The sequence below is a fragment of the Choloepus didactylus genome, chromosome 23, assembly GCF_015220235.1.
Source record: "Choloepus didactylus isolate mChoDid1 chromosome 23, mChoDid1.pri, whole genome shotgun sequence".
NCBI classification, from domain to species: domain Eukaryota; kingdom Metazoa; phylum Chordata; class Mammalia; order Pilosa; family Megalonychidae; genus Choloepus; species Choloepus didactylus.
Window position 1 is genome coordinate 28,354,709 of NC_051329.1, and position 243,793 is coordinate 28,598,501.

General features: G+C 46.1%; 3 protein-coding genes across 11 annotated transcripts in view; 2 read left to right on the forward strand and 1 right to left on the reverse strand.

Annotated features, from left to right (window-relative positions):
• Window positions 1-4,219, reverse strand: part of DUSP18 (dual specificity phosphatase 18) — a 4,975-nt gene extending 756 nt beyond the window's left edge. The window contains exons 1-3 of one of the 6 annotated variants that reach the window (XM_037817024.1): window positions 4,114-4,219; window positions 3,241-3,997; window positions 1-403 (exon numbers count right to left, since the gene is read on the reverse strand). The exon at window positions 1-403 is cut by the window's left edge and continues 756 nt beyond it. In XM_037817024.1, the coding sequence (XP_037672952.1) occupies window positions 1-284 (284 nt within the window). In that variant the 5' untranslated portion in view covers window positions 285-403; window positions 3,241-3,997; window positions 4,114-4,219. Of the gene's footprint in view, window positions 619-3,240 lie in introns of those variants that run through there. The other 5 variants (XM_037817023.1, XM_037817021.1, XM_037817020.1 and 2 more) reach the window with 5 other exon arrangements.
• A 175-nt stretch (window positions 4,220-4,394) lies between these two features.
• Window positions 4,395-9,452, forward strand: C23H5orf52 (chromosome 23 C5orf52 homolog). Its single transcript, XM_037817353.1, has 3 exons — window positions 4,395-4,692; window positions 6,707-6,815; window positions 9,142-9,452. The coding sequence occupies exons 1-3, from the start codon at window positions 4,403-4,405 to the stop codon at window positions 9,334-9,336; spliced, it is 594 nt and encodes a 197-aa protein (XP_037673281.1). The 5' UTR covers window positions 4,395-4,402; the 3' UTR covers window positions 9,337-9,452.
• A 15,596-nt stretch (window positions 9,453-25,048) lies between these two features.
• On the forward strand, window positions 25,049-242,968 carry OSBP2 (oxysterol binding protein 2). 4 transcript variants are annotated; one of them, XM_037817126.1, is made up of 14 exons: window positions 25,049-25,707; window positions 94,311-94,519; window positions 208,294-208,550; window positions 221,102-221,297; window positions 222,414-222,531; window positions 228,009-228,066; window positions 228,298-228,438; window positions 228,981-229,226; window positions 231,630-231,750; window positions 232,040-232,143; window positions 232,216-232,311; window positions 232,389-232,573; window positions 241,013-241,245; window positions 241,386-242,968. In XM_037817126.1, exons 1-14 carry the CDS (start codon window positions 25,076-25,078, stop codon window positions 241,529-241,531), a joined length of 2,742 nt encoding a protein of 913 aa, XP_037673054.1. In that variant the 5' UTR covers window positions 25,049-25,075; the 3' UTR covers window positions 241,532-242,968. The 4 variants fall into 4 exon arrangements, with proteins under 4 accessions (XP_037673054.1, XP_037673055.1, XP_037673057.1 ...); XM_037817127.1 differs by having other exon boundaries at window positions 241,389-242,968; XM_037817129.1 differs by lacking the exon at window positions 94,311-94,519 and having other exon boundaries at window positions 25,535-25,707.
• The last annotated feature ends 825 nt before the right edge of the window (window positions 242,969-243,793 follow it).

Consider the following 243,793-nt stretch of genomic DNA (forward strand, 5'->3'; position numbering starts at 1 on the left):
AGGCCCACACCGTGGATGTGGTCGGCGATGGGGTCAAAGAAGTCAGAAAGGCGAGCACTAGGCGCATCGGCCACAGGCACCTGCAAATACTGGATGTCCTCATAGACGGTGTTTACCATCTCCACCGAGACGTTGATGACAGTGGTGATGTGGCTGCTGGACAGCAGGAGCTTGTTGTTGGCAGCCACCCCGCTGCTGATGTACAGGCTGTTGGTGATCTGGGAGAGGCCGTGGACCGAGGGCTGCCGGACCTGAACCGGGAAGGCACACGGGGGTGTTGTCATCAAGGCGGTGGGACAGCGTTCTGCGAGGAGAGAGGGCGGCCACTTTCTGCTCGACTGACTCCATGGAAGATGGCAGAGGAGGAGACGTTTAGAAGGCAGCAGCCAACCCCAGGAGGCTTCTGGGAAATGGACAGGTGGGCCTATAGCCGGATTCCCCAAAGGGTGATCCTCTGACCACTGGCACATTTACCCAGAGAGTTCATTAAAAATGCAGACACTTAAGCCCCTTCCCAGACCACTGAGTCAGACTCTCAGGGTAAAGACCAAGGCTCTGCATTTTCTGTACACTTCTCAGGGGGTCTGATGTGCAGTGCCCGAAAGGACAGGGGGCAAGCCTCCAAGCCTGGCACTCAAGGCATCTCCTGAGCCCCCATATCCCATACTCCCATTTCTAGTTGGGCAGGCCAACTCCCTATCTAGGCTTTACAGCCCCCTCCCACCTCTCCTCAAAATCTTCTCCCCCCTTCAAGCCCCTCTCAGGGGGAACCCCTGTAACGTTTCCCTCCTTAGCCTTCTAACTTAATGCCCAATGTGACTCTGAACCAGTGACATGGAAGCAGAGTCCACTTGGCTGGGAATCATTGCAAGAGGGTAGTAAAAAGAGGGGAGTACACCAGCTTCCCCCCTCCCAAGGACCATCTCTTTGAAGAGAAAGACCATGCCCACGTGAAACTGATGTCAAATTACAAAGCCCTACATTGTCAAACATGCTTTTGCACCTTGCTGCTAAGGAGGGGCTGGGGAAGCAAGTGGGAAGGCTCTCTGGAGGAGGCAACCAGAGCAGTCCCGGGGGGGAGGGGTGTAAGTTCAGAGAGGCAGGTTAGCCACAGCAGCAAGACCACGCTGCCTGCAGCAGGCCTGTGGCATGCATACCAGGGAGAAGCAGACCCCTGGAATCCTAGGCCCTTCACTCTCTGAGATTTGAACAAAGCTGCAAAAATAGCACATCCCATGTTTTACTGAAATGAGGGCTTTCGGATTTCGATCACACCCTTCAAGCCCAAATGGCAAATTCTCACCAGCCACAGACAAACAAAGAGCCAAAGTTTTGTTCCTCTGCTTAAAATACTTCAGTGGCTGTCTGCATCAGGATAAGATGGAGCTCCTCAGTTGGGCTATCAAGGCCATTTGTGGCCTGGCTTCTACCCATCTCTCCACCCTCCTAGAAGCCTGCCCTGAGCCACTTACAGCTCCTTATAGACATCGTATCCTCTCTGGCCCTTTGCCTCTGCTGCTCTTAGTCCAGAACCGCCTTTCCTTACAAGCCTGTCAGATTCTGATCTGTTCCATTCAGCAGAGCACTTGGGAGAGAAGTCTGGGGAGCCTCAGGATCTTAGCCCAAGGGCCACTTCCTTAGAGCCACTATCCTGGACCACACACCTCCCCTCCATGTGATGAGAGTTCCCTGACCCAGGCTTGGTCCTCTGTGCTCTCCTTCCTAATATTTACTGAAGTTGTGTTTTGCCTGGATCTGTCAGATTATTTGATTAATGCCTGTCTCCCCAGAAGTCTGTGAGCTCTATCAGCATATGACTGTCCATCTTCCTCCCTTTGAACTTCCTGCTTACTGGAAGAATTCCTGTAACTGAGAAGTTAGGATTTAAGAGATGATAATTTTCACTGAATCATTCTGGTAAATTAGAGTAAGACAGAGGGAAATATCCAAATCTCTGAACTGTAATCCAGCTGCCTTGATCTTTGATGATGACTGTATAGCTGTCATCTCGTGACCTTATGATTGTAAAAACCTTGTGATTGACCTTCACTTGTACTCATTTTATCTGGTTTTTCAACTTTAGAGTCTTAGGATCTCTAAAAGACAGCCCCTAATGTTTATTAATGAAGGGACTTGGGTCAGCCCAGAACTAACGCACCCCAATTCCAAAGTTATCTTGATAACCAAAATGGGCCCGCTTGACATGTGCAGTAGCTTAGATTTTAACCTACAAGTGATCTATATCTCATTATAATACCAAAAATCATGCCCATCATATTATTAAGGTTGCCACTTTCTCACATACGTTCTATGACTAAGCATGTAATCAGTCTGTGCATGCTCCGTAATTAGATCATCTCTAATTACCTCATCTAGAGCCATTGTGCTCATTATCCTAAAACCTGTCCATCTTTTGATATCATAAAACTATCAGAGTTACTGTAGTTTGGGGAGACAGATATTTAGACTGATAGGCCACCTGATCTTCACACCTAGTAATAAACACTTTTTCTCTTTGAAACCCTGGTGTCTCAGGAATTGGTCATTTGAGTGCATGGGGCAGAGAACTCACAGCTTTTGTCTGGTATCATTCCCACAGGTAGGTGCTTGATAAATATTTGTTGAATGAAGGAATGGCCTCAACAACCATGACTCTGCTTTCCAGTGAGAAGTTTTAAGAAAGGAAGAGTTCTCTGGCCATGTTTCTCTAGAATTCCAGGCAGAGGCCGGGTGGGAGGTGGTTCCTAGGCCGCTGGAGAGGAGGGCTGAGTCTGCATAGGCAGATCCTACCAGCCAGTGCCCAAGGTCAAATGCACAAGGAAAGGCAGGTGGGCCCAGTTTGTCCCAATGGTCATGTGAAAGGCAGAGAAAAAGATCCCCAAACCCAGTTGGTAGCCTAAATGCTAAGGGATGTTCTAGATCCTCATCATCAGAAAACCCAGAGAGAAGTGGACTGCGAGCTCCCAAATCAGTGCCTAGTGGGTGACGGGCACAGATAAAAAGTTTGCAGAGGAGATGCTATGCTTGAGGGTGAGGGTAGCATTGGGAGAAGAGGCGTTTTCAAGCTAGTCAAGAAATATTTATCAGGCACTGTGTTAGGTGTTGGGGATATAGACATGTACAATGCAGGCATAGTCCCTTTTCTCACAGAGCCCAAAGTCTGGTGGGGGAGCCAGACATTAAACAAGTACTTATAGATGCAAAAGAACTGGAAAGTAAGGATAATATTATAGTGCCTACCTTATAAGTCTGTTGTGAGGACTGAATGACAATCCAGATGAAGTGTTTAACACAGAGCCTGGTGCAGAGTGAATCCTTTATAAATGGTAACTACTCTTCTTCCTGTTGTTAGGGAAGTTAAAATGCAGGGCATTGTGGGAGTGGAAGAGGAGGGGGCTTTATTCCAGGCCCCAGGCTAGGGAGTCACAAAGATCGCCTGAAGAAATGACACAGGGATCTGAGCAATGTTTAGCAGCAGGGGGAAGGAGGTGGAGAAATGGCAACTTCACAGCAGCTCAGTTTCACCACTTTACAGCCTTCCTCTGCTTCGATCTTCAGAACAACCTAACCAGGATGGTGGAGAGTTAGCTCCATTTTATACAGAGGGAAGTGACGTAGAGAGGGGAAAAGGACTTTGCCAGGGTCACAAAGCAGGGTCTGAAAACCGGTCTTTCCGATCTTATTATGTGTAGGGAAAGTCGGCAAACACCGCGAGGCATTCGTTAAATATTGGCTTATAAACGTGCCACAGAATTCACGTGTTGAGGAGAGCGAGACGCCACTTCCAGGAGTGGGCTGGGTGGGCTTCCTGGAGGAGGTGGCGTTGGAAGGGACTTCATCGCCAAGTTGTATGATCTCTGCTCAGTGTCAAGCCCCGGCCGCCAGTCCGGGACCCCGACGACCTTACCTCTCTGGGCCAGATCAGGGCACCATTCCCGAGGGCGGGGGGGCAGGTTCGATTAGGAAGCAGCCGCGCCCCCAAGGCTTGGGCGAGGCTCTGGGGGAGAGAACACCAGTCAAGACCTCGGAGCCACCATTTCCGACCGCCCGGCTCTCTTCTTTCCATGGTAATGGCTACTCGCCGCAGTGAGGAATCGGCCACCCCGGGCTCACCGGGTTACAGGTCCAGCGATCACGCCGGAGCCACCGTAGTCCTAACCGAGAAGAGGGCTAGGCACAGGTCTTCCGGCCTTGGCGCTATTCTGCCCTCTCTGTCTCCACGGCAACGCGCCCTTCTGCGCCACGGCGGCCGCGGAGGGACAACCTTACTGCTCGGGCTCAGCGCGCTCACGTCCAGCCCCCTCGGTCCCGCCCCCTTCTCGCGTCTCCCGGGCAACACGCCGTGCTCGGCGTACTGAGTCGGCGCAGTCACTCACTGGGCTTCCGCGCGCGTGCACAGAACATGGCTCCTGCTCCCGGTGCTGCCGCTGAAGACTGGACTTCCATCCCCGCGACGTATGCGAGCGGAGAAGATGCGGCTGCACAGCAGCCCAGAACTTCCGTCACATGGGACCTGAGCTCGCCCATGGCCTTTGAGGCCACTGCCCAGCCGACCACTAGTTCCGTCACCTCCCGGGCCTCGGCGTCCCTCCCACCCGATACGCGCAGGGGCAGCCAAAATATCTGCTTAGGGGTCCAGCCGCAGATCTGCTTCTTGCGGCCGCGGACCTCGCAGCAGCCGGTGCTCTTCAGGTGCGGTCCGGAGGGCCAGGACGTTCGTCAGACCCCGGGGCCCCTGGAAGAGTCCGAACTTCCTGTCAGATCCCTGCACCCGTACCCGGCCCCTCGGACCCCAGCCCAGGCCCTCCGAATCCCTCAGGACTCTTAAGAGCCCGGCCCCTTCTTAGACCCCAAGGGAGTCTCGATTTCTCATGGACCTAGGTCCCAGCTTCTCGGCCCAGCTCTTCGGACCCCCAGGAGCCTAAATATCCTCAGCCTGGATCCCTGGGAGAAGCCGGAATTCCCGCTCCAAACTCACATTTCCTCCAACTCGTCCCCGGCCTTCAGTCTCACAGGCTTGACATCATGTGGCCTGGAGCTCCCCAGCACCTTTTGGGGCGTGTCCGGAACCCCGTTAGAGCACCCAGGCTCCCCGTAGACCCTAGCCCGTCGGACACCCCTCTCCTCAGCCTCCACGTCCTTCGGTGACCTTGGGAAAGCCCCCTGTTCCCTCAGCCAATCCCCAATCCCCACAAACCCCAAATTCCCCCACTCTTTCCATCCCACAACCCCGCCTCCAGACTCCCACAGAGGCCTTGCGGTGAGAAGCAGTTTGATTCGACATGGCCGTTATCTGAAAGGGAGCATTCCCAGTCCTTGCTTTTTATTTCTTCTCGGTATTGGTAAATTTGGTGCATCACTGAGTGGGTGAAGAGTTTTACGTGTCTTTAAACACTTTAGGCCATAAAAACAAAACAAAACAAACAAACAAAAAACAGGATTTGGAGGATTTTGCGTGTGAGCTTCTCGATCTTGAAACTTCACCTTTTTCCATCCCTTCGTGCATAGCTGTGTTGCTGTGCATAGAAATCAGAAAACTGTAAATGGGAGATTGGGGACCTTTTTTTATTTTTATCAGTTTGTAAACCTAAAGACATTCATGGAATATAGGTCCAAATTGGCCGAGAATGAACTAGAAAAAATTTTCTAATCTTTCATGTTTTATCCTTTAAAATTTGTCTTTATTGGTTCTAATTATAAAAGTAGTATACACTCATTATAGAAAAACAGACCATTAAAAGGAAGGTCTTAAGAAACCCCCATAATCCCACATGCTCAGAGACAAGCACTACTAACATTTTGCACCCATATATATGTATTATAACATGCTTACACGTTAAAATTTTTTTTTTACAAAAAAGACTCACTGTTTTTTTTCTCTCACTTAATACACCATGGATATCTTTCTATGTTTTATATATAATAATTTTTAATAGCTGCACTGTATTTTATTGTATGACTTAACCACAGTTTATTCAATTGCTTCCCTGTTGTTGCACATTTACTTTCCAAAATTTAGGAAGAAAATATGAACAATTGTTTTTAAATTGGCAAAAACATTTAAAGGTGTGTATTTGCAAGACCACTCTGTGATGTAACCAAATTATCAAACAGTGAAAATTCAATGCTTGGCAATATCCAATTTTGACCGGTTCTTCGTTTTGACCAAATTATCTCTATTTTCACCCCTCTCCACCTCTCAACCTCTGCTTTTTTCAAACCCTCCTCCACTCCAAACTTCTCTCTTTTCTGAACTTTCTCCAAACCTTAGAGAATTCGTCTATTAACTTTACCCAACTTTTGTCCAAACTTCACCTCAACCCCTCAAATTCATTCCTCTGAACCCTACTCTACAATCTTTGCTCCCCTCCTCTCAACTGTCCCCACCCCCCATCTCATACTGCATTTTCTCCTGAGGGTAGTTCTCAGTCCCTGCTGACCCTTTTCTTGGACTGTTCTGGGTCCTTCTACTTTCTTTTGAGGATGGCTTTTCCTCTTAGCATCCAAAAAGCATCCTCTTAGCCCACCTTTTCCATAAGAAGAAACCTCCACCTACCCCCTTGCTCCTCTGAAAATTATGACAGAGCTGTGCCTACCTCAAGAAACTTGGGGAAGGCTCAGCCATCCTCCCAAAGCCCCATCAAATCAGGTCTTGCCCTGGCCCCAGCCATCTCCAACCTGTACCACCTTCCCCTCCCTCCTCCAGCTTAATGAATTCCAGTGAAGCAGCGGTGAAAAAACTTTTACCCAAGAGTCACTTATCGCGAGTGATTATTCGTGACAACCTCAGTGCACAACGAATCTTTGAGATAGAGGTAAAGTAACCACAAGTTTGGCATTAGATGGTGTTAGTGGCTTGACCTGTTTTCATTTCGCTCCCCCCATTGATCCTGGGGGGCATCAAAGATGTTCGAGGTGATAGGGAACCATCAAGGTGCTTTAGTTTAGGCCCATTTTACAGACTAGGCAATTGAGACCCCTGCCCAAGGTCCCACAGTTGTTCTGGACCAAGGAGAGACCCGGGAGAGAGACTCTGTCTCTTGTGGCATTTTTTTCTCAAAGCACATTAATTTGCTGTTTAATCATAGGGAATCCACGAATAGATTCCTATTACCTTAAGAAGAATTCTTGGGTCTTAGGCCTTGAAGTTGGCATCATCACTTTCTGTTCAGTCTTTTTCCTTTAGGGATTGTCCTTTTCCAGATGAGAACTGAGGCTCTTCTTCCACTTCTTGCTTATGAACAAGAAGGGTTTGACCTGCTTACTGAAAGGAGAAGGGGAAGGGAAACCACAGTGCTGTCATCCCACTGCTCCCCACAGACTCTGATTGTGAATTCATTAAATGAGTCTGTAGGGTTTGCTTGGGACAGACACTGTGTTGGGACCTGGGAAGAGACTAGAATAAGGTGGACTTCAGGCAGATCAGGCAGCCCAGAGTTTGAGCTGCTGCCCCTTTCTTGACTCTTGGGCTTCCCTCCATTGTCCATGATCCAAGTCTGGATGGGCTCATGGGATTCTGACATCAAAAGGGCAAGGGAGGTGGGGGCAGGTAAAGGAAGCTCAAAAGATGGTGCCAGATTCTCTTAATAGCCACAAAGACCAAAAGAAGAGTAGGGGCCTGGTATTTCTCCCTGTGCTAAACTTCCAGTGGCATGATGTAGTGGAGCTAGGGTGGACTTGGAGCTGGGCAGGCCACCTTTGTATGACCTTTGTGTTGCCTTTGGGTGCAGTGTTCTCTGGGATGTGTTAGGATGTGTTAGGACCCTCTCAGTTGCAAGTGACATGAACTGAACTTGAACTAATCCAAGCAAAGTAGAGAATGATGGGTTTACATAATCAAGGGTGGAAAGGGCAGGGTCGCCAGAGTTTGGGATGAGAGACGCCAAGGGCGCCAACACCATTGGGTGTCTCCCACCCTACCTCTTCATCTCTTTTGTCTGTTTCTCTGCATATTGGCATCATCATTGCGTTGGCTATCCCTGGAGAGCGTGGCAGAAACCTTGCCTGTAGACCAGAAAGCAAATGAAATGCTTCCACTATTGTTCCAGTTAGACAAATTCTGGAGATGAAATCCAGTTGGCCCAGGTTGGGTCATCTCAAGTACATGATAAAAATATTGAATCCTGGACCCCACGCAAGCCCCACTGAAGCTAGGATCTCCCTGATACCAGATTTAGAAACCACTGATTTGAAGTAAGGCTTTTAGTGCCCATATTTTCTGTCACTCACCCTCCTGCTCTACTTTTACTCACTATGTCAAATAATCATGTGAACACTGACTGGCCTTCATGGAGAACTCCTTTGCTTAATATGGTGTTAGGTCTGGCGACAAGGCTAGTGCTCATCGGAATCTCCTGGAGAGCTTGTTAAAAATGTAGATTCTCAGACTCAACTCCCACCAGATTCTGTTTCTACAGGCCTAAAGCCTCCCCATCCTTCAAAACCCAACCCCAGCTTTTATACCAGTCCTTCCGTGAGTCTTTCCTTGATGTCTCCCTTCTTTGAACTCTGTGTTTCTTTTAGGGATATAACATTTTCACCCTTGCTTAGAAATATTTGAACATTTGCCTCACCTTCCTGACTCTACTGTAGTCGCCCTGAAGACCTGTGGCTGATTTTTCTTAGGATCCCCTCCTGCAGCTAACTCATTTGAATAAATGAGTGAGTGAGACATAGTCTGTGCCTTCTTAGAGCTTACAATCTTACTTGGGACAAGACAGAAACAGGACAGAAGTTACTTAATAGAAGAAATGTAGAATGCAGGGTGATATAGGGTGTGCCACAGGCAGTATATGGGAAGCACCAAATGAACGATAAGGACAGGGTGATAAGAGATGGAGAATGGAGGAAGGAGATAGATCTGGTGGCCTCCTCCTTCTCTGCCTCTTATTGACCAGTCTTCAAATAGAGCTGTCAAGGTCAAAATCAGGATCCTAGGCTATAGACTGTCTTGTAGGGGTTATCTAACTTAATGCCGACATTTTACAAATAGAGAGGAAACTGAGGGTCCCCATGAGTCAAGTTATTTAGGGAATATTGGATCCAGCTGGCACATGTCCCCCTCCCCCAAATCAGCACAGATGCTTCCCTTGCTGTGAAACGGCTTCTTCATCCTAATCTCCCCTCTGTTTTTTTGGTAAGATAAGAGCTTCAGACAAGACCAAGAAAAAGATGAACCACCTGCACGATCACCTGAAGAAAAAGTTCATGACTGACCAGCTCAGGAAGCTGGGGCGATGGAGACGGGAATCCACGAACATCTGGCAGTACCTGGATAGCATCCGAGCGTACAAGTTTCAGTGCGAACTCCAGCAGGGCAAAAGCGAGGCACCCTAGTCAAGAAATCATTTTGCCCCCGGGGCGGCAGCAACGACAAGTAGGCTGGCGGAAGGTGAAGAACTAGAAGCTGGCCAGCCTCCACCATCATAGCACTCGTAGCAGCAACAATAAACTGAGACCAGAAGACAGCGGAGTCTTCCCCATCCCCACCCCCACCCCCCCAAAAAAGAAAGAAAGAAAGAACTCAGCTATTCTAGTATTCCTTGCCCTATCCCCTCCCTTCTGTTCTGGTGCAGGAAATCCTGATTGTCCTGTAGCTGCTGGAGTGGAAGAGAGTGAATCAGACCAGCTTCTGTGGTTAAGACAGAGATTGCCCTTTGGTGCCCACATGCACAAGGTGAAATGCCCAGCCAGGTGTGCTGGGATAATAGTACCTGAGAGGGGAAAGGTTCAGTAGCACCCTGCCTAGAATCCCAGTGGTAAGGAGGTCAGGGTTGGCCATTAGATAGACCTGAGTTAAGTCCCATTTCTGCCACTCATCAGCCGTGTGACCTTGTAACCTCTCAGACCCTCTGTTTCCTTAACTGAAGGATGGGGACTTACCCCCAAGGGCTGGCGTGAGGGTTAAATGGGCTCATGTGCATCCAGTGCTTGGCCCAGAGCCCTCATTTTTGGTGGCCCTCATCACACTGGCTCCGGTGACTCCCAGCCTTGCTCGTCCCACTCCCTGGCCTGCCTGCTATTGCCAGCTGCACCCCGAAAGTCCCCACTTTGTGCCGTTCCCTGCACGAGCCCCTGATCTAAAATGCCTCTTTGGCCTCCCAGGGGGTCTCATGACCCCCTCTTCATTCTTCAAGTCTCATCTCCATACCAGTTCCCGCCAAGCCTTTCCTGTCCTCCTCCTGCCTCTGTCCACAACCCCAGCCCCACCTGCCCAAGCCACCTGGGTTTCCTCTCCCCACTGAACTTGGATTACCTGTGGTGGCTTCATTTTGCCCAGTGTGAGTATTTATCCTAACCCCTGATTAGATTGTACACCCTTTGAAAGCAGAGACCAAGGCTCTTCCAAGTTTCACTTGGGTCCTTTTCCATGACGCTGCTCCCAGTGGGCCCCAGCACAACAAAAAGGTCACTCTTTCCTTGCATCCCCTGTGTACCAACACCTCTGTTTCTGCATCAAGGCCATTATTTGTTTACACACTGTCTCCAGGCCTAGCCTGTGAATGGCTTGATGGCAGGGAAGCTGACCTGCTTATCTCCGTAACCACACTGCCTAGAAAACAGAGCAGCCACTCAGGGGTTTTTGAATACATGACCATCTTATTCACCTTTATGTTGTAGCATCAGCACAGTTAACTGGGTTAACAGATGAGGAAACTGAGACCCAGAGAGGTGACCTGACTTGTACAAGGTCATGCAGCAAATTAGTGCAGAGAACTAGTACCAGTTTTCCGGACTCCCATGGAGTGGTCCTTCTATGTCCCCATAGCTGCTAGATAAGGACCTTCGGCTGCTTGGTGGCTTTGGGGGGCCTCCTCCCACCCCCATCCTCATCACTCCCTTCCAGCAGGACTGCCTGGAGCTAATTAGCAGGCTTTCCTCTAAGCCAGATCTCAGGGAGCCTGAGCCCTGGAGTGGGCCTGGGAAGGCAGATGTTCATGGAGTGTTGATTTCCCGCCTTTTTAGTCTTGCTTTGAGAACCTGGAGCTTGCTACTGTTCAGTGGGAGCCTCAACAGTCCTTTGCTACATTCTTGTCTGTTTCTCAGCTGAGCACAACTGATGAGAATAATTGATTTTAAATGTATATGCAAATATTTAAATTGTATCATACCAACATGACCACATTTACCAAAAAACTCTTCTTTTAAGATCAACCGCTGCCCAACCACTGCTAGTATCTGATGTATTTGCTTAATTTCTACAACAGTCTTTTCTCCCCACCCCCATCCTTGATACTGCACATAGAAAGGGGAGAGGCTTTGGAGATCCTGGAGACTTCAGGGGGCCTGCAGAGCAGACCCAGCCCTTCTTTTCCCCAAATCATCCCCAGGAACTTCCCACCTTCTACAGCTCACCTACTGCAGCCTCTCTGAGTCTTATCCCAGTTCCAACCTCCAGCCATGACACACCTTTCTCCCCCGGATGGCTGGCCTCGGCTGAGGGTCTCTGCCTCCCCAGGCAGGGGCTCAGTGGACTGGGGGTCATGGGAATGGTTGCTGAGGGAGTTGGTATGTCAACTTGGTGAGTCATTTTACAAGCCATTATTTCCACTCTGATTGTGTGGACTCAGTCTGCTCATGTTTGCATTAAAAACCAGAGAAGATTGCATTTAAGTAAGGAACAAGAAGAAGTGAGATTCAGGAAATGTTGGAAGAAGCAGATGAAAGGGAAGGAAAATCAGTGAGGGAAGAATGGTGGGGTGTGAAATGGGAAGATATTATGAAGAAATAGAATCTTGAAGCTAGGGAGGGGCTTAGAGATTCTTTAGTCCACAGATATGTGTGTGTGTATACACAAATGGAACCGTTCAAATGAAATCTTCCAGTAATTACCATTCAGGGAATCAAAACATTAACATGTTAACGTTTACAGAGTATTCATTATGTACCAGGCACAAGGCTCAGCTTTTATCAAATATGATCTCACTGAATCCTCCCGATGACCAAGTAGGTAATTTTATTAGCCCCATTTTGTAGATGAGAAATTGAGGCTTAGAGAGAGAAAGATCCCTGCTCAATGCTAGGAAGCTAGTAAGTGACAAACCAAGCCTGTCTCACTCCAAAGCCCGTGTCCTAACCTCCAAGTTACAAAGCTCCCTGTTTTCCTCACTCTAGCTGGAAGTGGAGGGCCTATGACCTGGGGCCCTCTGGAGCACGGCTCAAAACCCCCACGTAGTCCCAGCCTCAGGATTTTACAGATGGTGTTGCAGGGGCCTCAGCTGTAACATAAGTTACCTGAAGGTGGCTATTTGACAGCAGAGCTGGACTAAAACCCAGGTCTCCCTCCGACCAGGTGGCTAAGAAGGACTTGACACCCTGTGCTGGTTTGTATATATTATGTCCCCCAGAAAAAGCCATGTTCTTTGATGTAATATGTCTGGGGGCAGACATATTTGTGTTGAGTAGGTTGGAACTTCTGGATTAGGTTGTTTCCATGGAGATGTGACCCCCCCCCCAACTGTAGGTGATAATCTGATTAGATAATTTCCATGGAGGTGTGCCCCCCCCATTCAGCATGGGCCTTGAATAGTTTATTAGAGCCCTATATAAGAGCTCAGACAGAAGGAGACTGCTGCTGCAGCTTACGGAGACATTTTGAAGACGGCTGTTGAAAGCTGACACTTTGGAGAACGCCATTTTGAAATGCAACCTGGGAGCAAGCAGACGCCAGCCACGTGCCTTCCCAGCTAACAGGGGTTTTCCAGATGCCAATGGCCTTTCTCCAGTGAAGGCACCCTATTGTTGATGCCTTATGTTGGACATTTCATGGCCTTAAGACTGTAACTGTGTAACCAAATAAACCCCATTTATAAAAGCCAATCCATTTCTGGTGTTTTGCCAAAAGGCGGCATTAGCAAACCAGAACACATCCATTCTGGGATGGATAAGAAGACAGGGATGAAGCTGCTCCCCCAGAAAATGGAAGGACGGGACACAGGAATGCCCACCACTGCCCATTCACTGTCAAAAGATATTCTCCGCTTTGCCCTTGGGAAATCTTTAGAGGATATGGCTGTGTCTGAAGCCTTGTGCTGCTGTGGGAATAGATGAACGATGCTCTCTCTTTTAGGGGATCAAGTGTGTCTGAGCACACCTTCAACTGCTGTTGAAAATGCACTTCACTCTCTCCTCCCACACCACCAAATGTGCTTTACTACTTTAATGTACTTGAAAAACTCCTCAGTTAAAGAAACTGGCAGGGTGCCTGGCGGACGTCATTCCTTCCCTCTCTAGAATTTCTTCAGGACCTGGAACAAAAGGAAGAACCTCCATTTGTGAAGCACCCATTAGGTGCCAGGCATTTTATCACTTACCTCTTTCAATCCTCACAACCACACTTGTCAGGTATTATGCTCATCTTAAAGGTGAGAAAACCAAGGCACAGGGAGGTTAGGGAACTTGGCCAGAGTCCCTAGATCTGAACCAGGGTGTGAGACTCACAGGGCATGTTCTTTCCATACCTTCAGCTGCCGCAGTGAATCCCAGCTTCCTTGTGAGCTCAGAGCTCAATTTCAGCCATCAGCCTGGAGTGTTGGCTACAGGAACTGCTCTGGGAGGGATGCCTGTGCTTTGACTCTCCCTGCATGGCCCCTGCCTCTCCTATGGCTATGGCCATTGAACACGGTGGTCTAGAACACAGTCTGGAGGAAGCCTTAGAAGAGCACTCAGTCTCCTCATGGCTGGTCCTAGCTCCAGGTTGTCAGGCTGAGCAATGGCTTCAGAACCTCAGCTTGATGGATCCAGAGCAGCCTGCCAAAGGGCTGGGCAGCTGGAATTATAGAGGCAGCTAGTCAGGGAGCAGAGGGAGGTGGATAGCAGTTCCAGTTGTTGCTAAGAGTGATCCCAGGGTTCTTATCTATCTGCCCCATCATGTGTCCATGCATCTGTCCATCCATCCAGCCATCCCACCCATCCACCCACCTTTCCATCTGTCCATGTGGCCCCACAGAACACACACGTGGACTGTAATGACTCTGCTGCACTTGGAGTTGACTCGTTAGCCTCAGGGGCAGCCTGGTGCAGTGGGTTTGCTTGTTTGCTGGGATGCCTCTCTCTTCCCTATTGGTGTTGGGAAATGGGGTGACCTGCAGTTGGGGAGTGTCTGCCTCTTCTTTCCTTGGATCTTGGGTAGTCACCTTCCACTCTGAGAACTTTTGGAGCTGGGTGAGACCTTTGAGCTACCTTGTGCAGGCTGCCTCTCCCATTTTACTGATGGGTAAGTGAGGGTGGGAGTGGTGAACTGACTTGCCAAGGTCAGATAAGGAATTAGTGGTGGATTTGGACCTGGATCCAGGACGCTGCCACTCATTCGTAAAGTGGGGTTGGTTCTCTTCACCTCCTAGGACGGTAGGGGGGACCCTTTGATGTAAGTAGTGGGAGAGTGCTTTGAGAAGTGAGGTTGCCAGGCCAGAAGGTCCCAGAGGTGTGCCCTGGCTGCTAGACCATGACACATCTCACAGTGACCACAAGGGGTCAGCAGGCGCTTGCACTCGGGCACTTGCCTGGCAGATCGCCTGTGTGCTGGGGGCCTGGGAGGGAAGGCAAGTGATTTAATTTCCCGGGAACCCCTAACACAAACCAGAGGCAGTGACACATCCTCACCCAGTCCCTTACTGAGCTGGAAAGTGTAACCCCTGGTGTTACAATTCAGGGCGTGATCCAGCTGCTGACTTCAGAACTCTGCAGGGCTACGAGGACTGGGTGGGGCAGAGCCAGGAGCAAGCCTTGGACTGGGGCCTCTTCCTTCCCCCAGTAACCTCTCTCTGGGCTGCAGCTCTCCCACCTGCAACTGGAGGGGGCTGGTGGGTCACCTCTGCAGTTCTTTCCAGTTGTGAGATCCTGAGATGTGGCACTGAACTTTACAAACATGATGCTCCATTAATATCTGCTGAGAGGGTGGGAACAAGTCCTGCTTTGAGCAAAGCTGGAAAACCCAGGCTTATACAACATAAGGATTTGGGGTGAGTTTGGCTTTACTAATATATCTCTTTATGAAATGATTCCCAGTGGTTCTGTCACCAGTTAACGAGTATTCCCATTAGACCAAGTTGGGTCTCTCAGGTGCTGGAATTAGCCCTACCCAGAATCTTTGTGTGATGCTTTTCTAAGTTCTCCCAGTGGCTCACGGACACTTTCCCCTTCACTCAGCATGTGTTTACCGAGCTCCTCCTATGTGCCAGTCACCCTTCTAGGAGCTGGAAATCGTCAGCGAACAAATCTGACTCAAATTCCCTGCCCTTGTGGTGCTTACATTCTTGTAATCCCTGGGGAAAAAAATGAATGAGCGAAAACCCTGGCTATTGGGTCCTGGTGTCTTCTGGCTGAATCTGCTTTTGTGGCATTTGTCCCATTCAACCGTTTGGCCACTAGAAATGCTGCCCATAAGCCTTGAGGGCTATGTGTGTCCTCATTCCTTGAGGCTGCAGTGAGGTTTCCTTCATCTGCTGTGCGTGGCTCTGCAGTCAGATGGCTGAGTTGGAATCTTGGGACATCATTTAACCCCTCAGAGCTTTAGCTTCCTCACTAGGAAGCCAGGATAATTGCAGAACCTACCTCCTGGGCTTCTTCTGAGAACACTGAGCTGGTGCACACCCAGAGCCTGGCACAGGCCCGGCACCCTGTAAGGGCTACTAAATGTGCAGGAGGCTGTGATGGCAACTGTAATTACTGCAGTTGACATGGAAGGAAGCCTCAGGGGCAGCCTGATGCAGCAGAGTGTGTCCCGGACTGAGAGTCCAGAGAGAGGCAATTCCTTAATTGGCTCTGAGACCCTGGCAACCTATATGCCCTCTCTGGGTCTTGGCCGACTTCGCTCTTTCCTTGCATTGCATCTAATGCCTTGGGAGAAGGCAGCTGGACTGAGATAGATCCATGGCCTATAGGGAGCCTTGTAGCCTCCCTAAGTCAGTGGGCGCCTGCTGGGAACCTGGCTGGGGAGCAGTAGTCCACACTGGGCCCCCAACCAAGCCCCCCTCTGATAGTTCTAGGGGACTGAGTGCACAGGCTCCACAAGAATGAAATGGTTGTGGGGAAGAATTGTTCCTTAGTTTCGTTAAAAGGGCAGATCAGAGGACTGGGAGGGCCTGATCCTGTGGAGGCTGCCTTTTCCTCCTGATTTTCCATTCTCCATCCCATGAGTCAAACTGAATCCTCTGTTTCCTCGCAAGGTGCCCCTTGAGTCTCTGCCTCTGAGTCTTTGATCCTGCTGGGAATCCAGCCCTCCTGTTATCTTCACCCAAGGAAATTCAGCTCACCCTTCGTGGCCTGGCTCCTAGTCCACCTTCTTTATGGAGTGCACCCTGCTCTGAGCCCTTCCTTCTTAGAGTGGACTTCCACTCTGTCTCTTGTGCCATCATCATAACCTGCCTTAACAGGTTAAGGTTCTCCCATCAGACTGTGAGATCCCAACAGGCAGGGGCTGGAAACTCAGTAAAAGGGAGGCTTGGCTACTTGCCCTTTCTTTGTGAAAATTGCATCATGCACCGCCACCCACCGTGTTCTCTGGTGCTCCAGGTCATTTCCAAGATGGTTTTCTCCACCATCCCAACCCCCCTCCCCCATTGTTTCAGTGATTCTGCATATTTCATCACTCGGGAGTCATCAGCTCCCTAAAAAGGTTTTCAAACAAAATCACTCTAAGAAGTCAAAGCAGAGGTTGTGTTAACTAATGGTGCTCCTGGGGAAGATGGTAGATACTTTCCATTTGATCAACACCATGCTTTTTAGAAATTTGAATTTAAGCCCTTTTGGGTGGGGTATGCAAGCCCCAGTCAGCTACAGCTTCCCGCACTGCTTATTGTCTGAAATTGAAGTTCACTTACCAACCTGGCCCATGAAGGCCTATGAATTTGTGATCACTCCAAGGTGTTAGAACATGGGTTCCTTTTAAATATTTAATTAGTTTTTAAAACTTTAAAATTGCCATTCATACACTATATATAAAATTCAAAGTGTAAAGGGTATATAATGAATGGGAAACCCCTCTCCTCCTCTCTGGGTCAACCATATTAACAGCTTCTGTGTATTTATCCAGAAATGTTCTAAGAGCACACACAGGTCCTAAAGACGGTGTTTACTGGCTTCATAAATTGTATGCACAATTTTAGTTATAAGTGCTTATTGGTATGTTGTGTAGGTTTCATCATAATCTGGAAGGGGTCCATGACCCCTACCTTTTCACCCAAATTAAGAACCACTGACATTGAGACATCAGCTCAGGATGTTTGACTAGCAGCTAAGTCTGCCTCCTATCATTCCTGAGACCCCACTGAAATGAAAGTATAGAAACTCAAAAAGTACCAAACAGGACTAGAAAGAAGAAATTATTCGACATATACTCTTCGAGTTCAATCATGTGCCAAGTCTTCTTCCAGGAACCAATGAAAGGTGACAAAAATTCCTGCCATTACTGGGCTTACCTTCTAATCAGGAGAGACAAACTAAATAGCTTGGAAGGTATAAAGTGCTGTGGAGAAAAAACAGCAAAGAGGGTTTGGGAGGGCTATGTTGGGGATGTTTCAGTTATAAAAATAAGGGCAGATCATTGACGAATGAGGGATTTCAACAAGGGCTTGGAACTTGGAAAGAGGATTGGAGCTGATCCAATGAATGAGACAGGTGGAAGCAACAGCCAAGAATACTCACTCAGCATGCTACAGAGTTGTTGGGAGCCAGTCTGCTAGAAGGAACCCAGGGAGGCTTTGGGTCCAAAGTCAACAGTTTATGGTGAAGGGCAGGAAGGAGAAATGGGGGACTGTGATGCTTAGGTTCATGTGTCAACTTGGCCAGGTGATGGTACCCAGGTATCTGGTCAAGCAAGCACTGGCCTATCCATTGCTGCGAGGATGTTTGTGGCTGGTTAATAAACCAGATGGCTGGTTTATTAAATCATCAGTCAACTGGCTGCAGCTGTGACACAACGAAGGGTGTGTCTTCCACAATGAGAGAATGCAATCAACTTGATTTAATCCAATCAGTTGAAGACTTTTAAGTGAGACAGAGCACCTTCACTTCTTCAGCTGACCAGCAAAGCGTTTCCTGAGGAGTTCATCAAAGTTGCCAGTTCGCTGCCTAAGGAGTTCATCAAACATCTTCGTTGGAGTTGCCAGTTTGCTGCCTGCCCTACAGAATTTGGACTCGTGCATCCCCACAGTTGTGTGAGACACTTTTATAAATCTTATATTTATAGATCTCTCCTGTTGATTCTGTTTCCCTAGAGAACCCTAACTAATACAAGGACTAAACTGATTGGTGAGACCATGAGTGTCTTGTATCATTATTTCTCATGCCCTACACATATTTTACAGTGTTCCTTTGTATCTACTCATTATATAATAATCACAGACTCACACACAACCTGGAGTGGGGGGATAGCTGGCCCCAGCCCACTGCCCTACCTCTCTCCACACTCAAGTTGCAAAGTGCAGGTAACATTTTCCTGGGAACACAATATGCCTTTTCTCTAAGGAAATTGCATTAAATTTTTAGGAAAGCTAGAGCTTGCAGTGTAGCTTTTGGCACACTAGAATAAAGCCCTCCTGACTCTGCTATTTGTGAATCTGCCCTCAACAGAGCTTCCAGCAAGATATTGAAAGAACCAGAGGTAAAATGCACCTAATTATGTAGTATCAGAGGAAACCTACATCAACTCAATTGCTAAAGGCCAGATAGCCAGAAAGTGGCAGACCTGGGATTTGAACAAAGACTTACCTTCCAAACTTGGGGTTCTTAGCTATAAGCTGCCTCCTACTTAGCCCCTGCATCTCCCAGCACTGATTCTGAAGGGAGGTGTGCCCCACCTACTCCCAGACTATTCCTGGATAAAATGAGACACAAACCCACATCCACATCTGTATCTGTAGCTACAACTTATCAGAGCCCCCGATTGGGTTATGGAATGAAGACCAGATGGAAGTAGGGAGGCCCTGGGTTCTGGTCCAGGTGGTGGTGTAACCCTGGACTCAGGCACATGGGACAGTGGTCTCTGCCATCTCATAGGCTGTCCTTGGGTAGAGGTGATGGCCGTGGATAGCTCTGCAGAGTGAGGATGGGTCAACCATCCCAGAAGCCTTCCAGCCCAGGGGGATCCTTACTGCTTGTCATCCTTTAGCTTGTCCCACTCCCAAGGCCTCTTGGGTGGCAGCCAGTGCTGGAGGCAAGGGTCTGGCATCTGTATTCTCTTACTGCACAGGTGGAAAGATTTGGGGGCTTAGAGAACCTTCTGTTTGAATCTTGGCTCTCCGTTTGCCTGTGGTGTGACTCCGGAAAGACCTCTTCAGCTCTGTGAACCTCAGCGGGGGCAATGAAACCAACCTTGCAGGCTTGTTGTAAAGGTAGGAGGTGAGGTATATTAAAGGCCCAACACTTGTAAAACAAAAACATTTTATGGAAATTTTCAAGCTTAAACAAAAGCAGAGAAAACTAATGCAATCACATGTACCCACAACCCAGCTTCACCATTGTCAACATGTGGCCATTCTTATTCATCTATTCTCTATTCCACCCCCCCCTTTTTTTAAAAATACATTCTGAATTATTTTAAAGCATATTCCAAATATCATAAAATTTCACCCATAAATGCTTCAGTATGTATCTCTACAGATAAAGCTTTAAAAAACCATAATCACATTACCATTATAGCACATATAATACAACTAACAATCATGTCTTAATATCACCTAAAACTCAATTTAGGTTCAATATTGCTCAATTGTCCCCCAAATGAATTTTTTTTTTTGTAGTTGGTGGGTTGATCAGGATCCAAACAAGGTCCACACGTTCCATGTGGTCAATAAGTCTCTTAAATATTTAAAAAATTGATACCATTTCCCACTTCCCATCTTTCCCCAGGCCATGTATTTGTTGAATAAATCTGGTCATTTGTCCTGTAGATTCTTCTGTTTTGGATTTGGCTCCATGACACCCTGGGTCATTTACATCTTCCTCTGTCCACTGCATTTCTTTCTTTTTTTTTTTTTTTAATTTGCAGATTTTATTGAGATATATTCACATACCATATATTCTATCCAAAGAATACTATCAATGTCTCACGTATCCTCACTTAGTTGTGCAATCATCACCACTCTCAATTTTAGACAATTTTCATTGCTCCAAAGAGAAAAATAACAGATACACACACACACACACACACACAAAAGAAAACCTAAAACACTCCATATCCCTTCTCCACCCCCCCATCCCCAATTATTTATCCCTAGTATTGGTGTGGTACTAGTAAGGTATTCCTGTTAAATATAGTCCACAGTATGCAATAGGTAATTTTTCCCCATATACCACTCTAATATTAACTCTTTGTACAAGTGACATACATTTGTAGTAGTTCATACAAGCACTTATTTATATTTGTAGTGTTAATTGGTGAGATACATGACTTTAAACAACCCCTTTCAATCAAATTCACTTTCAATATGGCACTATTACTCATAAATCCCAATAACAAACTACCATCACTTCTATCCAATTCCCAACTTCAACCTCGTTAACAGTTCAGTACATACTAGGTAACTGCTTCCCCTTCTCTAGCTTCTATCTCTTGATACTCTATATTCTACATTTTAAGATTCTGAGTTTACAATTTCTAAGTGGTTCATATTAGTGAAATCATACAATATCTGTCCTTTTTTGTGTCTGGCTTATTTCATTCAGCATTATGTCCTCAGGGTTCCTCCATGTTGTCACATGCTTCAGGACCTCATTCCTTCTTACTGCTGCATAACATTTCATTGCATGTATAGATCACATTTTGTTGATCCACTCATCTGCTGATGGACACTTGGATTGTTTCCATCTTTTGGCAATTGTGAATAATGCCACTATGAACATGGGTGGGAAAATGTCTGTTTGTGTCACTGCTTTCAGATCTTCTGGGTATATACCAAGTAGTGGAATTGCTGGGTCATAGGGCAACTTGATATTTAGTTTTCTGAGGAACCACCAAACTGTCTTCCCCAGCAGGTGTAACATTTCACAGTCTCACCAGCAGTGAATGAGTGTTCCTATTTCTCCACATCCTTGCCAACATTTGCAGTTTCCTGTTTGTTTAATAGTGGCCATTCTAATAGACATGAGATGATATCTCATTGTGGTTTTGAGTTGCCTCTCTCTAATAGCTAAAGAAGATGAACAATTTTTCTGCATTTCTTTTAAATGAAGAGCTTGAAGCTTGATTAGATTCTGGTTTAATGGGGGTGGGGGTGGGGGAGTGGCAAGAATACTTCATAGATGATGCTATTTTTTCTCCCAGGTCACATCAGAAGACCCATATCCTGTTGCACTTTTGGTGAGGCCAACATTGATCAGTAGATTTAGTTAATGTCAGCCTGATCCTTCACCCAATAGTTTTAGTAGTCACTGATGGTCACTTCCTAGATCCATTATTTCATTAGAGGTTGCCAAAAGATGATTTCCCCCTATTTTATCAGTACTCCTGCATTTATTAACTGGAATTCTTTTCTAAGGAAGCTTTTCCCTCATAAACTCTTTGGTTACTATGAAATACAGTCTGTACAAGAAAGGCAGAATATAGACTTAACTTTTCCCTTTACCAATTTTCAGAATAATAAATTAGCGCTGAAGCCACATCCAATGGTGATCAATGAGTTTTTTTTTTTTTAACTTTATGAACTTGTGGGTTTAACTTATATAGTTGATGTTTCAACCCATTACAATCATTATTCTTTTTGATGTTCAGATTGTCCCATCTTTGGCCAGTGGGAGCCCCTTCAAGTTGACTTCTGAGTCCTTTTGACACAATCCCAATAGTCTTGAATGGCCTTTTTACTTTGTGACATGACAAGATGTCCTCAGCAGGCTGAACTTTCCTGCCCTAGACCTGAAGTCAGCTATTTTTCCAAGGAGAGGGGTCTGGCACTTTAAAACTGAGAAAGTTCTTTTGTCCCAGGATCCCTACTTTCTGTAGGATGAAGGAAGGGTATTTCCTCATAGTGCAATGTCAGCCAGCTCTCTTTCCCTATCTCCTGCCCCACTCTTTTTTTTTTTTTTTTGACCTTTTTAAAATTTATTTTTATTGAAATATATTCATATACCATACAATCATCCAAAGTGTAAGACAGTTGTTCACAGTATCATCATATAGTTGTGCATTCATCATCACAATCAATTTTTGAACATTTTCATTACCTCCCAAAATAAAAATAGAAGTAAAAAGAACAACCCAAACATCCATACCCCTCCTCCCCCATATTATTGATTTACTTTTTTGTCCCCATTTTTTCTACTCATTTGTCCATACACTGGGTAAAGGGAGTGTGAACCATAAGGTTTTTACAATCACAGGGTCAACCATATAAGCTATATAGTTATATGCTCTCTTTCAAGAATCAAGGATACTGGATTGCAGCTCAACAGTTTCAGATATTTCCTTCTAACTATTCTAGTAAACTAAAAACTAAAAAGGGATATCTATATAATGCATAAGAGTTACCTCCAGAATGACTTCTTGACTCCACTTGAAATCTCTCAGCCACTGAAACTATATTTTATTTCATTTCTCTTCCCCCTTTTTGTCTAGAAGGCTTTCTCAATCACATGATGCAGAGTCCAGGCTCATCCCCAGGAGTCATGTCCCATGTTGCCAGGGAGATTTATACCCCTGGGAGTCATGTCCCACATAGGAGAGAGGGCAGTAAGTTTACCTGCTGAGTTGTCTTGCCCCACTCTTCCTTCCCATACTAAGCTTTTATCATTCCCCAGAGAAGGTGTTCTCTCCTGACTTTGGGCTCTGGGCACGCTGATTCTTTTGCTTTGACCACCCTTCCACTCCACATCCTTCTTGGTGCAAACATGGTCCATTCTGTGATGGGCCTCCTTACCCCTTGGCACAACTAATGACTTAGGCAGCACCATCCTTGGGATCTTTGTATATTATTGCAGCAGTCAGAGCATATCCTTAAGTATTTGTTTACTGGGTCTGGTTTCCTCCTTGGGGGTTGCAAAGGCTTCTGACACCTACAAAGCAGGCTGAGATTTTCCCATTGTTGTGGTTGTTTTTCATGCTTGTCAGCCCTGGTCTCCTCTCTTTCTGCCCCTGCCTCTGGTCAATTCATTTCCCGAAACATTGCAGGGAGCATCTCTGGTTAACTCATTAGAGAACATCTACTGAGCACCTACTGTGCTAAATGTGCTTTACACACATGATTTTATTACTCACAACCTGTGCCTTACCGTCTTCACTTTACAAGTGAACAAGCAGAAGTTCAATGGGGTGGTTGAAGGACCCACAGCTAGAAAGTGGCTGAACTGGGATTTCCTCATTGGGTCCGACTCCCACCTCCCAAGATTCTCCCTCTACATCACTGTCCATCAAGTATAGCCTATGGGCCACCCACATCAGAAACCCCTGGGGAGCCTGTTAAAATGCATGCTCCTGGATTCCACTTCCAATGCATTGAACCAGAATCTCTGGGAAATCGGGATGGAACACTAAATTTCTAATTAGCTTCCCTGGGGTGATGTTAAACTATTATTTTTTTTTGAGTGGGTGAAACATGCACAGTAAAAGACTCAAAAGGTTCAAAAGGATGTAACTGAGAAGTAAGCATGTCACTCCACTTCCCAGTTGTCCAATTTTGTTCCTCAGAGGCAATCACCTTTCCTTGGGGTGACTTAGCACACTGAAGTTTGGGGCTCACTGTTGTCCTTAGGGGCTAGACCAAGCTGGGCAGGTCTCTGACTTCCAGAGCTTACACAAAACTGCAGGGGAGACTACCATTCAGGGGCAAGTGCCCCAGGAAAGGTCCCAGAGTAGCAAAAACGGGTAGATTTCTCCCCAGCAGTGTGCCCACCTCCTGTGTCTGCATCTCTTTTCCCCACCATCTCCTCTTGTAGGATACTGGTCCTTGCACAGATCATCCTGTCACAAGCAAAGATCAGGAATGCAGGGTGGGTAAGGGAAGGGTAAGACACGTGACGATGAGGCCAGGGGAGCCTTAACGGAGGTCTAGAGTTGGAAGGGTCTTTGCAGAAATCCAATATCCAACCTTTTCAGTAATTCCAGATATCTAAATTTCCAGTTATTTCTGGTAACCATCAGCTTTCCCCCTTAGGATCCACTCTGTAAAATCAGTGATGTTGAACCTTTCTGGGTTCACAGACTCCTTTGAGATTAACATGAACGTTATGGACCTTCTCCTAAGAAAAATACACAGAAACTGCCAACCAGATTCACCCAGGGCTACCTTGGACATCCAGGTTAAGAACCTGGCTTTCAGGTGCATTCCTTGAAATACTGAAATGCTCGATTTACCAAAGCTCTTCCTCAGAGAAGCTGAACTATGCCGCCGCTTGCAGCGAAGCGCCCTGGCACCAACTAGGATCAGTCGGCCCAGAAGGCAGCGGCGGCTTCGGCCCATCGCGCCTGGGCGCATCGGGATGGACTCACAGGCAGGTTAATGGCTGCCAGAGGGAGGGAGGCGTCCTCCTCAGCTTTCAGCGCCACCTGGCTGGGGTCCTGTGCTTTCGTGGGTCCTGAGCGCCGCTCCTGCCCTCGCGGTGCGGGGAGCCGGCCCACCCGGAGTGGGTGGGTGGGGGTGGGGGCGGCGCAGGGCCCCGCGGGCTGGGAGCCGGCGGCCTCCGCATTCACCATTGTTCCCCCGGCGCCTGGCACGGGTTGGGACGCAGGCAGGGATGGCGGCCTGAAGCGCGCCGTTCCCTCTGCGTCGCCCCCGCCATCCCCGCCACCCCACGACGCTGTCAGCCCACAGGTGTTTCCAGGGCGCCTTTCCAAGGGGCCAGACCCCGAGCCGGGCGCTAGCGACGCCAGGGGAGGGACCGGGGTCCCAGTGGGGCCCGCTGCACGTCAGGCGCCGGCAGTGCTCTCGGAAAGACAACGGCCGAAAGACGCGGGCCACGCGGGGCGCCACGGGATGCAAAGGGGTCCGCGCGCGCTCTCGCGGCGCGGCGCGCGCACGTGACGGCGCCCACGCCCCCGGCCCCGCCCCGCCCGCGCCCCGACCCCGCCTTCCGGCCCCGCCCCCGCGTCCGCCCCCCACCCCCCACCCCCGCGCAGGGCTCGGCCGCGCTCGGGTCGGCGGGCTGTATGGGGAAAGCGGCCGCTTCGTGCCGAGGCGGCGGCTGCGGCGGCCGCTCCCGCGGGCTCTCGTCGCTCTTCACGGTTGTCCCCTGCCTGTCCTGCCACACGGCGGCGCCGGGCATGAACCCGTCTGCGCCCGGCTCCGAGCCGGAGCCAAAGCCTCAGCCCCAGCCAGTGTCGGAGCCCGAGCGGGTGTCTGAACAGGTGTCGGAGCCAGTTTCTGTGCCGCTGCCCAGATCGGAGCCTGCGTCCAAGCCGGTGTCTGGGCCGGGGCCAGGGCCCGGGCCGGACTCAGAAGTGATGCTGGGGCTGGGGGCGGGCCCAGGTGTAGGGGCTGGGCCCTTCACCAAGTCCGCCTCGGAACAGCTGCCGGTCCTGGGGCCGCCAGTGGGGAGCATGCCCTTGACCAAACTCGCGTCAGCGCCCCTGCCGGCGTTAAAGCCCCAGGCTCTCCCGCGACCGGTACAGGCAAGGGGAGCGTCTTTGGGGCAAGCGTCTGCTGGCGCGACCTCCTCCGCCCCCACGGTGTTACTGCCTCTGGACAGCTTCAGGGGCTGGCTCCTCAAGTGGACCAACTACCTGAAGGGCTATCAGCGCCGCTGGTTCGTGCTCAGCAATGGCCTCCTGTCTTACTACAGGTATGGAAGTGCCAGGGTGGGGCCATCTGACTTTGGCCATGCCTCTGGGCGGCCTCCAGGGTTGGGGGTCACTGCCATTAGCTAAGGGATGTTGGGTACAGCAAGAGAAATAACCAACACCCGTGGCCCACCTCCAAGGGCTTGGGGTTCCTGACATCTGGCGGGGGAACCCTCTGGGGCATGACCTCTGATGAGCTTGGGTTGAGGGGACAAGTGTGGCGGTAAAGTGAGGGCGTGATCACGGGGCCTTCAGTCCCCGTCTTGGTAGTTGTGGACCTGGGGAAGCTTCCTGCAGAGATCTGAGATGCCTCATGTCTGAGCTCCATGGCAATTTTCTGGCCAAGTCCATGGTTGCCTATAGACTGTTTCTGATGTCAAGTGGATATTTTCGGGAAGAGGGTGACAGAAGGATGCTTGTCTCACTTTGTTGCTGGCTGGAGTCAGACTCCAAAGTCCTTGCCCTTTCTGGTTCGGGAGCTGAGATCATTGTGTCAAGGATCACAGGGGGGTGGTCACCTTGTCCAGTCCTGGGGACCCATTCATGGGAAGAGCAGATTGCTCTCTCCTCAGTTGGCCACACAATTTGTATCTCACCTTTCCTGAAGCCAGTCCTTGGGCTGGGTACAGCAGACTCACAGATGTATCAGGCACAGCTTCTGCCCTTCAGGAACCCACATTGGCATCTTGGGGAGATGCAAAAGTGTTCTACTGTCTCATTCTCATTCCAGAAGCAGCGTGGGATTCAAAATTGAAGTCCCACAGGGAGATAGCTGACACTGCCTTCCTGTTGAAACTGGTTGAAAGGGGGAAAGAAAGATACTGAAGGTTTCTTGTCTTTTCTTGCTGGGCATGGCCTGGGTATGTTTCCTTGGCATGGATTTACTCTACTTGGCTGGTTGGCTTACTCTTTGAGGCTGCAGATCACACTATACCAGTGGTTCTCAAACTTGAGCATGCATCAGAATCCCTTGGAGGGTTTATTAAAATACAAATTGCTGGATCCAACCCACTGAGTTTATGATTCAGTGGATCTGGGGAAAGGTCTGACATTTGGCCTTTACAGCAAACTCCCATGTAGGGCCTGGGATGCCGGCCCAGGGCCTCATTCTCGCTGTAGTAAGCAGGAGGCCCTGCCTTGCTGTTTGCTCTGACTTGAGTCACCTCTCTTGCTTCACTTCACCAAGTAGTATCCATTCAGGTCGCTTAGCACACAGTTCAAACAGTCCTCCCTAGCCTTTTGGGAACAGAACTTCTGGAGGATGGTTGCGTCTCCAATGCCCCTGAGAATTTGGGACCTTTCCACATCTGGTGGGGGAACCCTCTGGGGCATGACCACTGATGAGCTTGGGTTGAGGGGACAAGTGGGGCAGTAAAGTGAGGGCGTGATCACTGGGCCTTCAGTCCTTGTCTTGGTAGTTGTGGACCTGGGGAAGCTTCCTGCAGAGATCTGAGATGCCTCATGTCTGAGCTCCATGGCAATTTTCTGGCCAAGTCCATGGTTGCCTATAGACTGTTTCTGATGGAGGCTCACTGTCTGCCTTTAATTGCTGGTGAAGCAAAAAGCTGAAATGCATTTCTAATGCACCCTTCTAATGTGGCATCCTGGCTCCCACCTGGCCACTGATCAGGGTTCTTAGAGTTAGGAGACTGAGCCGAAAAAGATCCTTTCCCAGTGGTCTCCTTTTCTCTCTCACCAGTCTTACAGCAGCCCCTCTAGCAGGTATGTAAACATTTCGCCAAGCCATACAGTGAAACGGACCGTCAGGATTTGTTTATAAATAAGCGTCACCCTGTCTTCTTGAAGTCAAAGGCAAGCCAGCCGTGGACCTCTCTCTGTTTTCCGTTTCATTCCCTTGTTTCATCCTCACTACCATGCGTGAACTGGGTCCCAGTATTATCCTGTTGTACAAATGAGGAGTTCTGAGGTTTGAGAGGGGAGGTAGCTGGCCTGAGGTCACCGGCCCAGTGCGGGGTGCAGAGATTTGTACCTGAGCTTCCTGGACTCTATGAGATCTGTGCCTGACCCTGATGTGTCCTGATGTCCACTCCCCCTTGAGCTCAGCATTTCTGAATTACCCCTATTATCCCAGATACTACTGTGGGGGTCAAGGGTAATGTTTCCATGTATAGGATCCTACAGTGGCAGGAAGGCTTTGCTGTCATGGCAGTAGAACTTGGCCTCATGGTTTGTTTGTTGTAGTAGTTGTTGATTTTAATAACAAAGCCATCCCATTTTCTTTCCTTACAAAAATTATGTACAGACCACTGGTATTTTGGGATCATCTCGAATGTGCAGATTCTCTGGGTAACTAGGAAATATTCTCACTGCTTGCAGATAAGGTTGTGTGGACAAATATATGTTTGGGGGAAGGAGGGGGAGTGGAAAGAAGCTTCTAGTGTGTGTGCTTGCACTGTCCATCTCTGCAGTTTAGTTTTGGGATATTTCCAGACTCAGAGGTGGGTAAGATTGTTGCTCAGATCGTTTGGGTGGATTGAATGATTCCTGACGACTGTACAGCACTGTGCTCTTGTTGGTTGGGAAGAAGTCGGGAAACTGAGGCTGAATGAAAGCATGTGAGCAGCTTACCCAGAGGCACCCGGTGGGGTTGGTATCCAGGTCTTCCCCGTTGTCTACACCACGGTTGACGAGTTCTTTCTACCATGGTTGAATGCTTCCACGGTTGGGTGTGTCTGCAGAAAAAACTCGTGTCATCGGTGAGAAAGGCCCTCCTGAGGGCCTTTCGCTGCTTCCTCCATGCGCTTTATTTCTGTCTTCTGGAGAACTCCTGTGACTCTCAGAAGTTGAGCTGTTCGATACCAGCCCCCATCCCATGGTCACTCTGGGTAGTTCTCCAGGTGGCTGGGACAGAGGCAAGATTCAGGGACTTGTGAGCTGAAGAGCGTTCATGTTCCTTTCTCAAATGGAAGGATCTGAAAACAGAGCAAAACAATTTTTTATTCATTACCCCCTTTCCTTAAGGGCCAGGTAGAGTCAGGTTTATTTGCTAGGGTGGTGTGGCTGGCAGAGAAGGAGTCAGAGCCATTTCTCTTGCTAGCGTCCCTTTTGGAAAGACCACTCTGTAAGTTTAACTAAGTGAAGCCCGGTGGCTGGAGAATGTGTGGGCATATTTCTCTCTTGTGCTCCTCATCAAAGCCCCCAGACCCCCCTCCCCAGGTAACCACCCCCCTAAATCCTGCTCACCATCCCCTTTCTTTCCATTGCTTTCAAGTTGTTGTTGTTTTAAAATATTTCTCAGTGTTGTTGTGTTCACAATGTGCTACCATCACCACCATCCATTACCAAAACTTTTCCATCATCCCAGATAGAAACTCTGTACATTTTAAGCCTTAACTCCCTATTTCCTACCCCTACCCCATTCTCTGGTGACCTCTATTCTAGATTCTTACTTTGTAAGTTTGCTTATTCTATGTTGTTTCAAATCAGTAAGATCATACAATATTTGTCTTTTGTGTCTGGCTTATTTCACGCAACAAAATGTATTCAAGATTCAACCATATTGTGCATGTATCAGAACTTCTCCTTTTCATGACTGAATAATATTCCATCGCATGTATATAGTGTATCTTGTTTATCTTTTCATCGGTTGATAGACACTTGGGTTGTTTCCACCTTTTGGCAATCGTGGTTAATGCTACTGTGAACATTGTTGTGCAAATATGTGTTCAAGTCCCTGCTTTCATTTCTTTTGGGCATATAGCTGGAAGTGGGATTGCCAGGTCATATGGTAATCCTGTGCTTAACTTAATTCTGCCAAACTGTCTTCCACAGCTGCTGCACCATTTTACATTGCCACCAGCAATAAATAAGTGTTCCTATTCCTCCACATCCTCTGTAACACTTGTAATTTTCCATTTTTTTAATGGTAGCCATTCTAGTGGGTGTGAAATGGTATCATTGTGGTTTTGATTTGCATTTCCCTAATGACTGATGATGCTGAGCATCTTTTCATGTGCTTTTTGGTCATTCGTATATCTTCTTCGGAAAAATGTCTATTCAGGTCTTTTGTCATTTAAAAATAGGATTGTTTGTCTTTTTGTTGTTGAGTTGAAAGATTTTCTTATATATTCTGGATATTAAGCCCTTATCAGATATGTGGTTTCCAAATATTTTCTCCTGTTGCGTAGGTTGTTGTATTACTTTCACGATAAAGTCCTTTGAGGTCCAAATGTTTCTGTTTTTGGTGAGGTCCCATTTCTTTTGTTGCTTGTGCTTTGGGTGTAGAGTCTAATAAAACATTGCCTACCATGAAGTCCTGAAGATACTTCCCTATGTTTTCTTCTAGGAGTTTTATAGTTCTGGTTCTTATGTTTAGGTCTTTGATCCATTTTGAGTTGATTTTGTAGTTTTAATTTAGTTTTACCTTCAAAAAAGCATATTTTTTATTTCAAGCATTTATAATTTTATAAAAAAGACTATTGTACAGATTTCTTTTTTATGCGTCTAATTTTGGCTGTTGTGTAACAGTCCACTATGTGGATGTACCACTTTTTATTCACCCATTTTCTTGTTGAAGAGTGTTCCGGTTTGCTAATGCTGCTGTTTTGCAAATACCAGAAATGGCTTGGCTTTTATAAAGGGGGTTTATTTGGTTACAAAGTTATAGTCTTAAGGCCATAAAAGTGTCCAAGCTATGGTGTCAACAAGTATACCTTGTTTCCAGTGGCATCAGGAAAACATGTGCTAGCTGGGAAGGCATGTGGCTGGCATCTGCTGATCCCAGGTTGGGTTCCAGCTCCTCTCTCAGCTCCTGTGTGTTCTTCAAAGTGACCTCTTGGCTGTGGCTCCATCTGGGCCTGTGTGGCTCTTTTTAAAGTACTCCAGTGATCCAATAAAGACCCACCCTGAATGGGTGGGGCAACACCTCCATGGAAATAATCCAATGAGAGGTCTCACCCACAGTTGATTGAGTCACATCTCCATGGAAACATCCAATCAAAAATTTCCGACTTAATCAACACTAATACGTTTTCTCCCCACACAAGGTTGCATTACAGAATGTGGCTTTTTCTGGGGGACATAATATATATAGACTGGCAGAAGGGGTCACCATAGAGATTCCTGCACATGTGTAGGAGTTTCTTTTGGGTTGAAAGCACTGGGTTGAAGAGTATGTTTTATGTTTTATGGCATACTATTTTCCAAGGTAGTTGTACCAATTTATACCACCACCAGTGAATAAGAGATACATTTGGTATTGTCAACTTTTTTATTTTTCTCAGTCAAATGGGTATATATGGCATGTAATAGTAGTCTTGACTTACATTTCAATCCCCATGTTTTTTTTTGCTTGGCAATTTATTGAGGTATAATTTACATATAATAAAATGCATCCATTGTATGTAAAGAATTTGAGTTTTGACCAATGTATACAACTGTGTAAGCATCACCACAATTCAGATATAAAACATTTTCCATCACCCAAAAAGCTGCCTTATGTCCCTAGATTATATGCTTTTTTTTTTAACATGTTTTTGAACTTTTAATTTTGAAATAATTTCAAAATTACAGGACAGTTGCAAAAATAACACAAACCCCCCACAGGGAACTCCAACATACCCCCAAATACTCAAAGTCTACCAGTTTTAACATTTTGCCACCTTTGAAGACTTTCTTTCTCGCCCTTCCTTCCTTTCTTTTTTTCTTTCTTTCTCTCTCTTTCTATTTCCTTCCTTCTTTCCTCCCCCCTTCTATGTCTATCTGTTTTCTGAACATCTGAAAATGGGTTGCACGCATCATACTCACTGAACAGATAATACTTCCATGTACACTTCCTGTGAACAGGATATTCACTTATAGTGCAGTTATCAAGTTCCAGAAATTTAACATTGATATAAAGCTTACATTCTATATTCCAATTTTTTCTTATGTCCCAATAATGTCCTTTTGAGCCTTTTTAAAAATATTCTTGAATCCCACCCATATCATGTATTACATTTAATTCTCATTATCACTTTAGTTTCTCTTTCTTTTTAAATTGTGAAAACATATATACAACATAAATCTTCCCATCCCATCCGCTCCCAAGAGTACCTGCCATTCAGTGGAATTAATCACATTCACAAGGTTGCAGTACCCTCACCACCGTTCATTACTAGAACTTTCCCTTCACCCCAAACAGAAACCCTATATTCATTTTGCATTAACTCCCTTTTGCCCCTGTCCCCCACCTCTGTTAACCAATACTCTACGTTCTGTCTCTATGATCTTGCTTATCCTCTTATAGTTTCTTTGTGTTACCATAGGGCTTAAATCTAACATCCTAAATCTATAACAATCTTGTTTGCTTGGATACCAACTTCAATAGCGTATAAAAACTATGTTCCTGTACTCTTCTGACCCCTACCTTTATGTAATTCTTGTCACAAATTACGTATTTATACATTATGAGTCCAAAACCATTGATTTATCATTACATTATATACATTTGTCTTTTAGATTCTGTAGGAAGTAAAATGTGGAGTAACAAATAAAAAATACAATAATATTCACATTTATATTTACCCATGTCATTATCTTTACTGGAGATCTTTATTACGTCAGTGGCTTCAGACAACCGTCTAGTGTCCTTTCCTTTCGACCAGCAGAACTCCCTTTAGCATTTTCTTGTAGGACTAGTCAAGTGGTGATGAAGGCCCTCAGCTTTTATCTGGCAGTGTATTAATTCTTCCCTCGTTTTTTTGAAAGACAGTTTTGCCAGTTACGGAATTCTTGGTTGGCAATATTTTGCTTGCTTTCAGTGCTTCAAATATGTGTACACGCTGCCTTCTTTCCTCTGTGGTTTCCAAAGAGAAATCAGCACTTGACCTTGAAGCTTCCTTGTGACACATTATTTTTCTCTTGGGGCTTTCAGAGTTCTCTCTTCATCTTTGGCATTCAGCAGTTTGATTATAACATGGCACAGTGGGCATCTATTTGGATTTGTCTTGGTTGGAGTTCATGGAGCAGCTTGATATGTATATTCATGTCTTCATGTTGAATAGATGAAGTTTTCAACCATTATTTCTTTGAATATTTTCTCTGCTCCTTTCTCTCTCTTTTCTCTTTCTGGGACTCCCACACCATGTGTAGATTGGAGCACCTGATGGTGTCCCACAGGGTCCTCAGTCTCTGTTCACTTTCCATTCTTTCTTCTTTCTGCTCCTCAGATTGGATGATTTCAATAGTCTTCTCTTCAAGTTCACTGATTCTTCTGCCAGCTCCACTATGCTGTATTGAACTCCTCTAGGGAATTTTTAATTTCTGTTACTGTAATCTTCAGTTCTCTTTGGTTTCTTTTCATAATTTCCATCTCTCTATTGATATTTTCCTTGTGTTCATCTGTTTTCCTGATTTCCTTTAGTTCTTTGTGCATGTTTTCCTTTAGATCTTTGAGGATATGTAAGATCATTTTTTAAAAGTCTTGGTCGGTATGTCCCAGGTCTGAACCTCTTCATTGATGGTTTCTGGTTTCTGATGCTTTAATCTCCTTTGCCTGGATCATCGCTTCTTGTTTCTTTTTATGTGTTATAATCTTTTGTTGAAACCAGGACATTTGATATTTTAATGTGTTCTCACTAGAATTTAGATGCTGAGACATCTGTTCCTTAAGCTTGTATCTAGCTAATGTTATGACAGAGCTTTCCTTGAATGACAGGAGCTAAAAAAGAAAAAAAAAAAGGAAAAAAAAGAAACCGCCTTTCCCAGACTTTGCAGATTGACCTGCGTGAGTGCTCTCCTTCAGAGTTTATCCATATGATGAGTTTAGAGACTAGTTCCAGGCCAGAGCTTAGGGCCTCCCTGATCCTATCTGCACATGCATCTTGTCTTGGGCATGTACGTTTGCCCTAGGAATTCTTCCATTTACCACAGATACAAATGTCCCCTCTTCCCTACGAAACAGTTTCCTCACAGTTCTGGGAACTGCACTGTATGTCCTACAGACAGCAATCCCTTGCCCCTGGCAGGCGTTTGACTGCTCTCCCACAGTGTTCTGTAGGAGAGTTCCATGTACTGCCTTCTACATGCAAGGCAAATTCTGGGACCGCAAATCTCTCAGGCCACTGCCAGACAGGTTGGGCCAGACGTACATGCTCCTAGTGTGTGCACTAGAGTTACTTTGCTCCCTCTGGAACTGGGACCATGGATCCGCACTGGGAGCGTGGGCCAGCTGCGTGCCAAGCCAGTGAGGGGTGGGAGAGGGCCATTCGGAGTGCGGGACATCCTACCACTTTTAAGTAGCCTTTTACTTGATTGGGCACTCGCCCTGTTGCTGCAGTCCTGTAACTGTTTTCTGGAGCTTTGAGAAAATTGTTTCTGTCAGCGCTTGCTGGTTCTTCAAAGCTTCTGTGGGGAGATGGAGCCCACTCTGCCATCTTGATTGGGGCAGGGCCTCTCCATTAATTTTACCTCAACAGAAAAATAGTGGGGATTTGGATTAGAGTTTCTCCATTAAGTGTGACTTCCTCAGGTACTTATGCTCTGGATTTTTCTTTTTTTAAATTTTTTAAATTTTTAATAAATGCAATTTTATTGAGATATATTCACAAACCATATAATCCATCCAAAGTATACAATCAGTGGCCCATAGTATCATCATATAGTTATGCATCCATCACCACAATCCATTTTAGAACATTTTCATTAAGCAAAAAAAAATAAATAAATAAATAATGAAAAAGAAAAAAAGAAAAAAGAAAAAAAAACACCCAAAACAACCCATACCCTTTATCTGCCCCCTATTATTTATATATTTTGTGTGGTTATTTGATTACTCATTATTATTTGATTACCGTATGGTAGATCCAGGGACTGTCAGTCACAGGGTTTTCAGAATCACATGATCACTGTGCTAGAAGCTTTATTTTCTTAGCTCTTACATTTATATCTATGAGCAGATATATATATATATATATGTGTGTGTGTGTGTGTGTGTGTGTGTGTATATACATATACACATATATATATGTAAAACAAAGTATGGCTCTAGGTTGGATTTTTTTGCCTATGCATACATTTGTTCCAGCACCATTTGTTGAAAAGACTATCCTTTCTCCACAGAATTGCCTTCTCACTTTTGTTGAAAATCAGTTGTTGATACAGGTGTGGATCTATTTCTGGACTCTGTTCCATTGAGCTATTTGTGTATCTTTTCACCATGGATTTTTCTTGAGAAGCTCATTTGATTGCTTAAGCTTATTGCAAGGAAAAAGTGCCAACTGTTGGGTTTAGTAACATTCATATTACCAGGAATTTTTAAATATACTTTGTAAATATTGTCACATATAAAAAGTATATATGCATAATTGTTGACAGGCTTTTACTTCTTTCCAACAATGTGCTAAGAATATAAATAAAAGAATACATGAGGTTCTCATTCCATTGCTTGGCACTCTTCATTACATATCTAAACATTTATAGTCTATTGGGATACCAATAAGGATAACATAGTTTTTCATTCAATTTTTTTCCCAGTTTGTTGTTTCCATTAAAAAAATTCAGCACCACCTCTCATCTTGTAGAGAACATGTAATTATATGAAATTACATTGAGAACGTGTAATTACATGAAATTAAGAGAAAATTCATAAATAGTGCAAAATTTTCACAACTAGTGGCCTAGCAAGACCTTAATGGGGAAAGTGTTCCAAAGATAAACTTTATCCACAATGATGACAAAATGATTTGGCTAAGCAAAACTCTGCTTTGTTCTATACCACTTGCTTATTTGATGACATCGTAAATGACATTTATTTCACAGGAAATTATTTCAGGCTGAAGCATTTGTTTTACTTTATTTATTGTTATGACTGATCTATATTAGGAATGGCTGTGCCTCTTAGCAAGGAAGGCCTCAACAAAATTAGAGGGTCTATAAGAAAGGGGGCTATAGTCAAGTGAAAGTAAACTTTCAAAGTCCTCTGGCTGAGGAAGACCCACTGAACATTTGGTTAGCTGAGCCTGTTTTGTGGTGGTGACCAGGTTACAAAAGATTGTGCACCAAGACATCGTTGCCTCTAGGATGGTTTGTGCATTAATTCCTCAAGCAAGTCAAACTCTAAGGCCAACTCTTGTAGTCTGAGCACCAAGAAATAGTAATGTTTTCACTGTCAGTTTAGATGATACTTGAAGGATGGGAATGGAAAAGATCGTCCAGTTGCAAAGTGTCCCTGAAAAAGTGAAGTTGAGGGTGCAAACCTGCAGGTTGAGCCATTTGGGTGACCACATAAGGGTTGGACATCCCAGAAGGTGGCCTTATTATTTGGGGTTCAGCTTTCATTTGAAACATCATTCAGTGTTGCATACCATAAGACCAGTAGGAGGACAAAAAAGGCACACACAGGTTGATAATGTGTAAACATTTGTTTGAAGTATATTTTCTTGACATTTAGCATGTGGGTGTTGCAAAGAGATAATGAGCAGACTAGCAGCGTGTTTTGGAGGCACACAGTGCACGCCGGCATTTTGAGCAGTTCTAGTGACATGAGGCCCGATTTCCCCCAGAAACTTGCTCCTCCTCCTAACTCCCCTCTTTCTATGAATAGTTCCCCACCACCCAAGCTTGGGCTGCAAACCTGAGTCACACTTAATGCCTCCTTTCCTCCTCCCACCCCACATCAGAATGCATTGCCAAGCCCTGTCTTGTCTTCTCTAGCTCTTCCTCTATCCCTCGTGTCTTCAGCTAACATAGAGGACTCTGGCCACTTAACTGATGTCCCAGCTTCTGCCCCTGGATGGTGCAGCCCTGCTCTGATGCTAGCTCCTTATCCCAATGTCCCTGGGGTTGCTTCAGCTTCTTGCTCTTCTCTCTCAGCAGCTTCATCCCCTGAGTAAGCAGTTCCCAATATTGAATTCCTTCTGTTTGAAATCCCTACAGTGGCCCTGACTGACCCAAGGACCCGCTCTTCCTCCCCTAGGAGCTTACAGGGCACATTGATGGCATCTCTACAGACAATTTTGTACCTATGGAACCCCACAGCCAAGTTCATCTTCTTCTTTGTATTCCATCTTGAGCTTGGCATAGCGCTTTGCTGCTGATGTGCTCTCAACAGCTTGGTTATTCTGTGAATGGCTGAGTGAGTAAATGAATGAGAATTGCCTGCAATTTTATGGGATTTTAGAAAGCCAAGTATGTTGGTGCCAAACTTGGATTTTTCTTAATCTGTTTTTTTTTTTTAATTTAAAAAACATGTTTGCTGAAATAAGATTGGGAAGATAAATTGGAGCTTGCAGGGTTAAGCCAAGAGTGCCAGAACTGTGGATTATCTGGAAATGTTATGTTGATGGCTTTGAATGTGTTGAAATAGGCTACTCAGTAAACTGATAATTTATTCCTCTGGTCTTTATTTGTATTTCCACAGGTTGCAAGTGTTTATATACATGTGGTTTATATACTGGGATGATGTATCACATTGTAAAGTGGGGCAAGGGCTGGAGGATAGGGGAGCAAAGAAAATTCTATTAAAAGGGCTTTTCACAGTCTTACAACTCTTTAAGCTAGTTTCCTGCGTGCTTGATGGTTTGCCATACATGTGTTTTATGCACAGCTGATAAAAAGACCTTACATCTGCAGGGTGCTTTGCAGAGGTCAGAGCAATTTCCAGTTCACAGATATTCTGTGCTTGGGTGAAGGCCTTGTCATTCTTGGATGTGGAGGGAGAAGTGGAAGCTCAGCAAGGTTGTGACCTGCTAGAGGTGGAAGCACCAGGACGTAAGCACGGTTCCTGAAAAGGTGTCCACCTCCCTCACATCGGGGAGACTTCTCTTGCTGGGGTCCCCAAGACCACCTCCCCATTCGATGATTCACTAGGAAGACCCACAGGATACAGTATGTGGTTTTATAGCTATGAATTATCACTGCAAAAGGATGCAAAACTCCATCAGCAAAGAGAAAAGGCGCATGGGGCGAATTCCAGTGAAAACCAAGCACAAGCTTCCAAGAACCCTCTCCTAGTGGAGTCACACACGGCATGCTTAATTCCTCCAGAAACGAACTGTGACAACATATGGGAAGTGTTGCTAACCAGGGAAGCTCATTAGCAACTCAGCGCCCAGGATTTTTATTGGAGGCTGATCACGTAGGCACCCTCTGCCACTTTCAAGTACACAATTCACTGGTATTCATGACATTCACAAGTTCTGGGGTCATGCCAGGTGCTGCACACTTTTTTTCTTTTATGTGCGATGCTTTCCAGCGTCTGTTTCCATTTTTAAGCGTTCCCGGAGTTCTGATCACTGAGTAATGCTTCACTTGTTTTGTCACCTCCTCACGTGGTCGGCCAGAGCTCTGTATGCTTAATATCCATTTAACAACCTTGACTCACACCATTTGATCTGCAGTGCTGGGCCATTGCCTGAAACCAAGAGGAGGGCAGGTAGCATTACTGAGCTTGTGCAGCAAACTGCCAGATAGTTTTTCCCTTTGAAGCAGCAGTGGGCATTGTCTTCCTAAAATACAGCATGGCAGCTTCCCTGGGCTCACCAGACAAAGCCCCAACCCCGGTCCCTGGGCTTGACAATCACTGCCCTTCCCAGCAAGGCCCCCACCTCTCTATTCCCCCATCTCTCCCCATTCCCCTGGCCTTAACTTTCCTCCGCCAAATCACCTTACAGTATTCCCCCTCGGAATCACATGCCTTTCATTCTCCCCTCCAGACCTCTGCACCTGCCAGCCCTGCAGCCAGGAGGATCTCCTCTCATTGCTGCTGAAATCCTAGCTGGGTATTCTTTTTTTTTTTTTTTTTTTAATTCAGTTTTATTGAGATATATTCACATACCATACAGTCATCCATGGTGTACAATTAACTGTTCACAGTACCATCATATGTTTGTGCATTCATCACCCCAATCTATTTTTGAACATTTTTCTTACACTAGAAAGAATAAAAATAGGAATAAGAAATAAAAGTTAAAAAGAACACCCAAATCATCCCCCCATCCCACCTTATTTTTCATTTAGTTTTTGTCCCCATTTTTCTACTCATTCATCCATACACAGGATAAAGGGAGTGCAATCCACAAGGCTTTCACAATCACACTGTGGCGCTATACAGTTATACAATCGTCTTCAAGAGTCAAGGCTACTGGGTTGCAGTTTGATAGTTTCAGGTATTTACTTCTAGCTATTCCAATACATTAAAAACCTAAAAAGTGTTATCCATATAGTGTGTAAGAATGTCCACCTGAGTGATCTCTCGACTCCATTTGAAATCTCTCAGCCAGTGAAACTTCATTTTGTTTAATTTTGCATCCCCCTTTTGGTCAAGAAGTTCTCAATCCCATGTTGTTGGGTCCAGATTCATCCCCAGGAGTCATATCCCACTTTTCCAGGGAGATTTACACCCCTGGGAGTCATGTCCCATGTAGGGGGGAGGGCAGTGAGTTCACCTGCCAAGTTGGGTTAGCTAGAGAGAGAGGGTCACATCTGAGCAACAAAGAGGCGGTACTCAGGGGGAGACTCTTAGGCACAATTATAAGCAGGTTTAGCCTCTCCTTTGCTGTAACAAGCTTCATAAGGACAAGCCCCAAGATAGAGTGCTTGGCATATCAAACTGTCAGTCCCCAGTGTTTGTGAGAACATCCCTAGTTGGGTATTCTTAATTCAAGGGTTGGCTCAGCACGGACCTGCCTGGATTGCCTTGCAAAGAGCTGGAGGACATGCCCTTCCTCTGGACTTCCTCTTGGCTGTCATGTCATTGGGTCATGCTCCCCTCTCATGGATGTTGGACCCTCTCCCCCCACCAAGTGAATACCTCTTCCCTCCCCACTGTGCATGTCTTCTCACTGTAGCTTCCCCTGGGGTGCTTAACATAGAGGCTTGTACTTAGTAGATGCTCAATAATTCTCATTAAAGTGTTTTTATAGAAAAGATGCTCTGTAATTTTAATAGTTTTCGTGTGATGAAGACCCAACATGCAGTAACCCCGGGGCAGTCACTTAACTGCCGGGCGAATGGAGTGATTTGGGGCTGCCTGGGTTCAGCTTTCACAGCCCCATTTCTGAGCATTAGCATGAGTCAAGGATGTAGGATGGTATTGAGAACTCGTATTCATGTATTTTTTTTAATTAAATTCAGTTTTATTGAGATATAGTCACATACCATACAGTCATCCATGGTGTACAATCAACTGTTCACAGTACCATCTTATAATTGTGCATTCATCACCCCCATCTATTTTTGAACATTTTCCTTACACCAGAAAGAATAAGAATAAGAATGAAAAATAAAAGTAAAAAAGAACACCCAAATCATTCCCCCAGTCCCACCCTATTTTTCATTCAGTTTTTGTCCCCATTTTTCTACTCATCCATCCATACTCTGGATAAAGGGAGTGTGATCCACAAGGTTTTCACAATCACACTGTCACCCCTTGTAAGCTACATTGTTATACAATCGTCTTCAAGAGTCAAGGGTACTGGATTGCAGTTTGATAGTTCAGGTATTTACTTCTAGCTATTCCAATACATTAAAACATAAAAAGTGTTGTCCATATAGTGCGTAAGAATGTCCACCAGAGTGACCTCTCAACTCCATTTGAAATCTCTCAGCCAGTGAAACTTCATTTCTTTTCATTTCGCATCTCCCTTTTGGTCAAGAAGATGTTCTCAATCCCACGATGCTGGGTCCAGATTCATTCCCGGGAGTCATATCCTGCGTTACCAGGGAGATTTGTATTCATTTATTTTTAGAACTCTGTTATGAAGAATTTTAAATGTACATAAGAGTAGATAGGATAGTATATGAATGCCCGTGCATCCATTACCCAGTTTCAGCAATTATTAACTCCTGGTCAATCTTGTTTCTTCTTTGCCCCCCTCTCATATCATTATTAGAAAATGAATGTTTATTGGATTTAAAGTTTTTTGTGTGTTAACAGATCTGTAACATAAAATTTCCCATTTTGACCCCTTGCAAGTATACAATTCATTGGTTTTAATTACATTCACAATGTTGTGCTACCATCACCACCATTCCTTACCAGATTTTTCCATTACCCCAAACAGAAACTGTACCCATTAAACATTAACTCCCCACACTTCACCCGCACCTCCAAACCCTGGTATCTGTAATCTACTCTCTGTCTCTATGAATTTGTATATTCTAGTTATTTCATGTAAGTGAATTGATACAATGTTTGTTCTTTTGTGTCTGGCTTGTTTCACTCAGCATGATGTCTTCAAGGTCATCCATGTTTTAGCATGTATCAGAACTTTGTTCCGTTTTAGGGCTGAATAATACTCTATCTTGTGGATATACTGTGTTTTGTTTATCCATTCCTCTGTTGATGGACACTTGGGTTGCTTTCACCTTGTGGCAGTGGTAGTTAATGCTACTATGAACATTGGTGGGCAAATATTTGTCTGAGTTCATGCTTTCAGTTCTTTTGGGTATTTAGCTAGAAATGGGATGGCCAGGTCATATGGTAATTCTATATTTAACTTTCTGAGGAACCACCAAAGTTTCCCACAGTAGCTGCCCCATTTTATATTACCACAGCAATGTATGAGGGGTTCATATTTCTCTGCATCCTTGTCAACACTTGTTATTTTCTATTTTAAAAAAATAGCCATCTTAGTGGGTGTGAAGTCATATCTCATTATGGTTTTGATTTGCATTTCCCTAATGGCTAATAATATTGAACAGCTTTTCATGTGTGTATTGGCCATTTGTAGATCTTTGGAGAATTGTCTATTTAAGTCCTTTGTCCATTTTTAAATTGGTTTCTTCTTTTGCTGTTCTCTCATATTATTTTGATGTCAATCTCAAATACTATATTTCATCTGTAAATGTTTTGGTATGTATCTCTAAAGGATAAGGATTTTTTTTAAAAAATGACATATCCACAATACCATCATTACAACTAAAACAAATTACTAACAATTCCCTATTATCATAAAATATCCAGTAGATGTTTATAGTTTCAGTTGTTTCAAATGTCACAATTGTTTTTTTTACCTAAATAAGGTTCACACATTGAGACTAGTGATAGGCCATTTGAATGTCTTTTAAATAGGTTCCCATTCCATCTCTCTCTTTTTTTTAAACTTGCAATTTATTTGTGAAAGAAGCTGGGATTTTGACCTGAAGAGTTTCCCACAGTCTGGATTTGCTGATTGCATTTCTTTGGTGTAGGTTAATATGTTCCTGTGTCTGTCCTTTGTAGTTCATTAATTTGGTAGATGCATTCAGAAACTTGATCAGGTAGTGATGTGTTCTTTCATCAGGAGCTCATGCTGTCTGGTGGCATCGTTAGCAGCTGGTGATGAGTAGCCTGGTGGCCTCATTCATTCCTTAGGGTCTTCAAAATGGTGATATTCTATCATTTCTCCCTCATTTATTAGCAGGGATACTTCTATAAAGAGGAACTTTCCCTCATCTGCTACTCATTGGTTATTCAGTGATACAGTTCATACAGGAAAGGCAGAATAAATCCTTGACTCTCTCCTTTAAGTCACTAGTTTTCAAAATAATGAGTTGGTTCTTACCTTCCAATTGTGACCAATTAGTATTGTTTTCTTAAGTATTATTATAATCTCATGGATATAATATGCTTGATGTGCTTCAACCTGCTGCCATTATTATCTTCAACAGTGCTCAAATGGTCCTGCCTTCTCTTTGGTTAGCACTTTCTGTTGGCTCTGGGGTCCTTCTGATGGGACCGTGATAGTATTGATAGCTTCCTTGCTGTCTGGTTTGGAAAGACGTGCCAGGCTCATCTTGTACATGTCTTGTCCCAGTCCTGGAATCACCCATTTCTCCAGGAGCTCGAGTTCTTCGTGTTGGGAAATGGTGTTTGGAGATCATAATCTCAGTGCCCCGAGTGGTGATTGCTACCAGGTTGGTCATTGTTTCTAGGTGTTTACAGTGTATAGAGCTAGGAAATTGTATTAGTTAGGTTTCTCTAGGGAAACAGAATCAAGAAGAGATATCTGTAAATATATGATTTTATAAAAGTGTCTCACACAACTGTGGGGATGCACAAATCCAAATTCTGTAGGGCAGGCAGCAAACTGGCAACTCCGATAAAGGTGTTCGACGAACTCCTCAGGAAATGCTTTGCTGGCTAGCCGAAGAAGTGAAGGTTCTCTCTCTCTCTCTCCCTTAAAAGTCTTCAACTGATAGGATTAAATCCAGCTGATTGGATTCTCTCATTGCTGAAGGCACACCCTTTGTTGATGTAATCAGTCACAGGTGCAGTCAATTGACTGATGATTTAATAAACCAGCCACAAATATCCTGGCAGTACCAGGCCAGTGCTTGCTTGACCAGAAACCTGGACACCATCACCTGGCCAAGTTGACACATGAGCCTAACTATCACAGAAATATATGTGCTTGTTTTATTTAAAATAAACTATATTACAAATTCATACTGATATTCTCAAAGCACATTTGGATCACAGTGTTTTTCTAACTAGAGCTTAGTTTGTATCCCATCACCTTGCTGTAATATAAGGTGCTGAGTCTGGTGCCCTATAAACAGGGTGAGTTCATAATCATCAAGATCCCAGAGCCACATGATGACATAGGACTTTGGAGGCCTACTTATGTAGGGATCTTTGCCACTTGACAATATGATTCAGCTAGGGCTTGGCCTCCAGGGCTCGTGCGTCTGTCCCAGAGGTGCTCGCATGACTTGAAAGATGTGGGTCAACACTGATGATGTGATTTGCAGGATAACATGTGAACCAAGGGGTATTTTTGGGAGATCAATGGCAAGTAGATCCATGGGAAAAAAAAATTATCTGGGGAAGACAGAGAATTCCAGACTTTTAGTGTTCCACCTTCCTCTAGATCTGCTTTACCATTAATTTTTTCTTTTTAATTTTGTTTGTTTAAAAAAAGTCCTATAAGCAATAGATGATATATTTTTTTCCTCTGGCTTCTTCCTTTTCTTCCTCTTTCTTTTCCAAGCCTTGAGACTTGACTTAATTCTCCTATCTCACCTTCTTTCCCCACCCTGACAGAATGACATGCTTGTTCCTATAAAATATCAGCTGGGAGAGGAGGAGCTGAGGAAATGCTTGTTGAACAGAAATGTGCTGGAGCCTTCCCACTTCCTTCGCTCCCCCTGGAGGGAGAGGGCCAGATGTATATTGGTTGGTTATGGATCGTTTTTATGTATTAAGTGAAACTATGGATGGCCATTTCCGTGAGGTCTGGTTTCCCAACTGCTGGGAACCTCAGCATCTTTCTTGCCCTTCTGCATGGCAAATGAAATGGAAAGAAAACAAGCTGGTCAGGAATAAAGTACTGCAGGTGCTTTGTGGTTTGGGAGGTGCTTTCCCATCCAAGGCCTCACTTTTTATCCTCACGACAGCTCTGTGAAGAATCTGGGGCAGGCACGATTGTCCCCATTTTGCAGAACGGGAAGCCAAGGTCCAGAAAGTTAAATTGCTTTGTCTAAGGCCTAACAACTTAGAGCACTTCCCACTGCCTCCTTCAACATACAGCATGTATTTTGAGTTCATCACTAATGCAATCCCAGCACTCCATTCTTTTATTTATTCACCCAACAACATGCTTACCTAGTGCCTTTCAAGTACCAGGCCCTGAATTGGGGATTGGATTTAGGGCTGTGAGTGAAGAAAGAAGCCCTAGTTTACCCTCAGTCCTGCACCAGCAGGCCCCGAGACCATCCTGCAGGGGCCAGTTACCTGAACTTCGGCAGAAACTCAGATTCACATTTTTTTTTTGTAGGAAGATTTTTCAACAAATGTGGAAAGAAAGTCAATTAAATTAACCAGCACAGATTGTTTCCCAGAACATATGGGTTACTTTAAGAAGCTTGCTGTCAGACTCAGCTTCAGGCTGTCTGGTGGCTGAGTATTGACCAGCTTTTAGCCGTGTATATAAGTATGTAGACAGGTCCTCAACTGCCCGTGTGGGGGCTGCAAGTGTCTCCCCAAAAATGGCCCTGGCAGCTGCCTCCATTCCCAGCTGGCAGAGGGTATGGCACCCATTTTTTGTGATGATCTCTCAGGAATGAAGTTAGGAACAAGACAAGGAGAAATCCAGGGCTCACAAGTCCTTTAAAACTTGTTCTACAGGCTTATTGAATGTTTCCTACATTGTAAGTATTTTATGATCATCATCTCATTTCATCCTCAAAATAAGCCTCTTTGTTTAAAATTCAGTTTTATTGAGATATATTCACACACCATACAATCATCCATGGTGTACAATCAACTGTTCACAGTACTATCACATAGTTGTGCACTTATCACCTCAGTCCATTTTTGAACATTTTCCTTACACCAGAAAGAACCAGAACAAGAATAAAAAATAAAAGTAAAAAAGAACACCCAAGTCACCCCCTCCATCCCACCCTACCTTTCATTTAGTTTCTGTCCCCATTTTTCTACTCATCCATCCATACACTGGATAAAGGGAGTGTGATCCGCAGGGTTTTCACAATCACACTGTCACCCCTTGTAGTCTACATTGTTGTACAATCGTCTTCAAGAGTCAAGGCTACTGGGCTGGAGTTTGGTAGTTTCAGGTATTTACTTCTAGCTATTCCAATACATTAAAACCTAAAAAGTGTTATCCATACAGTGCGTAACAATGTCCACCAGAGTGACCTCTCGACTCCATTTGGAATCTCTCAGCCGCTGAAACTTTATTTCGTTTCATTTTGCCTCCCCCTTTCGGTCAAGAAGATGTTCTCAATTTCACCATGCCGGGTCCAGATTCATCCCTGGGAGTCATATCCTATGTTGCCAGGGAGACCCACACCCCTGGGAGTCAGGTCCCATGCAGGGGGGAGGGCAGCAAGATCACCCGTCAAGGTGAAAATAAGCCTCTTTTTTCCTTTATATTTAGGCTGAGGAAACTGAAGCTTAGCAGGTTAAGTAGCTTGCCTAGTTGACACAGCCAGTACATGGGTGGGGGATAATTGGGGCAGGCTGCCTCTTTTTCTCATGCTGTCACCACTCTGTAGTACTCTTCTGGGACTGGGAGTCCGGCTGTTGCCACCAAGTGTTAATTGTGGTGCTAAAATGAGACATATGGAAACAGGAATTTGTCTTTGATATCAGCCTACTTTCACTTCAAGAATCATTGCAGATAGAGAATATGGGTATATAACCTTAGTTCTGTTTACCCCTGTGTCTTCAGGAGTTGGGCTAAGGCTAGCCTATTTGAATTTAAGGTCTTTGGCTCTCCAAAGAAAAATTCAATGCATGCGATGTACATTTTGACTGAGATTATCTCTTGTTATTTTTATTTTAATAATGACCAACATTCAAACAGTGCTTAATGGTGCATAAGGAGTTTATCCATATGCCATCGCATTTGAAGACATCCTAGGGAGAAAGGTAGTTGTTACCCCTGGTTATAAATGAGGAAACCAAGACTCATCACAGTGCAGTGGCACTGCTACTGTGGTGGCCCAGCTGAGATCTGAACCCAGCACTTTCTGGCTGCAGATTCAGTACCTTTCCATCACACCACTGGAGCCTCCCCTCTTAGTGTCAGAAGCTGTATCTGTCTCCCACAAGCCCTTCTCTCCTAGATCTCCGCTGATTTCGATACTGCCCTGTCCCATGTGGAGATCTGTGAGTGAGCAGCCTCCTGTGTGAAAGTAGATAGGGAGGGTTGGAGGGACGTCCCCCTCTCTTTGTTCCTGACCTCTTACCTAACTTGGGCCCCACCTTTACTCGGGAGAAACCATTCCCTGCCTTGCTAGCTTCTCTTCAGGGTTGGGCACTTTACCTGTGCAGCAGGAATGCTCACTCTGGAGGCCCCACAGGAAGCTAGTCTTGTTTCTTTGTGATCAGATACTTGCTAGACACTAAAGCAATTGGCAAAGTCAGCTGCCCATGCTTACCAGGTGTGTCAGTTATCTACTGCTGTGTAACAAATCATCCCGAGACTTTGTGGCTTAAAACAACAACAATAGTTTTCTTATCTTTCATGGTTTCTATCAGTTGGGGTCTGAAAAGGGTTTGGTTGGAAGGTTCTGTCTTGGGCTTTCTCATGTAGCTGCAGTCAGATGGGGGCTGGGCTGGAATACCAGGGGCTAGAGTATCTGGGGGCTGGCCAGGTACCTTTCTTTCCCCATAGTCTCAGGGCTTCACCAAGTTGTCTCTTCCCATGGGCTAATTTGGGCTTCCTTATAGCATGGTGACCTCATAGTAGCCAGACTGATTATTTGGTGGCTGGCTTCTCTTAGAATGAGTATTCCAAGAGAATAGAGTAAAAGTGTGTGGAATCTTTATGACCTTGCCTCAGAAGCCACCTAGAGTCATTTCACCTTACTCTATTAGTTGAGGCAGTCACAAAGTCCTGTTCAAGTTCAAGGGGAGGAGACACAGATTCCACCTCTCATGAAAAGAATGTCAAAGTCACATTGTAGGAAAAGTATGTGGGACTGGAGATACTGTTGTGCCATTTTTGGAAAATACAATCTGCCACACTACCAGGTGATTTCTTTTTCCCCTCTTGACTTTAGACAGTTCATCCCTGGGTGTCTGGCCTACATAAGTCATTCTTTGAAAAGCAATTCCTTAGGTTTTGCTTACTTCAGACACAGTCTGATCTCCCAAAGGCCTTTCTTCTTTTGTTTTCCACCGGGCCTCCTCTTCATCCTACCCTCCAGATTCTGCAGTTTACCATTCCCTGCTCTGGCCCTGCAGGTCTTTCCAGCTCCAGACCACTGTCCACTCTGCTTCCCTTGCCTGGAAGGCCCCTACCTGTCTTCTCCACCTGTGGATTCCTGCTTCTTCTGTGCTGTAGGCTGGGGCCTTGCGTTCAGCTCTGGGGATGTAGACATGGTCTCTGCCCTCATAGACCTTCAAATATTTATGTCTTGGATAGGACATTTTATAATTTCCTTTTTTTCCCATGGGTAATCTTTTAATTAGGTTTGGTTCTCTGCAAGAATTGCAACTCTGATAATTCCTTGGTTGAAAATATTAAAGGACTAGAATGTGAATTTATCATAGCATTAGCTCAGGTGGGGGTGGGGGTGGGGGGAGGTAATCATGCAGAAAGACATCATAGTGGAGATGCATTTTTAAATCATAATCACTGAGTCCTTTCTTATTGGTTGGCTCCAAAGTATTAAAATATCCGGGCCTCTTGGTGTGACTCATTTTCTGTCGATTTGGCTGTAAAGGTGGCATTTTCCAGTTGGAGGGAAATGTTGACTCCTCAGATTTGCCCTCCAACTGACTCTCAGGTCAGCAACTCATGGTTTAACAGTCATGTGCCAAGGGTGTTTGTTTGGACCTCATAAGTTTGTGTGATTAATCTTTTTTTTTTAACTCTATCAAAATTAAAACTTTATTTATGCTAAGACAGCCATAAACAAATTTTAAAACAAAACAAGAAACAGAGGCAATATATTTGGAATTTAGATAAAAATCAAAAACTTAGTATCCATATACAAATGAACATTTTAAAGGCCCACCAAAAAAAATGGACAAAGAATTAAGCTGGCAATTCCAAATAGCCAATAAACATGAGAAGACACGCAACATCATTGGTCATGAGGGAAGTGGAAATTAACGTGAAACTGGGATACCATTTTTTTTCTGGAACTATCTCCTATTTATTTATTATTTTTAATGCAATTTTATTGCGATATACTCACACTTTATACTCCATCCAAAGTATGCAATCAGTGGCTCACAGTATCATCATATAGTGCATTCATTGCCACAATCAATTTTAGAACCTTTTCATTACTCCAAAATAAAGAAAAAATAAAAATAAAAAAGAACACCCAAATCATCCTATATCCCTTATCACCCCCCCCATTATTTATATATTTTTTCATTATTTTATTACTCATCTGCCCATACATTGGATATAGGGAGTGTCAGTCACTAGGTTTTCACTATCTGTGTGATTTACTGTTGCAGTTAGAAAGAAAATTTATAGCAGACTCCAGATCTGTGTGGATTTGGATGCATGTGGCATGGAACCTATACATTTGTTGTTAGGGGCCAAAAAATCCAGGCTATATTTGAGGTCAGAGTGTCATGACCTTACTCTGCCTGAGTATCTTCCTTTAACATTTCTTGTAGTGCACGTCTGGTGGTAATGAATTCTCTCAACTTTTGTTTGTATGAAAGTGTTCAAAATATAGCCTTCATTTTTGAAAGATATTTTCTCTGTGTATAGAATTCTGGATTGACAGCTTCTCTCTTCCCTTTAAAGATGTCACTCCAATGTCCTCTGGCACTGAGGTGAGTAGTAATTCTTATCTTTGTTCCTGTGTACATGATGGGCCTTTTCCCTCTGCTGTAGCTATTGTCTCTTTATCTTGGCATTTAGCAGTTTGAATATTATGTGTCTAGGAAATGGGATGGATGGTTTTTTGTTTGTTTTGGTATTTATCCTTCATTTTCTCTGAATTTCTCAGATCTGTGTTTTGATGTATTTAACTGTTTTTGGGAAATTCTAGGTTGTTATCTCTTTAAATATTAATTCTGTCTCAATCTCTTGCTTCTCCTTTTGGGATTCATTTACCAAAATTGGGTAATTTCTGTTGCCCTGTCTTCAGCTGTGTCAAGTCTACTGATGATCCCTGGTTGGAAGACTTTCTTCATCTTTGTTACCGTGTTTCTTGTTATTCTTAGCATTTCCATTTGACTTGTTATGATATTGAGATTCCCCATCTGTTCATACATGCCTTCCACCTTTTCCATTAGAGCCTTAAACCTATTACTCTTGGTTATTTTAAATTCTCTCTCTGAAAGTTCTAAAATCTGGTTATCTCTAAGTATAGTCATAATGTTGATTTATTTGTTTCTTTACTGAGGGTTTTTTTAAATTGTTTTTTGCTTTTGCATGTGACCTTAGGAAGGGGGCCTCTCTAAATCAGTGCTACTCAAAGTATGGTCTATGGATAGGTGCAGCTTCATGAACTATCCCAGTTGAGGTAGGGAGTTTGCTCCAGAATGTAAATCAGTGGTGTCACCGAGCACACAATTAGTTCAGCTAACTTTTAATTTTTCTAGCAAGACTTTCCTGATGAAGGAGGCAGGATGTTGATTTCCATTCTGATGCCAGTGCCTTATTTGGTTGTCGACCAGCAATATACAGTTAATGGACTAGCACTAGTCCGGAGACCACATTTTCAGCAGCCCTGCTCTAATCACTGGAGTCAGAATTGAGCTGAAAGTTCTTTGAAATTTTTATTCTCCGAATTGAGTCCTAGCTTCTTTGGTCTAACAGAATGATTCTGATCTCTCATTTATAGAACAACTCTGTTAGGGCCTATTCTCCCATCTCTCTTGGTTGTAAGTGGCTGAAAATAACTCTGATGACTTAAGCAGAAAATGAATTAATCCCGAGGATATAGGATAATTCACAGAATCATTGGGGAGAGTCAAGAACCAGGTTAGGGGAGGCCCTGAGGATAGTGGCCAGAGGTCATGGCCAAGGCCGCGCTCTTGGAAACTTGTAGTAGTACACCACCATTAGCACCACACCCTCAGCATCCACACGGGACCGTGGATGCTGTTTTCTCAGTGTTCCATCACCCCTTTAGGATTTCAGGTTCCAGTCAGGACATCTGTCCAGGGGCCTCCCATTAAGACTCACCTAATGGAGTATTTCCCCAGTAGGAAGGGTGAATTATCCCTTTCCAAGGTCCTCCTTAGAGGCAACACCTGGGACACCTGAGGTGTGGTCTGATGGCCTCAGAAGGAAATGAAACCCAATTCGGTGTGTCTTCCTGTCCTGTATTTGTAGCCGCAGATCACACACAGCATTGAATGATATGAAAATCCGTCTTTTGAAAATTGAATTAGATGGTAAATGCACTATTTCAAGACATTTCCTTTAAAAGAAGAAATCCTCTAGTTTGTTTCATTTGGGGGTGTTTATATAAACATGGGTCTGTCTTCTTCCTATTCTTAATAAACATTTGTTGAATTGATTAATATAAGCAATGATCATCACATGCCAGCCAAGCAAGTTATTGTGGCTCATATTATAAGTTTAAGGTCAATGTTTTGGTGAATTTTCTGTGAAATCTTCCTCCCCTGACTCAAGAGATTTCTAGAATCTAAGACACAACTGTAATTGCCTAAGTTTCTATTGGGTATGGTATGTAAACATTTGAGAAAAGACCTTATTGTACAGGCAACACTAGTATTAAAAATGAAAAAACAAAACAAAACAAAAAAAAACAAACCAACACTAACATACTAACCCTGAATGGGTGGGGCCTCCATGGAAATTATCCAATCAGAGGCCTCACCCACAGTTGATTGAGTCACATCTCCATGGAAACGCTCAATCAAAGGATTCCAACCTAATCAACACTAATACGTCTGCCCCCACAAGATTGCATTAAAGAACATGGTGTTTTGGGAGACATGATACATCCAAATCGGCACAGTTTGCAAGGCTTGCAGAACTGTTTGTTCTCTTTTCCCATTTCTTGTGCCTAACCCTCTTCTCATTTTCCTCTTTCTGGAGTCTGGCTACTTTTGATCCTTGGGCCGTGTGGCAGAAGATGGCTATTGCCTACAGTCCCTAAGCTCATGATACAAGTCTACCCCAATCTCTGTAACAGCATTTGATTGACCTCTGTTTTAGTCACAGGTCAACATCGGGTCCAATCAACTAGGGTCTGAGTCAAAAATGACTGCCCAGGCCACCCCCAAGAGTGGGGGCAGTTCCAAACAGGATTGCCAGATTTAGCAAATAAAAATACAGGATGCCTAGTTAACCATCAAATAGATTTTCAGCCTAAGTATGTCCCATGCAATATTTGGGGCAACCCTAGATCCAAGAGAAGGATGAAGCAAAGTTGACATAGCTGTCTGCTATAATTGATAGCCCCTTCCTTGCCTCTGCAGAAGCTGTCAACAGAATGGTCTTAAATCTGTATCCCAAGAGAACTTTATTAGTCATAATAACATTTTGTATATTTAATGTGTCAGATTTTGTTCTAAGTGCTTAATATGGGATTATTTCATTTTATCTTCCTAACGCACCTAGGAGGTATAGGCTCTCTTGTTATCATCCCTGCTTTACAGATGGAGAAAGAAGTCTGTAGAAGTTAAAAGGTTTATCCAAGATTTTACAACTGGTAAGTTGCATAGCCAGATTCAAACCCAGATCTGGCTAATTCCAGAGTCCTTGCCCTTACTTAGTTACTACACTCCCTTTGTTTCCCCAAAAGCTTTATAAACAAATACATATGAATTAGAGGTCAGTCTAATTTACCCTTTGTCTATTCCTCCAAGGAACCTGTTTGTCTAGCTGATGGATAGAAAATAAGAGAAACACACAAAAGTATTTACTAGAACTCCTCCTGGTTCTCAATATTTCCCTCAGTCCCAATTGCCCAAATTCTTCAGAAAGTATCATATTAAAAGATTACCATCAGATCCTATATAGAACCACCTCCTTCATATTCAGCTGTCTATCCATTGCTCGGCTGCAATATCTTCTAGGCTGAAAAGATAGTGGAAAATAAAGCCCTTTTTGAAAAACACCTGCAGTAATTGGATATGACAACTTACTTTCAAGCACAGCTGCAGCTCTGTCATCTGGGACCACGGGAGGTTAGACTTGAGAAGACAGACCTCAAAAGCCTCTTCCTACAGCCCTAGGCTTCTTTGTAAAGCCCATTACTTGCAAAAAGAATGATGGTGATGGCCCCTGGGAAGGTGGGTGGAGATCAAAGGCAGTCACTTAAGTGACAAAGATCCCTGACAGGGACCAGCACTTTGACACTTAGAATCTCCTTTTTATCTTTTCCATTCATCCCACACATATGCAGCCACTCTTCACCCTCAGGACCTGCCTCATCTCTGCCTCCTCCACTGTCACACTCCAGTGACAGTGAGCTCTATAGAAACATCCAGACAGGAGAGGGTGCAGCCTGGAAGTTAGAACCGGGTCCTCAGCTCGGTTCTGTCCCTGGATCAAACTGCCTTGACTCAGCGGACCAGGCGGGCACGTCTTCTCACTGTGACAGCCGAAGGGCAGAGGGGTGGGCGGGAGCCTGGCTTGTCCCCTTCCCCATGGCTGCACTCTTCATCTCAGTGTCCCTTTGTATTAGTGACCTCTTGCTGCCTAACAAATCACTCAGAACCTAGCACCTTAATGCAACAATAAACGTCATCTCAGGTTGGGAATGCACATCATCTCACAGTTTCTGTGGTTGGGAATTCACGAGCAGGTAGTCAGTTGGGTGGTTCTCGCCTGGGGTCTCTCCTGAGGTTGCAGGCAAGATGTCAGCTAGTGTTAAGGTCATCTGAAGGCGCTTCTTGAGGGGATGGAGACTCTCCTTCCAAGATGACTCACTACTTGCCTGGCAGGTTGATGCTGGCTGTTTCCTTACCATATGGACCTCTCTGTAGAGCTGCGAAAGCGTCCTCACCACGTGACAGCTGACTTTTCCCAGGCAGCATGCTCTAAAAGAGAGCAAGGCAGAAGCCACAGTGTCTTTTTTGACCTACCCTTGAAGTCATGCTCTGACTTCGGGATATTCCACGGTATCCTATTCGTAACACATAGTTCCAGTGTAGGAGGAAGGCTCCAAACCTCTGTGACCCTCCCCTCCCTCCTCCGTGAATAACCCTGCTTGGCTGTTTTGAAACAAATCGTGAAGGAGTATTTGGTAAACTAGTGAAAGGAATGTTTTTGAATGTAACAGATGCTTAACTAGTGTTGGGTTCTGTTGAACCAGCAGCAGGACTCACCCCAGAAGAAGAATTGGGGGAGACCCAGCTGGGACTGTTGCAAACTGCCCCACAATGGAGGGCCTGTTGGGATCCGAAGAAAGAGACGCTAATGTCAGGGTGATTGGTCCATAAGCGTTTATTAGGGGAACTTATGTCTAGAGAGTTGCAGCTGCCGCACATGGAATAGCAAGACAGCCAGAAGTTCACTCGAGTATGTCTGCACCTATGGCAACCGCTCCTTAGATTATACAGGGCTAGGGACAAAGGTGGCTGAATGCCAGATGCTTGTGTGCAAGTTTTTGGGAAACGTCGGGTATGTGCTCTTTTCTCAAAACAAGATGCATTCAGGGTGGGTGGGAGTTCCAGTTTGCTAATGCTGTCAGAATGCAAAACACCAGAAATGAATTGGCTGTTATAAAGGGGGGTTATTTGGTTACACAGTTACAGTCTTAAGGTCATAAAATGTCCAAGGTAAGGCATCTACAACAGGGTGCCTTCACTGGAGAAAGGCCGTTGGCATCCGGAAAACCTCTGTTAGCTGGGAAGGCACGTGGCTGGCGTCTGCTGATCCCAGGTTGCGTTTCAGAATGGCGTTCTCCAAAATATCTCTGTATCAGTCTCTTGGGGCAAACTCTGGGCTAGCACCTCCAAAGCGTCAGCAAAACTCTGCTTTCGACGGCCATCTTCAAAATGTCTCTGTAAGTTGCAGCAGCAGCGAGCTCCTTCTGTCTGAGCTTTTTATATGGCTCCAGTGATTTAATTCAGACCCACCCTGAATGGGTGGGGTAACACCTCCATGGAAATTATCCAATCAGATGTTTCACTCACAGTTGATTGAGTCACATCTCCATGGAAACACTCAATCAAAAGATTCCAGTCTAATCAACACTAACACGTCTGCCTCCACAAGATTGCATCAGAGAACATGGCATTTTGGAGGACATAATATATCCGAACTGGTACAGCGGGGTTCAAGGTTACAGCAGCTAAAACTTGGCATGCTTCCACGGGAGTTACGGGGAGGAGGTCCCAGGAGGAGGACAGGGGTGAGGTCAGTCCATGATCAGGTGCTATATGTATCGTACAAACTAATGAAAACCTCCTGCTTAACTCCTACACTCACCCCCTTTTTTATGCAATTTTATTGAGATATATTCACATAACATACAATCCTTCAAAGTGTATAATCAGTTGTCTACACTCCCTTTTAATGGGTGCTGCCAAGGAAAGCAGGGCTGGATTTGCCAAGAGGATGAGGAAGGTATGTTCTAAAGCCTCCTTTGTGTTAGCCAGGCTATGGGCAATCCTTTTGTGGTTCCAAAACCTTGCCATGGGCCATCCCTCTCTGCTGACAGGCCCCTTCCCTTGTGCATTCTCTGTGGTTGAGAGATGCCTGACACAAGTGAGGTGGAAGGTCCCACTCTGCCGGCGGGGGCTGTCGGAGCCCGAGACAGCGGACTGCCCTCGGTAAGCTCCATGTTGACCGGATAAAGAATGAGCGTGCCTGAGCACCAGGGAGGGTTCTTTCAAACCCAGCCTCCATGCTGGAAGTTCAAGACCACCGTAGTGTGGGACCTTCCACTTTGCAGGCTGCTGTCCTATGAAGGAATTCAGCTTGCTGTGCCTGCTTCAATTGACACTTGGTGGGAGTCACTTTTACATAATAGAATTGCATCAAATATTAACGTCAATGTCTATAATCCTAGAGGCCTGAAGGGAAGAAATAGAGTTCCTGAATAAATTACATGTCTCACCCTCGAATCTTTAAGCTCACATTGTGAACTGTGAATTTAAATTATAATTGGCCTCGTTGCATTCAATTTGAAGTTGTGTTACCTTAATCGACCTCTAATTTGTGGCACTTCAGCCTTTCTCCTGGCTGGGTAACTGATTTTCGGTTTTTGTAACCTCCTTTGCTTTGTGTAGTGTTTAATTTGGTATATTTTATTGCTGCTGGACTTTGAGGCTAATGGGTCACTGGTAAAGGAAGGGTGGAAGTTGCTGGGATGTGTTGCAGCTACAGAGATCATGTGATGTTTTTTAAAAATTGTATTCAAATATCCTGAACCATTCTGGGTAGTAGAATCTGGATTTATAGGCCCATGACTGTGCGTGAAATAGATCCAGCCCAGTACCCCAAGAGACCCCATCATCTCTTCACCTCTCATCACAAGACTCAGTACACGGCTTTGTTCCTATACTCAGCTCACCGGGACTCAAGGGGCCCCTTCGTCCCCAAAGTTAACCAGCAATGCTGTCCGTCCTGGCCACACACGGGGAAGATTTACAATACAACACTTGCGCATTTTTATTTTTTATTCTGGAAAATTTCAAGCATATACAGAAGTAGAGATGTTGCTATAATGAAACCCATACCCCTGACACCCAGTATCAACAAGTCTCAACTTGGGGGCAGTCTATGGCCTCCCACTCCCATTTATTTTAAAGCAAATCTCAGACATCTTTAACTATTTTGGTACGTATCTCTTTAGAGATGAGGATTTTTTAAAAACGTGATCAAAATGGCATTACCGTGTGTTCCGGTTTGCTAATGCTGCCATTACACAAAACACCAGAAATGGATTGGCTTTTATAAAGGGGATTTATTTGGTTACAAAGTTACCATCTTAACGCCATAACAGTGTCCAAACTAAGGCATCAACAATCGGGTAACTTCACTGAAGGATGGCCGATGGTGTCCAGAAAACCTGTTAGCTGGGAAGGCATGGAGCTGGCATCTGCTGATCCTGGGTTGTGTTCCAGCTTCTCCCTCAGCTCCTGTGCATTCTTAGTTTTCTCCCAGGATGTTCCTCTTTAAGCTCCTGAGGGTCCTTTCTTAGCATATCCTGGGGCAAACTCTGGGCTTCATCTCTCTTAGCTTCTTTGGAGCAAACTCTGGGCCAGCAAAAGTCTGCTTTCAATGGCTGTCTCCAAAATGTCTCTCTCAGCTGCTCTCCAAATGTCACTCACAGCTGCTCTGAGCTTCTTCTGTCTGTGAACCCTTTTATAGGACTCCAGTGATTTAATTAAGACCCACCCTAAATGGGTGGGGTAACACCTCCATGGAAATAATCTAATCAAAGTTCTTGCCCACATCTCCATGGAAATACCCAATCAATAGGTTCCAACCCAATTAACACTAACACATCTCTCCCCACAAGACTGCACCAAAGAACGTGGAGTTTTGGGGGACATAATATTCCAAACCAGCACACCATGCCTAAAACTATTTAACAATGATTCCTTAATATTATTAAATATAAAGTCTATATTAAAAGTTTCCCATTGATTTATATAAATAAATGTGTTTATGGTTTTGTAGAAATCAAGATCTAAATAAGGTCCATTAATTGCAATTGGCTGCTATTTCTCCTCAGATTTTTTTAAATAAGCTTTTTATTTTGAAGTAATCCAAAATTACACAAAAGCTACAAGAATAGTACAAAGAACTCCTATATACCCTCAATCAGATGCCCCAATTGTTAATTTACCACAATTGCCTTATTCTCTCTATATGTAAAAAATAGGCATATTATTTTTTAACTGTTTAAGAGTAAGTTTCAGACGATGTTCATTATCGCTTAAGACTTCAATGTTTATTTCTTGAAAACAAGGCCCTTCTCTCCCATAATCACAGTGTAAACACAGATAGAATACTGCCATCTAATCCATAGAGCCAATTAATAATTTACCATTGTCCCAATAATATCCCTTATAGGTAAAAAATCCAATTCAGGATCATACATTGCATTTGGTTGCCATGTCTCTCTCTGTTCAATCTGCAACAGTTGCTCCGTTTTTCCTTGAATTTTATGACTTTGACATTTTTGGATGAATCCAGGCCAGTTGCTTTGTAAATTGTGCCTCAAATTGGCATTGTCTGATGTTTCCTTACATTTATGTTCAGGTGTTGCCGTTTGGGTGGGTTTGCCCTAGAAGTAACGCAGTGTCCTTCTCAGTGCATCACACCAGGAGGCTCACAGTGTTGGTTTGTCCTGTCACTGGTGATGTAACTTCTACCAGTTGGTTAAGACGGTGTTTGCCAAGTTTCTCCAATCTAAAGCAAGTGAATTACGTAATTATTCATTAATAAATAATTAGTAAGTATTTTTATATAGGGAGATACTTTGGGGTTATGTAAAATCCACCCCTCAACAATCCTTCACCCATAAGGTTTAACATCCTTTGATTATTTTTGCCTGAAATCAATTATTTATTTGATGGTTGTCAGTTGTGATTTTCTAATAACATCATCCCACCTACATTTATTATTTGACATTGTACTATAAGAAAGAGCTTTCCTTTCTCCATTTATTTGTTTATCTAGTTATTGATTTATATCAGTATGAACTCATGGATTCCTATTTTACCCAACAGCTTATTATCTGTAACTATCATTTATTTTGATGCGCAAATTATCCAGTGTTTGGCTGGGAGAAATTCTTTTAAGTTGGCTCTTATGTCCTTTTGATGTTCCCCCATGATTCTCTTACTTTTTGGCAGAACTAAAAGTTTCTGGTTCATCTTGTGCTAGAATCCGCTGTTTCTCCAAGGAGCCCTGGTTCCTTTTAGTGGAAAATAGTATTTAGAAGCCAGGATCTGGGTGCAAGGTATTCTCGTTGTCATGGGGGCATCATTGTTCTAGGCTCTCCTGGTGGATAGACGGTTTATTTTAATCTTCCCTTTTCCATGTTTCTAACTTCTGCCTCTCAATGTATTTATGTATTTGCTCAACCACCTGTCCCACAACCATCCTCCTGGCCATGCTGACCAAATCCACTTGGTCCCTGCACAGCCAGTCGTGCCGCCCAAATTTTCTTGACCCTGGTGCTACCAGCCTTGCTGGCCTCCGGTCAAATCCCTCTGTCTCAGTGCTGGCCTGCCGTGTTGCTGCTGACTTCACTGTCTGGTTCCCCACAGCCTTATCGCTACCTGCCTGATTGTAAGCTTTCCCTCCTTTTCCCTCTTTTTCCTCCTTGCAATTTCTTTGTTGAAGAAACTGGGTTATTTGTTCTGCAGAGTTTTCCACAGTCAGGATTTTGCTGATGTTATATCCAAATTATCATTTATCTTCCTTTCCTATCCCATTTATTTCCTATATACTGATGGCAGGCTCGATTATATTGACAAAAATGATTCTTAGATATATTGAAATTTCCATTAAGCTTTCACACATATGGTCTGGTTGCCTTTCTCTCTTTCTCTCATCAGCAGCCGTTAGTGATAATTTCCTAGACCCACTAGTTCATAAGGGGTTGCATAATGGTGAGATTCTAGCATTCCTTTTGCAGTTATTAGTGGGAATAATTCTATAAAGAGAAACTTCTCCTCATGAACCATTTGTTTACCCAATGGCTTAGTTCATACAGGAACAGCAGGAAAAAATGCTCAATGCTTTCCTTTATTCACCATTATATTAAAAAAAGTTGGATCCCTAGCATCCTCCCAAAGTTATTAATGGAATTAAAAAAAAATCAGTATGAACTCCTGGATTTAAACACCCTTGATATCTTTTGATGTATTGCAGTTATTATTCTTGACTCTTCAACTTGACTCTTGAGTCCTTTCGGTATAATCCCAGTGGTCTTTCATAACTTCCTTACTTCCTGGTAAAAATATATATCTCTGACTCATCTTTACATTTTCTACCTCAGAACTGTTAGCATTTTTTTCCCAAGGAGTCCTGATTCCTGCAGTGGAAAAGATATTTGGAAATCACAATCCAGGTGCAGAGGTGCTCACTGCTGCTGCACTGGCCTTTATTTCTAGACTTTTAAGTAGATAAAGCTAGGAAATGGTTCCTATGGATATTTCCAAATCAAATTATGATTATAGGATCTTAACTAAAATTTCATATCTATATCTCTTTTCTCTCATGCTGAAAATGTTGATTCCTAGTTACCTTAATATAATTGTTTGCTTTTTCTTAAATAAAATAGTTTCAGAATAGCAATACCAACAATCCAAATATTTTACTAACTATGATTTCTGAACATAGGTTAAGGTTTTTTTTTTTTTTAGTTCTTTTTGGGCTTAGGTCTAATCCCAGTAGAGCTATAAAGTCAAATTACTGTGTCTTAACTCATTACTCTCTGTGGTATTTTTACCACCTAGATTCACAGCTAGGTTCATTTGTTCATTTTGCTTTCAGATTTTAAGAATTCAATTCTTAAAATTTAATTTTATTCTTGACTGGGACAACTGGATATCCCCATGCAAAGAATGAATTTGAACGCTTTGAACCCCTACCACACACCATATGCAAAAATTAATTCAAAAATAGATCAAAAACTTAAATGTAAGAGCTAAAAGCTATAAAACTCTTAAAAGAAAACATAGGTATAAATCTTCATGACCTTGGATTAGGCAGTGATTCCTTATATGTGACACCAAAAGAACAATCAACAAAAGAAAAGATATGTTGGACTTCATCATAATTTAAAACTTTTGTACATAAAAGGACATTAACAAGAAAGTGAAAAGACAATCCACAGGATGGAGAAAATAGTTGCCAATCATATATCTGGTAAGGGTCTAACATCCAGAATATATAAAGATCTCTTACAACTCAACAATGAAAAGACAAGTAACTCAACTGAAAAATAAGCAAAGGATTTGTATAGACATTTTTCCAAGGAAGATATATGATAGGCCAATAAACACATGAAAAGATACTTAACGTCAATGGCCATCAGGAAAATGCAAATCAAAACCATAATGAGATGCCACACATCCACTGGGATGGCTATAATTAAAAAATAAACAATGGAAAATAACAAGTATTGGTGAGGTTGTAGAGAAATTTGAACCCTTGTACATTGCTGGTGGGAATGTAATGGCGCAATCACAGTGGAAAAGTCTGGAAGTTCCTCAAAAAGTTAACAGAGTTACCTTATCAGCTAACAGTTCCACTCCTAGGTACATACCCAGCAGAAATGAAAACATATGTCCATGCAAAAACTTGTCCACAGATGTTCATAGCAGCATTGTCATAATAGTCAAAAAGTGGAAACAACCCAAATGTCCATCGATGCATGAATGGATAAACAAAATATAATATATTCATACAATGGACTATTATTCAGCCATAAAAAAGCATGAAGTTCTGATGCATGCGACAACACGGATGAACCTTGAAAACATTATAAGTGAAAGAAACCAAACACAAAGGCCGCACATTATATGGTTCCATTTATATGAAATGTATGGAATAAGCAAATAGATGGAGACAGAAAGTAGGTTGGTGGTTGCCGGGGGATGGAAGAAGGGGCAAATTGGGAGGCAGAGAGTTTCATTTTGGGGTGATGGAAATGTTTAGGAATTAGCGGTGTTTGCTACACAACTTTGTGCATATGCTAAAAACCACTGAATAGTATACTTTAAAATGGCTAAAATGGTGAATGCTTTGTTGAGTTTTATCTCAATAAAAAATTAGTTTGTTCTATGATTTTGTAAACCATTTCTGTGGTTCCAAAATCAAATCTACAAAACAAGGTATATTAAAAGAACCCTAGTTTCTAGTTTCTCTCCCTGACCCCTTCTCCCCTGTTCCTGTTTCCTCCCTCTACTTAAAGAGAGCTTTCATTTTTTCAAGTTTTTACTTTTTTGGTTCATTCTCCTTCCATCATTTGACACTTCATTTTAAAGTATAGATTGAGGCATCAGTTCTTCACTGAAACCTAAAACTCGTTTTGGTCCATCGTGGGGGAGAGTGGGAGGAGGGCGCTTCTGGGGCCGACAGCGGCTCTCATCGCGGGTCCCTGTCCTTCCTCGCAGAGTTGAGCTGCGGCTAGTTTTGTCATGGAGTTATTTTCAAAACTGAAGACAGGGCCTTGCCATACTGGGCCCTTTCCTGCCTCCAGGCCTTTGCTTCTCTTACTCCCCGTACCCACCTGCCCATATGACAACCCTCCATCGGCGGAGGATGGAAAGATGCAGGGCACTGTGTCTGCTGTGCACTCTCTACTTGGACTGTGGATTCGGGGGCCCTGGTTCATTCCGTTCCTCCTGCCTCAGACGGAGGAGGTTCACTTGCTTTCTTTTTGCGTATGTATATGCTTAGGCCAGAATTTTGCTTCTACTTGCCCGGTTTTGTAGGTGCCTTCAGGCTCAGGTATGCCTTTTGCTTTAGTTTGCCAAAGCTACCGAAATGCAGCTACCGTAAAATGGGTTGGCTGTTAAAATGGGTGTTTTATTAGTTTACAAGCCTACAGTTCTGAGGCCGTGAAAATGTCCAAATCCAGGCATCATCAAGATGATACCTTCTTCCCGAAGACAGGTTGCTGGCAATCCGGTACTCCACTGTCATGTGGCAAGGCACGCGGTGGCATCTGCTGGTCTCTTCCTTCTCTTCTGGATTTCATTGCTTCCAGTTTCTGGCTTCAGTGGTTCCTCTGTGCTTCTGTGTCTTTCTGTGAATTTCAGCCTCTTATAAAGGACTCCAGTAAGAGGATTAAGACCTGCCTGGGGCATGCCTTAAGTGAAATAACCTAATCAAAAGGTCCCACCCACAATAGGTCTAAACTCACAGGAATGGATTACCTTCAAGAATTTGATCTTTTCAGGGTCCATAAAGCCTCCAAATCATCATACCTTTAAACTAAGGGGAAAAAAAGTAACTATAAATTTCAAAAAGGTCCATTAATATTGGTTATTATTCATGTCACAGAAATACTTTATGCCTCCATCTTCCTCCTCCGCCAAACACCCTTCTGCCTTGTATTGGATTACAGCTTGTCAGGGTTGAAAAAGATTGTCACAATAGAGAAGAGTAGAACTTCCCTGGTTCTAGATTCTGTGCCTCTGTTTATTCAGCTAAGGCCATACTCCTTGGCAGCCACACAGCATCACTGACTCACCAGCTGAAGGTTACCAAAATCCTGTGTGCAGGCAGTTTTTGGGATCCAAGCATATAGCTCTGTTATCGTTTCTTCCTGTTAGATTCAGCCTATGGCTTCCTCCTTGTCTGGATCCTCTCAGATCTTGATTCTGCCCCACTCCACCCCCAAACCCAAGTACCACCCCTTCTCCCAGCTTTCTGCCATCCATAGATTGAGTGCCCTCGGTACAGTGTTCTCCCTGGCTTCATCTAAAGCAAGTCATGGATCGAAGAGGGTTGACAGGACAGGGCTTTGTTTACCCTGCATTTTGATTACCCCTCAGCCACCTGATTACCCTGTATTTTGTCCCTTTCACTGCTTTCCACAGGGCCTCATGGGATACTTTGACCAAAACCTTGCTGAAATTCATAAGCTATATGGCTGTCCTAGGTCCTTCATCTGCCAGAGTTCCAACTCCATCAAATAAAAACTGCGTGCTTTCATGTGCCCTGTGCGTGGGGAGCCCATCCAGGCACTGGGGCTCCCTGCCCTAAGATGCTACCCAAGCACACTCATAATGGGTAATTTCCACATTTGAGCTTGCCTCTTGATTGTTTAATGGAAACTCCTGGGTGGAAGGTGTGGTTGAGCTGTGGTTTGGCAGTTGTTCTGAAATGTCCCAACCAGTTTCATCAACTCAGGCTGAGAATAAGGCTTTGGTGATACATGGGACCTGACTCCCAGGGGTATAAATCTCCCTGGCAATGCAGGATATGACACCCAGGGATGACTCTGGACCCGGCATCGTGAGATTGAGAATATCTTCTTGACCAAAAGGGGGATGCAAAATGAGACAAAATAGTTTCAGTGGCTGAGAGATTTCAAATGGAGTTGAGAGGTCACTTTGGTGGATATTCTTATGCACTATATAGACAACATCTCTTAGGTTTTAATGTTTTGGAATAGCTAGAAGTAAACACCTGAAACTATCAAACTCCAACCCAGTAGTGTGGACTCCTGAAGATGACTGTGTAACAATGTAGATTACAAGGGGTGACAATGTGATTGTGAAAACCTTGTGGATCACACTCCCTTTATCTAGTATATGGATGGATGAGTAGAAAAATGGGGCAAAAACTAAATGAAAAATAGGGTGGGGGGGATTTGGGCATTCTTTTATACTTTTATTTTTTATTCTTCTGATTCTGATGTAAGGAAAATGTTCAGAAATAGATTGTGGTGATGAATGCATAACTATATGATCGTACTATGAACAGTTGATTGTACAACATGGATGACTGTATGGTATGCAAATATATTTCAATAAAACTGAATTTAATTTAAAAAAATAAGGCTTTGGTGATAAATGCTACAGGCCATGCTGAGTCTGCCCCATGGGCTGTTGAGCCCTCTGTCCTGTCCGAGCGAGGCCCTGGTACTTCTGCCTGGCCTTTCATTAGGCAGAGATGTAATGAGAGTGTGCTCTGTGCCTGGTGTGACAGGGAACACTGGGTGTCCTTTCATATGTGAACTATGGACCTCTGTTCCTGAGTGAGAAAAACTAAAACTATACATTTTCCAAAAAAAGAAATCTCAGCCAGAGATTTTCCACGTTCTGCTTCCTAGTCGGGGAGAGATTTGGTAGGTGATGGGCTTTATGCCCTTCACTCCTAAATGCCTGCCTCATCCTTGAATTAGTATGTTACCCATGGGACACTTGTTATTGTTTTGTTTTTTAATTAAACTTTTTAATTTTAAGATAATTGTAGATTCACACACAGTTATAAGAAATAATAGATTCCGTGGACTTTTAGCCAGTTTCCCCCAATGGTAGCAGCTTGAAAAACTGTGGTATAATGTCAAACAAGGATATCAACATTGATATCATCATGCAACAGAGCATTTCAATCACCAACAAAGATCCTCGTGTTATCCTTCTATAGTCACACCCACTTCCCCCATGCCCCACACCCTCCTTATCTCTTGGAAACCACTAGTCTATTCTCCAGCTCTGTAATTTTGTCATTTCAAGAATGTTACATAAATGGAATCACATAGTGTGTAATCTCTGGGGATTGGCTTTTTTCACTCAGCATAAAGCTCTGGAGGTTCTCCCAGGTTGTGGCATGTATTAACAGTTTGCTCCTTTTCTATTGCGAGTAGTATTCCATGAGTGGATGTACTGCAGTGAATGTTTACCAATTCACTAGGTGAAGGACATCTGGGTTGTTTCTGGTTTTTTGAATGTTAAGAAGAGAGCTGCTACAAGCATTTGTGTATAGGCTTTTGTGTGGACATAGTTGTCATTTCTGTGGATAAATGCCTAGGAGTGTAATTGCTGGGCTGTATGGCACTTGCATGTTTAGATTTTTTAAGAAACTGACAACCTGTTTTTGACAGTGGCTGTACCATTTTACATTCCCACAACAATGTATGTGTGATTCAGTTTATCTGCATCCTCACCAGCATCTGGTGTTGCCACTATCTTATATTTTAGCCATTCTGTTAGGTCTGTAGTGATACCTCATTGTAATTTTAATTTGTATTTCCTTAATGGCTACTGATGTTGATCATCTTGTCATGTGCTTATATGCCATCTGTATATTCTGTTTGGTGAAATGTCTTTTCATGGCTTTTGCCCATTTTCTAACTGGATTGTTTGTTTTGTTAATTGAGTTTTGAGAGTTCTTTATATAGTATAAATACTAGTCCTTTGCTGGATATATGATTTAATAAACATTTTCTCCCAGTCTATAGCTTGTCTTTTTATGCTCTTAACAGGTTCTTTCATTAGTTTTTGATTTTGATGAAGTTTGATTTATCACTTTTTTCTTTTATGGATTGTTTTTGGTGTCAAGTTTAAGAATTCTTTGCCTAGCTCTAAATATCAAAGATGTTTTTCTACATCTTTTATGTTTTACATGTAAGTTCGTGATGCATTTTGAGTTAATTTTTGTACAAGGTATGAGACGTACGTCAGGGTTCATATTTTTTTTTTGCCTATAGATGTCCAGTTACTCCAGTACCATTTGTGAAAAAGCCCTTCTTTCCTCCATTGAATTGCTCTTGCATCTTTGTCAAAAATCATCAGGTATATTTGTAGGTGTCTCTTTCCGGGTTCTCTATTCTATTCCATTGATCTCTGTGTCTCTCCTCTACCAGTTCCACCCAATCTTGATTACTGTGGCTATACAAGTCTTGAAATTGGATAGAGTAATTCTTCCCACTTTGTTGTTCTTTTTCAAAATTATTTTAGCTATTCTTGTTCCTTTGCCTTTCCATATAAATTTTATAATAATCTTGTCTATATCTATAACATCTTTGCTGGGATTCTGAGAGGAATTATGGTCAACCTGAATATGCATTTGGAAATAATTGACATCTTCACTATTTTGAATCTTCCAGTCTATGAACATGGTATGTCTCCCCATTTATTTAGATCTTCTTTGATTTCTTTCATCAGTGTTTTATAGTTTTCAGTGTAGAAGTCCTGTATATGTTTTGTTAGATTTGCAACTAAGTATTTCCTTTTCATGAGTGATGGCAAATGAACTGAATTTTTAAGTTTTGGTGTCTACATATTCATTACTAGTAATAGAAATACACTTGATTTTTGTATGTTTATCTTGTATCCTGTAACCTTGCTGAATTCACTTATTAGTTCTAGAGTGTTTTTTGTAGATCTCTTGGGATTTTATATGTAGACAATTGTGCTATCTTCAAATAGGTATGGTTTTATTTCTTCCCTTCTGGTCTGTATGCCTTTTATTTCCTTTTCTTGCCTCATTGCACTGAACTTCCAGCACTATGTGAATAAGACTAGTTGGAGTGAACATCCTTGCCTTGCTCCAGAACTTAGTGGGAGGCATTTGGTTTTTCACAATTAACTATAGTGTTATCCATAGATATTTTTAGATTTTAGTGGATGTTCTTTATCAAGTTGAGGAAGTTCCCCTCAATTCCTGTTGCTGAGTTGTATATTTTTTTAATATCATGAATGGGTGTTGAATTTTATCAAATGCTTGTTTTGCATCAGTATGTTCATGTGGCTTTTCTTCTTTCATCTGTTAATATGATGAATTATATTGATTGAAATTTGAATTCTGAACCAGCCTTGCATCCCTGGAATAAACCCCACTTTGTCATGGTGTATATTTCTTTGTATATATTGCTGAATTTAATTTGCTATTATATTGATAAGGATGCTGTGTCGATATTCATGAGGAATCTTGGTCTGTAGTTTTCTTTCCTTGTACTATCTTTGTGTGGTTTAGGTATCAGGGTAATAGTAGCCTCATAAAATGAATTGAGGATTGTTCCCTCCTCTTCCATTTTCTGGAAGAGAGTGTGTAGAATTGATGTTATTTCTTATTTAAATATTTGGTAGAATTCTACAGTGAAACCATCTGGGCTTGGATATTTCTTTTTTGGAAGTTTTAAAATTACAAATTCAATTTCGTTAAAAGTTGTAGGGCTATTCAAGTTATCTGTTTTATACCAGGTGAGTTTGGTAGTTTGTGTTTTCCAAGTAATTGGTCCATTTAATCCATGTTGTCAAATCTATGTGTGTATAGTTGTTCACATTATTTCCTTATTAACCTTTTGATATCTGCAAGCTCTGTAGATTTGATGCAGTTCTGTTTATCAATTATCACTCCTTATATTGGTAATTTATATCTGCTTTATTTGCCAATTTTATTCATCTTTTCAAACAGCCAGTTCTTTGTTTCATCAATTTTCTCTATTTTTTTCAATTTCATTAAGTTCTCCTCTTGTCTTTATTATTTCCTTTCTTCTGCTTGCTCTGGATTTATTTTGCTCTTCTTTTTCTAGGTTCTTGAGATGGGAGCCTAGATAGGTTTGAGAATTTTCCTCTTCTCTAATCAATATATTTAGTGCTATAAATTCCCTCTCAGTGCTGCTTTAGTTGTATCCCACACATTTTGATACATTGTATTTTCATTTTCATGTTTATTCATTTCAATGTATGTTTAAAAATTTCCTTTGAGACTGCTTCTTTGACCTATGGATTATTTAGAAGTGTGTTATTTAGTTTCTAAATATTTGGAGACTTTCCTGTTATCTTTCTGTTATTGATTTATAGTTTGATCCCACTGTGCTAGAGAACATATTCTGTATGATTTCAATTTGTTTGAATTTATTGAGGCTTGTTTTATGGCCAAGGACATGATTTATTTTGGTATATGTTCTGTGGGCACTTTAAAGGTATGTGTATTTTTTTGTAGTTGAATGGAATGTTCTCCAAATGTCAATTAGATACTGTTGATTGATGGTGTTATGTTGTATTGTTGCTGGTTTTCTCTCTAGTTGTTCTATCTTGTTGAGAGAGGAATGTCAAAGTCTGCTATAATTGTGGAATTTTTAATGTCCACTTGCAGTTCTATAAGTTTTTGCTTCACAAAATTGCTGTTTGGTGCACACACATTTAAGACTGCAATGTCTTCTTATTGGATTGATCCTTCTGTCATTACATAATACCCCTCTCTGTTTCTGGTAATCTTCTTTGGTCTGATGTCTACTTGATCTTATATTAATATAGCCACTCCTGCTTTTTTTTTGGCTAATGTTTGCATGATGTAATTTTTTTTCTTCCTTTTTTTTTTTTTTTTGACCTGCCTATGTCATTATATTTGAAGTGAATTTCTTATAGACAGCATATAATTGGGGCATGTTTTTTAATCCACTCTGCCAATCTCTGTCTTTTAACTGCTGTAGTTAGACCATTTACATTTATTGTAATTATAAATATGTTAGGGCTTAAGTCTGCCATTTTATTTTACTTTTCTGTTTTTTCTTTCTGCGTGTGTGTGTGTGTGTTTCCCTATTTTCTTATTCCTGCCTTCCTGTGGGATTCTTGAAAATTTTTGGAATTCTATTTTGATTTTTCTGTAGTGTTTTTTTCGAGGAGATATAAATCACATATTTATATCTTTATCAAGATCCAACCCACATACCATAAAATTCACCCATTTAAAATGCACAGTTCAATGGTTTTTAGTATATTCGCAGTTGTGTGCACCGTCACCACAGTCAATTTAAGAATATTTTTATTACCTCAAAAGTATTAATGATCATTCCCTTATTCCCCCTGTTCTAGTTTGCTAATGCTGCCAGGATGCAAAACACCAGAAATGGATCGGCTTTTATGAAGGGGGTTTATGTGGTTATACAGTTAACAGTCTTAAGGCCATAAAGTGTCCAAGGGTTACCATCAGCCATCAGGTACCTTGCTGGTTTGAATGTATGATGTCCCCCCAAATGCCATTATCTATGATGTAATCTTGTGTGGGCAGACATATCAGTATTGATTAGATTGTAATTCTTTGATTTGGTGGAAATGCGCCCCACCCAACTGTGGATGATGACTCTGATTGGATAATTTCCATGGAGGTGTTACCTCACCCATTCAGGGTGGGTGTAAATTAAATCACTGGAGCCATATAAATGAGCTGACAAACAGAAGGAACTCAGTGCAGCTTTCAGTGACATTTTGAAGCAGAGCTACAGCCAAGAGGGACACTTTGAAGAATGCATAGAAGCTGAGAGAGTAGCTGCAGATGAGAGACAGTTTGAAGACAGCCATTGAAAGCAGACTCTTGCTCTGGAGAAGCTAAGAGAGGACAAATACCCCAGGTGCAACTGAGAGTGACATTTTTGAGGAACTGCAGCCTGGAGAGGAGCGTCCTGGGAGAAAGCCATTTTGAAACCAGAACTTTGGAGCAGTCACCAGCCATGTGCCTTCCCAGCTAATGGAGGTTTTCCGGACACCATTGGCCATCCTCCAGTGAAGGTATCCAGTTGCTGATGTGTTACCTTGGACACTTTATGGCCTTAAGACTGTAACTTTGTAACCAAATAAACCCCCTTTTATAAAAGCCAATCCATCTCAGGTGTTTTGCATTCTGGCAGCATTAGCAAACTAGAATGTTCCTATGAATGGAATCATATAATATGTGGACATTTGTTACTGACCTCTTTTACTTAGCATAGTGTTTTCAAGTTTCATCCAAATTGTAGCATGTGTCAGTACTTCATTCCTTTATGAATATTATGACTGAATAATATTCCATTGTGTTGAAATACCACATTTTTTTATCCATTCATCCATTAATGAACATTTTGGTTGCTTCCACCTTTTTGGCTGTTAAGAATAATGCTGCTATAAACATTCATGTATAAGGTTTTTATTTCTCTTGAACATATACCTATGAGTGGAATTTCTGGGTCATATGGTAATTCTATGTTTAATTTTTCAACAGAGTTTTTGAGTATATCATTTGTATGACTTTTTAGTGGTTGCCCTAGGGTATTACATAATATATCCATAGTTATCTCAATCTCCTGATGTCATTTTACCAGTTTAAGTGGAGTGTAGAAACATTACCTACTTTAAGTCCTCTTTCCCTGCCCCATTTATAATATAATTGTCTTAAATATTCCCTCTACATACATGTAGAACTCTTTAGACAATGTTTTAATTTTTGCTTTCACTATCAAACATAGTCTAGAAAACTTGAGAGAAGGAAAATCTATTGTTTTAACCCATGTTTTTGTTTACCATGTTCTTCCTTCCTTCCTAATGTTTCAAGATTCCTTCTTTTATCATTTCCTTTCTTTTTAGATAACTTCCTTTAGCCATTTTTTAAGGGTAGATCTGCTGGTGAAAAATCTCTTAGTTTTCCTTAATCTGATAATATTTTGAGTGTCCCTTCAATCCTGAAGGATATTTTCATTGGATTACGATTTTGGATTGATAATTCTTTTCTGTTGATACCTGAAAAATGTTGTGCCATTTCCTTCTGGCCCCCATGTTTTTGATGAAACCCACTATCATTCAGATTGTTTTTTTCCTTTATAGACAGCAGTGTTGTCTCCGTCTTGTTTTTAAGATTTTTTTTCTTTGTCTTTTGCTTTAGGAAATTTGATTAAGATGTGTCTCAGTGTGGATTTATTTGAATTTATCCTGTTTGGGGTTTGCTCAGCTTCTTGAATCTGTAGGTGTATATCTTTTGCCAAATTCAGGAAATTTTCAGCCATTATTTCTTCAAGAACTATTTCAGCCCTACCTTCTGTCTCCTTCTAGGATACCAATGACATGAATGTTAATTTTTTTTTTTTCATAGTTCCACAGATCCCTGAAGCTCTCAGTTCATTTTTTTTTTTTTTGTCTGTTTTCTTTCTGTTTTTCGAATTAGGGAATTTCTGTTGTTCTGTCTTCAAGTTAATTAATTTTTCCTCTGTCCATTCCTTCTACTATTGAGCCAGTCCATTGAGTTTTTTAAATTTTATTTTGGTTAATGTATATTCCAGTTTTAAATCTTCAAATTTAAATTTTTTGACAGATAATTCTTTTTCTGTTTTTCAAAATGCAATTTTATTGAGATATATTCACATAACATTCAGTCCTTCAAAGTGTACAATCAGTTGTTCATAGTATCATCATATAGTTGTGCATTGATCACCACAATCAATATTTGAACATTTTCATTACTCCAAAAAATAAAATAAAAATTAGAATTAAAAAGAACATCCAAAACATTCCATTTCCCTCCTCCCCCATTGTTCATTTGCTATTTTTTTCACACTCATTCATTGTTTTTTTTTTAAACTTTATCAAAAAATTAAAAAACAAACATTAAAAAAACATTTCCAACAAAACCAAAACTTATTTCTTTGAATAAGAAAAAACAAATAACCTAAAATAACTACATTGCTTCCAACATGTTTCTACCCTACCTCAAGAAAACAGTCTATAACCCAACAAAGGAATAACAAAAACAACCTAAAATAACTGCATTTCTGCAAACTCTTTCCTACCTTACCCCCCAGAAATTAACAAACCGTAGTCATTCCTGAGTATTCCCATAACATTAAGTTTACCCTCCATAACTTATCTGTTATTAGATTATCATTCCCCCTTCACTATTTGCTGTCTATTGCTAGGCCCCTACATTCTACAATATAAACCATTTATTTTACATTTTTCACAGTGTTCACATTAGTGGTTACATACAATATTTCTCTTTTTTTGCCTGGCTTATTTCGCTCAGCATCTTGTCTTCACGGTTCATCCATGTTATCATATGTTTCATGACATTGTTCCTTCTTAATGTCACATAGTATTCCATCATGAGTATATATCACATTTTGTTTATCCATTCATCTGTTGAAGGACATCTGGGTTGTTTCCATCTCTTGGCAATTGTGAATATTGCTGCTATGAACATTGGCATGCAGACATCTGTTTGTGTCACTGCTTTCAGATCTTCCAGGTATATACCAAGAAGTGAAATTGCTGGATCAAAGGGTAACTCTATATCTAGTTTTCTAAGGAACTGCCAGACTGTCTTCCAGAGTGGCTGAACCATTATACAGACCCACCAACAATGAATAAGAGTTCCAAGTTCTCCGCCTCCTCTCTGGCATTTGTAGTTTCCTGTTTGTTTAATGGCAGCCAATCTAATTGGTGTGAGATGATATCTCATTGTGGTCTTAATTTGTATCTCTGTAATAGCTAGTGAAGATGAACATTTTTTTCATGTGTTTTTTGGGCATTTGTATTTCTTCTTCAGAGAACTGTCTTTTCATATATTTTGCCCATTTTATAATTGGGCTGTCTGTACTGTTGTCATTGAGTTGTAGGATTTCTTTATATATACAAGCTATCAGTCTTTTGTCAGATACATGGTGTTCTAGTTTGCTGATGCTGCCAGGATGTAAAACACCAGATATGGATCAGCTTTTATAAAAGGGGTTTATTAGGTTACACAGTTACAGTCTTAAGGCCAAGATAAGTCATCAGCAATCAGGTACCTTCACCAGAGGATGGCCAATGGTGTCTGGAAAACCTCTGTTAGCTGGGAAGGTATGTGGCTGGCGTCTGCTCCAAAGTTCTGGTTTCCCAGGTTGTTCCTCTCTAGGCTGCAGTTCCTCAAAAATGTCACTCTCAGTTGCTCTTGGGGTGTTTGTCCTCTCTTAGCTTCTCCAGAGCAAGAGTCTGCTTTCACTGGCTGTTTTCAAACTGTCTCTCATCTGCAGCTACTCTCTCAGCTTCTATACACTCTTCAAAGTGTCCCTCTTGGCTGTAGCAAGCTCACTACTTCTGTCTGAGCTTATATAGTGCTCTACTAAACTCATCAAGGCCCATGCTGAATGGGCAGGGCCATACCTCCACAGAAACTGTCCAATCAGGGTCATCACTCACAGTTTGGTGGGGCACATCTCCATGGAAACACTCAAAGAATTACAATCTAATCAACACTGATACATCTACCCACACAAGATTACATCAAAGATAATGGTGTTTTGGGGGACACAATACATTCAAACCGGCACAGATGGCTTCCAAATATTTTTTCCCATTGAGTTGACTGTCTCTTCACCTTTTTGACAAATTCTTTTGAGGTATGAAGCTTTTAAGTTTGGGGATTTCCCATTTATCTATTTTTTCTTTTGTTGCTTGTGCTTTGGATATAAGGTCTAAGAAGTGACCTCCTAATACAAGGGCTTGAAGATGTTTCCCTACATTGTCTTCTAGGAGTTTTATAGTACTGTCTCTTATATTGAAGTCTTTAATCTGTTTTGAGTTAACTTTTGTGTAGAGTGTGAGGTAGGGGCCCTCTTTCATTCTTTTGGATATGGATATCCAGCTCTTGCAGCCCCATTTGTTGAATAGAATGTTATGTTCCAGTTCACTGGTTTGGGGGGCCTTATCAAAGATCAGTCAGCTGTAGATCTGTGGGTCTATCTCTGAATTCTCAATTCTATTCCATTGATCAACATGTCTATCTTTGTGCCAGTACCATGCTGTTTTGACTACTGTGGCTTTATAATAAGCTTCAAAGTCAGGGAGTGTAAGTCCTCCTACTTCATTTTTTCTTTTTTAGAATGTTTTTAGCAATTTGAGGCATCTTCCCCTTCCATATAAATTTGATAACCAGCTTTTCCAAGTCTGCAAAGTAGGTTGTTAGAATTTTGATAGGAATTTCATTGAATCTGTAGGTGAGTTTGGGAAGAATTGACATCTTAATGACATTTAGCCTTCCTATCTATGAACATGGAATATTCTTCCATCTTTTTAGATCCCCTTCTATTTCTTTTAGTAAAGTTATGGTATTTGATTTTTTTAGTTGCTATTGAGAATGGGATCTTTTTCTTGAGCGTCTCTTCAGTTAGGTCATTTCTAGTGTACAGGAATGTTCCTGACTTAAGTGCATTAATCTTGTATCCCACAACTTTGCTTAATTTGTTTATTAGCTCAAGTAGCTGTATTGTCGATTTCTCAGGGTTTTCCAGATGTAAGATCATATCATCTGCAAAATTGACAGTTTTTCTTCTTCCTTTCCAATTTGGATGCCTTTTATTTCTTTCTCTTGCCGGATTGCTCTGGGTAACATTTCTAGCACAATGTTGAATAACAGTGGTAACAGCAGCCTGATCTTAAAGGGAAGGCTTTCAGTCTCTCCCCATTGAGTACTATGCTGGCTGTGGGCTTTTCATATATGCCCTTTATCATTTTGAAGAAGTTTCCCTCAATTCCTACCTTTTGAAGTGTTTTTATCAAAAAAAGGATGCTGAATTTTGTCAAATGCTTTTTCAGCATCTATTGAGATGATCATTTGATTTTTCTCTTTTGATTTGTTAATGTTCTGTAATACATTGATTGTAATACATTGATTTTCTTATGTTGAACCATCCTTGCATGCCTGGAATGACCCCCACTTGGTCATGGTGTATGATATTTTTAATGTGTTTTTGGATTCAATTTGCAAGTATTTTGTGGAGAATTTTTACATCTGTATTCATTAGGGAGATTGGCCTGTAGTTTTCCTTTCTTGTAGCAGCTTTACCTGGTTTTGGTATTAGAGTGATGTTAGTTTCATAAAATGAGTTAAGTAGTGTTCCATTTTCTTCAATGTTTTGAAAGAGTTTAAGTAAGGTTGGTGTCAGTTCTTTTTGGAAAGTTTGTTAGAATTCCCCTGTGAAGCCATCTGGCCCTGGGCATTTATTTGTGGGAAGCTTTTTGATGACTGATTGGATCTCTGTGCTTGTGATTGGTTTGTTGAAGTCTTCTGTTTCTTCTCTGGTCAGTCTAGGTTGTTCATGTGTTTCCAAGAAATTGTCCATTTCCTCTCCATTATTGTTTGTTGGCATACAGTTGTTCATAGTATCCTCTTATAATTTTTTTAATTTCTTCAGGATCTGCTGTAATGTCAGCTTTCTCATTTATTATTTTGTTTATTTGGGTCTTCTCTTTTTTTTTTAATTTTGTCAGTCTAGCTAGGGGCTTGTCAATCTTGCTGATCTTCTCAAAGAATCAACTTTTGGTTTTATTTATTCTCTCTATTGTTTTTTTGTTCTCTATGTCATTTATTTCTGCTTTAATCCTTGTTATTTCTTTTCTTCTACTTCATTTAGGATTAGTTTGCTGTTCACTTTCTAGCTTCTTCAGTTTTTCCATTAGTTCTTTGACTTTAGCTTTTTCTTCCTTTTTAATGTATGCATTTAGAGCTATAATTTTCCCCCTCATTATTGCCTTTGCTGCATCATGTAAGTTTAGATATGTTGTATTCTCATTTTCATTTGTCTCTATATGTTTAGAAATTTCTCCTTTAACCCACTGATTGTTTAGGAGTGTGTTGTGTAACCTCCAGATATTTGTGAATTTTCTAAGTCTCTGATGGTTATTGACTTCAAATTGTATTCCATTGTGGTCAGAGAATGTGCTTTGAGTAATTTCAATCTTTTTAAATTTATTGAGGCTTGTTTTAGGGCCCAGCTTATGATCTATTCTGCAGAAAGTTTCTTGAGCACTAGAGAAGTATGTATATCCTGGTGATCTGGGATGTAATGTTCTATATATGTCTGTTAATTCCAATTCATTTATCAGATTGTTTAGGTTTTCAATTTCCTTATTATTCCTCTGTCTGGTTGATCTATCTATAGGAGAGAGTGATGTATTGAAGTCTCCCACAATTACAGTGGAAACATCTATTGCTTCCTTCAGTTTTGTCTGTTTCTCTCATGTATTTTGGGGCACCTTGATTGGGTTCATAGACATTTATGATTGTTATTTCTTCCTGTTGAATTGTCCCTTTTTTAGTATATAGTGACCTTCTTTGTCTCTTATTACATCCTTGCATTTATAGTCTATTTTATCTGAGATTAATATTGCTACTCCTACTTTCTTTTGGCAGTAGCTTTCATGGAATATTTTTTTTCCATTCTTTCACTTTCAATTTCTTTGTGTCCCTGTGTCTAAGATGAGTCCCTTGTAAGCAATATATTGATGGTTCATATTTTTTAATCTATTCTGCCTATCTATATCTTTTAATTGGGAGTTCAATCCATTCCCCATTCAATGTTATTACTGTGAAGGCATTTCTTGAATCAGCCATCATATCCTTTGGTTTTTGTCTGTCAGATATATTTTTCTGTCTCTCTATTTCCTTTAACATACCCTTACTAAATCTCTTTAGTTCTGAACCCTTCTCCATACCTCTCTCTCTTTTCTGTTTTTCTCTGCCAGTAGGGCTCCATTTAGTATCTCATGTAGGGCACATCTTGTTAGCAAATTCTTTCAGCATTTGTTTGTCTGTGAAGATTTTAAGCTCTCCCTCAAATCTGAAGGAGAGCTTTTCTGGATAAAGAATTCTTGGTTAGCAGTTTTTCTCTTTCAGAATTTTAAGTATGTCATACCATTGCCTTCTCGCCTCAGTGGTGTCCGCTGAATAGTCACTACTTAGTCTTATGTTGTTTCCCTTATATGTGGTGAATTGCTTCTCTCTTGCTGCTGTTAGAACTTGCTCCTTCTCTTCAGCATTTGACAATCTGATCAGAATATGTCTCAGAATGAGTTTATTTGGATTTATTCTGTTTGGAGTTCATTGGGCATCTATGATTTGCATATTCATGTTGTCCAGAAGGGCTGGGAAGTTCTCCCCAACAATTTCTTGGATACTCCTCCTAGACCTTTACCCTTCTCTTCCCCTTCTGGAACACCCATGATTCTTATACTTGTGTGCTTTATGTTGTCCATCATATCCCTGAGATCCATTTCGAATTTTTCAATGTTTTTCTCCATTATTTACTTTTTACTTTCACTTTGAAGACTGCACTCTTCCAGTTCACTTATTCTTTCCTCAGCTTCCTCTAATTTAGTACTGTGTGTATCCAGAATCTTTTTAATTTGATCAACAGTTTATTTTATTTCTGTAAGATCGTCTATATTTTTATTTACTCTTGCAGATTCTTCTTTATACTCTTCTAGGGTCTTCTTCATGTCCTTTGTATCCTGTGCTATGATCTTGTTGTTTGTGATTACTTCTTTGATTAATTGATCCAAGTACTATGTCTCCTCTGAATTTTTGATTTGGGTTTCTGGGTTGGGGTTATCTATATCTTCTGGTTTCTTCATATGCTTTAAAATTTTCTGTTGTTTTTGGCCTCTTGGCATTTGCTCATCTTGATAGGGTTCTTTTGCTATATGTAGGCTAATTTTTCAGAGCTATGGCTTGGCAGGCTATATCCCTGACTTACCAGCAGATGGCACCCCTGAGCCACCTATTACCCTCAAGCCAGTTCTCCCCAGCTTTGTCTATGTGATGAGTGGGGAATCAGAACCTTGTGGGGGTCCAATCAGTGCAGCAAATTTTTGGGTGCAGTTGGTGCTGCCAGCCCTGAAGGTGGGGTGTGTGCCCTGAGCAGTTAGGTGGGAAAGACAGCTTTAAGACTCAGATCTCTCAGCTGTTTCTGGAGTCTTAAAGCTGTTGCATGAGTCCAGCCCTTCAGCTCAGACTCCCCACAGTCCCTCCCTGACATGGGCCCACAATTTCCTGGGACTGGTGTAGGGCTCTTCTTACTTGCATGCGGGACCCCACCTCTCAACTGTGCACTCAGCAGGCCTCCGTGGAGGAAGACTGTGCAACATCACAGGTGAATGGAATCCCTAAGGGAAGCTCTTGGCCATGGCACTGCACAGGGGCATTCCCGGCCTGCTGAGAAGATGGCTGTATGGGGCAATCTTTCCCACTTCCATGGATCTCCACCTTCCTAGCTTCGAGACAATTAGCTGCAGGTGTGCGAAAGGCTATCTTCCACGCCAGATACTAAGGCGGGTGCCTGGGGCGTGGAAGGCACTCCCGACCGCTCTCGACGGTGCAGCTCTCACCACCAGATCTGCAGTTGCTTTTGGCGTTTTTAAACTAACCCATCTCCAAATGCCGACCCCAGTTTTCTCCCCACCGTGGTGCGGATTCCGTGTCCCCAGCACCTCACTCACTCGATTCTGAATGCAGACTCTTGGTTTCACCAAGTGCACAGTCACTGTGGATGTAGCAGACCTTGTCCAGCCAGCACAACTCTGGAACTGGTATTCTGGAGCATTTTCTGTCTTTTATCTAGTGTTTTTCATGGACTAATCCGCCATCTTGGATCCTCTCTCATGTCTGTTCTTGGCAGATAATTCTTACATCTCTGGCATCTCATTGTTGGTATCAATTGATGGATATCTATTGTCTTTCGTCATTCTGTTTGAGATCTTCCTCATTCTTGGTACTATGAGTGTTTTTGGTTGAAACCTGGGCATTTTGGGTATTACATTATGAGACTCTATATATTATTTAATTCTTTTTAATGTATTTTTTAAAAAGCTGGCTCTCTCTGATACTACTTCAGAATGGGGAGGGGACAGCACTGCCCCATTGCTGCCAGGTGACGATAGAAGGTCCAGGTTTCCCACTCAGCCTCCGTTGACGTACATGGGGTTTCCTCATTACTGCTGGGCAGAGCTGGAGATCTGGCTCCCCACAAGGCCTCCTCTGATGCATCTTTGGCTGGTAGGGGTAGAAGCATTCATCACTGCTCCCCTTGTGACTTCCACTGATAATGGGCTGTGGTGGAAGTCCTGACTCTCCAGTAGGCTTCCTCTGATACCATCTGTGCTGGTTTGGATATATTATGTCCCCCAAAATGCCATGTTCTTTAATGCAATTTTGTGGGGGCAGATTGATTAATCTTTTTGATTAGGGTGTGACCTCTTGATTGGATATTTCCATGAAGATGTGACCCACCCAACTGTGGGTAATACTTTTGATTAGATTATTTCCTTGGGGGTATTACCCCACCCATTCAGCATGGGTCTTGATTAGTTTACTGGAGTCCTATAAGAGCTCGGACAGAAGGAGCTTGGTGCTACAGCTTAGAGAGACATTTTGGAGATGGACTTTGAAAGCAGACTTTTGCTGACACTTTGGAGATACTACCCCAGAGTTTGCCCCAAGAAGCTAAACCTAGATACATTTTGGAGAACACCATTTTGAAATGCAACCTGAGAGCAAGCAGACACCAGCCACATGCCTTCTGAACTAACAGAGGTTTTCTGGACACCAATGGCCTTTTTCCAGTGAAGGTGTACTCATGTTTATGCCTTGGTTTGGACACTTTTATGGCTGTACAACTGTAAATTTGTAACCAAATAAAACCCTTTTATAAAAGCCAATGCATTTCTGGTATTTTGCATAATGGCAACATTAGCAAACCAGAACGCCACCTAACAGGGGAGAGGTTCCTGCTACAGCCTCATGGGGTAGAAGCCCGGGTTCCCCACATGGTTTCCACTGACCCTGTGGAGTGGGGTGGCCTTGCTGCTGCCTGGTGGGGATGAAAGTCTCAGCTCCATACTTGGCCTTCTTGATACCACCCTGGCAGGGCTGTGAGGCCACCTCATCACAGCCTTCCAAGGGTGGGAGTGTAGGCTCCCCACTCAGCCTTCTTGCTTGTGCAGTTGTGTTAGGGCTACAGTTTTTTCTGTGGTATTTAGCTGGAGTAGAGTGTTTACTGTTTAGAAGTTTTCTGTCTGGCCAGGCTGCCCATTTTCTGGTTCTTTGGCTGTAGAGAACAGGCTTTTGTTGCGACTTCTTTTTTTGTCCATGTTCATTGGTGTTTACAGGTTGTCACCTTTTTTAGCTCCAAGTCTGCGATACATGAGGAAAAAAGAAAACCCAAGGAACTCACTAATTGTGTCCTGGCATCCCTAGCCAGTCTGCCTTTTCTCCATCTTTGAGAATCTTATTTTTTTTTAAACATCATGTTTAGGGTTTTTACTAGTACTTAGTGAGAAGAGTAGAGAAAGTCTAGATTTCTCCATCTTCCCAGAAAGGGGAAGCCAAGGGATACTTCTGACACTAAAACTATATAGAAATAGCCAGAGCATTTAGGATGAGCATTTTTTTAAAAAATTCTGCAACCTGTTAAGGACAGGAGAACCTAATTGTGCTCATTGCTTAGCTAGTTTGTCGAGTTTAGTGCTAACACTCACTTTCTTGGTATTTTAAACTTGGTCTGCCTAAGGGGATTGTTCTAGATTGCTAATGCTGCCAGAATGCAAAACACACAGAAATGGATTGGCTTTTAAAAAGGGGGGGTTATTTGGTTACACAGTTACAGTCTTAAGGCTATAAAGTGTCCATCAACAAAGGATGCCTTCACTGGAGAAAGGCCTTTGGCATCCAGAAAACCTCTGTTAGCTGGGAGGGCACATGGCTGGTGTCTGCTTGCTTCCAGGTTGCCTCTCAAAATGGCATTCTCCAAAATGTTTGCATCAGTTCTCAACAGACGTCTTCAAAAATGTCTCTCAGCTCCAGCTCACTTGAGCTCCTTCTGTCTGAGCTTACATAGTGCTCCAGTAAACTAAACAAGGCCCATGCTGAATGGGTGTGGCCACACCTCCATGGAAATTATCCACTCAGAGTCATCACCTACAGTTGGGTGGGTCGCATCTCCATGGACACTGAACCAATAGGTTCCAACCCAATCCACACTAATACATCTGCCCCCACAAGAATGCATTAAAGAATATGGCTTTTTCTGGGGGACATAAATATACAAACCGGCACCAGGATTTTTAAAGTCATCTTGATTATCAAGAAAGTCTTGCAGTGAAACAGTTTTCTTTGGAGAGCCATGGGCTTTGTGATCAAATGTAAAGTATTTAAAATTGAATTGGTCCATTTAAGAATTATTTATTGAGCACACCCAGTGACATACACAGTGCTAGAGCCTGGGGATACAGTGGCCAATGGGACAGCCATGGACCCTCGTTCCAGGAAGGAGAGAGAGATAAAGAGGCAATCAGAATACAACCTGGTACGAGCAGTGAGGAAGGAAGCCTGAGGGGCTGTGGGAGCATAGCCAGGCACTTAAGAAAAATTTCTTCGAAGAAGTGCCATTTAAATGGATGAAGGGAGGAGGCAGTTAAATGGACAGTGGGGTGGTGGAGGGAACCGCACGTACACAGAGAGAGTGCATGGCGGGCTGGGAGCCAGGAAACAGTGGGCAGGGAAGAACTGGTGCAGGAACGTTGTCCCAAAGAAACAGAGGGGAGTAATTGAAGGGTTTTAAGCAGAATGTAGCAGGGGGATGGATTGGCAGGGGCAGGGCAGGATGAGAGACTGATGAAGACCCAGCTGATGTTGTCCAAGCGGGAGATGATGCCCAGTGCAGGGCGGGGCAGAGCAGCTGGAGGGAAGGGATGCATTTGTGAGAGACTGAAGAGGCGGGATTGAGAGGACTTGGAATTCTGCTCTGGCAAGTGAGACTTCAGCCCGACTAACCTTACAACTCAAAAATGTTGTAACATGGAAAGATTTTGCAGATTGTTGTTATTGTTGCATTGGCATAAAAAGTGGCATGTTCCTCCATTTTCTACTTGCCAAGACCTTTTAGTCTAAATCCAAGATCTAAAGCATTTGCCTGATATTCTTTGACAGGCTTTCTACCCAATAACCTTGGGAACCAACTTAGATGTCACTTGGTTTTGCAAGGTTTCTGACATTTTGGTGGATCCATGAAGAGGGTCTGATGGATTTTCAGTGAGTGATGCTTATGACAACCTCGAGTACGTGAGGTTTGACAGGTCCTTGGGTGGGACGTCAGGCTGAAGTTGCTGTGCTGTGGTGGTGGGCGGCATCATCCTGGGTTTGTTCTGCTGCTTGTGTAACACATATGCATTAATTCACTCAGTGCACGACTTGCTTATGCATTAATTCACTTGGTCAGCTCATCATCTTTGAGCTCTCGCCATGTATTTGCACATGGAAAAGACAGACAATGACCAACTAAACCAAAACACTATTTCTGGACAGAGAGCACAGTGTTCTTCTCCGTTCCGCTTCTGTCTTTATTGTTTACCAGTTCGGTGTACTTAGCCATGTGATTTACCTTTTCCTGGCCTCCTCCCTTTTCCAGGCTGTAAAATGGGGCTAATTCCCTCCATAGGTGCCTGCCATATATAAAATGCTTAGTATTTGCTACATGGATCTTTGTCTGCTTTGCCCATTTTATGGGCCCCCCATGAGGACCCAAAATGTCATTTTTGTGACATTGCCCCATAGAAAGTGAAGTACCACCTAAATGTAGGTTGTATTGATAAGAAAGATGTGCTTTATAAATTATTATCAGACATCCTCCCTTTGTGTAAAAATGAAATGTAGTGAAGTGAATTTCAGTAATGAGAATATGGCTTCTGAGTCGCTTTTTTCCTTCCTTTTTTTTTTTTGTAAGTTACATTGGAAATGTCCTTCCTATAGAATTGTAGCAGCTTTTATTTAGCATTTCTCATGGGAAACTTCAAATCACAAAGAACGAGGCCAGAGGCAAAATGAAACAGTGTCAGGTCTCAAAGTGACGACTTGTCTCTGAAAACGAACACTGCACAGGGATGCCTCTGTTTGACGGGCAGCAGTCTGACATTTGCAATGTTGAGTGTTTTCTAATTGGCGCCCTGTGACCAGCTTTGATGACTTTAGGGAGCATAAATAAAACATGGAAGGCAGGTCCATATGGCCTGGTGGGTAAGAGGCAGGGGCTGTGGGGTGGGCACCCCCCTGGGGACCTCCAGCAAGTTACCCCCATCTCCGAGCCTCAGCCTCTTGCATCAGGAATGTGGAGGTAAAATCTGTACCTCTCACTCACATCCTAAATGGCATCCATCAAGATTTTTTTTAAAAATTCAGTTTTATTGAGATATATTCACATATCATACAATCATCTGTGGTGTACAATGAACTGTTCACAGTACAATCATATAGTTGGCATTCATCACCCCAATCTATTTTTGGAACATTTTCCTTGTACCAGAAAATATAAAAATAAGAATGAAAAATAAAAGTAAAAAAGAACACCCAAATCATCCCCACCCTCCCTACCTTCCATTTAGTTTTTTTCCCCATTTTTCTACTCATCCATCCAGACACTGCATAAAAGGGAGTGCGATCCACAAGGCTTTCACAATCACACTGTCACCCCCTTGTAAGCTACATTGTTATACAATCGTCTTCAAGAGTCAAGGGTACTGGATTGCAGTTTGATAGTTCAGGTATTTACTTCTAGCTATTCCAATACATTAAAACCTAAAAAGGGATATCTATATAGTACGTAAGAGTGCCCACCAGAGTGACCTCTCAACTCCATTTGGAATCTCTCAGCCACTGAAACTTTATTTTGTTTCATTTTGCTTTCCCCTTTTGGTCAAGAAGATATTCTCAATCCCACAATGCCGGGTCCAGACTCACCACCAGGAGTCATATCCTGCATTGCCAGGGAGATTTACACCCCTGGGAGTCATGTCCCACGTAGTGGGGGGAGGGCAGTGAGTTCACCTGCAGAGTTGGCTTAGCTAGAGAAAGAGAGAGAGGGCCACATCTGAGCAACACAGAGGCACTCAGGGGGAGACTCTTAGGCACAATTATAAGCAGGTTTAGCCTCTCCTACATGCAAGATGCTTTTAAGGATCAGCTCGAAGGATGTGGCAGTTAGAACGAATAAGCTGAGCTTCGTTCCTTAGAGCTAGAAGGGCCCTAATGGAGTCCTCTTGGCCTAAGAGCTAGAAGAACGGAGACCTGTTCTTCCCCTGCCTCTCCCCTGTACAGCCTTCTTCACTGCCCTCCCACCTCTGGCATCTGGTCTGTGACCGATGCCCCAGTGAACAGCAGGTTCTTGGTTTGGAACAACAAAAAACCAGCCCTAAATATTTTAAGCAAAAATAAAAAAAAATAATAATATCTACTGGAAGGTTCTTGAGTCATTCACAGAAATCCCTGGGAAGGCAGGAGAACAGAGCTGCCAGCAAAGAGGGGTAGGGGGATCCAGGGAGGCTGGGCAGCCAGGATCATGGCCAGAGTCATGCCACAGAGTGCCCCCCCCCGAGGACACTGCCACCTGGGCACCACCACCTCTGCTGCCCCTGAGAACTGGCTGGTGCTGCTGCCACCTCTGCCCAGAAAGAATTCTCCCTGTCACTGCTTTTTTTTTTTTTTTAAATTCAGTTTTATTGAAATATATTCACATACTATGCAGTCATCCATGGTATACAATCAACTGTTCACAGTATGATCATATAGTTATGTGTTCATCACCACAATCTATTTCTGAACATTTTCCTTACATCAGAAAGAATCAAAATAAGAATAAAAAATAAAAGTGAAAAAAGAACACCCAAACCATCCCCCCCATCCCACCCTATTTGTCATTTAGTTTTTATCCCCATTTTTCTACTCATCCATCCATACACTAGATAAAGGAGGTGTGATCCACAAAGTTTTCACAATCACACTGTCACCCCTTGTAATCTACATTATTATATAATCATCTTCAGGAGTCCAGACTGCTGGGTTGGAGTTTGGTAGTTTCAGGTATTTACTTCTAGCTATTCCAATACATTAAAACCTAAGAGGTGTTGTCTATATAGTGCATAAGAATGTCCACCAGAGTGACCTCTCGACTCCATTTGAAATCTCTCAGCCACTGAAACTATTTCGTCTCATTTTGCATCCCCCTTTTGGTCAAGAAGATACTCTCAGTCCCACGATGCCGGGTCCAGATTCATCCCTGGGAGTCATATCCTGCATTGCCAGGGAGATTTACATCCCTGGGAGTTGGGTCCCATGTAGGGGGGAGGGCAGTGAGTTCATTTGTTGAGGTGGCTCAGTTAGAGAGAGAGAGGGCCACATCTGAGCAACAAAGAGGTACTCAGGGGGAGACTCTTAGGCACAATTATATGCAAGTTTAGCTTCTCCTTTGCAGTAACGAGCTTCATAAGGGCAAGTCCCATGATCGAGGGCTCAGCACATCAAACCACCAATCCCAATGTTTGTGACATCAACACCAGTCCAGGTGAGGAAGTCCAATACTTCTGCACCTTCCCCCAGCTCCTCGGGGCTGGGTGGGGAGGGAGGCTGTAAATATATTTTTTATTATCTGCCCAAATTACTTTGGGATGTGTCACTGCTTTTTAAAATACAAACTTAAATTTAAAATATTTTAATTATGGTAACATACACGTAACAATATTTCCCACTTGCAAGTGTACAGTTTTAACCACTTGCAAGTGTACAATTCAGTGGTATTGATTAATTCACAATATTGTGCCACCATCACCACCATCCATTACCAACAATTTTTCATCACACCGAAGAGAACCTCTGTACTAATTAAGCAATAATTCCTCCCACCCCACCCCCAAGCCCCTAGTAACCTGTACTCCACCTTCTGTCTCTATGAATTTGCTTATTCTACAGATTTCATATACGTGGGACCATACCATATTTGTCCTCTTGTGTCTGGCTTCTTTCACCCAACATAATGATTTCAAGAGTCATCCATATTATACTAACATGAATGAAGTATAATATGGCATAGAGAAAATTGTACAACTCAACATACAGCTCAGCGATCCTTCACAAAACGAACACACTGAATAACTACTACCCAGAAGAAGAAAGAAAACATGACAGCCCCCTAGGAGCCACCCTGTGCCTCCTTCCAGTCACTCACCCCAAGCTTGACCACTGTCTTGAATTCTCACCTCATAGGTTTGTTTTGCCTGCTGTTGTATTTTCTATAAATGGAACTACACAATGTGTTTTCTTTGTGTCTGGCTTCTTTTGGTCAATATTATATTTGTGAGATTCTTCCATGCTGTTATATATAGTTCTAACTCATTTATTGTCATTGCTATGTAATATCCCACCAACTTGGATAAACCACCAAATGAATAAACCACCATTTGTTTACACATTCTAGTGTTGATGGATGTGGGAGTATTTTCAGTTTTGGATTATTAGAAATAGTGCTGCTACAAATATTCTAGTACATGTCTTTTGATGGACCTCTGCCCTCATCTCTATTGGAAAATCTGTAGGAATGGAATTACGGGGTTATAGGACATATGCATTTTCCCAGATAGTTAATGAGGTTGAACACATGTGAAATAAACTTTCTCCTATGTTTGTTAGCCATTTGGATGTCCTCTTTTAAGAAGTGTCTGTTCAAGCCTTTTGCCCATTTTTAGATCGGGTTGTCTGCCTCTTTCTACTGATTTTCAGTTCTTTATATTTCCTTGATTAAAAATCCTTTGTTGGGTATGTTGGTTATGAATTTCTTCTCCCCTTTGATGACATATTTTCTGAACATTCTTTTTTGCACCTCAAGCTCCAGATGGAAAAATGTCTACAAATGTAAGCGATGGGCCTGTGCAGTCCCCGGCTGCTGGGATCTGGGCCAGCAAGCCCCGGGCCTTTGAAGCTTGTTTTGTGAGCTGGGCTTTGCCTCCTACCCTGGTCTATAATCTGGAATCTCCCGGTAGAGCTGGGCAGCCAACAAATGGCACATGTCCATGGCACCCAGGTTTCCATCTCAGCCCTCTGCTTCTCTCTCCTCCCTCACCTCCAGCTATACTTTTATGCATGGATCAGATGTTTATTGAGGGCCCATTCACCGATTTTGCTAGCTTCTGCCGCCACCTCAGTGAGATGCCGTCTCAGTGGCCCACATCTGCAGATGCCTCCATTCCTACAGAGCCTCTGCCTGCAGATCCTGTGTTTAGCTCTCAACTTTTCAGACTCAGATAACAGTGATCGAGCCTTGAGAAAGCGCATTTTCCTTGGAGGCTTAAAGAAAGGTATTTCTTCCAGTCCTTTGGAGGGGTTTTACCATGTCAGAAATTTCCAGCAGGATCCAATTGAACAAAAGCCAGATATACCCTCCAAGCTCCCAGCACACTCAATGCTGATTCTTCTCATTGGCCTCACTCTATGATCTCGAAGAGGTCACTGAGTTTCTCTGGGCTGGCCTTTCTCTATCTTTAACATTGGCTCAAATATTGAATTTGTATCTGTTTACTGTTATTAATACATGGTGGGCAGAAAGGGAAAAAGCAGTAATTTTTGATGATCAGCTGCAGCATTTGTTTTATTTGTTGACCAATGGGCATTTGGCAAGCTTTGTTTTTGTGGAATGTGTTCGTTTTGTTTTTGCAGGTATGGACTTAAGTCAGCTGATGAGCCCTAAATGCTCCTGTGCTTCAGATTTGACTCTCAAAATAAACTTTAGAGACGTTTAGCGAGTATGTGATAATAACTTTAACTCGAACAGAAATGGGATGTCATCAGAGCCATGAGGAAAACATTGTTTAAAGTTACAGGTGTCCACCTCAAGATGATGTAGCCTCTGGGAAGGTATCTCGGCTGGGACTTGGTGGCACATAGCAGAATCTATTCGAGCTAGTGTTAGCAGGAAGGAGGGCTGTATTGCTAGGGGTCAGGCAGTTTCCAGCATTCACTGGCAGGGCTGGAGGAGCAGGCTGGAGGCTGACTTCCGGGAACATCCCTGGTCCCCAGACTCACACTGTCTCGGCTGAGGGCGTGGAAACTGCTGGTGCCACTGCAGGAAGCTCTGCAATCTGGAAAGCTGGCGACTGCAAAAGCTCACTCACCCTAGCCAGTCCCTGCCACCACAATGGATACCTCTACCCCTGCCCTCTGCCCACTTCCTTTGGTTCCACAGTTAAGCCTTATGTGAGTGCATCTCGTTGGTAGAAGCTGAATTACACTTTTGGAACCTTCACTGCAGGTCTTTTTGGCCCTAGAGTTCCTGGGTTCCAGGAGGAGGTGGGCAGCTCTGAGCAGCAGGGCAGGTGGGTCCGTGGAGGGTGAAAGGGCTAGGCTGCATTAGAGGCTCCTGACTTCATACCTTCGCTCAGCCATTCACTATTACCGCCTGGGCCCACGGGGGCCTCTCCTGGGGCTGCTGGGGCTCTCATGCCTCTCCCGGCATCACAGCCCTTTACACTGCTCCTCTGGGTGAGCAGGCCTTAGTCCTGGCCTGGAGAAAGTCCCCTCATCTTTCAACACTCCTTTCCAGTGTAACTCCCAGTCCCTTCTGGACAGAAAGGTGGTCATCTGTCTCCTGAACTCCCACCACCTGCAGCTTCTTCCTCCATTTCAATTTTTTTTTAATCAACTTTTTAGTCAAAGAATAGCATGCATACAGAAAAGTAGGCAAAGTATAATTTTCATAAAGCGAACACCCCCTTATTTTGAATTTATTTCTTTCTGCTTATTAAATGGTGGCTTGCAATTTTACAAATCTGTTTCCTGCACAAGATGAAAGCTCTTTAAGGCCAGGAAATGTGTCTTATTTATCTGTATATCTATCTCCTCCCCAGTTTCTAGCACAGTTCCCCTACATAGTAGCCCACTGGCAATGATTGCTGAATGAGAATTTGGAAGGCTGCAGGGGGATTTACCAAACGAATCAAGGTCAGCTTGAGCTGACTTTGGCTGAAAGTCGCACACAAGGCCAAGTCCGTTGCTCCTGATTTGTAGCTTTGGCCTTTCTGTGCGTCTAGATCCAGATCTGCTGCTCCGTCAAATTTTTCCCTGCCCATGGACGTTTTGTGTGAAGGAAAACACAGCCCGAGACAAGGATGAAAGCACTGGCACTTTGTTGGGAAGTGAGGCCGAGGAAAGATGAAAGTGCATCACCTTGCAGGAGACAGACTCAGCTGCTTGCTCAGCAGGCACCTGTGTTGGGATCTCTCCAGAAGACAGTCAAGGAGACAGCACACCTCAGAGGGGGACGCGGAGGGAAGAATGGAGGGGGAATTTACCTGCCCGGCTCCCCTCGGTTCCCGGTGTCCTGCTGCAGCATTTCGGCATTTCCCGCAAGGCCGGACGTGGAGGGGGAGCGCCTGGAAGGGGCGCTGACCAGGAGAGAGAACGAAGGAGGTGGTCGAGGGACTCTGAGAAGGCGCACAAGGTTTGTGTCCAATACAGTCCACACCTTGCGCTACTCAGGTCCACTCGTGTCCTCCCATGGTACCAGCTCTCGTGCTCCACTGTGGGGCCCTCCATAAGGGACCGAAGACCCCCTTGCTCCTGCCCCGAGAGCAAGCTTCGTCTGCGTGGCCAGGTGGGGCCGACTGGAGGACTGAACCACTGCAGCAAGGAGGGTGCACCACAGGCTCGCCCGCTGCCGCTGTGGCTGGTCCCGAGCCCCTGCGATGGACGTGCTTCCTCTTCCTGGTCCACTTCCTGGTCTAGATCCTCTTTCCTCTCCACTAGCATTTTGGCTGATCTTAAAGTGTCTGCCCTGAGCCCACAAACAGCCCTTACCAGACATGGAAGTTTTAAGAGATACCCCAGCAAATCCCCTGGATTCTGTTCCAGACATTCTTCTCCTGTCCCCATAGTGTGTTACCATCCTGACTCCTCATGGCAATCAGGGGCAGTGGCCTCCATGGTATAGTCACTCCACCCTTTGGCACGAGGAGCCAGACGTGGCCAGGTGGGGGTCTCAGCTTCCAGTTCAGTGGAGGGCTTACTGTGTCTTGTGGCAGGACTGTCCCCTTCTCCCAAGAACTAGGACTGCCCACCCAGCTGAGTCCAAGCATGCGGGGATGGGAAGCACAAACCTGCAAGTGAGTTACTATGTGGGCCACTCCTGCTCCAATCCCTCGGCTCTCAGACCCATCTACTATAGCAGTAGGGGCACAGCACCATATAAAGGTTGTTGTTTAAGGCACATAATGCATCCTGGAAAGACAGTGCCTTGGGCCCGCAAGACATCTCCCAGTTGGCACCTTGACCAAGCTTTCAGAGGAGTCGGGCCACTGCTCCTCAGGGATGATGGGGTTCATGGTAAGACCAGCGAATCCTATCAGGAATCCTCCTTGCACTTCTTTAGCTGAAATGCGTCACTTGGTCCGAAGCTGTGTTGAAAGGAAACTAGATCAGCAAATGAGGCATTCAGCAAGCATTGGGTGGGGCTGCTGGAGGCACTCTGAAAAGAGGAGGCAGCCCCATTCCCAGAATACGTATCGATTCCATTAAGGACAAATGTTCCCCCACCACCACCAAGGTGGAAGGGGTCTGATATAATCTGTGGCTGGCTGGTTCTTCCCAAGGAATGGGGCCTTATCATGGAGGATTCAGCACTGGTTTCAACTGTTGACAGGTTGGTATTCAATGGGACAGCAAGATGAGCCTGATTGATGTGGGAGTAAAAAGGGAAAGGAAGGCAAGGGAAGGAGGCAAAGTGATGTGTGATGCTTGGGCAGGGCTGCCACCACTTTGCAGCAAACTGCAAACAGTGACAGAGGCCGCTCATGTTCTCTGGGCTCAGGGACTTCTCCAGAAGGCTTCCCAGGATAAACCATACCTTGGAGGGGTCCACAGAGGGGACAAGTGAGGGGGATCTACCTGCTGGTTCCTGTCCATCTGTCCTTTCCCATTGGTCATTGTTTAACCCATGAGGCACTAACCCTTCCACTCTATTGGTTTGAAAAATCCAGCCACTTAGGAAGCCAGATCCTGTACTCTGAGATGCATCACTTTTTCCAAGTTCCGAAATGGAGGGGCAACTCAGCCCAAATGAGGTGCTAAGAGAGGGAAGGAGGAAGCAATAAAAGGAATCTGAAATCATGCACAGGTTTGTGTCCAATAGAGATGGGTTCGTGTCTTCAGTTGGTCTCCGTGGCTTAGAAAGTGCTACATTAACTGTTATTCATGTCCAAGTTCTGATGGCTCATGTTATTGCTGGAAGCTAGATTGTGCTTAGCATTATTCTGTTGCAAGTTGGTGTGGCTCAGAGGGATGCTGGTTATGGTAACTCCTGTTGCTGTTAAATTATACTACAAGCATATTTGTTTCCTCTTTTTCTAAATATGTCAAATATCCACCAGATGTCCTAGCAATGACTCAAAACATCTCTTTTAAAAAAATGGTAGAATCGCACAACTATGCAAACTAGATTTGAGCTCTCATATAACTGAGAAGCCCCTAGGACACTTTTGCAGTAATGAGGCCACTGAAGCTGCCCAGATCTGGGTGAGAATAGATGGGTCTGGGTTGCTGCTCACCACAAAAGCCCTGGAAAGGGGAGAGGAGTTCCCACGTTTGGCACAGTGTGCTGTGAGTGGGGCTTTGACTTCTCCACCATCTGGGCTGTTGGGCAGCCTTGGAAGGTCGACCTTCACAGAGGGGATTACTTCAGCCTGAACTCACCATGGGAAGAACAAAACTTTTTATATACTATATGATCAAGTGCACCATTCCCAAACAGCAACCTGAATTTTAGGCCTGTTCAGGACTGAGTTTGAAACCACTGAAATTTTAAAACAGTGAATGAACAGGACAAAACAAAATCATTTTGACCACTGGTGAAGAATGGATTGAACATGAAATATTGAAATGAAAGAAAAAAGAGCAGAACTAAATTTCAAGACCAGCAAATGCATTGGATCTTGATAATTTTTAAGGGACCTTTAATCACACAAATTCACATAGACTGCTATATAATTTCTTCCAAATAATGCAGAAAAATAAAACTGAAAAGTTAAAGTAACCTTTTCAAGACCCTTAAGAAAAAGTAACCCTAAATTACAATGGCTATTGATTCAATTTAGATTTGGATGCTGGTTGACTAGTAAAGCTTATCTGCTATATCTTCATTTTATGAAATTTCTCGTTACTTTTTTCATGCTACCTGTTCTTGTTTCATTTTTACCTGCTTTTGTTTCTTAAAGTTTTGCTCCTTTTATGGATGTTATTCCTTAATCTTTGAGATTCCTAAACCTATTTGTATTAAAATTTTTTCATACTGTTATCGTAGACTCTTTTGTTGTTGTTGTTGTTGTGTGTGTGTGTGTGTGTGTGTGTGTGTGTGAAGTGCTTCTGATCATTGGCTTGGTTGGCTTCTTTATTAGCCTTAGTTTTCTTTACAGGTTCTGGATTTTGGTTTTCAGGTTCATCTCTCTCCCTCCTTTACCTTTCCCCCACCACTCTACTCTTCTCTGCCTAGTGATCTTTTGTTTTGTTTTGTTTTGTTTTTTATGGTAGTTTATTGAGATATATTCACACATCATAAAATCCATCCAAAGTGTACAATCAGTGGCTCTCAGTATAATCACAGAGTTGTTCATTCATCCCCACAATCAATTTTAGAGCATTTTCATTATTCCTGAAAGAAAAATCCTATACCCCATATATTCCCCTATTATTGATACTTAGTATTGGTATGGTACTTTTGTCACAATTGATGACAGATATTAAAATATTACTGTTAACTATAGTCCAGAGACTGCATTAGATATATTTTTCCTCATGTGCCACCCTATTATTAACACCTTGTAACAACGATGTACATTTGTTCTAGTACGTGAAAGAACATTCTTATATTTGTACTACTAACCACAGTCATCATCCACAATAGGGCACACTGTGTTATATAGTCTCATGTTTTATCCTCTAATTTTCCCTCTAGTGACATACATGACCTTCAGCTTCCTCTTTCCACTGCATTCATACTCATAATTCAGCACTGTTAATCACGCTCACAGTAATGTGCTACCATCACCTCTATCCATGTCCAAACATTTACAATCAACCTTATTAAAAATTCTGCACAAATTAAGCATTAGCTCCCTTCTCTACCCTCATTCTATCTCCTGTAACCTACATTCTAGATATTAACTCCATGAATTTGCTTATAATTAGTTCATATTAGTGAGATTGTATAATATTTGTCCTTCTGTGTCTGGCTTATTTCACCCAAGATAATGTCTTCAAAGTTCATCCATATTGTGGCATGCATCAGGACTTCATTACTTCTTACAGCTGAATATCTATCTAGTGACTTTATAAGAGCCTCCCCCTAAGCCCCTGGAGACTCCAGCCTAACCCAAACCCTATGATGGGCGTCTCCAATCCAGTTACTGATTCTGAGTGCAAGTGAGTTCAGGTTCTGGCTGCAAGAGTTCGTATCAGTTGTGCCCCTGGGCAGAAGGTGATAGCAAAGTTTTAAAACTTTTTTATTTTCAAATAACTTAGACTAGATATTTCAAATAACTTAGAAAAGTTGCAAAAATAGTTGGAGAGTGCTCATATAACCTTCACTAGCTTCCCCTAATGTTGCCATCTACAGTGATCAAAAACAAGAGATTAACACTGTGACAATATTATTAACTAAACTCCATACTTCATTCCAATTTCACCAGTTTTCCCACTAAAGTCCTTTTTCCTATTGTAGGATCCAGCCCAGAATCCCACAATGCATTTAATGATTTTCTATTTCCATCATTCCATCTACATTTATTAGGGCAGATGTGTCCCTTCTCCCCAATTATTGATTTATATCAGTATGGGTTGCAATACAATATGATAACAGGTGGATAATTTCCAGCACAGCCCTGATTTCAAGCAGAGGCCTGGCTCCATTCTCCCACCTTGCACAAGGCACTTTTATTCCCCATTTTTTCCAACAGGAACAGAATTCTCAGCCACCTTTGCTTCTTTCCTGACATTAAGACCAGGAAGCCCACAGCTTATAGTTTTAGGATAAAAATATATATCCTTAGTGTGTCTTGCAAGGTATTATATTTGGCTCCTGCTTAATTTTTCTAGCTTCATTTTTCTCTTATCTACTCTCTTGTCAATACTCTAGCCACACAGGACCCTTTTCTATTCTTTGCAGTTGCTGCTCCTTCTGCCTAGAACACTCTCCATCCCTCCCCTTCTTTTTGTGCTAATCCATAGTGTCATTTTCAGTTAGTCATTATCACCATTTAACACCTGAAATACATCAGGCCCAAAATGCCTTTAAATCTAAAACATCAAGCTTCCAGCAGGGCATGCCCAGCATTGCCAGTTTTGTAAAATTAGAATGAGTGGAAGATGACAACACCTAAGAACAGGGTCTTTCTTCAGGTATAAGCAACACCATCTTCCATAAGGAAAGGGACCAGAGCAGAGTGGAATTCAGAAAAGGCAGCAGCTATTCAGATGAAAGATTATTGCCTTGTTGAGTTTCAAGCCATTTGCCTTTAGAACTGGTAGGAGATTCAAGAAGCTGACAAATGATGAACAGCCGGGGAAAATAAATGAGCATCAAAGGGCAGCAGAAAATTGTCAAATGAGCTCCTGCCACTGGCAATGTTGAATGCTGACTAGTTGCACTTCCTCTTCAAACATTCTCTGGGGAAAGAGAATGTCACAGGGGTTCTGAAGTTCTTTCAAGTGTCTAAAGGAGTGAGTTAAGTAGATCCAGTCGTGATAGTTGCATCTCCATTTTCAGAAACTGGTCCTAGTTAGAATTGGCACACGCTTTGGTTGCCTCTGCTTCCCCTTACTTTGGTACCATTGGCTACCTAATCTTTTACCTAGCAAAGGAGTTGGTCCCTTGTCAGGAGGTACTGCTCTGAGCTCAGCAAGTGCCTTTATCTCATTCATTACAGGGCTGGGGGGAAATGGTGGCATCCTTACTTTGCAGATCTTGTGCTTAGGGTCCATGTGGCAAAAGAGCAGCATTAGGGGATGACACTGTTCCAGTTCACTCCTGGTGGGGGGGCCTGGTGAGGGGGGGTGATTCCAAGTCCTCCCTTTTGGACTCAGAGCCCCTAACCTTGGTTTTGTGGCAGGATCCCACTGTGCTCCAACTCGATGGTTTCCTGAGTCCTAGTGGGGAGAACCTGGGCGTGTAATTAGCCTGCTCTGCCTCATGTGACCCTGGGGAGTCACTCCTCTTCTCCCTTCCTGGTGTCTGACAGCTCAGACCACGTGGCATCAATGCCCTCTTCCTTCTCCCACTCCCACGGAGGGTCTTCCCCTCAGCCAACCACCGCCAGTCAGTCTGAATAGGCATCAATTCCCTCACTCCAGCTCCAGGGCCTCCCCCAGCTCTAAGGTTCTGATATTCTGAGGATTTGCCTTGTGGGTTCTTCAGTCTGGAGCTGTTGAGTCCCAGAGCCTTACACCATCCCTTCTCTTACATCCTGCAGAAATCAGGGGGAGATGGCCCACACCTGCCGTGGAACCATCAACCTGTCCACAGCGCACATTGAGGCGGAGGACTCTTGCAGTATTGTGCTGTCCTGTGGGGCAAGGACCTACCACCTCAAGGCCAGCTCGGAGGTGGAGCGGCAGCAGTGGATCACCACCCTGGAGCTGGCCAAGGCCAAGGCTGTCCGCATGATGAACAGCCACTCAGGTAGTGAGGGCTTGGTGCAGCAGGCCCTGCGTGGGCCGTGGCACGGGTTTGAAGGGAGTGGGAATCAAAAGCATTTGTGGGGTAGTGGTGGGCAGGAGACCCTGGATAGTCCGGAACAACCCGGAAGGTTGAGGTATGTGTATTTGCCCTTACCACCCAGCTCTGTGCATCCCCAGCCGCTCTCTTCCTAGGCGAAGGCACTCAGGGGAGGCTGCCACTTCTGCAGGTGGAGATGTTTGGGGAGGGCCAGGGCTGTGTGTGCCTTGTGTGGCCAAGCCCAGTGGCCCGGGATCCCACAGACCTTCAGCTGCTGCTGTGAGTCAGGCCCTGGAGAAGCAGTCGGGAGTGGGACCCCCGATCGAACACCTGTGCCTGGGGCCACTCTCACTATGGAGATTGAAAACCATTTAGCCAGGGCTGAATGGCAACAGCCTTTGCCAAAGTGTGGGGCAATCTCAGAAGTCCTGGGCAAGACTTTTTAGTTTTTACTTTGATACACTTATTCTTAATGCACAATGTTTTTATATGATTCTTAAACCAAAAGATTCAAAAGAAACCTGCCTTTGACTCCTGTCCCCAGCCACCCAATTCTCCCACTCAGAGGCAAGCAGTGTCTTGTATCTTTATAGATACATATTTTCAAATATGTACTTATTTAAAAATAAATATGGTTTTCCACCTTGGTTTTTTTTTTTCCATTTAGCATTCTATCTTGGAAAATTTTCCGTCAGTACATAAAAAGCTTCCTCACTGTTTTCACAACCGTACTGTATTTCAATGTATGGATGTACCATAGTTTATTTAACTATATTTTGTCATTGGGCATGTAGGTTGTTTCCTTCTTTCTTCTGATACATTGTGCTGCAGTTAATAACCCTGTGCATACTTCATCTCATGCGTGTACAAGTATAAGTGTGCATTCTAGGAAGTAGAATTGCTGGGTCAGTCAGAGTGTGCATTTACAATTCTGAGAGATACTGTCATGGGGGTCCTCTTGACAAGACGCCCACAGAAGAGTGTGAGAATGCCTGCCTTCCCACCACCTTGCCCATCTGGAGCCATAGCAGGCATTTCTGATGGGGAAAAAAACAGGTCCACAAAGACAGAGAAGGGAGATCAGGGAACCGTGATCCTTCTGAAGTTATAAGCAAAATAGTGTATGTTTCCACAAACCTGCACGTTTCTCTGGGGAGGCAGGGCTACAGAGAAGGGCAAGGCCTAGCCCTTGCTCTCCGGGATTATCTCACAGGCCATGAGTCCTGTGCAAGGAGCTCTAGCATGAGGCAGGATGAAAGAAGCCAGTGCCGATGGTTGCCATGCCCCATGCCCAGCCTCCCCGTGATGAGGCCTCTCCCTCCAGCATTAACTTCTCAATGCACATCAAAGGGCCTTCTTAGTCTCACCCATTTGGAGCATGGATCTCCCCTCCAGGGCCTGGTGTCCATGATGCTTGGCTTGGCAAGTGGCTCCCAGGGTACCACTTGATTTCCCAGTGAAGGAGAATATTGGGCCTCCCAGGCCATGGTCTCAGTTTGGATGCTCTGGGGACAGGCACTGTGGTCAACAATGCACAACGTGGCTAGGCTCAGGACAACCACATTGACCAGGTAGGGAGAGGGGGGACACTGTTGTTCATGGAAGAACTTATTTCCTCTTTCCAGCATCTCCTTTCTAAGTTAAAAAAAATTTGCTTGGTTTTCTAGGAACTTTCTGAAAATAACATAGCAGGTGGTGTATATCGGATGAGTCATGCTGGAGCAATTTTCCTGGGACAGACAGCTGGGAGGGCTTTCTTCTGCAGCTGGGGAGGAAGTATGTGCTACCTCAGCTGGGCAGTGCTAGAAAATCCTAGCCTGGGTTTCCTCCAGGAGAGGTGGGGTCCCTGCAGGAGCCCCAACACCCCTGCAGGCTCACCTTCCTTCATCACGTACACCTCAGGCTTGGTCAGGGACTGGAGATACAATGAGGTAGAATGTGCTATGTGCCAGAGAGAAATGGCAGCATTCCTCTCCTTTTGGTGTTTTGAAGTTTAAACGAACTCATGCATATGGAGGAGAAGCCTTCAAACATACTGTGTTGAGAGAAAACTTGGGACCACATGATTATTTCTTACAGTGGACTTTTCTCTGCAAGGCAGTGTCCTCCTCTCACAGTTCCCTGGTTGATGTCAGAGAGCTGTGGCTTTTAGTTTTTCGCCTGTGTTGGAGTCAGCTTTGGGTAGCCCTGAGTTAGAGGAGAGTGCCTGGGGTGGTTCCCTTTGGCCTGACTAGATGGCAGCTGCCTGGGTCAAGAGCACAAAAAGCATTCCAGGCAGACATCTGCAGGTCTTCCCGGGCCCTGTCTGCCCCTTCCTGGGCTGCAGACTGTGTCTCATCCAATAGGAAGTCTATTTCCTACCTCCAGGTACCTCTTGGAGCCATCTGCTGTTACTCTCCCTTGTTTCTGGCACCCCCTAGTGCAGGTACCATCCCCTCTTACCTGGATGCCCACAACAGCTTCTTCACTGTCTTCCTGCCTCCAGTCAGTTCTCTAAACAGCAGCCAGAGAGACAGATGAAAATGTCACTGTACTACATAAAAGTTTTGAGAACTGTAAACCAACTAGATCTAATAGACATGTAGACGTATATAGAATATTCCACCCAACATCAGCAGAAGACACATTCTTCTCGAGTGCACATGGGTCATTTTCCAGGATAGAGCGCACGCACACACACACACACACACACACACACACACACACATACACAAAATCTCAGTAAATTTTGAAAGATTGAAATTATACAAAGTATCTTCTCTGACCACAATGTAATGAAACTAGAAGTCAATAATTGAGGAAAGCCGGAAAAATTCACAAAAATGTGGAAATTAAATAATATACTCTTAAACAACTAAGGGGTCAAAGAAGAAATCACAAGGGAAATTAAAATACTTTGAAATGAATGAAAATAAGAATGTAACATATTAAGACTTATGGGATGCAGCTAAAGCAGTGCTCTAAAGGAAGTTTTTAGCTGTAAATATGCACATTGAAAAAGAAGATTAATTTCAAATCAATAACCTAACTTTATACCGTAAAGAACTAGAAAAAGAAGAACAAACTAAACTCAAAACTAGCAGAAGGAAGGAAATATTAAAGACTAGAGAGGAGTAAATGGAGAAGATTCGAATCACTAAAATCAGAAAGTGAAGACATTTCTACCTATCTTTGCAGAAATAAAAAGGATTGTTAAGAGGACACTACAACTGCATGCCAACAAATTAGACAACCCAGATAAAACAGACAGATTTCTAGAAATGCACAAATTACCAAGACTAAGAAGAAACAGAAAATCTGAGCAGATCTATAAGTAAAAATTATAATCAGTAATCAAAAACTTCTCAAAAATAAACGCCCAGGACCGTTTAGCACCACCACTGAATACTACCATACATTTAAAGAAGAATTGACACCAATTCTTCTCAAACTCTTTCAAAGTATAAAATAGGAGGGAACACTTCCTAACTCATTCTCTGAGACCAGCGTTACCCTGATAGTAAAGGCAAATGAAGACATTACAAGAAAACTACAGACCAATATCCTTATGAACATAGATGCAAAAATCTTCAGCAAAATAATAGAAAACTGAATCCTGAAGCACATTAACAGGGTTATACACCTTAGCCAAGTGGGATTTATCCCAGGAATGCAGGGATGTTTCAATATATGAAACTCAATCAATATAATACACCACATTAATAGAATGAAGGAAAAAATCCACATGATCATCTCAATTGATACAGAAAAAGCATTGGATAAAACCCTTTCATGAAAAAAAATACCCACACGTAAAGGGCACTAATGAAAAACCCATAGCTAGCATACTCAACAGTGAAAGTCTGAAAGCTTCCACCTGTAACTAAGATCAGGAACAAGACAAGAATGCCCACTTTAACCGCTACTATTCAAAATTCTAGCCATAGCAAGTAGACAAGAAAAAGAAATAAAAGGCATCCAAAGTAGAAAGGAAGAAGTAAAACTATCTCTATTTGCAAATGACAGGATCCTATTTATGGAGAACCCTAAAGTATCTACAAAACACTATTAGAGCTAATAAACAAATTCAGCAAAGTTGCAGGATACGAGATTGGCATGTGAAAATCAATTGCGTATATGCCTTATCAATGAGCAATCTGAAAATAAAATTTAAAAAAACAATTCCAGTACAATAGCATCCAAAAGAATAAAATACTTAGGAATAAATTTAACTAAGGAGATGCAACACTCAGACACTGAAAACTACAAAACACTGCTGAAAGAAATTGAAGATGACCAAAATGGAAAGACACCTCATGTTCATGGATTGGAAGACAATATGGTTAAAACAGCAATACCAACCAACATTATCTATAGATACAGTGTGATCCCTATTGAAATTCCAACATCCTTTTTTTTTTTTTTTTTGTAGAAATGGAAAAGCTGATCCTAAAATCCCGTATGGAATTAATTGCAAAGGACCCTGGATAGCCAAAACAATTTTGAAAGAGATGAACAAAGAGATGAGTTATACATTCTGATTTCAAACTCACTACAAAGCTACATTAATCAAAACAGAATGGTACTGGAAAAAGGATAGACATATAGATTAATGGAATGGAATTGGGGGCCTAGAAATAAACCTGTAAGTTGATGCTCAATTCAATTTTTACAAGAGTGCATGATCATTCAAGGGGGGAAAGAACAGTCTTTCAATAAATGACGTTTGTACAATTGGGTTACTGCATGCAAAAGAATGAAAGTGGATCCTTATCTCACACTATATACAAAAATGGACTCAAAATGGATCAAAGGCCTAAATATAAGAATTATAACCACAAAACTCTTAGAAGAAAATAGGGTAAATCTTTATGACCTTGGATTTGGCAATGTTTTGTTAGAAATGACACCAAAAGCTTTAGCAACAAAATAAACAACAGGTGTGCCAGTTTGGATATATTATGTCCCCCAGAAAAGCCATATTATTTAATGCAATCTTGTGGAGGCAGACTGATTAGTCTGTTGATGAGGGTGGAACCTCTGATTAAATTATTTCCCTGGAAGTGTGGACCCTGCCCATTCAGGATGGGTCTTGATTAGTTCATGGCATATTTAAGAGAGAACCTAAGAGCCAACATAGACCCAGATGCTTGCTGATACTTGGAGATACAGATAGACGGACATTTGGAGATGCTAAGAGATAAAGCCCGGAGAAGCGAAGAAAGGACCCCTGGATGCTTAGAGAGAAGTGCTCTGGGAGAAACAAGCAAGGACGCACAGGAGCTGAGAAAGAAGAGCGAAGACAGAAGCCCAGAGATGTTTTGGAGAAAGCCATTTTGAAATACAACCCAGTAGCAAAGGACCAGCAGACGCCAGCCATGTGCCTTCCCAGCTGACAGAGGTGTTCCAAATGCCATCGGCCATTCTTCAGTGAATGTATCCTCTTGTTGATGCCTTAGTATGGACACTTTTATGCCTTTAGAACTGTAAATTTGTAACCTTATATATCCCCTTTATGAAAGCCAATCCATTTCTGGTATTTTGCATAATGTCAGCTCTAGCAAACTGGAACAAGAGGTAAGTTGGACTTCATCAAAACCAAAAGCTTTTATGCATCAATGGGCACTATCAAGAAAGACAACCCACATAATGGGAGAAAATATTTACAAATTATATATCTAATAAAGATCTAGTATCCAGAATACATAAAGAACTCTTACAACACAATAAAAAGTATCCCAATTAAAAGATAGACAAAAGATTTGAATTCACATTTTTCCAAGGAAGATATACAAATGGCCAATAAGCACATGAAAAAGTGATCAGCGTCATTAGCCATCAAGGTAATGCAAATCAAAACGGCAGTGAGATACCACCCACTAGGAGGGCTATAATAATTTTTTTTATTTTAAATTTTTTTATTTATTGAGATTTTTCACATACCATATAACTATCCAAGTATCCAAAGTGTACAATCAGTTGCCCCCGGTACCATCATACGGCCATGCATCCATCATCACAATTAATTTTTTTTCAATTTTTAGAACATTTTCATTACTCCAGAAAAGAAATACAGACAAAAAGAAGGAAACTCAAATCCTCCCATACCCCTAACTACCCCCCATCCATTGTTGACTCATAGTATTGGTAGAGTACATTTGTTACTGTTGATGAGAAAACGTTAAAATACTATTAACTGTAATTAGTTTGCAATACGTGAATTTTTCCCTATATGCCTCTCTGTTATTTTTTTAAAGTTTCAGAATAATATTTAATTTTCAGATATTTATTGTCTTCTTATTTGATATCACAAAATAGTGACCGTGTTATAAATTTTACAGATGAGGATATTGTTGCACTATTTTCACCATACATAGGTTGCAGAATAAATCTGAATACAGATCGATACTTCCCCTTCTTCCTCCTTTGTATATTTACAAACATGCCTCTATATAACCCTTGCTATTCAAATTATTTTTATCTGAACCAAGGAACTAAATGCATTGAGATAATTTTGTTTTATTTATAGGAATTCTCACTGTAAACTATACAAGCTTGGGGATCAGAGAATAGATAGATTTTTTTTTTTTTTTTTGCCAAACCCTCTATCTGAACTCAGAAGCTAAAATGGTTCAGCACTTTCCATTAACTATGCAATAAGTAGCAAATCTTGGGTCCACAATTAATGTTCTTTTGTTTCAGTGTATGAAATAGAAGTTAATAATTGCCACTTAAATTAGTGGTTCAATGACTACAATAACAGATGTTTCTCCATATATAAATAGACATTTTCACCAACACTGCTCCCTATATGCCTTTGCTCTATATGTACCATGCCTATCTCCAGACAATGGCATCTCATCTACACCAACCAATAAAACATAATTGAGAATACACATTTTTCAATGCTCTCAGAAAGTATGAGAGTATTCCTTTGGATTTTCAAAAGAAGTCTATATTTTCAGACTTAGATTTAATAGTTTTTAATTATTCTTAGTCTAATTCCTGTTTTATCAGTTAGGAAACTAAGTCATCTTACAAGTTAAGTGAGATGACCATATTTACAATCAGCAAGTCAGAAAAATGAGACAAGTATCTTCATCTTCTGACTTCCAGTGTTTCAGAAAGAATGCCATACGATAAACCTGAGTTATCCATTTGAAATAGAGTGAAAGAAATGGTAGCATGGAATAGGATGTGATACCAAGTATGTTTTCTCCTTCATAATGTCACCATTCTGCAATGTCTGTTTATTCCTCTCTGAAATACGGAATTAAAAATAATTTAATATAGGGTTGTGTCGTATGATGACTATGATGATAATAAAGCCAAACTTATATTCAATGGTCACTATATGGCTTTAAAAATGCATCTTCATCTAATATTATGGAACCTTTCTCTATAGCTCGCTCTCCTTTCTTTGTTTCTCTGTCAGTAGGGCTCCCTTTAGTATCTCAAGTAGGGCAGGTCTTTTATTAGCAAAATCTCTCAGCATTTGTTTGTCTGTGAAAAATTTAAGCTCTCCCTCAAATTTGAAGAACTTTGCTGGATAAAGAATTCTTGGTTGGCAATTTTTCTCTGTCAGAATTTTAAATATGTCGTGCCACTGCCTTCTTGCCTCCATGGTGGCTGCTGAGTAGTCACTACTTAGTCTTACGTTTTTTCTTTTGTATGTGGTGAATTGCTTTTCTCTTGTTGCTTTCAGAACTTGCTCCTTCTCTTCAGTATTTGACAGACTGATCAGAATATGTCTCAGAGTGGGTTTTTTGGATTTATTCTATTTGGAGTTCACTGGACATTTATGCTTTGCTATTTATGTTGTGTAAAAGGTTTGGGAAATTTTCCCCAACAATTTCTTTGAACACTCTTTCTAGACCTTTACCTTTCTCTTCCCCCTCTGGGCATGAATGAGTCTTATATTTGGACATTTTATCTGTCATATCCCTGAGGTCCATTTCAATTTTTTTGATTTTTTCCCCATTCTTTCTTTTGTTCTTTTGTTCCTTCATTTTCATAGTCCAGGTCGCTGATTCATTGTTCAGTTTCCTCTAGTCTTGTACTATAAGTATCCAGAATCTTTTTAATTTGATCGACAGTTTCTTTTATTTCCATAAGATCATCTATTTTTTTATTTACTCTTGCAATTTCTTCTTTATGTCCTTCTAGGCTCCTCTTCATGTCTTTTATATCCTGTGCCATGCTCTTCTTCATGTCCTTTATATCCTGTGCCATGCTCTCATTGTTTGTCTTTAGTTCTTTGATTAATTTCTCCAAGTACTGCATCTCCTCTGATCTTTTGATTTGGGTGTTTGGGTTTGGGTTATCCATAGTGTCTGGTTTTTTCATATGCCTTAAAATTTTCTGTTGTTTTTGGCCTCTTGGCATTTGCTTAACTTGATGGGGTTCTTTTAGGATATGTATGCTAATTCAAAGACTTCTCTCTAATTTATCAGATCTACAGCTTGGCAGCGTACACTTTCTCTAACTAACCAGCAGGTGGTGTCTGTGAGCCACCTGTTCCCCTCAAGCCAGTTCTCCCCAACTTTGTCTTTGTGGTGTGTGTGGGTCTGATTCTTATGGGGTCCAGTTGGTGCACCAGTTTTGCGTGTGTAGTTGGTGCTGTCTGCCCTGAACGTGGGGTGTGTGTCTGAGTGGTTAGGGAGTGAGGGTGGCTTTAACAATCAAACCTTCCATGTGTTCCTGGAGATTTTAGGCTGTTCCAAGAGTCTAAACCTTCAGTTCGGTCTCGCCACAGATTGTCTAGGCTGCTGACCCACAAGTCCTTAGTATTGGCGTGTGGTCCCTGGGATTGCCAAGTGGGTCCCTCTTCCAAGCCGAGCCCTTCTAGGGCCTCTGCTGAGGGAAAGCTGCGCTACATTACAAGTGCGCGCTGACTCTCAAGGAAGTTCTGGGCCGCCGGGCCATGTAGGGGCATTCCCAGCCTGCTGAAAGGATGGCTGTATGGGGCATGTTAATTTCCCCCTTTTTGCACAGCTCCGCCTTCCTAGCTCCAGGACTGGGTTTTTTGGCACAGCTCTGGGTTGTGGCGCTGGTGCCGGGAAGGAGCATTCTCAGCCCTCCAGGAAGATGGCTGCAAGGGGCGTGGTTATTTTCCCCTTTTGGCTAACCTCTGCCTTTCTAGCTCCGAGAGAATTAGCAGTGGGTGAACGAAAGACTATTGTCCATGCCAGATACTGAGGCATATTCACTGGTTATGGAGACACCGTTCCTGCTGCACTTCCCTGTGCAGTTCTTGCTGCGTATAGATAGCTGCTTTTGGGTTTTTAAAAAGAACTAGTCGGACTCCAAACGCCAACCCACGGTTTCCCCACACTGCAGCATGGCTGCCGGATATTCAGCTGGCTCACTCACTCATTTCAGAACACAGACTCCCGGTTTCACCAAGTGCACGGCCCCTGTGGATTTAGCAAACCTTGTCCAGCTAGTGCATTGCTGAAACTGTGTTCTGGGTGACTTTCTGGCTTTTGTCTAGTATTTTTCACGGAGGTGTTCTTTTTCCCTGTCTCTCCTAACCACCGTCTTCCAGAAGTCCGGATCCACAGTTTTTACTTACAGATTTTATGCTGTCATCTTGGGTATTCCTCCCAATTCAAGTTGGTGTATGATGAGTGTACGGTCACGTTTGTCCCCTTGCAGTTATTCTGGATTATTTACTAGTTGTTTCTGGTTTTTTTTAGTTGTTCCAGGGGGACTACTTGGCTTCCACTCCTCTCTGTGCCACCATCTTAGATCCTCCTCCCTATAATAATTTTTTTTTAAAACACAGTAAGTAACAAATGTTAGTGAAGATACAAAGAATTTGGAACCTTTGTACATTGCTGTTGGGAATGTAAAATGATGCAGTTACCGTTTGGTGCAGTTGGCAGTTTCTCAGTTGGTGAGTTTGGCAGTTTCTCAATAAGTTAAACACAGAGTCACCATATGACCCAGCAATTTCACGCCTGGATATATACATCAAAGAATTGCAAACAGATGTTCAAACAAAAACTTGTACAGGAATGTTCACAGCAGCACTATTTACAATAACCAAAAGATGGAAACAACCCAAATGTCCATCAACAGATGAATGGATAAACAAAATGTGGTCTCTCCAGACACTGGAATATTATTCAGCCATGAAAAGAAATGAAGTACTTAATACATGCGACAATGTGGATGAATCTCAACACATTATGTCAAGTGAAAGAAGCCAGACAGAGAAGTTCACATGTTGTGTGAATCCATGTGTTTTAAATATCTAGAGTAGGCAAATCCATAGAGACAAAAAGTAGTGCTTGCCAGGCCCCGTGGGAAGGGATTATGGGGTGTGACTGCGTATTGAGTGCGCAGTTTCCCTTTGGAGTGATGAAAACGTTTTGGAAGTAGATGATGGTGTTGATTGCACAGTATTGTAAATATATTAAATTTCGCTGACTTCTACTTTAAAACTGTTAAATTGATCAGTTTTTTGTTATGTGTATTTTACACACGCATGCTTGGCTCTAAGGCCCCGTGTGATCTGTCCCCTGCCGACAACCCCATCTCCACTCCACTCACCCGCTCTGCTCGGCTCTCCTTTGGGGCCTTCGTACCTGCTGGTCTCTCTGCCTCTGCCCTTGACCTGCTGGCCTCCCTATCTTTGCGGTGTCAGCCCAGTGTCACTTCAGAAGGCCCTAAGCTGCAGCCTGCCTACCCCACCCTACCAGGTGTTCTCCATCATAGCATCCTTGTTATTTTCTCTGCTGCAATCTCCGTCTCCTGAGTAACACCTGAGTTCTTCAAGGGTAGCGACCCTGTATGTCTCATTTCCAAGGTGAGCCCGCGGTCTGCCGTGCTCAGCGAGGGTCTGTTGTAGGACCAGGGTGCAGAGCAGCCTCGACACCCTCAGCAGAACCAGAACCATCCCTGGAGGGGAGGCCTGGCATGCTGTGGTTTCTCTGAACCTGTCACCACTGGAACAGGGAAAGGAACTCAGGAAATCGAGTCTGCAGGCCAAGCAGAGCTTTCTTGCATTGAATGTGTGAAGGGCCAGGTCATGCCAACGAGGGTGCAGACTTGTTTCCTGGGATGCCAGCAGACACCAGCAGAAACAGCCGTGAATGTAAGGAGGCCGATTTCTGCTTAGTGGGGAAGCAAAGCAGAGTGGACCACGAGGAGGGGAGGGGATGGTACTGGGGGCTGCCAGCAGAGGACTGCTGGGGGGACGGGGAGGTTGGAAGGGGGTCCTGAGGACCCTCCCAGGGCTCAGGCACTGTCCTCCTGGGCTCACTGTGCATTTCTATAACTGTTCGTTTTCCAAATATGGTGGGCTGCTCTGTGGGGCCGCGAGCAGGGTGCTAGGCCAGAGGTGAGGAGTCCTGCTCTACCCAGCTGTGAGCTGACCCCAGGCACATTGCCGCATCTCTCCAGCCTCGGCCTCCTCATCTGTAAAGTGAACGGGCTGGCTGAGCTGTTCCTACGCTCCAGCAGCTCTGGGGCCTCCGTCAAAGCAGTGAATGTTTTGGGTTCCAGTTTTCTCCTGCAAAAGGCGTTAGCAGCTTTTCTGCTTTGTTGCTGCATGGATTTCATGACCTATATGGAAAGTGAACAGCACTGGGTTGGGTGACAATTTCATCCATCCCACCTCCGCTGTCACTGGGGAGTGTGCCCCAGCGATACCCACTCGTGAATCATGCTGCCTGTAGCTGGTGCCGGTGATGCCACGTAATCACCCTGAGAGGGCAGGGGCCAGCGTGTTTCAAAGGCAAAGGAAAAAATATTTTCTCTGTCATAAGATAACAACCTATCCCCAAAGTCACACGTTTCCCTGAAATGTGCATAGTGGCCCCAGAGAGCCAGGTCTAGGGGGAGACAGTGTCCCACCCACCTCCCCCCAAGGCCGGGCCAGGAGACAGAGGGACGGTCCAGGCCATCCTGGGATGTGCCTGAGCACAAAAAAAAGAAATGGACTTTAGCCAGAAATTGGCTGGAGTTTTCCAAGTGCACAAATAGATGCTCCAACTCCCCGGATGTTATTTTCACGTAAGCCTTCCTCTTTGTAGGGCTCCCTCTTTATTATCAACACTAGAAGGCGTCTTTTCTGTGAAAGAAAGCAAGAGAGTAATACAGGGTCGCTCGAAGGCAAAATGTCCCTTATGCACTGAAGGGCATGCACGTGTTACTCATGGGACCTTGACCTTTTGTGCTCAAGGGCTAAGCCGGGTGCAGGGAGTTCGGAGATGGACGTGCTCAGGACTGGGCGGGGTCTGGGGGTAGGAGGAGACCTCCTCACGGGTAGCCACTGGGTGCCACCGATCCGTGCAGAGGGAGAGTAAGAGGCCAAGGACACAGGGACAGCTGACCTCGCTCAGCCCTGGCCACCTCCTCCCTGCACTACCATCTCCAGGACCCTGCTGGCTCCAGCTCAGTAATCTTAAAGTCAGATGCCTCTCCAGGCCTGTCTAGACCCCCCTGACTCCTCTGCAGCCACCGCCTTTCTTCACATCCTCCCACGCTTGACCAGGCCCTGTGGTCTGTCTCGCAGCTCCTCTCGCCTGGTTGTCAGCACTCCCATCACACCCACCTGTCCCCCACCTGTCCATGAGGCAGCCTTGGGACCCTCAGCCCTGGGTTTGAACCCTGGCTCCGTCACTTTCTAGCTGGGTCCCCCAAAGCCTGGCCTTGCTCTGCCCACAGAGGGCGGCAGGAATCCACCCAGACCTCAAAGGCTGCTTCGCATCAAGGGGCAAGTGGGTCTGTAGTCTCTCCTCAGTGAGGCCTGGGCTGGGGCCTGAACCCTCTTTTTGCTCTGACTGTCTCCCCTGTCAGCTTTCTACCCTACCCATTCCCCAGGGCCAGGAATTCCAAATTGGCCCTCAGGCCAAGGTTCTGCCCCTGCCAGAGGCCTGGCTTGGACCCCTGCGTGGAGACCTGCCTGATGGCACACTCTGACCCCACACTCTGACCCTTGACCTCTTCCAACCCCAAGCCACATGACCCCACTTCTCTCCTGCCTGTGCCCTCCAGCTGGGCCTGGACTTCATAGCTGCTGTGCCTGGTCCAGTTGGCTTCCCTGGGCTGACCCTGGCTTGTGAAGGTGCCTCGAGGCAGGACCAGCTCCTGGCAGGACTGGGGCCTGCCCCGCTGGAAGGGCCTGGAGCTGCCCTTCCTGTCTGCAGGTGGCCCCTGCATGTGTCTGTCCTCCCTGTAGACCTCAGAATGGGGTCTTCTGCATGTGCCTGACTCCTCAACCTGGAGCCGCTCTGCAGGGCCCTGGCTGCTACCTCTGACCCTTCTGCTGCTGTCCTGAGGCCAGGGGTGACCCCCCAGCTCCCTGGCTGCCAGTTCTGGGTCGGCTTTGGCCAGCTCCTCCTAGGGCTGTACCCTGCCCTGGCTACCTTGAGCATTTGCTAACCATGTCTTCCTGTCCCCATCGCTGACCGTCCCTACATCTGTCTTCAGGCCTCATAGAGATACCCTTCCACCCTGTCCCTTGCCCCCTGTATTACCAGTGTCCAACGAGCAGCTCCTGTCTTGCCAGTCTATATCCTGCGCTGCCTGGCCTCTTGACCTTCCAGCACATCCACCTGCCAAACCTCCAGCCTGCATCAGGCCACATATACCCTCCTGTGAGCCTATACACAGCTGCCGTGGCCAAGACCACGAAATACTCATGCTTCCCAGCCCACCCAGCACCCGGCACAGCCCAGGGAGTCTGGGAGCAGGGGGTACCCGGAACTGTGGGTGGGGACCCTTGTCACCATAGAGACCGGGGCTCAAAGATGGAGAGTGAGGCCAATAAGCCTTTTTTATTCTTGGATTCTCAGACCCTTCTTTATGTGTTTTTAGAAAAAACACGTGCAAGGGAGGGCATGGAGACTTCAGATATTCTGATGAGGCAGCCGAACGATTTGCTGTTTAAATAGCTTCTGAAAAGCAGTCCTGCGTCTTTATCTGGTGTCCACGCTGCTCTCTAGTGGCTGGTTCAAGAACCTTCTGAAGTGTACTGGACTGGGCAGGGCCGCCTTACACACGCATTTGCTCACTCACCTGTCTGTTTTAAGGTCCCTGTGAGGTCATCAGAATGTGACACTTCTAGGAAAAAGAGCCCAATCAGGAGAAAGAACTTTGTCCCTCCTGAGAGGTGCAGACTCAGGCACAGGGAGAGCACAGATGTGCCCACTTCTGGCATTCCTTCTCCCCACCCCCCGTGGCTCATTCTTCCAAATCCTGGGAGCTTGGTGCCCTTGCTCAGGAAGCCCCCCAACCATCTGCACAGCCCTCAGCTTCACCAGGGCTCTTGGCCACAGTTTGTCCTCACACCCCAGGCCTTGTCCTCAGCTAGCATGGCCCTGCATCTTCAGCCGTTCCTGGAGGACCTGTCCCCAGGCAGCCTGACTTCACTCAGCCCTGGCCGCCACCTCCTGCACCACCACCTCCGGAACCCTGCTGGCTCCAGCTCAGTAATCTTAAAGTCAGATGCCTCTCCAGGACTTTCTAGACTCCTGACTCCTCTGTAGCTGCCTTCTTTCTTGTCATCCTCCCACACTTGGCCTGGCCCTGTGGTCTGTCCCACAGCTCCTCTCACTCCCATCACACCCACCTGTCATCCTCCTGACCATGAGGGAGCCTTGGGACCCACAGCCCTGGGCTTGAACCCTGGCTCCGGCACTTTCTTGCTGGGTCCCTTTGGCAAAGCTGCTTGAGCACTCCCTGCCTGTTTTCTCACCTGTAAAGCCTGTCTAACAATAAAGACCTCTGTGGGCTGTCACAATAAGTTAAATCATGCTACAGACTTCTCAGCACAGGGACTCGGTCAAGGGCAGTGAGGTCGTTGCTGTTTTGGTCCTTACCCTTTAATTCTGCACATTCTGCCTTCAGGCAGGGCTGGCAGGGCCCCCTCGCCGAGCCTGGGCGTACATGCGATTTAGACAAATACCAGGGGTAAGACCTCCCCGCCAAACAGACCAGAGCCACCTCAGTCCTATGGGTTCCAGCTTCTCCTGGGCTTTTGTCAGTGGCTGTTGCCTCTCGTGGGTGCCCACCAGCTTCCTCTTCCATCTCCCAGTGGCTCGTGAAGTCTCTGCCACTCTCCTCAGACCTTTACCACTGCCTCCTGCCACTTCAGCAAGGGACCTTGCCTCCTCATTTATAAAGCAAAAGGAAGTCTGCAGCCTGGACCACCTCACCCTGCAGCCATCGGACTTACCAACCACCCTGGATATACCCCATGTGACTCTAGTAGGACGTTCCTCCTCTGGGAAGAGGGCCAGGCCCTCTATTCCAGGGATCTGGTTCCATTCCTGGTCTCCTCTCTCTCTCCTGTGGCCTCAGCCTCTCTACTGGTTTCTCCCTGCTGCATGTTACCCACCCATCCCCGCTGCCTTGATACTGACCTTCCCAAGATGAAGGTCTCAAACAGCCCAATTTAAAAAATGGGCCAAGGACTTGAATAGACATTTGTCCAAAGAAGATATATAAATGGCCAATGAACACATGAAAAGATGCTCAACATCATTAGCCATTAGGGAAATGCAAATTAAAATCACTGTGAGATGCTACTTCACACCCACTAGGATAGCTATTATTTAAAAATGCAACAGAAAAGTCTTGGAGAGGACGTGGAGAAACTGCAACTCTAGCACATTGTTGGTGGGAGTGTAAAATGGTGCAACCACTGTGAAAAACTCTTTAGCAGTTCCTCTATAAGTTACATATAGAACTAGCATATAACCTGACAATTCCTCTCCTAGACATATAGCCAAAAGAAGTGAAAACAGGTACCCATACACCAATGTTCATAGCAGCATTATTCACAAATGCCGTAGGATGGAAACAACCCAGACTTTTATCAGCGAATGTATAAACAAAATGTGGCACATACACACACTGGAATATTATTTGGCCATAAGAGGGATTGAAGTTCTGAGATATGCTGCAACATGGATAAACTTTGAAAACACTGACTCAGTGAAATAAGCAAGGCGCATAAAGACAAATATTCTATGATGTTACTTATATGAAATATCTAGAAACAGCACGTTCACAGAGACAGAAAGTAGATAAGAGGTTGCCAGGGGTTAGGAGGGGAGAAGGGGGATCTTGCTTGGTAGGAATAGACTGACTGTAAATAAACATTAAAGCAAAAATGAACCAGTCTATGTAATCACCATATTAACAGTCTAAAGAAGAAAATCTGTATGATTATATCACTTGATGCAGAAAAAGCTTTTCACAAAATTCAACATCCATTTTTGGTAAAAGCTCTCAGCAAACCAGGATTTTCCTCCACCTGATATGGACATCTCCAAAAAACCAAAGTCTACAGCTAACATCATACTTAATGGCAAAAGACTGAATGCTTTCCCCATGTGCTCAGGAACATGTCCAGGTTGTCCACTCTCAGCATTTATACTCATCATCATACTGGAAGTCCTGGCCAGTATAAAAAAAAACAGAAAAAGAAACATGTAAACATGGTGGCCCATATAGAAAATCTCAAGGAATCCACAAAAATACTCCTAGAATAAGTGAGTTTAGCAGAGTCGCAGGATACAAGGTCAACACACAAAGATCAATCATATTTCTATGTCCTAGCCATGAACAATTGGAAGCCAAAAGTATTTTAAAAAAGCATTCACCCCATGAAATACATAGGTATAAATATAAACATCTACAGTGTCTATATATTGAAAACTAAAAATGCTGATGAAAGAAAGACTAAAACTAGTGGACTTAATGCAATTCCAATAAAAATCCCAGCAGGACATTTTGTCAAAATAGACAAGTTGATTCTAAGTGTCTATGGAAAGGTAAAGGAACTAGAATAGCTAAAACAATTTTTTAAAAGAGGAATAAAGGGATAATTACCCAACTTTAAAACTTATTGTAAAGAAACAATAATAAAGATAATGTGGTGCTGGTGAAGAGATGGATACATAGATTAATGGAACAGAATAGAGATTCCAGAAATGAGCCCACATAAATATGTCCAGTTGATTTTTTTGTTTTTTTGTTCACTTCATTTTATTTTTTTTTCTATCTGAAGTCTTCCTCCAGAAAATATAATCTTTGAATAAGGGTGTCACATAATAAAGGACAATGAAGGGCAGAATAATTCTACCCAAACAACCGATCTGTATCTGATCTCCCAACTAAAATAATTACCATTTTTCAGGAAATTTTAGGCACACCCAATAATTATAAAATGTATCTTACGTGGGGTCAGTAGCTGAGGAAGCTTCTGGTGTGGCAGAATTGCTGTTGAGATTAATTTTCTGGTGGGTCTGCATATGGTGGTAGTACATAGCGGTAGCTTCTCTGGCAAAGGGAATGCAAGTAAGGCTTCCCTCCGGTGTGGGTTCTCTCCTGAGTCTGCAGGTTGGTTTTGTGGCTGAAGGACTTTCCACACGTGCTGCACTTGAAGGGCTTCTCTGCTGCGTGAGTCTTCTGGTGCACGTGTAGGTCTGATATCTGGAAGAAACGTTTGTGACACTCGGCACAAACAATGGTCTCTGGTTCCTGTGTCTTCTCTGGTGGGCATCTAGCTGAGAGAGATACCTAAAGATCCTAGGACAGTCCTCATATCTGTATGATTTGGGGGCACTATGGGCTCTTTCTTGGTTTACCCCACACCTGGGTGTTCCATCATTGCTTTGGTCGGTAGGGACAGGCTCAGGGGAACTCAGTCTGGCCTGGGGAGGAACTGTGGTCCCACCTTCTTAGGGGCATCTTGATAAGAGGGTTCTCCTAGGGATTCTTCCTGGGATCTGGAGGAACCAAGCCCTGTTATTCAGTGTTCTGTACATTCTCCCAAGAAAGACTACCCTCTTCAGGCTTGTGATTATTCTCTTCCTGAATAATAACTAGGAAGGTACTTGTGCCAGTTTGGATGTATTGTGTCCCCCAAAATGCCATGTTCTTTGATGGAATCTTGTGGAGGCAGATGTATTAGTGTTCATTGAGTGTTTCCATGGAGATGTGACTCAATCAACTGTAGGCGAGGCCTTTGATTGGGTAATTTCCATGGAGGTGTCACCCCACCTATTCAGTCTCGATTGAATCACTGTAGTCCTATAAAAGAGTTCACAGACAGAAGGAGGTGCTGCAGCCAAGAGAGACACTTTGAAGAATGCACAGGAGCTGAAAGAAGAGCTGGAACACAACCTGGGATCAGCAGACGCCAGTCACGTCCCAGCTAACAGTTTTCCGGATGCCATTGGCCTTCCTTCAGTGAAGGTATACTTGTGTTGATTCCTTCATTTGGACATTTTCATTGTCTTCAGACTGTAACTTTGTAACCAAAAAACCCCCTTTATAAAAAGCAATCCATTTCTGGTATTTTGCAAAATGGCGGCATTAGCAAACCAGAAGATACTTGATTCCCTTTACTAGTAATGCTGTCATTTACTTGATTGGTTTTCACAGAAATGTTGCTGCTGTCTATATATTCACCTCCTTGTCCTGTTTAAAGGGGAATATCTTGGGAACCCTGGAAGGGTGTTCTCGTGCTCTCCTTCTCTTGGGGTTCCTGCTGGTATTTGTTCTACAAGATGAAAAACGACTTCTCTTAAGGTCATATTCTTTGAGAAGAGGGTTTCTGTCCCTGCAGGTGGATGTGGACAAGGCCAGGTGACTCCATGCATCATCAGGGAGATCTTCCATGAGTTTCTCCAGGTTTCTTCCACTTGAATCCCATTTCTCTATCAAAGTGGACTTGTTTCTGCCATGTACATTCATCACAAACTGTTCCAGGACCAACTGAGGAATAATTTCTTCCTTGCTGTGGTATTCTGGCTGCAGCCACAAGTGAAATAGCTTATGGAGTCTTTTTAGTTCCTGCCTTGCAAATGAGCCATTGTTGGTTTGATGAAAGCTGAGCTGAGGACCCTGGAACTTAGAGGTTCCCTCTCCCTCCTGGATACCAGGTCCTTGGGTGGGTTCAAATTCTAGATTGTCTGACTCAGGATCAATCCTGGGTGGGTCACACTGAAAGCAGGTTCTGAGATCTAAAGCCATGTTTAGCAAGATTTATCAGAATGATTCAACCTTGAGGATACAGGCTCTGCTGACTTGTATCACTGGGATCTGTATTAACAACTGGGAGACACTTGAAGACTGAAAGCTCTTCCTGGGTTGACTCTCCAACCTGGGTGATCTCAGACTAAATGCTGGTCAGAGCATTACTTGGTTTCTGCACTGGGTTCATCTGATGTAACTTCCTTTTATCGCCAATTGATTTTTGACACAGGTCCAAAGCAATTCCACTGAAAACGGACTGTCTTCAACAAGTGGCTTTGGACAGCCATATGCCAAAATATATATATATATCTTGACCTAAACCTCCCACTTATATAAAAATTAACTCAAAATGTAAAACACAAAACTATAAAACTTTTGGAAGAAAACACAGGAGGAAATTTTTGTGACCTGGGGTTACACAAAAAGTTCTTAGATACAGCATAAAAAGCACATTCCACAAAAGAAAAAAATTGATAAATTAGTCTTCATCAAAAATTTAAAGGTTTTGCTCTGCAAAAGACACTGTTAGGGGAATGAAAGGATAAGCTGCAGAATGGGATAAAATATTGGCAAATCACATATTCATCAAAGGACTTATGACCAGAATATATAAAGAACTCTCAAAAACTCAACAGTAAAAAAAAAAAAAAGCCCTAAGAAGCTCATAGAACTAATAAGTGAGTTCAGCAAGATCATATGATACAAGAGCAACACACACAAATCAACTGTATCCCTACATACTAGCAATGAACATGAGGAAACAAAATTACAACACAGTACCGTTTATTAATCTCTCAAAAATTAAATCCTTATATATAAATCTAACAGGATATATAGTATCTGTATGCTAAGAATTTAAAAATGCTAATAAAAGAAATCAAAGAAGATATAATAAATGAACACATACCATGTTCTTCACTATGTAACATGCTCAGAGTAACAAAACTATAGAGATAGAGAACAGTTTAGTGGTTGCCATGGGACAGGGAATTGGGAGTTATAGGTCTAAACACAGTGAAGTAGCACAAGAGTGTCTTTAGTAATAATAGATTTCTGTATCTTGATTTCTGTTACACAGTTCTATACATGGGATAAAATTGCATAGAACTGTACATACATATACTCACACAAATGAATATAGGTTAAAAATGGTGAAAATGAAGTAAGATCAGTAGAATAGTTAACAGTTTTGTACCAGTGCCAATTTTCTGGCTTTAGTTCTATATTACAGCTATATAAGATATCATCATTAAGGGAAGCAGGGGACAGGGTAACACAAGACTCTGTACTGTTTTTATGTAACGTCCTATGAGTCTATAAGTATTTCAAAATAAAAAGTGTTAAAAAAAATCAAACAACCCAATTAAAACTTGGGCAAAAGATTTGGACCCTTCATCAAAGAAGACATACAGAAGGCAATAAAGCACATGAAAAGATGTTCCACATTATTAGCCATTAGGGAAATTCAAGTTATAACTATGATGTGATTCCCCCAAAATAAAAACTGACAGTACCAAGTGCTGACAAGGATGCAGAGCAACTGAAACCTTCATCCACTGCAGGTGGGAATGCAAAATAGTACAGCCAAGTACAGCTTGGTAGTTTCTTATAACATACCTTTACTACTATGACCCAGCAATCCCACTCCTAGGTTCCTACCTTAGAGAAATGAAAACTCACATTCACACAAGAATCTTAAAGATGAATGTTTATAGCAGTTATATTCATAATCACCCCAAACTAGAAACAACCCAAATGCCCTTCAACAAGTGTGTTCTGGTTTGCTAACACTGCCATTATGCAAAATACCAGAAATGGATTGGCTTTTATAAAGGAGATTTATTAAGTTACAAATCTACAGTTCTAAGGTCATAAATGTATCCAAACTAAGGCATCAACAGATGATACCTTCCTGAAGGATGGCTGATGGCATCTGGAAAACCTCTGTTAGCTGGAAAAGCATGTGGCTGGCATCTGCTGATTCCGGGTTGTGTTCCAGTTCCTCTCTCAGCTCCTGTGCATTCTTTTTTTTTTTTTAATATTCATTTTATCGAGATATATTCACATACCACGCAGTCATACAAAACAAATCGTACATTCGCTTTTTAACAGTACCATTACATAGTTGTACATTCATCACCAAAATCAATCCCTGACACCTTCATTACCACACACACACAAATAACAAGAATAATCATTAAAGTAAAAAAGAGCAATTAAAGTAAAAAAGAACACTGGGTGCCTTTGTCTGTTTGTTTGTTTGTTTCCTTCCCTATTTTTCTACTCATCCATCCATAAACTAGAGAAAGGGGAGTGTGGTCCTTATGGCTTTCCCAATCCCATTGTCACCCCTCATAAGCTACATTTTTATACAATTGTCTTCAAGATTCATGGGTTCTGGGTTGTAGTTTGATAGTTTCAGGTATCTACCACCAGCTACCCCAATTCATTAGAACCTAAAAAGGGTTGTCTATATTGTGTGTAAGAGTGCCCACCAGAGTGACCTCTCAGCTCCTTTTGGAATCTCTCTGCCACTGAAGCTTATTTCATTTCCTTTCACATCCCCTTTTTGGTCAAGATGTTCTCCATCCCACGATGCCAGGTCTACATTCCTCCCCGGGAGTCATATTCCACGTTGCCAGGGAGATTCACTCCCCTGGATGTCTGATCCCACGTAGGGGGAGGGCAGTGATTTCACCTTTCAAGTTGGCTTAGCTAGAGAGAGAGGGCCACATCTGAGCAACAAAGAGGCGTTCGGGAGGAGGCTCTTAGGCACAATTATGGGGAGGCCTAGCCTCTCCTTTGCAGCAACTGTCTTCCCAAGGGCAAATCCTGTGGTAGAGGGCTCAGCCCAACAAACCACCAGTCCCCTATGTCTGTGGGCATGTTAGCAACCATCGTGATGGGGCAGGCCAATACCCCTGCCTTCTCCACCAGCTCCTCAAGGGGGCTCTGCATATTTTTTTCCTTGGTTTTTTTTTTTTTAACTTTTTTTTCCTTTTAAATCAACTGTATGAAAAATAAAAAAGTAAAAAAAAAAAATTAAAAAAAACATACAATAAAAGAACATTTCAAAGAGACCATAACAAGGGAGTAACAAAAAGACAAGTAACCTAAGATAACTACTTTACATCCAACATGTTCCTACTCTACCCCAAGAAAGTAACCTAATATAGCAACATTTCTGTGAACTTGTTCCTACTATACCCATCCGAAATTAACAGACCATAGTCATTCCTGGGCATTCCCAGAACATTAAATTTATCCACGATAGCTTATCTGTTCTTATTGGATTGTTGTTCCCCCTTCCTTAATTATTCTCTATGGCTAGTTCCCCTACATTCTACATTATAAACCATTTGTTTTACATTTGTCAAAGTTCACATCAGTGGTAGCATATAATATTTATCTTTTTGTGCCTGGCTTATTTCACTCAGCATTATGTCTTCAAGGTTCATCCATGTTGTCATGTTTCACAACATCGTTCCTACTTACTGCTGTGTAGTATTCCATTGTGTGTATATACCACATTTTATTTATCCACTCATCTGTTGGAGGACATTTGGGTTGTTTCCATCTCTTGGCAATTGTGAATAATGCTGCTATGAACATTGGCATGCAGATATCTGTTTGTGTCACTGCTTTCCGATCTTTCGGGTATATACCGAGAAGTGCAATCGCTGGATCGAATGGTAACTCTGTATCTAGTTTTCTAAGGAACTGCTAGACTGACTTCCAGAGTGGCTGAACCATTCATTATACAGTCCCACCAACAATGAATAAGAGTTCCAATTTCTCCACATCTTCTCCAGAATTTGTAGTTTCCTGTTTGTTTAATGGCAGCCATTCTAATTGGTGTGAGATGGTATCTCATTGTGGTCTTAATTTGCATCTCTCTAATAGCTAGTGAAGCTGAACATCTTTTCATGTGTTTCTTGGCCATTTGTATTTCCTCTTCAGAGAACTGTCTTTTCATATCTTTTGCCCATTTTATAATTGGGCTGTCTGAACTATCGTCATTGAGTTGTAGGATTTCTTTATATATGCAAGATACCAGTCTTTTGTCAGATACGTGGTTTCCAAAAATTTTTTCCCATTGAGTTGGCTGCCTCTTTACCTTTTTGAGAAATTCCTTTGAGGTACAGAAACTTCTAAGCTTGAGGAGTTCCTATTTCCCTGTGCATTCTTGGTTCTTTCTCCAAGGATGTTTCTCTCCAAGTGCCTGGGGGTCCTGTCTTGGCATATCCCGGGGCACACTCTGGGCTTCATCTCATAGCTAAACATCCTTCTGTCTTCATCTGCAAATATCTCTAAGCATCAGTGTCAGCTCTTAGCTTCTCTCCAAAATGTCCCTTTCAGCTGCTCTGAGCTCCTTCTGTTTGTGAGCGCTTTTATAGGACTCCAGTGATTAAATCAAGACCTACCCTGAATGGGTGGGGTCCCTATCTCCATGGAAATAATTCAATCAAAGGTTTTGCCCACAGTTGATTGAGTCACATCTCCATGGAAACACTCAATCAAAAGATTCCAACCTTATCAACACTAATATGTCTGCTCCACAAGACTGCATTAAAGAACATGGCTTTTTCTGGGGGACATAATATATCCAAACTGGCACAAAGTGGATGGATAAACTGTAGTGCATCTGTATGATGGAACACTATTCAGCAATAAAAATGAATAAACTGTTGATACACATGAGAACTTGGAAGAATCTCAAAGGCACTAGTGGAAGAAGCCAGTCTCAGGTTACCTGCTATATGATTCCATTTATATGATGTTCTGGAAAAGGCAGAACTAGAGGAATGAAGAACCAATCATAGGTTGCAGGGATTAGGGATGGGGAGAGGGTATGATGCAAAGTATAACACAAGGGAGTTTCTGGGGTGTGCTGGAACTGCTCTGTGTTCTGATTGTCTTGGTGTATCATGAATCTGTAATGCATTAAAATTCATAGAACTGCACACCAAAAAAAGTCAGTTTTACTGCATGTTAATTAAAAAAATAAAATGTAATTTTGATGTTTCCCTTCTCTGGCTCTCACTGTCCTTTGGACCTGTCAAGCTTCAGCTCACCCCATTGGCATGCTACCTTTCTGCTAGGCCAGGGTGACTGTTGTACCCCTTACCTGCAAACTCTCTTCCCTAGCACCCACCCCTCTCCCACACCCTTCTTCCTCTGACTTAGGTCTGCTGGCCCTTCAGGGAGAGGCCTCTTCTGCAAACCCTTCCCTAAGCCCCTGCCTGGGTTGGATGCTTCCTCTCTGCTCCCTGGCTCAGCCCCTGGCACAGGGTAGCGCAGCGCTTAGCATGGGCTTCCCTGAGCCAGGGATCCCGAGTTGTCAGTCCACCAGGAGCCCCAATTAGGTACTCTCCTAGAGTCCTTCCATTCCAAAGATTGCTAAGTCAGTGGGAGCAGGGATGCAGGAGCCAGCCTGCCTGAGTTCAAATCATGGCTCCCTTACCAGCTGTGTGATCTTGGGCAAGTTGTGTGCTGCCTTTGCCTCATTTTCCTCCTCTGTAAAATGGACATCATCATAATGCCACCCCTTAGAGGTGCTTTGACAATTAATTTAGATAATGCACGAAAAGAGCTGAGCCCACGACTCTGCATGCGCCCAGTAAACCTTAGCTGCAGTTATTGATAGCCACCTTGGCAGCTTTAAAATAATACAGGTTCCCAGGCCCCCCTGCTCTGCTAAATCTGAATGTGGGGATAATTGGGAGGACATCTGCATTTTTTAAAAAAAAACAAAAGCTCCCTGGGCAGAGTTGCCAGATTTAGCAAATAAAAGTACAGGTCACCCAGTTAAATTTGCATTTCAGATCAACGATGACTAATTTTTTATTTTCATGCAGTATTTGTGACATACTTATACTAAAATTTATTTGTTGTGTAGCTGAAATTCCAAATGTAACTGAGCGTCCTGCATTTTATCTGGTAACCCTATCCTGGGGGATCGGGACCCCCCAGCCCACTGGGGAGCTCTGCTCCCCAATCCCCAGATGGGGTCCAGAGGTGAACTTCCCAAATCAGAAAGTAGCAGGTATCCTTTCACTTGACACAGGGGGGAGCTAGAAGATGGTTTGTTCGCTTCCTTTGCTCCTAAATCGCAGCTTAAAGAAGCGCCAGCAGGTTATTGGCTTGCAACATACCTCTCCCTTAGTAGTTGGGAAACATTTTCAGAAAATCTTCAAGTCTACCTCCCCAAGGAGGCTCTGGGGGGCAGTATGAAGTAAATCCGGAGCTGTCCACCTCTCTCTTTTCGACCTTCTCTTCTGGGGGGCTCATCCACCACTCAGGGGCTCCCCCTTTCCAGCCCTGCTCCCCTAGGCTGGCCTGCCCCCACATTGATGTCATCACCCTATTCTGATATCATAGCCGAGTGGTTGGAATTATCCCAGGCAGCCCAGATTCTGCCCTCAGTGCAACCAAGGCCAGCGTTGAGCAGGGAGGGAGGGGGCTTGGAAGGTTGGTAGCCCTTGGGGCTCACCCTAAAGAACATCTGGGCAGCCTGCCAACCCATTGCTCCAAAATGAAAATCCTGTAAAAGGTAGGACTTTGAAACTTTTCTCCCGTCCCAGTTGGCCATGACTCCCCTGGGTGGAAATAACTTCCCGGTGAGCAGGGCGTCGCTCTGGCTTTGTAAACAGCTCTTGGGAAACTTGCAAGCACCCCGAGAAATGGCATTATCTCCTTTGTCCACCCAACAGTCCCCTCTTCCCATTGTAAGATATTCAGCTGGCTTCCTGAAATGTGGTGTCTCTCTCTTGTTGAGGGGAGTAGTTCCCTAGCTCTATAAGTTCTGGTTCAGGGTGGGGTCCTCTGTGACCACCATCTCCATCCTCCTGAAGAAGCTGGGTGGGAGCAGAGATGTGCTCTTCTCCGGGCAAAGCGAATATGTAGCTGCATTTAAATTCAATCCCAGAGGAGAAGCTGCATCCTCCTGGCTGGTGGGAAGGTATAATGAGGTCTCTTGTGAGTTCATTAAATCACTAAAATATTGCCTGGGTGTAGGTTAAATGACACAATAAAAAGAATCTGAATAACTTCTCTCTAACCTTGGGCTGAAGCCCCGTGGATGGGGAGCTTGTTAAAACGACAAATTCTTAGGGGAGGACCACAGCCGATTCTGACTCGGGGTGGGGTGGTGACAGATGGCACCCAGGAACGCACATTTCAAATAAGCATCCCATGCAGGGCTCAGGCCAGCCCCCCACAGAGCTCACATTGAGAACCCTCTGCTCTGTCAGACACCCTGGACTGCTTTCCACTCTGCTGGCTTGTGCCCCCCATTTCCAAATTCCATGTATTTTCTTCCTGGAAAGGGACGTTAATTGTTATTCAGTTTTCTTCCCATGTATTTATTTAATGTGCTGGATCCAGGGAAATGAAAGGGATGAGGTGGGCCCACCTGTTCATCAGGTGCACCGATATCTGCATTCCGACCCCCGTCTTCTAGGTCTAGGTGCAGCTTTTTTCTTTATTTAAAAGGAGGGACGTGTCCATATTTGGGGTGCTGTCCTCCTGCATTCAGCAGAGACTCTCATTCCCTGTCCTCATCAGAACTGAGATGGGGGATATGAGTGTGAATTATTGGTCATTGAACCGAGAAGTTCTTCTGTCCTCTATGGTGGCCCCAGAACGAACACCTAGTGGTGCCCTGGAGGGCAGCCATTGCCCACTGATGGGTCAGCAGCTCAAGGGCGTGCTTGACTTTGGTTGGGAATTTAGGCTTTCTGGAGAATGCAATCCAGCCTTTTGAACAGCTGTACATATCTATAAACAGTTTGGGGGGGAGTCAGAATTTAAGTCTCCAGCTTACCTGTGCCCTCTTCAGGTTTCAGGCCCTTTGGAATAGGTGATGTCCTGTGTCCAGGTGTTTAGGTGTGGAGCCCCAAGTGGGATCTTACCTCCGTGCTCCTGGTCCAGGTGTGAGGCAAAATGCATCTTGGTTCTTGGCCCCAGGTTGTGGGACCAAAATCTGCATATCCTGGGGCTGCCATAGCAAATTACCAACAATGAGGCAGCTTAAAACAACAGAAATGTATTTTCTCACAGTTCTGGAGATCAGAAGTCTGAAATCTAGCTGTCAGCAGGGCCAGGCTCCCTGTTCCAGCTTCTGGCAGCTGTTGGCATCCCTTGGCTTGTAGCTGCATCTTTCTCTGCTCCGTCTTCACATCACCTTCTCCTCTGTGTATCTGTTATCTCCCTTGACTTCTCTTTTGTAAGGTCTCTTGTGATGGCATTTAGGGCCCACCCAATAATCTAGGATAACCTCATCTCAGGTGCTTAATTTAATTACAGTGCAGTGACCCTTGTCCCAAATAAGTAACGTTTACAAATTCCAGGGATTAGAACTTGATGTCTTTGGGTGGCTGACATTCAACCAACTACAGTAGGGTTGACCTCACCCAACCCCCCCAAATGTGGGTGGCTCAGCCTCCCTTCCTTACAAACCCCTCTCCACCCTGGCTTACACCTAGGCCTCTTCAACCAGTAAGACTGAGGGGTACGGGAGAGTTAAGATCCCCAACCCCACCCCAGGATGCCAGGGCAGGAGCTGGGCTCATTCCATTCCACATGGCCAAGGAAGGGGAGCCCCTGACTACTCATCCTGGCTGTGTGGGAAGAGAGAAAACAGACTCACTTTGGGAAATGAGGATTTGGGGATTTTGTTAATGTAGAGGATAGCGCTCTGCAGGTTGGGGACAGATCCTCGTCTTGAGAGCTCATTCCAGGTAGGGCTGAACTCCCTACTTTGTGGATGCAGAAGCACCTTTGCATGTAGTTGCTGCTCAGTCAACATGTGCTGTTTGAAAGAGGTGCAGGTAAAAGCCTCAGGTAGGACGGCTGGACTCAGGGATGCTGCAAAACCCCTGGAATGGAATTTTTAAAACTTTTTGTTGTTGTTGTTATAGAAAATTTCAAACCTAAGCAAGAGTAGACACAGGAGTTTCAGAACCTCCGCGTACCTGTCACTAGCTGCAGCAGGTATCAACATGAGCCCACTCTTGTCTCCACCCTTCCACCCCCTTGCTGTATCATGTGGAAGCAGATTGCAGATATCATATCATTCCATTCATAAGTATTTCAGGATGTATCACTAAAAGATAAGGATCCTTTTAATTTTTTTAACTTAACCAAAGTACCATTATCACGTCGAAAAAATTAATGATGAATTGAAATGAGGTTTATTGAAAGGAGCCAGAGAAGACTGGGATTTATTCAGACTCTGAATACACCATAAAGAGACACTAAAGAATTAATGTCCCTTAGCTGGGAGAGAATCCTGGCCCTTCCCAAAGAAGGGAGGCTTGGCACGGAGCAGGAGGTCACGGGATGGTGGGAGGATGGAGTCACTGCTAATGGCCTTGACCTTGACAGGGGTGGGGATGGAGGTGGGGGCTTGAAGTGTGAGTGGGGCAGTGTTGGGTGTGCCGACACGGGCATAGACATAGTTCTCATTTACCCACATCAGCAAGGGAAGAGTGGTCAGAAAATAAATTAGAGAAGCCGTGGTCTTTTGTTCGTAGGAAGTGTTAATTTGGAATTTGATGTGGTCCTATGACCCACACAGATGGCAGCGGCTTACCACTGAGGGACCCACATAAATCGGTACTAGCTGGGAGACATGCGGGGTAAACAGGTCACCAGCTAGGAGGAACACGTTGCAGAATTCAAAGGAGATGGATGTTCAGTTCTCGGAGAGGCTGGCTTGGATTTCCCCAGTGAGGGGGACAGGCAACATTTGTTCTGAGTGGTGCACCCTCCCCATCGGGCCCTTCTGCCTGCCAGCTCAGTCCGGAAGCCAGCCCAGACATGGCATCCCGAAATTTGTTTTTATTGGGGGAGGGAGGGGCATCTTCATAAGAGAATTAGTAGTTCAGAGCATTAAAAAAAAAAAAAATGTTATTGTCTACATTAAGATTCTTTAAAGCATCATTTTCCTGCCAGGGCAATTACCTTGATGACTAATTGCTTCCTTTGTAACTAAAGGGCATAATGGCACTTTCCTTCGTAATGATTGGATTCCAGAGGCTTATGCTTTGTCGCCATTCAGATGGTAACTGGCTGGTGGACGCTGGGCAGCGCACCAGGCTCTGACGCAGGCGAGGCTGCCCGCCTGCTGATTCACGAGGCAGAAGGTCGTGACATTTTCCCTCCTGAGAGGGCACGTCGCTTTGCCAGTTTGCACTCTGGTTTGGAGATAAATGCAAAAGGTCAAGGCTAATATTCTAGGCTGTAGAGCAGAAGGCTGGGGCCAAGCAGGTATTGGCTGAGTCCTAAGCACGTGGTGGTGTGAATGGGGAGGTGGGGGGGCTTGGTAAAAGGGGCATGAAATTCGGGACCCTGGCTTTGCTCTTGGGTCATTGTGTGGCTTTGGACAAGGCCCTCAACCTTTCTAAGCTTCAGCTTCTTTGCCCGTCAAGGGGGAGCATAATGCTTACATCACAAGGTGGTTGTGAGGACAAATAATAGTAATAATAACATTTAAAACTGCAGAACAGCTCTGGGTGAGAGCGAACCACGCGGGGCAGCTTCCACATGTCCCTGGACCTCTGGCCGGCAACTCAATGACAGCAGGGCTCTGTGGGACTGTCCAACGATTGTCTAATGCATATGGGGTCTCTATTAACTGCCTTGGAAATGCCTTTAAAGACAGGGGCCTGCTTTCTGGTTCTTTCCTTTCTTCTTCTTTAAAATTATTTTTTCATGGTTTTCTTTTAAGGGTCGATTGATGTCAGGGAACAAACACCCGCTTGAACTGGTTTAAGTAAAGTTGGGATTTTGCTAAGGGCATAAGAAGTAGAGAGTCCTAGGAGGATGGGACTTTGTCAGTGGCTGCTTTCTTTGCATCTGCCTCTCTCATTTCTAGTTCTCTTTCCATGTCCCCTCTTTCCCTCTGCAGACTGGCTTTGGCTGCTCCCTGGGCCTTCTTTGTTCCTCTGTAACTTTGTTCTGCATGCGGGCCTGACCTGCTCAGCTGTGCCTGGCCTTTCGGCTGCTGCCTCTGTGCCCCAGTGCCAGTTTGTTGGTGAGAGGCTCTGGCCAAGCATGGAGCAGGTATTCAGCCCTGGCCCCTGTATCACATGTGGCCAGAGTGGGGTAGAGTCACACCCAGGTGGCTGTCCGAAATGTGTTTAAGAAAGGAGTATTAAATGCTGACCTCTCTTCTGGACTTCTTTAAACCCCAGCTCTTCCAAGAACCTTTCCCTGACCTCCCTCTTACTGTCACCCCCGGGAGCTAGAGCAGGAAAGAGGACAGGAGGACAGGTGGGTGTCCCTCACCCTGTGCCCAGCCCAGGCCAGAGAACGGTGGTGAGCTGGGTGGGTCCGTCCCTGGGCTCCTGGGAGGCAGGCCAGGCTGGCAATCAGACATAGCCACCACTGAGTGTGGAAGAGAGGCCTTGGAGGAGAAGGCAAGTTCCCTGGAGGAAGCGGCAGAGCTGGAAGGCCTGACCGGAGGGCCTTGTGGGCACAGGGCACAGCTGGAGGGCCTGTGGGCTTGTGGGCTAGCTCTTAGAGCACAGTTGGATGACTCTGTTCACACATGGAACCCCCAGCATGGTGGCTCTGGAAGCTCAGGCCCCAGTGTGATTCCAGAGCTTTGGGCTGTGCGAGCTGCTCTCCTTTACAGGGCGTCTGTGCTGGTGGGTGCTGACGGACTGAGGACCCCGGCTGGCTGTCTCCTGCTCCGTCAGCCTAGGAAGTGTCCTTGTCCTGTGTCTAGTAATCTCTGGTAAATGTTATGTGTTTGAAAATTGGTCCCATTGCACAAACGTAGAAAACCATTGACCCAGAGGTTTCACCTGAGATCAGCATTGGCTCTAGAAACTGAGGCTGACCCCCAAGGGTGACGAGGGGCCCTGCTCCCCAACCTCCCACCACATGCACCCACACTCATTCACACAGTCATACACATGCACAAAAGGAAGGCTTTGGGGGCAGTTCCCAAGAGAGTTTCCCATCCCTTGGCCTACACTTGCACCTGCTCTCGTTGACCTGGAAGTGCCCTCCGGGAACACCGCATCCCAGGAGAGGGCAGAGGCTGTGCTGTGTGCCAGCCCTCAGTGGCTGGAGGCAGAGGGACCTGTTCCCCCAGCCTCCAGATGTTTGGTGTGCACAGTGTCACCCACTGGCAGGCTGCCTTGGCCCAGGTGCAAATGGGAAGAGTGAGTCTGGGCCGGATGCCAGCCCCTCAGGGCACCTTGTGTTCCAACCTCCCAGGCAGCAGCTGGTGGCTTCTCGCAGCCTGGGGCACTGGCCGCTATAGAGTGGAGAAGCAATTGTCATAGTGGTTTGTGGTTTACTGAGGGACCAGGATGGAGCCTGCAAATTGGTACTGGGGTGGGAACTTCAGGTTACAGATGCTGGGGGTGCACGTTTCCTCTCCCGCCACCACCCACCTAAATTTTTTTCTTTGGAAGATAGCCAGAAACACTCAACTGCTCAAAGATGAAGCAGCTTCTCTTGAGGAATGGGGTTTTTCATTTTAATTAGGCCCTTGTGTAATGCGCCACATCTGCCTTGGGAAGAATGGTGGTTACAAATGAGCGAGTCTTTCTTCCTCTCTGTTAAGCACCAGCAATGGGGAGGCCACACTGGCCCGTGGGAGCTCTTGTCACCGAGGAGGAAGCTCTGTTCCCGGAGCACTCCTGTTCAGGAACGTTCCTGAGCTCAGCCAGAAGTGTCACCCCTTCAGGGCTTGGCCACAGAAGCCCTCGAGCCCCGTGGGTCCTGGTGGCAGCCTGTCCTGCTCCGGTGAACCCGTCACTGCTGAGGCCTGGCAGTGGCTTGAGGTCTGCCTTTCCCTCTCCTTCACAGAGTAACATCCCCTTCACCCCTTTGGGCCTCATCTGCAAAAGGGAACTGAGGAGAGCCCCAGAGCCATTGGCACCAGCATGCACCAGCAGAGGAGCACACACACCGGCTGGGTGGCAGCCAGGTCACGAGGTTCTCCTCCAGGACACCCTCCTGTCGCCCGGTCCAGGCCTGATTCCCGCCCCAGTGGGTGTCCTTCTGGCCCCTGTGCCTCTCCTTCACAGCACATGCCACATTGAGGATTATTGGTTGCTTGTGCATTTATTTGTTCACTGTCTGACCTTCTTGATAATCGTTGTGCTCCACAAGGGTAGAAACTGAGACCAGCGGCTTGCCATTGAACATCTTGCTCATCTCAGAGTAGACACTTGGAAACTATTTGTTGGGTGGATGGCGAGAGGGAAAGGAGAGAGAATGAAAGAACAGCGTCTAGTGGGCATCTTGTGCTTTGGCATGGTGGTCCTGAAGGTGCATACACTCCTGGGGCAGGGCCTTTAGGCCACGCAGAGAAGTTGTCACGGACCCAGCTGGAAGGTCACGTGGTCCCAAAGGGCATCATGGGGAGTGTGGGAGGCAGGTGGTACTGCAGAGGTGACTCCAGGTTCCTGAGCTATGGGGACCGCAGTGGGAACAGTGGGGTCCTCAGCCATGGGCAATGCGAGGTGGTCACCGTGGTTAGTCCTCAAGCCACACCTGCTGGTGGGAAAGGCAGCGGGAGTGGGAGACACTTGGCTGCTGAAAGGTCAATGAGTAAGTCTTCACCCTACCAGCGTGGTGCTGGACCACTGGTCTGAGAGAGAAGGATGGCAGGCTAGGGCTCCCCAGTGGGGCACACAGGCAAGCACACCAGCTCCTCGGAGCCAAAGCTTCCCTGCCTCTGAAATAGGGATGTCCCTGTCCCGGCCTAGCTGACATCCCAAGGGGGCTGTGAGGCTGAACCAGTGTGCCCTAGAGAAGGCATCGCCCCAGGTGGCCGCCAAGTTGTCATCATGGGTGGGGGTGCCCACCAGTAAAGTTGGACTGTCCTCAGCCCCTCCATGGGGTGGCGGCCATCGTGGAGAGCACTATCAGTGTAGTCACAAGTACCCAGGGTCCAGGCCAGGGCAGTGTTTGTTAGGAACATACCAATACCCAGTGTGCCAGTTTGAATGTATTATGTCCCCCAAACGCCATTATCTTTGATGTAATCTTGTGTGGGCAGACGTTATCAGTTTTGATTAGATTTCTTTGAGTGTTTCTTTGGAGAGGTGCCCTACCCAGCTGTGGGTGATGACTCTGATTGGATATTTCCATGGAGGTGTGGCCCCACCCATTTAGGGTGGGCCTTGATCAGTGGAGCCATATAAATGAGCTGACAAGCAGAAGGAACTCAGTGCAGCTGTGAGTGATGTTTTGAAGAGGAGCTACAGCCAAGAGAGACACTTTGAAGAAAGCACAGGAGCTGCAGATGAGAGACAGTTTGAAAGCGGCCGTTGAAAGCAGACTCTTGCTCCGGAGAAGCTAAGAGAGGACAAATACCCCAAGTGCAACTAAGAGTGACATTTTTGAGGAACTGCAGCCTAGAGGGGAATGTCTTGGGAGAAAGCCATTTTGAAACCAGAATTCTGGAGCAGACACAAGCCACATGCCTTCCCAGCTAACAGAGGTTTTCCAAACACCATTAGCCATCCTCCAGAGAAGGTACCCGATTGCTGATGTGTCACCTTGGACACTTTATGGCCTTAAGACTGTAACTGTGTAACCAAATAAACCCCCTTATATAAAAGCCAATCCATCTCTGGTGTTTTGCATTCCGGCAGCATTAGCAAACTAGAGCACCCAGCAACCATTCATTCAGAATGCTTGACCTCCTGTGCTAGGGGCGAAGGGGATGTTGCTGAACATTTCCACCTTTTAAGAAAAAAGCTTTATTGTCTTGGAAAAATACTCAGTGGAAAGAGAAAAATGCGAATCATACAGAAAGAGAGGAGAATATCCTCAAATCTGCTAACCCAGAGATACTATTAAATCTTTACTGAGCAGCATTCTGGACATTTCTTTATGTACATGCTCACATTTAGATCCAGGTATATAAATTCATCTAAGTGGGAAAATTCTCAAGATTCAGTTTCACAACTGACTTATTAAATTCAACAGTATGTTGTGGGACATTCCATGCCAATAAGTTATACATCCACAGCATCTTTTTTTTTATAGCTTTTTATTATGGAGACTTTCTAACAAATGCTTACATATATACATTCCTCTGTTCTCATCACTCTACATTCAACAATTATCAGTTTATACCCAATCTTATTTCACTGCCCCCCTTCTGTTCTCCACTCTTATTTTAAAGCAAACTCAAACTGTAAACAATTCAGGATTTATCTATAAGAAACAAAGGCTCTTTTTTAAAAGCATAGCTTCAGAACCACTATCACACCTGAAGTAATAAATCTTTAATATCACCAACTATTCAAATATCTAATTATAATGTCATTTTAATGGTGCATGATATTCCGTTGAGTGATTGTAGCATAATTTACTTAAACATTTTTGCACTCTTCCCTTCAGGTCATTTGCAGTTTTTCCCTATTATAAATATAAAGGATTGGGACAAGCATTTCTGTGCTTACCCATTCCCACCACACACACACACACACACACACACACACACACACACACACACACACTGTCACACACACACACACACACACACACACACTGTGAGATTATTTCCTGAGGGCAAATCCTTAGAAAAGGGATTACTGGGTCAAATGCATGTTTTGTATTTTGATACTGTTGAGTTATCCTGCATATAGGTTTTTCTAGTTTACACCCCCATGAGCAGAAAATGCATGGCTTGGTTAAGGGAAGGACTACTAGGATATGTTTGTGCTTTGTTCCCTTGTCATCCATGGCTCGTGTAAAAGTGCCAGTGGCTTTCCACTTATATGGAAGTGCCTGGTCCAATTGGGCTCAGGTTTTCCCAGATGTCATGGGATGCTGGATAACCATATGTGGAGAGAAATGCCAGAGCACCCACAGTGACAGCCTGCAGGGCCCTTCTGCCGAGGGAGGACCTGTGCTGTCTGGGAGAGTGATGGCAGCAGCCTGGGAGAGCCGGAAGGCAGAATGCCCCATTAGGAGCCGGGCCACGCCACAGACCCAGACGCACTTCTCTGCAAACCCGGGAAGCTGGTGGGAGGAAATCAAGTCTATGGGAGGAGAAGGAGGGAGAGGAAAGCAGTGAGAAGAATTGTCCTCTGCTATTCACTTATGCTTGACTTCCCATGCTATTAAAAACGTGACGGAGACATTAAAGGAAACATAAAAGAAGAAGTGAAAACATAGCCGCGACCCCAGCACTGTCATTCCTTCAGGTCCCACTCATGTTGCACACACCCACACCCAGCCATGATCCCAGTGACCATTGGTATATTCTCCTTTCTCTTGGCCTCGCAGCAGCAGGATTCTGGGTGGCTCTGCAGGCTTTGTGGGTGTCATTTTTTATGCCTGCTTCTGTTCCATCCAGAGCTTGGCCTCAGTTTTCTTGCCCTGCTGCCCTGTGGTCGGACACTCGAGTAGCTTCCAATTATGGCCTTTTCTAAAAATAACACATCCATGCTTGTAGCTTGTGGCTCCTCTTCTCTTCTGTCATACTTTCTCAGGGTTGATGGGGAGGATTTTTTTATTGTGATAACATATATATATATAAAACATAAAACTTGCCATTTAACCATTTGGGGTGTGCAGTTCAGTGGCATTGAGGACATTCACAATGTGATGCAACGATCACCACCATCCATTACCAAAACTACTTCATCACTCCAAATAGAAACTCTGTCCCCATTAAGCAGTATCTCCCCCTCCCCCTCCTCCCAGCCCCTGGTAACCTCCAATTGTCTGTCTCTATGAATTTGCCTATTCTAGATATTTCATTTAAGCGGAATCATACAATAGTTGTCCTTATGCATCTGGCTTATTTCATTCAGCATAATGTTTTTGCGATTCATCCACATTGTAGCATATTTCAGGGCTTCATTCCTCTTTGTGGCCGAATAGCATTCTGTTATATGGATAGACCACATTTTGTTTATCCAGTCATCTTTTGATGGATGCAGGTTGTCTCCAGCTTTTGGCTATTGTGAATATTGGTGTGTCTCTAGGAAAACGTTTACAGGGTAGTGAGGTGTGGGTGGCACTATGGCTCTTGAATCCTCTATCCTCTAGCCTAGTTGTTTTCAAAAAGGAGATGAGTGCCCCCCAGGAGGGCACAAGAACATCGCTACGATGTGAGAAGAAAACACTAGAACTTCCATTCAAACTTATTTGATGTCATCTGCTTTAAATTTTTAGTTTTTGTTTGTTTTCTATAATATACATAAAGCATAAGTCATAGTACATGCTTATAATCTGCAAATAATTATTCATACATTGGGGGTGGATGATCAAACTTTTTCTCCAATGGAGCACATACTCAGCCATTTGGAGGTTGGTTTGTGGGCTCTGTGAAGCCCAGTACCCCCTTCTACTCACCCAGTTCGGCCGATGCCAGATCTGGAATTGTCTCTGAAGGGTGGTCCCGGGGCGGCACTGCCGACTGGCATGCTCCTGAGCAGCTGGGTGTCCAGCACACCGGGCACCCGATGCCCCTCCTGCAGGGCAGCTACCTTGGCCTCCGTCTACATTCACGGGTGCAGCTGTTGCTGCCAGAGCTGGACAGAAGGGACTCCAAGTATCAGGACCCCTTCCCAGGGAAAGTTCTAGAAAGACCGGAAGCACCACTATCACCTTCTTTTTTAAATATCCCCAGTTCCTTTTCAGAATGAAATAGACTGAGAGGGCAAAGGAGGGGTTCATTCTCATGCATGAGTTGTAAGGACCCACGGCGGGGCCCTGTTGGATGCCCTTCCCCCTGCAGAGCTGTCACTCTTCGCTGTCTGTCCCGCCCACCTTTGCTGCCTGCCCCGCCCACCTTCGCAGGCCCAGGGCCCCCGCCGGTGGCTCTTCTATTTTCCGCGCCCCCTCCTACTGCTCCTGTCACCCAGCAGTGCAGCAGGCGCTCACGCCTCAGGCTCGCCTCCCTCCCTTCAGCATTCCTGTGCTTACCATTTTTCTTTTAAGACTTGTATTTCTTGCGTGTGACAGCCGCATTCCCATTCAACACAAAGCAAAACGCTAAATCTGTATGTAGTTGATTTAAAACCAAATTACAATTCCCGGATCGAATGACATTCCAGCCGAGCGTTCAGTCCTCGAAGAGCCACAAAGCCCCGGGTGAGTGTTATTTAAACACCACGAGTCATCTAATATCGTTTTCTGGATCCCAGGGCTCTTGCTTCGGCTGTAAATATGCCACCGAATCTGTCTTCTCTCAAAATACTGCAGAGTAATTATCCAGTAGTAGGTCCTGGGGGGAAGAATTCAGCCCCCAGTGGCAGAGCTGCTAAGGAAGAAATCTCATTTTTACTCAGCCCCTACTGTGTGTGATGGGGGTAAATGCCATAGGGTGTGCCTAGGATTTTCCACGTTCTGCTGTCGTACATCCGGGCCACCCAAACGCTGGTAAACGTTTTAACTTAACCACCTTGGCGTTTGTGGATCCAACCTCTGTCATCTCATCTGGTTTCAAATGACCCCAAAGTAAATGCCATGTACTAATTTTGATACTTAAAAATGTTTTCTACCCATCTTGTAGATGTACGGGGTATGGAAAAGCTAATGATGAAAGCAGCAGCCCCGCCCGCTCGCCCCACCTCCGCTGCTCAGCCATTCACTTGTCCGTTGCCTCAGGCCCCAACCCGAGGCCTCTGCTGGGGAGCCAGCCCAGCCGGACGCCCACCATCCGCCTCTCCATTGGAGCCTGTGCGCCCCATTTTCAAGTAAAAATGACCCCCTGAAGTGGGCTGAAGCATTCTGACCGTGGGCTTCCGGGGTTTGGAGAGGGAGACCCATTAAGGAATGGAGCCCGTTTCCTTTCCCTGTCACCGGGTGTGAGGCGGCCGTGGGCGGGGCTGGGCTCTGTGGGGCACCTGCCGCCCGGAATCCGTGAGCGCGCACATCCCAGCTGCCCGGAGGGACTTGGGGCGCCGAGCAGCTCAGAGCCTTGCCCGCGGTCACTGTTAAGAAGTGGTTGTGCTTCCATCGACGTCTTGTCTCCTCTGCAGTCCAAGGGCACGTGTGTTCGCAGTGTCGAGCCCAGGGCCTGGTCTGCAGGGGGTGCTTGGGAAGTGTTTGTGGAGCGAATGAATGCATGATGGTGCTGGAATGCAAAAGCAGATTATTGCTGCAGCCAAGCTCTGCCTTGCTGCGTCCCCTGGTTGAGAACACAGTGAAGGGCAGGAGCAGGTAAGGGGTGTTTTGTTTACGGTTTACTAGAGGACACCCGGGAAGCCGGCCCTGGAGCCTTCCGGGCCATAGCTTGAAAGAGTTAATGCAGCACCCCCAAAGCCGAGGTGCTCTCCTGCTCTCTTGAAATGCATAGAACCTCAGGGAGAAGGAAGTATAAAGCCTGTGAGTTGGCTTTAATCAGCTACAGAGCTGATGGCCTTGAGCCTAAAAATCGGTCCAGCAGGTGTCATGCGATCGTGTGAACCGAATATTCTCAGAATCACTCTGCCTTCTGCAAAGACGCTACCTAGCCAAGGAAGCAGGGGCTTCTCCAGGGACGTGAGTGGCGCCCTGCGTGGACCCGGCTGGGCTTGCGCGGATAACTGGGAGGCGGGTGTCTGCCCAGGGGCGGAAGGTGGGGGCCCTCTCGAGGGAGCCAGGAGGGAGCGGGGCTTTCTGCAGGGGGCGGGGTCTGACCGCAGGTAGGCGCTGGGTCTGGGTCCAGCCTCAGCCCCGGGTTGGGGAGAGTTTGCCGTGGACATCCAGGGCCAGAGGACGTGTGGAACACGGGGTTGCTGGATGGGCAGCCACTCTTCATTTTTTTGCCATTAAAAAAAAAAAACTTTATTGAGTATAATTGCAATAAACTCCATATTTAAAGTGTCAGTGTAAGTTTTGACCATATGTATACATACACAGACACACACCCATGAAACCAGCACCACAATCAACACGATGAACATACCCATCACCCCCAAAGTCTCCTCGTGCCTTTTGTAATTCCTCCCCATCCATTTGCCTCCCCCCCTCCCCACACACACACACCTGCTTTCTGGGGCCATAGATTGGTTTGCATTTTCTAGAATTTTATATAGATGGAAGCATACAGTATGTACTCTTTTTACATGGCTTTTACCTGGTTTAACTGTTTTGAAATCATTTTGCCGCGTGTCTCACTCTTTCTTTCCTTTTTATTAGTATTCCTTTTTATTGCTTTTTATTTTCTTTATATTCCATTGTCTAGACACACTATAGTTTATCTGTTCACCTGTTGATGGACATTTGGGTTATTTCCAGGTCTGGTCTATTGTAAATAAAGCTGCTGGGAATATTTGTGTTCAAGCTCTTGGTGTGGACAGATGCTCTCTTTTCTAGGGTAAATACCCAGGAATGGAATAGACCAACCCGTCTTCCAAAGTGTCCTTCTCCACGCCCACCAGCAGGGTGTAAATCCTGGGCTGGGGGAGACCAAATTAGCTGTCCCACGACAACTGGAGAAAGTGTTAGCACAGGTTTCCTTGATGAACAGCTACTTATTTTGCCTTTTAGAAAATGTTTTTATTTGTTTTCTCAGGCATTACAGTGTCTTACATGGCCTCTTTGCTCCAAAGAGCAGGGACCCCACATACATGCGGTCCTGTTCAGTGACGCCTGGGGGAGTTCAGGGAAGCTGCGCTCATGCGGACATAGGCTCTTGCCTCTCACGTTTCTGCTTGTCTTCATTCCCCTGGGACATGAAATGCCACGTCTCAGAGGTGGGAGGCTTGTTCAGAAAGAATATTTCCATCTAAAGGTAAAAGAATACACTGAAATAGTCGTAATATGGTTGCTCCCTAAATCTGACTGATCATGCAAAATCTATGCCTTTGGGGATAGTTGCAAAAGAATGCAGTTTATGAGTATTTCTTATTTTGGAAATAGAAAAGCCATGACACTTTGCTGCACAGTTTGCCTTTTCTCAGCCTGGTGGTCCTTACAACTTGGCCCCCTTGGCCCCGGAAGCTTCCCAGCACAATGCCTAACTGAGCAAGCTAGGTAGGTAATGGGGAGGAGCTCTTGGGTCTCAGAAACGTCTACCTGCAATCCCTTGGGAACTGTGTTCATTGAAAGTTATCTTCAGTGTGTATGTGCTGAACGATTGTTTCCTTCCATGAAGAGGTTCCTAGGAGCGGGGGCTGAGTTTCCAGAATTGGAATAAAGTTGCCACTTCTATCCTGAGTGGACAGTCCCAAAGAGCCGTAGTTGGTTATTAAAGTGCTGTAGGTGAAGTCCTTTACTGTCACGGCCCAAGAGGGCTTTTGTAGCCAAAGGACTAAAGAAAGCACCGGACACGTTCTGAGAACATGAGCTTTTATTATAGGGCTTACCTACAGAGTGGGGAAGTCGAGCAATGTTACCCTGAAATCAGGAGCTTTTCTGAATGGATTCAGTTGCTGCTCTGAATGGCGATCAGTTCAGAGCACAATGTGGTGCTCTTTGGGTAGCTGAGTAAGCTGCTTATAAGGGCTCAACATTCCGATGAGTATGAGAGCATGAGGCAAGGAGCAGGGGTCATGCAACGTAAGGATGGGTTGATTGTCAACAGGGAGGAGGAGAGGATTATAGAGATAACAGTATCTCAGGGAATCTCAGGGAGGAGCTAGTTTTGGGTATAGATTACAGTTAGCATCTGATATTACATGGAGAATAGGTCAAACCTCAACTGACCTAGGTCACGCAAGCTGCTGAGTGCAATCTTCAAGGCCCTTGGTGAATGCCCTGTGCCCTGGGTTCCCACATTGACTTTAATTCTGAGTGATCAATTCTATTTCTAGAATGGAGTGTCTAGAAACAGAATTATGGATATATGGTAATTCATTTAGTGATAAAGGCACCATTCAAATCACTTGGGAAAGAACGGACCAATCAACAAGTGTGTTTTAAACCCTTATATACTTTGGGAATTTGGTTTTTGTGCAATGTGTGAGGTAGGTATCTTATTTCATGTTTTCCAAAAGGATATTTAATTCTCTAAATCATATATATTCTGATTTTGAGCACAGTGTTCTTCTCTGTGGATGTCTATTGATTTCTGTGCCTGTGCCACACAGTTTAATGACTGTAGCTTTATAGTATAGTTTGACAACTGGTAGGGCAAATCCTCCCCTCATTGTTCTTTAATTTCAGAAATGTATTGGATTTTCTCTTTCATGTAAACTTTGGAGTTAGCTTAGATTCTATTGTAAATATCCATTGGGATTTTGTCAGGGATTGCATTGTAATTGTAGAATAATTTGGCCTCTCTAACTGTATAATGGATAGACCATGTTTTATTATTTGAATAATACACAGATCTGCAGCAAATTTGCACATATTAGTGCTTTCTTGCTCAATTTTAGAGATGCTAGTGTATTTTAAATCAGTATACAATAAGTATTTTACTGCACATCTCTATGTGCCAGAAACTACTAGGAGGTGAGGAGACAGTGGAAATCAAAACCACTCCCTGCCTCCAGGAACTCACTGTCTGCTGTTGGGAGAGAAACAAACCAATGCATCATAGTAGGGTATGCCCAATGCTTTCTCTTGGTGATGGAGACACAAGGAGAGGTGCCTCTGCCCAGTTTTGGGGGTCAGGGAAGCCTTCCTGGAAGAGGTAGTATATCAGCTGGGATCTGAAGGGTAGGTAGGATTGGCCCGGTGGAGGCAGATGGAGGCAAATGGAGTACAGTGTGAACATATTCCTGGCAGAGAGGGCAGTGTGCAAAGGCCAAACTGAGGGTAAGCACATGGCCAGTCAGAATAAAGACAGTTCAAAGGCGACTGGAGCAGAGAGGGAGGGGTGGGGTGGGGATGTCCCAAGATGGGGCTGGAGAGACCAGCAGGGGCCAGATCATGGATTACAAATGGCCTTACCAGCCAGATTCTCCTCTGTGTCCCAAGTGCCAAAGGAGGCTTGGAAGGGTGTTAGCCTGGAACCTGGTCCTCTCAGCTCTGCTCCTTCTAGCTGCAGGGTGGAGAATGCTGCAGAGTGAGGCAGGACAGTGATCGAGGGGCCAGTGGGTCCAGGTGACAGATGGCCCTGGCAGGGGATCATGGCCATGGAGAAGGAGAGAAGCACAGGGATTTGAGAAAGCTTCAGGACGCAGAGCCAAGTGCTGTGTCCAGTTTGTTCCTCCTGGCATCTGCAGTCCTGGTGCTGGGTCTTGGTCATTGCATGGCTGAGTCAATAAATGCTGCTGAAAAGGGGGCACATATGTGGGAGCCCAGCTGAATTGAGCTGGAACCTCAGCTGGGTCGCTTGCCAGCCACATGACCTGGGACAAAACCATGTAACTCGCCCAGCCTCAGTGCCTTTATTTGAAGACTAGGGCTGTTGTGAAGAGATGTAAAGTGTCAGCCCTGTGCCTGGCCTATATGACGTCCAAGACAAGTGGCTGTGATGATGGTGGTGGTGGTGGGGACAGTTTGTTCAAGCTGCAAAATGTCTTCTCCTGCTGGGTGGGAAAGGGGAAGAGAGAGGGTGATACCATCTCCTTTTATATACTCTTTTTCCCAGTGCCATGTTAATCACCCTGAAATTGCAGCTGAGGCACTGGATGCAGAAGCCCACCCAGTTCTCCCAGATTTCCCTCCAAGGATGACATGAGTAAAGCTTTTTGCAGCGTGGAGAGCTGGTGGTGGGAGGGTGTTCACAGAGCCTGGCCTGGCCTCCTGGCAGCACTGCCCCCCTTCCCTTGGGACCAGCAGTCAGAGGGCTAAAATGTGCTCCAGGTTGGCTGACAAACCAGCCAAGGTCTTTCGTATATTTAATCTGACAGATTCAAAAAGGAGCAGAAAATGACTTTGCCATGGCTCAGACTTACAGAGCTTCTGCAATTACAAGTATCCTTTCATGTAAAATTAGATTATCTCTGCGACTTTAGTGTAATGAGTCTATAATGTCGGAGATCGTGTTAATTAATAAGTTGTAAATGTTGACTTTCAATTCAACTTTTTTGGGGATGAATAATTTATTTTTAATAACTTTGGACAGATCTACATGCAGTCTCATGAGAGGGCAAAAAAAAATTGCTTGGCATTTGCCTGTTTACTTTATGCCAGAACTATCTGCCCACAAAGGAAAAGATGATTTTGGAATGTTTGCTCCTAGTGTTGAACAGTGGATACATCAGGCTGATTGTTGCATCCTCTTAGAAACAACTGCACTGCTCCCTTGAGGCTTAAAAGGAGGGATCTTGGAGGGTTCGCTGTGTCATCTCTGATGCATCTGGGAGGTTGTGGAGGGACTTTCTGGAAGGAAACCCAACCCTGACCAGAAAGGAGAGAGCCTGAGTCTGGTGAGCAGCTGGGGACCTGTCCTCTGCACGCCCAGAACCAAGAATCTCACAGGCTGAAGAACTGGCCCCCTTAGACAAAAAAAATCAGTCCACCTTCTTTCCAGATGTACATACTTTCCCTTGTTTCCAGGAACCAGTAGCTAATAAAAGTGGGTGAGAGGTTTCCTCACCATTGGCCCCACCAACCCCGACACTTTATCAGGGAAACATTTTCAGCAGAGAAAAATTCAGCTTTCATATTCTAGTTTGCTAATGCTGCCAGGATGCAAAACATCAGAGACGGATTGGCTTTTATAAAAGGCAGTTTATTTTGTTACACAGTTACAGTCTTAAGGCCATAAAGTGTCCAAGGTAACACATCAGTAATCAGGCACCTTCACTGGAGGATGGCCAATGGTGTCCAGAAAACCTCTGTTAGCTGGAAAGGCATGTGGCTGGTGTCTGCTCCAAAGTTCTGGTTTCAAAATGGCTGCCTCCCAGGACGTTCCTCTCTAGGCAGCAGTTCCTCAAAAATGTCACTCTTAGTTGCTCTTGGGGTATTTGTCCTCTCTTAGCTTCTCCGGAGCAAGAGTCTGCTTTCAACGGCCATCTTCAAACTGTCTCTCATCTGCAGCTTCTCTCTTTTCAGCACCTGTGCATTCTTCAAAGTGTCCCTCTTGGCTGTAGCAAGCTCGTTCCTTCTGTTTGAACTTATATAGTGCTCCAGTAATCAACGTCCACACTGAATGGGCGGGGCCACACCTCCATGGAAATTATCTCATCAGAGTTATCACCTACATTTGAGTGGGTCACATCTTCATGGAAACACTCAAAGAATTCCAGTCTAATCAGTACTAAAATGTCTGTCCCACAAGATTGCATCAAAGAATATGGCTTTTTCTGGGGGATGTAATACATTCAAACTGGCACATTTCACAACACACAAAAACCAGAAAAAGAGCAAATGAGCCCAGGACTACGTAATCCAGTTGTGCATGGTTCACCACCTAGAATGGGCATTTGCTTAGGCTCCCAGGTCCACTGGAGGACACCAAGGGGAGGGAAATGGTTTGGCTGGAGGTGGTTTGGCTGTAGCCGTTCCAGAAAGCAGCACCGAAAACCAGAATGTGGCCAGACTTGAGCTCTGAGCTCAAGGCCGAGTGTACTTTTCTCTAAGAACAAGGGTCTGCCCTTGAGATTCTTTCTCTGTAGTAGCTTTGCCTCCTCTACTAGTGAAAGCTCTGTCCCATTTAAATTGCAGCTTAATTTTGTTTTGTGCCATATTATTTGGGGGCAGGAGGGATGAGAATCTCCATGAGAGCACGTGTTGCTTCTTGCCCATCTCTTTGTACTCATGAGAAAAGAAAGAAGCAAAGCACTGGGGAGTGTCTCCAACTCCATGTCACAAGGTGACTGGGCTGCAGACGGAGGATACAGGTCCCTGGCGTGGGCAGACATGTTGATTTGGTAGAGTGGTCCGTTGGGTGTGAGGGCCTGGGGCTTGGAGGGCTTCTTCTCTGTGTCAAGTGTCAACTTGGCCCACAGGGATGCCTCATTCACCTGTTGGAGTGAGCCCCCATGAAAATGCTTGGTGTTGACCCCTCTTTTGGGAGAGAGAGGAAGGGATAGAAAAGGGTTGACCATTTGAATCTGCGTCACCCAATTTGTAGACGTTTTGTCTGCTCATCTACTTTCCACACTCACATTATCCAAGATGGATTTACAGGGGACAAGACAGGATAAAGCCGGAGGCTCAACGTTAGTCTTGAAAATTCAAGGAGATCTCAGTTTGGGGACTGGGTTTGGAGTTTGTGCATTTTTGCTCCATGCAGTTTCTCCTGCGGCCTGCTCTTATATCTTGTGTGCCTGTAGCTACCTGGCAGGATTTCGGCAGTACTCTAGGCAAAATGCTTAATAAGCAACCCCAAAGGGACATAGCAAGCTAGAGGGTAGCTGCAGTGTAAAAAACAAAAAGAAGAAGAAGAAGGAGAAGAAGGAGAAGAAACAGCAGCATACTTTATAGGTTAAAATTGTTTTAACCTATAATCTAATTTTTTAACCTATTGGGATGCAATAACTTCTGAGAATCCACAGGCAAATATGGTTAGGGGCTTTTTAAAGGCTGATAAGCTTTTGGATTAACAATTTAAAAATCAGTTAAGGGATGTTTCTTCCCCTTATCTCTGTGCTTGTCCTCTACTGAGTGAAACTGAGGGCTTTTAACTGGTTTGAAAATTCTGTTGCTTGGAAGGACTTTGTGATCCCTGTTTGAAACACAGCCCTTTTTCAGACTGCAAAGGTTCATGTAAATTGGGAGATTCCAGGAGGTAAGATCAGACCTGTTTCTTTGCGGTATTCTTGCTGCATTCTTGTGAAATATGTTGTTGATCTTCATTCCACATTTTGGATAGAGAAAAATGAATTGTGGAGGGGAAGCATGTCTTAGCTAGAACGGAGCTGCAAGACGGGGAGTGTCACTGTCTTCTCCTATGGCTGGGTCCAGGCCAGTGGGGATTTCAGGAGCTTTTGTAGTAAATGTCTTAACCCACTTCCTACCCTGTCTCCAAACCAATGAGTATATAGATACATATGAAAATACAGCAATAGAGTCAGGGGGACAATAAGAAAAAAAATCCATAAGCATTTATCAAAACAGTAAAACAAAAGTATTACAAGCCAATATGGAAGTTTCAATCACTGTGGTTTGCATGATAAAAAATAGTTTATGAATACAAGTATTCATAATACAAGTATCCACCGTCTGCAATGTTGCTTACAAAAGAAACTGAGGTTATGAACCTTACTTCAGATGCTTCCTGCAAGCATCTATTTGCAAGCCCATGGGTAAAAAGTTTGCAATTTTTTGATGAACAGTCTCTTTAGCAAAAATTAGCCATTGTGTCTGTGCATGACTCGTTCATAATCTGGGTTTGCCACCAGCACATGGCCATTAAAGTCAGATGAATAGAAAGAATATCTTCAAGCAAAATGTGAAATCCTCTTCGGCCAGGCATCATTAGTTGGAAGCATGCTTTATAGTGTTGAAAGTTGATTGGTAGCTGCTAAAAGTTGTGGCTCGTCTTCTTGTCTGTTGGGAGAAGGTGAACCGTGCGAAAAGCTCAAGCACTTTGAGGGTCTGTAGGCTCTTACACTCCCCATGTAGCCTAACGTAGGTGCTCAGAGCTCTTGCAGGTAATGTGCTAATAGCCCTCATGCACTTCTACCATGCGTTCTGTGCACCTGGCATTTTACGAGCCTTATTTTTACTCCTCTAAGTAACTTGCCCAAGGTCATTGAGCTAGTAAGTGGCAGAGCCTGGCTTCAGACCAGTTTTGTCTCTGCTCCACCCTGTCTACCACATTGTCTCAAAGCTGAAGGTGAGTGGATTAAGGAGGTGTTTCATTTTCGAAGAGACTTAGGATTCTGAGATATTACTTCCTGCCTTTTATGAACAGAGAAACTCCAACACAAGATGGCTAAGAGACAGAAATGTCCTCTATGCCACAGCATGGTGAACATGTAGGGACAGCGGACAGTTTTGTCCCCTTTACCCCCCACCCTACCCCCAGGTGAAATGTGGCTCGCCTCTCACAGATGAGCGGAGGGGCCTAAGTATGGGCCTTCCCGAGTGTTCAAGCTGCCTCTGCAGGGTTGGGAGGAAATCAATAAATCCTCTGGAGTCTGCCTTGTCCTTCCCAACTGTCACTTCCCAAATGTGGACACTCAGCTTCTCTCTTTGGGACAGTTTGACAGGCCTGGCCTTCTCACCTCTAGTCTCTCCACTGGATGGCCTGGCTTTCACCTCCCAGAATCCAGTTGCAATTATAGCTCCTCTCTGCACAAACTGCCCCGCTCCCCCCATCCCCCAACCCCCATCTTTTGTGGTTAGTATTTTTTGTGTACTACGTGGGAAACCTTGGCCTATCTGAAGGTCATGATGTTTAATTGTTTCAGCTTTCACCTTTAGGGTCCATGATCCATCACGTATTAAATTTTGTGAAGGTTGTAAAAGTAGGGGTTCAAGTTTTGTTTTGTTTTTTCTGTATGGATAGCCAGTTTACCCAGCACCATTTATTGAGAAGATCATCCTTTTCTCCCACTGAATTGCAATGGACTTTGTCTTAAATCAGGTGATTGTATGTGGATGGTCTGTTTCTGGACTCTCTCTTTTGTTCTGTTGATCTATATGTCTGTCCTTGCACCAATACCATACAATTCCATGATAAATCTTGGTATCTAGTAGTGTAAGTATTCCAGCTTTGTTGTTCTTCAATATTGCTTTGGCTGTTCTAGATTCTTAGCATTTCTATGACATTTCAGAATCAGCTTGTTAATTTTCCTAAGAAAAACCTGCTGGTGTTTTAAGTGGAAGTCCATTATTCTGTAGATTGAGGGAAAATTGATATCTTATAATATTGAGCTTTCTAATCCATAAACATGGTATATCCTCCCATTTAGGCCTTCTTTAACTTCTTTCCATTACACTTTGTAGTTCACGAAGTAGATGCCTTGCACATCTAGGAATTATTCCTAGATTTAGTCCAATTTTCTGTTTCTTGGATGCTATTGTACATGACATTCTTTGTTTTCTTTTTTACTGTTATGTTGCTAGCATATAGAAATAAATTATTCTCTGTATACTGTGACTTAGTATCTACTAACCTTGATCACTTCACTAGATATTTCTAATGATTTGTTTGTAAATTATTTTGGCTTTTCTATGAACACAGACATGCCATCTGCAAATAGTGATAGTTTTATTTCTGCTTTCTCAAACAATAATTTTTGTTTATCTTTCTTGCTCTATTGCACTGACAAGGATCTCCAGTTCAAGATTGAAAAAATGTGGTGTTAGTGTACATCCTTGTTTTTGTTCCTGATATCAGGGGAAAGCATTCAATATCTCATCATTAAATATGATACTAGGTATAGTGTTTTGTAGATACCCTGTATGAGATTAAGGAAGTTTCCTCCTATTTCTAATTTGTTTGTTTGCTTTACCATGCATGGGTGTTGACTTTTATCAGGTACTTTTTCTATATCTATTGAGATGAACATATGTATTTTTTTCTTTTCTTACTTGTGAATTACATTAATTTTGCAATGTTAAACTAACCTTGCATTACTACAATGAATCCACTTGGTTTTGACTTATTATCCTTTTACTATATTCTCTATTCTGTTTAATGTTTCTTCTCTCTCACCTTTTTAAAATTACTAATCAAGCACTTTTATTATTTGATTCTCACCTCTATTACTTTTTATTTGTACCTTCTTTTATTATTCTTTTAATACAAATTATTACATATGAATCTTTTGATTATAGTCTATGTTAAATTAGTCCTTTTACCACTTCCCAAATAATTTAAGACTCTCACAACCATTTAATTCCATCCATCTCCTCTTGCTCCTTGTATTATCATTACCATATATTTTCCTTCAGTCTGAAAAATTCTGTTTAGTATTTTTCATAGAGCATGTCTGCTGGAAATTAATTCTTTCAGCCTTTTTTGGGGGGGAAGGGGTGCAAAACATCTTTATTTCACCTTATTTTTGAAAGATCTTTTCACAGGGAATAGAATTCTAGATTGCATGTCCTCTTTCTATCTATCTAACTTTTTTATTTCTTTTCTTTCTTAAGCTTTAAAGACCCTATTGTCTTCTGGTCTACAGTTTATGTTTAAAAGTCAGCCATCAGTTGTAGTACTACTCTTTTGAAGATAATAAATCATTTTTCTCCAACTGCTTTTAAGATCTTATTTTTGCTTTTGCTTTTCAGATATTAGACTATTGTATTTGAATTTATATTTCTCCTTCTTGGAGCTCACTGAGCTTCTTTAATCAGTAGATTAATATCTTTCTTTGGATTTGGGGAAATTCATGGCCATTTTTTCTTACAGTTTTGTTTCAGTCCTCTTCTCTCTTCTCCCTTACATTACCCTTATGTTACACCTTTTGACTAAACATGTCTTTTATGCTCTGTTCTGTTTTTTTTCCCCATTCTTGTCCCTCTCTGCTTCAGCTTGGATGTATTCTCTTGACCAGTTTTTTACTGCCCTTTCTGCTTTGTCCAATCTGCTGTTAAACCTATACAATGAATTCTTAATTTCAGGTGTTGTATTTTCAAATCCTAGAACGTGCATTTGATTATTTTTATAAATTTACAGTCTTGTTGAAATTCTCCATCTTTTCATTCATTTTGTCCACTTCCCTTTTTCCAAACTTACTAATCATAGTTATTTTTAATTTAGCTCATCGCTAATCAAGCTGCTCAAGACATACTAGATATGCCAAGTGGCTTTTCCCTAGCTCTTAGCATTTCAGCCATCTGTACTTGGAAGTTTTGTGGTTTTTGTTTGTTTGTTTTGTTTTTTAATTCTGGAGTCTTTTCTTTGGTTTCTCTAACTGCCCATGAGCTTCACCCGGGAGAGCATCAAATCTTTGAAAACCTCCAAGGATCTGTGAAGACAGTCACACAAAGCCAGCTTGACTCATCTATGACTGCCTGGTGACTGCTGAGGAAAATCCTAATCTGTGCTAGGTCCATCTAACTGAGGCCCCCTTGGCCAGCCAAGGCTTCAAGGATGGGATTCACTTATTTTGGTTTTTCCTATTTTTACTCTTTCTGTATTACAAGCTTTTAAACATTCTAAACAGAAGCATATTTACAAGGAAAATAAGTTAATATTAAACTCAACTACCTGTTTCTCTAAATTCTCTTCCACTCCTTGTTAATATATACACTTCAGACTCAAAGCCATTGGATTTTTAGAGCTGAAAGAGACTATGGGAACCCAATGCCGCCTTCTTTTTTTTTTTTTTTTTTTTTTTTACAGATAAGGAAACTGAGGCCCAAAGAGAGAAAGTGATGTACCCTGGGTTTCATAGCTAGTGCATGACAGAGCTGGGCTTCCACCCCCGGGCCTGACTTGACAACTGATGCTTTTTAAAAGCTGTTTGCTAGTTTGCTTTGTTCCTGGAGAAGCATATGTCACTCACAACTTTGATGGAAGAGGCAAATGCATTTCCGTTCTGCAGGAAATGAATTGTGACTTAGCCATCCCATCACCGTGCCTTTGGAGCTGTCACTGGCAGCAGCTGAGTTTCTGAGGCGTTACTGGGATGAGAATAAGCCCCCAGTCCTGTCCCATGGGTTCTGATTTTTCCTGGCATTTGGTTTGCAGGTCATTTGAAGGGTCCTCAATGCAGTTATGTTATAACTTCCCAGTGCCCCTTTGATTTTATCGCCCACTGGCAAGGAACATGTCCTGTGGATTCTCTGGCAGTCTAGAGCCTCTTTTCTCCCCTGCCTGTCAAGAAGACAGGCCTGGGTGACCATCCCAGAGGTCAGCTTGGTAGGATGTGGCCTGGGGGTGAGGAGGGAGAGAGAGACTATGAATGAATTAGACAAAATTCAAAAGCAGGTTTTAAGTTAAATCTTGGTTTTACTTGTGCTGTGTTCGCTTATTCAAGAACTACTGAGAACTGTGTCAGTAGTACTGTGAACACTTTTCTGGCAGCTGACAGGCCCCCACTGAAACAGAAGACAAGATCCTTGTAGACTTTCTGGGGAGGCAGAAAGCCTGCCCATGGATCAGGTAAGTAGTGGTGTGTTTATTTGTGAAGAGTAATGTCAGGTGCATGGTACTGGCAGGGAGTGCTCTGGGGGATCAAGGAGGTAGAGACAGGGGTCAGGGCAGGGAGCTGTGCCTCAGGATGGTACACCCCACAGCACCAAACTCAGCTATGAGTATACCTCAGGGCACCAAACTCAGCTATGGCCCACCAGCATTCAGGAGCACACTGGATCTAGGACTCTGGAGAACAGGGAACCTGGATTCCAGGTGAGAGACAGTGGTGCAGAAGCTCAGAGTTGACAAGGGACAGGCAAGGTCATGAGGCAGAGACTGTGGATGGCAAGGCTGGAGGGCAAGGCTGTCACTAGAGGAGGCTGGGAGGTAGAGGAGAGGGCTTTCAAGCTGGTACTCACAGGGTTAGTCTTGAAGTTGAACTTTACTTAGTTGGTAACAGGATGATGGTATTTTAGACTCTAACAGGGGCAGCGACAGGTTGTACTGGATGTTTTATGGTGGTAGAGAAGGAGAGCTAAGATAGGAGGAGGCAGAGGCCCAGGGAGGAGTCTGGCATGGTGGGCCTGGGAGAGAGGAGGATGGTTGGGTCCAGCTCCCTGGGAGGGTCCGAAGGAAGAAGTGGGCCAAGAAAATGCTGGTGGAATCTGGGGCAGGCTGTGAAAGAAGGAAGGAGGGGACAAGGCATGGACAACTCATGGGTTCGTGGCACACCAGAGGGCAGGCACAAAGCACAGCTGGGCTGGTAGGGCAGAGAGTCTATTTGTTTTGGGTTTAGCAGCAACATTTGCGGTAAAGGTGATGTTCAAGTCTGAAAAAATCCTGCAGGCTTCTCTGTTCGGGACTCCACCTCCAGGTGGGACTCAGGGTCAGAGTGATTCCTAATCTGCCCATCTGGATAACTGTGGGTAATGAGGTCAGAGGGCAGAGCCTGAACCGGGGGTGGGCAGAATGAGGAAGAGGCTGTCGGGCAGAAGTGTCCTCCAACCTTAGTGGATGTGAGCAACTGAGAATCAATGGTATATGTTCCAGATTTTAAGCTTTTGCACAACCCAGAAAATAACAGAATTGGAATTCTGTCCTGCTTGGCCATGTCAGTGGACATTCTGAACACTTCATGCTAGTGTGTGTGTGTGTGTGTAGAAAAAGGCTTCACTGTTCTCCTGGAAGGTAGATGTAATGAGAGGCAAACGTGCTGGCAATTGCAGAATGGGTCATAAGGTAGACAATTAAAGGAATTAAATGAAAGGAATCATTTGTGACAAAATCTTCAAGAAATTCCATTCCAAATGAGGAAATGCACAGAGAAAGATTCTCCTGATAAGTGTCAATGTGTTGGGTGTTTGGAAGGTGGTTGGGCAGCTCCTGCCACCCCCACCATAATGTGGGGCTCCATAATGTGGGGCTCCTCCTCTGTTGACTTGTTTCTTGTCTTTGGATATTGACAGCATGCTACTTAAAAAGGGAGAGAGAGGAGGCTGTGGGAAAGCTCTTGGAAGTAATTTTCAAAGGAGGAAAAAAGATGTTAAATTAAAAGTCTATAGAGATGGTAGGTTTGGGTGGTGGTTTTTTTTCCCCCTCAGGCACCACATGTGGATTGTGATTCTTCTTCTTTGATCTGTAAACTGAAAGAACCCCTGCCCCCACCCCATCCACCACCGTCTGCCCCATTTCATGAATAACAAATGCCCACTCCTCTTCCAGCTGTGCCCCTCATGAATGTTTTAGCTCTGTGCTTTTTGTGCAGCAGCCATGAGCCACAAATATTTGAGCAGTGTCTCTGAGGTCTGCTTGGACAGCGTTTTTTCAGCTCAACTTGACTTCATTCTATTTGGTCATTCCCTTTCAAACTGGAGGCTCAAACCAGTGGTAAAGATGAAGATGTCTTTGGATTTGAATTACATTACCATAACAAGTTGTGGTTGCTTTAGAAAGAATTAGGCAAGGGTGGCCAGTTTCTTCCGGTGAAGGGTCTCTTCATGTAGAACTCCAGGAAGGTGGGACGGAGGCTGTAAAGTGGACGGGACCTGGGATGACTGTCCAGTCTGAGTGTGGACCACCCCACCCCACCCCCAACCCTGCTTGGCCATGACAGACAGGCTGTTATCTCAGACTTGGAGCCAAAGGGAGCCACCACCCCCACCCCGGCTCTGGCTTCCAAGAGGAGCAACTGAGGCTTTCCAAGGGCAGAAGTCAAGGTTGGCCAGGTCACAGCTCTGGTCCGTGGCCGAGCAGAACACAGGGCCCCCTATCTCAGCCTGGGAGTTTCCTGGTGGGGGGTGGGTAGCAGTGGGAAGGATATGAAAGAAATGGAAAATGTGGGGGTTCTGTGTGATGTCACCAGGCTCCAGCAGTCCGTCTGTTAGTTGATTGGTGCTTCTGCACCAAGGATTCCGGTTAGGGATGGGACCTCAGTGGCCCCCCTCCCTTAGTTCGCGAGACAGACTAGCCTCTAACTGGTTAACTCCTTGCTACCCCTGGGCATTTGTCAGAGAAGAAAAGAGGGCCTGAGCCCCAGGCCACCCAAGGGCTCCTCCCCCGCGGGGCCCAGGCAAGGAGCTGGCCCTCTCTGGCCTCGATTGGGCCACGATAGCACCCTCAGTGCCGGATCGGGTTCCAGGCTATGCTGGGCATCTTAAGAGGCTGAGCTTCGCTTTCCACCGCCCGCTCGCCTTTGTGCAGTCCACTGAGCAGGGAGAGAGCACTAATCCCCACTCGGGACGGGCTGGTGGAGGCGCATCTGGGTCACCCGGGATCTAGCTGTTTGGCCCCACGCGGTGCCCTCCGCGCCTGGAGCGCGGCCCTGGGGGGGCGGAGGCAGCCTCCTTGGGCGGGTGGGGAGGAGGCTGGAGGAACGAGGACAAGGCACGACGTGCCCCTGCCGCGCTCAGGCTGACGGACCGACTGAGCGCGTCGCAGAGCTCAGAAGGCGCGGGCTGGCCTCTGTCCGCGGTGCTGAAGCGGCGGCCGCGGCGGGGAGGCGGGTCCGGGGCCGCCGGGCAACGCACACCCAATCCGGGGACCGCCCTCTCTCTCCCGGCTTCGGCGCGGCGGTGGCAGCTGGCACTGCACGGAGACGGACTGAGAGCGCGGCGGCGGGAAGGCGGCAGCGGCGAGAGCTTCAAGAGCCCCGGCTGCTTCGGGGCCGGACCCACATCCACACTCGGGAGCCCCTCCCTGGGGTGAGTCAGAGCCGGCTGAGCTGAGAAGGGGCAGAAGGGCCCTGGAACATGGGATCTGTTGGGCTTTTAAATTCTCCCTGTAATTTTGTAAATTTCTTGCAGCTTTGGTCTTGAGCTGCCTGCGGGGCTAAGGGCTCAGAGCTCTGCACTGGCACTTGCCCAGTCCTGAGATAGAGGTCAAGCCCCTCTGCCCTCACAACTTGGACAAAGGGTTTGGCCAGGGGTCGGGCAGTCACAAGGCATGTCCTCCATCCCACCCTGGGTGCAGCCCACAGCATGGCTCTGGGAAGGGCTGTTTGCCCAGGCTGGTGTCACCTGGGAGATGCCGTCCCCTCTCTGGATAGGGAGCTGTCCTGAGGCAGCCCAGCCACTGAGAATTTGGCCCTAGAGAGAGGCCATCCATCTTTTAGCAGGGAAAGTAAGCTTGAACCTTCTCTGGGGCTGCAAGCAAGAGGTAAAATCCTTCCCTTGCCTCTCCCTGGTTTCCTTAGGCACAGGAGCTGCCATGTCCAGGGCTTCTGGAGTGAGGTTACCTCCCTGCATCTCGCTGCTGTGTGAGCAAGCTGGACTCAGCCAGAGGAGGTCTGGAGTGATGCTGGGCAGGCACTCCCTGCTAGTGTGTGTGTGTGTTTTCCCCAGCATGTAAAGGGGATTTTAAACTCCAGTGGTGCCTGTCACAGGAAAGCCCTTCTCCAGCCAGCCTGTGCCTCTGAGTAGGCAGTTTGGGGTCACGTTGGGCAATTACCCAGCCAGAGGAGCCTTGGGCTTCCTTGCCCCCAAAAACTGCCCCCCTTCTTCTGCCTTGAGCCATCTGCCAAAGCGGGGAGATGTGTTTAAACTTGATGGGTCACCTCTGCCTTCGATCTCACCAGAATTCGGTTCCTAGCTCCGTCACCTGGCAAGGTCAGACAGATAGACCTCTTGACTCCTAGAACTATATGGGTGGGCTTCTGGGGGGCTTTACTGCCTAGACAAAGGGTTTTGGTGTATTGAGGAAATGAGGGGGTGAAAGGAGGGGGTGGAGGCAGAAGAGACTATCCTTCAGGGCCCTGGAAAGTCCTGGGAATGCTAGGTTCCAAGCCGCCTGACATGCCTGTTCTAGCCCTATAGAGATAAATGAAGCTTCTGAATCAAGACAGGTTCTTTCTGGAGGACTGGGATTTGTGTTTTGTTCCATCTGTCTAGGCTGAGCCGTGTACATCATAAATGACTCTGGTGGGCAGCTTCTTTGCATCACCGGATGCCTGACAGTGCCGATGAAGCAGGAATGAGGAGGGAAAGATTTGAGATGATGTGCCAGTTTTAGGGTCGGTGTGAGCTGCAGCGGTGCTGCAGTGCTGATGGAAATGCATGCCAAGCATGTGTTAGCCTTACTTGCATAAAGCAGCCACTTGGTACCCAGGTACCATTTGATTCTTGCCAATGTTCGGTAGAGAAGAAACGTCATAAGGGGAAAAGTATGAGAACTGCACATATGACATATACTCTATTCACATTATTCTGGACCACTTAGTTTTTCCACCTCAAAGCATTTTACCTCCACATAAAAACCTTGTTTTTTGGCCAGATGAATGAACCTTTTTAATTAATGGTTGTAGTCTGACTGTACTTGATTGGATATCCTTGCTGATTGTTCCACTGATAAAAATATGAAATCCAAAGATATGATGGTAGGCCAACTAGGGCAGCAAACCATTGCTTTTGTTTTTTTGGAAAAACAGTGCATTTGGGCTTTGTAGGTCATTTTGGAAATACATTTATAGCCAACAAGTTTTCCATAGCTAAATCAAGTTTGGAGATATATATATATATCATGCTCCATACCTGTAATGCAATCAGAAAACCTATTTTTACCCCTAGTCTGAGCAATTTGAAACCTCCTTAATAATGAAGGTGGTCTCAAGTTCTCCTCTGTAAATGAGGTTGATACCATTTGAGGGCTGACCCTGGGTAGTACACAGTCCTATATTAAGCTCACAGTCTGTGTTCAGAAGTCCTTCTCTTGATTGTATCACATGCAAGCCTGCATCCATACACAATTATAAATTGTGCATTGAAAATTGACAGCATCAGATTTTACTGATTTCAGAACCTTTCTGTCTGGATTTCTCAAGGCAGGAAATAAAGATGTATTGATGAATGGTTAGCACCAGAACAAATTTCATTTTGATGAAAGCAATTGATCTTGGATTCCTGGTAGAAAAGTAAGTGTTAGGGATGGAGGCAACAGCTGCATGGTGTCAGGGTATGAAATGAAGCCCAGCTTTGTAGAGTAGAAACCTGGGTTCTAATCCCCATGATTTAACCTCTCCAATACTCAGTTTTCTCATTTGTAAAATGGAGACAGTGAACTTAGCAGGTATGTAAACTTTATGCACAATGTCTGGCTTCTAGCTGCTCAAGATCTCTTGCCATAGTCTATCTAGCCAGGTTATTAGAGGGATGCGAACATGTTTCGACAAAGTCTCCATAAATTTGTGATTTCACTCAAACCGTGAGGGCCATGAAGGGACTCAATAGTTTAACTTGTGGTAGCCTTGTCCTGCTGGAGGTGGTGTCCCCAAGGCGGGGTTGTCCTGGTATCCACTGTCATCCAGAAACCATGGCTGACCAGCAGTGGAACTTGGGCAGAAGGACAGAGGACTGTTCCCTGCAAGAGGAGTAGAGCCTAAATGCCAAAGTCCATGAGTCTCTGTTCAGAGAAACCCCTTCCAGGAAAGGAATTGTGGCAGAAGAGGTTTTGCTGCAGGAGACGGTGCTGCTGCCTCTCCTGAGGTTTCCTCTCTCAGACACTGGATTTTCCTCCAACAGCCGTTTCTTCTATTTATGTCCTGTATGCCCAGTGGGCATTAGCAGCTAACTCCGGTCAGTGCTGACCATGGGCCAGGCTTTCCTCATGTAATTCGCTTAATCCTAACCCTGTGAGATGAAAAACATTGTCATCCCTATGACACAAATGAGGAAACTGAGAGAGGTGAGGTCACAGGCGTCCAAGGTCTTTTTCCAGCTCCTGACCCTCCTGCTGGTGGTGCAGAAAAGGGGAGTGGCATGCCTACAGTCTCTCCAATCTCCAGACTCGCAATCCAGTGCCCTCTCCTCACTCTGAGGAGTGTCCCGTTGCTGGGCCGTTGGGGGAGAAAGGATAAGCAGGGGTTAAGGCCGGCTGGGGAGAATCACAATGAGGAGGAGTTAGGGTCCCAGATCCTCCTGTCCCAGATCATCCCACCCCCACCCCCACCTGGGGATGGGGCTTGTGATCTGGGCAGAAGCAGCAGCAGCCTCAAAGTTGAGGAGAATCTAGAAGGTCTCTTGGAAGTCAACTCGGCCAACCTCATTCCTGTGAAGAGTCTGAAGCCCAGAGAGGAAATGACTCATCTGGGAAGACAGCTGGGAGCGGGGATCTTTATTCTCTCCTCCTCTCCCCCAACCAGGGCAGGAGACTTTCCCAAGGGACTGTTCCAGCTGCGCCTCTCTGGGGATCCTGAGGTGTTGCCAGGGGCTCTGACGGAAAGGGCTGCCTAAATCCAAGGATCTGTAGTGATCCTGGAGATGCCCTCGAGCTGGGCAGCTCCCGCTGTCCCCAGGCCCCCCTACTGGGGAAGCAGCTCCATCCGGCCTCTAAGGCCTGTGTTGCCTTTGCAGGCTGCATTGATTTCCATTTCCTGGGGTGATAAGATCATTTAAAGGTTATTCAGTTCAGTTTCTAGTCCCCTTGGCTTGAGGTTTTTCTCCCAAAATGCCTGCTGCTAACAGCCTGGGTACCAGACATTGAGATAAAAAGACGGTGCTTCTTGCTCATAAACTTGAATTATTTACAAGGCACGTAGGTCTCCCGTCGCACATACTCCACCTCAATGGTTACTTAATGAGAGTACCTTTAGGCGGGTGTTTTTAATTGAATGGCATTTTATGATGCCAAAGCAATCATGGCTCCTCTGGGCACCACACTTCTCTCACCTGGGCTGCCTTTTCAGTTGCTGGCCCCATCCCCTAAGTCTCCCTCCCTGAACCCCAGCTCCCTGTGGGCCTGGACTCCTCCCCCTTCCCTCCACCCTCCCAAGGTTGTGCTTTGTCCATTTTCTTACCGCAGTATCTCAGGATTCTGTCACTTCCCTCAGGCCGTGTTGCTTCTGCCCTGGTTCAGTTGCTCACTACCTGCTGGCTTTTCACAGTATCCTTCTACCTGGGGGCCTCCCTGCATGGGTCCTTTTTAGTCTTGCCCAGAATACAGACTCTGCTCTTTTCACTCCACTCCTGACCCATCTTTCCTGGATCCCTCCTGCTGCCAGGATGAGGGCAGAGTCCTCAGCTGTCCAGGAAGACTTTTCTGCAGGCTGGCCCAGCTTCTTGCGCTGCAGAACACAGAGCCAAGGCCTCTCTCCCAGGCCTGCTCCTCCCTCTGCCTAGATGTGTCCCTTCCCCCCCATACCTCTTCCAGGCCCTGCTCCAGAGCCACCTCCTCCCAGCCCCCTTCCTGCCCTGAGCTTTCCTCCCCAACCTGGACCCAGAGCCTGTCTGTTCGGTCCACCATCCCCAAGGACCAGCAGGGCCAGGTTTAGGGCGGGCCCCAGTAATGCCAAAGTGAGCAAGACCCTTCCCAGCCCTCAAGATGCTGACCATTTTGTGGGGAGACAGACTCTCCAACAGGTCCTTACAAGAGAGTGTGGTAAGGGCCCCAAGACTGCACGGGCCGTGACGAGGACCCTGAGGAAGGGCCCTCCCTCTGTCCCCCAGCTAGGGTGGCCATCAAGTAAGGCTCCCTGGGTGAGGGGAGACCTACATGGAGTGCCCACAGGCCGGAGCAGCAGGTGGAGCAGAGACTGGGGAGTGGGGAGGGCTAAGGTCACAGGCTGAGTTTCTGGTGGGCTGTGGTGTGCAAAGGAGTTTGAACTTGAACTTGCTACTTTGGGTATCTGAGAGCATGGAAAGGAAGTGACCTGGAGCAGATGGCAAGTTCAGTAAATTGCCCTGAGGGTGATGTGGGGGTAGATGGAGTAAAGGTGGAAACTGAGACCTTGGAAATGAAGCAGTGGTTGCTCCAGGTGGAGAAGAGGGTTGGAGATTCAGACTTGGGGATTCATTGCCTGTAGGGGCTCAGGGAGAGGGAGAAACCCTAGGAGCTGACCTTCAGGTCTCCAGCCTGGTGCCTGGGGGCAGTGGGGTGGGGCCCTCAAGGAGAAAGAATTGTCTGGTGAGGGAAAGATTGTCATGAGGGAGCAGAGGGGAGAAGCTGGGTTCACTTTGGAGACAGGTGCATGTGGGGGCATCCAGGTGGTCTTGGAGACCTGGAGCTTGGAGGTGAGGACTCTACAGAGGGTGCTGATGGGATAGGATGAACAGAGAGTGGGACATGGAATGTGGCGTGGACACCGTCACAGGGGCCCAGCATGGAGTGGAAAGGGCCTGGGGCTGAGGACTGACTCCTGTCTGTGATGGGTACAGAGGAAGTTGGAGGACAGTGGATGGTGTAGCCAGAGGGCCAGGAAGCAGGGGACTTCAGAGAGGGGTGGTTGATGTGACTCCAGGGAGGCATTCAACAGGGGTGACTGGATTCCGGGCTGACTCCTCCAAGCAGTAAGCAGCACACACATCACTTCTGGTCTTTCCCTGCGCCATCTGTGCGCACTCGCCTCTGTCGTCCTCTCTCTCCTCCTGGCATCTCGATCAATGACTCCTCTTTGGACCATGCTGCCCAGAGCAGACCTGGTGAGCGCAGGGTGGGTGGCTGGACACCCACAGGCATGGCCTCTCCGGGGCCTCCTCCCTGAGCCACAGCTGGTACTTGTGGGGTCACTGATGTTCTGGGCATGAGCTCCTGCCCGCAGCCTGGCAGCCCGGATGTCCATTGCCTGAGCCCCACACCTGCACACCTGGTTGAGATGTGTCCATTCTTTGCAGGGCCCGTCGCCATGGGCGGCTCTGCTCCTCCGCCTCATGGGGATTTTGCCACGGGTGCGCCAAATGATCCAGCCCCTCTCTGATTGCTGCCTGCCAGGTTGGTCTGTGTGCGCTGATGTGGTGGCTTCTATGATGTGACTTCTGGGTCCTCCAGCCCCCAAACTCACTCCCTGTGCACCTACCTTTATGCCTGACTTTCCACCATTAGATTGGCCTTATACTATATTACAGGTTTCAGTGAGCAGGAGTCAATTCAAGCACACTCTTTCCAAATGTAGTTTGTTGAGAGATAACTTATAGTTAGGAAATACAAGATTGTAAAATATATAAATGATTCTAAGAATTATAACATAAAATGTAGTCATCTTTCATCACCTCCCTTCATCTCGTGCCCCTCCTCTGAGATTTCCTCACCAATTTGTTGATTGTACTTTCCCAGATCTTTTCCAATGCATTTTCAAAGTCATATAAGTACACACACACTCACACATCTGAATATACATATAGATAAAGGAGATCTCCTTGAACAGATTGATATGCAGCTTGCTTTTCCCTTACCAGTATATTTTGGAAATCTTCACATCAATACATACAGATCTAGCTCATGTTTTTTTTTTGAATGACTGCATAGAATCCCATAGTGTGTCATAATTTATTTAATCACTTCCCTGCTGAAGGGCAGTTAGATTATTTATATTCTATTGCTATTCCAAAGAGTTCTGTGGTGAGCCTTCTTCCACACACATCTCTGTGCCTGTGTGTGAGTTTTTGCATAGCATAGATTCCTGGGAGTGGAATTGCTAGATTACAAGGGCATGTGTGGGATAAAATGCCAACAGACTCTACCAAATTGTCAGCCAAAAGATTGCGTAAATGTGTATCTCCTAACAGTGTGGACTGTCCATAGAAGCTACCCCATCATTGTTTTTATTCTTTGCTACTCCAATGAGGGAACAAAAAGACATTCCCTTGCTCTTTTTTGCATTTCCCTGATTACCAATGAGACCGAGCTTATATTTTTTCTGTTTATCAACCAATTGTATGTATTTTGTGATTGTATGTTCCTGCCCATTGCCATTTTACTCTTTGGATGCTTGGGTTTTTAAAATACTGATTTGTAGGTGCTTGCTCTAACTTATGGTTATTTCTCCTTTGTTGGGTTGTATATGTTGCAATTATTTTCTCTTTGTTGCTTATCTTTAAACTCTGTTTACAGTGGCTGTAGTGCTATGGAATTTCTAAATGTTTTTGCCAGAAGATCAATCAGTCAGAGCCTTATTTTTTATTTTTTAAGGAGTGGGGAAAAAATGGAGCTTTGAAGTTAAAAATGTTGTATTCTTAACCTTTCCCTGGTCTTTGCTCTCCTCTTTGACTTTGGGCAAATCCTTAATTTCACTGAATTTAAGTCGTGCCAGCACCATGACAGCTCTGTCAGTCCTGGCCAACCTCCCCCGAGCTGTCTCGGGGATCCCGGGAGAAGCTGTCCTTTCACAGGGCTTTGTAGCTATTCTTAACTTCGCAGTTAAAGTAATTCGTTGATGGACCTTGAGAGCATCTTTCTAGCACAGTCTTTGTTTGGGGCAGTGGTTTTCAGTATGCCCAATGTGGATTCATGTTTCCCAGGTGTTTTCTGAGTACCTGCCTGCCTTCCTGCACTAGTGATGTCATCTTCAGAGCTCCGCATAGGAAGATAGCACGATCCTGAGAGTCTGGATGGAATCAGGAAAGTGAGGCTCAGAGAGGCTCCTTCACTTGCTCCAGGTCACCCAGTGAGCAGGTTGCAGATCAGAGCCCGTGCATTTGACTCCAAAGTCTAGGCCTTCCCGAGGTGGCCCAGCTGAAGTAAAGGTTGTTGTGGCTCCACTGCCCTGACTTCCTGCTCTCCAGTCACCAGCCTGTGCCTTCGCCATCCTGTGTCCCTGCCAACTCGTGACCCTGCCACCATCCCATGGCCTCGTAACTCATGCTTCCTAATTAAGGGATCTTCTCCCTGCCCACTCTTCTGCACCTCCTCTGAACCCTCGGGAAATGGTTTCAAATAATTCAATTGATTGAATGTACGTTGTTAAATTATTTGTTGCCATTGTAGGATAAAGAACATTTGGAATGTAGGAAATCCCCCCGGGAATCTCACACCCTCAGAAAGCTGGTTTTGATTTTTGCCCATTGCCTCCCCTGCCCCTTCCCCCCATATGCTTGTATTTCACATCTTTGGCATCGTATTAAACAGGGCACTTCATCTGTGCCCTTTTCACTCCACCTTATAGCTAGCAGTTTCTCTGTCTTTATAAAGACCATTTTATTGGCTGCCTAATATTCCACTGAGTTGATGTCCTCTCCTGTTTTGAAATCATCCTCTAATCACTGAGCATTTGAGTTTCCCATTTGTGCTATTACAGACAATGAGGCAATGAATGTCTTTGTACAGAAAGCTTCTGCTTCTCTTGAATTATTTCCCTGAGGGAGAATTCCCAGGACTCAGATCACTGCGTTTAAGGACAGCAGCATCATTACAGGTTTTGATGGGCTATAGTGTCACTTGATAAAATGAGTACACCGATGTTCAATGCCACCGACAGTGAGTGACACTGTAATCTCATCAGCATTACATGTTAATAATTAAATACATTTTGACCATTTAAATATATTTAAAAGGGGGCCTCAAGGCTGTTTTTTTATTAGGCTTTTTTTTTTAAGAGCAGTTTTAGGTTTACACACATGTGCATGCACACACGTACACACGCACACACACACAGTTTCTCCTGTTATTGACATCTTGCATTAGTGAGGTACATTTTTTGCAATTGATGAACCAATATTGATACATTATGATTAACTCAAGTCCATTGTTTACGTTAGGTTCTGCTCTGTTTTGTACAGTTCTGTGGGTTTTGACAAATGCATAATATCATGTATCCACCATTACAGTATCAGACAAAATAGTTTCACTGCCCTAAAAATGCCCCCGGCTCCATCTATTCATCTCTCCCTCCTCCCTCTGAACCCCCAGCAACCGCTGCTCTTTTTACTGTCTCTCTAGCTTTGCCTCAAGGCTGTTTTAATTTGTGTCTTTAATATCCAGTGAAGAAGGAGGAACATTCTGTAATAGATTTGTATTTTCATTTCCTTTTGTTGTCACTTTCTTTACAAAAGAAAATAGAAGGAATAATTGATGACTAAATAAATGGACAGTAATCCCTTGTGAATTCCAGCTTTTTGATTGTCTTGAGGGATTTGTTGGTGAAAGTAATATCTAGACTTCAACAAAGAAAACGCTTTTTGGTCAATAACCTCCTTAAACAGTTGAATAGGGATAGCCGGGGGCTGGGAGTGGAAGGGGACTGAATGGGGCCTGACCCCAGCTCTCCACTGTGCCTCCAGGCAACACGGCCCGCAGTGAGGCTACCCATGCCAAAGGCACTTGGGGATGCCAGTGCAGCCCCTCACTCAGGGGTCAGCCCAGGGAGCTCAAGTTTCCCTGGTGAAATCTGTTTCTCTCCCCCCTTTTTTTTTCCAAGCTGATTTAACTTTGAATGGTGCATTCTCCCCTGTTCCACTTTTCTGATCTAAAATAATCAACGATAAGTTGAAAAAATCTTCCCTCAGAACTTTATTTTAATTGCCTAGCAACACATTATCATAAATTGCTCTTGAATAAATGCTTTGGCTTCCGTGCAGAATAATTGATTAATGGAGATGGCAGTCAGCATCTATGTGTGGATATTCTTAGAACAATGCTATTTTAGATGGCTTTATTCTTAAGTTATCCCCACAAGGAATGTGCATGCTAGACGGGCACTTGGAGAACCTGGTTTTCCAGACAACCCAGAGAAGGCCATTGCCCCTCTTCTGTGCTCCCAGGCCCCTCATTATAGATGAGCCTTGGCCCAGAGGGGACCCAGATACCACCAAGTGTAACAGCGATTGAAGGCTGTGGCCAGCTCAGGTCAGGAAGCCTGAGGCCATGCTTACCCCTGTGCTGTCCAATCAAGGATAAGGCAGAGGTGCAGGGAGAAAGGGAGAGTGCAGGGAGGTTGTGCCCAAGAAATGTAGTTGTGAGGGGTGGAGAGAGGGTACAGATGGAAAGCCTGATAAAACCGTGGTATAGGTGTGATAGGCTAGCCAGAAAGGGTTCATGCTGAGTGATTAAGTTGCTTTCACTGATCTGTTCATTGATCTAGTCGTACTTGGGCTCATTCATTCAGTGTGTGCCTACCATGCACTAGACCATACAGGAGGCTGAGAGCAGGGAGGAAAGCCTCTGCCCTCAAGGAGTTCACAGTCTGGCACAGGACATAGACAAGTAAATAGGAACCCACAGTACGGTAGGCACATTAGGTGCTGGGAAAGAATTTAGAAGCCCAGGGTGCTCCAAGAGACTCCAAGAAATTCACCTGTGGTCCTATTATTTTAACATTTCTATGTACGCACATACACATTGTGTATGCATTTACCTTTTTCCTCTCAGCATTTTGTTTTTAAAGTACGATTTCTTGTTTCCACGGAGCCATCACATAAACAAGTCTTCATGGCTCTGTGATGTTCCCTGAAGTTGAAGAAATAAGCATTTGCCTGCTTTTAGACCCTTACATCGCTTCTAGGTTTTTGCAATAAAAAATGGCGTTGGATGCAGAGCGTCTTCCTGCTTTCCCACTGTTCCCTTGTGATGAATCCCAGGGCATCAGTGGGCTGGCGGGCATGGCCCCGTCTGCTGTTCTTGCAGTGCACTGCCAAAGGCCTTGCACTGATGTCTGCTGCTGTTCTCTGTGCCGGAGGAACCTGTTTCTCTGCCGTCCCTTCCAGCACGGGGTGGCCAGGAGACACACATGCCACACACACAAACATAGAGATATATTATGCACATTTTAGAGTGGGTGTGTGCACCAAATTAGCGAGCAGAGGAGGGACCATGTTGAAAAACCGAGTCTGACCAACAGTGTCCTGTTAGTGGGTAGAAGCAGGGTGGCCAGCCTTTGAAATGGAAGTGAAAACGGTAATGGGAACTATAGACGTGAGAGGAAGCCAGACTTGGAACAAGCCAGCTGTGCTTTCCATGGGGTCAGCTTGGAGGGAGGGTTGTAGCTGCCTCCAGGGTCTCCAGTGCAGGGTATTTGGAAGGTCTCAGAGTTGGGGCACTCAGGTTTAGGAAATCACTTTTAGGTGTCCAGGGGCCACTCAGCTGGAGCTGTTCAAGAGACACCTGCAAATGAGAGCAGCAGTGGGGCTAGGATTCCTCACCCACACATGGATAGGAGGGAAACTTTGGGTTGGAGCTCTGGGCAGGTGGCAGAGAGCTTAGAATTACCCGTGGATCATCTTATCTCCATCTCTGGCTTCCTCGCTGCTTGCTCCACTGAGATTTTAAGCTGATGTATCTTCTTTAAGGACCAGTTGGTGCCCTTCTGGCTGCCTGTTAAGCCAGGTTGTAGATTTTTAAGTATTTCATGTGAGCAGAATCTGATACTTTTTTGATGTGATGTATAGTGTAAAATAATTATGTAGAAAGAAGAAATAAAGTCTGTGTTTGCCTTTGTGGGACTGCATCATTTTCTTCCACATTTTTCTTTACCATTTTAGTTTCTTGCCCTGGTATGTTCTGTTCCTCTTTTGCCCGTGACACAACTGTGAGCCAGGTGTGCCTCTAGGTGAGGGCGGGTCAACAGTGGGGACATGGATAGGAAATGGGGTCTGTGACCCCAGCACGCATTAGTTGTGCAGACTAGGAGCAAGGCCTTCAGCCTCTCTGCCTCACCTTCCCCAGTTCTGAGATGGAGGCCATGGCTATGCATTACAAAGATTCCTTCCAGCTTCCAGATTCCATGATACTTAGTGTGTCTTGCTAAACATCCTGAGTCAGATTTATTCTTTCACATGCAAATCCTTAAAAATTGCCTGAATGTTCATAAAAGTTTTCCAAAGCCTGCAGAACACTCCTCCAATCTCATCCCACTTTTCCTCATGAGGCCTCGGGGGGCCCAGGAAGCAGTGTTTGACTTAAGGGATCCAGTGGGAGAGCTGGGTACAGAGTTTGACCTGTGAGCTCAGCCAGAGCAGGACAGTTCCAAGCCCAGTGACCCTGGGCAAGCGACTTTACCTTAATTTCCTTGTAAAAGTGGATGTTGGTGGAACCTAGCAAACAAGGCTTTCCTGTGGAGATTAAATGCAAACAAGTAAAGCAGGGGAAACGCTCAGCACTAGGTCAGCACCAGATGACTGGCAGCTATTTACATTGTTACTATGCTCTCCATTTTGTAGCCAGAAAACCAAGACCCAGTAGGTTAAATGCCCTCTATCCCATGGACCAGTGACTCTTAACACAGTTGCTAAGGATTAATTCTCTTGTTGGCCTGGAGGGGAATTATTGACCAGCAGCACCTTCCCTGAGTATTACATGTTGGGAACAGGAGTTTCCTTGTGTCTTTGAAAATCTTTAAGTTGGAGAAAATTGATCGACTCAGTTTCAATAAACTGCATTTGATAAATTCCACTGACAGAGCTCCTGGGAGGTAGGACTCTGTTGGGAATGGGGCAGTGGCTACAACCCAGTCCCATGGCTCAGTCTTCAGTCCAGTGGGACCAGCCAGACATAAACAGGGCAGGGTGAGGTGGGAGTGGGGCCGAGGGGTGGGGCTGGGGCTTGGGCTGCTTTGTAGGGACTGTGTGGGTCAAGTCAGGAGGCCAGTGTGGCCGGAACAGGTCGGGTGGGAGAGTGAAATGGATGAGATCATAAACATCATGGACAACTGTGGACCCCTGAGCCGAAGAGTGACAGGATCTGCCATACCTTGGAAGAGGATCTCTCCACTGTTGTGCAGATCATAGACTATGGGGGGCAGGGTGGGGGGATGGGCAGTGGCAAGAGTGGAAGCAGGGAGACTGGCTGGGAGGCCTTGTAAGAACCTCCAGGAATTTGAGGATGTGTTAGGCCTGGGTGGCCGCAGTGGGGGTGTTGAGAAAGACTGTGTCCTAAGGGTAGAGCCCTTGCGGTGTGCTGACCAGACACAGGAATCAAGTTTGACTCGGGGGGGGGTTTCTGGTGTGAGCACCTGGGAGGACCAAGCTGCTACCAGCTGAGGTGGGGAAGACAGCTGGAAGGGCGGATAGAGTGCAGGAGAGCTCAGATTTGGACAGTTTGGTTTGAGATGTCCGTGAGACAGGCAGTTAGACAGGGAGTCTGGTGTTCAGCGCGGTCTGGGCAGAGTCGGTCGTTTGTCCCTAATTGACCCGCGCACCCCCCACCCCCACCCCACAGCCCTGTGGCAGCAGAGCTCAGAGAGCCCCTGCCTGTTGCCTTCCTCTGGGACGGTGGACAGGTGGCTGCAGGTGGCCACACACAGGTGTACCAGCCACTGCAGCAGAGCCAGAGGGTAACCTGGACCCAGTGGGGACCCCGATTTCCTGGAATCACCGTCAGGCCCGAAGCCACCCCCATCTCCCACGTGCCCTCAGCTCTCAAGGGCATCATTCCCTTTGAAATAAAGCAACGCCAAGCTTGCTGCAGCGGGCGGCACCTTCGCTCAGATTTTCGCATTAATGTGACATTTAAATGGGGAGCCCGCCCGGTCCCGGGTGCCCGGGGGTCGCACGGGCCAGACCATCCCAGCTCCCGGGCTCATGGGGGACTGGCTGCAACCGGCCGAGGCCCCGCTCCCAGGGGACGAAGTTGCAGGGTGGGGGCGCTGGGCTCCCGCGGCGCCGACGGGGTTAACCGGCTCGTGCATCCGGCGGGCGGCAGTGGTGCATTGTGGTAACGCGGTGCCGGGACCCGGAGCGCCCGCCGCCTCCGCCGGGCGGCCCGCCGAGCTCTGCGCGCGTCCTGGCGAGCACCCCCCCGGGCCCGGCGCCATGTAGCGCCCAGGTCTCGGAGGCCGCCCCCCGCCGCGGGGATGAAGGGATGCGGCTGCTGGGAGACGGCCTCCGTGCGCTCCTTCTGCAGCTCCGGCTGCCTGAATAAATTTAAGAAGGGTTAGTGCTGCCCGGCTTCCGCCCGCAGGCCCCGCTTCCCGCGGCCGCCCGGCGCCGGGCTGGCTGCAGGATCAGTCCACGCGAGCCTCTGATGTCACTCTTTCGCGGCGCGGGGGGCGCAGGGTATCCTCAGGGCACCCCTGTCCCTGCGCCCCTCCGGCGCGCGCCCGGGACTCGCTTCCCAGGCGGGGCATTTTGGAGAGGGCGTTGCGGCTGTACTTAACCTCGGCCAAAGGAAACGAACTAGAACCCAGAGCTTTCTGGAAAGAAAGGGTAGCAGCTGTCCGTGTTTAATCCACCCACCTTCCCCTTCTTCTTGGAGTCTGCGTATGCCCTTGGAGCAGAATTACTGCGTTGCCCACAAGGGAGTCCGTGGTCGCTGTCGGCTTTGCTCAGAGCATGACCCTAACCCCCCTCCCTTGCCTTTTGAGCAACCTGCGACGGGTCAGGAGGGTCCCTGTGAGTGGCCGCCGGGGTGTGAGCGAAGGCCACCCTTGAGGTGCTGCCCCCAGGGATGGTGGTCCTGAAGGACCGCCCTGGGGGGTGTGCAGGGCGCCCGAGATCAGCCTTCCAGCAGCATTGGGGAAACCTTGCAAACGCCTTAGGATTCTGCCTGCAGTTCCTTCCTGATGTCTTGAAACCTTTGTTGCCGGTTTTTGTGTGAGTGGAACTTAACTGCGTTTATCTTGAGTGTATTTGTTATACTTGGAAACTTTGGGAGAAAATTATGGCTCTTTGGCCTTGTAGACTTAATACATAGAGGCAGTTAATTTAACATGAACTTAGGAGGAAACAGCACCTTTTAAACTCGTGCCTTCAGATCTATCATAAGTTTCAAAGTGCTTTGCTCCTGCTGAGTGGTCAAGCTAATCATTGGGTCCTCTCGCACTGATTCTGGGCCTCAAACCTCGGGAGTCACATTTAACCATGCAAATTCCTCCTGGAAACACCATCTGTTTTCAGTTGTAGACATTTGAATTTTATTTCATTAGGAGCTGATACGATGGCTCCATCTTAAGAATCCTTTAAAGAAAATTGCTGGTGAATTTTGTGTCCAAAGTATGTTTTCTGATTTTAGAGGACTGGGCTTAATTTCCAGCTTGTTATTTTGCATAGAGCCATCGTTTATAAAGTAGTTATGTTCTTTCTGCAAAGTTGATATCATGTTTCTGTCGCGAATTTGGGCGGATTTATTCTGAGGGTGAATTTCAGATATAATTAAAAAAAAAAAAAGAAAAACTATATATCTGTTAAATAGTAAATTGTTTTTATTCCCTTGGCCCACCTCATGGTTTTAATTGCCATTCTCTGGAAGCCTTGCTGCTTACAAGGAGCCCTGGGCCTGAAATCCACATTCTGCTTGGATGAGGGGGTGGGGGTGGAGGTGGCTCATCTTTGTCTGAGAGCTCAGGTGTGTCTGCTCCAGAGGTGACCAGAGCAGCTAAGTCCTGCTCCCCAAGTAGACCTCAAGAGCAGTGACAGGTGACCCCTTTGATTGCCAGACTGCTCCGGGTCAGGCCTTCCTTCTCACCTGGCTGTCAGTGCCTGGCTCTGAGGATGAGGAAACTGCGGCTGGTGGGAGTGGGGTGGGGTGGTCTGCGGACCTGGAACAGGGCTTGCCCTGCGAGTGGGAGGAGGCCCGGTGTCCAGTGCCATGGTTCCGGGCAACCAGCTCTCAGCTTTGGTAGCAGGGATGTGTCCCTCAGTGTCCTGTGTAAACATGGGCCAAGGAAGGACAGAATGGAGGAGTTTTCAGGAAGAACTGGAAATCTTCCAGTTTTTCAGTGTTGGCCAGAAAACATTTTTTTCCACACTCCACAAGGCCAAACAGAACATTTCTGCAGGCAGAAATGCAGGTGTTTGAGCTGCCCTGAAGGCTGAAGAGAAAGGAGTGTAAAGGGCTTACAGGGGCACTGGTTCCTTTGCCATTCAGTTTGGTATGCACCTTCGGCAAATTAGAAAAAGACACCCCTTTCTCAAGACTGTTTCCTTCCATTTTTTGTGTGTGTATGAAACTGTTGTAATTTTTGTTGAAACAATACTCTTTTCTTTCATTTGCTGGAAACGTGTTGTAATAAAAATACCAATCTATAACTTCGATGTGAATGGTGCCCCCTAGGGTTGTGCAGCGCACAACCTGCTCAACCATGTGCACCAACCCTGCTAATATAAACATTTATCGGCCACCGTTCTCAGCAACATTTGGCTGGCCCTGAGGATAACACAAGAGCCTCTGTCGCCTCCAGGCACAGGGAGAGTGGGCTGCCCAGGCACTAGGCAGAGACAGGTGATGTGTAGGGAGCCCTGGCAAAGGCCAAAATGGAAGCAGGGTATGCGCAGGCTCTGGGAGGCTAGGAGGAAAGGCCTCTGGGTGGCTAACAAAATGGAAAGGGAGGGACCTCAGAGCCACAGTGGAGACAGGGGCAGCCTGAGTGCCCTGGACTAAGGGGCTCGCTCTGTGTACAGGATGTCTCTGACTGACCTCATCAGGGAGCATGGCACCGTCCTCTGCAGATATGATTTTTTTCCCCGACACCCAGTTTTCCTGCCCGGCAGCTTAGACCAGCAACAGTGTCCAGTCCAGTAGATGAACCGTATGAATAAAGATGAACTTGCAGGCTTCAGCCTGCCAAAGATAAATTTCCTTTTATGTCCTGTTTCCCTCTGATGTATGCGGCAAATAGTGACTGACGCACATTCTCAGAAACAGTAGCTTGCTCAGACTGGGCAGTGTGGCCAGGTAGAAGGGGGCTGTGGAGTTGGGAAATGAAACTCACCTGGGCAGCACTGTTGGGCTGCCCACATCCTGGCCTGGTGGTGCCCAGCATCCTCACAGACGTAGGTGGTTGCTGCTTAGAGGACAAATGTTGTTTTTCTTGAGAGGGTAGAACTGACAGCTGGTCAGGACCACTGGGTACATCCCTCCACTTGGGATATTTTTTACATTGCATGGTACACAGTTTGTACGAGTGTCGGGTTGGGGGTCGTGGAGCATAACTATCAGCTGGTTAACCATTTGGCTGCTGCTTATCTGCCTGGTGAAATCCTCTCCCCATCCCTCCCACCCCCCCAAACACACAACCTTTGTTCTTGGACTAACTCTCTGGGCCAATTCAGCTGGGCCAATCCCTGCACTATCTATGCTTTTTTTTTTTTTCTTTTCTTTTCCTTTTCCTTTTTTTTTTTTTTGAGAGTTATTTACTGTTACAGCAACAATTCCAGATGTTCAAGAAAATGGTATTTCCATAACTCCATTACCCTCATGGCTCTTTTTTTAGGTCTCTGTTTTGGGTCAGTATTTTTCATTTATGTGAACATCCTTTTTTACATCCCTGAGATACAAAATACATGGCTGTACATCATGAACAAGCACTCTCCCACACTGCTGCTGGCTTAATATTTATCTGTTGAATGGCTGTGCAAGGCTTTTTCCTTCTGTTAGACATTTAGATTCTTCCCAGATTGTCACTCTGGCCAAACTGCTGCCCTGGACATCTCTGGCATGTAAAATTTTTCATGCACTCTCTCCGGAACAAATTCCCAGGAGCATGACTGCTGAGTCAAAGGGTGCAAAGGCTTACCCCTGTTTCCTCATTGCCCCCCACAGAAGTTTTCTGGTCTAAGGTGCCCTCTGGGCTGTGTAGACGCCTGTTTCTCTGAGCCTTCCCTGTATTAGCCTACCATCTGCTGAGTCTTCTTTGAATAGGCATAAAATTGCATTTGACTAACCAAAGAGGACAGATATGTTTCCTGCATAATATGGTTAGTTATAATTTGAGGTTCCTCTTTGGTGGGTTGGCAACCCCAAAGGAAGCATTATCAGTGGAATTGGCTTCTATTGTACATTGGCTGGAGCCCAAGCCAGACAGGACTTCTTGGAACCCTGATCCCCTTTCTTTGGTGAGTGGGGTTTGGGGAAGGGGGTCCCTAAAACTGCCATCCCCTAGCAGGACTGGCTGCACAGCTTGTGGGGCCAGTACAAAACAAAAGTATGGGGCCCCTTGATCAAAAATTATTAAGAATTTCAAGACGGCCACAGCAGAGGTTTAAATGAAATGCAGGGTCCTTCTGAGTGCTAGGCATCTAGCTGAAAGTGGGCAGTTTCCCCTAGGGCTGCTCCAGATGTGGAGGGGGCTCCAGGAGTGGAAGGGGCTCTGGTGGGGCACTGATGGTCAGCCAGCCCCACAGGGAAACCCCTCCCCGGGTCTCCTCAGCCCTAGAATTAATTGTCTTTCTCCGCAGCATTTCTGTGCCTACTTTGAACTCACCCCTGCGCCTGGAGCCACTCTTTCTGATGGAGATCCGGCCATTCTCCCATTTATCTTTGACCGCTTTGGCCATACAGAGTGACCCAGGAAGCATCTCCCTGTCCTGGGACATTCTGGGTTGTTTTTCCAGCATGTGCTTTTGTCTCTGCATTGCCTACTTCCTCCACTTTCTCTCTGCTTCCCACCCCTCTGCCCTTACCCTTATTCTGATCAGGGTGGACTTCTGCTTGCCAGCTTGGGGCCAGGAGGAGCTCTCTTCTGAGGAGCTGGTAATCCTAGTGGCCTCAGATGACTGCAGATAATGCCAGTTACAGCTGTTTGGACATGGGGGGTAATTGGAAATGCCACGCTTTCTCCCTGATTGCAGTCAGGACGCTCCATCCCAGACAGCAGATGTGCCTCAGGTAGCATTTGTTTCACAGGTGCCTCTGAACCATTATGGAATTGAGTCAGGGAGAGGACTCCAGGTGAGGGTTCTTGGGCCATAGCTTTCTGCAGGACAGCTGGGGCCTACTGCCTGGCGGCAGCAGCAGGAGCCACCTTCCGGGAGGTTCCCCCTGGGAATTGCAGAAAGTTTGGAGCTTTCTTAAATGGCCCTCAGCTTGATTTAGCTCTGCTCTTGTGGGAAGTACGGCCTTCCACTTGTGTTTTTATTTCCCACATTTTCCCAAGTTTGAATCAGAAAGGTATTGATGTGAGAGTTCTCACCTCGAGTTGAGAAGGGTTCAGTTACCCACATGAAGGAAAATCATGTAACCATAAAATCCCAGAATGTCAGAGTCAGATGGATCTGAGAGATGATTTCCTATAGTACAGACAAGGAAACCGAGGCCTGGAAACACATGGCCACATGGTTGGGAAGCCACAGTGCCAGCTGCCATGGCTAGGGAGAGATTAAAATAATTTCTGACATTTTTTTTCGCATTACAGAGATAATACACACTAATTGTGGAAAATGTGGTGGAAAAAAGCATTTAGAAGAAAATAAAAATTACCTGTAATTCTGTTACCCTGAGATAAACACAAATAATAACTCTTGTACTTTGAGAACCTGTGCCATCAGCCTACCTGTATGATTAATCTCTGTCAGTCCTTTTAGTCTCTCAACCTGAGCACCAGGTGGCTCGATCCCTCCCACCCCCCAATTTTATAGCCTTGGTTGCTGTTCTAGTTTGCTAATGCTGCCGAAATTCAAAATACCAGAGATGGATTGGCTTTTATAAAAGGGGGTTTATTTGGTTACACAGTTACAGTTTTAGGGTCATAAACAATCAGGTACCTTCACTGGAGGATAGTCAATGGTGTCCGGAAAACGTCTGTTAGCTGGGAAGGCATGTGACTGGAGTCTGCTCCAAAGGTCTGGGTTTAAAATGGCTTTCTCCCACGACATTCCTCTCTAGGCTGCAGTTGGTCAAAAATGTCACTCTCAGTTGCTCTTGGGGTGTTTGACCTCTCTTAGCTTCTCCAGAGCAAAAGTCTGCTTTCAAAGGCCATCTTCATTAAAACTGTCTCTCATCTACAGCTCCTCTCTCAGCTTCTGTGCATTCTGCAAAGCATCCCTCTTGGCTGTAGCAAGCTCGCTCCTTCTGTCTGAGCTTATATAATAGTGCTCCAGTAAACTAATGAAGGCCCATGCTGAATGGGCAGGGCCACACCTCCATGGAAACTATCCAGTCAGTCATCACCCACAGTTGGGTGGGTCACATCTCCATGGAAACACTCAATCAAAGAATTACAATCTAATTAACACTGATAACATCTGCCCACACAAGATTACATCAAAGATAATGGTGTTTTGGCGGACATAATACATTCAAACCAGCACAGTTGCTGAGACCGGGAGAAAGAACAGAGCTCCTCTGGCCTCACAGCCATGGTAAGTGGGGTCAAACTCAGCTGCTAGTCCTACCATCCTCCCACCACAGGACGCCAGAGCATTTTAAAACACGTTTGAGGGTTGAAAATGGCATCTCGTCATTTTAGTGGGCATATCTTTGGTTTCTAATGAGGCTGAATTTTCTTATCTATTTATAAGCTTCTTGCAGGCCTGTGACATCTTTGCATTGTGCTATGTTGTCTAGTCTTACATGCAAACCACACTGATAATGATTAACTTTAGTGTTCAAGTGTGTTTTCTTTTTTTCCCTAATACTTAATTATGAAAAAAATTTCAATCAAAGAAAGGTTGAGAGCATTGTATAGTCTACACCTTTAAACCCACCACCTGGATTCCACCGTTAACATCTTACTATATTTACTTTATCACCTGCCTATCCTTCTCTCCATCCATCTGTCCATCTTATTTTTTTTTATTGTGATAAGATATACATAAAATCTACATTTTAAACTATTTTAAAGTGTACAATTTGGTGGCATTTAGTACACTCACAATATTATGCTACTATTTACCGCTATCCCAAAAGCGTTACTCCCCATTCCCCTCCTCCCAGCCCCTGGCAACCACCAATCTGCTTTCTGAATCTATGGATTCACCTATTCTGGATATTTCATATAAATGTAATCATGTGATATGTGAACTTTTGGGTCTGGCTTCTTTCACTTAACATAGTCAATTCTAAGCTTCTCCCTGTTGTAGCATGTATCAGTACGTCTTTCCTTTTTATGGCTTACCATATTCTGTTACAATGGATATTACTACATTTTGTTTATCCATTCATTGTTGGATATTTGGGCTGTTTTCCTCTTTTGACTATTGTGAATAGCGCAGTTATGAACATTTGTCTACAAATTTTTGTTTGAATGTCTATTTTCAGTTCTTTTGGGTGTATACCAAGGAATGGTATTGCTAGATTCATGTGGTAGTTCTGTGTTTAACCTTTTGAGGTAGAGCCAAACTTTTTCCACAGTGGATGCATCATTTTACATTCCAATCAGCAATATACAAGGGCTCCAATTTCTTTACAACCTCTCCAACACTTGTTAATTTCCTTTTCTTAAAATTATTAATTTTCACACCTAGTGGATGTGAAGTGTCATTGTGGTTTGATTTGCATTTCCTTAATGACTAATGTCTTTGAGCATCTTTTCATTTGCTTGTTGGCCAATTGTACATCTTCTCTGGAGACATGTCTATGAAGTCCTTTCCCCCTTTTTAAAATTGGGTTGATTGTCTTTCTTTTGTTGAGTTGTAAGAGTTCATTATATATTCTGGATGCTAGAATTTTATAGGATATATGGATTGAAAATATTTTCTCCCATTCTGTAGGTTGTCTTTTCATTTTCTTAGTGGTGTTCTTTGATACAGAAAAGTTTTTAATTTTGATGCAGTCCAATCTATTGTTTTTCTTTTGTTGCCTGTGGTTTTGGAGTTATACCTAAGAATCCACTGTGAAATCCAAGGTCATGAAGATCTTTCCTAGCTTGTCTTCTAAGAGTTTTAAAGCTTTAGCTCTGATATTTATATCTTTGATCCATTTTTTTATGATTAAAATTTTAATGAATTATCAAAAGTCATCACCATTCATTAAGTCAAATAATTAAAATGTGCTTTATTTTCCTCTACATCCTAAATTTCCATAAACATTTTAACTTATATATAACTTCCATATAAATTACTATTTTAAGATTGAAATTTGCCCTGAACTTTATGGTTCATAGTATCTATATTTATTGCAATTCTTCTTTGTTTTGTTTGCAACTAGCAGTGTATTTGATAAGTATTTAATTTTTAATAATATATTTTAAATGAATCTCTCATCTTGTACATGAATTGCATCTTTCCTTATATTTATAGGCTCTTTGTATTTTCTGGTGTATTTTATGAATGGTCTGGCCTTGTTTTAATTTATATACATTTTGTGACTTAGAAAATATATGCTGTTGGTTTGTGTTGTCAACAATGGTCAATAGATCTACTAATTTTTCAGATAGTAGTAAGTTCAGGAATTGCTTATGTTTTAATTAAATTTGCACTATTGTGTCCTTTTGTAATGTATTCCAGAAACCATTTATGATGTTGTTAAATAAATGTCACATAAACTTTGGGGGTTGTGAAAACACTAGACTGCATACATTGTCCCTCTATCTTCCCTTTTTACATCAATACTTATAATATTTTTTTAAATTCAGTTTTATTGAAATACATTCACACACTATACAATCATCCATGGTATACAATCAACTGCCCACAGTATGATCACATAGTTATGCGTTCTTTGATCCATTTTCGAGTTAAGTTTTTGATATGGTGTGATGTAAGGGTCCAACTCCATTCTTTTGCATGTGGCTATCCATTTGTCCCAGCACCATTCGTTGAAGAGACTATTCTTTCCCACATTGAGTAGTGTTGGCAACTTTGTTGAAAATCAATTGGATTTATTTTATCTTATTTTTCAAATGTATTTCAAAGTAAGTTGCAGACAACTGTGCACTTCACACCAGCACTTTAGCATATTTATCATTACCCAGAGTTCAATATTGGTTTACTTTTCTTAGGAAAGATGTTCATATTGTGAATTGCACAAATCCTAAGGGTACCATTATTTTAGTTCTTACAAATGCATACACCTGTTAACACAGACTCTGTCAAGATCTAGCACAGATCCATCACCCCAGAGAGTTTCTTCATGCCCCTTCCAGGCCATCCCTGCCCCACTCCCAGAGGTTACTGCTGTTCTGATTTATTTCACCATACATTAGTTTTGCCTATCCTAGAAATTCATATAAATGGGCCCACACAGCCTGTACTCTATTATGCAAAGCTTCTTTCACTCAGCATAATATTTTGAAGTTCACCCAAAATTTGGATGAAGTTCATCCAAAAAGAGCAAACTACTGATATGTTGTTGCATGTATCAGTAGTTTGCTCTTTTTTATTGCTGACTAGTATACCATTGTATGAATATACCACTTTTTATCCAGTCTCCTGTTGATGGACACCTGGGCTGTTTCCAAATTTTGACTGTTTTTACAAATAAAACTGCTATGAACATTCTTATACAAATCTTTTGGTTAACCTTTGCTTTCTTTTCTCTTGGATAGATACCTAAGATTGGAATTACTGGATTAAAGGATAGATGTTATGTTTCCTTTTATAAGAAACTGTTACGCAGTTCCCCAAAACAGTTGTATTGTTTTATATTCCCACCAACACTGTAGGAAGAGTTCAGGTTGCTCCATATGTCATCCACATTTAATGTTGTCAGTTTCTTTTTATTTTAGTCATTCAGATGGACATGTAGTGCTATCGTTGTGATTTATCACTCTACTTTTTAAATGCTAACACTATTCTTGCCAGCATTGTTTTAAATCTCTATTTACTTATTTATTTTAACCATGAAATAACCTACGTATTTTTTCCAGGTAATCATTAGTATTATTTTGTAAAACTAAAAAATTAGGATTTAATTGTAATTTTGTTAAACCCTAATGTAGGAAGATCCATTTGCAAGTAACCTGTTTTGAAGCTTAAAAGGGTTTATTTCTGGATTCTCAATTCTATTCCAGTGATCTATGTCTCTCCTCATGCGAGTTCCACAGTGCGAAAACAGATGCTCTTAATTTTAATGTAGTTAAATTTATCAATCTTTATGGATAGCACTTTTTTTATTTCTAACAGGAGATCACGTAGATATTTTCCTCTATTTTCTCCTAAAAAGTTTTAAAGTTTGACATTGAAGCCCTAAATTTATCTAGAATCAGTTTCTGTATAATAGGTTGTGAAAAAATGTGATTAATTCCACTTTCCCCCATATGGTCAACCAGATGACCTAGCCCATTTATTGAACAGTCACTTTTTGCCCACTGGTCTGCTCTGCCACCTTTGGCAGGTGTCACAGTTTCCCACATACTTGGGTCTGTTTGGGGCTCTCCTGTTTCATAGGTCAATTCTTTCCTTGTGCCAGTACTGCACTGCCTTAATTACTTTATAATAAGTCTTGATACCTTGTAGGTCAACTCCTCTACCTTATTGGGGTACTGTTATTATTAGTATTATTACTAAGTTATTTATTTTACATATTTACTAAGTCTAGGAAAGTTATTGAGATATATTTCACATTCCAAAAAAATTCATCCTTTTGAAGTGTACAGTGTTTTTTTTAGAATTTTCATATGGTTGTGCAACCATCTCCACACTCAATTTTAAACATTCATCCTTCCTAAAAGAAACCCTGTACTCATTAGTAGTCATTCCCATTCTCTTCCACCCTCCAACCTTAAGCAACCACTGATTACTTTCTGTCCCTTTTGATTTGCCTATTCTGAGCATTGCATATAAATGGAATCATATGATATCTGCCCTTTTGTGACACTTCATTTACTTAACACCTTTTTAAGGTTCATCCATGTTGTAGCATGTATCAGTATTTCATTGCCTTTTTATTGCTGAATAATATCACATTGTATGAATATACAATGTTTATATCTATTGAAATGTTTATCCATTCATCAGATGATGGACTTTTGATTGTTTCCACTTTTTAGATATTATGAATAATGCTGCTGTGAACATTTTGTGGGAGCATACATTTTCATTTCTTTTGGGTATAAAGCCAATAGTGGATTATGGATCAATTGGTAAAAACCATATGTGTAACTTTTTGATGAGCTGCCAGTTTGTTTTCCAAGTGGCAGCACCATTATACATTCTCACCTGCATTGTATGAGGGCTCCAATTTCTCCACATCCTTGCCTACACATGTCATTGTTTGTCTTAATCTTAGCCATTCTAGTGGGTGGGAAGTAGTATCTCGTGGTTTTGATTTGCATTCCTCTGATGACTGATGATGTTGAATATTGTTTCATGTGCTTATTGGACATTGTATGTCTTCCCTGGAGAAATGTCTATTTAAATCCCATTTTTAAATTGGGTTATCTTTTACTGATATTTTAATGTTGAACCAACCTTGTTTTTCCAGGATAAACCTCACTTGAACAAGATGTATTACCCTTTTTATGTATTGCTGGGTTAGATTAACTAATATTTTGTTGAGGATTTTTGTGTCTTTGTTCATATGGGATATTGGTCTGTGATTTTCTTTTTATGTAATAACTTTGTCTGGTTTTGGTATCAGGGTTATACCAGCATTGTAAAATGAGTTGCAAATTATTCCCTCTTTTTCAATTTCTGGCAGAGTCTGTGTAGAATTGTTATTATTTCTTCCTTAAATGTTTGATATTATTTTCCAGCAATGCCATCTGGACCTGGATTATTCTTTATTATAAGATTTTTAGCCATAAATTCAATTTCTTTAATAGACTACTTGGGTTATTTTTCTCTTGAGTGACTTTTGGAATTTTTGTCTTTCATAGATATGTCTATTTCATCTAAGTTGCCAAATTTGTGGTCACGAAAATTCCCTTATTATCCTTTAAATGTCTGTAAGATCTGTAGTGATGTCCCCTCTATCAATGCTGATACTGACAGTTTGTGTCATCTCTTTTTTACTTCTTCATCCTGGCTAGACTCTTTTATTCATCTTTTAAAAGACTTAGATTTTGGTTTTATTGATTTGTATCTACTGTTTTTCTTATATGTTCTTTTAAAAACATATAATATATTGTATACCTTTATACCATTTAAAAGACAAATTGAATCATACTATGCATACTATTCTTTACCTTGGTCTTTTCCACTTAATGCCATAAAGATTTTTTTCCATATCAGCACATAGAGGTCCACTAGATTCTCTTTAACATCTACACAGTATTCTGTTGTATGCATGTAACCTAAATAACCAGTCCTCTTTTGAGAGGCAATTAGGATATTTTTAGAGTTCATTATTGCAAACAGTGCTGAGATGTACATTTATTATACATTAATGTTTAGTCACATGTTTGTAAGATAAGTTACTAGAAATGGAATCACCAGATCAGCAAGTGGTTTTTCTTTTTTTTCTTTTTAAAGCAACTTTATTGAGGTATAATTTAAATACCAAAAAAGAACTGATTTTCACTGCCCCATAAGTTTTGACAGATGTATACCTGTGAAATCACAGCCTCACGTAAGATATAGAAAATTTTCATCATTCTCAAAACTTTTCTCATGCCCCTTTGCAGTCAGTGTCCCCATACATGGCCCCAGACAACTGCTGATCTTCATTCTTCATGATAGTTTTACATGTTCTAGAATTTCATATATAATGCAATCAAACCATAGTAATCTTTTGCATGTGGCTTCTTGTATTCAACACATTTTAAAAATTCATCCATGTTATTGCGTGAATAAGTAATGTGTTCCTTTTTATTGTAGAATAGTTTTCTATGGTGTTGAATTTATCACAAATCATTCCTTCATGTTGATGGACATTGGGTTGGTTATAGTTTGGGGCTGTATGAATAAATCTGCTATAAACATTTAAAATGCATGTATTTTTGTTACCATATGTTTTCAATTCTCTTACGTAAATACCTAAAAGTGGAATTGTAAGGCATGTTACAGGTGTACATTTGTAAGAAACTGCCAAGAGAGCATAGGTGCGAAATGGCAGAATAGGAAGTTTTACAAATTCTCCCTCCTTTGAGAAAATGAAAAGCTGGAGACAGAGACTGGAATTAACTAGGTGGTAACCCTGGAACCAAAATGAACATTTGGAACTCCGTAAGTGCCAGAGGAAGTGAGAGGCTGCTGAAAGCTCAGCTTTGTAAGTGAAAGCATGAACCAGGGACCAGCACTCATTGCTCAGCCCTGCAGCAAAGCAGCCTGGATTGGAGTGGCCAGCTGGGGCTAAGACTGACAAAGGACACCTCCTTCTCTCACAGTTGAAGTTTAACCAATATACATATATATACATACATTTACATATACACATACAGTTACGTGTGTGTGTGTGTGTGTGTGTGTGTGTGTGTGTGTGTAAATATTATGAGGTTTATTATAGAAATTGGTTCATACAACGTTGGGGATTGGAATTGCTGACAGGGCAACGCAGGAATGAGACACAGACACAAAGCTAAGAATTAAGGGAGCAGGGGGCCCACTTGCATCTCGTGCTAAGTGGACGACAATGCAGCCTTGCTCCAGCTATTTATTTCAGAAGATCAGGTGTGTATGCTAAAGGTGCTCAGGTGGGGGAGAGCCCACCAGATACCTATGTTTACATCAGGTGTATACAATCTAGGTTTACATCAGGTGAATACAATCTAGGTTTAAGACAATGGTAGTCACAAGGACACACATCTTTACAGGGCGGGCCTGCATGGCATTTTGTGCAGGCCTGCGGCTCAGCGTTCTAAGCCACCACCCCAGATATGCCTCAGGCAACATGGAAGACTCAGTTCCCCACAGATTGGCAAGTCCGAATTCCATAGGGCGGCCAGAAGTTGGGAACTCCAAAAAAAGTCTTCAGTGAATTCCCCAGAGGAAGCTGGTTGGCTGAAGTAGAGACAGAAATTCTTCTTTTCTTCTTTCTGACTGCTGAAATCTCAGTTCTGCCTTTAAGGCCTTCAACTGATTGGATGAGACTTCTCTTGTTGCTTAAGGCATTCTCCTTTGTTGATTGTTGATATAATCATACATAGATGCAATCAACTGACTAGTGACTTAAATCCATGAAATATCCTCACAGTAGCAATTAGGCCAGTTCTTGCTTGACCAAACAACTGGACACCATAACCTGCCCAAGTTGACACATGAACTGAACCATCACAGTCGATCTAGGGAACCCATGAGGTACTAGCGCAGAAGCCAGCCTCAGTTTCAGCCCTCTGGGCAGCAGCACTTCCAGCCCCCCTCCCACATCCACCTAGACATAAAGAACTAGCAGTTTGGTGTTTGTTTTTTTCTCCTTCTATTTGTGGGCATTTCCTGGTCTGACAGATCCCTGAGGGGATAGCATAGTCTCTGGCCTTGGTTTCAGCCCTCTCTATGGCAGCAGCTTCTGGCCTCACACCAGCATTTACCAGGACTTAAAGACCCAATGCACTTTGTCATTGGTTGGATTTCTTCTTTTTCTTGTGTTGTTTAATCTGGCTAATCCCTGAGGGCCCAACACAGATTCTAGCTTCAGTTTCTCAGAAGCAGCCTCTTCTGACCTTAAACCAGCTTCTACAGGGACACTTTCTCTTCTTTCTCTGTTTGTCATTTTTGGGTCTGACAGATCCCTGAGGGATGAGCAGGGAACACTGGCTTAGGTTTCAGCCTTGAAAACAGCAGCTTCTGGACTCCCACTGGCCATAACAAGGGACTTGGAGAGGCAATTCACTTTAACTTTTTTGCTTGTTTTGTGTCTGTGGTGGGAAAGGGATGTTAGTATTTTTTTCTTTTCTCTTTCCTCTCTCTTTCTTTTCACAACTTAATATTCAGAATGTCCAGTTCTTAGCAAAAAGTTACAAAACATGCAAGAAGACAGGAAAGCATGGCCCAGTCAGAAGAAAGAATTAAACAAACTATTCCAGAGGAGTTGCAGTCTCTGGAGTTACTAACCAAAGATCTTAAAACAGTTCTCATAAATATGATCAATGGACTAAAAGAAAACATAGAAAACACTAAAGGAAATCAGGAAAACAATATAAGAACAAAATGGGAATTTCAGTAATGAGATAGAAATTATAAAGAAGAACTAAATAGAAATTTTGGAACTCAAAAGTACAGTAATTGAAGTGAAGAATTCAATAGAGGAGTTCAAGAGAAGATTGGAGGAGGCAGAAAAAAGAATCGGCGAACTTGAAGACAAAACAATTGAAACCATCCAAGTTGGGGAGCTGAAAGAAAAAAGAATGAGAAAAAGAGAAGAAAACCAAGCATACCAATATAAGCAACATAGGAATCCCAGAAGGAGAATAGAGAGATAAAGGGCCAGAAAAATAATTTAAAGAAATAATGGCAGAAATTTTCCCAAATCTGATGAAAGATATGAATATACAAATCCAAGATGCTCAATGAATACAAAGCAGGATGAACCCAAACAGATCTACATTATAATCAAACTTTCCAATGCCAAGGACAAAAGTAGTATCTTAAAAACAGCAAGAGAGAAGTGATATGTCACATGTCACTCAATACCGATTGTTCGATAGAAACCATGGAAGCCAGAAGGCAATTTGAGGACATATTTAAAGTGACAAAAGGAAAAATATGTTACCTGCTAATAATATACACAGCAAACTTCTCCTTCAAAAATGAGGGAGAAATTAAGACATTTCTGGACAAGCAGAGACTGAGGAAGTCCATCACTACGAGACCTGCCTTACAGGAAATGCTAAAGGAAGTCTTCCATATAGAAAGGAAAGGACACTAGACAGTATCTTGGGATGAAGAAATAAGATCTCTGGTATAAGTAACTATATGAATAAATATATATGCCAGTTTTAATTTCCTGGTTGCTGAAGTAATTACCCTGCAATGGGTTGGATTAAACAATAGGAATTTATTGGCTCACAATTTTGAGGCTAGAAAAAGTCCAAAATCAAGGTGTCATCAAGACAGTGCTTTCTCCCAGAAGACTGTGGCATTGTGGGACTGGCCAATCAATGTCTTTACAAGGTTGCTAAGTACATGGGGAAAGAATAATTTCTTCAAAAAAAAGAAAAATGGTGTTGGGAGAACTGGATGTCCTCATGCAGAAGAATTAGGTTTGACCCCTACCTCATACCATATGTAAAAATCAACTCAAAATGGATGAAGGAGTTAAAGAGAATAGTTAAAACTATAAAATTCTTAGAGGATAACATAGGGGCAAACCTTTGTGACCCAGGATTTGGGTCAGAAGCAGCAAAAGAAACAACAAAATTAAAAACTTTTGTGCATCAAAGGAAATTATCAGGAAGGTGAAAATACAACCTACAGAATGGGAGAAAATAGTCTCAAACCATATATTGGATAAGGGTTTAATATGCAAAATATACAAAGAACCCCTACAATTTAACAAGAAAAAGACAAACAACCCTAAAAAATAGTTCAAGAAGGTGGAGCAAAATGCTTCAGGGCTCCATCCCCCATAGAAGCTTTGAACAACAAAAACTGGCAGAAACATCTTTCTCAAATATCCAGAAAATAGTTAAAGGACTGCAGTAACAGAGGAAGCACCAAATCAAAAAAAAGGTTAGTGAAAAGTGGTAGGATCCCCTGGTGCCCTAGCTGGCCCCCCCCCCCCCCCCCCCCCCCCCCCCCCCCTCACACCGCTCATCAGCCTGGGGCAGCTCATGGTTTCACTGTGCATCACTTCTGGAGGGAGTAAAGTAACCCCTGTGTACATACTGGGAGCAAATATTTCTGGTCCAGACTCTCTGGTAGTATCCTGAGGAACTCACCATCCCAGAACTTGCCTTGCATATAGAAAAGCAGAATGCTGTGGGAGAGCAGTCGTCGTACTGTCTGGGTCAAGGGATTGCTGGCCATAGAATATACAGTGCAGTGCCTGGGACTGTGAGAAAACTTTCCTGGGGAAGAGGGGACATTCAGAACCATGCAAACAGGAAAATTCTTAGGGCCACACATGCATGCCCAACACAAGATGCAGTGCAGAAAGGGTCAGAGAGGCCCTATGCTTTGATCTAGAGCTAGTTTCTAAACTCATTTTTATGGATAAAACCCTGAAGGAGAACACCCACACAGGTCAGTCTGCAATTATTGGGAAAGATTTTTTCTTTATTTCTTCTTTCTGTTGTTGTTAGCTCCCTGACATCCAAGAAAAAGCTCTGTCATAATGTTAGCTGGGTATAAGCTTAAGGTAACCTCAAACTTTACATTCTAATAATAAACACATTAAAATATCAAGATATCCAGGTGCTCCAGTTTTGCTAATTCTGCCAGAATGCAAAACACCAGAAATGGATCAGCTTTTATAAAGGGGGGGTTTTATTTTGGTTACACAGTTACAGTCATAGGCCATAAAGTTTTCAATGTAAGTCATCAACAATCAGGTATCTTCACTGGAGGATTGCCAATGGCATCTGGAAAACTTCTGTTAGCTGGGAAGGCACATGGCTGGAGTCTGCCCCAAAGTTCTGGTTTCAAAATGGGTTTCTCCTGGGGCATTCCCCTCTAGGCTATAGTTCCTCAAAAATGTCACTCTTAGTTGCTCTTGGGGTGTTTGTCCTCTCTTACCTTCTCCGGAGCAAGAGTCTTCTTTCAACAGCTGTCTTCAAACTGTCTCTTATCTGCAGCTACTCTCTCAGCTTCTCTGCATTCTTCAAAGTGTCCCTCTTGGCTGTAGTAAGCTGGCTCCTTCTGTCCAAGCTTATATAGTGCTCCAGTGAACTAATCAAGGCCCATGCTGAATGGGCAGGGCCACACCTCCATGGAAATTATCCAGTGAAATATCTTGCCCACAGTTGCATGATAACATCTCCACGGAAATATCCAATCAAAAGTCTCCAACCCAATCAACACCAATACATCTCCTGCCCACACAAGACTGCATCAAAGATAATGGCATTTTGTGGGATATAGTACATCCAAACCAGCACACCAGGTTTCTTCAAAAGTTTACAAAACATACAAAGAAACAGGAAGCAAAGGTCCAGGCAAAGGAGAATATTAAAGTATTAGAAATTCAATGAGGAGGACTATATCTGGGACATACTAGACAAAGACTTTTTAAAAAATGGTTCTAAATAGGCTGAAAGAGCTAAAGGAAAACATGGGCAAAGAACTGAAGGAAATCAGGAAAATGACAGATGAACCCAAAGAGACTATCAATAGAGAGATGGAAATTATGAAAAGAAATCAAAGAGCTGAAGCCCACAGTAATAGAAATTGAAAATTCCCTAGAGGGGTTCAACAGCCAATTGGAGCTGGCAGAAGAAAGAATCAGAGAACTTGAAAATATGACCACCAAAACCAGTCTGAGGAGCAGAAAGAAGAAAGAAGGAAGAAAAATGAACAGAACCTGAGGAACCTGTGGGACACCATCAAGCCTACCAATGTAAGCATCGTGGGATTCTGAGAAGGAGAAGAGAGAAAGGGGCAGAAGGAATTTCCAAAGAAATAATGGTTGAAAACTTCCCAAACTTAATGAATGACATGAATATACACAAATCCAGGATGCTCAACAAACTCCAAATAGGATAAACCCAAACAGACCCACACCATGGCATATTATAATCAAACTGTTGAATACCAAAGATGAAGAGAGAATTGAATTCTGAAAGCTGCAAGAGAGAAGCAACATGTCATGTACAAGCGAACCTCCATATGATTTTTCATTGAAAACCGTGGAGGCAAAAAGGCAGTGTTGTGACATATTTATAGGGCTCAAAGCAAAAGAAATGCCAACCAAGAATTCTATATCCAGAAAAATGTCTTTCAAAAATGAGGGAGAGATTAAGATGTTCCCAGTTAAACAAAAGCCAAGGGAGTTTGTCACCTACAAGACCATCCCTACAAGAGATGCTAAAGAGAGTTCTGTAGGTTGAAAGGAAATGACAATAAACGATAAATGGAAGCCACATGAAGAAATAAAGATATCCAGTGAGGCTAATGACATAGGAAAATATAAATGCAAGTCCTATTGTATTTTTGATTTGTAACTCCACTTTTTACTTCCATCAGAACCTAAAATGCAAATGCATAAAATGTAAAGATAAATAAGTAGTTTTAGACTCATAATGTATAAATGTAATTTATAAACATAAATGTTGGGGCATGGAGGGATATAGGAACATAGTTTGTGTATACATTTGAAGTTAAGTTTGTATCAGAGTAAACAAGGTTGGTATAGATTTAGACTGTTAAATTTAAGCCCCTGGTAACTACAAAGAAAATACCCATGAATATGCAACCTTATAGAGATAGAAATTAGAATATGGGTTGCCAGGTTCAGGGGACAGTGGGAATGGGGAGTGCATAACTGGTGTAGAGTTTCTCTTTGAGGAGATGGGAAAGTTGTAGTAATGGAGGGTTGTGAGGGTACCGCAATATTGTTAATGTGATTAGACCCATAAAAAGCTAAGCTTACGGTTGGTTGAGATGCGAAAATTTGTTGTATATTGTGTTCTCACAATTTAAGAAAAAAAAAGAAAGCAACTAAAGAGATAGTGATGGTGTGGTGAATGCAATACGTGATCCTGGATGGAATCTAGCAAGGGAGGAGAAAAAGCTCAAAGAGGCGTTATTGGGACATAAGAAAAATTGGAATATAGACGGAAAACTTTATATCAATGTTAAATATCTTGAACTTAAGAACTATACTTAAGGTAGTTACATAAGTGAATATCCTTGTTCTTAGGAAATGTACATGGCAGTATTAAGGGTTTGAGGAGCATGATGTGTACAACCTACACTCAAGTGCTCAGAAAATGGATTGATAGACAAGAAGACAGACAGATAGGTAGATAGAATGATACAGCAAATGTGGCAAAATATTAGTTAGTGGTTTGGGATTCTGGAGACGTAGGAGTATGTATGCTGGAGTTCTCTGCATGGGGTTTGTATTATTTTTGTAAGTGTCCTGTAAGTTTGAAAATAAATCAACATAAAAAGTTACATAAATTAAAAACAAAATACAATGGACATATTTAAATGCATACAAGAAAAACAAGAGACCATCCAAAAAAAAATGGGCAATGGTCTTGAACAGACATTTCCCCAAGGAAAATAAACAAGTGGCCAATAAAAGATGTTCAACATCTTTAGCCATTAGAGAAATGCAAACTAAAACCACAATGAGACGCCACTCACAAGGATGGCTATTATTAAAAAACAAACTAACAGAAAACAAAAAACAAGTGTTAAAGAGAATAAAGAGAAACTGGAGCTCTAGTGCAATGTTGGTGGGAATGTAAAACGGCGCTGCTAGGGAAAGCAATATGGCATTTCCTTGAGAAGTTAAATATAGAATTATCATTTGATCCACAATCCCACTTCTAGGTATATGCCCAAAAAGAGTTAAAACAGGGTTGCAAACATATACTTGTACACCAATGTTTATAGCAATGTTATTCACAATAGCAGGAAAAATCCAAATATCTTTCAACAAATGAATGGATAAACAAAATGTGTTATGTACATGTTTTAGTTTCCTACTTGCTCAAAGCAAATACCATGAAATGGTTTGACTTAAGCAATGGGAATTTATTCGCTCATGGTTAGAGGCCAGGAAAATGTCCAAATCAAGGCATCATGAAGGCAATGCTTTCTTCCCAGAGCCTGCAATCCTTGGCCCCTCTGTCACATGGCAAGGCACATGGTGGTGTCTGCTAGTCTCTCCCTCCTCTTCTGGGTTTTGTTGATTTTGGTTTCTTGCTTCTGTGGATTTCTCTCTTTGTCTTACTTCCATTTATAAAGAACTCCTGTAAAAGGCTTAAGACCCATCCTGATTGAGGTAGGTCTCACCTTGTGCTAATTTAAATCTGTTATGTACTCCAGAAAAGCCAAGTCCTTTTAATCCAATCTTGTGGGGACAGACCATTGTTGGGTGGGACCTTTTGATCAGGTTATTTCCATGGAGATGTAACCCAGCCCATTCAAGATGGGTTTTAATCCCCTTGCTGGAATCCTCTATGAGAGGATAAAAGACAGATGAAACTGAGAGAGCTCCAAGATGCTTAGAGAGAAAATGCCCAGGGACATTTTGGAGAGTGAGAGCCATTTTGAAGCCAGGAGAGAAGGACCAGCAGACATCACCATGTGCTTTCCCATGTGACAAAGGAACCCCAGATGCCAGCAGCCTTTCCTGAGAGAAGGTATCCTCCTCTTGATGCTCTGATCTGGACGTTTTCATGACCTTAGAACTGTAAATTCATAACCTAATAGATTTCCATTGAAAAAGCCAGTCCATTTCTGATATATTGCATTCTGGAAGCTTTAGCAAACTGAAACATACCTTAACTGAAGTAGCCTCATCAAAAAGTCCTACTTACAATGGGTCCACATCCACAGGAATGGATTAGATTTAAGAACATGTTTTTCTGGGGAATTTACAGCTTCAAGCCTCCACAGTACATAAAGATAAGACATGCTGTAACATGGCATATGCTTATGCTCAGTGAAAAAAGCAAGACACATAAGGACAAAAGTTGTTTGATGTCACTTAATAAGAGATGACCATAAATAGCAAATTCTCAAATAGACAGCAGATTGGAGTTTTCTGGAAATTAGGTAGAAGGGAGGGAGGGAGAGTGTTTGTAAAAATTTTTTAGAAAGGTTTAAAAAGCATCTCAAAAGAAAAAATTAGCAAACTGTTTTCAAAGTGATTGTACCATTTTACATCCCCACCAGCAATATATGAGAGTCTCGTTGACCCACATTCTTGCCAACACTTGCTATTGTCAGTCTTTTTATTTCCATGCATTCTAGTGGGAAAATGGTATATTGTTGTGGTTTTAATTTTTACTTCCCTAATTACTAATGCTGTTGAGCATCTTTTCATGTACTTATTAGCCATTCATATATCTTCTTTGGTAAAGTACTTGTTCAAAACTTTTGCCTATTGGGGTGTGTGTTGCTTGCCTCATAATTGAGTTTCGAGAGCTCCTTATATATTCTAAATACAGGTTTTTTGTCAGAAATGTATATTGAGAAAAATGTCTCCTAGTTTGTAGTAAATGTCATCATTTTCTTAGGGGTATCTCATTAATTTTGATGAAATCTATTTATCAGTTAATTCTCTTATGATTGGTGCTTTTTGTATTCTAAGAAATGTCTGCCTACCTGAAGTTAGTACCATGTTTTCTTCTAGATGTTTTATAGTTTTAGCTTTTACATTTAAGTTTATATTTTGAATTATTTTTTGTGTACATTGTGACGTAGTTGTCAAGGTTAATTTTTTTTCCAGTTGGATACTCAGCTGTTCCAGTACCATTTTTTAAAATGAAATTTTTCTCCATTGACTTGCCTTGGCACCTTTGTTGAAAATCAGTTGATCATACATGCACAAGTCTATTTCTGGACTATTGTGTTCTATTGACCTAAATCTATATACTATGCCAACACTACACTGTCTTGGTTATTATAGCTTTATAGTAAATCATGATACCAGGTAATGTAAGTCCTCCAACTTTGTTCTTTTTTTTTTTTTCAAACTGTTTTGGCTATTGTAGGTTCTTTATACTTCCATATATGTTTTAGAATTGGCTTGTGCTTGTCAATTCCTACAAAAAATCTGCTAGGTTAGTGGTGGGAATTACATTGACTCAATAGATCAATGTGTTTAGAATTGACGTTTTAACGAATATTGAGGCTTGCAATCCATAAACATGGTTTCTCTCTATATTTATTTAGGTCTTCTTAAATTTCTCTCAGCTGTGTGTTATCTTCCATATACTTTGTTAAATGTATCTAAGTATTTGCTGTTTTTTAATGCTGTTGCAAATGGTATTTTAAATTTTACTTTCCATGCATTCATGGCTAGCATTATAGAAATACAACGTTTTTAAATTGACCTTGTTTTCTACAGTCTTGCTACATTCATATATTTGTTCTAATGGCTTTTCTTTAGATTCCTTAGGATTTTTTATGTATGTGTTTATGTTTTCTGTAACTAAAGACGTTTTTACTTCTTCCTTTCTAAACTGTATGCTTTTGTTTCTTTTTCTTGCCTTATTGCCCTGGCTAGGATCTCTGGTATACTGTTGAATAGAAGCAGTGATGGCAGTCATCATCTTGGCCTTTTCAGTTTAAGGGGAAAGAGAGCAGCTTTTCATCATTAAGTATGATGGTAGCTGCAGGATTTTTATAGGTACCTTTTTAATGGAGAGGAAGATTTTTTTTCTCCCTAGTTTCCAGATTTTTTTAATAATAAATGGGCATTGAATTTTGTCGAATGCTTTTTTAGTACTTACTGAGTTAATCGTTTTTTAATACTGTTAATATGGTGAAATGTATTGATTTCACATGTTATACTTTGCATTCCTGAAATAAACCCCACTTATTCATGATGTATTATCCTTTTTATATATTGCTAAATTCTATTTGCTAATATTTCGTTAAAGATTTTTGCTTCTGCATTCATGAGGGATCATAGGTTGTAGTTTTCTTGTAATGTCTTTGCCTAATTTTGGGATCAGGGTAATACTGGCCTCATAAGATGATTTGCAAATTGTTCCCTCCTTTTCTATTGTCTGACAAAGGCTGTAGAAGAATCACATTACTTCTGCTTTAAATATTTGAGAGAATTTACCAGTTTAGCTATCTGGACCTGAGTTTTCTTTGAGGGAAAGGTTTTAATGTTAAATTATTTATGAAGAGCTAATCTGATTTTCTTTTCTTCATGTATCAGATTTGGTAATTTGTTCTTTCAAAGTATTTGCCCATTTCATGTAAGTTGTCAAATTTATTGGCCTATAGTTTTTCATAACATCCCTTTAATATTCTTTTAATGTCAGTAGGATCTGTAGTGACATTCCTGCTTTTATTCTTGCAATTGGTCATTTGTATTTTCTCATTTTATTTCTTTATCAGTCTAGTTAGAAGTTTATCAATTTTATTGGTCTTTTCAAAGAAAAGATTTCAGTTTCTTTACTTTTCTCAATTATTTTTCTGTTTTTTTATTTTAATTATTTGCACTCTTTTTTATTTCATTCCTTCTCACTTTGAGTGTAATTTACTTATCATAAAAGCTTAGATAATTTTAAACCTGTCTTCCTTTCTAAAATAAGCATTTAAAGCTATGCATTTCCTTCCAAGCACTACTGTAGCTGCATCCCACAAATTTTGATATGAATGATAATTTCTATACATTCAGTTATTTTCCTGATATCTTTTTGTTATTGCTTTCTGATTTACTTCTGTAGTAGCCAGAGAACATACTTGTTATCATTTTAAATTTATTAAGACTTATCTTACAGCCCAGCTTATGGTCTGTTTTGGTGAATGTTCATGTGTAGTTGAAAAGCATGTCTATTCTGCCATTGTAGGGTGTAGTGTTCTATAAATGTCAATTCAGTCAAGTTGATAGGTCAAGAAGACTTGAAGATTGACGTCTTCTAAATCATCATTCATTTTGTGTACTTCTGTCAGCTACTAAGAGAGTAGAACTGAAATTGCCAACTCAGTAGATTCGTCTGTTTTCCCTTTCATTCCTGCCAGTTTTTGTTTCATTTATTTTCAAGTTCTGTCATTAGGTGCTCACACATTCAGGATTTTTATGTCTTCTAGATGAATGGCCCTCTTGTCATTAATGAACCTTCCTCTGTCCCCAGGTCTGCATTCTGATGTTAAAAGGGCTGCTCCAGCTTTCTTGTGATTGCTGTTTTCCAATCTATCTGTATCTTTATCTTTAAAGTGTTTTGCTTATATAAAGCATATGGTTGGTTATTTTTTTTATGTCTTTATATTTAAAAAGGTTCTAATGTTGATAGCATATAATTGAGTCATGCTTTTTTATCCTGTCTGATGATCTCTGACTTTTAATTGGAATGTTGAGACCATTTTAATTTAATTGTAATTATTAATATGGTTGGAGTTAAATCTACCATTTTGCTGTTTTGTTTGCTTGTCTCATTTGTTTTTTGTTTTTTGTTTTTTTTCTCTTTTCTTGCTTTCTAGTATATCACTTTTAGTATTCAGTTTTCTTTCCTCTGTTAGCTAATAAGCTATACATCTCTCTTTTTTTAGTGGTTATTCTAGGATTTACAGTATGTATCTTTACTTTTTGCAGTCTTCCTTCAAATAATAGAACATTTCATGTTTAGTGTAAGAACCTTACAAGAGTGTACGTCCATTTCCCCCATCCTTGGATGTTGTCATATGTTGTATTTTTGCATATGCTGTAAGTACTACAATCTTTTTGCTTTATACAGTTGGTTATCTTTAAACGAAATTTTAAAACGACAAAATTTCCTCATATAATTATCCTTTTTAGCACTCTTCATTCCTTTGTCTGGATCTGTTTCTCTCTGGCTTCATTTCCTTTCAGCTTGAAGAACTTCCTTTAACATTTCTTGTAATGCAGGGCAGTTAGCAAAACATCCTTCCAGGTTTTGTATGAAATCATCCTTATTTCACCTTCCCTTTTCAAAAGAAGTTTTTTACAGGATAAATCATTCTAGGTTGGCAGTTTTTCTTTCCCTTCAGCACTTTGAAGATGCTGTTCCTTTGGCTCTGGCTTACATGCCCACTGCCTTTCCCCTTGGAGCCTGGTGGGCAAAGTGGCAGGAGCCTTTGGCTTGGACATGGCTAAGCTGGGGCCTGTGTGATGTTTGAGCCCCTGCATGGGTGGGGGTGGTGGTTGAGGAAGCAGGATAGAGCCATGGGCTTGGCTTTAGAAAGCCGCAGGTCAAGTCCCAGAGATGTGTGACCTCACTGAGCCTCAGCACCCTCGACTATTAGAGGGACCAGAAGCCTAGCCCAGGGCACAAGGGTGTGATGACCCCAAGGGGGCACTGAATGGCAGAATGCCTAGTGAACCATGAAAGAAGGGGCCTTTCTCAGGTCCTCTCCTCTTCAAGGCCCTGATGTCCTTCTGGTGCTAAGTGGCTTCTGATCCTCCTTGGCATAGCCCTCCAAGTGGCCTCTGGCTTCCGCTGTGTGCCCCCAGCCCCTTCCAGCGCCAGGTGGGCCTGGGGCATGAGAAAGCTCTTGCTGCCGATCAGAGAGGTGGATTCTCTGCCTGATGCGCTCAAATGACCAATTCCTGAGACCCCAGGGTTTCAAAGAGAGAAAGAGTTTACTGCTGGGTGCAAAGCAGGAGATCACATGTCCTATTGGCCTAAAAATCTGTCTCCTCGAACTACAGTAACTCTGATAGTTTTGTAGTATTAAAAGATGGGCAGGTTTTAGGATAATCCGCACAATGGCTCGAGATGATGAGGTTAAAGAGGATCTAACATGCACGGTTTGATTATGTGCTTAGTCATAGAACGTATGTAAGAAAATGCCAGCCTTAATATGATGATGGTTATGGTTTAGAGTATTATAATGAGGATAGGTCACTTATAGTTTAACATTTAAGCTACTGTGCATGTCAGGCAGGCCCCTTTTGGTTAGATCCAGCTCTGTCTAGCAAGAAAGCTTTGGAATTGGGGTGGGTTAGTTCTGGGCTGACTCAGGGCCCTTCATTAATAAACCTTAGAGGCTGTCTTTGGTGATCATAAGATTCTAAGGTTGAAAAACAGGATAAGGGGGTACAAGTGAAGGTCAGTCACAAGGTGTTTACAATCACAAGATAAAAGCTATATAGTTATTTAATTATTATCAGATCAAGGCAGTTGAATTACAGTTCAGCAATTTCAGCTATTTCCCTCCATCTATTCTAATATACTAGAAAGTAAAAAGAAAATATAATTATTCAGTAATCATAATCATTTCTTAAATCCTAATTTCTTGGTTACACTCTTAGCCATAGGGTGACTATTTAAAGGGAGCCACACACACACACACACACACACACAAACACTGGGTCATCCTGGGTTCCATGGAGACCATAAAATGGGCCTTGGGTGGAAACTTGGCCCATAGATGTCAGATCTGCATACACTGTCTGGTTGTAATTCAAGGAGAGAGAACCTAACTGTAGGGTTTCGGATTTTGCCAGATCATGTTCTGATGCCCTGACAGCACAGTATGGTGCGTCCGGGTTTCTTCCTCAGCCCCCGTAACCTGTGGTGAGAGGTCGTTGGGCATGAAGGGGCTCTGCAGCTGAAGGGAAGGTCCCAGCCAGGCTCTGGGGACGTGGTACAGCTTGGGCACGAGGAGTCTCCCTGAGTAATGGGGTTCCCAGAATTGGTGTAGAGAGCCCGCTGGCATAGCCCAAGGTGGGCAGGGGAGCTCTCCTCTCAGGCTTCACTCTGAGATAAGGGTCCTCCTTCCTCACTCTACCTCCTGCCCCTCCATTCCTGTATCTCTGCCAACTTCCCCCTTCTTTGGCCTCGCCATGGTCCCCACCACCATGCCAGAAAGTTCCCTGACTCGGTATTTCCTGCCCAGGCACCAGTTCTTAGTCCCCAGGACATGGAAGTTGGAAACAGTCCCTTCACTTTTTTTGTTGTTGTTGTTCTGCTTTTTTTTAAGCATTTTTTATTGTGAAATATATATACAGAAAAGTGCTAACTTTCAAAGTACAGTTCAACAAGTAGTTATAGAACAAATTTCAAAGTATGATATGGGTGACAGTTCCACAATTTCAGTTATTTCCCTCTAACTGTTCGAATACACTAGAGACTAAAAAGAAATATCTATATAATAATTCAGTAGTCAGAATCCTTTGTTAAATCCTATCTTGTCTGTTACTACTCCTCCCTCTCATTTGATCACTGTCTTAGTCTTCTGGGATGTCTAGGCAGTGACCACTCTAACTTGTTCATATTGAAAAGGGGTGTCGACATTATGGGGAAGGGGATGCAGCTGGCTGATGTTCTGGAAGAGGCTGGTGCTTCTAGGTTTCGAGTCCCTTCGTTTATTAGCAACATCGGTTTCTTGACAAATGCTGCATCTTGAGATTTCTAATGTTCATGTCTTTTAGACACTGAAAAAACTATTAATTTGCAGTAAGCAATGCAGTGGCCAAGAACGCATAGAATCTTGCTGGCTGGCCCCTCTAGGAAGCAATCCTTCTCAGAAGGTAGCCGGGCAAGCAGCTGGTCAGAGCCAGGGGCTGTCAGCATGGCTGAATTCCATGTCCTCATTCTCACCCTCTCGAGGAAAGCTGCTGATTTATGTGTCCTTGGCCAAGCTCTTCATAAGCAACTTCCTTCCTGAACGTAAACTTTTCTGGGGCCTCATTATTTTGAGATTGATTTTCCTTCTTTGCAACAACTGGTTGGGTAGCCTTGCCGAAAGCTAACCCCTGGAAGCCCACTGCGAGCAGTGGTGGTTGTGCTGATCTGCTGGTCAGGTCCCACTGTCTGGGGCAGTGACTGGCAGGCCGTCCACCGGGCAGGTGTGTGGGGAGGATGTGGGGTGGGGAGGCAATGCTGGCCCTGGTGGGGCATGGCCTCCCTGGGAGCTGCTTCCTGGCCCATGTGAGGGGGAAAGGACAAGTGTAGAGGGGAGAAGGGCTCTGGTGAATAGATTCCCCCTGATCTTTCTGCTGCAAACCTTTCCTCAACCCCTTTTCCTTCTCCCTACTCTGGGTCCAAGCCCTGGGCCCTGAATCTGGACGGCACACCCAGGCTCTGCCTCCACACTATCTGCAGTGACATTCACACAGCCGGCTGTCAGCTCCCATCACTCAACACCCTGGTACTCCCTGTGGATCCCAGTCTCCAGCCCAGCTCCTGGGGTTTCTTCATAAACGACCAACATGATAGCACCCTGTTCCCTCCTCTTCCTCCTCCCAGAGAGTGATTCTTTGGGGAGCCCCCCCCACCCCAACCTGGGCCCAGGGCTGGAGCAAAGGAGGGGACCTGCTCAAAACACCGGCTTGGTGGTGGCCCAACCCACAGCTAAACTGAGGACCTGCCTACCCCTCAGTCTTCCTACCAACCGGGAATGTAACATAACAGAAAACAAGGAACTAGACTGGGAAGTAGAAAAGCCTGAAAGGCTTTTGGTCACCAGAATGCCCTCTTTGGCCTCATTGACCCATGTCACTGAACTCTGCTGAGTGTTTCCGAGTCAGGGAAAGAAGGATGCTCAGAAGCTTGCAAATGATGAAGGAGGCATGTGCCAGGCTCCCAGCTGGGTGGACGATGACCCAGAGCCAGGAAAGGAATAAAGAGGGCTTTGGAGGACCCAAAGCAGGCACCCCAAGAAATTCCCTCCACCCCACCCCCTTCCTGAAGCCTCCTGAGGCCTCCCTCTTAGCCTGTTTAAGTGCATTCTACCAAGTTTGCCATTGGAGATGGGCCTTCTAGAATGTCAGCTCCCCCCCCCACCCCGCCCCATCCTGGCTGGTCCTCAGCTCTGCGGCCCACTCACTGGCTCCAGGGCCCGGCCTGGCAGGGAGCAGGGAGCTACATTAACCTGAATCCAGGTGTGCCGGACTGTGGGGCACATGCCTGTCAAGGGACAAGAGTCCCATCTGCCATCCTGGCTCCAGAAGGGCCTCTTATTTGGGTGTTCTCTGTGGTCACCTGGCAATCACGGAATCAGGGCAAGGAGGTCGGTCCCATTCTGTGCCGCCCACTGGAGCAGGCAGCAAAGGGTCCCCACCAGCATCGGACAGGTCGGCCCAGGTTAGGCTTTGCTTCCTGGACAGGGCTCCTCAATGCATCTCCGCTGAGCACGGCTCATTTCCGTTGCCAGATGATCACAGTCCCAGCAGCTGCCACCGTTGCTCCCTTGTCGTAGGCCAGGCCCTGCATCAAGCACTCTACAAATGTTAACCCATTTTACAGACAAGGCACTGAGGGTTACCATGTTAAGTACCTGTGCAAGCTCACAGGGCAAATAAATAGCAAAGTGGGACCTCCAGGTCTGCTTGACTTAGAAAAGGAGAGAGCTTCTCTTATTTGGGAAATTGAGCTCAGCAGGCTGCTTTATGCTCTTATTTGCTGAAGACTCACAGCTGCTGGGTTGTGTTGCATCAAGCAGAGGCCAGGAGACCCCTCAGCAGATTCCAAGGTTCTTCTCGACCTTCCCCTCTGAGTCCAGCCTGCTTGCTGACTTCTGAGGGGACGCTCTGCCCAGTGCCAGAGACCCTCCATCACCTGCCCAACCACCCTGTGGCCAGAAGAGGCAGGAGGGTGCCCGGAGAAGGTTCTCAGGGTGAGAAAGGATTTTGGCAGGGATGCTGTGGCTGAGGCCTGGCCAAGGGAGGCGAACCACAGGGCAGGGGGACTGTGAGTCTCTTTACTTTCAATAGCTTTGCCAGCACCGGAGGCAGCACCCAGAGGAAAGCCCTGAACCCCAAACCCCATCTCTTCCCCTAATCCCCAAGCCCCATAATCCTCTTTACCACACACATCTGCTTGCTGCAGTTTGCACGTTTACAAAACACTTGCCCACCCGCGGTCTCTCGTGTCGTCATTCATTCATTCAACAGATTCCTACTTAGCACCTTCCGCCTGCCAGGTTTGGGAATGTGGCAATCAATGGACAGATGCTGCCCTGACCTTTTCAGAGGAGACAGGAAGTAGCTGGATCAGGCGCCGTGCGATGAGGACCCAGCAGGCTGAGTGAGGGGCTGTGTCCACCCCCACAGCTGTCAGGGAGAGGGACACCCCCAGGTCCTTTCCCCATCCAGGGCCCTCTGCCTCACAGCCCCTGGCACCTGAGAAGCCACTTTCTTGCCATCTCTGATACCTAGAGGCAGCTGCACGTGGAAAACTCTTTCATGAGATTACGTGGGCGTCAAATGATTTCCAAGGATAAGCAGCTGCGGCTGTCTTCAGGCCAGGAAGATGTAAACTAGGGGTTTCCGGTGACCTGCACAATGATGCAGAACCCAATGTGGGTGTAAAGCAAATACCATGCAGTGGGGTGGCATAAACAACAGGAATGCATTGACTCACGGTTTTGAGGCTAGGAGTTGTCCAAAATCAAGGGATCACCAGGGCATTGCTTTCTTCCCAGAAACTGGGGTTCTGGGGCTGGCTGCCGGCGATTTTTGATCCTGCGCTCCTCTATCATGTGGCGATGCACATGGCAGCCCCTCCGGCCTCTCCCTTCTCTTTCAAGTTCCGTTGATGTTCAGTTTCTGGCTGCCTTCTCTGTGGCTTTCTCCCTCTCTGTGTTTGAATTTCCTTCTGCTTTTAAGCAGTCCAGTAATAGGATTAAGACCCATCCCGATTGAGCTGGGCCACACCTTAACTGAAGTAACCCATCAAAAGGACCTACTTACAATGGGTTCACACCTGCAGGAAGGAATTAAGTTTAAGGACATGTTTTTTCTGGGGTACTTAGCTCCAGACCATATGTGGATCACCAGATGCTGGCTTTGGAATTTAATCTCACTGCCTTGGACTTTGAGACAGACTGTGGTGGTGAATGAAACGAAACCCCTCGTGAGTGGCTGGGAGAAGTCCGCATTTGGCCATGTCTGCCTGGCCCTCAGGTGGGTCAGTGTTTTCAGAGGAGCTGCGCACCCTAAGTCTGGCTGAGGGACAGCGTGTCCCCGAGGGCTAGCGAGGACAGAAAGAAAGCTGTCCTGCAGCACGACTGACCCAGCCCAAACAGCCAAACAGAAGGGGAACCGCGGGCGGCTCATAACCCAGGTGTGTTTAACGGGCAGCTGCTGACAAGTAACCTGGACTGGGAAAAGGCTTGTGAGCTAGTAGGTGAAAACGCAAAACACAAAACTGAATTTGTGTCACATGTATAAAGGCTTGGCTTCAATGTGGAAAAAAGGAAATCGTTTAATTACCTGAAATGTCAGTGTTGTAGGAGAATTTTTCTTTCTTATATCTGATTGCTCGGGAGACAGCACGGCATCCTAGAGAGAGGGGACATGGGGGCCTGGAGACCTGGGCTCCCCCTAACAAGCTCTGAGGTTTTGGGCAAATTAATGAGCCCCTCAGCCTTGGTTTCCTCACCTGCAGACGTGGGGACACAGTACCTGGAGCTGTTGGGAGGTGTCTATGGACCAGGGTATGTGGCTGGAAGCTAGTGTTATGGGATGTTAAAGCTAGCAGGACCTTAGCATCTTACCCAGTGGTTCTCACTGGACTTTTTTTTTTACTTAAATAATTTATTGAGATGAAATCCACATAAGAGAAGATCAACCATTTTAAAGCAAACAGTTTGGTGGCTTTTAGCACATTCACATGTTGTGTGGTGCCCGCCTCTGCCTGCTTCCCAAGTATTTCCATCTCTCCCAAGTCATCACCCTTTAGGCAGTCACTCCCCACCCTCACCCCCACCCCCACCCCCTGGCAGCCACCAGCCTGCTCTCTGTCTCAGGGTTTTGCCTATTCTTTACATTTCATATGAGTAAAACCATATGATATTTGTCCTTTTGTGTCAGCTTCTTTCACCTAGCAGTGTTTTTTGTTTTTGTTTTTGTTTTTGAATTAAATGCAGTTTTATTGAGATACATTCGCATACCACACAATCATCCATGGTGTACAATCAACTGTTCACAGAACCATCATATAGTTGTGTATTCCTCACCCCAATCTATTTTTTAACGTTTTCCTTACACCAGAAAGAATAAAAATAAGAATAAAAAATAAAAGTAAAAAAGAACACCCAAATCATCCCCCCACCCCACCTTATTTTTCATTTAGTCCTTGTCCCTATTTTTCCACTAATCCATCCATACTAGCTTAGTGTTTTGGAGGTTTATGAATCAGAACTCCATTCCTTTTTATGGCCAACTGGTATTCCACATTTGGTCTGTCTGTTCATCCACTTGGGTTGTGTCCACCTTGGCTCTTGTGAATAATGCAGCTCTGAACATGCAGGTATTTCCTTGCGTCCCTGTTTCCCATCCCACCTGGGAGTGGTGTTGTGAGCTCATATGGTATTTCTGTGTTTAACTTTTTGAGGAAGAGGAGAAGCCTCTTTAAAATACCAACACCCTTCCCACTCCCAAGTCACCAAACAGTCCCCTTGACCAGGAGGCTGAGACTGTGTGGTGGGAGTCGCTAAGCAAAATAATGAATAACGGAACAGCCCACGACGGGTGGATAGATGGGTTGGGGTCTAGGGGCCGGCAGTAGAGCCTGGGGAGGAGCCCTGGGCCAGCCCCTGGAGGAGGCTCCCAGAAACCAACCAGGGGTTCCTGGCTCAACATCATCGGCTTGGAGGAAGGGGAGCCCTCGGTGCTTGCCCATGAAGCAGGAGCTCTGGTGAGAAGCAGCAGCTCCTTGCCAGAGGAGTGGGCCGCAGCATCCCGGCCCCCTTCCTGAGCCCGGTTGGCCTGGGGTTTATCCACCTGCACAGCCCCCAGGAACTTGCAGAGGGGGTTGGGGTCCTGGCTGAGCAGCCCACCTCTCAACCTTGGGGCGAGATGCCCACCTGGACAGGGTGGGCACCTGAGCCCAAGGTGGTCTGGCAGAAGCAGCCAGCCCTGCTCCAAGAGCCCCAGGGAAGGTTTGCTGCCCGCAGCGCCCAGGCCCTCAGGGGAACTTGGTGGGATCCCCAGTTGGGTGGAGTTCCCAGCGGGCTGGGTGCTGTGCCGGCTGGCTGGCAGGAGGCTGTGGGCAGCAGGTTTTCTTTAGTATCGCGGCACATGCCATAATTGGAGCAGGCACTTCTATTTTTACCTTCCCTTTTCCGTGCTTGTGTTTGTTTCCTGGGAGGCAGGCCAGCTGCCTGCGGTGTCCACACTGTCCCAAGCTCCGCCGCTCCTGGTCACAGCCTGCTAGTTCCTCAGGAACCCTTCTGTGGCTCATGTGCACTTATTTTTCACCCTTCCTTTTGGCTCGTAGCCTTCACCATGCACCCAAGTTCTCAATCCGCGAGAGCAGGAAGCAGGAGTAGTCTTGGTCCTCTGTGATGCTGGCCCTGCCCTCCACTGTTCTGGGTTTTTCTAGCTGGCCCAGGGGTCACAGTGTGCATTTTCCCTGGGAAGGTCAGTGTTCCAGTTTGCTAACACTACTGTTATACAAAAATACCAGAAATGGATTGGCTTTTATATGTAAAAGGCAGTTATTTCATTCAAATTTACAATCTGAATGCCATGAAAATGAAAATTAAGGCATCAGCACTGGTATACCTTCACCGAAAGAAGGCCAACGGCATCCAGAAAATCTCTATTTGCTGGAAGGTCACGTGGCTGGTGTCTGCTGATCCTGGGTTGTGTTCCAGCTCCTCTCTCAGCTCCTGTGTGTTCTTCAAAATGTTGCTCTTGGGGTGTTTTGTCCTCTCTTAGCTTCTCCGGAGCAAACTCCGGGCTAGTATCTCCAAATTTCAGCAGAAGCCTGCTTTCAGTGGCCGTTTTCAAAATGTCTCCCTCAGCTTCTCCGAGTCCTTCTGTTTGTGAGCTCTTTTATAGGACTCCAGTGATTAAATCAAGACCTATGCTGAATGGGCGGGGCCACACCTCCATGGAAATAATCTACCCAAAAGTATAACCTACAGTTGGGTGGGTCACATCTCCATGGAAACAACCTAATCCAAAAGTTCCAATCTAATCAAGACTAAATACATCTACCCCCACAAGGCTGCATTAAAGAACACGGCTTTTTCTAGGGGACATAATACATCCAAACTGTCATAGTCAGGGTCTCAGCCGTCACGGAGGTGGGACTTTCGCACGTGTTTGTGGGATGAGGGTTTCTGGGAAGGGAAACAAACCCTGCTTTCATGTCAGGTCCAGGCCTCCAGCCTGTGTGCCCCTCTTGGCCTTGGTGACAGCTGCTCCTGGGGAGGGTGTGTTCCCCGTGCCCCTCTCCTAGAGAAGGTGTCACAGCAGCCTCTGAGAGCTGGGCACGGTCTCACCAGGTGAAAAAGGAGGAGGAGAGGGGCCCACAGAGGCCGCGGGGACCTAGAAGACGCTGACGCTCGTGGCTTTTGTTTCCCATCTGCCTGCCAGGTTTTCACAATGCATTATTTATCATTACCTGATTTTCCATCCGATTAGATCCTGACATACCTTCCAGAGTCCTCAGGGCCCAGCTTTTCAGAGCCCTCAGTCACCTACCTCCTTGGTGGGAAGGGACGTTGTATGTCCTAGTGCACAAAGCTCTTTATCACCAATTTCTTTGTTTGTAGAGCACCCTGTGGGCTAGTGTTCCACAGAACCCACTTTGGGGAAGGCAGACCCCAGCCCCCTGGCCCCTGCTGGATCTGCCCTCAGTCCATGCACTTTAGTCTGCAGCTCCCAACCTGCCTCTCCCTCCGTTTTCCCCTCTCACTCCCAAGCTTTAGGCGTACAGTGGCCCTGTCCTCAGTTCCGTCACTGGTTGCCTGGTGGTGCTCAGAACAGAGTGGAAATGGCTGGGTACCACCGAGGGTGCAGCGCCTTGCCCTTCTCACTCGGAACCCATGGGCTGCGTTTGCCTGTCCTCATTAGTCCCCTGCAGGTGGAATCTCTTTGGACAGCCAGGTGGCAAAAAAAAATTAGACTGTTCTCCACGCTTCAAGGCCATAGCACTCGGGCTGGAACAAGCACCCCACTGTGGTGTGTTCTGGAACCCTGTGATGGGAGCACAGAATGGAGGGGGCATTTAGGGACCCAAGACCTCCAGCGGGGAAGCTGCCAGGGCTGGGGTCACAGCGTTGCCCTTTCCCATTTTGCAGAGAGGGTGGGGACAGCAGGGCCCCGTCCCGTTCACCGCCAATGCCGGCGCCCTGTGGAGCAGCAGGAGGGCCGAGGCCAGCCTGGGGGACCAGGACTCGCAGCACCCATTTGTCATGGGTCACGTGCTGCCTTGGCCACCTGCCGGGTCCCCCCAGCCTGTGCTGCCCGTGCATCTTTGCCTCCTCTCTCTGCTCCCAGAGAGTGGAGCAAGGGTCCCCTCTGTCTTCTCCCAGGGCCTTCAGGTCTGCTGGGCACACAGAGATGACCAGCCTATGCACGTGGTCCTCAGAGAAGGACATCTGTGCACAACACGTGTTCCTGTCATTGGCCAGGGCCTGGTCAGGGGGCCATGCTGGGAGCCAGGGCGGGGGATCCCACTCAAGGACGGCCACGCATCTCAGTGACTCGGTGCTGGGCCTTCGGGTGAGGGGCAACCGTTTGCAGATTTGAAGAGGAAGACATCTCAGGAGGGAGAAAGCACTGGCGGTCAGCCCTGAGGGCTGTGGACTCTCCATGTGTGTGGCACCAGGGTGGGCTGGAGAGTCAGGGGTGGGTGAGCTGGGTCACTGCTTTCTGAGACCTCAGCACCTGCTGTGTCCGGCCCCTCCCTACTCAGGAACCTGCCGGGGATCCCAGCATCCTTCCTTGGGGCCCCTGCCCTAGCTGGGGGTCCCCCTGCATGCCATTCCCCCTTCTGACCCATCTCACACTGCTCACCCCAAAGCCTTGTCCAGCCCAGCTTTGAGCCCCAGTGCGGAGGCTGCAGCCAGCACTGACCTTCCATTCCAGCCTTGACTGCTCCTGTCCCGGGCCCCCCACCCCACCCCAGCTCCACGACACACAGCGGGGGGCAGCCTCGCTCACCTCCAGCCTTGCTTGTGAGGCAGTAAGGTGTGCCTTGACCCCAGGAGCTGTTGGGCAGTTGACAAAATCAGGCTCTTCGGAAAAGCAAGCAAGGGGCAGTGTAAGTCACCACCGTGCCACCCCCTCCCACCAAGCACCAACCCTTGGGTTTCTCAGTTTCAAAAAGCTGCCCCCACCCCTGAGAGGGCTTCTCTGCTGAGAAACTTGATCCATTTTCCTCCAAAGATGAAAAAAGCTCCACTTCTAAAAATAGCCCACCTGGCTCCACTGAGCGGCTGTTTCCATAGCAACCTGCTCCTTCCCAGGTGCCTTGGGATGGCAGAGGGTCCCCGGCCTGGGGCGGGCAGTCAGCTGGCTCCTCGGCCAGAGCGGAGACCAGACTATTCAGGGGTTCAAGGAGAGCCCTGGGCGGGGGCAAGGGTAGGAAACACACGGCTCCCTCTGGTTCCAGGCCTCAGTGATTTGAGGTAAACTCAAGACAGGTTGTGGGCAAAGGTGAGCTGCACTGACAAAAGAGATGGAGACGCTGGGGGGCTGGCGGGTGGAGGTTGGTGTTTATGAAGTCCCAGCTCCATTCTGGTGCTTGCTGTCTCTTTCCACATCTAATGCTCCTGGCAGCCCAAGGGGCGAGCGGGTGTTGATATCCCCAGTGTATGGGATAGCACCCTTGATCATGGCCATGTGATAAGCAGGATGGCTTGGCCCAGAGCTGGGCTCTCCCTCTGCCCCAGGCTCCCTCCTCCCCAAACAAGCCAGGCCTACCAGGCTGGAGCAGTTGGGAGGCATGTGTGCCCAGCTTTGAGCTGAGGACACAGGGACTTGTGAGCTTTCTGCAGGAAGGAGCCTAGACAACTGAGTAAGGAGCTTCTGGTTCCTGGGACCACTCCACTCCCCAGGGTGGTGGAACAAATGGTAGGATCACTGGATAGGCAGAGGGGGTTCCGGACACTGTGCCACAGCAGCTCAGCGTGGGCAGTTGAACAGTGTCCCCCTCAAGGATGTCTGTGTCCTTATTCCCAGAACCTGTAAATACATAACTCTACATGGCAGAAGGGACTGTGCAGGGTAACTGAGTTAAGGCTCTCGAGACAGGGAGATGATCCCGAGTGTGGGAGTGACCCAATGCAAATATGAGGGTCCTTAGAAGGGGGTCAGAAGAGAGTTAGAGTCAGAACAACAAAGAGACTGGAGGATGCTGCGCTGCCGCCTTTGAAGGTGGAGGAAGGGGCCACAAGCCAAGGGGATCAGCAGCCCCCAGAAGCTGGAAACAGCAAGGAAAGTTTTTCCCCTGGAGCTTCTGGAAGCAGACACCTTGATTTTAGCACTTTTGACCTCTGTAACTAAGCAGTAGATGTGGGTTGTTTTAAACTAAGTTTGTGGGGATTTGTTACAGCAGAAATGGAAAATGAAGCCACTCAGGGAGCTCGCCGTGGACGAGAAGGCCAGTGCCACACTCCCTACGTCAGATTAAAGATGGCACAGCCAGGACGGACAGAGAAATTTTGACGACTACCTGTATTTCATTAATTTATACTCTTTTAATGAAAACGAGAACCCATGCTAGTCTGAATTATGTACTCCAGCAGGGGCACGTTCTAAATCTGTGTTCCTATAGGTACAAACTTGTGTGTAAAATAGGGCCTTTTGTAGATATTATTTTTAGTTAAGGTGTGGTCCCCCTGAATCCGTATTACTGGAGGCCTTATAAAAAGAAGAAACCAGAAGCCAGAAGTTAGAGGCCACAGGGAGAAGCCGGAAGCCAGCAGAAACCAGAAGAGCATGCGCAAGGAGAGAGACATGCAAGCCAAGGAGCCCCTAGGATTGCCAGCAGCCAGCAACAAGATGCTACAGGCTCTGGGAGAAAGCGAGCCTTGCTGATATCTCTTGGCCTTCTTCCAAAAGCCTCAAAATTGTGAGCCAGTCAATTCCTGTTGTTAAGCCCAAACCAGTTTGTGGAATTTGTGATAGCAGCTCTGGCAAATGAAGATAGTCTTTAGTGGAGCTCGTGAACATGGATTGGGTATTTTAGGAATCAGTTCCTTTCCAGAGATAGTCATGTCTGAGAGTCAGCTGAGCGCCTGTTTTCACAGTCCTTGCATCACAAGGTCCCGCTGTTCCAGGAGCGGATCTGGACCTCATTGCAGAGCTCCCTGTCTGGCCGTGCAGGCCGGGATCTGTTCTTCTTTCCGTGTTCCCAGTCTGGAGCTACTGTTGGCTTTTGCACCTGTAGCCAGGGCACCCCGGGAGGCCTACTTGCCAAGGAACGCGATGTGGTATTTAGCCCCCAGTTCCTGGACCCTCACTGAGAGGCCCCTTTCGTTAGGCAGCCTGGAGACACATTGCCTGGAGTTGTCCATCTCATTCCTGACCCAGAGCAAAGCTGACCCCTCTGTCTCCCATGCCCAATGCCCTTGTTTCAAGAAACCGTAGCGTTTGCAAGTGGCAGAGCCACTTGTTTGGATCTTTGGTTGCTTCTCTATGAAGGTTTGATCTGGACATCGAAAGCACGCCGGGAACAGCAGCGCATGAGCTCAGAGCAAGGCCCAGAGATGCGCAGGCCAGCGGGAGTTCAGCGGCCTTTGCCAAACAGGGGCCAGGCTGATGCGGGAGGGACGGAGGTCACCTATCAGGAAGGCGGAGCCCCAGCCACCTGCCTCCTGGGCCCTCCATCTCACCCTCTCCAGCTCTCCAGCCTTTCCTCCGTCTGCCACTCGGTTTGGTTCCCTGGAGTCACTGTCCTCCTCCGTGAACTGTGTCCTCAGAGGCTTGAGCCCTCAACCACAGAGCAGGGACCCAGACTCCTCCCCGATCTGCCCTTCGCCGGCTGTTTGGTGGTCTCAGCCTGATGCTCCTTGCATGGAGGCAGTCCTGCTGCTGAGATGAGGGACTGGAGGCAGGTCTCTGCAGACCCCCAAGGCATACATTCCGGCTCCACCCTCTTCCTGGTGAAGTTCAGAGTCTGGGAGGGGGAAAAGGACAACATGGACCAGCAAGGAGGGGGCGAGGTGAGGTGCCCCTTAAATCCTCCAAAAGAGAAATCCTGGAGCAGGGAGTATTGGGACTCACTTCCCAACCTGAAATCCCTTGTAAAACCAGGGTGGGCCTCTGGCTGTCTCACAGCAGGCTCCCCAGGTGTTCGGTTTGCTAATGCTGCCGTTTATGCAAAATACCAGAAATGGATTGGCTTTTATAAAGGGAGTTTATTTGGTTACAAAGTTACAGTCTGAAGGCCATGAAAACGTCCAAATGAAGGCATCAACACAAGTAAACCTTCAGTGAAGGAAGGCCAATGGCATCTGGAAAACTTCTGTTCTCTGGGAAGGCACGTGGCTGGCATCTGTTGATCCCAGGTTGTGTTCCAGCTCCACTCTCAGCTCCTGTGCATTCTTCAAAGTGTCTCTCTTGGCTGCAGCACCTCCTTCTGTCTGTGAACTCTTTTATAGGACTCCAGTGATTCAGTTGAGACCTACCCTGAATGGGGTAGCACCTCCATGGAAATTATCCAATCAAAATTCTCACCCACAGTTGATTGAGTCACATCTCCATGGAAACACTCAATTAAAGGATTCCATCCTCATCAATAGTAATACTTCTGCCCCCACAAAATTGCATCAAAGAACATAGCGCTTTGGGGGACATAATACATTCAAACCAGCACACCAAGTCAGGTGCTCAGAGATCCCCTCAGCATAGCTGCAGCATGAGATGGGCATTGGTTGGGGCACAGACCCCAGGCCAGGCCGCCACGGCTGGAATCCCACCACCTGCTCACTGTAGGACCAGCTGGTGCTGAGCCTCAGTTTCCTCACCTGTCAAACAAGGATGCTATGGATGTGAGGATTAAACAGGCAATTTGCCCACTGCTTTAGAGCATGCCGGGCACCTTGCAGGAAACGGCTTTTGCTGCAGTTTCGTCACTGACCAGGGGGAAACTGCCTCTTCCAGAGCTTGCCTCTCGGGGCAGCCAGCATTTCCCAGGAGCCCCTGCTGGCAGATGCAGGGCCCAGCCAGAGGCCAGAACGATGGAGGTTACTGCTGCCCACAGGGAGGTCAGCGGAGGCAGGCAGGAGGTGGGCAGGAGGGGCCAGCAGAAAGCGTTGGATGCCCAGGAGAGAGAACAGGGCATGCTGCAGAGCTGACAGAGGCTGCAGAGTCGAGATTTGACATAAAGTTTGGGCAGCAAGATTCTCACCAGGCTGAGGGCAAACGCCCCGGGCACTCGGTGCTTCTCCAGCAGCTCCTCGCCTCATGCCTGCTGCCCAGCAAGGGTTTCCTCCTGCCTCCTGCCACACAGGCAGCCCCGGGCTGGGAGGCAGAATGAAGTGGCATCTCTGCCCCAGCACTCTCTGCAACCTGAAGGCCTCCATGGCACAGCACAGTGTGTTCCCGCTGGGCCTGCTGGGTAGGGCTGGTGATCAAAGGCCAGCAGCTCACTGCCCGCAGTGACTCTGATAGCAGGAGTGTGGAGGGGGGACCCCCACTGGCCCCTCCGCTCTCTTCCCGGGAAAGCAGGCAGGGCATCGGAGCATCCACCCAGGAACCAGCTCCCAAGCCCTCAGCAAACATGCCTTAGCCATCTGAAGCAGGCCCCATCTGAGCTCCAGGCCACATCTCCCAGGGAGAGATCGCCGAAGGGGCTAGCAGCTCCTGCTCCAGCGTTTGACCTTGGCCAATCCCCCCTTTCCTCCTTCTGGGCCTGAATTGCAACGCGCATGATCAAAACTCCTCCTTGCTCTTCAAGGCTGGGTCAGGGGACCCTCTGTCCTCCCAGGCTTGGCTTGGCCATTCCAGGAGTGGCCTTCAGCTGACACCCAGGGAGCAGCCAGGGGGTGCTGTGCAGCTGGGAGCCCCGCTTGCATTGGCCGATGGCAACTGCGAAGGGCAGGGGAGAAGGGGAATGGGGGCAGAGGCGGTGGGGGCTGGGGCCTGTCAGGGGGCAGGGACCTCCCGCAGCATCGCAAACAAGTGGCCCTGGCTCTGCTCGGCCACTCCATGGCAGGTGCCACCCCATGTCCATTCACACTGCTAGAATGTTTCCCCTCATCAGAGGAGCCAGAGTCAGCCTTCCAAAGCTCTGCCAGGTGTTGTGATCAGAGACAAGGCTGCAGGGAAAATTATTCCTCAGTCCCAGACACTGAAGAAAGAGAACCCCAGAAAAGTAGGTGATTGCAAGACCTGGACACCAAAACAACCTTCAGCTTCCTAGGGAAGAGGAAGGGACCCAGGGGATCTCAACTGGGGCAGCTCATGTCATCCTCCTCTTGGGTTTCTTGTCGACAGCCATGGAGGACTGGCTCAGAGCCCATCCGGGGACCAGGGGCGGGTTGGGGGAGGACTGGGCACCGTGAGAACCAGGGACAGAGAGAACCTTTCTGGATAGAGGCTAAAATTCCAGCAGCCTATTGAGAATCCTCAGGAATGGGGGCTGCAGATGGGGGTGGGGGCCAGAGGACATCTTCTGATGCTGTCCCCACAGCAGCCCTGAGGGACAGGCCAGTCAGCCATGCTGACTCCCAGCCCGGGGTCACCTGCCCACCCAGCCGGCCCCCTCCCCACCCCGGCCACTCTCCCAGCTCCCTGCCTTGGCTGAGCTCCTGGAATCTTCCACCAGGGTGCCACTGGCTAGGGATGGGCTAGTTCATTCCCAGGGTCCGCTTGGTTGGAACCTGGCCCCATCCTGCACCGTGTTCTAGCTTGTGACTATTTCACCCTCCCAGTGTTCAGGAAGACCTCAGCTTCCTTTGTTTCTCAAAAGGACCAGCGTTTTCTAGAAGGTAATGGAGAGGCATGTGGTTCAGCCCAGCAAGGCTCTGAGTGGTGGAGGTGGTGCTGGGAGGTAATCATCATTCCTGGCAGGGGGTGGCCCAGCACCTGGATCCTTTTCCGGACCCACAAGGGAAGGCTTGGCGCCCTTGTTCCCCGGGTGAGGAAACCAAGCTCTGGGCAGGGAAACTGCCGCACAGAGCAGCAGAGCCAACGGGAACCTAGAGCTGGGGAGTCCAGGCCTCTTGTTCTCTGCCCTCAGGCCCAACCTTTTCAGGCTGACACTGTTGGATCCTCAGTGGGTCCAGGCTCCCCTTCCAGGTCCTCTGCAGCTTGCCGAGGTCACACTGGGTGGCCTTGGGTGCAAGCACCGAGGCGCTGGGACTGCTTGGTGACGCAAGCCCCAGGCATGCTGCTGTGACATGGCCTGTGATTTTGGTTGCTCCTGTACTTGTACGAAAACCTTTGCAAAATTTCCGTTGCTTTTGACGTCTGTAGATAGCTCCAAGCATCTGCTGTGCTGTGGCCATGTCACTTGTTATTTTGCTCTTCTCAGATCCTCATCATCACTGGTGTTTATTCCCAATGGAAAGTGGCAATAAGAGACGGTATGGGGGGCTCATGCCATGGTATCATACAAGCCTTTCCTTCCTTTGAAATGAATTGCAGAGTCCTTGGTCAGAGGAGGGGTGAGGGTGGTGGAACTAAGAGTTCTGTCCCTGGTCCTCAGGGCCGTCTCCCAATATCCTTTGGAAAAGCACAAGACAGTGTTTCATTTTTCCTAATTTCAGAAACATCACAGTAAATCGTTTCTCTGTCTTTCCAATGTGGGTTTCCAGTTCCTTGAGGGTCCACCTGCCCCAGCACTGAGGCTTTGGGAGTCAGCTATGGCCGGAAGTCACCGTCTCAGAAGCCACGTCCCCTTGACTGCTCGGCCGAGCTCTCGCCCGAGGTTGTGGTGGGATTATCACCACTGCACTCAGCAGGTTCTAAGCTGCCTGGAACCTGGGCCCGAGTCCCACGTGGAGGATCATGGGAGGCCAGGCCTGGGGCAGCCCCCTCGAGGAGTGAGTGGATGGAGTGAGGGTGGCATGTCCTTCATGGCCAGGTAGCTGTGACGGGCCATTCAGGTCCTTGGAGCTGAGTGGGGGCTGCTGTCAGCATGTCTGGGCCGGTTTGGGGTCCATTCTGTACTTGTGCATCTTCATCTTTGGGTTACCCAAACCGCCTTGGCAGCCTCTTTGCTGTAGGGGCCCCGAGCACCCCCAGGCTTGGAGGAGGGGGCAGAATAATGGGCAAGCCCTTCCTGCTCCAGCTTCCTGTGGTCACCCCAGCCCTGCCGGACCTCTCCAGCCCATCCATTCCGCTGCCAGTCTTGTCTCAGTGAGTTAGTGGAAGCCTGTCCCATTGACCAGGGACAGGGATTTGCTTCTTCTACTCTCAAGTTGCTGGTGTAATGTTGGAGGTGGGTTGGAGAGACACCAGGTCAGGGGTTACCGAATAGCAGTCAGCTTTGTAGGCTCCAGTGGGGCTGGAGATGGGCAGGGAGAGGTCCTCCGAGGGAGCCTGAGATCCATAGAATGAGGGAGAGAAGGAGGGATGAGGGGAATGAATGAGTGAATGAATGAATGATTATGGGTGGCCACACCCACACGGCTTCCTTTCACCAAGGGGTGAAAGCCCAGGCCCCTTGACCTGGTGTCAGGGGCCCATCACTCTCTCCCCTCGCCACCCAGCGCCTCGACCCAAACCCCCACCCCTGACCTTCCATTTCCTCCTCCAGGCCCTGCCTACCTGGCACATCTCGGCCCCTGCCGCCAACATCTGCCAACCTGGACGGTGTCTCCTCTGGGTGGCCCCCCATAATCACTCATTCATTCGCCCATTCACTCCCCACATCCCTCCCTCCCTCCCTCATTCTATGGATCTCACACCCCTTCTGGGAGGATCTCTTCCTGCCCATCTCCAGCCCCACTGGAGCCCACAAAGCTGACTGCTATTCGGTAACCCCTGACTCCAGTGTCTCTCCATCCTGCCTCCAACACCACACCAGCGACTTGAGAGTAGAACAAGCAAATCCCTCGTCCCTGGCATCTGGACCTGCACTTGACCATGGGAGCTGCTTCCTAGGGGTGTACAATTTAATCACAAGTTGGAGACACAGCTCAGTCGGCCTAGCTGCTCCACTCCTCAGGCCCTTGCTTAGGGCTTGCCCAGCACACCCTCCCAGTGACAAGCATCTGTTCTGACTGGTCAGTGGCTGGCTCAGGTGTTAAACATATAGACCAAGGGAACCTGCCCCCCCCCCCAGCCTCAGTGACAAAGGCTGCAATGTAACTAAGAGCCCAGGCAGAGCTCCAGAGCCCCCCAGCCTGTGGCCTGGAACAATTTGGTGCACCCCTCTGCCCCTGCCCACCTGGTTGGGTCATCCCGTGTGCTCGTGGTGCTGCCTCTCCAGGGCCCGATACCCTGAAAGCCTCCACGTGCATCAGCAGAGAGGGGAAAGGCCCTGCAAGCAGACAAACCTGGACTCAGAGCTCAGTTCTGACCCGGGCAGCTGGGCCCTGAGCCACTGGCTTGGCCTGTGGGAACCTGTGTTTTCCCACTGCAGAGCGGAAAAAGAGCCACCCTGGGGCTCAGAGTTAACTGTGATGGGGCCCTGAGCCTGGCCTTGCACGTGGCCTCCAGACACTGGGTCACTGGGGCTGTGGTCGTGCTGGCTGTGGGGAGTCTCCCTGCTGGGCCTGGGCATGGGCTCAGGGCCCCTGTGGCCCTCAGCTCGCCCTGCCTCGGCCCCCGGCCACCACCCCAGCATAACCTTGTCCTGTCGTGGGAAGGAATCTAGTCCTGCACTTTTTTTAAAAACTTTCACATCTCTGGTTATAGAGCTCCTTCATCTAAAAGGAAAAAAAAAAACACAAAAAGCTTTTTGCTGAGTATTTCGGAAACAGGGCATATCAGAAACTCCATGGCAGTTACTGGCTTTGGGACGCCAGCCTCTTGGTTACCCCGTGCCAGCTTAAGTTAAAGCAGCAGCTGCCCACCCCAGGCACTTGCAGCTGCCGGGTGCACCCTCCGGAGGCTCCGACAGCCCTCTGTCCCCTGGGACACCGGTCGGGCTAGCAGGGGCCAGCTCCAGGTCCCCCGGACTCCCAGGAAGGGGGAGCACTGGGGCACAAGGAGAGGGGCACAAGTAGGAAGCCCGTGAGGGCCCACCTGGCCTCTCCCAAGGAGGCCCCAGCAGCTGGAGTGAAGAGGTGGTCTCTGGAGGGCAGCCTGGGCCTCAGTTTCCTCAGGTGTCCCCCGGGGACAGTACAGCCCCTGCCCTGACAAGGCCATTTGAGGATTCAGCCAATGTCACACCCCGTCGGCATCCAGTGAACAGGGCGGCCTTGTTCTCGCAGCGGGGAATGGGCAAAGCCACAGCAGGAGGAGGTGGGGGGCCAGGAGGGGTGTGTGACTTGGACCCGGGGGTCTTCAAGCCGGCCTTGAAGAGGAGGCAACTGGGGTCTCAAAGGGGCTGGTAGGGGCGGGTCCTCTGAGCAGGGGCTGTGGGGAGGATGCCGGCAGTGGGGGCGCAGCGGGAAAGGAGGCAGTGCAGGGAGCTGAGCGCAGCCTCGTGTGGCTGGACGAAGGGCTTGAGCAGGGAGCGAGGAAGGGCAGGTCAGCTAGGGGGCCTGAGGAGCCCGGGCTTTACTCGGGGGTCTCTCTGGTCCTGGTGGGAGCTGCTCCTGCAGAGGTATCTCCACTGCCCCACCCAGCACGTCCCATCCTTGCCCACCCACCATCACTCGCAAGAGCTGGAGCCCAGCACACTGGCAGGTCCTGCAGGGGTCCCCCTGCTCCCCAAAAGCACAGTCCTGGCTCTGCTTCTTAGGCTGGACCCCCCTCCTAAGACTCCTTCCCACTGATGCAGGATGCTCTCCAGTGCCCAACACCCTGCCGGAATCTGGTGGCTCAGGGCAGGTGGCAGCTCCCATGAACTAACCCCAGGAGAGGAAACCAGCCCCATCCAGGGAACTGATGGTTTTCGTGACACTGCCCCTCTGCCCCGGACGGCCCAGGCCGTGCCTGTCGGTAATAACTGCGGCAACTCTGTTTCCCCCCACAGATGACTCTGGGGACGACGACGACCAGAGTGCCTCCCCGTCCGACAAGAGCGAGCTCTGCCACACCATTAAAAACCTCTCCTTGAAGTTAGACGACCTGAGCACCTGCAATGACCTCATCGCCAAGCACGGCGCTGCCCTCCAGCGCTCCCTGAGCGAGCTGGACACCCTCAAGGTCCCGTCTGAGAGCGGCGAGAAGCTGAAGGCCGTGAACGAGCGCGCTACCCTCTTCCGCATCACATCAAATGCTATGATCAACGTGAGTTCCCACCCTCACCGTGGCCCTGGCTCCGTCACCAGCATCGGGGTGAGGTCAGGGTGCCCCCACTGGGGTCCCTGAGTGGCCAGACTGACAGACCAGGGCTCCGTTTTCTGTGTTTCACAACTTCCTACCCTCCATATCCTCTCTGTCATTGCATTATCGTTGTTGGGCAGGGACACTCTTTAATTACCTGGTAGGAACTAGGGTTGAGTGCAGCATCTGGTTAAGGCTTGCAGGTGTCTCCTGCCTGGGTGAGGAGAGCCAGGGCCTGGTCAGGGATGCAGCTGCCTCGTTGGCCCATAACAGCTGCTGCTGCTCCTTCCTGGGGAGTACATTCCATAGACACAGTAGGATCAGGACCTGGGGCACGTACTTGTGATGGGAAGCTGGGTTAGAGAGGTGGTCACTTAGCCAGAAGAGCTTTAGAGTTGAACCTGCCATGGGTCGCGCCAATCTGAGCATCAAAGGAACATGTAATAGCAAACTTTAATCATAAAGCACAGCCATGGGAATTGGAGCTCCCACCAGGTTCTGGAAGTTCCTCTGCTGTGACTGGGAGCTCCTCCATGGTGACTGAGAGTATAGTGGTTGACGTGCTTCTGAGCCCTTCCTCTCTCTGCCCAGAGGAGGTGTGACAGCTCCTGGGAGGGGCACATCCCAGCCAGGGGGTCCAGCTGGGGGGAGGCCCAGGTCCAGAGACCATATGCTGGCCGGAGACAGTGGGCCACAGTGGTGCCAGATGAGGCTGGGCCCGTCAGGGTGTCAGACCAGAGCTGGGCCAGGAGTGGAGATGGGAGTCTAGACCCAGCAGGAAACCCAAGAGCAGGGGCCTGGGTTCCTGTATCTCCACCCAAGACGTGCACAGACCTTAAGCATCTTCATGACATAATAAAACCTTCTGGTTTCCCCATACACCCCAGAGCCGTTGCCCTCAGGCAGCTCCCCCGTCCCCACCTCCCTGTCCCATGACTGAGAAGCTGCTTTGTCTTGAATAAGCAGTTTCGGCTTTTTCAAGCTCATGACCTTCTCAACTGTCTGAAGTCTGGCTCATTCCTTTATCAGGCATTGGAGGCTTGTGTGTATTTACGGAGTCATGAAAACAGCTTTGCCCTCTAGCGCATGATGAATTGTTTTATGGGCAGCCAAGCTCCTTGGGGCGGATTACGATGCCCTGTTTCTAGTCCCTGCGCCAGGGAAACGTGTCATGTTGATGGAGAGCAGGGCCCGGGCCAGCTCTGCCCCTCCTGCTGGTGTGAACTTGCTGTCTCGACCTCTCTCTCAGCCCTGGCGGTTAAATGGGGGTGTAGTGAGGAGTGGGGTTCCAGGTGGGCCCAGAAGCCCATGTCCTCCAGGGACCCCCCTGGTGGCTCCTTCTCACCTGGCAGGAATCGGGTCAGTTCTGGGAGGGATGTTTGCATGACCGTCGGACCCCAGATGAATAAGTCCCACCGCGGGTGGAGGACCACCAAGGCAAAGCCGGCCACTCGGACCAGGTCAGGCTGCCTGGACATGACACACGTCCCCACCCCTGGCCAGGCCTCAGCTTCTACAGCTGTCATGAGGAGCGGGATGGAGCTGGGAATCTGTAACCGAGGCAACAGTGTGGCTCCTCCCCCGACCCCACGCATGCCCCATTCATGCCCCAAACCACTGACCGCTGCCCCCAACAATCTCCTTAATTGCGTAATCACGCCCAAAGTAAACACTGAGACTCGGAGAAGGTGCAGAAGCTGCCTAGGGCCCACCCCTGCTAGTAAGGGGCAAGGCCAGGGTACAAACCCCGATCTATGTGGTGTGTGACCTTCTAGGGGAGTGAGGGCTCTATGGCCCAAGGCAGGGAGGGTGAGACCCCCCAGGGCTGCACTCTGAGGTCAGGACATGGTGGGATTGGTTTTGTATCCCCACCCCCCGCCCCAGAGTGTGACCCCAGCCTCATGCATCCCTCTTAGCTCCTCCAGATATGTCTTTTACCTCCGAGACAGGGATGCAGCCCACCCCCACCCCCCACCCAGGGTCCCGGGAAATGGGGACTGAGGAAAGGAAGCCACCCCTAGCTGTCCCCAGAGGCACAACCCATCATCCCCCAGACCCCTCAAGATCTTGCTGTAAGAGGAGGGAGCTCTGTTTCCTCCTGGTGCTGGGATCTCACTTCGCTTCCCTGTCCCCTCCCCAGCCCTGCCCCCTGCCCTGACTGTAACGTGAGTCCTCACGGGAGAAGCTTCCATTGATACCCATCCCGGAATCCCTCTCCCCACTGGGCCCTCTGCACAGTCCCCTCCTGGTGCTCTGTATCAGCACCCTGGGGAGTGGCTGTGGTTTTCCACCTTGGGGGCTCAGATCGGAACCAGAGCAGAAAATGCTGGCCGGCCAGACAGCCCCAGAGGGAAACGCAGCCTTAGAGGGTGCCCTTCTTATGTGAGGAGACTGGCTGCTGCCTCTCCGTGTTTCCCCAAGAGAGTGAAGAATCTGGGATCTGTCACATTCTTCACATTTGGAAAAGAACCTAGATATCATAAGCCTTTAGCTCCCAAGTGCCCAGCGCCATGGCAGGAAGGGGGTGGGGGGTGGGCTCTCTGGACCCTCCCCGAGATCCCCAGCCCCCACGTTTGGGGACGCTGGCCCCTTCCACATGCCCACTACTCCCCTGGGGCAGTGCAGGGGATCCTTACCTCAAACCTTAGGAGTTTGAGGGAGCAGGGTGCTGTGTCACTCAGAGGCTTCCAGGTCAGATTGACCCTCAGTGACTTTGCCATGGCTGTACCTTCCAGAAGGCCCTTTTCATCCTTCAAAACCCCACGCGGACGGCCCTGTGGCTGGGAGGCTTGCCACAGTGGAACCTCCTGGCTAGAACTTCCGGCATCTGAGGCCCCTGCCCTGCCCAATCCCACCATGCAGCCTTTCGCTAGCTGCTTCACCGTCTTCAGTCAAAGTGGGTCTCGTATCTAGAGAAATAAATGCCCCCTATAGCCCACAACTCATATTTATTGGCTATGTCACCATTTACAAAGACATTCTGGTCCCATTTCCTCACCTGGACAGGTCTGTAAGAAAGCAGAGGCTTTCCCAGCCCTCCTTCTGCCTGCAGAGCCACCCTGCGCCCCACGCCTTCCAGAGGAATGGCCTGGCCCGGTGGCCGAGAGATTGGAACAGTGCTTTATGAAGTTAAATTGTAACACTGCATTTTTCACCAGCACACCGTCCGGAGCTCCAGTCTCCTTCCCTCTTCTTGTGGCCTTGGCTTGGCAGGGTTCTTTCTATCAGGTTTTGAGCATTTGGCTCGCTGGAGATGCAGCAGAGCAGAGGCCTGGGGGGCAAACTCCTGGGAAACCTGCCCCTCTGGTCACACACTGAAGCCAGGCCCACAGCTCACGAGGCAGGGAAGTCCTGGCCTGAAGGGAATTTATCCCGGACCTTAGCAGCCGGCAGGGACTCTGCAGGGAACAGGCAGGCCCAGCCCTGCCCCTAGCAGCTCACAGGCCGGCAGACTCGCTCACGTGTCCGCAGCGAGGCCTTTGCGAGGAGGAGCTACACGGGGTGGTGGTTCCCTCATCCACTTTTGAAGGCCTCATTTGTGGAGGGCCTGGCAAGAAGCTGGGAGGGTTCCACAGCTGCCTGGGGAGAGGGGCTGGCGCAGGCCAGCAGGAGGGTTCAGGGTGGCAGCCTCGGAGCAGGGCCTGGAAGGGGAAGGGGGGCTTCTCCCGCCGGGAAGGGGGCCCACCCCTCTTTGCCTCTAGCACCCACCCTGTAGCCGCCCCGCCTGCCCACCCGTTGCCCGGCCTGTCTTCTGTGGCAGCCCCAGAGCAGGACCTGGCCATTGGGCAGAGCTCCCCGGCTGTGTGGGCCCCACCACCCCTCTGTCCCAGGGGGGAGAGCAACTGGGGTTTCCATCTCTCCTCAGGGAACATGGAGGGACCAGTGCGGCTGGGCAGTGTTCATTCAGGAGAGAGAAAGGGGTGTGGGGCTCACTCCAGAATATGTGCTTCTGCGGCTGGGCCAGGCTGTCCCTGTCCAGCCTCGCCTCCTGCCCACTCCCCGTGGGCTGCTCACCAGGGCTGAAGAGACCCTGGTCTCACAGCCCCTCCCCACCTGTAGTCACCCATCACTTCCGGGAAGGCCCCCAATCCCACAGATGCTCCCAGGGCACCGCCTCACAGGCCAACCCCCTGGGGTCAGGCCCCAGAGCCCTTCCTCCCTCCTGAGGCCTGAGTTGGGAGGGGCTTGGGTGGGTGGGCCCTGGTCCATGGGGAGCCGGGACAGGAATATGTGATCAGCAGGTTCACACATGGGAAACTGAGGCAGAGGGGTTGAGGGGCTTGCTCAGGGTCGCAGCTGCTGAGTGGGAAAGCCCAGATGTGAGCCGAGATCTGATTATGGAGCCCACCACAGCCTGCTGCCTCACCACAGAGAAATAAACAATCCCCTCCCTCCAATTGGAGTGGGAGGGTCAGGACGTCCGGCCCAGCCGCCCTGGCCCCGAACCCCGTCTCTGGGTCCATAGCATCACCGGACTCTTCTATTGCGGCATCTTGACCCGTCCTCCCTGCTGTCCAGCACCCTGCAAGGGCAGGGACATGCTTGTCCCCACCGTCCCAGTAGCCCTGCAGCCTCCTCACCTGGCACATTGCCCAGCCCACAGACAACTCAGCAGATAAAGTAGGGAGAGGGCTGTGAAAGAACGCAGGGGCAAGGAATGAATGGCTTAACGTCTGGCAAAGCTCCCTGATGGGTAATTTTGGGGCCCTGATAAAAGCCAGCCCAGCAGTTCCCTGCTTGAATTACTGTTTTGTGTAACTGTGAATTAGCCTGCTGCTTAAGAGAAAACTGGCAGCGCTGTTAAGTGGCGGCAGGGTTTAAAGCGTACCTGGAACTGCAGCACACCTGTGCACCGGTGTCTGAACAGCTCAGCGTGGGGACACATAGCTGCGCACTCACCCCTTCCGGGACACACCTGCCATCGTGGCAGTGGGTGGCCCACTGAGTCCTGGGTAGAGGCCGATGGAGTTAATGTCGCATAGCAAGTTTCCGCAAAGTGAAAATAATAAGCTCCAGATTTATTCTTCCTTTCCTATAAATTTCTCTTGGTCCTAAAACAAAGCGCCCTTGTTGAAGGTCAGGCTTCTGGGTGGCGATGTTGTGAGAAGGGCAGTCGGCACAGGTTTCCCTCCCCTTACTTCATTCACCGCTCACACCAGCCATGTGAGGCCGGTGGCATTACAGTGTCGTCATTGTCATCCGGAGGCCCAGAGCTGTCATTTTGCCTGAGGATGGCAGGCCTGGCTGTTGCATGAGCATGTGGGGTTGTAGCCGTCAGTCCCTGGGTTGTCACCCCCACCGGGTCACACACAGGGTCTCTGCTCTCCTTTGGTGGCCGCAGCTCCCCAGCCTGGCCTTGAACGCTACATTTTGACCTCACAGCCCCTGCCCTTGGTATTTCTGGGTCATTCTGGCAGTGAGCTGCTGCAGGGCTGTGTGAGACTTGCACCCCCACCCCCCACCCAAGCTCCCTGCTCTCACCTGTGGCAGCAGGTCCTCTCTGCAGGTGGGGGGCTGCTCCCCTGGGTTCCCCCTGCAGGCCGTGCAGGTGGGCACCATGGCAGAGCAGACTGCTCCCCACATGGCCCCCCAAGCCTGAGCCACGGAGAGACCCCTTGCAGTTGGTGATGCGTGCCACCTCCTCCCCACCCCCATCGGGGCCCAGGACCCAGCCACCACCACCCCCAACCACGTGACCGTACGTGGGGTCAACCCAAGTCACCTCCAACAAGCCCTTGCGGACAGGGCCGAGCCAGTGCAGGGGTAGCCTCTGCAATGCAGGAGGCCCCCCCTCCCTCACCCCCGAGGCCCTGTGCCAGGCGCTGGGGACATCCTGGTGGAACCTGCCTCCTCCTGGGGTTTTATAAATGAGATGTCAGTGGTGAAAAACCACACAGGAAACCACATGGGCGGGGTGGGGTAGGTGGGAGGCCCCGCCAGCCTGTCGCAGTGCGAGGAGGGGTGTTCCGGAGTGGGGAGGAGAGCCGTGGGAGGCCAGGTGTGTGCCCAGTGGAGTGAGAGCTGGGGAGCCGTGGGAGGGGAGCCCAGTCCCAGGGGCCCGGCCTGTGCGATGCCGAGAGCGCTGCCTTCCACTGCAAAGGGGCAAGGAGGGACTCATCGAACCCGCAAAAGGGTCTGACGTGCATTCTAGCAAGATCCCTCGCTGCTTGGAGGGTGGGTGAGGCTGGGGCAGGCATGGGGAGACCCTGAGGAGCCCTGTCGGTGCCTAAGTAAGGGGTGGAGCTGGAGCTGGCGAGGCAGACCTGTTGGGAGGTGGTGTGGCAGATCTGCTGTGTACGGGGAGCAGGGGGGAGGATCGGGCCACCCAGAGGGGCACCCAGTGCAGCCCAGCTCCTGAAGAACAGGACTCTTGCTGTCTGATGTCCTCAACCTGCCACGCCCAGTTGCAGACTCCCAGGTCAGTCTTTAGGTTCTGGCAAGATCTTTCCCAGGAACAGGCTTTGTGCAACCAAAGGGGTGGTGAGCAAGCTCCACAGAAGACTGAAGACAGTTGAGGTGCCCTGGAAGCCAGGTGGGGGCCCAGGAAGCAGTGAGGGTGGTGCAGTTACCGCAAGGATCTGGGGCAGCCACGGAAGGGTGTGTCCCGCAGTCAGGCCTTGTCCATGTTGGTTCTAGGGGGTGCTCCAGGCAGGACCTGCAGCAGGGAGGGAGGAGGCATTTTGGGGAGCCCCAGAAGACCAGAGGAGGAATCGGGCCGGCGCAGGCAGGTGCTGGGGCACTTCAGAGAGACCCAGATCAGTAAAGGAGCCGCCTGAAGCTAGGAATGCTCTGTTTGGTTTACAGCCCAGGAGGGCACGTGGGGCTCCTTGGACTGACCCAAGTAGGGCAACTGGCGAGAGGCCCTAGAATTGCCCCCCGCTTCCCCCTGTGCCCGGTTCCTGTCGAGCTGACCGCCGTTCTGTTCTCAGCAGCTTGCTGATTTGGGGCCTGGGGGTGGGAGGGCGAGTGTAAAAATAGATTCCAGAATTGTCTAAAATTGGTTGGCAAACTGGCAGCCATATGGTGCTGGTCCTGTGCCCAAGAGGTAAGCTATTTTGAACGTGGAAAGGGCTATTGTGAAGTTTTAATTGAGTAGCTGCCTCATGGATGCTGTGAGCGAGTCACATCAAGATGCCACGGGAACCCGCGCCTGCCCGCGAGGTTTGGGAAGTAGGGGATGCTCCTGCCTGTGCTGATCAGCCATGCGGCTTAGCAGGTGGCCGTCCCCATCTGGGGAGCTCAGCATGGGCACCCTGCATGGGTGACTTGGCCAGGTCTGTCCCAGGGAGACCCGGGGTGAGCCCAGCACCCCCGTGGCAGCCCAGGGTCCTCACTTTTGGTCTTGGGCACCTGGATGGCTGAGCTTCTCCTGACATGGCAGTTCCCCAGTGTGTCTCTGGTCCTGCCAGGCACCTGGGCTAGCAGGGTTGAGCTGTGTACCTGGGGCAGGTGCACATTCGCCAGCGCTCACCTTGACGTAGGGACACTGAGTCAGCAGCAGTGGCTACAAAGCCTCTCCCTGTGGAGCTGGGGCTGCTGCCTACCCGGCCGGCCAAGTTCCTCTGCTCCATTGTGTCCCCAGCCCCTCACACCCCATCGTCCTGGGGTGGGGGGGTAGAAAAGGGATCCAGAGGATGGGAGGGGGATGGCTGGTCCCCAGGGATGCTGGGGGCCCCCGAGGGCTCTGCTCTTGGAGGCCTTCCTGGCTGGGCCGATGAAGGCCACTGAGGGCAGTTGGTGGCCAGTGCCGGGGGTGAGTCCAGGACCTGTCCCCTCCCACCTCCGGAGCCAGGAGGACCTGGCCTGACCCTCACCACTGCTCCTTCCTTCTTTCACAATGCATGTACTCTGAGCTTCCGTTTCTATTTGTGCAAACTGGGGCAGCCTGTGAGACTGAACCCTGTCCCCATCCATGAGTCTCGAGGAGGCCCCCGTCTGGCCCTTCCATTCTCCCATGAGGGCACCAAGACCCCTGGAGGTCACTGGTGGGACACAGACGTTGGACTCAGGCTGACAGCTGGGCTCCTCCTTCCGCCCATTGCCACCCCTTGTGATTCAGGACATGAGCGTGGGTAGGGGGCTTTGGTTGGGATGAATCTCATGTCCCCCTCAGTGTGGGACACCGCTGCCCTGGTCAGTTACAGAGTCACAGAGCCTTGGGGGAAGCGTGACCTGCTCGGGTCTTGCTCACTTGGCCTGGCCCTCCCTGGCCCCAGAGTCTCCCCCAAGCTGGTCCCTCGGTGGCCCCAGATCTAATCCTGCTTAGTCCCAGGGAGCATAGAACTCAGCAATCCAGGGTGGCGGGGCCAGAACAGGGCCTGGGCAAGGCCAGTGGCAGCAGAGCAGACCCTGGGAGTTGGGGCTGGACGCCAGGTAGGCACATGCAGGGAGCAAGGTGGGGGGATCGGCTCTCAGCAGCCCACGGGTGACCCCTCCCCAGTGACCAGGCAGCTCATCTGCTGTGAATGACCCCCCTCCAGGTTGGTGACAGTGGCAAAGGCCCCGGGGCTGGCCATGCGAGCCCCTCCATATTACAGCCCAGCAGGCTCCTCCCTGCCCAGGGTGACCCTGAACTCAGCCATCTACATTGTGTCCAGCCTGGCCATATGCAGCCCAAACAAGATGCCAGCTGTCCCCGGGGATTTGACTTCCTGTCTCCTGCAGGGACTGGGAGTTGTGGGTCACACATGGCCAGGTTGTGAGCCAGCAGCCCTGACGTGGGGCAATGTCGTCCCTGGGGTGAAGGGTGCTGGGAGGCAGACATAACCTGAGGCCAGGGCAGGGTCCTGTTGCTTGGATAGGTTATTGCCCTCATCCTGTTGTGAGTCCCCCCAGGAGCCCAGACCCACCCAGGAAGGCCACAGGGACCCCCATGCCGCCCCTGGTCTCAAGGGACCCCCAGACAGCCATAAAGATCCCACACCAGGTGTGTGGGGGGGCAGGTCCATGCAGGCAGGTGCACGGGGAGCTGACCCCAGCCCGAACTGAGCACATCCCTCATCCTCGGGCAGCCTCTTTTCATTTCCTCCTCTGTCAGGCCAGTGCTTGTAAGAATGCCCCAAGCACTCCTGACCCACAGGGGGTGCCTGGCCTGAGGGAGGGGCAGGCATCGGAAGGAGCAGGTGGGTTTGGGATCAAGACAGGGAAGAGCAGAAAGCCACTATACCTGGTGGGCTGCAAGTGAAGGGTGGGGAGGGAAGGAGTCAGTACATGAGGCTGGGGAGGATTTGGGGCCAGGTCTATGAGGGACCGTCAGCCATCCTCATCTGTAGGAAACACAACAAACACCCCATTTCCCCTTGGAAGAGAAAATGGTAATTTCTGAAGTATTTAGAGCCTACAAACATGGAGGGGTAGAAGGGAGGAAGCCTAATTTATCTTCACTCTATGATCATCTTTCCTTCTTTGCTTTGGCTGCTAGGAAGCCCAGAGGTCTTATAGGGCTGTCTGGCATGGATTTGTGGGAATTATTACCACAGTACTTGGCTAGTATTTTATATGGTTGTTTGTGTGTCTTTTATACGGCTTATTTTAGATGACATGACTTATATGAAAGCAAAGCACTGTCTATATTAAAACACACACAGGTGCTCATGGGGCTCTGTGGAGAGTATTGGTGGGGAGTGAAGGCAGCCATAATGGGGCAGAGGCCAGGTGCTTTGTGTGGCTGCTGGGCCAGCCTGCTGTGGGGACAAGCAACATGTGCCACCAGGCAGGGACTCACAGACCCGAAGGAACCTGGAACACTACGAAGCATCCGTCATCTCTCTCACCTGCAGCGGGGCCCCGCGCACGGCACTTCCCTCATCTCTGCACCCTCGTGGCTCCACTCCCAGGCGGCCGGCAAGGGATGCTGCCTGGTGTGGAGGTGGCCTGGCTCTGTGCAGGGACCCTTACTGGCCTGGCCAGTCCCTTTTCCCGAGCCCCAGTCTCAATACAGGCTTCCCTAAAGCAGACGGAGAGCCGAGACTAACTTGCCCAGCCTTGGGACAGAGCTTAGGACTGTGGGGAAACAAGGGGACATGGGGACATAGGACTCGTGGGAGCAGCCTGGGGACAAGAGGGGTTCCAGGCTCTGGGTTAAGGTCCTGGGATGAAGATCTGGCTCTGGCATCCACTGACTGTGTGACTTTGGAATCCCGGTTTTCCCATCTGTAGAATGGGCTAGGGGTCTCTACCCCCACTCCCCAGCAACCCCCATCTCACAGAGTTCCTGTAAGGGTTTAGGACATTCCTGAGGCCCCCAGAGGGACACTCTGCCCTCACCACTGGTGCAGAACCAGCAAAGAGACACTTTCTAGGGGTAGCTGTCAGGACCCCCACCCAGAGGCCTGCAGCAGGGAGGGAAGAGCAGGGCTGGGGCGAGGCAGGGAGGCCACTGCAGGACCAGGGAGGACTCGGCCCCGGCTCTAGTCACAGGCCAAGAAGCAGGTCTCCAGGGCCCACCCCAGGCCCATCAGGGGCCATCCAGTAGCATGGCAGCCAGTGGCTGCCCATCCACTCTCGCTGGTGGCCCTCACAGGCACATAGTTCATCAACTCCAAAGAGCCCTGACAGCCTCGCCTGTCTTTGGATCCCTGTTAAGCACATAAGGAGATTTCTTTTCTTCCCGGTGACCATCTGTCTCCGCCCACCCCACCCCAACCTGTTAGTGTAAATCCCTGCCCCTTTGGCAGAAGGGGGTAACGGTGGCTTAGATGTGGCCAGGCGGGGCCCCGGACCCTGAACCAGAGGCTGAGCCTGCTCCCGAAAGGCTGCACCCATGCAGAGAGCTGCCGGGGTCTGAGCCTCAGTGTCCTTGTCTGTCAAATGGAGCAATGCCCCTTCTCCAAGGGTAGAGGATTTTGCTGGTGAGTTAGGGTGGGAGCCCAAGGCACAAGGTCTGTGGGAGAGCATTGCCCCGTCTTGCAGAGGGTCCCAGGCTCCAGAGCAGTGGCTTGTGCAGGAACCCAGGTCTTCGGGCTCTGCCCACCCACCCTTTCCCACAACTCCATCTTCAGGCAATGTCATGTCTCATCTCCAGGACTCATCTTCAGAATGGGGGCACCCTTGCCCTGCCCACGTGGCCTGGGTGTGGGAGGGTGAGCTGTGATGATGGAGGAAAGCAGCTGGCAGCTGGTTTGTTGCACAGTGGAGTGCCTGGGGCTGAGGGAGCAGGCTGGTGACCTTTCCCCCAAGCTTGGGTCTCCCCACTTGGGTGGCAGAGCAGCGAATAACCCCCTTCTGCTCCCCTGAAGAGCCCAAGGGTTCCACGCCTCTTTTCAGTCCCTCCGCCATGCAGTCCCAGCCCTCTGAGAGGCTGTTCACTCATTCAGCAAGCATTCTGGAACACCTACAGTTTCAGGGATTCAGTAAGATGAAAAGAAACCAGGCACAGACTCATGAACCAAGCCATGGAGACAAGTGTCTGAGCGGGCCTGGTGGAGGCTTCCCCAGGGAGCAGATCTGAGGAGGAACAGGAATTAGTGAGGAAGGCATGAGCTGAGCACGGGAGGCCGTGCAGCGGTGGGTGGTGGCCCTGAGGGAGGAAGTGTGCCCAGTGCCCCCTCACCAGGCACCTGGCGCTTTGTACCATCTTCACCACTGCTGCTCCCCATGACCCTTCCGACAGGTGCTGCCTGGTCCTGTCTCACGGAGGAGGGACCCTGTGTCTGCCCCTCTCCAGGAAAGCAAGTGATGGGTGAGACCAGGAGCAGTCAGTGGGCTGGGGGGCAATTGGGGTGGGAAGGGAGGGTGGGGAGACAGCCAGCAACCAGTGATGCAGGCAAGGGCTGGGATCAAGTCACTTCCTACAGGAACAACTAAGCACAAAATGGCCAAGCCCTGCTTCGTAGGAGTGTGCTAGCACCACCTTCAGTCCTGGGAAGCTGAAAGGAATCTGGGTGTCATAGTAGGCCACAAGCTTGAAGGGGAGAGCCCTAAAAGCAGTTATATGATACAGGCTATGAGATAACTTGGTGGAACGTTCCAGTTTCAGTTCCTCAGCTGGGTAATAAGCAGGATGGGTTTTCCTTCCTTCTGTGCCAAAGGCAGAGACTGGCCTGAGTTGCTACGGGTGCTTTGGGTTCCAGGGTCAGAGGGGGGGTGGTGACAGAGCCTCAGGCATAGCACACAGCAAGGATGGGGCAGCTGAGGGTGCTGGGGCAGCCCCAGCATTAAACCCCTGGAGCCCCCAGCCATGAAGAATCACACCCAGCAGTGCTCCAGCTCCAGGGGTTGCTGCTGGGGAGGCAGCAGGTGGACTGTGACACCCCAGGTTTGATGACCGCCTCCCCCCAAACAGTGCACTGACAGTGGAAAGCCAGCCAGGGTGGATGCAGTTTCCTGGGCTGGCTCTGAGAAAGCAGGGTTCCCCCGGGGCCCACGGGGGCCAAAGCCGGGGCAGAGCAATGAATGAATGGAGTTGTGATTCCCGGAAAAAAGGAGGGGGTTCGAACTCACTGCCGCTGGGCAGGCCGGGGGCCTGCAGGGCCAGCGCCAGGCACCCACCCCTCCCTGCCTCCCTCTGCCCCCAGGCCTGCAGGGACTTCCTGGAACTAGCAGAGGTACACAGCCGGAAATGGCAGCGGGCGCTGCAGTATGAGCAGGAGCAGCGCATCCACCTGGAGGAAACCATCGAGCAGCTGGCCAAGCAGCACAACAGCCTTGAGCGGGCCTTCCGCAGCAGCGTCCCGGGCCGGGCCACCAACCCCTCCAAGAGCTTCAGCGAGGGTGAGTGGGGCTGCTCCGCCTCTGAACCCCTCGGCACTCAGCACCCCCTCTGCTCTCACCGTCTCTGCTGTGATCCCCACTCCCCATCCCAGATCCTTCCTGCTTAACTTGCCCATATTTGGGCTGCTCAAGGCTGCCTCTGGCCTGACCCCCACGGCTCTGTACTTCCCATGCCCCACCCCCGACCCCACAACAGACCCCAGCCTCCCTGCATCTAGGTTCAAATCCCCAAAGGAAAGGTGTTTCAGTTTGTTAATGCTGCCAGAATGCAAAATACCAGAAATGGATTGGCTTTTATAAAGGGGGTTTATTTTGTTACAAAATTACAGTCTTAAGGCCATAAAGTGTCCAAGGTAAGGCATCAACAAAGGGTACCTTTACTGGAGAAAAGGCATTGGCATCCAGAAAACCTCTGTTAGCTGGGACGGCACGTGGCTGGTGTCTGCTTTTTCCCAGGTTGTGTTTCAAAATTGCGATTTCCAAAATGTCAGCATCAGCTTTCAATCGCTGACTTCAAAATGTTTTGCTTGGCTGCAGCAGCACTGAGCTCCTTCTGTCTGAGCTCTTATAGGGCTCAGGTAAACTAATCAAGACCCACGATGAATGGGTGAGGCCACACCTCCATGGAACTAATCTAATCAGAGTTATCACCTACAGTTGGGTGGGTCACATCTCCATGGAAACAGCCTAATCCAAAGATTCCAACCCAATCAACACTAATACATCTGCCCCCAGAAGATTGCATCAAAGAACATGGTGTTTGGGGGGACATAATACATCCAAATCCACACAAAAGGTTAGGTGAGCCCTGCTGTCCCAGGTGCCAGGAGGATCCCACCTTCTGGGGCCGTGAGTCACATGTCCCCTGGGCCCGGCAGCTTCGTCCGAAAGGGAGGCCACACACTGCCCCACCTGTTCACGCACTCGATCCATCAAGGGAGGCTCCCAGGGAAGGCTCAGAGCCGGGGCGGCCACAGCCAGGGTTAATCAAGAGCAAGTCACTGAAGTGGGACAGCGGTGGTGGGGGGGAGCCCCAGTGGTTCTAGACGGTCCTCAGGCAGGACTTAAACTTAGTTTGAAGTTGTAAACTAAGGCAGAGGGTCTGCTCGTGTCCAGGAAGCCTCTTGACTCCCAAAGGAGAGGACAGTGAGGAAGATGAAGATACCGAGTACTTTGATGCCATGGAAGACGCCACATCTTTCATCACTGTGATCACCGAGCCCAAGGAGGACAGGTGGGCCTCCCCCGAGCTGGCCGCCAGCCACAGGGCAACCCTCTCCCCAGGCCCGGCCTTTCCTTCCTCGTTCCTCCCGTCCTCCATCTATTCCTCTTCTTCCTTTGTTTCTTAACAATTTTTATTATTGGATTTTACCAAATCTTTTCTTCAACTATTGAGATAATCATGTGTTTTCCTCTTTTCATCTGTTAAAGACATTTTGTGCCATAATAAAAGATTTTCTGATTTGTTCCATCCTTACATTATGGAGATCAAACCCTAATTGTATAAACCTCATGGTATATGAGGTAGTTTTTTGGTTTTTTGTTTTTAATTAGAGCAGTTGATGGGTTAATGGAAAGATCATGCAGGAAGTACAGAATTCCCACATACTTCTTCCCACTGACTCAGTTTTCCCTGTAATTAACATTAGTGGTACTTTTGTTACCACTGATGAAACACCATTATTATTATAATTATGCTGTTAACTTTAGCCCAGTGTTTACATTAGGTTCACCCTTGGTGTTATATAGTTCTGTGGGTTTTTGTGTATCTGTGTGTAGAAACTTATCTACTACCTAAAATTTCCCTTTTTTATGTCTTTTCATATATATATGCATATATATAGCAATTCAGTGGTATTAATTACTTTCACAAAGTCGTGCCTCCAACACCATCATCCATTGCCGAAACTTTTCTTCACCCCAAACAGGAACTCTGTATCAATTTAACATTAACTCCTCATTCCCCTCCCCAACCCAGCCCCTGGTAACCTGTATTTTAGTTTCCAACTAGAATCTGCATATTTTGCTTAATTCACGTAAGGGAGATCATACAGTATTTGATCTTTTATGGCCAGCTTATTTCCCTCAATATGATGTCTTCAAGGTTCATCCATGTTGTCTCATGCATCAGAACTTCTTTCCTTTTTACGGCCAAATGATATTCCACTGTATGGATACACCACATTTTATTTATCCATTCATCTGTTGATGGGTACTTGGGTTGTTTCTAGCTTTTGGCAATTGGAAAAATACTATGAACAAGTCCCTGCTTTCAGTTCTGTTGACTATATACCTAGCAGTGGGATTGCTGGGATATATGGTAGTTCTATACTTAACTTTCTGAGGAACTGCCAGACTTTTCCGCAGTGGCTGCACCATTTTATATTCCCACCAACAGTGTACGAGAGCGTTCCTATTTCTCCACATCCTTGCCAACCCTGTTATTTTCCGTTTTTTTTAATAGTAGCTATTCTATTGGGTGTGAAATGTTATCTCATTGCGGTTTTGATTTGTACTTCCCTGATGACTAATGACGTTGAGCATCTTTTCATGTCCTTCTTGGCCATTCATAGTATTTTCACAAGTCTTTTGCTCATTTTTTGGTTGGATTGTTTGTCTTTTTGTTGTTGAGTTGTAGGAGTTCTTTATATATTCTGGATATTAAATGCTTATCAGATATATGGTTTCCAAATATTTTTCCCGTCCTTTAGACCATCTTTTTTTTTAAATAATTCAGTCTTATTGAGATATAGTCATATACTATGCAGTCATACAAAGCATACAATCAGTTGTTCACAGTACCATTATGTAGTTGTGTGTTCATCACAAAATTAATTTTTGAACATTTTCATTACCACACACACAAAAGTAATAAGAATAAAAATTAAAGTGAAAAAGAACAATTAAAGTAAAAAAGAACACTCGGTGCTTTTTTTTTTTTTACCCCCTTTTTTCTACTTATCCATCCATACACTGAACAAAGGGGAGTGTGATCCACATGGCTTTCCCAATCACATTGTCACCCCTCATAAGCTACATTGTTATACAATCATCTTCAAGATTGAAGGGTTCTGGGTTGTAATTTGATAGTTTCTTGTATTTACTGCTAGCTATTCCAAGTCATTAGAACCTAAAAAGGGTTATCTATATTGTGCATAAGAGGGCCCACCAGAGTGACCTCTCGGCTCCTTTTGGAATCTCTCAGCCACTGAAACTTATTTCATTTCATTTCACATCCCCCTTTTGGTCAAGAAGATGTTCTCCATCCCACAATACCGGGTCTAGATTCCTCCATGTTGCCAGGGGATTTACCCTCCTGGGTGTCAGATCCCACGTAGGGGGAGGGCAGTGATTTCACCTGCCAAGTTGGCTTAGCTAGAGAGAGAGGGCCACATCTGAGCAACAAAGAGGCGTTCAGGAGGAGACACTTAGGCACAATTATAAGCAGGCATAGCCTCTCCTTTGTAGTAACAGTATTCCCAAGGGCAAGTCCCGTGATTGAGGGCTCAGCCCATCAAACCACCAGTCCCCAATTAGACTGTCTTTTACTTTTGTAATAAAGTCCTTTGAAGCACAGTTTTTAATTTTGATGAAGTCCCATTTATCTTATATTTAGGACTTTGATCCATTTTGAGTTAATTTTTGTACATGGTGTGAGGTAGGGATCCATCTTCATTCTTTTGCATATGGACATCCATTTCTCCCAGTACCATTTGTTGAAGGGACTATGCTTTCTCCATTGAGTAGACTTCGCACGCTCATCAAAAATCAGTTGGCCACAGGTGTGACTGTTTATTTCTAAACTCTCAGTTTGAATCCATTGGTCTATGGGTCTGGTACCGTGCTGTTTTGATTACTGAAGCTTTGTAATAAGTTTTAGTATCAGGAAGTATGATTCCTCCACTTTGTTCTTCTTTTTCAAGATTGTTTGGCTATCCCTAACCCTACCATATGAATTTGCTGATTGGCTTTTCCATTTCTGCAAAGAAGGCTGTTAGAATTTTGATTGGGATTATGTTGAATCTGTAAATCTCTTTGGGTAGAATTACCTGCCACTTTTAAGCTGCGTTTTCTTGATTTGACACTCACCCTGTTACTGCAACTCTGTTTTCTGGAGATCTGAAGAAGATGGCTCTGCCAGTTTTTGCTGGTTGTTCAAAGATTCTGTGGGAGTTCACAACCCTGAAGTGTCCTACACTGCCATCTTGGCCAACCAGAAGTCCCATCTATTCTTCCTATTACCAGCGATAAACTTAGGGCTTTCCTTCTTTTGAATCTTGCTCCAGATGGTATTTTTGCTTAGATTGGTTCTGTTCGTCCTTAAATCGACAATGACTAGATAAGGTTTATATCATGATTTTGCTTTAAAATGGAGATGGAGAATGCGGCATTGGCTGGATCCAGTTCCAGCGAGGGTCAAGGTGGGGAGCTGGAACCCAAAGGCTTGTGTCCAGACGGCCGGGGCTCACTCAGTTTCCCCCAGAGCTGCACACGGTCCCAGGTCCCAGTTGCTCCCTCCACCAAGACAACATTTGAAAAAAGACAAGAGACACAGGGAATTTCTGTTTTGACATTCACACATTTCTATTCCCCAGGCTTTGCTTCTTTTACCCTGAATAGGATGTTTCTAAATACTTATTCAAATGTACAGCAGTAACTGGACTGCTTGCTAGCAATGGTCTTGATGCTGTCAGACCCTCAGGGCCCACAGACTATGCCCGTGGACGTGGTCCATGCAGCCAGGCTGTGGTCAGAGCAGAGCATGAGGGGCCTTGAACGTAAAGTTAATATAATTAGGAGTTCAATCCTCACTAGGACACTAGAAACTTTTTTTCTTATAAAAAAAGATCCTAACAATAAACGGTATATTTGTTTCCTAGGGCTGCCCTTACAAAGTACCAAAAACTAGGTGGCTTAAAAAAAACAGAAATTTATTCTCACAGAGTTTCAGGGACCAGAAATCCAAAACCCAAATTGTCAGCAGGGCCAATCTCCCTCTGAAGCCTGCAGGGGAAGATCCTTCCTTGTCTAGCTTCTGACGATTTGCCAGCAATCTTCCACAGTCCTTGGCTTGCAGCTGCAGTACTTTGATCTCTGGCTCACTTGTCCCATGGCTGCCTTCTCTCCCCTGTATACCTGTATAACCTCTGCAGTGACCTGATTTCCAAATAAGGTCACATTCACAAGTACTAGTGGTTAGGACTTCAACTCACCTTTTTTGGGGGGACACAACTCATCTTGGGGACACAGAGGTGGCTGATGGCTCTTCCGATATCTGAGGCCCCTGCCAAGGCCTGGGGGAGGTGACGGAGCTGATCGCAGCCTCTGGTACCCACTGCCACGCTCGCTTGTGGGGCACGAGAGTCACCGAACTTCCTGGCTCCCACTCGGGCAGGGCACCCCCATGGCAGGGATGAGGAAGTGCCGGTTCCCAGTGGCCAGGTGAGCAGCCAGAGCCTCCGGCTGGGCGGTTGTGAGCCTGGCCTCACACCCTCGTCTGTTCCCCTGCCCACTATACTCTGCACACCTTCCATGGCCTCCCCGAAGCACCAGGGGGTCATGGCAGTCCCAGCCAAGGGGTGTGGAGGCTTCTGAAGATCACTCTCTCCTTGTTTTCTGGGCACTGTGGACCTACTTCCTGTGCTGGTTTCTTCCAGGGGAGAGAGAGTTTGGATTTCTCTTACCTCTCAGAGAGTTGCCAGTCACATCAGCAGTGTATTTCCAGCTCAGAATCATTTTACATTTTCCAATAACATTTTAAATTGCTTATATTGCTCTCAAAGTTAGCACGGCTTGGCTGTTCTGAATCTCCTTCCACTTTATCCCAAGAAGGTCCCACTCGGGCTCCTCCCACCCCCAACCCCAGCTCCCTTCTGCCCCAGGAACCCCTTGGGCCAGGGCTCAGCCCCCTTGTCCCCCAGTGGCACCAAGCCAACACCTGAACCTGCCCCTGCCAGAGCCCCCCAGCCCCTCTGCTCCTCTCTGACAAGATGCTGCCACACGGGAGGCAGGCAGGTCCCAGACAAGCCTGTCTGTCCTGCCCTGAGCCCTTCTGTGCTGTCCCATCTGCAGCATCCTTCCCCCATTCCCTGTAATGACCTTGGTGAGTCTTCCTGTCCACTGACTGACCAGTGCCCATTTCCTGGCCCAGCCAGCCCCTCATCGGGGTTCCCACAGAGCCAAGGGGTCCCCACTGGTCCAGCTAACCAATCCTCCCCAAGGATTCACCAGACATGGGGATGCTTCGACCCCCATCCTTTGACCCCCATGCCCTTAAGTGGTCCCTGTCTCTAGCGGGGAGACAGCGACCAGCAGCAAGGATACGGGGGGGTCTGTTCTGAAAGTAGCGGGCTCTAGGAGTTTCTCCTAAAACAGAGCCCACCCCTGACCTCATCTGGGGCCTGAGCCAGCCGGTCCCAGGAGGAGGCTGTGGGCAGGACCCCAGATGAGGGCTTTGCAGAGTAGCTGCAGCCACAGGGTGTCTGTAGGTAGGGGCAGGGGGTCTCTCCAAATCACTGCCCTGGGTCACTTCGCTCCCATCTTGAGAGTCTCAGAGGCTGTGGGGGCCTCAGGGTTAAGTCTCCACTCGAGAAGCAGCTATGAGGCCGGCTCCCTCTGGGATCCCATGAGAAGTCCAGAAAGAAGGTGGGACGGGTCCCGAGGAGACCTCAGGCTCTGTAAGTCATTTGTCCCCCTTTGTGTTTCCTGCAGAAAAGCCGAGGGTGGGAGTGGGGCATGTCCTGTGGACGACTGGTCCGTGGCCGACAGTGTAAGTACAGGTGGGGCCGGCTGGGGAGAGAGATGAGGAGGCCGTTGGGTCTGCTCTGCCTCCCCCTTGGCGGGTGCGGGCAGAGCCAGCCCGCCCCCCACCCCACAGTGGGCCCAGCAGCTGGGTCTGCCCTGGTCCTCGGCCTGGGCTGGGGCAGAGGGGAGGGTGGGTGGCCTGGAGGCCAAGGGGTGCCCTGACCCCTGCTGACAGCCACGCCCCACTCCTCTGCAGGTGCTGGACAGTGCCTCGCCCGGGCGCCCCTCCAAGGTGAAGAGGAGGATGCGCATCCCCGACAAGCCCAACTACAGCCTTAACCTCTGGAGCATCATGAAGAACTGCATCGGTCGGGAGCTCTCTAAGATCCCCATGCCGGTGGGTGGCCTTGGGAGCCCCGGGGAATGCGTCCCTGAGCGCAGATGAGGGGTACGAGCAGCCCTGGGTGCCGCTTTCTTGGTGGTACCCAAGGAGGGTGTAACTGGTTATTTAATTGTGTCCATCGGCATTGCCCAGATGCCCCCATGGAGCCAGCGTTGCTTGGAGGGGAGAGACCAGGAAGGGGCCCTGTATGGATCAAACAGTTGGGGAGCCCCAGCGGCCTCTGGACCTGATGGGTCTCCCAGTGTCCCGGCTGTCCTGACTTTGTAAACTGAGGGGACACTAAGGCAGGAAGGGGCAGGAGGTGAAGGGGCACAAGCAGGGGGGTGGGGTGCAGGTGTAGACAGAGTGGTCCGAGGAAGGTGGCTGAGCAGAGACCCCCTGAACCTGAGTAAAGCACCGGTGCTGGGGGGCGCCCCAGGCCTGGGCTGAGAGCCACAGTCTTAGTTGATCCTGCAGCGGGCGGCCCCAGCCTGGGGTTGGGGTGGAGGGTCGCAGGAGGGCGCCACTCAGGCCCTGACCGCCCAGCCACCCCGCAGGTGAACTTCAACGAGCCCCTGTCCATGCTCCAGCGGCTGACGGAGGACCTGGAGTACCACCACCTGCTGGACAAGGCCGTGCACTGCGCCAGCTCGGTGGAGCAGATGTGCCTGGTGGCCGCCTTCTCCGTGTCCTCCTACTCCACCACCGTGCACCGCATCGCCAAGCCCTTCAACCCCATGCTGGGGGAGACCTTCGAGCTGGACCGCCTCGATGAAATGGGCCTGCGTTCCCTCTGTGAGCAGGTGAGGCCCGAGCTCGGCCACCAAGCTGGCGCTGGGCAGACTCCGCTCCTGCTTGGGCCAAGCTGCCCCCTCAAGGCTCGGAGGGCAGAGCCAGATGGGAGGGATGCAGCCTTGGACCTTGACCATTGCCTGGATGGGACCAGCAAGCTGGGTGGGGTACAGGAACCTGCTACCCCGCAGGTGGGAGGACAGCTCAGAGATGGAATCGGGCCTGACACCCGGGAATGGGGAGGACCCCTCTCCCAGCCAGGGAACCACAGAGCACAGGGACAGGGAGCCTGGGTGGGCTGGAGCAGAGTCACCACTGAGCTGCAAGGTGGCAGGAGGCGCCCACGCCAGGCGGATGGGGCCGGCCCCTGCCCAGGTCCCCTGTGGAGGGAGGCCTGGGGGTGTGAGGCACTCCAGAGCCTAGGGTCTTGCCTGGGAAATGGGGTGAGCTCTCCTCCATCCTCTCCACCCCTTCCCCACAGAGACCTTTGCCCCATGGGGCAGAGCCACAAGCCCCCACCCCCACCCCAGGCTGGCACAGCTCGCTGCAGACTCAGCTAAGACTGTGGCTCCCGGCCCAGGCCTGGGGCGCCCCCCGGCACCAGTGCTTTTCTCAGGTTCAGGGGCAACTCTGCTCAGCCGGACCCTTCACAGTCAACTTCCTCAGACCACCCTGTCTATACCTGCACCCCAGCCCCCCACTCGTGCCCCTTCAAGCCTCGGCAGTGGCACCAGCCTTGTCAAAAAGAGGAGATTCTGTTGGTGCCCCTCACCAGGCCAGGCCACGCCACCACCGAGCACCTGCTGTGTGGGCTCTGCTCACAGGGCAGCTTCCTATTTTAATAGGTGCGCTCTGGCTGCTGAGTGGGCCCAGCCGCCCAGTGGGAGCCCCCAGGCAGGCGGGTGTCAGGGCGCAGGTGTGCTTTGAGGTAGAACCGGCAGGTTTGCCGATGCTTTGGATGTGGGGTGAGAAAGGGGGGGGCTGCTCAGGATGACCCAGGGTTCTCGGCCTGACCACTGAGTAAATGTATTTATTCATTCAACAGTGAGTGGTCGGCGAGTTTATCCCATGAGCTAAGTGCCGCCACGGGCCAGGGGCTGTGCGGGCATTGAGGGCAGGGCTGGGAGGGACAGGTGTGGTTCCTGCTCTGTGGAGTCCCCGTTCCAGTGAGGTGGGGGGGGCAGGAAGGGAAAAGGGGGGGACAAGGAGCAGTTTGGCTGATCATGGGGGAAGAAAGAAGGAGAAGGGGCCTCAGGGAGCTGGGTAGGGCCAACCCTGGCAGCCCCGGGGCCTCTGGCTTCCCTGCCTGGGGACAGTCTGCGGGGTGGGGTGGGGGTGTCGGGGAGGCATATGGCACCAGCTGGTTTTTGTTGTACCAAGATCCCTCGGCTGCGATGGGGAGAGCTGAAAGCTTTTGCACTGACCCACTGGGGCCTGGCCTGAGGCAGGGGTCTGGGGTGGGGTTGGGGTAGAGGCGGATTTTGGATGCCATCTGTAGGAAGAGCAGACAGAATTTATTAAGGGATCAGATGCAGAACGTGAGAAAGAAAGCAGGGCCAGGGACGGCTCCCAAGCGTTAGACAATAGGGCTGTTGAAGGCGGCGTGGAGGCCGCAGGAACTTGGGGCCACCCTGGGAGGTCATGGCCCTGAGTTTGCTGTAAGTGGCTGACGGGCACAGGGACAGCTCACCGTGTAACAGGAGTGGGCCAGCTCTTCCCAGGTAGGAGGCAAGTGGGGGTGGCTCTTACGGAGACGGGGAGGGGCTGCGCCTTGACCCCGTTCGGTTTGAGCCTGCGTGGAGGTGTTGGGTCAGAGCTGGGCAGTGCAGTGGCAGCGTTCAGGGCGAGGCCAGAGCTGGGCCCGGGAGCCTACTTAGAGGCGTGGGAATGAGATGGATGGGGGGCCCTGAGATCCGCAGTGGAAGGAGCTGTGGAGATGAGGAAGAGCTAACAGTGGGGAGTGAGATGGGGCTGCAGTGAGGCAGGGGAGCGCCAGGCGTCAGGGGCCTGGAGGTGGGAGGGGGTGAGGGCGGGCGTGCACCCTGGAACCAGGCTGGCATGCAGGGAGGCCAGATGCTGCCCCTGGGGGTCTCAGTTGAAGTGACTTCACCGGTTAAGGCCTCCTGGGTGGAACACAGTGTGGCAGATGGACCCATGGTGAAGATTAAACCAGAAAATGGGCCTGGGCAGGGACCCGGGCTGGCCCATCTCCCACAGCTGTGCTCCACTGGGCGCTGCCCTTCGTGGGGTCTGCTGAGGGTCCCACCCACGGTCTCTGGGCCCCGGAGCAGCTGCCCAGGTCGGCCCCACAGTCACAGAACAGCACAAGCAGGGACAGGGCATGCTGCCCACCGGGCTGGGGGAGGCTTGCAGCCATGTCCAGCAGGTGCTCACACCTTCGGGTCTGGCCTCAGGTGAGCCACCACCCTCCCTCGGCTGCGCACCATGTGTTCTCCAAGCACGGCTGGAGCCTCTGGCAGGAGATCACCATCTCCAGCAAGTTCCGGGGCAAATACCTCTCCATCATGCCGCTAGGTGAGCTGGGCCCGTGCGCTCCCAAGGTTCACAGGGAGGATTCTGCCAGCCGACCAGCCGGCTTGGGGCTCTCCGGGACAACATTAGGTTATCTGCAGATCTGCTCCTCTCTCCCCGTCGCCAGGCTCCCTGGCACCTCCCTGGCCCCTGTGCACCCCTCCCCATCCTCCCCCCACCATGCCTAGTCTGCACAGATGTGCTTCTGGTTCTCAAGTGTGCCCCTCCAAGGCAGGCTAGTGGGGCTCCCACACTGGGGGCCGTGACCTCTGATCCTCTATCCGGCCTCCAGGTGCCATCCACTTGGAATTCCAGACCAGTGGGAACCACTACGTGTGGAGGAAGAGCACCTCAACCGTGCACAACATCATCGTGGGCAAGCTCTGGATCGACCAGGTCCGGGGGGCACCCTGGGGAGGGGGCGTCTGGCCTGCGGCTCAGCCGCTGACCACCGCCCTCTCTCACCAGACAGGGGACATCGAGATTGTGAACCATAAAACCAAGGACCGGTGCCAGCTGAAGTTCTTGCCCTACAGCTACTTCTCCAAAGAGGCAGCACGGAGGGTAAGGAGGACTCACCTCAGGGAGCCTGGGGGGGCCCGGAGCGGGCGTGTGCCCACACTGAACTGCCACGTCCCCAGGTGACGGGAGTGGTGAGCGACAGCCAGGGCAAGGCCCACTATGTGCTGTCAGGCTCGTGGGACGAGCAGATGGAGTGCTCCAAGATCGTCCACAGCAGCCCCAGCAGCCCCAGCTCCGACGGAAAGCCGAAGACCGTGTACCAGACCCTGCCGGCCAAGCTGCTATGGAAGAAGTACCCGCTGCCGTGAGTAGGGGGCTGCCAGGGCCTCTTCGCCTGCTGTGGGGCTGGGGGCAGAGAAGAGCAGGCGGGTGAAGAGAGGGAGGGTGAGCAGTAGAGAGACTCAGCTAGGCAGGAAGAGAGCAACGGGCCCCGGAGGAGGACGCAGGGCTCCGTCCACTGCTGGGCAGGGGCAGAGGACGAGCCAAAGCTCAGTGCCCACACACAACCAAGATCCTGGCATGGAAGACAAGACGGTCAGCAAGAAATAAAGCACACCGTCAGGTAACAGTAAGAGACTCGAAACAGGGTGGGAGGACACAGTCCCTGCATGGCTAAAAGAAGTGAAAGCCAAACTTAAAATAACTCCGGGAAACAGACAAGTGAGAGCTGCTGTTTTAAGCCATCAAGCCTGTGGTGATTTGTACAGCAGCCCTCAGAATCTAGGAAGTCGCACTGCAGATTCAAAGGGAGAGAAATTCTAGAAAGGGAAAGTAAAATAACTGAAATTGAGAACTCTGGTAAAAGGTTTAATAGATTGAACGTAACTGAAGAGGAAATCTATCAGCTGAATACAAGTCAGATGAAAGTATCAAAAAAATAAATAAAAATAAAAATGAAGCCTAAGAGAGGAAGCCACAGTGAGAAGGTCCCTGTGTGCAAAATCCCACCCCAGACCTCCACAATCAGATCTGCACGTTGATAGATCCCCAAGGGATTCGTGTGCACTTCAAGGTTTGAGACTAAGGTATAGAGTTCCAGAGGGAAAGAGAGACCCTATCTGAAGAGAAAGTAGCAGAAAAGTTCCACACCTACATCTATACAGTGAAAATGTTGAAATTAAATCAAACAGAAAATATTAGATTTTTAAAGGACGTCACGTTCAAAGGATGTCAGCAGTAATGGAAGTTTGTAGACAGTCAAACGATCTCTTCCATGTGCTGAAAGACTCACTGCCAGCATGGAATTACACGCCCAGCAGGAACAGTTTTAAGCTGACATACAGGCATATTCACATCTTCAGATAAACACCGAGTTTGCCACCCCAGATGGAAGATCTGAGACGTATGAATGAATGAAGAACAAAAACTATGTGGAGCTAAATGAACACTGAATAAACCAGAACAATAACGTCTTATGGGGTTTAAAGTATGACCACACTATCCTTTAAGTCAGAAGAGGGATAAATAGAGGGAAATTGCTATGAGGTCCTACCCAGCAGGAGAGTCAATTAACTTTAGACTGTATGGGGTATGAATATTGTATTTTTTAGGGTAACCACTTGTTCCAGACTGCTAATGCTGCTGTTATGCAAAATACCAGAAATGGACTGGCTTTTATAAAGGGAGTTTTTTTGGTTACTAAGTTATAGCCCTAAGGTGTCCAAACCAAGGCACAAACATGAGTATACCTTGACTGGAGAAAGGCCGCTGGCGTCTGGAAAACCTCGGTTAGCTGGGAAGACGTGGCTGGTGTCCGCTTGCTCCCAGGTTGCGTTTCAAAATGGCATTCTCCAAAATGTCAGTGTCAGCTTTCAACAGCCGTTTTCAAAATGTCTCTCTAAGCTGCAGATGCTCTGAGGTCCTTCTGTTTGTGAGCTCTTATAGGGCTCCAGTAAACTAATCAAGACCCACGTTGAATGGGCGGGGCCATACTTCCATGGAAATTATCTAATCAAAGGTATTACCCACAGCTGGGTGGGTCACATCTCCATGGAAACAGCCTAATGCAAAGATTCCAACCCAATCAACACTAACACGTCTGCCCCCACAAGATTGCATTAAAGAACATGGCATTTTGGGGGACATAATACATCCAAACTGGCACACCACTAAATTAATCATTTCATTGAGAATCCCAGAAGGAAAGCAAAAAAGAAAGAAATATGGATAGGAGAAAAAAAATTGTTAAAGGAATAATGGAGATAAATTTCCCAAAATAAAAACAGAAGAGATGAAAGACTGAATTGAAAGGGCCCATGGAGTGCCAGTCAAGAGATAAAGAAAATCTTACACCTAGATACACTGTGGTAAAAATTATGATCAAAGAGAAAATTCTAATATCTTTCAGACAGAAAAAGTGGCGGAGTACTGTCAAGGATGAAGAATCAGATTGATGTTAGATCTTTTTACAACAGCCAACATTGTAGTGATATTTTCAAAGCAGTGAAGGAAAGGAAATTAGGAATCAGAATTTTCTATTCCCTTCTAGCTATCATTCAAATATAAAGACATGATAAAAAAATATCCTTAGCCATACAGCCTCAGAAGGTTTGCCACCCAAAAATCCACAATGAAAATTGTATTGGACATAGTACTTTAAAAAGAGAAGGAAAAAATCCAAGAGTTACTACAGTGGACACATGAAGTTAAAATGTATTGTTTATTTTTTAAACAATTACAAAGACCAAAAAAAAAAGGAGTAAATATGACCATAATAATCCAGAATTAAAAAACTAGAAAATGTTTAACATGGTAGAGTTTGGAGGGATGGAGGACACCAACAGATATGAAGGAATGCTAAATTCTTGCCTTATTAGAGAGAAGAGATGGATATCAGATTTCAAGAATAGTAAGAAAAGATTAAAAAGAAAAATTAAGACAAAGAAAAATCATAAATTAAAATAGTAGAAAGAGGTTCAAGCATATCAATGACTACAATAAATGTAAATAGATGAAACTCACTAGTAAAAAACCAAAATATCAACTCATTGGATTTTTAATAATCCAGATACATGTTCTTTCTAAGAGATACTCCAAACCAAAAGATGTGCAAAGGATGAAAGTAAAATATCGACATATCATGAAAATACTAAACAAAAAGCTGTGATACCTATATTATTATCAGGTAATACAGACATTAGGACAAAAGCATTATTAGAGATTGGAGAAAGTTGCTACATAATGATAAAAAGTTGAGTTCATCAAGAAGATAAACTAGTTTCAAACATTATGCATGTAAAAAAGCCTCAAAAATATAACTGCAGGTATTGATAGTAAAGGGAGAAAGTGATAAATCCATGACCACAGTGGAAGACTGGGTGATTTCAGCACACCCCCCTCACTGGTTGACAGGCCAAAGGGGGGAAAATAAACAGCAAGTATATGAAGGAACGCAAAACAAAATAAGATATAAACTTCTGCATGCAACAATCAGAGAACATACTTTTTTCTCAAATGTACATGGAATATATGCAAAATTTGATCATGTACTAACCCCTAAAGAAAGCCTCAAGAAATGAAAAAGGATATCATACAAGCCATGATCTGTGATGAGAATTAATTTAAAAGATAAGAACAAAATGACAAAAAAATCCCCACATATTTGGAAAAGACTTTAAGTTGCTAAGTCACTCATGGGTAAAATGAGAAATCAGAATAGAAATCTAAAAGTACCTGGAACTGAACTGAATTATAATGAAACGATATCAAAACTGGCTGAATGTAACAAGGCAGTAAGTGCTTCAAAGGAAATGTATAACCTTAAATAGGTATATAAGCTCATTAATTTTGAGGCTCTTCTAAATTGCCACTCCAAGAAATTAGAGAAGGTGCAATATATTCCCAACGAGAGAAGAAAACATACTTTAAAAATAAAAGCAGAAATCAATAAAACATAAAATAAATTCATCAAAGCCAAAATTTGGCCCTTAAAAAAATGGCAAAATAGAAAAACCACTGGCAAGACTGATCGAGAGAGATGACAGAAATAAATCTTATTAATGAAAAGGGATTCATAATGACATGTAAAGTATGAAAAGTTGATCAGGGAATTCTGTCAGCAAACATATGCTTAAAAACTTTTACAGTTCCCATGAGGCGGCGGACCCTTCGGCCGAGGGACGTACGCGGCCTGGCGGCGCCGCGGCAGCTCGGGGCTTTCCCACGCTGCTGGCCCGCGCGGGTCGCGCCTCCCGCCGGGTCCCGCACCTACTTCCGCCGCCGCCGCACCCGGGAGCTGAGACGCAACCTCCCAGGCGCCCAGTAGCATCTGTAGGACCAGCGGCGTGAGGCGGCGCGTGGTCGGAGCCACCCGGCCCGTTGTGCGCCGGGCAGACCGGCCGAGCTCCCTCCCGCGCACTCCGGGAGGGTCCGGGCCCTGCCTAGACGGCGAATCCGCTGCACACGCGGACTGGACCGGAGCCCGCCGCCAGGTGGAGCCGGGCTTGCGTCGTGGCTCCAAGCAGCTGGGCATCCCCACTACTAACTTTTCTAAACAAGTAGTTATCTTCCAGCTGTCTATCCACTGGCATTTATTATGGTTGTGCCAGTGCTGGAAGTGGACATGGCCATAAGACGGTGGTGAGCAAGGATGGAACCCATACTAAAAGAATAGGAAAAAGTCCATGGAAACTCATATTATGCATGCGTTACTTCAAAGAGGACTTATATGGGGAAATCGTGGATGTGGCCATCGTTGGCTACCTCAGACGAGAAAAGAAGTTTGATTCTTTAAAGTCACTGTTTCAGCAACTCATGGCAATATTGAGGAAGCTAAAAAATGACTAGAATTACCAAAATATTTGAAACTTAAAGAAGGCAATTTCTTCCAGGTTCCTAAAAGCAAAATAATGAATGGCCACTGCTGAAAAATCATCTTATTTATTCATTCACTGTTTTCTAGTATTTCACTGCTCATAACTGCACAGTCTCATGTTGGCTGCATTTTAAAAACCAATGATTTTTTCCTATAGCCATGAATTAGTTTAAACAGTACAATGTAATTACTATATTTATGCTTCAACTGTTATTTTAAAGCCCGTCATGCCACAGTACTTAAAAGTTTCATTTAAAAAATCAAGACTTTTTTTTATGTTATATGTTTATTAAAAACTTTCAAAGCTTTCTAAAATGGAAATGGAAATAAAATGTATATAAGTGTGGGTGAAAAGCATAGCACTAATTTGAGATGAAACGTGATTCTCATGGTAAAATACCAATATGTATGTATGTACTTGAATGTGGCATGTGCTGCGAAACAAAGAAGTAGAAGTAAATGCATTAAACAGAGGTTTGGTAGTCTATTATAAACCTAAGAGAAAAAATCCAGACTTTGTATTTTTTATAACTGTGCATTTATTTTTTTATTAATATATTTTATTATAGACATGAAGACATGAAATTTCATTTGTCATTTCCTTCATGAGGTGAAATCATTGTAGTCTGTTCCATTTTTACATAGACCTGCCTCAATTCTAAATAGTCTTGACTTCTTCCTTCCACTATTTTTTTTTGTTTGTATTTTAAGACAAAGACAAATGAGTGTTTTTCAAATCTGTAGTTCTCATTTTTGTGTAGGATAGCACTTTTCTCCTTTTTAAGAGGAGATATTCTTGTTCTCCAACATTTTTCTTGATTGGTTCTTTTTTCCTTTAAACAATTGTCAGTGTCAAGTTTCTTGTTTTGTTTTTTCCATTTAGATTAACTTACTACTACACACTTATAAGAGATTGAATCTGTCTTTACCATTCCATCCTTTCACAGTGATGGCCATGTTTATCTGCATTGCCTAAATCTTCTTTAGGTTTCAAGATTTAATTGAACATGTACCAGGTCATTTATATATACAAGTTTCTTAAAGAACACAAAATTATTGGGATTCCCCTCCCCTTAAAATATTTAAGATCCAATTCAGCTAGGAAAGGCTTGAAAATTATTTATTTTTCATGTAATTATGTGCTGAAAAAAATCTAAACTCTGTATTTGTGCATGTTCAATGCCAGTTTAAAGAGTGCCTGTAGCTTGAAGGGAAAAGCATAAATAATAAAGTTCTAGTTAAAAAAAAACTCAGATGAAAAACATAAATTACAAGAACAGACTCTTAGGAGAAATAAAAAGTGTGAATAGTCTATAATAATTAAAGAAACTGAAGTAGTGGTTTAAAAATTCCCATGAGGCCTAAACTATTTTACACGTAAATGCTATACCAAATTTTCAAGAAACTTATGATCCCAACTTTATATAGATTATTATGGGAAACAGAAAAAGGTGAATTAAGGTTATTATGGGAAACAGAAAAAAGGTTATGCCTGCATAACCCTGTATCAAACCAGCCTAAGATCGGGGGAAAAAAGTTCTGCCCTATTTCACTCATGAATATATCAATGAAATTCCTAAACAAAATATCAAAAAATCCAATCCAACAGTGTATTAAATAAGATAACATTCTGTAACGATGTTGAGTTTATTCTGGGTATGCAAGGCTGATTTTATATTTGGAAACTCATAAATTAATTAATCACATTAACAGATCTCAATAGCTTCAGAAAAGGCATTTTAGGAGCCTGGATGTACAGGCTAAATATACAAAACTCAGTTGCATTTCTATGCACCAACAGCAAACAACTAGAAAATACAAGACCAATTATCATAGTATCAGAGAACATCAGACTTTGTAGTAAATCTTATATTCATGAGAAAATTATACAGCTTTACTAAGAGATATCAAAGAAGAACTAAATAAATTGAGAAAGACACAATGTTCATGGATAGAAAGACTTAGTGTTGTAAAGATGTGATGATTTAGAGTCAATAGATCAAACAAAATCCCAAGTGGGATTTTCATGAAACTTGATATTATAATTTTAAATTTATTTTGAAGACTATAGGGCCAGAATATTTCTGAAGAAGAAGAGTGGAGAAGAGAGGACTTGGCCTACCAGGTTTCAGGACTTACTTTGAAGCTACAGTCTAATAGAATAGTGAACTCAGAAATGGACCTATGGATGTATGTATATTTGATATATGACTAAGGTGGCATGCCATATCATGGAGAAAGATGGGACTGTATACCAAATGGATCTGGGCAAATGGCTATCCATATGGAAAAAGATAACTGAATCTCTGCTTTATATCATAACAAAAATCAACTCCAGACAGATTAGGGTCTTAAATGTCAAACAGTAAGTAAATACTGAAAAGCAGAAAACATAAATGAATAGCTTTTAGACCTTAAGGAAAAATCTCTTAAGGCACAAAAAGCATTGATGCATTTGCCATGACTTCCAAGCCTACATCCAGCCTCTGGGTTCCAGCTGCTTAGAATTCCAGGCCAGTGGGAATCACTTCTTGGAAGGAAGCATACCTTACCTGTATGTAAAATCATTGTGAGCAAGCTCTAGGCGGCTTGGGAGAGATGCAACGAAATAAGACAACGTTGAAATAAAAGATAGAAAAAGATATGTCCATAGAAATCCTAACAGAACCAAAGCTACGTAGCTAAATTAGTATCATAAAACAGACTTTAAGACAAAAGAAATATTAAGAATAAGAAGGACCGTTCATAATGAAGGTTCAGTTCACCAGGAAGAGGAGTTTTAAATTTGAATGTACCTTGTACCTGATACAAGGTGCAGCTCGGTGGGTGGCTTGGAGAGCAACTGAGTGCAAGCCTCAATATATAGAGCAAAATTTGTCAGAGATATACAAAGAAACGGAAAAATTTACAATTAAAGTAGAAATTTTTAAATACCTCTCTTAGTAATGGATGGAAGAAGAAAAATCAGGAGGCTAAGTTTGGACAATAGAAGCTACTGGTTCTGGGAGAACATTGCACTCAACAACTGCAGAAAGCACATTCTCTTCACACAGGGAACTTTTGCAGAAATTAACCATATATTGGGCCACAAAGCACATTTCAAAGGACTAAAATTATACCAAATACATTATCTAGCTCTAAGGCAATTAGGCAAGGAAAAAAAATGAATAGAATATTAAGAAATACACTCCCATCTAATCCATAAGTCAAAGAAGAAATAATGGGAATTGGAAAATATATGTAACTAAATGATAATGAAAATAATACATATCAAAAGTGGTGGGATTCAACTAAAGCAGTACTTGGAGGAAGATGGATAGCCTTATACCTTAGGGCCTTAAAATGCAAATATGAAAGGAGAAAAGCTAAAAAGTATTGAGCTAATAAGCAATAATCTCAAGAATCTGGGTGGGGGGGAGGCAAAATAAACCCAGACAAATTAGAAGGAAGAGTATAAAGCAGAAAATCAGCATAAAGAGAAGGATCAAGGAAGCCAAAAGTTTGATCTTCAACAAATGAATGAAATGGACAAACTTCTGACGTGACTGTTGAAAACAGAACGCCTATATAACCAACATCACAGACGGAAAAACAGGATGTTGCTGTTACAGACCTCAAAGCAGTGATGATGAGGATGTCATGAAACTACTTCATGATAATAAATTTGGAAGTCTGGATGAAAAGGACAAATTCCCGAAAAAGTAGTGTAGCAGAACAAGGTGCAGCTCGGTGGGTGGCTTGGAGAGCGAGTGGGTGCAAGCGGCGGGGGTTTTGCCAGGTGGTTCTTCCGAAGGGGACCCAGAGTGGGGGAAATCGGAAGGTCCGACCCGGGACCGAGGGAGCGCTGGCCGCGGAGCCTTGGAGGCCCCGGGGAGAGTGGGGGCGCAGGGCACGGGCCGCGGGACCCGCTCACGCCGCCGCCCGCCGCAGGGAGAACGCGGAGAACATGTACTACTTCTCGGAGCTGGCCCTGACCCTCAACGAGCAGGAGGAGGGCGTGGCGCCCACCGACAGCCGCCTGCGGCCGGACCAGCGGCTGATGGAGAAGGGGCGCTGGGACGAGGCCAACATGGAGAAGCAGCGGCTGGAGGAGAAGCAGCGCCAGATGCGGCGCCGACGGCTGGAGCTGTGCGCCCGGAGCGGTGTCTGCGGCGCGGAGGAAGGTGAGGCCCGGGCGGGGAGGGCGCCCGGGGACAGGGGTGTCCTGGGACGGGGCCGGGGGTGCGGGGAGGGGAGGGGAGGAGGGAGAGGACATCGGGGGCGGGGGCTTGGGGGCGCCCACCCACCCGCTGTGCCCGCGCAGCAGAGAGAGAGGCGGACGCGTACGCGCCGCTGTGGTTTGAGAAGAGGCTGGACCCGCTGACCGGGGAGATGGCGTGCGTGTACAAGGGCGGCTACTGGGAGGCCAAGGACAAGCAGGACTGGCACATGTGCCCCAACATCTTCTAAGCGCCACCTTCCTCCAGCAAATACAGGCGCCTGCACACCCGGTCCACCTTTTTCTTTAATGCACTCAGTTTAGTACTGAACTGCCCTTCTTCCCTCGCCCCCACCCCGCCCCACTCCCCTCCCCCTCCCACACACACACATTCCTTTTCCTTTCTTTTTTTTTAACACTTACTTTTTGGGGGCTACCACCTTGGAAGGAGGAAGTGCTGGCCCTATCTCTGTGACCCTCTCCAACATGGACTTGGGGGCCCCAGCTCCCCAGTTACTACACTCAGGCCGGGTGGGTGCTGGCCATGGGCACCCAAGTCACCAGCCCCAACCCAGGGAGGAACTGACCTGTCTCCTAGGGAGCCTCTCTTTTGACGTTTTTAAAAAACTATCTCCATTTCTTTCCAGTCATGAGATTTAGTAAATATTTTTAGTACAACACGAAGCAGACTTTTCCAAGTGTGCTTTCTTGCCACAGTAGTGTCCTGGCAAGAGCCCTTTCTTTCTAAGAGATCAGGAAGCAGACCTCTTTGAGGTGGGAGCATTTTGTAGCTCAACATAGCAAGGTCCCATGAATCCCAGCTGCTCCCCCCACCCCCACCCCTAGGAGCCCAGGGTCCCCTGGAGAACGAAACCAAGGGGTGGGGGGCCCACCCTGGAGTCCTTGAGTTACAACCCCTATCCACCCACCTGGGGGTGGGGGTTTGGCACTGAGAGGGCCACAAAGTGGCTTTGAGGGCAACAGCCCATGCCTAGCCCTGGCACGTTGGGGTGTCTCCCTGGCCCTAAAGAGGCCAGGAAGGGTGGTAGGCAGGGCTCACAGGTGCTCCCTACCCCATAACCAGGCCCCAAATCAGCAATAATGAACAAACCTTTGGCTCAGCCTGGGCTGCTGACCTGGGCACCAGATACCCAGCATCCTGCCTTGTCCTCAGGCCACTCCAGAGGGTGCCCCATCTCAGTGCCCCCTGAACCCTTTGCCTAATTTATATATATGATATATAAATATATATATATATATAATAGCTATTTTGCTTAAATTTCTATGGTACGTGAAAGTGAAAAAATGATGAAGACAGGGTGGCCCTGTCTGAGTTTGGCCCTCGTGTCAGCCCCTGCCCTGTCCTCTCCTTGCATCCCCTTCCAAAGGCTTCTGCCCTACTCCAACCCTTCCTCCTTCCATTTTGGTCCTGAAGGGTCGTCACGGGGTTTTTCTTTCTACTCCAGGACTGGTTTGGCTTTTGTAAAAAATAAGTGAAAACACCAATGTCTGAAATGCCTTATGGCACCCACACAAGAGTCCCGCAGGGCAGGGGCAGGCCGAGGACAGGATGGCCCCATCCCGGGCGTCTCCATCAGGGCTGTTGATTGTACCTCTTTTGACTACTATTTGTGAGCAAGCTCCTTTTGACCAGTAATAATAAACCTTGGATTTGGAGTTTTCCACCACCTCATCTTGTGTCTGTCTGTGAGTGGGTGGAATGGGGTTGACACAGCCCACAGGTGGGGCAAGTGGGACTGGGAGAGCTGGGGGGCTTTATTTTGCTCAGTCCCGAAGCAGACGGAGGTTGGTCTATATGAGGAGGAGGCAAGGGAATGGAAGACCTAGTGGGGACCCCTCTCCACACTCAAAGCCAAGGGGAGGGGTCCTGGCTCTGCCACGGCCACAGGGATGGGCCCAGACCCAGAAAGGCAGTGTTTTAGCCACATGGAAGCCACCTTTGGCCCCTCCTCTCTGAATTCCTAGCGCTGCCCAGGGTCAGATTGTGGGAATGCCCACCCTAGCGAGTTCTGCAGCCGCTTGACAACCACAGCCTTCTGTTGCCCCAGGGTTGCCAATCAACTCAGATCAGTAGCTCCAAGCACCCAGCCCAGAGCAGCTCCTGGTCTGGTCCACTAAGTCCTCTCCCCACTGCCAATGCTGCCAGGTGAGGGAGTAGGGGCCTCAGAGCCTGGGATTTAACCACCTGCTCTAACCCCCACACTGTGGCGTCCAAGGCTGGCTGCACAGCTCCTTCCCTGGGCTTGTGTTCCCGGCCTACAGAGAGGCGGGCCACTGGCAGTGACTTGGTGGGGCCCCGCAGAGGAGATGGAGGAACAGTTCTCACTGGCATGGGGGGGGGGGGGGCTGAGGCAACCCCAGGATGAACTTGACCCAGGGGACAGTGGAGGGGGCCGGCCAGGGGATGGGGGTTGTGGGCTACATGGCAAAGCCTAGAGATGACAGAGGCTGATCCACTGAGGCACAGCAAGCCAAAGAGCCTGCCACGGAAC

Coding starts and splice junctions, on each gene's coding strand:
- OSBP2 (XM_037817126.1), top strand. CDS start 25,076: ATGGGGAAAGCGGCCGCTTCGTGCCGAGGCGGCGGCTGCGGCGGCCGC. Junction 94,520..208,293: donor CATGATGAACAGCCACTCAG/GTAGTGAGGGCT, acceptor TTCCCCCCACAG/ATGACTCTGGGGACGACGAC. Junction 222,532..228,008: donor ACCGAGCCCAAGGAGGACAG/GTGGGCCTCCCC, acceptor TGTTTCCTGCAG/AAAAGCCGAGGGTGGGAGTG.
- C23H5orf52 (XM_037817353.1), top strand. CDS start 4,403: ATGGCTCCTGCTCCCGGTGCTGCCGCTGAAGACTGGACTTCCATCCCC. Junction 4,693..6,706: donor CAGCAGCCGGTGCTCTTCAG/GTGCGGTCCGGA, acceptor TCCCTCCTCCAG/CTTAATGAATTCCAGTGAAG. Junction 6,816..9,141: donor AACGAATCTTTGAGATAGAG/GTAAAGTAACCA, acceptor TTTTTTGGTAAG/ATAAGAGCTTCAGACAAGAC.